This window comes from Triturus cristatus, chromosome 4_2 (assembly GCF_964204655.1).
Source record: "Triturus cristatus chromosome 4_2, aTriCri1.1, whole genome shotgun sequence".
NCBI lineage: Eukaryota > Metazoa > Chordata > Amphibia > Caudata > Salamandridae > Triturus > Triturus cristatus.
The window spans coordinates 52,566,561-52,854,918 of NC_140586.1; the positions used below are offsets into that span (position 1 = coordinate 52,566,561).

At 47.0% G+C, this 288,358-nt stretch overlaps 1 protein-coding gene across 11 annotated transcripts; it reads right to left on the bottom strand.

Annotated features, from left to right (window-relative positions):
- Positions 1–1,641: 1,641 nt before the first annotated feature.
- IL27RA (interleukin 27 receptor subunit alpha) lies at positions 1,642–205,570 on the bottom strand. 11 transcript variants are annotated; one of them, XM_085600466.1, is made up of 21 exons: positions 205,450–205,570; positions 112,102–112,278; positions 108,051–108,168; positions 94,045–94,147; positions 92,250–92,382; positions 91,377–91,549; positions 89,937–90,094; positions 89,615–89,768; positions 85,658–85,781; positions 84,797–84,969; positions 83,355–83,512; positions 83,033–83,186; positions 77,829–77,893; positions 75,892–76,090; positions 64,994–65,194; positions 59,237–59,341; positions 58,016–58,177; positions 48,644–48,766; positions 47,749–47,839; positions 31,613–31,703; positions 1,642–6,901 (listed from the first exon to the last, which is right to left on the bottom strand). In XM_085600466.1, the coding sequence occupies exons 4-21, from the start codon at positions 94,118–94,120 to the stop codon at positions 6,608–6,610; spliced, it is 2,634 nt and encodes an 877-aa protein (XP_085456592.1). In that variant the 5' UTR covers positions 94,121–94,147; positions 108,051–108,168; positions 112,102–112,278; positions 205,450–205,570; the 3' UTR covers positions 1,642–6,607. The 11 variants fall into 11 exon arrangements, 10 of the variants coding, with proteins under 10 accessions (XP_085456592.1, XP_085456590.1, XP_085456591.1 ...); XM_085600464.1 differs by lacking the exons at positions 108,051–108,168; positions 112,102–112,278 and adding an exon at positions 100,871–100,933; XM_085600465.1 differs by lacking the exon at positions 108,051–108,168.
- Positions 205,571–288,358: the final 82,788 nt, after the last annotated feature.

Here is a 288,358-nt window from a genome sequence, read left to right on the forward strand (position 1 = left end):
ACACTCCCATTTCAGATAAGAGTTGGCACTGCATACCTTCTGCATTCAAAGTGAGAGAGAGACCTTTCCACAGAAAGAAGTAAGTTCAACAGGTGGATTTGAAGAAAAAATGAGCAGAGCTCAGAAGTTTCCCTGTTGCCTAATACATATGCGGTAGACAATCTTAAAGTTGGTGCCTCTCAGGAGTGTTGGAACAGTGGGCCCTCTGAGCGGTTAGACTTTGGGTCATAAAATGAAGTGGATGGTCTACTGGAACTCTACTGCTGTTTTCAAGATGGTTTTAATGGCACTTGTTGTATTGATATACTTCTTAGTCAACTGAGAAGAATTCAACCATGTGAATCTATGGAAGATCCAATGCTGGAGAAAATACAGATACCTGTTTCAGCCTGGATGCATCCTCACTGTAAAGACCCACATCTGCAGGTGAAAGACTAAGAGAGCCATTTTTTCGCTTCATAAAAAAATAATTCAGTGAGGGAGATCTAAAAAAGTTTGTGAATAGATACAATTGGTGCCATAGTAGAGTAGACGTAAAAGGCATCGAAGTCGGCTTAGGAGCCTGAATCTTGGGCAATGCCTTAGTTGAAGCCAGAACCACTAGAATTGCTATTTGATTGGCTGAGCAGGAATTTGGCCCAATTACTAAAGCTACTAACGAAGGCATAGGTTGGACATCCAGTGAAAAGAGAGTCTGAAGCTTGACCAACAGAAGTAACCATACCCTTAAACACTTGAAGGATCACTCTCTGAAAAGTCACCATCTGATCAAGGTCAGAGGATGGGCATGCTGTTTAATGTTTTTCAAGTAAAGAAATAGTTTTTTTCAGATAATAGTAGTAAAAAAAAGCATATGTGGCTGTCTATGCCAGCGCCACTCTGAGGCAGTCTGTGTTTTTTGAGCAGAGCAACCATTCCCGTCGTGTTCTCTTGTGCTTCCTACGTTCTTTTTTCGTGGAGTTGCAGGAGACATCATCTGTGGAGCAAAGAACAGTCCTTGGCAACAAGGCTGCTAACTGGAATGTGCAAATTCCATCCTTATCCTTTTAGTGGTTTGCCAAGAAGACTATGACCACCCTCTGAGCTTTCCATGATGGCATTATATTTGTTAGCACTGTGTGTGACTGGGCCCTGGACACCACGCACATCAGGCATGAGAGGAGTCCCACCCTGAAATCTGCCTCCTGCACTTTGTGCCAAGCTTAAAACTAAAAGGGTTTGTTAGAAGCACTGCAACAAAGCTTAAAAAAATGATTCATGAGATTAGAGAGACGTCCCACTGGAGCTCCAGAATTCTAACTTCTGTGGCGTGTTAAAAACACAAACTGACTCACTTCAGAGTCGCGAGTAACACTTCTATGGATCAGTCACCCGGCTTCCAGGAGAGACGTCTACCTGGTTCCACAAACCACATCTTCGTACCACTTAGTGCCAAACTCAGTGATCAGGAAAAATGAATAGCCTGCCCAATTCTGATCCCTCTTGAATACATTTAGAGGAGGGATCTGAAATAACTGCAGCTCAAATGCATGAAGATTCATCGTTCTGGTATTGAGAACAGCAAGGTGCACAATATTCCTTCACCTGAGAAAAGTGCTCCACAATAACCCTCAGTCCCTGACTGAAAAAAGACACACAAACTACTGTGCAAAAAATGTGTCCATTTTATTTCAGATTATATAACACTTCATTATTGGTGTAAAAGTGTAAACATGATGAATGTTACAGGGTTGGAAGCCCTGATGTACACCCACAAGTAAAGTTAATAGGTGATATTTGATTACTGTGTGTTCGGGTAACAGCAGGGGATTAGAGAAACCTGTCCTTGCTGCACACAACTCAGCCATTCTAAGCTTACGCACAGGTTTGATACTTAAGGTAAAAAGGCAAGGATTCATGAAACTGTGCAAAACTAAGGGGTTCTTATGTCCAGGGCCCTCTGGACACTCGGCGAAGGCTGATGCATAGAGGCCCCTGGTTGCCTGCAACCCAGAGCCACAACTGCTTATTTCCCAAGAAAACCAAAAGCCTCACTGATCGACTGAAACCTTACAAGGCTTTGTTATAGGTCAGTGGGAGGTGACGTATGCCTCCTTGACTGGTGATTACAAGGCAGACAGGTTTAAGGTTTTTTTTGTTCTCAAAGTGTTCAATTGTTTTGACAGATTACAGTGGTGTTTTTAAAGTGCTTTAAGAGTTTTTGCAAAACACAATTTATCTGTGACTATAAAACATTCTCCCCCCAAAATAAACACAAAAATGTGTTTTTCCAGTGTTTACGACATGTTACAACATACATATATCATTTAAAGCATGAACAGTGCAGGTTATGGAAGGTCACTTACATGTTGTACAGTATCGCGGTTTGGAATATCACAAGTTGTTTACTTCGTGAATTGAATTTTCAGTTTCGAGAAGAACTCGCACACACGTAGCTAAAACCCAGAATGCATCAGCATGCAAACTTCACTTTAGATTATTGCAGTTTTCTCCTATAAGAATATATGCTTGCTTGTGTGTGCTAAGTAAAACCTCTGACAGTCCTTCCCACTTTACATCCACAGGGAAGGTGGGCAGTGAATTGAATTTACAATTTGAAACCCTGAAATAGCATGGTTACAAGCATTATTATCTTTGCGCAGCACACGCTGTGCACAGACCTAAAAGCAGAGCTGCCCTTCCCCTAAGGCTGAGGTTGACATGACAGAGGTAGTTGTAGTAAACTCATATTTAAAGCTGTTTGCCCCACTTGGGCTTAATCTTTGGCAAGAATGTCCACACAGTAACGTTTTGTGAATGTTTGATCAGATGGCCAGGATGCTCCCACACATATACCCATAAGTGGAGTGCTGCAAAGAAAAGCCACGGTGGCCCCTTTTCACGTGTTAAATGCACGTGGGGAATTTATGTGAACTATCTCCGCATGCACAACCATCCTGAATGCATTGTGGCTGTGCACCATTTACAAATAAGCTTCCCAAGGTATGTGTGTCCCAAGGAAACGGATACCTGCTTTGTCTTGCAGAAAGTCCTGGTGCTGTCTAGGTAATACAGCAATAGTTCTTTGACACTAGGTGAATGGAGTTCTTTTCTGCCATGTTTGAGGATTTAGAAAGAATGTAGAAAGTTCAATGGTTTGACTGTTGTGAAAAATTGATACAACCTTTGGAAGGAATCGTAGATGTGTTTGAAAGACTACTTTGTATTGTGGCCCACAGTTAAAAGTTTCTTCACTGATATCTTTTGGAGTTCAGTAACTCTGTGCAAAGAAAAGGGAGCTGCCACCAGATGCTCAACTTTAATGTCAACTTCTCAAATGAGTATGAGTGTGATGGCTCTCTGGGTGGACCCATAAGTCTTAAAAGCATTGCATAGGCTGGGGGTGGCAGGGAGCATCTGATATGTAATAATTCACATGGCTCTAGTAAAGGAGCACAAGTCACAGATTAGCAACAGGTAGTGCTACAGTCACCTCCAGGCACATGTGAGCAGGCGGCAATTCTACAGCTATGTCAATGGCACAGATGAGTAAGCAAATAGTGGGGCGCACTCAACGCGAAGGTTAAAGGCACAGGTAAGCAGCAGGTAGTGCTTGAATCTGGTCTAAGGTACAGGTGAGCTGCAGTCAGTGTTACAGTCTGTGTACACATAAAGGTGAGCAGCAGACTTTGCTTAATTCGGTCCAGGCACTTGTTAGGTCTGGAGGGGAGTAACCCTCAGAGCTACAGGCAGAGTGAGCTACAGATACAGGTCAGGTGCTCTCAGTGCTGTAGTCAGTTCTAATACACAACAAAGGTCTGAGAGAACAGCCGCTTGTGCTACAGGTCTGAGGGAACAGCCGCTTGCGCTACATTCCATCCAATGATACAGGTGAGCAGCAAACAGTGCTTCAGTCGATTTAATACAAGGGTCAGCAGTAGGCACCGGTAAAGTCATCCAGAGTTAAAGATGAGCAGCAGACAAAGGTGTAGTAGAGTGAAAAGCCCTGGAGAGCAGCACCCAGGGCTTGCATCAGCTCCAGGAACAAGTGAGCAGCAGGCTACTCGTACTAAAGTAAAATAAAAAGTGCTTTCAGAGCCCAACATTTCAAAGGCCCTGTTTAAGACAATTAAATAGTTAAGAGGTTCTCCCTTACCCCCACTAAATCCTTCACATAGATAAAGTGTAACGAGCTCGCTTATTATTTTGCGTCCACAGTAATCAATATTGCCAAATCTTTTGAGTTGACCCAACCAGTCGAGAGCGTTTAGTTCTAGCCACGTTGTGCAACCTAGGGTCAGAATCCTTGATATTCTGGGCCCCACTGAGTAAGGAATCTGCCCTTAAGCTAACTGACTCTAGAAGATCATTTGGCTCCCTAATGGATCCAAAAATTGCTATGTTAATTAAGGAGTTGTTCCTAAACCCAGCTGAGTCCCTGCTTACCGACCTGAATTCTTCTCTTTCACAGGTATCATCCCACAGGCAGTTGTCAGGCCGATCCCTAAGAAGTTATGAATGCCCAACGGTTTCCTTCCACCGTGATTTTACTGGATCTGTCTGCAGCATTCAACAAAGTTAGTCGCAAGATTCTACTAATTAAGCTGCAAGAAATCGGTATCGCAGGCACCACCTTGACATGGTTTCTAGTTTTTGGAGAGGCTGGTCCTCCTAGCGCCGAGTAACTATTATTCCTCAACAAGAAGATTGGATTATGGAGTTCCCCAGGGCTCCATTCTCTCTCCATTTTTAAAATATTTATATGCACCTGCTGGCCCACCTTAGTCAGTCATGTGGTGGCAAAAACATATTTTACTCAGAGGACAGCCAAGTGTTAATCAAATTTGAAGGGGATGTGAATCAAGTAGCAGAGTGTATCCATTCCATCCTTTCAAGACAGACAGATGGATGGAACAAAACAAACTAAAACTAAATGGAGAGAGCACAGAAATCCTTCATGCTTTCTATCCCTCTCTTTACTGGGAACTCCCTTATTGAGCTCTTTCATTAGGACCCAAGTCTAAGTTTTCTTACTGCATAAAAAAAATTAGGAGTCAAAGTTGATACTGATCTTTCCACAACAGAACAGGTACATGCAATGATAAAAAGTTATTTTTTCCAATTTCATTCAATAAGAAGGATTTCAATTTTCTCAACGAATGCGAATCCTCATTTATTTTGTTTCCTCACATCTATCTAGAGATACTGGTGAATCTTATCGATAAGCTGCAAAAGTTTCAAAACACAGCAGGTAGGATACGCAAGTTAAACCGTGGAATCCTATCTCCCAAACTCTGAGATTCCTACACTGATATTCAGTTAGGCTCCGCATAACTTTTAAAGTTGTGTGCCTAGTCCTCAATGCAACTTACTCCCCTCTCACTTCCAGATTGGCAATTCATATTGTGGCACGATCCATGCGATCAGCCAATAAACAGCTTCTGACAGTCCGAAGAAGGCACCTGGCTGCATTGAGCGGCCACACTTTTGTAAGAGCGGCTGCCAAAAGATGGGAACCCTACCTTTCCATCTGAGACTTAAACCTTACTTTGGCAGCTTTAGGACACAGTTACATGCTTGGCTCTTCTTTTCCAATTAATGGAAATAAATGTCTTTCAATGCTCCAGTCTCTGAAACATTTCTTAGCACCAAGACACTTTACCAAACAAATAAAATACAAATACAGGAAGCATCTGACCCATATTCATTCATGGACCCTGGGATGCATTCCCAGCCAGCTCGAGGGACACATGAACATCAGGTAAGTATTACAGTCACCTCCAGGCACGGTTGATCAGCAGGCAGCGCCACATTCAGCTCATGGCACAGAAGACCAGTAGGAAAAAATGTAACTATGGACAAAGTGGTGCAAATTCAAGCCAGAACCCAAACATAGTGAGCTTCCCTGGATTTCCTGAGCTGTCAGCCTCGCATGTATGTATGCATGTATGGTATTTCTATAGAGCAAACCTAGCCAAAAGGCAGCGAAGTGCTGTAACAAGTCAAAGGCAGCGATCAGAGGCACAGGTCTGTGGTTTCTCCTGACTGGGTCAGTACACTGTTCAATTTACAACCAGGAGACACCAGGCTCCCTAGGTGTTGCCTCTGATTGCTGAAAAGATGGCAGTGAACATTCCCTAGAGAAACAGGATTGCATTCTGGTCTGATTGGTGAAATGGAGAACTCTAAGAATCTCCTGAAGGCACATGATTCTGTTTTCTTTTCAGGAGTGGTTGAAAAGCTGGCTCACTGCTCAGCCCAGAGTCACCAGATGCCCTGTAGGTTTCTCCCAGATGGTTGAATAAATATCTGGTTGCAATCACAAAAGACAGAGGATTCTTTCAAAATTCTTCGAGTGCGTAAACAGATGGCACGGTGCACCACTCAATTTTCCTGATTAGCTCATACGCTATGTTGCTAGCGCACTTTAAGCATTTGTAGGAATTATTGCCCCTTTCAGATTCTGGACACCCTCTCCATATGTAACTTGATTTCTCATGGCTCCGTGAGCCACTGGGAGAGATAGTTTTTCTTCCCCTGAATTGATGGCTTTTTGAGTGCCCCAAAGTCACAGGATTCTGTTTTCACCACAGTTCAGCTCAGTAGTTTTTTTTCACTCTCGGATTTGTCATGTGAACTGTGCCATGTCCTCTGGAGTCGGCATGAAATGCCTCTCGTACCCCGACATGATGGGAGGGCGCCACTCCACCTGTGCCGTCCCAGCGGTATCAGTCCTCATGCTGTCCAGCTGCCTAGGACTATCGTTAGATGGACCCAACAAGTGACCTTCATTCTGTTCTCCTGCATGCGCGCGTTCCGGGGGTGGCTCCTCCAGCTCTTCCACCTCTATGATGTGTGGGTCCTCTGGTCCCCTATGCAGGTCTGGGCTGTTGCTTTGATGATTCAACAACTCGGCCATGTACTGTGGAGAAATAAACAAGAACAGGAATCATTTCTAAGCATGTCTTTTCTCTTAACTCATCCAGAACCCTTACACTGGGGTACCACTAAACTTTAGAGCCCAGATCTTCCCCAAAGATGCTAACCACATCGAACTCGGCCATAAATTAACAAGTTACTTACCTCCAGTAACACTCTTTATAGTGCATACTGTATTATATTATACTGCAAATTTTTAACTTTTTTGATTATCCCCAGGCACTAGACTAGACCCGAAAGATCTGAATGGCATTGCTCCCACGCGTCAGTAGGTGGCGCTGTCCAGATTCGCGTTAAGATTGTTCTGCCCAGGAAGAGACAATGGACCTACATATAAGCGCCACCCTTGCTTATTGACGTCTGTTTCTTTGTTGTCTGTATGCGCCCTGGACACAGAGCCAACAATAATCAGAGGTACAAGTGAACATAGCTCTAGTTTCAAACCGTTTTTAAGTGGAAAACAGAACTTTCCACCAAACGGGGAAGTAGGAGGACAGTGAGGAATCTGATGTTAGATAGAGTATCCATCAGAAAGAGTGTTACCAAAGATAAATAACTTGTTCTTCTGATGAATGCTTCTAACCGCGGATTCCTAACATTCAGAATAGATACCAAAGCAATACCTCACCAGTTGGTGGGTATGTGGAATGGCTCAGACCAAAACATCTTGCAAGACTGAACAGCCAAAAGGCCCTTCACATCGGAGCTGGCTGTCAAGGCAGTAGTGCTTCATGAATATGTCCATGTTGCGGCTTGACAGAACAGGCACTCCGCGTACCAGTGCAGTGATAGCAAACTTGGACCTGGTGGAATGGGCCCTAGGTCTCTCCAGCAGCTGTTTCTTGTCCACTGCATAGCCTTACTGCAGAGAACTATCCATTGTGACAGAATCCTTTTATGAAATGCCTTGCCTTTCTGTGCCCCCCGAGAACCACACAAAAAGCTAATCATCCACCTGATGGTCTTGGTGCAACTGATGTGGCTGCTCAAGGCACTTCTGGAGTCCAATCAATGCAGTCTCGCCTCCTTCTTTGAGGGGTGAGGCGGAGAAAAAAACATAGGGAGAGTGATGAATTGCCCAACGTGAAAAATGGCGCCCTGTTCCTCAACATCACTTTATCTAGAAAAAGGTTTGTGTAAGACAGCTGTATTGAGAGCACTTGGAATTCACTCATGACGAGTCGATGTTAGCACAACCAGGAACACAGTCTTCAGAGTAAGGAGACATAGTGGACAGCTGTGCATTGGCTCAAAGGGTGATGAAGAAAATGAGGACCAAATTATAGTCACACGATGTCGTCACAAAGCGTTTGGGGAAACGTGTCAAACCTTTGAGAAACCTCAACACAACAGGTGACTTGAACAAGGACAGTTGTTCAGACAAACACAAAAGAGGTGAAAGGGCTCACTGCAAGTCCTTGTTGGTCCACAGACACCCAACAGTTTTGCTCATAAATGGTCCATATTGCAGGCACCACACCAGGCCACAAACTTGTATAGGGATGATTAGCGGCAAGGATGAGATCCACAAATTTGGGAGGAAGTTTGAATGCAGTCAACTACTGCCAATCAATCTCCACGGATGGGGGTGCAGTGCCCTGCTGTGCTGCTGCAACAGGACATCCTTCAGAAGCGGTGGCTGATTGGAGGACAGATGCTCAAGCCCAGAAGATACGGGCACCACATTCTCCTTGCCCACTCTAGAGCTACTAGGTTGACTTGGGTCAGGTCGTTTCTGATCTTCAGAACTCTAGGCAAAAAGTCAGAGGTGAAAGGAATACAGGAGTCCCATTCTCCATTCTATCTAGAATGTGTCTCAGAGAGACAGCCTTTTTGGAAACTCCAGCATGCATGCATTTTAACATTGCAAGTTCACAACAGTGGCGAAATGATCTAGAAAGGGTTCTTTCCATTGCTGGACGATTCCTTGTGCCAACTCAGGAAGTAATCGCCGCTCGAGATCCACCAGGCTCTAGCGGCTGAGCTCATTCACCCTGGCTTTTAAGGATCCAACTAGGTGGTTCACAGCCAAGGAAATGCCTTGTTGCTCCAGCCAACCCCAGAGGTTAAGAGCCTCCTGGTACAGGACCCCCCCACCCTCCTTGTTGCAGTACTACATAATGCTGTTTTTTTCTGTCAGAACCTGAACCAGCCTTACCTTGCTGGATGGTAGGAAGGCTTTCAGTGCCCAGGCGAATGACCTTTAACTTCAAAAGCTTGATATGGAGTCGGGTCTGTGCCAGACCACTGGTGAGGCCAAAGAGGAGAACAGCAAAATGAAAATGCTTTTTGCCCACCTTCAACCGCAAGTAACATCTGTGAAATTGCAGGGCGGGCATGAAAGTAGGTGCCCTGCAGGTCCAAAGCTTCCATACAATCATCTGGTTCCATGGCGGACAGAAACTGGGTCAGCATGAGCAGCTTAAATGTGTCCTTCCATAAAAAGACAGTCAGGGGCCAGAGATCTAAAATAGCACGAAGGCCTCCGTCCTTGTTCAGCACAAGGAAATCACTGAAGTAACAACCAGTTGCTATTTCCAGGACCTGACCCTCTCTATAGCTCTTTGGGCCAAAAGAGCCTGCACTTCTTGAAGCAAGATGGACAGGTGCTCCTCTAAAATGCGCTATGATGTCCAGCAGGTCAAAAAAGAATGGCAGGGCATAGCCTCTTTGAACGATTTGAAGGACCCACCTGGCAGGGCATAGCCTTGTTGAATGATTTGAAGGATCAACCTGCTGAAAATTATATTTTGCCAACCTTGGAGTAAGCGTCTAATTCAGCCTCCCACCTGCCGGTCATGTGCCTACGGGCAAACTAAAGCAGCTTGGGAGCTGATGCCGAAGGGTCTGGGGGCTGACAGTTTGCGGACCCTCGGGCTTGAACGTTGTTGGCTTGATCCTGGACCCTGAAAATACTGGAGTGCCTGTGGCAGCGGAGATGGCCCTTCACATTGCCAGTACCCCAAACATTTGGAGTAGCCTTGAAAAGGGCAAAATTATTAGCAGTACTGTCTCGAAGGGGTTGAAAGGCTCAATGAAGTCGCCACGGATCAGCCTTCCTTGAAGCATTCCAAACGCACAATTTGTTTTCTCACCAAACGGGCGAGATCCGTCAAATGGCACGTCCACATAGAAGTCCGGGGATCTTATCCAAGCATGACAACGAAGTACCATGCTGCTGCAGATTGTCCTGCCCAAGTAATCAGTGCTGTCCAGTCCTGAACAGGGGATGCATTTTGCCGCATCTTGACCATACTGATTGGTTTGGGATAGGTTGGCCTGAAACGCTCGCCCGCAAGATCTCTCCAATCATGTATAATAGAGCATGGGAATATATTCTCAGTAAGTAGCTGGCACTGACTGACCAAGGGGCTAGACTGGTTGAGAAAAACATCCATTTCCCAAACATTTCAATCCATTTTGACGCTCTCTCTTGAGGAGTAATAGGAAATGAATTATGGTAGAAGCCTGAACCACCAAACTTTCTGGTGTAGGGTGCTATGTTAAGATGTCAGGGTTGCCTGGCGCCGGTCTGTGGCACCTAGCAACCTGCCTTTCATTGGTGGGCAGGAACAATACTTAGACCGAGCACCCAATAAGGTGTCCCTTAGGACTTAAATGAATGAAAACAGAGGCTTCGAGAAAATCTGCCCAGGATGCAAAACCTCCATCAAGACATTAGTTTTGACTTCCGTACTTGGCAGGTGTAGGTTTAATAACTCGGCTGCCCGTCTCATCACCACAGTAAAGGAGGCACTCGCTTCCATTGATTGGCCAGGGGAAGAACACAGTCCAGTGTCTGGAGAATTGTGCAATCTGCTTGCCCCCTGCAACTCCATATATAGGTTGTCATCATCACAGTGATGGGTGAACAAATTACCATCATTTCCAGTGTAATCTCCTAAGGCTGGTTGACTCTGAATAAAGTCAGAATCAAAAAGTTTATGGAGCGCTGCTGTGCAGCTCCATGGCAGAGGCATAGATCTGTCATAGTTAGATTGAAACGGGGCAGGTGTGTTGGCTTGAGATATGGCTTTAGGACCTAACCTCAATCAGGCTGAGACTGATTTGACTCGGGGTCAGATAGGATAATGGGAGCGGAGTGATCCTTCGGCACCAGAGGGGTTGATATCGCTTGGAGAGATGTGGATTTTGATGCTGGATGGGAAGAGGGTTCTGGCATCGGAGAAGAACCCTAGGTGAGTTCATGAGGCACAGATGGTGCCGAAGGTGGACCAACTGCTAGTAACCCAATAGGAGGCCTTTCCCACTCCTTGGTGCCCAAAAGCATACCAGAGGAGCCAAAAGGATGTCAAAGATTTGCACCTGGCCTCTCTTGAGGCCTCAATATGTTGTGACATTGTTGATGGTCCTGGAAACTTGGGGTGCATCAGGAGCAGTTGCAAAATAGTCTCCTCAATGAGGGAGTAGGTGAGAAACCGCAAGGCACCTCAAAGTCCTCACCACTTCTGAGGCTGAGAATGGTGGAGCTGGGGCAGATCTCACTTGGCCTTCTTGTGCTGCTGCTGCTTCAACTTTGAATGATCTGGATCGCGTCAAGGACCTGTTAAATAAATTGCCCAAGAGCGGGAACGGGTCATCGCCCTTGACTTTGAGCAGGACTTCCAAGACTTCTTTTGCTTTTCAGCGATGTACAGCTTCACTTCCCATTTCCGGATCACCTTGCATTCATAAGGGCATACTTCTTGCAAGACTTGAAATCATGCCCCAACCCAGCCACCAGAGGCACACCTTGTGGGGGTCTGTCTCAGACATTTGTTTGTAACAGTACCTACAAGGCTAAAAACTATGTTTTAGAAGGAACTTAGTCCCCTAGCACAATGAAAAATCTATATTTTGTAAGAAAAAACCCAGCAGCTGACAAGAATGAAGCTGGGAGTGTGCTACGAATTCACGCATGAAGGTGTAGAAAGAATGGAACTAACATTGAAGCAGAGGGGTGGTGCTTACAACTCCATTGTCACTTTCAGGGCGTAACAAAGTCAACATGGAGTCGCACAACACCACCTACCAGCACATAAGAGCAATGCTGTTTAAATCTTCAAGATCCAGTCTGGCGCTTGGAGATATTTTAAAAGAATCTGTGGTTAGAAGTATCCATCAGAAATGTCACACTGTAAATAAGGGTGTAGAGCCCTGCAGTATCATGAGCGACCAGTTGTAAACCACTGTAAAACCTAGACATCAGCACTCCAAAAGAAGTCTTTATCAAGGTCACATAATTTTCGGTACAAAAACAGAGATCAAGCATTTCTAGGGAATTTATACATATATATTTAATTACAAACCCACAAATTAATACCAGTCAACAATTCGTGTGATTTCTAGAAATTAGTTAATCATTTACATTCAATAATGTACACTGTAAAGGCTGAAGGCCAAAGCGTGTTACCTGAAAGCTCAAAGACATGCCCCGGCCAAACAATGAAAAACAAAGTTTGAAACCTGCTAACGCAAGTGTCTAAGCTCAGTTGTCCTGCAACTCCTTCTTCCTATGTTTGAAATCTTCTTTTTATTTTGTGTTCATACAATTCATTGTCAAGGTATATACAGGAGAGGAGCAGATAAGCAACAAGTAGATACTTGCACACTACAAGGTAAGATATATAGCAGTATAAAATGTCATTGTAGGACGACAATACATTACAGTACCTTACATTAATTGGTTCCACCGTATGTTACATTAGTATATTGTAGAATGACATTGCATTACATAAGATGTGGATATACAGGTCACTTTAATATTAGTAGAGATGGTGTTACGGGCCTCTATAGGTATAACATGGGGTAGCAACAAGAATGAGTGGCTCGTATGCAAGAGCTCAGTGGAAACTGGCATACACTAATTGGTTGTAGGATGAATTCTCAAAGTGTGCAAGAGAAGAAGAGCTAGGGGAAAGAGAAGAGAGGGGTCGAGAGTGGGGAGGGAGAATGTTTTGTCACCTGATCTGTAGTCGAAACTAGAGGGGTTTTGGGGACCGTAGGTCTGCCTAGGATGTGTGTTTGTGGTAGTTGCCCTGATTTGTGAGGACTATGGGGGTCCATTTTTTTGGAGGTAATGGTCAAGTGAGTCCCATAAGCCCCGTGAGCCAGAGATGATGTGTGCTTTTGTGTACATGATATTGTCGGCACCTCTGGTAGCACATAAAATGTTCCATCACCTCTTGTATGGGGTTTCTGTAGTCGATTTTGAGTCCAGCAGGATTGTTTTAGTGCCAACGGCTAGCATGAGGTCGAGTCAGAGCGAGTCTTGATGGGACAGGATAATGGTGGGCTGATGTGCGGTACGACACAGCGTTGCTGTTAGAAGGGTTGGGGAAAAGTGGATGTTGAAGATGGTCTGGATGATTTGTCGGATCTTGAACCATAGTGGTTGATCCATTTTGCAAGTTAGGAACATATGATCAATCGATCCGGTAGCTTCCGAACAGAGCCAGCATTTGTGAGATTGATGTATCCTCAGTTTGTGGAGCCTAGAGGGAGTCCAGTAGGATTTGTGAATCAACCAGAATCTAGATTGAGCAATCGCTGGTGTAATTTTTGCTTGGAAGTGGGATTGCCATATTCTATGCCAAGTAGGAGTCCGATAAATCTGAGATCAGAGTTTCAGGAATTTGAGATGACCATTTTCTTTTTAGTTTTTTTATGAGGTGTGGTCTTTGAGGTTCTAAACGTTTATAGATGTGAGATGTGGCATGCCCTATTCTTTTGAGGTTCCCCAGAAGGTCAGGTAGGTCTGGCTTGTGAGGTTTCACGAGAATCCTGGTTGATATTTTAAGTTTTAAAAAGTTGCAAACTTCGATTGGGGGGAGGTTGTAACACGAGCTCAAGTCGGCAAAGGTGATGGGGTTTAGCGTAGAGACCAGGTGGCTAATGCGGTTAATGCCTTTTTCTGCACATACTTTCCAAAATAGAGATCTGCAGTCTAGCTTGAATTTATGGTTATACCAAAGGGAAGCTATGGTAGAGTCAGCAAGAAGTGTGGGGAGTTTTTTGTCAGTGTGTAAGAGTGCTGCTATTGTGTCTGTAAGAATAGGAGATAGGCAATTTCTTGATACCATGAATCATTAATTTAGTGGGATAGGGAGGAGTAGGTGTGATTCAATTTGCAGTCAGGGGGGAGAGGAGCCCGTGGTTTCACTAAACCACTTGTTGCCTTGTGCAACTAGGAAGGCTCATTGATATCTATGGAAATCAGCCATTTTCATGCCACCTCTATTTTTGCTCAGTTTTAGGATGGGGCCGGCGATCCTAGCCCTCTTCCCCTACCCTATAAAGTTTTTGATAGCTTTGTCCAGAGACTTGAAGAAGTGATTAGTTAGATTTATGGGTAGCATGCTTGCAAGGAAGTTGTCAAGTGGCACTATCGTCATTTTTGAAGTGTATGCCTTGCCCCACCAGGTTAAGAGTTTGGGAGACCAAGATGATAGAAGGTCATTATTTTGGAGAGTGTTTTCCTCCTATTGATCGATATAGATTCCCGTAGATCTTTGCCAAACAAGATCCCTAAGTAATAAGCGCCTCAGACTGCCATTTCAGACCCGAATCGCCCAAAACTGCAGGGGTGCAGTGGATCTTAATCGGGAAGATTTCTGTTTTAGAGCGGCTGAGAGTGTAGCCGGATACTTTTTGAGTAGTTGTTAATTTACATCATGATGTGAGCTATGACTTTGTCTGCATCTTCATTGAAGATCAGAACATCGTCAGCGTAGGCTGCAACTAATCGTTTGCTTGACTGGAATTGAACGCCTCGAATGTTGTTGAAAGGGGTTGGATAGATAATAAACATTGGAGGGGAAGAGGGGACAGCCTTGCCTTGTGCCTTGGGCTAGAGGAATGAGTTGGATAATCGTCCGTCTATCCTGACTTTCGCTATTGGGGCTGCTTATAGGGCCATCGTCATGCGGATGAAGTTCTCGCCTAATTGAAATTTGCGTAGAGTCTCATGTAAGAAGATCCAAGGACCCTAACTAAGGCTTTTTCCGCGCGAAGTGCCATCGCATGGTGGGTCAGGGCGATGAACGTGCTATTTTAAGGGCATGGCAGAAGAGGCAAATGTTGTCAGCGGTTAGCCTGCCTTTCAAAAATCCCTTTCGAGTTGAGGCAATGGGTTTTTGTAGTTCTTTCTCGAATCTTTGTGCCAGAATTTTGACATGTATTTTACAGTTGGTGTTAATTAGCGATATCGGCCTATAGGTTTTGACCTCTAGTGTATCTTTCCCTTCTTTTGGGATGACCTCTATTGTGGTCTCAAAAGCTGAGCCAGAGGCACAGCTAGTAGAGACAAACTATTGGAACACGGCAAGAAGGGGTTCAGTAAGGATTGTAATTGTAATTGCAATTATGTAGCGCTTACTAAAGGATGGCGGGGAATGTTTTGTAGAAGGACACAGTGTACCCGTCGGGGCCAGGGGCCTTGCCTGGGTTAAGAGATCTGATCGCTGATTCTCCCCACACCCAAGGCCTTTTATCCATGTCCTGCGAGCAAGTTCACACCTCATTCACTGAAATGCTGATTTCAGGCCGACAGAAGTGAGAGAGCAGAATGCTGATTTGGAATCAGGCAGGGCAAAGGTAACTTTCTACAGATCCCCTTATCACAAATCCGACATTACCAGTGAATTGGGAGTGTTATAAATATTTTAGAAAGTCTAGCCATTTCCTAAGTGGAGATAGCATTCATTAAACGTAATATTGTACCCCAATGCTTCCCTATGGAACAGCCAACCCTGCTACAGTGAAAATAGCTTTTAGGGCATTTTCACTGTAAGGACATGTTTCACATTAAACTTTTACATGTCTACTTTTAAATTCCATGCACTCTGCTTTTATGGGCAATAAGGACTATGTAGGGATAACTTATAAATACTAAAAATAAGGGTGTAGGCCTGTCAAAAGGGATTATTTTAACAGGTCAAATTTGCAGTTAAAATCTGCACAGCCAGGCAACTGGTGGCAGGACGATAGTCATGGGTACATTGTCACTGAAGTGGATGGCACAATGGGTGCTGCAGTTCACTTTTGACATTTATCTTACAGGCCCTGGGTACACCTTGGTAACATATACTAGGGACTTACAGGAAAAAAGGCAAACCAATCAGGTGAATACTAATTTTACCATGCTGAAAGAAGGAGCAAAATTACTTTACCACTGGTTAGCGGGGTAAAGTGCACAGTTCTATAGCCAGAATAAACAGAGGTCAGCAAATAGGCAAAGAAAAATCTGGGGTGACCCAGCAGAAAGGGTAACATTTCAACAGAGGTGCTCTTGTGGGATGTTCCCCTATGGAACCAACTGAGGAATGGCCCTGCTGCTGTAAAATGCCCGTGGACTTAAAAAATTGACTTCTAAAAGACTAAAACATCAGCATGCAGATGTGAATCCTCAAACCGCTGAGATCTCTCTTTTTATATTTAGCTGCTCACCACCTATTTGTTGAGACATCTACAATCTGAAAAAAATTATAACTACAAATCAACGGTCTGGAGTATAGTCAAATTCACAGATATCCAACAAATGCAATCACCTTTATTTTGCTTAAACTGATTCAAGAAAGGGAACTTCATTTTGGCACGCTCATTGTGCCAGGAGGTGGAAGGGATAAGGATAGCAACTCGTGAACATGCTACCTCATCAGAACTCGAGCTCTTTGCTGAACATAAATTCCCACAAAGAGGGCTTTGGGTTCCTCTCTAAACAAAACTTGTTACTTCACCTAAACAAATTGCAAAATAGTTTTTCTATATAAACACTGATGTCCTGCACTCAAGCACACAGTTCACCCTGCACTCTAATGGACACTCCCACTCATTCTGCACCCACAAACACTGTGCTGATCCTGCACCCATACAGACAATTCTCTCAGCCTGCATTCATACTGACAATCCACTCACTCTGCACGGACTCTCCTCACCCTGCACTCACACAGACAATCCCCTTACCCTGCACTCACACAGATGCTCCCCTTATCCTGAAATCACACAAACACCCCACTCAACTCAACTGGCACTAATAGGCATCTCCCACAATCTGCACCCCTAAAGGCACGCCTCCCACTCTGCACCCATGCAGACACTACCTTCGCCCTGCACTCTATCAGGCACTACACTCACAATTCAATTACAGACACTCCACTCTGCTTCCACTCACATATACAGGAAAATGTTAGAAAAAGTTCAAAATCAATGTAATGATAAAGGTTTATCTCCAATGTAAAGTGAAAACAGCCACAAGGCCCCATTAAAATCCATCAATAATCAATCGTGTTCCAGAAAAAGTCACGGTGCCTTCTTATTATGCCAGAACAAAGAGGCACTCCTGCTCACTCTGATATGCCTCACCTGCACTCGCCTTCGTTCCGATGGAATGTCGGCACTGCAAATCACAGGACGAAGTCCCTTCCTGTCACCACGTCCTCTGATGCACTCTCCTCACCTCCATGGGAAAGGCTGGACCACAAGAGAGCATCACAGATCGACCGGACAGAAGTAACCCGATGGCATCACTAACAATGGTGCAGCAGGTGCAGTGGCAACAAGGCCAGAGGCCTGAGTGACCAACTGCACCATGATTATTGATGTATTTGAATACCCAACCTGTGTGCACCGGGGCAGCTTGCTTACTTGCTACTTGGCATGGCTGCCTTGTGCGCATGTGACAAAGGCATCTGGACAGTCCCCCAAGTCACCTACAAATGCCCACCGTCAGTGATCCACCCCCACTCCATCCTCGCCGCTTTCAAATTTCTTTGCAAGCCATTTCTCAAAGCACTTCCTTTTATGCCAGTACCATTAGGATTCTTCCCTGTGCACACCTGATGGCTGAATGTCATGGAGCCTGCACCCCCCCACACTGGGTCATGCAGCCCAAAATCTTGCAAGTCAAAGGCCATGTCCTTATTTGCGGAGGCACTCGCAAGGCTGATGTGATATTGCTGGCCTCTGTGAGTAGTTGCGTGAGGCAGCACAGGCTTGTGCCATCTTTGGAGAGTGGTGAAAGGCTCAGACAGCATGTCAGGTACAGTGTTCTGATGGAGGAACACAGGACCGTGGGAGGAAAAAAGGTAGAGGGTGCAGCACACCAAGAACCTGTGAGGAGCTCAGGGGTTGAAAAGGATTGCCTGGGATGGAGCACGGGAGAGCAGGCAACACGTGGTGAGCATGAGGTAGAGTCCGCTGGATGTGGAGATGGGTTGTCCGGCAGCGACAACAGAGCTGCATTCGATGATTAAGATAACTGGGGTTCCCAGAGGGAAGGAGCAAATGGCAAGCCTTGCTCCTGTCAGCCTACAGAAACACCTTCTACCATGCTATCCTGGAGCATGAACAAAAAAGAATGGCAATGTAAATGACAACAGGCATGGCAGAAACATAAATGACAGAAGACTTCCAGCCCTTCCGATGTACTGCCAGATTACCGAGGGTCTCCCCTTGTGCGCACTGCCACTTTATTACGTTTGAAACTGGCGGCCATGTCAGGTGAGAAGAAACCTCTCAAGAGCCTATAACAGAAAGCACTCCTTTTCCGCTGCAGCACACAACTATTGCCCAATCAAATGTGTACTCAAGGTAATTAATATTGCTCAGTAGTGCTTTTCTACTGATCACATAAGGTCTGGCAACAGCTGCACTAACAAACCAGATATGAAACGTTTTTATATAATTTTTTGTTTGAGTACCATCAGTATACACTGTGATCTTTTTGTTGCAAAGAACACAACAGTAACCTGCTCAACCGGTCACATTCACTTGAAAATGATCCCCCAAACTGCAGAACTTTTCTGTGTGTAGCCCAACCACCTTGTGTGGCACCACAATTCCCGTGGCACCACCACATCTCCCGATCTCATACCGCCACTGTGCTGCTCATAAGTGATGGAGATGGGTGGTAGAAGTAAACAGTCGCATACAGTGCTCCACCGTCAACTCAAAGAAGCCTTGGAAACTGCCAGCTGGTGTTTCCACTTCCCATACCTGTGCCCAATTCCTACCCTGCCCCATTCATAGACAATGTCATCCATCTCCAAATAGGTAAGGTAACAGTGCTCCACAATACTTGCAGGGCTGTCCCGGCATCGTCTCCTGCGTTGACAACGGTGCAATGTCTGACATTTAAAAAAGCAACAGTATCTTGAAAAGAAGCTCTGACCAAGAAAATGCCCTTCGTAAATCGGTCCAAAACAATCTGTCTGATTATTAAAAAATAAATGTGGATAACAATTATGTTTTTAATTAGGTATTCCTACTAAAAGAATAAAACATCAAAATTAGCGCACATTTAGGCACAAAGGTTGATTAATATTTGTAAATATAACAATTGACACATGCAAAACGACCCATACAGTCCAGAATGCCTGCACAAAGGGGACTCCTCCCAAAGAAGTTCCATTTGCTGCCAGTGCTTTCAAGAGTTTCTTGTATTGTTGTAATGTTTTTGATTTAATTATTCATTTAGGATTGTACTTTTATTTTCCTATGATGAACTTGGTTTGATTTGGAGGTAATTTGTGTGAAGCAAAAACATTTTGTTTCACATCTTTTGCTGCAGCATGTCTATCCTTAATTAGAATAGGAAGCACTACCATTCCTAGATCACCTTTACTTTTTACCTTTTTTGGTTATTGTTATTGGAAACTGAATTGTGAAACTATCGAGGAGGATAGAGGTGCTACAGTCTTAATCCAACCTGTGGTTTAGCTCCCATACATACAACAGGATCTAGAGTTTAGAACAAAATGCACGTTTTTGTGAGGAATTCTAAGCTTATCCCAGTAGCTTCACACAAGGAAAAGGGCTGTCTTCTGGAAAAATGCACTGGATATATACATAGCAGTGCCAAAAGATTATTCATTAAGAACTTATTACTATAAAACTGTCAGGTAATTTAAGTTAAAAAAAACCAATTAGCATGTTAAGTGACACAAAAATGTAACAAATATAAAGTATGGATTTAGAGACATAAAAAAAAATCAGATTTTTGTGCATTTAAAGCAGTTTTTTGAAAGGAAATAATTATTTACATCAAGGCTTTGGCTTTTGTTCTTAAAAATGCTACTAGGTGACAGTAGCGCATTTATTTTTGGCTAAGTCATTTTATTGACTGAGAGCTTTCCTAAATTACCAGTGTTGGATGTACCAATACATGCACCCAGAGGGCACCCTAAAGGTGCCCCCTGAAAACCAGCCAGCCTCTGGTGTGCTTGCTAACTGGTTTCTGCCAGCCTGCCACCCAAGACACTGTTCTGACCTTCTAGAGTGCAAGCCTCTGCTCTCAGGAGACCCAGAACAAAAGCCTGTCAGGGAAGAGGATGTAACACCACCTCACACAGGATGGCCTGCTGATTATCCTTCCTTGGGCGGCAAGCCTCAAAGGGCTGCTGCCTTTGAAATGCAAATCTGGCTCCCCCTCACAGGAGAAGCCAACCCCTTTGTCCAGGGCCGCCTTGGCACCCGAACAGGTGGAAAAATTAGCCAGTTAGGTAGGCTTGCCATCTTCAGGCTGGTACCACCCCCAAGGTGAGCTACTGAGAGGTGGACACTATTTTTCAGAAGTAGCCATCTTTGTGATGGCATACTTAGCGATTCTGACACATGGTTATACCCAGTTCCCACAGGAAGTGGTCACATAGGGGTCGTCATGACCCCAAGGGTCAGTAGCCCATTGGCTACTATCCTAAACTACTCTAACACAGCTAAATTCAGCATTTAGGGGAGCCCCTGACACTACAGAAGCAGATCCTTAAAACCTAAGAAGAAAGAGGACACCGAAGAGCCACGAAAGCAGAGAGGGGAGAAGAAGCAGCTGACCTGGTACCAACCCTGCCCGCCTGTCTGCATCCCTCGTCGAAAACTGCGCCAAAGTCAACTTGTCCTGCAGCTGTTGACTCCAAAGGACTACTTGCCTTAAAAAAAACTCAAGACCTCCCATTACCAGCAGACTTGTTCTGAAGAAACTCAAAAAGAGAAGATTCTGAGGCCTCAGGAACTGACAAAACCTGACACCGGAAGCCACCACTGCACCCGCCGCCTCTGGACCAAGTTGAAGTGGGCCACCGGTGTCAGCAAGGTCCCCCAGCCCTTCAAAGCTAAAGTCCATCGTGATTTCACCTCTCCTGGACTCCCCAACGTCGTTTGCAGCGTCTGCATGCAGGTCCCCTCAACTGAAACTGCTCAGGTAAGGACGCCTAAGAACACCCCTGGGCCGTGAGGAAGCGAATCAAAGGTGTTCACAAGCATCGCAAGGCCTGAGCCCACTTGGAGCCTGAAGCCTCTTTCGACAGTGACTGATCTCCATTGAAATGCATTGGGCTCACAACACTGACTTGCACACTGCACAAAGCTGCACCGCACCGCTGGTGGTGTACTGCTAGTGCTGCCTTGGACCTTGGCCACCACTCACCTTAACTCCTGGAGATTGGTCTTGTAAGTCGCTGTACTATACATGTTTATTCAACTTGTTCTTCCTCCCATAGGAAAACAATGCAGAACTCAGAAATTGAAAGTCCACTTGTGAAAAGAATTTATATTTAAAAACTTACTTAGGGGGGCGTGGCCAAGATGGCGGCAAGATAGGACGTGTGTCTCTATCCCTCTGGCGCCGCCGTTCCTCAGCCTTGCGGTATCTCCCCTACTGGCGCCCATCCAAGCTTATCGGTATGTCCCTTGCTGGCCGGTAGTTGTTCCGGACCTGGTGGCGGCGTTTGTCTTGAGCCGCGGTGCTGGGGACTGCGCTCGCGTGGCATATCCCTCCCGGCCCTGGCATTGCTGCGGCCCGGCGGGAGGTTGGCGGCGAGCATAGCGTCCGAGGAGTACGGGGGAGGAGCACCTCCCTGGCTGTTTGGAGCTCGTTCAGTGTGGCAGCGGTACCGGTGTGACGGCGCTTGAGAGTGCCTTGTGGCAGATGCAGTTCTGGGAGCCCTTCTGTGTGTGGCGGAGACGGCTGGACCGGGGCCACGAAATGGTGGCTGCAGTTCTGACGGCCTGACGGGACCTGGAGTGTGCAGCGGAGGTCCATCCTGAGGCCTGAGCCCTGAGCCTTGCAAGTAGCCTGCGGGTGACGGCGGGACGTGCAAGGTGAGGAGGCTCGGGTGCTGGCGCTGGAGGGCATCGGTCCGCGCATCGGTGGACGGAGCTACGCTTTGCGGGAGGGCCCGCGGCCTAGCAGTGGGGCCTGACATGCTACGCTTTGCGGGAGGGCCCGCGGTGGTGAGGAGCAGCACGCAGCCTAGCAGTGGGGCCTGACATGTGGCTGTGGGAGAGTAGCTGAGCCAGCGCTGGGCCTCTTGACGGAGGAGGAGAGCGCAGAGGCCCGGGCTGTGGACAGTAAGCTGGGCCTCTCTGGTAGGGACTAAACGATCTGCTCTGCTGTGTCCTGGTCCCGCTGTCCTGTGTGCTGCAGCTGGTGTGGCTGAAGGCTTCTATGTGGCTGGTGCTGCCCTGAAGGACAGAGTGTTGACGCCTGTTGGGTCTGAAGGTGACGTCTCTACATCAATCAAGTGCCTATGAGATAGCCTCTGGAGAGGGGTGGCTGGGTCTGTTGTGTCCTTTGCCCCCCCCCACCGGGTCTGGCTCCATCTCTGCGTTAGGGGGGGTGATCGGGCTTGGCCGTCCTGGCGCTATCGCTCTGCGTGTGCCTTGGCCTTGACTGCCCTGCGAGTGGTGTTTGGTCTCGGAGGTGAGCCTTGCTTGACCCATAGGCGCATGCCCAGCTGTAGAGTTGCGACAGCAGGAGAGGTGCGGTGTCCTCGTCGCCCAGGAGGAGTCTTGGCCTGTGCGCGCTGTTCTAGATGGCCGGTGTAGGTGCAGTTGGGAACTCAGGAGCTTGGCATCGGCTGGGTGGCAGCTGTGGAAGCGGAGAAGCACGTGTGCGCCGCAATGGCAACGTCTCGTGGCCGGAGGGAGAAGTCGGTGAAAGACTTTATGCAGAAGCCGGCAGGCTCGTCGGCTCTACAGCCTGCAGTCGGGGTTCCAGCGATGGATGAGGAGGACGCGCCAGCGACCAAGGCCTTTATGATTGAACTCTTCTCTGCTATCAAGGAGGACATTCAGGACCTTCGGTCGTCGCTCTCTGCTGATTTGTGCGAGGTGCGGCGGGACGTTGATGACATTGGGGAGAGGGTTGCGACACTGGAGGAACACGATCTCAGCAGGGAGGACGATCTGCATCAGCTTCAGCAGGAAATGTTGCGTCTGAGGGACCAGAACGGGGAGCTCCAGGCGCACGTGGAGGATTTGGAGAACCGCTCCAGACGTAACAACATTCGGATTCGTGCAGTTCCTTGGAAGGGTGAGGGCGACGACTTGCGGGCCTACGTTAGTGCTTTGTTTCTGCAGATTCTTGGGGATGAGGAGTCAACAGAGATTCAGTTGGACCGGGTTCATCGGGTGGGCCTGCCGCGGGGGGTCAACGCTCCCCCTCCTGATATCCTTGTCTGCGTTCATAACTTTCAGCTGAAGGAACGTATCCTGCGTAGGGCGCGGGATCTGCACCCGGTGCAGTTTCGTGGTCATCACCGCATGCTTTTCTAGGATCTGGCCACCTCCACTCTTAATAAGCGCAGAGCTTTTAGGCCCATTACCAGCCACCTTCGCGAGCACCAAATCGCTTACTCCTGGGGCCACCCGTTTAGACTCATTTTCAAGTACAAAGGCACATTGCACCAGATTCGTTCTCTAGAGGAAGCGTGTGACCTGCTGCACATTGAGAAGCCTGCTGATGAAGCGGGAGCCGGGGGACCACCTCCCCGCAGACGCCGTCGCTCCTCCGGGTGGCGGCGTGTAGGAGCACCGCGGGTGAGCCCTGCTCCTGACATGGCAGCTAATAGACTGGAACGCGAGACTGTCCTCTCCTCCGTATCGCAGGCCACGGACAAGCCAGGGACACCTTGAGTTACTTAGTATGGCGACCACTTGGGTGCTTTGCCGGTGCCGGAGGGAGGAGATGTTTGCCAGTAAGTGATTTTCTCCGTGACTGAGTTGTCGAGTTAGCAACTGCGGTCGACCAGTGGCGGTTTGGGCTTGCGCCACATTTCCCCACACTCTGAACTTTGAGACGAACTTTTGTCATGTTTTTGGTTTGCTCAATGTTTTGTATTTTGCAGGAGTTTTTTGTTTACTTGTTGTACTGGGGTTGCTTGGGTTTTCTTTTGGGGCTCCGCATCAGTTCACGGGTTGCCACGGCAGTTCGCTGATTGGAGTCCGCTGGCCTGTGTGGCCTCGATCTAGAGCGGATAGCTGGCCCGGCGTTTCCCGATTACTGTGTTGGGTAAGGACTTGAAAGTTGTTCGTTTAAATGTACGGGGGCTGAATAATCCTGTCAAGCGGGCCGCTATCCTCTCCCTCTTAGAGAGTGCTGAGGGTGATGTAGGTTTACTCCAGGAAACCCACCTGCTGGCCTCGGATACTAAGCGCATGCGGGATTGACGGTTCCCACAGCAGTTCTGGTCCTCGGGCCGTCTAAGAAAAGTGGGGTGGCGATTCTTCTTAGTGCGAAATCGCAGTGTAAAGTTGTTTCCACGGTGGCAGACATAAAGGGGCGGCTGTTGGCTGTCAGGATACAATGGGGGGATGCTTGTTTGACAGTTGGGTCGCTATATGCCCCGAATGAGCGTCAGGAGCCATTTTTGCGCCGGGCCCTGTCTGAGGTGCTTGCCTCCCCTGATTCGGCGCTCTTGATTGGAGGAGATCTCAATGTGGTGATGGACCCTAACTTAGATAGGTCAGAGCAGCGATCGACTCAGGCTGGGGCGTTGTCGCAGGCTGGGAAGCAGTGGTTGACTGACTGTAGGCTGTGTGATGTGTGGCGAGTTCAGCATCCGAATGCGCGTGACTATACTTATTTCTCAGCGGCACACAAAACGTATGCGCACCTTTAGCCTCTGCGTCCCTTCCCCGTTTGTTACACGCGGCGGATATCACTCCCCGCTCCCTTTCGGACCATGCTCTTATTTCGGTGCTCCTTCCTGCACAATGCGTGCGATCAACACCCCCGGGCTGGCGTCTTCGTGACTCCCTTCTTCATTCCGAAACGGTCATCAAGCGCGTTCGAGATACTATAGTGCACTACATCTCGGAGAACGAGGTGGGGGGTACGGCCCTGGCGTCGGTGTGGGAAGCATTGAAATTAGTAGCGCGGGGTGAGTTCATAGCGATTGCTGCGTCTTACGCGAAGCTCCGCAGAGAGAAGTGTGAGGAGCTGGAGCGGGAAGTGGGAGAACTGGAGGCTGTCCATAAGCGGACCGGTGCGCCGAGGGTATGGAGGGAGTTAGAGAAGCGTCGGCGTATGCTAAAGCATCTAGATCTAGATAGGGCAGAGCACACTCTTCTGCGTTTGCGGCACAAATTCTACCTCAGTCGAGATCGGTGTGGGAGGATGCTTGCTCATAGGCTAAGGGCGCAAACGCAGGCATCTGCAATCCACTCTATTCGGGATTAGGATGCGGTTGAGCATACCTCGGATGCCCTCATTGTTGAGACCTTCCGCCGGTATTATCAGCGAGTTTATGCAAAAGATGATGCTCCCATGCAGGACGCAAAGGACTACTTATGGGCTTGCAATATCACTCCTTTAATTGCATCGTCGGCCGCCACGCTTGACGCCGCCATCCGTGTTGAAGAAGTGGTCTCGGCGATCTCGCGCCTCAAAGTTGCTAAGTCCCCGGGCCCGGATGGCTTCACAGCCTTGTTTTATAAAACGTTCTGCAGGGAGCTGGCTCCCTTTTTAACAAGGCTGTTTAACTCCTTTCTCATATCTGGAGCGGTGACGCCCTCCTTGTCTGAGGCGGCTGTATCTGTGATTCTTAAACCTGGAAAGGATCCTGCGGAGTGTGGGTCGTACAGACCAATCTCCCTCCTTAATATTGACGCGAAACTCTTCGCGGGTGTTTTGGCTGCTCGACTCAATCTGGTTTCATTCCGACACGTCAGGGTGGGGATAACTCGAAGCGTATTCTTCACCTCCTGGATCTTGTTCACCGATCGCGCACGCAGGCTTTCCTGCTCTCGATTGACGCGGAGAAGGCATTTGACCGCGTGGATTGAGAGTACCTTTTTGCTGTGCTGCGCGGCTTCGGGTTCAGGGATAACTTTATTCGGTGGGTCAGCTGCCTGTATGCCTCCCCCACGGCAGCGGTGAGAGTGAATGGGTGTACGTCGGCGCTTTACCCCATCACCCGGGGCACGAGGCAAGACTCTCCCTTAAACCCCACTCTTGTTTGCACTCTACATGGAGCCTTTTGCCCAGCGTATTCGATCAAACCCTGATGTTGTGGGCCTTAAATTTGGGGCTGATACACACAAAATCACCATGTATGCAGATGATGTCATTCTTTCACTTACACAGCCCCGGTCCACGCTTCGTTACCTGACCCAGGAGTTATCTGCCTTTGGGGCGGTGGCGGGGTTCAAAGTCAACTTTACAAAGTCACAGATTCTGAATCTTTCCATTACGGTGGCTGAGGTGTCGGACCTGCAGCAAGATTTTCCCTTCCAATGGTCGCACTCGGATGTTATGTACCTGGGCATTCGGCTGGCGGCGTCCACAGCCAGAACTGCCGCTCTTAACTATGCCTCGTTAATGGAGCAGACGGCCAAGGCATTGATGGCTTGGACGCGGCTCACATTGTCGTGGTACGGACAGATGGCGGCATTCAAGATGACAGTACTTCCTCTTATTTTGTATATCTTTCAAATGCTCCCCATGAGTCCTCCGCCGGGCACGCTACGAAAACTACAAGGCCTTCTGAATAGGTTTTTGTGGGATAATAAGAAGCCCCGACTTGCGCTGGCGCTTGTATCTTCACCTAAGGCACAGGGAGGGTTGGGCTTCCCTTTAGTGAGCGCTTATTACCAGGCAGCGTGCCTCCGCTACATTGTAGAATGGAACCGACCTCTTTTCAGCAAGCACTGGAATTTTATGGATCAAGCAGTGGCCGGGCGAAATATTTGGCGGGCGCCGACATACAGCGTGGGGGTTGTATTCCTCGCCGATTACCTCCCCGACCCTCAGAGTGTGGGATCGGCTTGCGGGGCCGAGGGGTTGGACCACGTTTCCTTCCCCGATGTCCCTCATTGTCGATAACCCTGATTTTCGGCCAGGATGTGCGTCCCCGATTTTTCAGCGCTGGAGGGAGGAGGGTTGTAAACACGTAGGCTCTCTTTTTGACCTTGATGGCATGATTCCCTTTCCCCAACTACGCGAATATTTTGATCTTCCAGCTTCCGATGCCTTCCATTACTCGCAGGTTGTTCATTGGGTTACGCGCGCGGAGAACTTGGCGCTTATGTCTCGACCCCTCACGGCCTTTGAGAAGTGGCTGGAGTGTAAAAAAGTGGACCGCAAGCTCATATCTGAACTTTATTCCATGATCACCTCGCGCTCACCGACACGACGCACGAGGGCGCAAGATAGGTGGGAGGCGGAACAGGGGAGGCCCTTAACGCACAAGGAGTGGGAACACATCTTTTATCGGGCGCATCACACTGCTTCTAACGTTGCAGGGGCGGAATCTGCGTACAAAGTGGTTGCTTATTGGTATCATACCCCGGTGCACGTTGAGACCTGGGATGGATCCAGATCGGACCGCTGCTGGCGGGGGTGTGGTCTGCCTGGAACCCTGGTGCATTTGCTATGGCACTGCCCGAAGCTGGTGCGTTATTGGACGGCCATCCTAGATGATATAGATGCGGCCTTTCGGATCACCTTGCCACGTGCTCCTGAATACACACCGTCGGGTCTTCCCCATCCTAAGTTTTTCCCATTGAAATCACTGCGGGGTAAACAGATTGCCATGGCCTTGTTGGCGGCCCGTCAGGTACTTTTAGCGCATTCGGGGTCACTGGTAGCCCCGGATCCTCGAGATTGGATCCTTCGACTTTGGCAGCAGCTGGCTATGGAGCGTTTGTCGCTCGGTACCGATGGGAAAGGCAGGGAATTTGCTGAACTGTGGGCGCCGTTTTTGCAAATTCTCACTAGAGACATGAGGGAGGTTACTTGCCCGAAATATTTGCAGATCCTACAGCTCATACCTTTAGAGCCACCTGGAATAGCCAGTGCTGGAATAGCTAGATGATGGTCCAGTTCTTCGGGGCTGTCGTGTGTCATTGGTGGTAGTGCTCGAACTGATGCGGAGGGGGGGTGGGCTGTGGTTAGGGGGGCTTTTTATTTTTGTTTATGTGTTTTAAAAGTGGTTTCTTTGCTGGAGGCCTCTGTCTCTTACATTAGCTTGAATTAAACGCGGGGTCGTCCTCCGGGATGTAGACCTTCACGCTGTGTCATTCTCCTGGCTTTGCGCTCTGCTGGCAGTCTGATGTAGGCAGTTAAGCTGTGTACACTTGTTGTCGCAACCACGCAATAAAACCTTGAATTCTAAAAACCTACTTACCTGAACAATTTTTCTCTAACGCCTAAACATATATAAAGATACTTGCTATTTTTATAAATTGGTGTGGATCTCCTTTGAGTCATGTGTGTCATTTATTGATCATTGTGTGTATTTAGAAATCTCTTGCACTCCTGTGTGTTAAGACTTAGGCTGCTCAACCACTCTACCCCTTACCACAGAACTTTAGGATTCCATAGCAAGACCTCTGTCCACTCATAAGGGAACCAATGGACTCTTAACATAGTATATCAACTTTTTGATATATCACATAAAGAAACAGCTTCCTATATGCTCACAACACAATGAAAACTCAAAAATACTGATGAAATACTCTACACAAGTTAGGCTGCATGCTAAGTTCTGGACTTCTGACCACTAATGGAGAGGCTGCTTCGCCTTGGGTATTGTAACTTGCTTGAGGGGGGCATGCTCAAAGATTCAAAGATACTGGGCAATGATATGACAAATTATAAAACACGTAACTGGAATTTCGCTAGATCTTGATTCCATAGTGGCAATGTTTGGACATACAGGGGGAGATACTTCTTATCCACTAATGACCGCAATGAGCAATTCCAGACGCATGGTAGCTTGTCCTTCAGTGCGTCTTTGGTGGGCTAAAATGTGGACAATATAACCCATGGAAAGACCTGCAGCTATAACTCATGCTAGAATGCATTAAGTATGGACTCCCATGCAACAATCAAATGTGTGCAATATCTTGGCAATAAAATGTGAATAAATAGATTTTATATTTTTGAAGTAATGTGAGTAACATGTACACTGTATTTTTATGCTTGGGATAATGCTAATGAACGATCATTTACAGATTTTAATATCCTAAACGTTCATTTCTGACAATTTTATTTGAATGCCTACACCATTTGTACTGCATTTTGTGTCTTGAGATTTGAAATCTTGAGCCAAGCTAATATCAATAAAGTTGTTAAAAACGTCCATTGGAGGACCCTGCAAGCTTTAAGATTGATCTGACATAAGACCCATAAGATCTATAATATCCATCAGTTGTAGAGATATACCTTTATTTAAGGTAATCCTGACCTCCCAGGTTTCTCAGTCAGGCACGGATTAAGTTATCTCGCCGTTAACAATAGTGGGTGCTTTTTTGGCCCCTGACTCCTCTATGCTGCATCCCTTATATTGTGGACACTTTGCAAGTGCTGACCTCCTTTTACACAAATTGGCAGCTTACCTCTGTTGATCGGTTAATATGGCAGATACATTACAAGGACCCGCTCACTTTCTTTAATTCAGTAATGTTTCTAAGGAGCTTAACACCTACAAATGCAAAGAATAGGGGCTATACAGATATGTTTATGCAAAAACCTACAGTATATGGCTGGTCTGTTGAGGGAATCCTAGAGGAACGCATTTTGGAGCAATGAATGGAAATAATAAAAGGGGGGGGATTTTAAGGCAAAGTTCAGACACCAACATTTTATGCAGATACATTTGGCTTACTATACTCTGAATGTATGAAAAAAATCACTGGACACAGCATACAGTCCTGTCCTTGGTGCAGGGGTCAGGATGCTAATCCCTATCACATATTTTAGTACGGTCTAGTTTTTTTCCTGTTCTTAAAAAGGATATTTTATATATAATGCATGGCCTATGGTTCAGAAATTTAGGGAGAACTGATTTTGATCCTTGCATTTGTAAATGTTTTTAGAATCACTCTGACAGGACGTCGTAATACTTATGCATGTGGGACTAAATCTTGCACGAATGAATGTCACATAGTGACTGCGGGATCTGCTTGATTTAAACAAGGGTGTGACATGTGGCTTGAGGTGAATGTGGATGTATATCCCATTATCTTTTCTCAACTGACTTTCCATAGGTGGGGACTCGTTTTCCCTAATTTTCTGTAAGCATAGACTGGTTAGGGCGAGAGAGCTGAGACAAACTACCCAAGATAAATACGTAGGGCTATATGTTTCTGGTGCTGGCTTTAAAAGAGACACAGTAAGGCACCTAAAAAAAGAGAAACAATCGATAATGCCTCTGTTTGTGTCTTGTCTTTCTAGATTAACTCAGGCCAGCAGGGTTACTGGATGAAGGAGGTGGAATTATTTTTCTTTGGACACTCCTGACCATGCTGTAATCTAACTGTTGCCGTGACTAGTTATAACAATTAACAAAAAATATATATAAAACGTAAACATTTGCACCTTTTCTGGTAATTGGCTATTTGTCCCCTTATTACCATTTTCACACGTATACGGGTTCAGCCAACATATTTTAAATTTGATCAATATTCAGCTGGTCCCTACTTTCACAAGTCACTTTGACAACTGGCTCACCAAATGTTGCATTTAACATTAAAAAGCCAAAAAAGTATCATCTGACATTTAAAAACCTGTGGGTTGCGAAAGCCACCTTGCGGTGAATAAGGGGTATTTGCATTTTATACTGCACAGTTTGTGCACAATTTCAGTGGACATAGACAAAACAAAATACTGAAAATTTTGAGGAAAGTTAAAAGGAAGAAAAAAATTGCATCAATTTAAGTCTATAAACTTGTATACTACCTCATCTTTTTATGTTTTATACTGTATACTGTAAAGCGCTCTGATACCCTGGTGGGTCACGTTCGCGCAATACAAAACCTTATAAATAAACATAAATAAACAGGAACGCCTGAAACAGAGAATTTTGAAGAGTGTCTGTACGTACTGTAGTACTAAGTTTTAATAACAGTGCTTTGACAAGGAGCGAAGAAGCGTCTCTTCATATATGCCTTGTCCCCGGTTTGCCATCAATGCTCAAAGTCCACTTTTATTGCTTTGCACACGGTCATCTCTATTTTAAAATATGCACAAAAATTACTTTTGTGGTTCAAGCAGCTTAAACATCCACAAGAAGCAAGTGGGCAAGATTATGAGCTTTGTAATAAAACTGGCAAATGTTTAATTATTACATTTGGCAACAATGCCTTACCTGGGCCACTACTTTGAATACAGCAGCCTGATGCAGAAGCAAATAGGCCACATCGAATCTAAAGAGACAAATTTGCAGATGTGCTCTCTGAGTTTATTTTACCCAAAACAAACATATCACTGATCACCACCCACAAATATATAAAAGCAGATAATCCCTCACCTTAAAGGCCTTCACTTGGTGTTGAATAGGAGCACAAAAGTCCTTCTTGTCGAAGGTTATGGTATACGGCTGGATAGGAATATAAGCCGCCCTCATCTAGCAGAAGACCACACCACACAGGGGTGAATTTGTGATTAATTTTCCCAACCCTGCAAACCCCACCTCACCTTGCCATTTGCCACCAGTTTGCTGTGCACCGGATCCGGAATCTTCTGCCAGCAGAACTTGGGCAGCATCACATGGGCCACGCTACGAATCCTGCAACGCAGAAAGAGACACAAAATCAAAACACTACATTCTGATGGAAAAGAGCTATGTGAATGGCTCTCAATGTTCTGCAGAGCATGCAACATATATGGAGAGCCTACATTGGTCAGAAGAGAGAGAGCTATGTAAACAATGTTCTTTACATCACCACTAGGCGTTATTTAAAAAGACGTGGGTAGAAATGGAAGACTGGACTTAATGTGGCAGAGGCTGAGACATTAGCATTAGTACAATGCTACTTCTCATGTAGGTATCTGTTCATAGGGTGTGATTCTGTAGATTCACATGCTTAGCATACGACTTTGCACTTTCACAGACTTGGGCTCGGACATCTGCAAGTTGTTTTTCCTCGAATAAGTCTGTTCAGTCGGGTGTACTTTGCCCACAGAAACAGATTACTTGTTAGACTATTTTCGCACAGAGTGTGAGAATGTGTATAGAGCGTGAATGCAAGTATGGGGCGTCCAATGCAATGTGCACAGAAATACATTAAGCAAGAGATCTGCAAAAGACACAAGGTTCTGGGGAGGAGGGTGAGAACATGTAAATCTACTGCACTCCTCGTTACAAACAGATGCTCACAGGTTAGTAGCATTTTCCGTCCGTAGCATGTGTGGCCGAAGAGATACTCATGCTTAGCAGTGCCCTTCGGAAGCTGTAGCTAATATGTGGATGATGCAGATGGTTGAAACAAGCTCCTTAAAACCGCCTTGCCCTCTCTGGCTTGCTGACAAGCTAAGATGTTCACATAGCAGTGGCGCCCCGTACTTTTACCAGGGAGGGGGCGGGGCCACACACACAAATATACAAACTCATTCACACATGCACATACACACACACATCCATAAACAATACTTACTCCCAAATATTCATGCACGCACGCACGCACCAAATATTAAAAATAAAATCCTACTTACCTGCGCAGCTGTGCCTCAGAAATATCAGGAGGGTTCCTCATAGGGAAGGCAGCAGTCTTAAGCCTTGGAGGTCCCAGGAAGGTTGGGACTGCTGCCTTCCCTAAGGGAAGCCAATGAGAGAAGGCAGCAGTCCCTCACTCGTCAAATAGTAGGATGGGGTCAGTGAGAATCCTGATCCCCACCTCACTCTGTGACGAGGTGTCAGTGATAGACACTCTGCCATGGAAACTTCAGGGCTTAGAACTGAAGTGCCCATGTCCGAGGCAATCAGGGGCGAAAGCCCTCATCACGAGGGGGAGGGCCTCGAGGAGCTTTGCCAGGCTGAACATATCATGCCACAGGAGCTGTGTCGTCTTCAGCCCAGCGAAGTTCAGCCAGGAGCCTGCACATTTAGCACATGTCTAACTCCTGGCTGCCTGACCTGAAAATAAAGAGTGTCTGTCAGGCTGACTTTCTCAGCCTGACAGGCATTCTTTATAATGGCTAAAAGGTGAGGGGGCACGACCCCTCAGCCCATTAGGATGGAACGCGGCTGCCACATACTAGTAACAAATTTTATTATATTAATCCAAAAATTAAAATAAAAAACAGTATGTACTACTGTCACATTTTAGTGCTTGGTAAAAGTGTGTGGTGTTGACCAAGAGGCTGCCTTACAAATATCCAGTTTCCTAGAAAGTGCAAGGTCTTCTCCTTCTTACGGGTGGAGTGCACCATTGGTAGAGTAGGTAGAACCCGCTTTGCTCTACGACAGACATTTTGAAAACTTCAAACTATCCATCTAGCTATAAATATCTTGGAGATGGGATGCTCTCTTAGGGGTTTTGCAAAGGAGACAAAGAGCTGATCCAGTTTACGGAATGACATGGTCCTGTAAATGTGAAAAAATAATAACTTTTTTGACATAAAATGTGTGCAGTGCCCTTTCCGCAATGGAATATGGTTGCAGGAAAAGAACCTGGGAGCTCTATGTTTTGTTAAGGTGGAAGGGTGACACCAACGTAGGGCAGTCCTGCAGAGTGAGTTCCTGCAGTTCACTAATGTGTCTAAGAGAGGTAATAACCACCAGGAAGGCAGAATTCCAGGAGAGCAACAGTGTAGAGGTTCAAATGGTGGTCCCATGAATCTGGTGTTGGGATTCCAGGCGGGAGCAGATGTTTTCTCAGAGATATCACTCTCTTGAGACCTTCCATGAAGGCTTTACTGGAATTCTAAAGATGCATGATTGCTCCCTATTCTGCGGGTAGGTTGCAACTACGGCTAAGTGTAAATGGATGATGGTGTAGGAGAGGCCGGCTATTTGAAAATGCAAAAGGTAGGCAATAACATCATGCTGCATAAAAGACCCTTGTTTTAGGTCATCAGACTTCATTTAAGATGGACATACGTTCCTGAGGAAGGTTGAAGTACCAAAATTCTCAGACCTTGGGTGTCAAATCACATACTTGGGCTTTCTCGTATCCAGATGCCTCACAGTGCTGTCCACTGAGAAGGTAGCGTTGATACACTGGGTGTATTGGAATGTGAAAGTAGTTGTGTTAGAAATGGCGATTTCTGGTTGGCTGAGGCTTGCGCCAAAGCCAGGCAGAAACCACCACTCTAGTCAGGGCTGGGGAGTTACACGCCAAAGATAACCCCTGCTCACCCCCTTGGTAGCTTGGCACGAGCAGTCAGGCTTATCTCTGAGGCGATGTGTAAAGCGTTTGCGCGCGCACCCAGCAACAACACCCAAGGCCCACCACAAAGGAAACTCCACACAAGGTATTCTATAAAAATAGCCTTTGTATTATACACAACACATTAGATAAAAACACACACTCTACAATGTGCCAACAGGCACGGGCAGAATTTACAAGGGATTATATATACAGGGGACAGGGCCACATGGACCACTGTCAGGAATTAGCACTCTTAGAACATAGCACTTAGAACATAGGAAATAAAATTACTGTTGCACAAAATTACACCTAGCACACAACCAGTCACTACTGGTATCAGGTAAGTACCACCTACGCAACCCTAACCACCTTAGGAAAATATTGCGCAGGGAATCAGGACCTCACTGGCACTACCTGTACTAGGGAGAAAACAACCACCTAAGTATCACAATACCTGTAGGGGTAAAACGCACATTACACATGATGCATCACATTCAGAGGTGTAAAACAAGGGAAACACATGATGCATAAAATACATTCAGCGGTGTAAAGCAAAGCACATGACGCATAAACACATTCAGAGGTGCAGGGAAGGAAACAATAACGTGAAAACTCACATTAGCCACTATCTGTGGCAGTCCCTAGGCCACCTGGCCTTGTTGGGGCTATGGACGCCCTGTCCAGCAGAGTCAGGGCGCGCCTGCGCAGGCTGCGCAAACCAGCGCGCACAAAGCACAACCTACACGTAGCAGTTGCCCACTAAGTGCTGGGCAACTGGAGAAATGCTGGGGCCAACGTTGGAGCCTCCCAGGGCTCTGAAACAACTGAAATGCCCCCTGAGCCTCGTGGGCTCTGCACAGCAGGAACTGCCCCCTAGAGCCCTCTAGGCTCGAGAAATAATGGGGACAAGGTGGGAGTGGCCCGCTGCCATCTGGGGCCACTCAATCGCACAAGAAATGCCCCCGTTCGTTGGAGCGTCTAGCGCTCTAATTACTCATGCCCCCTGAGCCTTGCAGGCTCTAAACCAATGTTGGGGCCAATGGTGGAGCGGCCCGCTGCCTTCCGGGGCCGCTCTTCTCCACGACACAACTGCCCTCGACCGTTGCAGTCTCTCTGACCCCTAAGACAAAGTGCCCCCGTTCGTTGGAGCCTTCATGGCTCTCTAGACAAATATGTGTCCCGCTCACGGGGGTGGATACAATGCGGCCGTTGGAGCGCACCAGCGCTCTGTGACTGTCCCGGCTGCTCCGGCCCCCTCCCGGCAAGAGCCCCACTGGAGCGGACTCGCTCCGAGCACTACACGGTCGTCCCCACTTACCGGGACTCCGGCGGCGCTCCTGGACCTGTCGCGGGGCTCTCCTCTTCTTCGGTAGGCGGGGTGAGCTCCCGCCGAACCCACGGCTCCGCTTCTCTTCCTGCTTCGTGGGCCGGAGCGCGGGGTAGGCTCCCGACGGCTTCCGGCTTGAGGCGAGGCCCCTCCCACGTCTCGATGGAGGTCGCCTGACTTCCTGTGTGCCCAAGGGCCGCGGCGGTGACTTTCTTCGTCTCCAAAAACGGCACAGATGCAGGGTGGGCACCTGCTAACGAGTGGCAATGTCCCTGGCAGGGTGGGCACCTGCCAGGAGGCTTTAAGATCCACGAAGCTGGGGCAAATGCCGGGTGGGCACCGGCTTTCAAGAATAAAGCGCTCCTAGCGCTATGACGCCAGTGAAAGCGCTCCCAGGCGCTTCGGGGCCCACATAAAGCGCTCCTAGCGCTATAAGGCAACTGAAAGCGCTCCCAGGCGCTTCGGGGAGCAGGAAAGCGCTTGCAGGCGCTTAGGGGAACACATCCAGCGCTCCCAGCGCTATGAGGGAAAGAAAAGCACATCCTGGTGTTTTTAGGGGGGCAATAAAGCGCTCCCAGCGCTTTAAGCAGGATCCAAGCAAAGTTCTTCCCTGCATGCAGCAGGGCAGGGGTGGGGGGCAAGGCTGGACCCAGAGCCAGCTCACTGGGCCTCCAGGCAGGGAGGTAGTCCAAGTGGCGGTCCTCTGGTCCAGCAGCAGCAGCCCCCCTCAGGTAAGATCCTGGCAGAGAACAGTTTCTGTGGGGACACAGCCCCATTTTTATACAGTCAAACCCTTTGTTCTGGGTTCAGGGTGAGGGGGAAAACCAGTCGCAGCTGGTTGGGGAGCACCCTTGATGTGCTCAGCCCCTCACTCTATTCATTGGCAGGGCTAGGGTCGTCAGTCGCACCGCAGGGGGCGGGGCCAGCATTGTGTGTGGAAAACCCTGTCCTATTCAGGACCCAGGTGTACTCCTCCCACCCATCTAGCTGCTGATCTCCCCATTCACCACTGGGTGACTCATCCTGACTCTGGGGAATCCCTAGCCCGTCACATGACATGACCAGCCAATCACGCGACAGACACACTGCACACAGAAGTGCCCACTTCTAGAAGTGGCACTTCCACACTAGGTACATGCACGCCGCACACATCATCGCGCAGCATTCACTCCCACGAGTCCGCACATACCAAACTCGGGCCTGCACACCCCACGCATCAGGAACTACTAGGGACACATACATTCCCCATGCATTCCTATGGGAGGGCAGGCCTATCTCACCACATGCACTCAGAGCACGCACGCACTTTACCCTGGGACACAGGGAAAGTGCGCAGAGACCAAACAATTACCACACCAAGTCACCAATAAAAAGCAAAAAAGTTCAGGGGTGAACCTGCCAGAAGGGCCAAGTCCAACACAACCCCCTTCCAGCCAAAACGCAGGGCAGACCAATCACCACCGTGATGGACGTCCCTGCTTGGGGCGATAGAACACGGACGCGGGCCCGCAACTGCATGGACACCCTCCGGTTCTACGCCACGGTGAACCCATGGAATTCTTTTTAACACCACTGTCTGGACCAACTGGGCTACTCCACTGGTACTCCCAAGCTGTCCGCGGCCAAGACCAGGCCCTAGGCCACCCAGATGCCACCGGTCTTTGCCTAACCATAGAGTGGGGGGTAGTAACCCCTGGCACATAGCGGCCATTCTCCACTCTACCCCTCATCAGGGCAGTTCTAAACTGCCACTGATCCTCCAGCCTAGGGTCTGTACCCTCAAGCTGACCAAAAGTCACGGGTGAGGCTCTCCTCCCCCTACCTCTTCTTCTGGGGTTCCGCCCTCTCTTCCTCTGAGAGGCGACCCCGTAACGCAATTCACCTACCAGCTCAGGACCCCTCCCTGAGAACTGGTCTCCCAACCTAGGGTTTAACCCCTCAGGTTGCACTGGGGTCAGAGGTGGGCTCTCCCACCCTCTGCACCCCCTTCCAGAGTCCTGCTCCCTACCAACTGGGGCGGTACCTCTGGAAGAAGAACCGGTCAGGACACTGGTTACAGTCGTCCTACCCTTCAGGTCAGGCTGATCCTGAACCTGGCCTCCCAACCTCGGGTCTAGAACCTTTGGTGGAATACTTGCCTGGCACTCCAGGACTTCGGGGGACTTACACACCATCCCCCCAAGAGGAACATATGCCTCATATGTTGCATGACAGTCTGCCTGGCGCAGATCTCCCGTCCCCTGTCCACCTGACAGTGCGCGAAGATCCCCCAGGACAGACGTGTGGTCACCATGGTCACCTCGAGGAGACTCAGCCCTCCCGGCTGGTCCCTGACCCACTGGCTCCTCCACCGGGGAACACCGCCCCATGCCACTCCTCTCGCTGGACTTCTGTACCCTCCCTACTGGAGCGGTACTGCCAGACATCAGAACCACTGGAGCTTTATTTACAGACGCTCCAGGTCCTCCATACACTAGGTGATCCTCCTCAAATGGACTAACAGGACAGCCTAGGTCCCAGACTTGGTGTTCCCTCATGAAACCATCCAAGTCATGAGGCAGGGTTTCGTGCGTCTGGGGACCCTCGGTCACCCACTTACTCCCGCTCCACTGAGCCAGGCCGTAAGCCCCTACACCCTCCTCGCTATCCGGGGACCTAGCTGGGCTACACTGAGCCTCCTCCACCACGCTGGGCTGGAGGATCTCTGAACCACTACTGTTGGAATCACTCTCCCATTCCTCATCAGAACTTGGGACCCCTTCCCATCGGTCTGCTCTTTTTGCAAGGTCCCAAGCATCCAAATCGTAATATCCCAACAGGTGTTGGCGCAACCTGGGGTAAAAACTACTGAGTAGCTGCTCTTTGATAACCAGAGCATACAGTCCCTCAAAATCCCGTTTCGTGTTTACTCTTACCCAATCATCCAGTGCATCCTCGCATTCACCCACAAACGTGTCCCAAGACTGGTGAGACAGCTTCCTACTGCCCCTGAATTTCAACCTATACTCCTCTTCTTGGGAAACAGGTACCAGACTGGGTAAACTGGGAATGGGACTTCCTGCACTGGACTTTATCTCGCTGTCACCACTGGACTCAACCCTCCCTGGGGAGCCCAGACAACTACAACTGCGCTCAGGGGACAACTTACCCTCCAGAGCTAATTTCTCTGTGGCAAAGGCCCGCTCAGCCTCCGCCATCTGTTTCTGAGCTAAGACCCTCTCGGTCTCCAGCTTGGCATGCTCTATCCTGAGCTTCTCCATGGCCAGCTGATGCTCCCTTTCTTCCCTCCTATCTACCCACTCCTCTGGGGACAGGGAAAGGGATGGGGTGCTGCTCCTGACACTGGACCCAGCAAGGGACTCCCTATCTATGGGGTCTCCACTATCTACTGGCGTCCCTGTCAGGTTACTTTCTTCCTCCTCTTCTAAATCTTCAGGGCTCCCTACAGACCCACCACCCTCCTGGTGTGAGGCCCGGGCCCTTATCCTACTGCGCTCAAGACCCCATTGACCCTTTTGCCATAGGATCAGGCTGCTTCTAAGTTCGGACTGAGAGTCTGACTCATCCACCCCTATGTCTCTCTCTTCACAGAACCTTACCAACTCCAACATACTGTACCCAAAAAGATCACAGAAATCAAAAGCTGGCTCCATTTTGGCAGACGTTCTTGAGAAAAGATCACACAGGGAACCTAGGGGTCTGAGCTTAACACGAACACACAATTCACAAAGGATTCAGCAAGCTCTCTATCCCGGAGAACTCACACTCACTTGCCTAGTGCCACACACCACTCATCCACACCCAACCCTCCCCTCGGACTGGTAAGGCAGTTTCTACCACCCCTGATTCCTCAACCTGACCACCACGTGACACAGGTACCAACTCTGGGCGCAGGGCGGGGGACAACTGTACTGGACACTATTACGCTGCCACCACTGGATCCCACCCTCTGGTGAATCCAGAAACACAATGCACTAAGGGGGATGATCTACCCTCCCGAGCTAGGGACACCTAACTCACAGTGCACAAAACCACATTTCCAAAGAAATGACAATTAAAAACAAACTTAGAACAATAATCCCTATACCATGTGATTTATCTAAATGCAGAGTTTTGTAGTGCGGCCAGTTGCCGCTGCGGTACAGCGCAAACGCAAGTCCAAATCCCACCGCTGATCACCAATGTTAGAAATGGCGATTTCTGGTTGGCTGAGGCTTGCGCCAAAGCCAGGCAGAAACCACCACTCTAGTCAGGGCTGGGGAGTTACACGCCAAAGATAACCCCTGCTCACCCCCTTGGTAGCTTGGCACGAGCAATCAGGCTTATCTCTGAGGCGATGTGTAAAGCGTTTGCGCGCGCACCCAGCAACAACACCCAAGGCCCACCACAAAGGAAACTCCACACAAGGTATTCTATAAAAATAGCCTTTGTATTATACACAACACATTAGATAAAAACACACACTCTACAATGTGCCAACAGGCACGGGCAGAATTTACAAGGGATTATATATACAGGGGACAGGGCCACATGGACCACTGTCAGGAATTAGCACTCTTAGAACATAGCACTTAGAACATAGGAAATAAAATTACTGTTGCACAAAATTACACCTAGCACACAACCAGTCACTACTGGTATCAGGTAAGTACCACCTACGCAACCCTAACCACCTTAGGAAAATATTGCGCAGGGAATCAGGACCTCACTGGCACTACCTGTACTAGGGAGAAAACAACCACCTAAGTATCACAATACCTGTAGGGGTAAAACGCACATTACACATGATGCATCACATTCAGAGGTGTAAAACAAGGGAAACACATGATGCATAAAATACATTCAGCGGTGTAAAGCAAAGCACATGACACATAAACACATTCAGAGGTGCAGGGAAGGAAACAATAACGTGAAAACTCACATTAGCCACTATCTGTGGCAGTCCCTAGGCCACCTGGCCTTGTTGGGGCTCTGGACGCCCTGTCCAGCAGAGTCAGGGCGCGCCTGCGCAGGCTGCGCAAACCAGCGCGCACAAAGCACAACCTACACGTAGCAGTTGCCCACTAAGTGCTGGGCAACTGGAGAAATGCTGGGGCCAACGTTGGAGCCTCCCAGGGCTCTGAAACAACTGAAATGCGCCCTGAGCCTCGTGGGCTCTGCACAGCAGGAACTGCCCCCTAGAGCCCTCTAGGCTCGTGAAATAATGGGGGCAAGGTGGGAGTGGCCCGCTGCCATCTGGGGCCACTCAATCGCACAAGAAATGCCCCCGTTCGTTGGAGCGTCTAGCGCTCTAATTACTCATGCCCCCTGAGCCTTTCAGGCTCTAAACCAATGTTGGGGCCAATGGTGGAGCGGCCCGCTGCCTTCCGGGGCCGCTCTTCTCCACGACACAACTGCCCTCGACCGTTGCAGTCTCTCTGACCCCTAAGACAAAGTGCCCCCGTTCGTTGGAGCCTTCATGGCTCTCTAGACAAATATGTGTCCCGCTCACGGGGGTGGATACAATGCGGCCGTTGGAGCGCACCAGCGCTCTGTGACTGTCCCGGCTGCTCCGGCCCCCTCTCGGCAAGAGCCCCACTGGAGCGCACTCGCTCCGAGCACTACACGGTCGTCCCCACTTACCGGGACTCCGGCGGCGCTCCTGGACCTGTCGCGGGGCTCTCCTCTTCTTCGGTAGGCGGGGTGAGCTCCCGCCGAACCCACGGCTCCGCTTCTCTTCCTGCTTCGTGGGCCGGAGCGCGGGGTAGGCTCCCGACGGCTTCCGGCTTGAGGCGAGGCCCCGCCCACGTCTCGATGGAGGTCGCCTGACTTCCTGTGTGCCCAAGGGCCGCGGCGGTGACTTTCTTCGTCTCCAAAAACGGCACAGATGCAGGGTGGGCACCTGCTAACGAGTGGCAATGTCCCTGGCAGGGTGGGCACCTGCCAGGAGGCTTTAAGATCCACGAAGCTGGGGCAAATGCCGGGTGGGCACCGGCTTTCAAGAATAAAGCGCTCCTAGCGCTATGACGCCAGTGAAAGCGCTCCCAGGCGCTTCGGGGCCCACATAAAGCGCTCCTAGCGCTATAAGGCAACTGAAAGCGCTCCCAGGCGCTTCGGGGAGCAGGAAAGCGCTTGCAGGCGCTTAGGGGAACACATCCAGCGCTCCCAGCGCTATGAGGGAAAGAAAAGCACTTCCTGGTGTTTTTAGGGGGGCAATAAAGCGCTCCCAGCGCTTTAAGCAGGATCCAAGCAAAGTTCTTCCCTGCATGCAGCAGGGCAGGGGTGGGGGGCAAGGCTGGACCCAGAGCCAGCTCACTGGGCCTCCAGGCAGGGAGGTAGTCCAAGTGGCGGTCCTCTGGTCCAGCAGCAGCAGCCCCCCTCAGGTAAGATCCTGGCAGAGAACAGTTTCTGTGGGGACACAGCCCCATTTTTATACAGTCAAACCCTTTGTTCTGGGTTCAGGGTGAGGGGGAAAACCAGTCGCAGCTGGTTGGGGAGCACCCTTGATGTGCTCAGCCCCTCACTCTATTCATTGGCAGGGCTAGGGTCGTCAGTCGCACCGCAGGGGGCGGGGCCAGCATTGTGTGTGGAAAACCCTGTCCTATTCAGGACCCAGGTGTACTCCTCCCACCCATCTAGCTGCTGATCTCCCCATTCACCACTGGGTGACTCATCCTGACTCTGGGGAATCCCTAGCCCGTCACATGACATGACCAGCCAATCACGCGACAGACACACTGCACACAGAAGTGCCCACTTCTAGAAGTGGCACTTCCACACTAGGTACATGCACGCCGCACACATCATCGCGCAGCATTCACTCCCACGAGTCCGCACATACCAAACTCGGGCCTGCACACCCCACGCATCAGGAACTACTAGGGACACATACATTCCCCATGCATTCCTATGGGAGGGCAGGCCTATCTCACCACATGCACTCAGAGCACGCACGCACTTTACCCTGGGACACAGGGAAAGTGTGCAGAGACCAAACAATTACCACACCAAGTCACCAATAAAAAGCAAAAAAAGTTCAGGGGTGAACCTGCCAGAAGGGCCAAGTCCAACAAGTTGTCTTTGAGGTCTATGGCCATCATGAAATCTCCTTGCTGCAGTAATGATATTACCTTCTGTAGTGTGACCATGTGAAAGTTTTCTGAGAAGATGTACCTGTTGAGTGGCCTGAGATTAAGAATTGGACTTAAAGTCCATCCTTTTTGGAAAGGAGGAAGTAAAGGCAATATACCACGTGTCGCTGGTCTTGTTTTGGGAGGAGTTCTACAGCCCCTTTTTGAAGCAGAGCTTGGACCTCCTCTTGGAGGAGTGCAAGGTGTTGTGGTGACATATTTTGTGTTAGTGGTGGTATTTTGGGTAGGGTATTTGTAAGTTCTAGTCAGTACTCATCCTTTATGATAGAAAGGACCCACTGATCAGTGGCAATTTGTGCCCAGAGTTGTTGGTACTGCTGTAGCCATCCCTCTACTGTTGTTATATTTTGGGGGAGCTCAGCCAATCAATCAATAAGGGATTTATGAAGCATGGCTGATCACCCCTGAGGGTCTGAAGGCGCTGGACTGCTAGCTGCTTTGTGGTGATCTGCTCATTCAAACAGCCAGGTCTTGAGTTATTTCCTGCATTGCTGGAGCGATGAGGCTGTCAAGAGGTGTAGAGGGAAGGTCGATCCAGGCTTTGGCCGCAAGGTGTGAGAAGAAGTGTCCTCCACTGTTGCTTCGACGGATTCAGGGGATGTCTGCGAGGAAAAGAGCGGCGGATCGTAGGTATATGTTTGACTGGTGAAAGATCAGGCCTTTATTGATGTATGCTGGTTCTTCGTTGAGCAGGTCTTTTGTACGTGGGCCAATATCTGTAACTGGCATCTCTTCGGGATCGGGAGCCATTGTTGAGGTGGGGTATGATGTGGATCCATCTGGGGAGGTCGTGGATAAGTTGTGAGGATGAGTTTTGTATTGTCTGTAGTCTCTTTAGTAGGCATGCAGTGATTTCTATGTAGTGTGTGTTCCCGTAGTCCAGCCTGCAGTTGACTATTGCCTGCGGGTTGCTCCTTCTGGTGTTGACTGGGAGCCACCTGAAGATCTTGCGGCGCATGCGTAGGAGCAGGCAGATGAGACTGTGTTGACCTGCTTTTTCATAGATTACTTGATGTCCAGGATGATGCAGAGGTTGTGGGTGTGGTCTGTCGGGGTGATGGATGGTCCGAGCTCAGAAAGCCACCATGCGCCATTGAAAGGCGAGGTGCTGTTCCCAAAGATAAGGACTTCCGTCTTGTCCGAGCTGAGCTTTAGAGAGTTGTCCTTCATCCAGTCGGCTATGTTCAGCATGCAGCTGTGGAAGCTGGCTCTGGTAGTGGAGGGGTCTTCTGATAACGAGAGGATGAGCTCGGTATCGTCGGCATAGGAGATGATGTTGAGTCCTTGTGATCTGACGGTGTTGGTCAAGGGGTTCATGTAAGCATTGAAGAGAGTGGAGCTGACGGACAATCCTTGAGGGACGCAGCTGATTACCTTTTTTGGCTTCCAAGATTATGGTGGAGGTTCTTCCAGTGAGGTATGAGGCAAACCATTTGAGGGCGTCTCCCTGGATTACTAAGTGGTGGAGTTCGTTGATCAGGATGTGATGTGAGAAGGTACCCAAGGTGGCTGACCGGTCCAGAATGATGACAGCTGTTGTTTCACGTCGGTCTAGGAGGGCCCCTGATGTTGTCCGAGGCTGCAATCAGGGCTGTCTCAGTACTGTGGTTGGCTCAAAATCCGGATTCAGAGGGGTCCAGGAGGTTGTTGTTTTCCAGGTGTTCAGTGAGTTGCTGGTTGATTGCCTTCTCCAGAACCTTCACTGGAAAGGAGAGCAGGGAGATGGGCCGGTAGTTCTTAGGTTCTTTGGTTCTGCTGGGTCGGAAGAAGGTTTCGTCAGGAGTGGCTTCAGCTCAGCATGTTGCCAGTCCTCTGGGAAGGAGGCGGAGGTGATAGAGGTGTTCAGAACTTTCTTGAGCTTGTCACCAATCGTTTTGCTCCAGAGGTTGACGACGTGGTGGGGGACAGGGGTCCATGGGTGCCCCCGACTGCACGGACTTCATGGTGGAGATTGTGGCTTTAGTGAGAGGATCCTAATGGGTAAGCATGAGTTTGTGGTTCGTGTTCGTGGGTGTGAGCAGGATGATTCTGTTGGCGGAGTGGGGGGGGCAGGGGGGTGAAGTTTTCATAGGTGACTGAGATCTTGTCGTGGAAGAAGTCTGCCAGGGTGTCACATAGTTCTTGGGAGGGGATGATGTCTTTCTCGGCGACTGCGGTGTTGGAGAACTCCTTCACAATGGTGAAGAGCTCCTTGTGGCAGTTTGTGCTGACTTCTATGCGGTCTGCTAGGTGTTCTTCTTTGCTTCTTACAGGAGGCGGTGGTACTGGTTGATTGCTGTCTTGAAGGTGGTGAGGTCTTTGGTCCCTTTGCTGGTGCACCACTACCCTTAAAGTTGCTGGCAGAGACATTAGGTGGATTTCAGCTTCATAGTGAACCAGCTGGTTTTTCTGGCCGGTCTTTTGGATTTGGCTGGTTTGGCAGGGGCCATAGTGTCTGCGCATTTTGTGATCCACTGAGAGGAGTTCTTGGCAGCCTGATCTGGGTTGGATGTTATGTCTGGGAGGTGGGAGTTGAGAGCGTTGTTCCACTGGTCTTCTGATGTCTATTTCCAGTTTCTGCGCGAGTAGCTGGGGCATGGTGCCGTTGTTGGTTGGTCCTGAGATGGTGAAGTGGACGCTGTAGTGGTCGGTCCAGGGGAGCTGTGAGACTTGGTTGTACTTGACTCTATTGCGATGTGGGTAGGGTTAGTAACAACTTACTTGAGGCTGATGTTGCTGATGCTTTCCAGGAGGTCCGTTGTGTTGGTGTTGATGGGGTCGTCGAGGTGGAAGTTGAGACCCTTTAGGAATGCAGTGTTCGGAGTCAATGGCGACTGGGGTGATGAGGCCGGAGGTGTCATTGCAGAAGCCGCAGCGTAGTCCTGTATCCCGGATCTGTAGGCAAGGGTGCCTCAGATGCCTCTGATGGTGTTCTTACCGTCAATGTGGAGTTGGAAGTTGAGATGCTCAATTAGTGGGTCACTGTTTAGTGGGAGTGGTGCTTTTGGAGGTGGGAACCTGCGCTGTGGCTCGATTATTTTTATATTGTGATCTAAAGCACGTCCCCCTGGTATATTGGGACTGGTATGAGCCTTGCTGCTTTTGAGCATTGTCTGTGTATGTAGATGTGCCAGGTCTTGATGCACCTCTATATTGTCTTCTCCGAAAGGAGGCCCTGTGCTGAAAAGTTTGTACTGCACCCATGGCTTTGGCAGTGTACGCTTCTTTTTAACTTTTTCTAACATCTCATCCACCTATGGTCCAAATAAATATTCACCATGAAAAGATAGATTAAGTAAATTATGTTGAACATCAGGCTTAAAAGCAGAGACTCTAAGCCATGCAGGGTCCTAATAATGATACTTGTATTGACCCCCTTTATACTTGTATCGGCTGAATTTAGTGAACATTGTATGATGGTATTTGAGATGATTTTGGGGGATAATGTTCAGGAAGATACTGAAGTAGCTCTTGCATTTCATTCCCATTGGGCTCTATTATAGCGGGAAAGTAAGCCTACTGAATGAGCTATACGGAGGCGATCGGCTGCTTGAGCGGCAACACGTTTTTTTGGCGCATCATATTTCTTGCTCTCTTTGTCTGTTGAAGGAGCATTTCCAGTGCCCTGGGAATTAGCCCTTTTTGGCAGGGGGGAACTTAACCCTTGATGTATGTGGGATCCGAGGGAGATGGCTTGAATTATTTGTCCACCCTTGGTGTTATTACTCTGGACTTGAATGACTACTTTAATATTTCTCCTGTGGACTTAAGCATCCATTTCAACATAGGCAAGAATTGCACTGTCCAATGAGAGTATTTCCACCAGGAAGTCATCCTTGTCCTGCAATGTTTGGAGATCCACTTTATGATAAAGTGCAGTCCTACTAATTACCTCATGCTAGGTTGCTGTATCATCTGGTGGTGAGGGTATAGAAGGATATAGGTCGGGATCAGTGTCATCCACAAGGTCTACATCATATTTATCCCATGAATCATGGCAGCTTTTAAAATCTTCAACTTTTCTACGCTTGTCAAATGTTTTGTAGGCGGAGGGACGTGTGTCTGCTCCTTTGCCTGCTTTCGGCTATCATCATGGCCCGAGGGCAATGGGGTTCCATGAGCCACCTTAGATGGGTGCGTGGGGGTCTGTACAGCTTTTTCGATGTGCTCATTTGCCCTTCTGAAGTGGATGGATCAGGGTCGGAGTCAGAGTCTTCACCACTGCTGGCCAGCAGGATGGGGATGTCCATGGGCACATCCTGTGCCTCAGCGTCCTGAAGTTCTTCCTCCGGCTCTATCAACTGCTCCCTAAAGATATCAGGCACATCCACGGCGTGGTGCTCCAGCATGGTGGACCCAAAGACTTTTCCAAAGGGTCTTCTTGGATTGAAAGACCAGGCATGCCTTAAAAGACACCTTGTCATGATCCAGGGATAGGCAAATATTGCAGACAGAGTGCTGATCCTTCCTGGAGTATTTAGCATGTCACTTGGGGCAGTAACTGAAAGGTGCCTTTTTCGTCCCTCTGAATCATGGCTGAAAATGGAATCGAAGTCGAACTGGGACTGAGCTCGGGCGGACGAATTGAAAAAAGTAAGGAAAACCAGTTGGTAATAGTCGCTGTTGAGTTTTCCGTCAAAGGGTGATGAACCAGAGCGCTGGAATGGCCTTGTGGCAGGAATCGAAGCGTCAGTCTAAGAGCGCGATGGACGTCCGAACCTGATGGTGGAATAAAACAATTTAACAAAGGAGGTGATGACCATGCGCAGACTATAGGAGGAGTCACCATAACGTGTGACTCAAAGGACTTCTTCGTAAAAAAACTGATTGTAAACGTCCGACCTCAACACTTGATTTCAGGAGTATGCTACCCATATGTATCTAAGGCTAACACATGCTACAAATAAATTGGGCCCTGATGACAAGGAGGTACCTTAATTGTGCTTTCAGAATGGACTGTGTTTGTTAGTGGGGATACCAGCGGTAAAAGTATGTGAAAGGTTATACATGTGTGCATGTACTTACCTCCTACGGAACACAATTCCCAGGACACAACCAGCAAGCAGGAACACAGTCACCGATATGGCTGCATACACAGTTTCTACAGAGGCTCCTACTGTAACAAAGAGTGACAGGTGAGAGAGGAGTGAGAAGAAAACAACCCTCAGGGAGAAAGAACCAGACAAAAACCCACATGAATCTAACTAGGAGAAAGCTAAATTCCAATCAGAACCCAGACTAAAAACATAGAGTCAGGAGCACAGAACCTTTAACCACTGTGAAGAACTCGTCCAGACCTAGCAAAGATCCCAACAACTTACTCCAAATTGGGAAACATCATCAAGATATAGAGTGAAATGTAGACACATGAAGTGGACACATAAAAGAGAACTCTTCCTTAGAAGAAAGCACAAGAGAAGACCTCTGAACTGATTTTGACACAACATGAGGACTCAAAACTCCCCTGGAGGAAAACACAAAACAGACCCAGCTAAAATCAAACAAAACTCATAGTGATGGGAGTGCAGAGAGCCTAGTCCTGGAGCTAAATTCCATCAGCAACCTGAGGGGCCAGAGCTCCCGGTGGATAAGACCGTCGGGAGAGATTCTTGAAGGGGGTGGAGGTAAAGAGATCACTCAGGTACCCTGAGAGAGCGTCTACGCAAGCCCTTATGAACATCGACTGCATTGTGCCCAGAGACAGGCACTGTGGACCTGGCTGCCCCGTGGTGGGTACAAGAATGCACAGGGTGTCTGCAGTGCTTTTAGACTCAGCAATAGAAAACAAACATGAAAAGGTAAAATCCCAGGTTACCTTGCCCCCCCCCACCACCACCACCACCACCATCTGAAAATGTGACGGGACCACAGCTGCCTGCCCCCTTCCGTATACTCTCTGCCCCACAAATATAAACAGTACCTGAAGTCACAAAAGGATAGACAAAGTTCCTGCTTTTCCCGGCAGAGGTGGAGGCAGAGACGTTCAGAAGGTACTCCGTCGATGGCTCAAGCTGCGAGATGGTGATGTTCTGAGCTCTAGAGACTGGAAGAAAGGGACACTTAAAAAGAGAAGTAAAGATTTGTGCACGGAGGGCCATAATCATCTCCCTAAAACACTTAGGATAACAATACCCAAAACAATAGCACATGAGCTACCCTCTACATCCCAAAACTTCTCAACCTCCTCACACCTTCATTCACCCGATGCCACCACTGTCGCCTCCACCATCTATAACACCTCAACACAGTCAGCACTTCCGACGAACCCTATGCCACCAATACTTCTGCATCGCCTATTTCCTGAGCAGTACTTGTAGCTTTACCAACTACATCCTCAACCCCTTCTTCAAGCCCTCCTATAACAAATAGAAACTCCTCCTAAACCCTACCACATTGGGCACACTCACCTCTTCTTCACCGCTGTGTAACCTCCTGCAATAACAAAGACTTCATGTCCTGTTATGACTCATCCTGACTTTTTCCATGTTTGGATTTGTTGTGGTGGCCGTACTCATCCTTCATATATATATATTTGTTCTACGGCAGGCATCAATATTTCACTTCTGCATATGCTCACAACACCCATGGTAACAAGCAAAGCAAAAGTAATCTTTATGGGGGCACTCTGGTAACTTGCTCGTCTAACGGCATTGCAACATGGGCTTTAGAATTATAGGCAGCTGAGGTCCTTGCATTAGTGGGGAACGCAATGTAGTTAATTGAGATGGTGAATGCTTTCTGGGTGTAATTATTTTCCCCAGAGGTCACTGCATTTTTGCTATGATATTGGGTGTGCGGGGTGGGCATTCTCAAGATGGGCTCAGATCCTGTCCAATAGGCCTTTGTCTCACCCTTCACAAGTTCTAATAAAGAACTGGAGAGGTAACATAACTCGAGAATGTGCTGCCAGTCGGTGCCAGCTTGCTGGAAAATAGCTTTAGAATTCTTCACCTTCCTACGTAGCAGCAGAAATGTACTAGTGAAATTAGTTCTTGTCTGTGCTGTTACCAGTTGTATAAGAATGGCAGGCCAAGTCCTACCATGTGCAGCAGTCCTTAGGTTAGTCCTGAATATTTCAAGTATTTTTCAGTTTGTACAATGTTTTAACTGTGGAATGCATTGAGTTGTCATTGCATTTTTATTATAAAACTTTGCTATCTTGATAAGGTATTCACACCGAAAAGTCGCTGTTTAAAAAATAAAGAGGCTGTCTTATGTGAACATTTGATTATGTTACCAAATCAAAGCTAACATAGCACATAATGGCTCTCTACAGTGAGGTACTGGCTTTGTCAGCCTATATGGAATGAGGCAATACCTTAAACACAAAAGGAAAATGCTACTTACCAGTATGCATCTGTTCTTGGCATGTAGAGCTGCAGAGTTGTACACTATGCATAGATCGCCACCTGGTGTTGGGCTCGGATGTTTGCATGTTGTTTTTGTCTTCGAAGAAGTCTTTGTAGTCACGAGGTTGGTGACTCCTCCTTCGGTTGACAGTGCGCACGGGCAACGGCTCCATCCTTAGATTGTTTTTGCCACGTAGGGTTAGATGGAGTAGTGAGAAATAGAAAGATGTCCATGTGTAATGTATCTAAGTAAGATAACACTGGAACAGATAGAGGTATCCGGGGAGGCGGGTGAGCGTGTACAACTCTGCAGCTCTACATGCCAAGAACAGATGCATACTGGTAAGTAGCATTTTCCGTTCGAGGCATATGAGCTGCAGATTGTACACTATGCATAGACTATACAACAGTTACCTCCTTAGCGGTGGCTACCTGTATCTGTTGCAGTAGTTTGAAATAGTGTTCTTAATACAGCCTGGCCCACACTGGCTTGTTCTTTTGCCTGCACATCTACACAATAGTGTTTTGTGAAGGTGTGTGGTGTAACCCAAGTTGCTTCTTTGCATACGTTATCTAGGGGAATGTTCCCTAAGAATGCCATAGAAGCCCCTAGTTTGCGTGTAGAATGAGCTCTAGGGGGAATGGTTAAAGTGCGTTTGGCTTTCATGTAGCATATCTGTATACATTTTACAATCCACCTTGCAATTCCTGTTTTAGATACAGGATTGCCTTTATGCGGTGGGGAGAAAGCCACAACAAGTTGTTTGGTTTTCCTAAAAGATTTTGTTGTTTCAATGTAGTAGAGTATTGCTATTAACGTCTAACGTGTGAAGAGCTTGTTCTGCCACCGAGTCTGGTTGAGGAAAAAATACCGGTAGTTCAACTGACTGGTTTAGGTAAAAAGCAGATACTACTTTAGGTAGGAACTTTGGGTTAGTTCTAAGAACCACTTTGTTATGATGGATTTGTAAAAATGGTTCTTGTATGGTTAATGCCTGGAGTTCACTTACTCTTCTGAGAGATGTGATAGCAATTAGAAAGGCTACTTTCCAAGTGAGAAACTGCAGCTCACATTTGTGGAGGGGTTCAAAGGGAGGACCCATCAGTCTGGTAAGGATTATATTAAGGTTCCACACTAGAGAGGGTGGGGCTCTTGGTGGAATTATTTTTTTAAGTCCTTCCATGAAAGCTTTGATAGCAGGTACTCTGTTGTCTGTTTTGAAGGTATGCTGCAATAGCGGCTAAAGGTAACCTAATAGATGTGTACACTAGGTTACATTGTTGTAGATGCAATAGATAGCAGATGATGTTCTGAATAGAAGCATCTAGTGGATTGATTTTGTTGTGCGTGGAGTAAATGATGAATCGCTTCCATTGTGCCGCATAGCATGCACTTATTGTAGGGCGTCTGGCTTCCTTTATGATATTCATACAGTCTGGCGGGAGGTTGAAGTAGCCAAACTCTTAAGACCTCAAGAGCCAGATCGCAAGGTTCAGTTGATTGGGATCTGGGTGTCTTATCTCTCCATGGATCTGAGTGAGAAGCTTGGGTGAGAGGCGTAGCTTTTGATGCAGTACTACTGATAGTTCTAACAGAGTTGTAAACCATGGTTGCCTTGCCCATGTTGGAGCAACTAGGATCATTGTGAGAGAATGTTGTTTGAGTTTCCGCACCACTAACGGAATGAGTGGGAGAGGCGGAAAAGCGTAAGCAAATTTGTTTGACCAATTCATCCATAGTGCATTGCCTTTGGACAATGGGTGTGGATACCTGGATGCAAAATTTGGGCATTTTGCGTTTTGGTGTGTGGCAAACAGATTTATCTCTGGGTGTCCCCACTGTTGAAGGAATGGGAGAAGAACTTGAGGATGAAGTTCCCATTCGTGGATCTGTTGTGCTTGACGGCTGAGCCGATCCGCAATCTGATTGTGTATCCCTGGTGAGTGTTCTGCCAGGAGGTACATGTTTTGCGGAATGGCCCATCTCCATATGCTTTGCGTTAAACACGATAGCTGTAGGGAGTGTGTCCCCCCTTGCTTCTGTATGTATTACATTGCTGTCATGTTGTCTGTGCGGATCAGGACAGCTTTGCCTAGAAGGTGCAGCTGAAAAGATTTTAGTGCTAGGAATATTTCTAACAATTCCAGGTAGTTGATGTGGAATTGTTTTTGTTGTGGGGTCCAGATACCTTGAATGGTATGGTTTTGAAGATGCGCTCCCCAGCTGGTGAGCGATGCGTCTGTTGTTAGCACTATCTGTGGAACTGGCTCGAGGAACGGCCGCCCTTAGGTTCTGTGTGTTCCACCATTGCAGAGAGCGGTGAGTGCGGTCGTCCACCAACACCAGATCGGTTAGCTGACCTTGAGCCTGGTTCCACTGAGATGCTAGGCATTCCTGTAATGGACGCATTTGTAGTCTTGCATGAGGAATGAGGAAAATGCAAGAGGCCATCATCCCTATTAGTTGCATGAACACTCTTGCTGGAAGTGAGTGTTGTGGCTGAAAATCTTTGAATTAACGTTTGCATAGCAGTTATCCTGACTGGGTTGGGATATGCTAGTGCTGTGGAGGTATTTATTGTAGCCCCGAGATATTGTTGTGTTTTGGACGGTTGGAGATGGTATTTGCCCTGATTTAGTGTGAATTCCAGACTGTGAAGCAGTTGTATGGTACGGAGTGTGTGTTGAACACAGCCGCTGTGATACTTTGCTTTTATGATCAGTCGTCCAGATAAGGGAGGACATGAATGTGTTGTCTTCTTAAATGGGCTGCAACCACTGCGAGGCACTAGGTGAAGACTCTGTGTGCCATAGTGACTCCGAATGGTAGGACTTTGAACTGGTAGTGTTGGCCATCTAACACAAATCTGAGCTATTTCCTGTGAGCGGGATGAATGGGAATGTGGAAGTAGGCGTCCTTTAGATCCAGGGTGGAGAGAAAGTCGCCTTGTTGGAGTAGAGGAAGCACTTGTTGCAAGGTGACCATGTGGAAGTGGTCTGATTGGATGTAAAAGTTTAGCGGTCTGAGGTCCAATTTTGGCCTCAGAGAGCAGTTCTTTTTCGGAATTAGAAATAGGAATAGACCCCTGTGCCTTGATGAGGCAAGGGAACTGGTTCTATGGCATGTTTTTGTAATAGTGCAAGAACCTCCTGTTTGAGAAGCGTTAGATGTTCTGATGACATTGGACGCTGTTTGGGAGGAATGTTGGGAGGGGTAGAAGTGAGTTCCAGGCAATAACCATACTGGATAATTTGTCTTACCCACCTGTCTATTGTGATGGAATCCCAGACAGGTAGAAACTGTGAGAGGCCTCCCCGGACAGGAGTGGAATGGTTGGGAGGAAGCGCCGGGAAGTCACTGTTTGGTGCTAGGGGAGCTGCGGGTGTTATTACCCCTGCCTCTGCCCTTGTTGTTGTTTCCCCTGTAACCTCCCCTGGAGTATTCTCTAGAAAAGGAACCCTGGTGGGGGCTTTTGTAGGATGAGGAAGGGTGCTCTGGTGTATTTGTTTTGGAGCCTTCTCTATAGAAGGAACGCCGAAAGGAGCCTCTGTTAGAGGGTGATTGCAATGCTCCCATAGACTTGGCAGTCTCTCTGTCCTTTATTGTTTCTAAAGATGTGTCCACTGCAGGGCCAAAAAGGTGTTGCTGGTCAAAAGGCTGGTTCAGGATGGTATTTTGTACCTCCTGTTTAAAGCCAGACACCCTGGGGTTAAGAACCCTAGCTCTAACTGGGTCTTTGAACACCTCAGGAGCATGTCTAAGAAGACCTTTAAGCATTGGTAGTACCTGTGTAGACTTTTGTGGTTGATCAAAGGTCTCTAACAGAAAATCCTCCTCTACAGGGTCTGAATGTAGTTTGACTCCATGGTATGTTGCGGCCCTATTAACTAGCTGGGCAAAACCCACATTGTCATCTGGTGGAGATGGTTTTGAGGGGTAGTAGTCTGGATCATTGTTAAGATCCGGATCAGTATCGTAATCATGCCATGGGTCTGGTTCCTATGGGGGATCATTAGGATCGTCAGGGTCTAGTGGCACTACATCTTCGTCTTCTTGCCCATCCCCTTGGTCCTCATCACTATCCTCTGGCTGTGGAGAATGTGGTGGAGAAATAAGTAAATTAGGGTTGACTGGTGGGGGGGTTAAGGTGATGGTGAAGTGTTAGTAGCTATGTGAATCTTTTTGAGAGGAACTGGTGCATGTGGTAACTGCTCTGGTTTCCTCTTTGTAGGTAGCTTGGCAACTATATGACCAGTCTTTGGGTGAATCAAAATGGTGGTTTGCTCTGGATCCGGGAGAAAAAGTTCTTTGGTATCGAAGGTTTTCTTCGGCGTGGAAAATTTTTCCTTAGACACTTGTCTTGACTGTTTAGGGGCAATGTCCGGTTCCGAGACCTTCGGATCGGGTTGTTTCAGCTCTGGAGGTGCTTGTTTGGGAGGCTTCTCATCTGATGTTTTCGGTTCCAACGTCTTCGGTTTTGAAGGCTTATCTGTATGCTTCGGCGCCGAGATCTTATCAGGTTGTTTCGGTGCCAAGGTCTTATCCGGCTGCTTCGGTGCCGAGCCTTTATCCAGCTGCTTCGGTGTCGAGCGCTTGTCCGGCTGTTTCGTTGCAGAGTGTTCTTTTGCTGGTTCTGCTGGTTTCGGCGTCGATTGTTTCTCCGGTGCCGACGGCGGAGGGTGCGGCATCTCGGGTGACTTAGCCTTCGGTGCCGAAGGTGGTTTTTCGGGACCGGGTGGTTGTCTCGAGCCGGAAGGCTTTTCTCTGTCCTTTGGCACCGGGCCCGGAGGCGGGGAGCTCCAAGATTTTGGTCAGTGTGGACCTGAGCCCAGGGGGGAAGGTGTCTCCGGAGCCTTTGGTATGGGCTTGGGTGGGGCAGGGGTCTCGGAACTCACATCCCGCTGCGCCGGTGTGATGTCATCTTCGGCGTCGGAGAAGACTGCTTCGGAGACCGAGACCTGCTCTTCTGGATCCGGAAGGCTGTCGGGACCTGGATGGAAGATGTCTGGGATGGAACCTGTGCCTCGGGACATCTCGTGGCGTCGAGATAGTCGATCCCAGATAGTCTTCTTGGATTTGAAGGAAAGGCAAGCCTCACAGTCGTCCTCTTGATGTTCTGGAGAGAGGCACAGATTGCAGACGGGATGGAGGTCAGAGTGTGGGAATTTAGCACCACACTGGTGAAATTTTTTCAAAGGAGTCCGTTCCATCGACGTACGTCGCTACTGGCGCGGGTAGGCCCAACGGCTCGCGTCGAAGTTCACCGATGTCAAACATTTTCGAGGTTTTCGTTGAGGATGCGTCAAAGTAAAACGATCGAGACAATACAGTCGGTTAGCTTGTGATTGCGCGTTGAAAGGTGGTTCGATAACGACACGGACCCGCAGCGCAGCAAGTCACATCCGAACCCGATGGCGGAAGAAAACAATCTAAGGATGGAGCCGATGCCCATGCGCACTGTCGACCGAAGGAGGAGTCAACAACCTCGTGACTACAAAGACTACTTCGAAGACAAAAACAACATGCAAACATCCGAGCCCAACACCAGATGGCGATCTATGCATAGTGTACAATCTGCAGCTCATATGCCTCGAACAACACATTTGGGACCCCGTATTGATCACTCATAACTAATAGGAATTTGGAGCCAAGGTGATTCATGAATGGAGGCACAAAAGAAAGGAACCTAAAGAGAGAATGATTAATGAAAAGAAAAAAATCCTCCATTCACTCTATGATACTTACAGCTGAACATGTTTAGTCCACTTTAGCACACAATCACAAACAACTACCAGATATGGAAAAGAGTTCAACCTCTCAGGACGTCGGCTTTTAACTAATTCAGATTTTTTTATATACTAGAAAGTGCACCAATGACCACTGCCTTGGTCTTGTTGACTAAGGAAATCCATGAACTAAGCACAGCTTGCACCAAGTTGCTGCAATCCATTCGGTGCCTGGGAGGTCAATACACATGATCTGTGTAAAGCAGCAGGGGAAGCTGTCTGAACCAAATTCTAGGAACATCCACTTCTGCACTCAACAATTCATCTTCATCTGCATCTTCTGGGTAAAATGTTAGGGCGCTAATATGCAGGCCTTTCGTACATGGTTTTCTGAGCTGGAGGGAGTGGTACACCCTGTTCCTCTCATACCTGATTAAGGCCGGGAAACCCCTGAGTAGCAATTCCAAAACAGCTAACAAGTTCTTTGCGACACTGAGTGACTCTAAGCTGACCCAAAGTTTTGATCAGTCTACCATATCAAAAGCGCATGACAGTTCTATAAATACCAAATATATAGGTTCCTTCCTGCAGAGAGCATATTTAGAAGTTACCATGTAAAGATTCAGACACGAATCTTGTGTATCTAGGCCCTTTCTGACTCTCTAATTTTACATAACACAATAAGCAGCCTATTACTGCCCATGCATGAAGTTCATCTCTTATGACCACGCCCAAAAGCTGGACCGAATAATCAATGAATGATATTGAGCAATAGCAATAAGTATCCTCCTCTCACCCTTTTTTAATAAGGGGATAATTATTGAGGAACTCCAGGTTTCGCCAAAAGCTAGCGTGCTACAAGCAACTTTAAAAACCCTGCCTTGAAGAGAAGCCCACGATTCCATATTAATTTAGGACTACAGATAAGGACCCCACCTTGTCCAGAGCTTTTGTTAGTAGGACTGGCCCAGCTATAACTACCTCTGCCGGAATGAGTGCAGTGTTTGAGATATCCATATGTGATGCACTGCATTCTTAGTTAGACCCATCAAACTTGCACAAGTCACCTTGCTTTACTGTATCTAAATTTCTCAGGACAGTCGTGATCAGAGATGACCTGGACTAAACTTGCACTGCAAACTAGTGACAGATATGATTTTTAATTGTTAGCATATATGTGTTCTTGACTGGAACTCTTGAAAATTGGTGTGGTCAAGGTGGTGATCTCCACAGTATTTATTGAGTGTTTGCATGATGTTTTAAATGTTATTTTTTATGCCGTATTGTACTTTATGACCAATGGGCAAAATAAAGTAATTGAATAGGAGACTGTATATGCATTTTAAACTATTTGGTGCCACAAGTGATTAAAATACTGCTGCTATTTAAAGTCACTGTTTTATCATAGATTGAATCTAAATGCTTAGATGTTCATTAAAAATCGAAAAGCTATGTGGAAGTAAAGTAAGTCTAAAAATACACTTTAAAAAAAATAGAACGCGCAAAATATGTTTTATCTAACTCATGAAGTCTGCTCTGCAGAAATGCCACCGCTCCTATTTGAGCAACCCATGGTTGCCTCCTTTTTTTTTTATCATCATCAAAACAGAAGGTTGGCGCTCTAGTTCTTTATGAGAAATCTGGCGCCTTCCCTGTGTGGTCTGGTGCCTCTGGGCTAAATAAGCTGTCTTGGTGTTGTAACTAACTCAATCGCAACTCCTGCCGCTTGCTACTCCAAATTGTTGGGTTCTTCATTTGTGGCGGTACTGCTTTCCAGGGCAAGGTTAGCATATAACAAATAGCAAAGGTAAAATAAGCAGGAGCTTATAAGCCCAATAGAGACCTCGGGAAATTCTTCTTGCTAGCAATACAGATTACCAAGTATTCATGGAGCCAGCAATCCAGGACCCTCAAAATGTATTGTACCTAGCCATGAAGAACACTTATAGCTTGAAGCTAGCAATCCAGTGTTCAAAACGTTTCCATATAAGTAGCTTGCTAGCTACAGCAATCCATACATCAGGTGCACTTCAATATTTCATGGTCTACCTCAGAAACCTACTCTTACTTAAAATGTGAACTCCCCACATGCTTCCTATAATTTGCCCTCTTCTACAAAAATACCCAGTAGAATATTACCACACACTGTGGCATCACCAACAACCACTCACACCTCTGTCCTCTAACTGACTGTGCCACTGATGTTTGGCAGTTACCGTTTATTCCCTGCAGCACTTTGCCAGACGCCACCCGGATGACAATGATGGAGTAATGAGTGATGATGCCTCTGCGCTCGGGCAAAGGGAGCTCTCCCACTGTGACAAGTGCGCTGGATGATGAAAGTGCATGGACAGTCACTGGTGGTCCTCTGGAGGGAACTGAGTGGACAAATGGAGACAAGCATTCAACCTATAAGCAACTGTTCACGCAGAACCCAACCACCGCTGGCCCAGCAGGGTGAGTCAATCTCTGAACACTGAGCCACCCACAATATTTCCCACTACCCTCACAACAGGCAGTGTATTCATTTGCGTGCACATCACCACTGAGACGCCAGCAACTAGTTACCCACCATAGGTAGAGCAAGCCACTACCTTTCCAAATGCACTTCCAATACATTAACACAACAATCCATGCCCACAAAAAATTCATCCAGTGGCTGAATGTAGAGAGTTGATGTATAATTACCCAAGGAGGGCAACCACTCCTCACACAGTGCACAACCACAGCCCATACAATGCACTACCACTGCTCACACAGACAAAAGACACTAATACCCAGGGGTCCTAACCACTGGCCAGAAACAACCAATTGCTCCACAATTACCCACAATCCTTCCAGACTGTGCAAGCCATTGCTCTTGTGACTCAGACACTGAAAACCACTACCCTTCCGATGACAGTGCCCACACTGAGGACAGTTTTCTTTTCACACAAAACACTAAAAAACCCTGCCTGCACACTGCAAAACTGAAGCACCCAGAGATCAGCCACCTCCATACACTAGGCTGTGTCACCCAATGTGTGGGTGCAGCCCAAACAAAACTATTTAGGAAAACTTCATACTGCCCACTGCAGACGGCATATGAAACTACTTGCAAAAAGCCAATATAATGCTTACAGAATCTAACCACTCACTTCCTAGAGTTCAAGAGAAAACCACTACCAGAGTCCACCCAACCATGGTACAAACAGATACTGCCCAACCATTTTCCACACATTACAGACAACGTCCAACTTTCTACGCACACATTAGACAGTGTCCATCTTCTAAACACACAACAGCAACTGTCCACACAGTGGACAATCACTGCTAAGGCAGCATAAGAAACTGTCTGCACACCAGACACCATTCAATCACTTTACACATAGTGCAAGTGACTCCACAAGCCCAACCACCAGCAGATACTTTATTCAGCCATCATACACACGTCTCACCTCCTTCCCGGATGTAGCAAATGCTGGAGCTGGGTTCACCATAGCCATCCCGGTAAAGACCATAAAGTGAAACTTGATATGGCCTCTCTGGCTGGAAGAAGTCATCTGCAGAGAGGAGAGTAAAACAAAGGAGTACATAGGCTTTGCCAGCAGGGGAAGAGTAAGAGCCAAATTCAGTCGGGTCAGCACCACCCATGAAAAGCACACTTACACAAGAGATACCATGTGTGTGGTACAAGTATCAGCTGGAAGTACCCTGATGCAGACGGGAAAGGACAAGCAGGATCTGAGCGTAAGGTTACTGTCAGAGCTGTGCCAAAAGCAGAGTACTGAAAAAGCAGAGGGTGCAGAGGGTGCAGAATGAGGTGCACTGAATGAACTATGTGTCCGGAATCTATGTTGGAATCTCAAGCTCAACATCAAGTGTCACTTATCACTAGCGAGCAATAACGCGTACATGTACCTTGATTTTTTTTGTTTAAGTAGGAGGCCAGTTTTCTTGAGCCCTTAACATGTAATGGTTTCTCTTTTCAGTACGAGCGTCCTTGCCCTTTTGTCATGCTTTTCTGTTGCCTCTAAATTGGGATAATCTGCCTCGTTAACCCACTTTTTTTTTTACCGGTTTCCTTATCCACCCCACCCATATATCCTCCCAGTCTTTTCCCCATGTTTTCCTCTCATGGTTTGCCCTCCTGTCTTCATTCGCCATTACTCACTCCTAGCTCCCTTTGTAAAGCATGGTTCTTCACCCCACCTCTATTTCCCCCGCTTCCTGTATCTATCTTCTTTCTTACCATTCCGCCGGCACCTGACCCCTTTAATACTAGTGGGTTGTTTCTCACTTCACCCCTCCAAACACAGACATAGTGGATGGTTTCAATAATCATCATTTGGTACATCCTTTTTTTTAACTCTTCTGTGTCTTATTTCTGATTTTGGTCCATAAACAGTCTTTCTTCTAAGTCTTCTATTTAGTGTTATGTCTGTTTTCCTCCACTGCTGTAGCAATACATTGCTATGTAATTTAAAGTATGTAGTCTGGCAGTCTTTCTGTTACCTATCAGGGATTTAAATTTTCTTCCTATTCAAATGAGCGAGATCAAAAAACTCCCTTCTGACACATATAAATGTGAGATTTAACTTGTGGAAAAAGCACTCAAGACTGTAATTTCCTCAAGCTTATAAAATTGTTTGTGGAAATCAAAATAAATGTACTCATTTTTGAAATCTATTACTATGTATGGGTCACAAGATGGAGAAGCAGAGGGTTCTATAGCATATACGGCAACTAAAGAACAACTCCCCTTCCATATAAATAACATACTTGCACATTACCAGATTTTGGCAGGAAACTTCTGGGTTTCCTTAGTTAGTCCAATATTAGTTTTAACTTTAGTCCACTTAAAACGCCATCTAATCCAATGCCAGGTAATTGGAAAGAAAAATACTACTTAACCAGTATGGCATGTAGAGCTGTAAATTCATATGCGTTAGCATAGATTGCCATCTGATGTTGGGCTCGGACGCATGCACTTTGTTTTTCTTCGAAGAAGTGTTTGTAGTCACTAGGTAAGTGACTCCTCCTTACGGTGATAGTGCGCATGGGCATCGACTCCACCCCCAGACTGTTTCCGCCATAAAGGGTGATGATGGAGTTACTAAGAATAGAAAGAGATGTCCATGTGTGTTATAGCTAAGTAAGATAACACTGCAGCAGATAAAGGCACCCGGGGAGGCGGGTCGGTGCATATGAATCTACAGCTCTACATGCCAAGAACAGATGCATACTGGGTAAGTAGCAATTTCCATTCGAGGCATATGAGCTGTAGATCATATGGGTTAGCATATACTATACAGCAGTTATCTTCCCAGCGGTGGCTAACCTGTATCTGTTGCAGTGGTTTGAAAGAGTGTTCTTACGACAGCCTGACCCACACTAGCTTGTTATTTGCATGCACATCTACACAGTAGTGTTTTGTGAATGTGTGAGGTGTAGACCAAGTTGCAGCCTTACAGATGTCATCTAAGGGTATATCTAGTAAGAATGCCATAGAAGCCCCTAGTTTGCATGTGGAATGCGCTCTAGGGGGAATAGTTAATGTGCGTTTGGCTTTAATATAACATATTTGGATGCATTTAACTATCCATCGTGCAATACCAGTTTTTTAAATGGGATTGCCTTTCAATGTAATAAAGTATTGCTCTTTTAACATCTAGTGTGTGAAGAGCACGTTCTGCCACTGAGTCTGGTTGAGGGAAAAACACTGGTAGTTCAACAGACTGATTGAGGTGAAAGGCAGAACCACTTTGTTGTGATGAATTTATAAAAATGGTCCTAGTATGGTTAGTGCCTGGAGCTCACCAACTCTTCTAAGAGATGTGATGGCTATAAGGAAGGCTACCTTCCAAGTGAGCAACTGTAGTTCACATTTGTGCAGAGGCTCAAACGGTGGGCCATAAGTCTTGTAAGGACAATATTAAGGTTCCAACCTGGAGAGGGTGGAACTCTAGGGGGAATAATTCTCTTGAGTCCTTCCATAAATGCTTTGATAGCGGGCACTCTAAACAAAGACAAGTGTTGTATGTTCTGTAGATAAGCGACTATTGCAGCAAAATGCAATCGTATAGATGTGTATGCTAAGTCACAGCATTGTAGGTGTAAGAGATAGCAAATGATGTTTTGAATGGAAGCATCTAATGGATTGATTTGATTGTTTGTACAGTAAATTACAAATCGTTTCCACTTTGCTGCGTAGCATGCTCTTGTGATAGGACATCTAGCTTCTTTAAAGGCGTTCATGCAGTCTGGCGGGAGATTAAGGTAACCAAACTCTATGAGTTCAGGGGCCAGGTCGCAAGGATGAGTTGAGTGGGATCTGGATGTCTTATCTCTCCATGGTTCTGAGTGAGAAGCTTGGGTGAGAGGTGTAGTTTTTGATGAGGAACTACAGATAGTTCCAACAGGGTTGTGAACCAAGGTTGTCAAGCCTATGTGGGAGCAACCAGGATCATTGTGAGGGAATGCTGTTGGAGCTTCCGAAGCACTAATGGAATGAGCGGGAGAAGCGGAAATGCATAAGCAAATGTTCCTGACCAGTTCATCCATAGCGCATTGCCTTAGGACAATGGGTGTGGATACCTGGACGCGAAGTCTGGGCATTTTGCGTTCTGGTGTGTGACAAACAGATTCATTTCTGGGTTGCCCCACATTTGAAAGAATGGAATTAGAACTTGAGAATGTAATTCCCATTCATGGATCTGTTTTCATTGACGACTGAGGAGATCTGCGATGTGATTGTCTACTCCTGGAAGGTATTCGGCAAGGAGATATATCTTTTGAGGTATGGCCCATATCATATGGTTTGAGCTAGTCACGAGAGCTGTAGGGAATGTGTCCCACCCTGTTTTTGTATGTAGTACATTGCAGTCAGGAGGTTCGTACGGATTAGGACAGCTTTGCGGACTATTTGGACGTGAAAAGCTTTTAATGCTAGAAAAATTGCTAGCAGTTCCAGGTGGTTTACATGGAGCTGTTTTTGTTGTAGAGTCCACATGCCCTGAATGGTATGATTTTGAAGATGAGCTCCCAAGCCGTTTGAGTGATGCGTCTGCTGTTAGCACTATTTATGGAACCAGGTCGAGGAACGGCCGCCCTTTGGAAAGGTTTTGTGTGTTCCACCACTGCAGAGAGCAATGTGTGCAGCTGTCTAACAACACCAGATTGGTTAAAAGACCTTGAGCCTGGTTCCACTGAGGTGCTAAGCATTCCTGTAGAGGACGCATTTGGAGTCTTGCATAAGGGACGATTAGAATGCAATAGGAGTACCTGTTGAAGAGTGAGCATGTGGAAATGGTCTGACTGAATGTAGAGGTTGAAGCGTTACTAGAATGTCCAGTTTCAGGGTCGATATGTAATTGTTTCTGTTTTGGCTCCAAAGGGTCCTGTGGAGGAGGTTCTCTGGATAGGGTGTCTTTGTCCTTTTGTTTTGTTTCAGAGGTTTTTTTTACAGGGTTAGTCTCTGAAGCTTTTTTTTAGAGGGGTGGTCTTTGACTCTGTGTGCTTCTCCGACTTCGAGCCTTTCGGTGCGGACTGTTTCGGCTCCGAAGGTTTGAGTTTTACCGGTTTCAGCTCCAACGGTTTATCTTTATTGGGTTTCGGCTCAGAAGCTTTGGGTTTAGCTGGTTTCGGATCCGAGTTTTTCGGTGCCGAAGATGTCTTCGGTGCTGAAGATGTCTTCGGTGCTGGCAGCGAAGCGGTAGGCACATGCTTGGTCTTGGGTTTCAGTGCCGAAGATGTGTGTTCGGCACCGGTATGGGGCCGGCTTGATCCCGAGCCGGAAGGCTTATCATTATGTTTCACAGCCGGCCCGAGGGCGGGGCATCTGAAATGTGTTCACGGTGTCGACCTGGGCCTGAGGGCGAAGGCGATACCGGAAGCGGAACCTTTGTTGTTTTTGTGGGTACTTGGGACTCGTTACTCACTCTTCGTTGAGCCGGAGTGACGTCCAAGTCTTCTCCATGTCTTCAGACGCAGAGATTTCTTCTTCTTGTTCGGCACCGGGCTGTTAGAATTCAGACTCTTCTCCGAAGATGTCTGGCACCGGGATAGTGCCGCATCGCATTTCGTGACATCGAGCCCGATGGTCACGAATGGTTTTCTCAGATCGGAATGATCGACAGGCCGCGCAGTTGATTTCTTCGTGCTCTGGGGATAGGCAGAGGTTACAGACCTCGTGCAGGTCTGTGTATGGGAACTTAGCACCACACCCGGAGCATTTCTTAAATGGAGTCCTCATCGAAGCTACCGATCTAAGTTCTTGGATTTTACGATGCGCGTCGAAAGGGAAGCCGCGTTCGAAAACAATACTGTCGAGTGGTAAGGATTGCGCCTTGAAAGGGTTCGAAGACGATACCGAACCGGAGTGCAGCAATACACATCCGAACCCGATGGCGGAAAAAAAAACAATCTGGGGATGGATTCGATGCCCATGCGCACTATCACCGTAACGAGGAGTCACCTACCTCGTGAGTACAAACACTTCTTCGAAGAAAAACAAAGTGCAAAAATCCGAGCCCAACACCAGATGGCGATCTATGCTAACGCACATGATCTACAGTAGATCTGGGCGGTAAATTCCGTTCCGCTCGTGGAATTTGCGTAATTTCGCATTCCGTGGAGAACACGGAATTGCCCAAAATTTCTGCATTCTGCAGCTTCGCGGAATTTTTTTGCTTGTTTGCGTTCTCAAAATGCGTGTTCGCGAGATATTTCCCCCCGAGCACGCAAACACCGTTCGCGAACAGGAAAAAAGCATTGCGAGCAAGCAATTCTGCGTGTTCGCGGAATTTTTGTGTGCTCGCTGAGATTTTTTACCGTTTCGCGGAGCTTTGCGTAGCGTAAATACGCAAATTCCGCCCACCCCTAATCTACAGCTCATATGCCTCGAACATACATTTTCTTTATTTCTGTCTCTAATTCCTCCACACAAGTATTTAAAATGTTAGCATGTATGCTTTAGGTGAGGACTGTCTAAGACCCACAGCAGAGTCATGTATGGGTACAGTCAGTACAGAACAGGAGGGAATCTGCAGGCCATCACTAAGGGGTAATGGCAGAAATGAGCCTGGGTGCTGAACACCAGGATTGAGGGACTTTGCAGAGCGGTGTGTCGAATCATGCTTCACACAGCAGGGCCAGCCTAGATCGCATATCCCTGAATTCCTACTTTCACCTGTCCCCCCCTTGATAGGCCTCACCTGACAGAAGAACACTGTGGAGCCCAGATGATGCTGCAAACCTTCTCCACTGAATCCCACTGGTGTCATCCTGCACTGCCAACCTCCATTCCAAGAGATATTCCTGCAGCTTTTTCTGGTGTTTATCGTTTGGCATCCATGAGATATTGAAAGCTGGGCCACTGGTCTTCTGAATCCACAACTGAGTCGTAGTTGCGAGACCTACAAGGAACCCAGAAGACATTGAGAAGAAAATGAAGTGTAGACCAAGAGTCAACAACTGTCTGGGTTATTTAAGTGAGTTAATTTCAAGGGTTCTTTAGGGGAGGAGGCATCAGTGGCATACACTAGAAGGATATGTGGTAAGAAATTAAATGTACTTAAAGCACAGATAACTTGCTCTTCAGGCTCTGTAGAGCCTATATAAAAATACAATGTTTGAGTGAAGCCTGAAAGATCTTTTTCTAGAAGGCTTTAGGTGGAGGAATGAGGGTATATGGTGAAAGTATTATTGAGACGTCCCTGACGATCCAGATTTGAAGAAGCATGTAAACATTGCCAGAACATTGACATCTCGAGGAAGACACAATTTTGGAAAAGATGTAGCAGACATCCAGTGCCTTAAATCTTGCTTTTCCTATAAACATGGAAGTCAGAAGACCATCCATAATGCAACTCTACCAAGGTAAAACCCAAATTTACCTCCATGACATATCTTAGAAGACAAACAATCATCTCGGCACTGGTAATATGACCCTAGACAGAATCACACATATGCGTAATGTTACTCTGCTTCCACATCCCGGCTGACAGTGAGGCAACATGTGCTGGGGCTATACAAAAATTCTAAATACTTTAAAAAAAAATTATATGTTTTGTGCTAGGTAGGCCACCTGGGATTCATTTCCAAATTATTTGATAATGATTTGGTGGGGATGGTCGTTAGGGTGGCGGCGGCTGCAGAGGAGGTATGGTGCCAACTGAGGCTCCTTTTAAATTCAAATACAGCTTACCAGAAACTAGATTCCAGGTATTGGTAGAAGAACCTGCAAACTACTATACTGGAGGGGGCAATGTCCCACTTGTCATTCAACGAAAGTCCATGCTCCACCACTAAAATTGGTCAGTTACGGTGCAGCTCGTGTTGCACATCTACCTCCAATGTTCCAGGTCAAAGTGAACATCACCTAGAACGCTGGCTGCATCACCTACTACATCTGAAGTCATAACATGGTACCTATCTGAGAAACTTATCACTGGGGGAAGTCATGCAACTCAAAGACAAATTCATGAAAGAAAAAAAACACACAAAACAAACTGTCTCCTCCTCAGCTCCAAGTCTTTGCAATTCACTTCTGGCATCCCACTTCCACGTCGCCTTTCACCTTGCCCTTGCCTCTACCCTACAAGCTCTCAGTACAGAACTGAATGTTTCAAATTAAAAAACAGCATCTCCTTGTGTGAGCCAAATAAGTGGTGGCACCATGCCCTCCATTCAGTGTGATCGGAAGCCAGCGTCCTATTCCGACTGATATCATCAACTGTAACGACAGTGGGCAAATTAAAGAGGACACGTTTTTCAAAAATAAAATAGGGTGCTCCATGCTTTTAATACTTACATTTCTGCTGCTTTTCTCTACTCAAAATTGTTTGAGGGAATGATCTCTAGTTTGATCGAACAGAGAACTACTACTCAAAAACTCTTCCCATCTGCCTTACTTGTATTGTTCTCTAAGCATTTGACCTACTTGGTCAGTCGCATGCTTTGTGACCAGACTCTTAAACAGGAAGTACCCCATAGAAAGGCAGGAAGCATAGTCATAGATTGATAACAGCAGATAGGGTGCATAGGAAAATACAACATTTTCTTGTTTAAATAAAGTAAAACAGAGGGCTGGGAGGGGAAAGTCCCTTTCAGTGGTGTAAGGGTGTGTACCCTTGCCCCGAGTGCACGACTGCTTGTGAAACTGGTATACTTTTATTATGGTGCCAACATCACACTAATCTAGCATGAGCACAGAGGCCCAGGCTTGTCCCCGACTATGTGCAGTCCAAGACCTGTTCTTTAGCGTTGAGGGGTGCGCCAAGCATGCCCTCACAGTCAGCAGTGGACTTCTGTTCCTATCTTGGGTGTAAACAAAGCGGTGGTGGCAGCATACTGTGTTTTGTGAATTTTGTATGCAGCCTGACCTTTTATCTGCATCAGAAAGAGCATGTGGCCCTATTATGTAGAGTTCAGCTGCTGTGTGAAACTGAGTACCCTTGCGCTGACATCTTGTGTGCAAATTGAGTCAGTGTGTGTGTACACTGAGCATGTGACAAGGGTGGTAGAAGAACTCTGTATGTGTGCCAGAGTCTGAGTACTGAAGGCTGTGGGATTCATTGAGGATGCCCATGTGTAGTATCCTGTCTTTATTGTTATTTATCATATGCTCTACCAGTGGAATGTTCCTGTGATGATGCGTTATGGAATCCTGGGAGCTTATCACAGAAAGACAGTTGACTGGGGCCGAGCAGCAGGCTGGCTGCTCCTGGTGGGGCTAGTCCTGAGCTGAACTACAGAACTTGTAACCAACTACAATAAAGTCTCCTGAACCACTACAACCAGCCTGGACTCAGTTACTACATCATGGTTGTATCATGACACAAGATGGAGGCTAATCCAGAAAGCGCATCTGTATTGCTGATATTCAGTGAAAGAGTATTGCCAGCAATCCTGGGGCTGGAGGGTGGAGAGCCACACACTGAAGTGAGGAGGATGAAGAGAGAGGTACCTTTGGAAATTCCATGAAGACTTTGTTAGCCAGTGGTTGCTGATTAGTTCTTCCTGAGCCCTACCACTTGGTAGATGGTAGAGGTGAAGGGACTGCACTTTCAGTTGTTTTAGCTGAGGATGTTTCTAGGATGGGTATGCTCTGTTGTCGGTCTCCGATAACAGCTTCAGGGAGGCTGATAACAACCACGTGCAGGAAACTCTTACCCCATTGTGTCCATGTTGTGGGTGCTCCTTTCTGGAACCATCTTTCTGGAACCACTCCCAGTGCTCAACATATCACAGGCCAAGGTATAAAAGCTAAAAACCTGACTGGATCTATTTCAGTGGCCATGCATATCTCAAATTCCCCTGACATTACCCTCAATTATCAGACATATTTAAACTCTATAACATGCATCAGAAGGTGCAGAATTTGGGGACAGCAATAAGACAACAAAGAAGAATAAGCCGAGAACATAACAACAGTAGTATCACGTAAATCCTGTCCTTCAAAAAAGGATGATGACAAATGTACTGAAATATAGAGGGCAAAGTCCCAAGTTTCCAAATGATTTTAGTCCAGTACTGCTATTGTTCCAGTCACATTTGCTGATAATTCCTTCTTGGTTAACCAAAGTTCATTAAAAGAAATTCCACAGGAAAGTACAGTGAACTCATTCCAAAGTGTCCTTTACAAAACAGTCCTGGATCTAAAACCTTCAGATTAAGTAGTAAATTTCTCTTGTTTTCGCGGGTCCAGTCAGCCAAAATGCGTGTTCACTGGACTGGAACACAGTACCGCTTTCACAAGGCTGAAATTGGTCAAATACGTCATACAGTTCCATCATTATAAATATATAGTCTCAATAATTAGAGTACTCCCAATTAATGCAGAGAAACTAAGGATCGACTGCCACAGTTCCAGCAAGCAACATTTGACCAAATTATTCATTATCATGATAAGTGACTTCCAAGTACGATCCTTGGTGCACAATGTGACTGTCTGCAGAAGCCTCAGTGATCCCTGCTGTGAGGAGCATCGCATTGCACATAGGTTGTGTCTGGAGAGCAGATTGAGAAGGATACTTGAAAGACAACCAACCCAAGCAGTTAATGAAGCATAAGAGAGTGGATCCACATCCCCTGTCTAGAAACTGTATAAATTGGAATCCAAACCACCCCACCCGAAGAGCTGCTGTTTAACCATGGCTGGGGTCTGCCCAACAGCCAGTCTTCCAGAGGTGAGGGAACATCACCTGAAGCCACTACTTTCTGTTGGAGGAACGGACGGTCTGCCTGAAAGGTATAAATGCATGCCTCCCCCCAATGCTGAGAGGGAAGGACTGTGCCTGACCCCGCAGGAGAACAGACTGTCCAGGAGGAGAGGCCTGCGTGTGTTCCGGGTGAGGGGAACCCCAGAGACAGCAGACTACCTAAGAGACTGTGCCAGGGGAGATCCCGTGCTATGAAAAAATGACACAACCTGTGTGTGTCGTTCCTGGAGTAAGCTGTGCCAAGTTTATGCCAGAAGCGTATCACCTGGCAGCAGGGTCGCTCATCTGATGATGCCACTGCAGATGAAGAATGAAGATCTGTGTTACCGCTGAGAGGAGAGCATGCTCTGCTTCAGAGCTGTCCATGTCCAAGAGCGTTTCGACATGGATAGCCTCAACTTTATTAACAGAGTGCCTACCTATAGCTGACTTTAATTGCTGGTGCTGCCAGAAAGATTTGCCTCCCCAAGCCTGCTTGCTGACACTGTTCAGAACAGCCGCCACCACGGTCCTGCATCTAAGAATACAAGCTACAAAAGATGGCTGATGCTGTTGCACCTGCCACACACCCAGACAGTTGAGAGCATTCTAACAGGTGAACAGCATGGCTCAGCCCGCCAGGTGACAAGAGACACAAAGGCGCGAGGGCCGATCCACCTCACCAACTAGAGACTTATTTTGGTGATAAAGAAATTATATTGTTTTAAATTGATCTGTCTACTGAAATCAGTGAGAGCATTTAAGCTAATTGCGTGGGAGTCTAACCCCGCTGTAATATGTAGTTATGTATTATAATAAATGTGTGTATTTCTTTAAGTGATGTGGTCATATTTAGAATGTAGATTGTTGTAGTGTTCTTGTCTATTAGAACTTTAGCCCATTAGATACTCTGCTGCTTTGGCTGGAGGTCGTGGGTCCTGTGTGTGGAATAAACTGAAACTTGAGTTTTCCTGCATTGTGCCTGGATTCCATTATTTCATCCATACCACACCCGCCTAGCCTGATAGAATATTTTGGAAGTTAATAGCTGAAATTTTGGCCCTAGCAGAAAAAGAACAACTACAGGGAAAGGGTTGAAACACCACAGAACAGAATGCAGCAATTTTCACTCCTGTGTGTTGTATTAATTGGAATGTAGAGTACTGAGTTATGCTATCAGATTAAAAGTCATTTATTTTCCTAAGGACAAGCACTAGGCTAGAAATACCTTATTATGCCTGTTGATAGTGGAATTCTGAACTCTTGCCCCCCACATTACCTCCCCAAGAAGCAGTTGATTGCTCACCCTCGCTACCCTGAGAGTCAACTGAGGAAAGGGTTGTACTTGGACAGTCTGCAAAGTCATAAAAGGACGGGTCCCAGGACCCCAGTGGCAAAAAACATAACCACCATGGTTGGTGCCCTGCAGTCCCTCTCAGCCTTCTGGCCCCCTCGAACAGGGCCTTACGCAGTGCACCTCTGCTGCTCTATAGGATTACAGATTGCACTTCTGATGTTACTCACTGATGTTGCTTCCAGTTTCACAGTTTTAAAGCAGTTCATAAAATATAAGACAGTTACAGTAAACAGGATTTCATACCAAACGATCAAAGCAAGATGATTTTCATCTGTTAAATCTGGTTGAATTCAAAATTTTAAATCATAATTCTAAAGAGTATTTATTTATTTTTAAAAATATGGCTATCCCGTAACAATTCAAATCCTTTTCATATAACATTCTGCAATGCTACACACCAAGCAAAGTCCATACTCGACAAATACAAAACAATTAAATGAATACTGTTAAAAATGGGGTTTCTGGTTTGCAAAGTATGCACCCTGTCCAAGCAGGAACCACAATCCTAGTCAGGGTAAGTCACTTCAAACGTAAATTATCCTGTGCACACCCTCTGGTAGTTTGGCACAGAGCTGTCATACTTAACCTGAGAGGCAATGTGTAAAGTATTTATGCAACACTTAAACAGTAAACCAGTGAAAACACTACAGAAAGACTCCACAGCAGTTCAGAAAAATAAATTATTACTGTATAAATAAAACAAGACTAAAACAACAAAAATCCAATATGTAGAAGTTGAGATATGATTTTGTAAAGAAATGAGTTCTAGTGCTTAGAAGCAAATAGCGCTTTAGGGTTACTTGAGGTCACGCTGGGCCAGGGAAAAGTCAAACGTTTGGGCTGACCGCGATAGAGCGCAGGCTAGCTACTGGACCCACACAGGCCCCGATGAACAAAGTAGCTTATCCTAGTTGCAACAGTGAGATGGGGGAAGGACGCAGTTGAGCGATGTGTCGATCTCGATCCTACAATGGGGGTGATGCGTCTGTTCCGTAGACAAGACGTTGGGCCACGATGCACTGATTCCGAAGTGCGATGCGCCAGTACCTCCGCTCAGTTGAGGGAATGCGTAGATCTCTCCAAGCTGAGGCGATGCAACTTTCCGATGCGTCGGAGCTCTCACGGCAATGTGCTGTTTCAGAAAAAGCGATGCACTGATTTTACTTCTACAACCAGGTCGATGTGCCGGTTCTGCTACACACCGACAGGAAATGCATCGATTTCCATGTTACAAGTAACTGTGTCCACTTTCAGTGAACCAGGTAGAGGCTTTGATATCCCTGATTCTCAAGCAACAGGAGGAAAGCCAACAAGCCCTTAGGGCACCCTTGGATGGAAAAACAGAGTCCAGCTCTCCTCCAGCAGGGTCAGAGAGCAGCAGGGCAGCACAAGAGAAAAGCAGGCCTTCTAGGTCAGCAGTCCAGCAAGGAGTCCTCTGACAGAGGTTCAGCTGTAGGTCCGGAAAGGTCTGATTTTAGTGGGTCAGAGACCCGGTACTTGTACACAAATGTGCCTTTGGAGTGCACACGGGTCCTTACATCTCAGCCCTGGCTTCAGACTATCAGTAGGGGGTAATCAGTCCTTTGTGTGAGAACAGGACCCTACCTATTGAAGTGTCAGCTCTTCCCTCCCTTATTGCCTAGGAAGAGTCATCAGAATGCAGATTATGTAGCTAGGTACGCAGACACACCTAGCCTTCCTGTGTGTTTGGCTGTCTAGAAGGAATACATAAAGTGTAGCTGTCACTCACCCCAGACGTGTATTGGAGACAGGCTGTAAGCTACACAGAGCAGTAAATGCCCACTTTCTAAAAGTGGCATTTGTAAAATAGTAATGATAAGTCCAACTATACCAGTAAAGAGGATTTATCATTTCCATTCCAAAGATATGAAACTGTAGTGAGGACATGGGATTAACTGCGGACATTGCTAATTTAGCATAAGTTAGTATATGCTTGGCAGTCATTCTGCCACTTTTGCACACAACACTACATGGCTCTGTTCTCATAAATACTCTGCTTGCGCATCTTCACATGAGAACTGTCTGCCTTTCACATATCTAGCTATACACCGTGCTCTTCGTCTGCACAGCGTGTTCAAGGTCGAAAAACAATGTATGCTGTTGATTCACTTTGGTCAGTCCCACGCCCATAGACATAACATGAAACACAGCTGCACTACTGAAACTCAGGTGCTTTTAATATGGCATTACATGCATGAGAAGGCACTTGGAGAAAACCTTTCCAACGAAGAGGAGCGGTCTTTGTCCTGAGATGTAAATCATTGCATCTAACCTTGGAGGTATGGGGTTCCCCTGACAAAGCCTAGAGGTCTTCTATAATTCTAATAAACTAGCTCTTAGCATGGGGAGGGTGGTAAGGCGCTGTAGTCCTGTTTCCACTGTCATTATAATACGATTTCCCCTTTTGTGCTTTATGGAATAGTAACAATGCTGATTATACTGTTCTTATGCATTTTGCTGCTAGTATTGGCTCGTGTACTGCATTATAGAGCATGTTAGTTAAAATAAACATTTTAAACTATACCGTGTCTCTGTTTACTCACGTTGTGGACAAGTATGAGTGTTTGAGCAAAAGAGTGTTCTTGTTTCCCACTACTCCTGAGAGGAACGAAGTCGCATGTTCTAGGTTGTCTAATCATTGGTAGCTTCACTGAAGTACGGAGAACGAATGAGACACTATTGCTAGTCGGATTGGGGTTCTAGGTACTGAGGTGGGTTTTTTGGTACACCACAATACACCAAGGTCCTGGTTTCCGGCGCATAGTTCTGTGTATGTGCAGAATCCCTGCAATAAAACAGAATGCAGCTAATCCTTTCTGATCAGGAATTACAACTTAAAAGTGTATTAAGGAATTCCCAAGGTTACTCAATGAGAGAAGTAGGCCTCACAGTGGTTAAAAACGAATTTAGCTGTTTGTCACTACGAAGACATGTTAAAATTAAAACGTAAATGTCCAACATTTATTTAAACAGCACCTTGCCCATATGGTTACTTTGGGCCTACCTTAGGGGTGACCTATGTGTAATAAAATGGGAGTTTAAGGCTAGGCACAAAGTTATAAAAGTTAAGTCGAAGTGGCAGTAAAACTGCACAGACAGCCCTGCAATGGCAGACCTTAGACATGGTTAAGGGGCGACGTATGTGGATGGCACAATCAGTGATGCAGGCCCACTAGTAGCATTTAATTTACAGGTCCAGGGCACATGTGGTTCACTTTACAAGGGACTTATAAGTAAATTAAATAGGCCAATTGGCGATGAGCCCATATTGCCATATTCAGGGGAGAGAGCAAACGTACTTTAGCACTGTTTAGCAGTGGCAAAGTGCGCAGAGTCCTAAAGCCAGCAAAAACGAGGTCAGAAAAATGGAGGATGACGGCAAAAAGTTTGGGGTGACCCTTCAGAGAGAGCCATTTTCCAACAAATACCAAATAACATTTAGAAGGTTTTGCCTTAGTCCCAGCTACACAGGTTAAGTTGAGTGTTTTTAAAAAGAATGCTTTCGGTGATGGGGTGCCAGCGGAGGGATACCGTGTGGCTAAAGGCATCTACAGAAAATGGATACCAGAGCCCCCCAAAAAATATTAGTTTTCATTCAGAATAAGTGCCCTCAAGGTGTCCAACTATGGGGACAGACACCAATGTCATCGACCTTCCTTTCCTCGACTGCTGCATTATAAGATACAATATTTCAAGGGTGTAGAAGCCAGATATGTAAATGAAACATGTTGGCTTAGACAGGCACAATGTTTCAATAACATTAACTATTGTTTACCATTAATGTTTTAACTTCTCCCTGTCAAAAAGGATGTCCTTCTATGTTAATTTCAAGCACTTAAAAAAAGAAATACTGTTTCATTCAGCTGTTATTAACACATATTGCCTGCAAACAATGAGTAAGTTGTCCTACTGCAAGCACTTTAGTGCAACAGTAAAGGATGTCATATCTGTGTAGCATTCAAACGGCATGAGCAATAGTTAAGCATTTACACTGAGGTCAGATGCATTTTTGTACATCCTTGTTTTCCTTGAGGTCTGGAAGGGTGAACATTCTGTATTAATGAAGGTTTATTTGTATGCAAGCTGCATTTATTCAAATTTATAAACACATTAGATATATTGATTTTTTTTTTATTTCTATGAAAAGTACTTATACACGTTTTATTTCATATTCTTAATGTATATTCTGAACATTCTCATGAATACTCATCTATTTCCATCAAACATTCATATACCATCCATGCAATGCAACTGTATTTTGAGCAAAATCGAGCAAATGCACATCAGTGTTTGGTTATTTTCTGTCTTAAACTTGCATTCACCTTTCACATACTGTAAATTGCTGTCAAGCAAGGATCTCCCGTGGTGGCCGAGAAAAGGCTACTCTAGTCAGGAAACTAGCAACCAAAGATATATCTCAGCCTAATAAGGGCATCATCGCTGCAACATCACAGAATGTTGATGCCATGTCTTAAAAGCGTTGGTCTTTTATAGGTTCTTCTCCATTTTGTGAACTGCTTTTAACCCCTGAAACAGGAAGTCAGATTATAAGACAGGAAGTGCTGTTTACAGATCGAACACTGTAGCCCAATGTCAGCAAACGGTAGCATATATATTTCACTCTTGTTCCCCACAAGGATATGCAAGGTTTTACTTGCCGCCTTTTCGCCTTTAATAGGTCAACAGACTTCACTTCCTGCCCCCCTTTGATGTTGCGTCCTATGTTCAGGGGCTGACCACAGTTCACAAAATGGAGGACATTCAAGTAATATCAAAGCTTGCACAAAAGTCAAAAGCAGGGAATATCATTGTAGTAGTACTATATGGTTTGCGCCTATTGGTTTAGATAAGGGAATAATGCTCTCTGCTGTCCCCTGGTACAATATTACTTGCCCTGATCCGCTGAACCTTTAAACTCACTCTTCATAAGCCTTGACCAGCAAGTGGTGTTTTATTCACCTTAAAATATGCAACAGGCAACCCTAAAATCTGCTTTAAAAGATGTTCAAGGTGAATAGAAATGGGGTGTGGATTGAACAGAATATATCGCTTGAGGTTTGACCTAGAAAAATTCAGATTAAATGAAAGTCTCTTCTCACTGCAGACAATGCCTTCGCCCAAGGAATGTTTTTCCAGACCACATCATATGCTGTTGTATAAAATGGACTCAAACCTCCCTCTCATCCTCACCTTTCCCAGCATTTCAACAGATGTACTTTTTGTCAGCGCCACAATACCCTCCCGGGTGATAGTGCGCGCTACAAATCTGCAGAACATCACGTATATAGGCATTTGTAAGGCACTGCGAAGCCCATGTGACGAGGTTAGCATTAGAGAAATACCACCAATACATAAGTAAATAATCCCCGCCGCCCACCTTCACCTGGGGGGGGGGGGGGGGGGCTGGTTGTCCTCTGTGACGTGGTCCTGAATCCTCCACTTACAGGGAAGTGGGTTTCTTCTCAGAGGAGTCCCTCCCCCCAATCCTCCCTGACCCGCCCGGGTATCTATCATAGCATGGAATATCCTTTACCTGCAGGTTCCAGGTAGAGATCGGTCGGCTCAGTCTGGCCATGAGAATTGTTTGCAGCAATACTGGCGTTATCCACGGTGCCAGGTAAGGTGATGTTACAGCATGGCACTGATCTTACTACGTGCCTGCCTTGCCCGCGTTCCCAATAGGACAGAATGTAGGAGAGGCTGAGGCTCCTTGCAGCACTGGGGTCCAGGGCCTGCAGAAAAGATGCGGAATTCAACCACAGTACCCAGAGGTCCGGGGACCAGTGTCTCCAGGTGTACAGCTTAATCACGAAGGGCACCAAAAATCACTACAGAATGGGGCAGCTGGTCAAAGCTTTTCTCGCCACTCAACAGGGACTGTCAATGAAAGTTCACAACACACACAAAAGGAACAGCACACAAACAGCAGTGCTATCATACCTATCACATGCAACAGGCATTTTGCTTTAAAATTACTTTTTATCTCACCGTAAGTCATTAGAGTTATTCAAATAGCTTATTGTTTTATTCACAACTGAATTCTTTTATCCTCCTTTCATCTTATTATTGTATTACTTGTATTTAAATAAGATACAGTCTTCATCCTTCTGAATTCATATATATTTAACTGTATGCATTACTTCCAATGTAATTTAAGTTATCACATTGCTCATTTCTGTATTGTATTGCTTTTTTTGTCTTATATTCAATAAATGCTAATAAACAAATTCAACACATGCAACAGGCACAGTAAGTCACACAGAACAAGTGGAAAACAATCGGTACAAGCTTTTCACAAAAACACAAATAGGTGTTGTACGGCAACAGCAGGGCAAACCTCACTAGCAAACAGCACAGGCAGGGAAAGTGCAAACTTTAGCCAGGTACAGAACAATTAAAGTACATTCAGTGGCTTTATACAGTCATCACAAAGACATCCTTTCAGTTATTTTCTTAGTATTTTATATAAAGAGCCCCTAGATACAAGCAGCAATTTACAAACATTTTCATTGAAGCAACAGAAGCTACTGTAAAGACCTGTAGAATGGGTCGCGTGTTATTGAGACCAGATTACAGAGACCAGGATATGGGGAGGCTGGAGTAGGAACATATAAATCCGTTAGAACACCTTGCGGTTGGGATTTACTTATTGTCGTTAAACGTTTATAAACAGTTTATTTTGCTTCACATTTTCATATAGCGCAACTCTATATAATTCAGGTGTCAATACGCTTTAAAGACAGATTAACAAGTAGAGCTGTGGATCACATTACACAAAAAGCAGAGTTTTTGAGTTTTCGAGTTTTCGTACAATAATGTGAATTATGAACTACACCCGGGGAAAAGAAGAGTTTGCAGAATCCAGGAGCATAACCAGGACAGTATAGGTAGAGCAAAAAGAAGGGGGATAAGGCAATCTAGTAATAAATCCCATTTCTTTTGCAAAGAAAATAATTGTCTCATCTGCATCAGATTTATGGACTGTTCAGTCTTTCCAGACACTGTAGAGGTACAGCATGATTCTTTATGTCTTTCTGATTCCTCTTTTATTTCTTTTCATCCCACTAGGACACTTGGCCTTCGTTTCTTAACTTAGGGGCACTCTGTAAAACTGCACTGCCTCATTTTCAGCACCTGCTAACAAAAAAGTTGTGTGCGGCGAGGATTAAGAACATACACGCGAGCTTGCTACTGAAAGGCTGAACAAAGATCCTGGAGTCCAGAACAATATAGTCACTGTTTCTGCCTCCAAGTCCTGAGGCGAGAAGCATTCATGTTAATCTCTGTCCCCTTCAGCTGAATCCCTCCAGGTCACTTCTGTTTCCTTCACTAAAATCTGAAGAGCAGTGAAATTAAGGCACTTGAATCAATTTCTTCAAGTGCTAAGAACTCCAATCTCCAGCTTCAAGGGTCAGAAACTTAGCCCCTAAAGCACACATCCTTACCACTGATTTGGACCTCACCACTCACCTTCCATGTCACCAGCAGGCCTCCATCCTCCAAAGACCTCCACGCATCCACCTTCCCCACAGGTGCTGCAGGGAACAATTAAAACACTTAAAATGATGGGGTTACTTTGGCCCAATACATATCATTTACATATTACACCAACATTATACACCGCGTGCTGAAGAGAACGAGAGAGAGAAAAACAAGCGCATAAAACCTTTATCAGCATGCTGGATTCAATGCACTGCGCCACACTCCACTGAATAGAACCGGGATGTCTAACACTGACCCATGAAGGCAGGAACCGTGCCTGACTTCCAGGATATCCAGATGGGATAAGTACTGTACATGGAGCTAATCTGAATATGAATCCTTTACATAGTCAATGGTCATCCTGAAAAAGGCAAGTATGGCTCTGGGGCTTGCAGATGGACATAGGACATTTGCGAGTTCATCCCCAGTGATATGAACCCCATCATCAGTGTGACACTTTCCACTAACTCCTTAGGACCCCGCTGCTCTGAGTACCACCAAAGCAAACTATGAAGGTGCCGTAAAGCAACTATTTTCGAAATAAGGCATCTCATCATTCTAAGGTAAAATTAATAAAGTATATCAAGCTTTTCTAAAAAGACAATAACACAGGGAGTCAGTTTCACGTGGTTTTACTGTGGCAAAGGGGTTGAAAGTGAATTATTTTATCAAGTGGTCCGCTTGCACCAAGTGTTCGAGTGGAGTTTTAAATTACACTTAAAGCGAGTCGTGTTATTAATGAGCACATTTTAAAAGTTTGAAATAAGCTTAATTTCAAAAGGACAAAAAATAAACATGGGTGATCATTCTTCTTCCCACTGGGAACCAGGGTAGGCAATAGTAAGAGGACTACAATAGTGCATTCCATATTTACATCCATTGTGTACATGGTAATCAACAGCAATTCATTTGTGCCCAAAAAGTATATGAGGATTTGAAATTGCCATAAAATAGAGACACAATCTCAAATCAAAATCAAAGGTTAGTATTATTAGATAGAATTTTCCTTTAATGGATCACAATAGGTCTATTATCTTATGCACATTCAATGAACATGGGAATCCATGTTTAACAGTGGGTTTAGTGTTTGCAACGCCGTGCACACAAACGTGATAAAATGAATACCTCTAACCCAATAGTTCAAGATGCTGAGGTCAGGCTGAATCAGGTTGTAAAACAATAGTCAACTATAGTTGCTAGAAATGCCATTCTTGGATTCAATCCTGGTTTACAAATGTCAACGTTTCGGCTATCTTGGTGTACCTGGATGATATGGATCATGTAGCATGGAATGCAACAGGTGGTAAAGCTTGGGACACATATGAAAAGCTCAGACAACTGGTCTCAGATACCAGACAAGTGCCGGGACCGGTCAATAAACAAACAAGCAGCAGGTAAGCACGGGCTGCCAGTGGTCTGGGGAGATGAGTAAATCATGGATGTAATTATGGAATGATTCTTTGGAAACCGCTGTTGTCCTATTTTTATTTCAAAAGGCGGCATACAACATATGATGGGAAAGAAGGGCATAGCGTCAGCGACAATACAGAAGCGGAGTCCGAGAACTTAAGGTAGCTGTATTTGGAACACAGGCCACAATCTGTACGTTTTAAAGTGAAGTTAATTGTTTATTTCTTATACTTCAGCACTCCTGTTCTGTAACTCACATTTTCACAATAAGTAAAAAAAAAAATTGCAAACAGGATGGAGCCTTTATAAGAGACAGTGAGTGGACTACCTCAGGAGACCTTGGACTGCCTTTGTACCAGACATGCAGTTAAAAATAAAAATAAAACAGTCACATAGTCAGGGAAACGTGTGGAAATTATACGAGTGCAAAGTAGCAACCCTCACTGTGGTGGGGAGCACACCCTTTCAACACAGCTGGCCTAAGCTGTCAAACATTTTTCGTTGAAAGCCTGAGCACCTTCAATAAGGTGCAGAGTACCTCTCCGCCAAAGCCCATCTGCGGAACACCCAACCAAAAGAGAACACATTGCTATTGGTAACAACGGTCACATCCAATCATGGCTCTCAGATATGAACTGGGAAATGTCCCAGCCCGGTCATATCCTCGTCTTCTACAATGATGGCAAACTTTCTTTGGAAAACCCGAATACAAAGAGAACCCACGGGTGTCGGCTGTCTCTGCACCGAAACGGCAATACAAAATAAAAAAAACAAATTGAATCAAATTCTCTTAAAGGAATGGAAGCTTACTCAGGAACAGCCACTGTGCCCAACTGCTATACTTCAAATTTCAAAGTCAGCTACATAGAGCTGCATGTGCACTCACAATTACAAGATGATAGCCAATTCCTTTTTTAAAGACAACAGAAATAGAACAAAAGTCTTATTTAATGGTGCGAACTGAAATTAAACATAACACATTGCAGTTATTTGAGAGTTACACGAGTAATATTAGCCTTAGAAAAAATGCACTTTGCTGTGAAGGATGGTTGGTTCATTGTATAGATTAAACAAGCAAACTATAATGTAATTAAGACGTCTGAATTTTGGACACATTTTTACTTCACAAAAGTGGCATAGAGTGGAGAAGAGTAGCATGGAGGGGTGTAGAGCAGAGTGGCGTAGGGAGAGACAGAGTAGAGTGGCATAGACTAGAGTGCATAGAGTAGAGTGGCATGGATTGGTGTCGTGCAGAGTGGCATAGAGTAGAGTGGCATAAAATACGGTGGGGTGGAGTAGAGTGGAGTGGCATTTTGAGAAAAGAGTGATGTAGAGTAGAGTGGAGAGGTGTAGAGTGGAGTGTAGTAGAGTGGTGTGGTGTGGAGTGGCGGAGAGTGGAGTGGCGGAGAGTGGAATGGCAGAGACAGGCATGGAGTGGCGGAGAGTGGAGTGGTGTAGAGTGGCGTGGAGTGCAGGAAAGTGGAGTAGCGTAAAATAGAGTAGTACAGTTGCGGGTGTAAGTACCTGAAGCATTAATGGAGACAGTAGATAGGTAGAAAGCAACATAAATAAGAAGCTGTATGCCTGTGTTAAGATTAGGAAAGCTTATAGCACATATAGGAATAATACTGAAATGCTTTTAAAATAAAAAAAATAATGTGTTGCAATAAGAAGAGTGAGAACAAAGATGAGGAAGAACACATGCACTTGGTCCATGTAACAGGGAGAAGCTAACATAAGAAAGGAAGGGCAGCTTATGGGAGCTAAACAATCAAAAGATAGCAAATGAGAGTGGCAACAAAAAAAAAACGAATGGTATGCGGTGGGCAGGTTTGAATCCCACTGAATTGTAAATAATACGTCTTGCGACATACGTTGTGTAGGCGAGAGCTAAACAAGAACTGGTGGATGGTTATCACATACCATTTCGGGCAACTCGTCGGCTACGAGTGTCGTGGCCATTGGTGGACCCTAGAGTCAGCAAGGCTGACCGAAGATAACTCAGTTTGCTCATACTCTTTCTAAAGACAATGGTCCCCAGGTCTGTACTCCTGTATGAGCAAACTGATTATGAAAAGACAAGGATACCCAAATATAATTGGTCAGGGACCTTTGGGTTATTGAACTCTTTCTGAAGACAATAGTCCCCAGACAGAAAATAAGTTATAGTCAATAAATATAGGCCCAAAGTACTATATTGTAGACATATGTCCAGCTGGACAGATATTTAAATGCAATCAATTCAATATTTAGAGAAAGTAAACACGGAGCAGTTTAAGTGGGACACAAGCCTGCATCCAACTTAAGCAAGAAAGACGTACAACATAAAGTAAGGGGTTCAGGCAAGGGGAATTGTTTGTTTTCAACACATTTCTTATAGAACAAATAGAATATACAAGAAACACCATTACACAAAAATTTGAACATTTTCAAAAAGCGTATATGGTGTACAAGGTGTCGACGGCGTTTCGATCCCTTGAGAAAATGCTGGGATCATCTTCAGGAAATTATGATAAGCATGGCTATTTACATATGACTTAAATTGCGGTTAAGGGAGTTCCAGTGTGAACATATTCCAATACGAAGTGGCCCAGTTTTGTAGTCGTGGGCTGAGTTCTTGAGCCAATGTGGTTAGAGGAGTTCCAATGTGAACGTATTGCAATGTCAAACGAGCCGCTTTTGCGGTCTCGAGTCAAGTTCCCAGTCAATGCGTATCTGGTCTTCAGTCTGTCACAACATATGTGTTGTCGGTCACAGCAGTGCACATGTTGTGACAGACTGACGACCAGATACGCATTGGCCCTTAACCGCAGTTTAAGTCATATGTAAACAGGCATGCTTATCATAATGTCCTGAAGATAATCTCAGCATTTTCTCAAGGGATCGAAACGCCGTCGACACCTTGTACACCATATATGCTTTTTGAAAATTTTCTAATTTTTGTGTAATGGGGTTTCTTGTATATTCTGCAACTAGAGATAATGCTTCCGATTCGAGCTCTAGAATTACACACAGGGCTTCTATTTCTATAGCTAGACACAATACTCCAGATTCAGCCCACAGAACCAGACACATTACTCCATATACAGACCACAGACCTGGAAAATACCCCTAACCTTGCTTACAGAATTAGACACAGTACTTCTGAAATGCATTCGCAACTGGATCTGATACTGTAGATTCTCACCCACAAAACCGGACACAACATATCATTCACAGCCACCTAAAGGAGAACATACTCCCAATACTGCATGTAGACAAATAATCCTGAAATGGCCTTCAGAATGGGATGCAATAATGCAGATGATGCCGCCAGAACTGGACAACAACCCAGGTGAAATCTCTTCAATTATTTACAAAGTTGTTCCAAAACTTCAATTTTGTGCAGGGTGTGCCTCCTTGGATGCCATAACACTCACCTTGATCTCCAAACAGCCACCCCACACAGCTTAGACTCTTTGAAATTATGGGATAGGACAACCTACAGTTCCCTTCCCTCTGTAACCCCATCCCCCCATTCCCCCCCCAGGTAACTGGTTTCCATAGTTTCTCTGCCCCAGTGGTGAGATGTCATACTTGGATGCGACTGTATATCGCGTCACCTCTCTCTCCACTCCCTCATTTTCCCTTCTCCCTTTAGGGATACTGTCTCAATTTCCACTCTTGGTACATCTTAAAGAGGCTAGTCTCTATGTATTCTTTCTGGAATTTTACCAAGAAAGGCAGTGACAAGGGGTAGCTGATTTTCCGACAGGTCTTTCACAAAAATACAGCGCACATACCCGCTTCCGGACTCCTGAAGGTAATTGGTTCACTCCAGTCACTCCGGAGGATGTCCGCTGAGGAACGGATGTATCGCGCCCGCACCTCGTACAGCGTGAAAGGCGACAGGTTCAGGAATTCCTGATGAGAGGGGTAGTCACATTCTGAGATCACCTGTCAAGAGACCAGATTTGGAGCATAACTGATCTTTCTTTCAAGGAGAGAAAGCAGTAAGACTGAGGTGCATTGACCTGGATCCCATTAATGATGTTTTGTGCAAAATTAAGGTGCATCAGTTGAACTATGTGGTGGTGCCAGGGCTAGAATGTGCATGTTTCTCACCTTACTCCAATTGTGGTTCCCCTGTTCTCGGTACTGGAGCTGACACTCCAGGCTGCCGCTGTAATAATCAGAAGAAGAGAGCTCCAAGTTCACCACCATATTCTCCGACTCATTGCGGGACGCTTCCTCAACTGAGAGCAGCGGTGGGCTCAGGACCACTGGAACAGAGAAGAACATGCAGTGTAACATTTGTAATTTGTAATGACATTTACCTGCACTGCAAAGAGATGGCCTGGCAAGGCTTAAAAAGCTATACTGTCCTGCCTCACATTTTTCCCAAGTAGAGTTCACATTCTCGAGTTCTCTAGAAATGATACATGATTCTGATAATGCTCCTCGGAGGATCCCAGGGTGTTTGGGGAAGACGAGGTACCCACAGAATGCACCAGAAGAAGGTTAAGTCTAGTTACTGCTCCTTCTTACCAGGCTATGGGGAGAATGGCAATTTCCAACAGCTGAACGATAGTTTTGAGGGACAGATGTTTCACCTGTACCCCTGGTACAGAGAAATCTTGCGGTCTCTTCCGTAGTGACATGCAACCAATCTGCTCAATGAACAAGGGCCTCATTTTCCCCGGTATGTGCATGTGTGGTGTATTGTATGCTGTCCCATGTGTCTGACATATTTTGGACCAGAAGACAACATGCAGGTCAAACAGGGTCAAAAGAGGACATTGTGTTCAAGCCTGCACAAGATTCCCTGCAGACTGTCCTCATCCTCTGTGGATGTGACAGAATACATGGAATTTGGTCCCACTAATGCCTGCTTTAAAACTTAACTTGCCTGATGCTTTTTTTGTGGGGGGGGGTCATCTATTCCTCGGTCAAAGAGGTTTTACTCCGCTGTACCTGAAATACACTTTCCCTTTCCTGTGCTGGGCAAATCATATCAACCAGAGAAGCCTGGGAGAGGTTGTCTTAAGATAATCCACTACTCTTCTTGTCAAATTGGAGCTAGCCCTACTTCTGCATGAAACCCAGAAAGTCTAGAAAAGAGTAGGGAAAGTCTGGGGAAGACAAACCTTCTCACATCCACTGCAATTCAGCTTAGCACAAGGTCAGCCACAGCAACACAAGCTTACCAAGGGAAGCACTGCTGAGCACACCTATGGAAGCACACCTGTGTGTACAATTTAACACCAATGGCAGCACAGGTGTGTAGAAGCACACCTATGTACATGCATCTCTTTCGAGACATATAACTAGAGCAGTACACACTGGAGGACAAACATCCACAGCAGCACAGCTGTGCTCCCACACACTCTTGCTAGCTTTTCAGTATGCACATACCATGTAGCCCACATCTACATAATCACCTTTGCAGAGGTACACACTGCAGCACCCTTCCAAGCACTAAACATACATGCACAGAAAACAACAATCACTTTTATGTGAGCAGTGACCAGGTGGACCTAGAACAGAGGTTAGGAAAATACACTCACAGACTGCTTGCAGGTCGAACTTCACGTGTTGTGACGCTACTCTCCCGCTGACGCCAAAACCTTCAACCCACACCTCACACTTGTCATGGGACGTCATGTTTTCTCGTGGAATCATAACCCAGCTCTGCCCTTGCGGAACTGAGAAGACGGCTGGAGTCAGCTGATCTGTGTGACTTGAACACAAAGATGGAAGATGGTATTACACTGCCCCGCAAACCACCACAGTGGCCAAGACGAGTCACACGGCAGGTCTCGCGACATGCCTATACAGTGCGCTATCAACAGGGATTCCTTCCTTCGAGCTGATGTTTATAAGCTCGCTATGTTTCTATTATTTCATTGTAAATGTTGCTTTTTTGCAATGAAAGTCATCAGACTTGATGCTACTCATCTGACCAATTTACTCTGTAATTATCCTGTAGAAATGTGGTAACTATGCCTGCTGACCTAATAAAATATGTTTTGAAAAAAGAAAATAAAAACAGGGATTCCTTCCTAAAGACATCAGACAGTGAGAAGCAGAGACAAGCATAGCAAGGAAATGGGGAGGAAGGAGAGTGAGTGGGGGAAAATACCATTAGAGGTGGAGGGATTTCAGGGGAGAAAACCAGGCAGGCTAGGTACAGGGCAACCAGAAAGGTGGCGGGATCACTACAGAGGTGAGATGGGAAACTTGGTGGCACAGAGATGGTAAAGGAGAGGAAGGGATAACACAGTGACTGGGTGTACAGGAAGTGGAAGGGTGACAACAGAAGTGGTAAGCAGACACACGGATTCAACAAAGGGTCAGGTGAGCAGGATATGTGAGGGAAGAAGGGCAATCCAAAGAAAAATGGCAGAGTGTACAAGCCTTATACATACAACTTTAGACTGCGATAGTACAGTGTGAGGACTGTGTCTTCACCGTGCTCTCCCTCATAGGCCCAGGTGCAGTTCATGTCGTTGTTCGGACCCCGTCGGAAGCAGTGGAGATCATAGCAGCACCCTGCACCATGAGATTAGGGAACATTACACACTGACATACAGATTAGCATGTGACATTGACATGTGCATTCACACTTGATACTTGGACAGTGACACTCTTAGCATTGACCAGCACCATGATACATGTGACAACCCATACAGTAACCACAACAAACTTACCAAACATAATGTTAAGACAGGCCCTAGACCTACCTTGAGTTAAGGAACAATAAAAGAAAAAAGAGGTGCGGCGGGAGTGACCAAAACTTTAAGATCTCCCATTGCACATCTATGGAGAGTAAACGCCGACTACGGCTTGTAGTTGTGTCTAAGATCCCCAAGCTCATTTAATGAAAACTGTAAGTCCCCCATATATTTGCAGTGTGTGCAGGGTCAGCTTTAGAACAGTGCGACTGGTGCAGCCGCACTGGTTGCTGACCAGTGGAGCGGGCGCTGACCTTAGGTCGGGGGCGCTGTGTTTAACAATAACTTATGATTGGAGAGATGAGGGGCGCTTTTGCCCGGTGGCAGTGAGAGAATCCAGAGAGGCGGTCATGGGGTGAGAGGCGCCAGAAATTATTGTCGCACCGGGCACCACCAGCTCTAAAGCCGGCCCGAGTGTGTGGTTTCTGCACTGTATCCGTACTGAGACATTTAGGCCCTTTTAGGCCAAGCAGTTAAACCCCACCCCTAAACTGTTGTTGTCGACAGAATGATAACTCATGCCACACAGGCGCCTCACATACAGACACCAACAACACACATTAAGAGACACACTAACATACGTCCATTTACACAAAGATTTGTGGACCACACATTCAGCTACAACACATTCCTATTTTCTGTTTAAAAAACATTCGTACAATTATAAAATCGTATGCAATATATAGAACATACCAAAAAATACTTGAATCCCCAGAAGAATTTTACATCATGCTCACAGTTTTGCACCTGCATACACACCAATGACTGCATGTGTGAATGAGTTAGTGTGACGTCGGGTCTGTGACGCAGGGAGGATACCGGTACGGGTTATTACCCCGTTGCTAGGGTTTTGCGCTGGATCATCGGCTACGAGTGCAGTGGCCATTGGTGGACCCTAGAGTCAGCAAGGCTGACCGAAGATAACTCAGTTTGCTCATACTCTTTCTAAAGACAATGGTCCCCAGGCTGAAAATAAGTTATAGTCAATAAATATAGGCCCAATCAGTACTATATTGTAGACATCTGCCCAGCCGGACAGATATTTAATATGCAATCAATTCAATATTTACAGAAAGTAAACACGGAGCAGTTTAAGTGGGACACAAGCCTGCATCCAACTTAAGCAAGAAAGACGTACAACATAAAGTAAGGGGTTCAGGCAAGGGGAATTGTTTGTTTTCAACACATTTCTTATAGAACAAATAGAATATACAAGAAACACCATTACACAAAAATTTTAACATTTTCAAAAAGCGTATATGGTGTACAAGGTGTTGACGGCGTTTCGATCCCTTGAGAAAATGCTGGGATCATCTTCAGGACATTATGATAAGCATGCCTATTTACATATGACTTAAATTGCGTTAAGGGAGTTCCAGTGTGAACATATTCCAATACGAAGTGGCCCAGTTTTATAGTCGTGGGCTGAGTTCTTGAGCCAATGCGGTTAGAGGAGTTCCAATGTGAACGTATTGCAATGTCAAATGAACCACTTTTGCGGTCTCGAGTCAAGGTTCCGGTCAATCCGTATCTGATCTTCAGTCTGTCACAACATGTGTGTTGTCAGTCACAGCAGTGCACATGTTGTGACAGACTGACGACCAGATACGCATTGACTCTTAACCGCATTTTAAGTCATATGTAAACAGGCATGCTTATCATAATGTCCTGAAGATGATCCCAGCATTTTCTCAAGGGATCGAAACGCCGTCGACAACTTGTACAACATATACGCTTTTTGAAAATGTTATAATTTTTGTGTAATGGTGTTTCTTGTATATTCTGTTTGTTCTATAAGAAATGTGTTGAAAACAAACAATTCCCCTTGCCTGAAGCCCTTACTTTATGTTGTATGTCTTTCTTGCTTAAGTTGGATGCAGGTTCGTGTCCCACTTAAACTGCTCCGTGTTTACTTTCTCTAAATATTGAATTGATTGCATTTAAATATCTGTCCAGCTGGACATATGTCTACAATATAGTACTTTGGGCCTATATTTATTGACTATAACTTATTTTCTGTCTGGGGACTATTGTCTTCAGAAAGAGTTCAATAACCCAAAGGTCCCTGACCAATTATATTTGGGTATCCTTGTCTTTTCATAATCAGTTTGCTCATACAGGAGAACAGACCTGGCACCCATCTTCTCAACCATCCGCTCTCTGATTTCGATAAACATCTCGATTTCTCTTCGGTCCACGACTTCAGTTCACACAGCACCAGCATAGAAAAAGAGAGCAGGACTGCCTGCTACAGACCCTGTGTAGGCTTAAGCTGTGGCTTTGCTCTTTCCGTACAACTACACGCCCTTACTGGCTAGTGCATTTTGGAAGTTCACTTCTAATTTTGGTTGGGCAGCAATATGGATTACCAGAGCCCTTCTTTCAAAGCTACACCTTGAGACAAAAATATGCATATCCTCTTTTCTGTATATCTACCATTGAGCTGCTTACCTGTCACTCTCATATCACTGTTCTCCAGACTGTATACATTGAAGTACTTACATCTTCCCTCAGAAAACATCCGAGGTGCCTTTAGCACCAGCTTGGTACTCTCCTATGGGATGTGATATTTAGAACTAGAAAAACATCCAAAGTGTGGCATCTAGAGGTCTATTGAACTGAACACTGATGTCATGGCCTCTTTACATTAACACAATCCTTCAGATGTGACCTCTAGAATACGGCACAATACTCCAGATGCACCAAAAAGACACAGAATTCCAGACATGCCCCCTGAAATTAAAACAAAACTAACATTGCCCACAGAACTGGACACAATACAGGAGCTGCGGCCTTCAGAATAAGACACAATACTCCTAAAACGCCCTCTGCAACTAGAGATAATGCTTCCGATTCGAGCTCTAGAATTACACACAGGGCTTCTATTTCTAGAGCTAGACACAATACTCCAGATTCAGCCCACAGAACCACACACATTACTCCATATACAGACCACAGACATGGAAAATGCCCCCAACCTTGCTTACAAAATTAGACACAGTACTTCTGAAATGCATTCACAACTGGATCCGATACTGTAGATTCTCACCCACAAAACCGGACACAATATACAATTCACAGCCACCTAAAGGAGAACATACTCCCAATACTGCATGTAGACAAATAATCCTGAAATGGCCTTCAGAATGGAATGCAATAATGCAGATGATGCCTCCAGAACTGGACAACATCCCAGGTGAAATCTCTTCAATTATTTACAAAGTCGTTCCAAAACTTCAATTTTGTACAGGGTGTACCTCCCTGGATGCCATAACACTCACCTTGATCTCCAAACAGCCTCCCCACACAGCTTGGACTCATTGAAATTATGGGATAGGACAACCTACAGTTCCCTTCCCTCTGTAACCCCATCCCCCCCATTTCCACACCCCCCCCAGGTTACTGGTTTCCACAGTTTCTCTGCCCCAGTGGTGAGATATCATACTTGGATGCGACTGTATATCGCGTCACCTCTCTTTCCACTCCCTCATTTTCCCTTCTCCCTTTAGGGATACTGACTCAATTTCCACTCTTGGTACATCTTAAAGAGGCTAGTCTCTATGTATTCTTTCTGGAATTTTACCAAGAAAGGCAGTGACAAGGGGTAGCTGATTTTCCGACAGGTCTTTCACAAAAATACAGCGCACATACCCGCTTCCGGACTCCTGAAGGTAATTGGTTCACTCCAGTCACTCCGGAGGATGTCCCCTGAGGAACGGATGTATCGCGCCCGCACCTCGTACAGCGTGAAAGGCGACAGGTTCAGGAATTCCTGATGAGAGGGGTAGTCACATTCTGAGATCACCTGTCAAGAGACCAGATTTGGAGCATAACTGATCTTTCTTTCAAGGAGAGAAAGCAGAAAGACTGAGGTGCATTGACCTGGATCCCATTAATGGTGTTTTGTGCAAAATTAGGGTGCATCAGTTGAACTATGTGGTGGTGCCAGGGCTAGAATGTGCATGTTTCTCACCTTACTCCAATTGTGGTTCCCCTGTTCTCGGTACTGGAGCTGACACTCCAGGCTGCCGCTGTAATAATCAGAAGAAGAGAGCTCCAAGTTCACCAGGATATTCTCCGACTCCATGCCGGACACTTCCTCAACTGAGAGCAGAGGTGGGCTCAGGACCACTGGAACAGAGAGGAACATGCAGTGTAACATTTGTAATTTGTAATGACATTTACATGCACTGCAAAGAGATGGCCTGGTAAGGCTTAAAAAGCTATACTGCCCTGCCTCACATTTTTCCCAAGTAGAGTTCACATTCTCGAGTTCTCTAGAAATGATACATGATTCTGATAATGTTCCTCTGAGGATCCCAGGGTGTTTGGGGAAGAGGGGGTACCCAAAGAATGCACCAGAAGAAGGTTAAGTCTAGTTACTGCTCCTTCTTACCTGGCTATGGGGAGAATGGCAATTTCCAACAGCTGAACAATAGTTTTGAGGGGCAGATGTTTCACCTGTACCCCTGGTACAGAGAAATCTTGCGGTCTATTCCGTAGTGACATGCAACCAATCTGCTCAATGAACAAGGGCCTCATTTTCCCCGGTATGTTCATGTGTGGTGTATTGTATGCTGTCCCATGTGTCTGACATATTTTGGACCAGAAGACAACATGCAGGTCAAACAGGGTCAAAAGAGGACACTGTGTTCAAGACTGCACAAGATTCCCTGCAGACTGCCCTCATCCTCTGTGGATGTGACAGAATACATGGAATTTGTTCCCACTAATGCCTGCGTTAAAACTTAACTTGCCTGATGTTTTTTTTGGGGGGGGGGTCATCTATTCCTCGGTCAAAGAGGTTTTACTCCGCTGTACCTGAAATACACTTTCCCTTTCCTGTGCTGGGCAAATCATTTCAACCAGAGAAGCCTGGGAGAGGTGTCTGAAGATAATCCACTACTCTTCTTGTCAAATTGGAGCTAGCCCTACTTTTGCATGAAACCCAGAAAGTCTAGAAAAGAGTAGGGAAAGTCTGGGGAAGACAAACCTTCTCACATCCACTGCAATTCAGCTTAGCACAAGGTCAGCCACAGCAACGCAAGCTTACCAAGGGAAGCACTGCTGAGCACACCTATGGAAGCACACCTGTGTGTACAATTTAACACCAATGGCAGCACAGGTGTGTAGAAGCACACCTATGTACATACATCTCTTTCGAGACATATAACTAGAGCAGTACACACTGGAGGACAAACATCCAAAGCAGCACAGCTGTGCTCCCAGACACTCTTGCTAGCTTTTCAGTATGCACATACCATGTAGCCCACATCTACATAATCACCTTTGCAGAGGTACACACTGCAGCACCCATCCAAGCACTAAACATACATGCACAGAAAACAACAATCACTTTTATGTGAGCAGTGACCAGGTGGACCTAGAACAGAGGCTAGGAAAATACACTCACCGACTGCTTGCAGGTCGAACTTCACGTGCTGTGACGCTGCTCTCCCGCCGACGCCAACACCTTCAACCCACACCTCACACTTGTCATGGGACGTCATGTTTTCTCGTGGAATCATAACCCAGTTCTGCCCTTGTGGAACTGAGAAGACGGCTGGAGTCAGCTGATCTGTGTGACTTGAACACAAAGATGGAAGATGGTATTACACTGCCCCGCAAACTACCACAGTGGCCAAGACGAGTCACACGGCAGGTCTCGCGACATGGCTATACAGTGCGCTATCAACAGGGATTCCTTCCTTCGATCTGATGTTTATAAGCTCGCTATGTTTCTATTATTTCATTGTAAATGTTGCTTTTTTGCAATGAAAGTCATCAAACGTGATGCTACTCAACTGACCGATTTACTCTGTAATTATCCTGTAAGAAATGTGGTAACTATGCCTGCTGACCTAATAAAATATGTTTTCAAAAAAGGAAATAAAAACAGGGATTCCTTCCTAAAGACATCAGACAGTGAGAAGCAGAGACAAGTATAGCAAGGAAATGGGGAGGAAGGAGAGTGAGTGGGGGAAAAGACCATTAGAGGTGGAGGGATTTCAGGGGAGAAAACCAGGCAGGCTAGGCACAGGGCAACCAGAAAGGTGGTGGGATCACTACAGAGGTGAGATGGGAAACTTGGTGGCACAGAGATGGTAAAGGAGAGGAAGGGATAACACAGTGACTGGGTGTTTAGGAAGTGGAAGGGCGACAACAGGAGTGGTAAGCAAACACACGGATTCACCATAGGGTCAGGTGAGCAGGATATGTGAAGAAAGAAGGGCAATCCAAAGAAAAATGGCAGAGAAATGGCAGAGTCTACAAGCCTTATACATACAACTTTAGACTGCGATAGTGCAGTGTGAGGACTGTGTCTTCACCGTGCTCTCCCTCAGAGGCCCAGGTGCAGTTCATGTCGTTGTTCGGACCCAGTCGGAAACACTGCAGACCACGGAGATCATAGCAGCACCCTGCACCATGAGATTAGGGAACATTACACACTGACATACAGATTAGCATGTGACATTGACATGTGCATTCACACTTGATACTTGGACAGTGCCACTCTTAGCATTGACCAGCACCATGATACATGTGACAACCCATACAGTAACCACAACAAACATACCAAACATAATGCTAAGACAGGCCCTAGACCTACCTTGAGTTAAGGAACAATGAAAGAAAAAAGAGGTGTGGCGGGAGTGACCAACACTTTAAATCTCCCATTGCACATCTATGGAGAGTAAACGCAGACTACGGCTTGTAGTTGTGTCTAAGACCCCCAAGCTCACTTAATGAAAACTGTAAGTCCCCCATATATTTGCAGTGTGTGCAGGGCCAGCTTTAGAACAGTGCGACTGGTGCAGCCGCACTGGGTGCTGACCAGTGGAGGGGGCGCTGACCTTAGGTCGGGGGCGCTGTGTTTAACAATAACTTATGATTGGAGAGATGAGGGGCGCTTTTGCCCGGTGGCAGTGAGAGAATCCAGAGAGGCGGTCATGGGGTGAGAGGCGCCAGAAATTATTGTCGCACCGGGCACCACCAGCTCTAAAGCCGGCCCGAGTGTGTGGTTTCTGCACTGTATCCGTACTGAGACATTTAGGCCCTTTTAGGCCAAGCAGTTAAACCCCACCCCTAAACTGTTGTTGTCGACAGAATGATAACTCATGCCACACAGGCGCCTCACATACAGACACCAACAACACACATTAAGAGACACACTAACATACGTCCATTTACACAAAGATTTGTGGACCACACATTCAGCTACAACACATTCCTATTTTCTGTTTAAAAAACATTCGTACAATTATAAAATCGTATGCAATATATAGAACATACCAAAAAAAACTTGAATCCCCAGAAGAATTTTACATCATGCTCACAGTTTTGCACCTGCAAACACACAGGCTGGAACGTGAACCGCATAAACGAATGCTGGGGCTCAGACCAGGCAGTTCACCTTTCACACGAGGGACTTACCTGTCACTCAGAGGGGAACTTGAGAGAGTAATAGAGGGCCGGGGAGAAACAGAAAGAGGAGAAAGAAAGATAGATAGATAGATAGATAGATAGATAGATAGATAGATAGATAGATAGATAGATAGATAGATAGATAGATAGATAGATAGATAGATAGATAGATAGATAGATAGATAGATAGATAGATAGATAGATAGATAGATAGATAGATAGATAGATAGATAGATAGATAGATAGAGGCAGGGAGAGAGAGGTGGAGGTGGCACAAAGAAATATGGGGAAGGAATGGGGGCAATAAGCAGAGAGGGTAGGGGGAGAGGAGGAGTAAGTGTGAGGAAAAAAAAGGAGAAGAAAAAACGGGAGCGAAGGGTAGAGGCAAAGGGAGGAAAGAGTAGAAAGACAGAGGGGGGGAAAGAGGAGGAAGAGGAGGGGCACAGGGAAGGTTAGAGACAAAACCAGAGCAAGGCAATTTAAAAGAGGGGAAAAAGAGGCTGCCTGTGAGTGAGACAGAAAGAGGGCAATGTTCTTTAAACAGTTCACAAACAGCTTCAAATACCGGAGAACAATCTCACGGATACAGAGGATGCTGCATGTGAGAAAGTCAGAGATCACCTACAGCTTATTGCGCTTCTGCCTCAGTAACTTACCTCTCGGGGAAAATTGTGCTAGGAAGAGCAATAGGAAGTAGTGAAGACTAGCCAGCCCCACAACAGTGACCTTCATCTCACAACGAAGCCGCTCCACTACAGCCTGGAAGAGAAAAAGACTGAGCATGAGTAAGGTCCACAATTGCAGGACCAGAGGACTAAAACCGATAGGAGAAAAAAGGCAACGCCGCGCCTGTCACTGTACTCCATTCCCAGCTGAGTTCAGCAAACCAACCCTTTCAGAATTGAGCACTACAGCAAAAACTCTCTGCACCAACCCCAAAAGCAACAATCAAGCCTTCAAAATCTAAATAGGGAACAGCTACTTCCCTCTCAGAACTGAACAAGATACCACAAACTCTAAAGAATATACCCAACTGCACCAACTCTCTAAAGCCTGTAAGCAACAGCTTTAACACTCAGAACAAAACCTAAAAGCTCACTTCCTCAAAGAATCTAAGGCAACTGTCCCAAAACTCTCATAACCTAACCTAAAAGCTCACTTACTCAAAGAATCTAAGGCAACTGTCCCACAACTCTCATAGCTAAACCTAAAAGCTCAAAGTTCCAGCCCTTCAAGACCCAAGCTGCTAAAACACACTTCGATTTAAATAAAAAAAAGGCAAAGTACCCTGAGAACAACGTCTAAGTTCCAACCCTCTCAAAACCAAGCTCAAAACCAACAACTATCTAACAGCCAAACCCAACTATCAACCCTCTGAGAGGAGGCCTAACCTTCTCAAAACCAAATTCAACAACTTTAACTGTCTCTGAACCCAATATAAAATTCCAGCCATAAAGAACATGAACAGAACAATTTTAACCACATCTAAAAGGGTACCTCTTCTCTGTACCAAACAAAATTACTCAAACTCAGCAAAGCCAACAACTCAGAACCAAAACAGGTATCCCCAACGCTTCCACAACTAATCCCAAACAGCTCTAACCCTCCCCTGAACCAACCCGAACAAATCCCAACTATCTCTGAGTCCAACTTAAAACCTGGCAGAACAAAAGTCAACAGCACCAACACTGCGAAGAACTAACTGAGCAAATCCAGTCTGCTCAGGATCAAATCCAGCAGCAGCAGTCCTATCAGAACAGAGCCCTGCACAGCTCCAAACCTATTAGAAGTGGACGAGGAAGAGCAAACCAGAGCCTCAACCCTTCATTGTACTTCACGCATCACCTCGAAAACGCATTGCCATTTAGATTAAGAAAAAGTACAACAATATCTCAAACAACAGACTCTCTGACTCACTATTTCCTGCTTCTAGGGCACTGGAACATTGGTTCCAGAGGTGCTGCTACGGTGCACAGGGTCCCAGTACACTGCAAGCCCCAGTGCTAGAGCTATTTCTAGTTGTGGGTTGGGCTCATAAACTCTTCCGTATGGCGGAAGGAAACTGTGACCCGACCACACACAGCACTCTTAATCTGCCACCACACGAAGCCCACAGCATGCAGCCACAAGTGTAAGCAAAAAATCACACCACACACGTGAGCAAGACACGGCGGACGTGAGCTAGACGATGTACCCATTGCTCCTTAACACCCACATTCTTTTAATTAATTTTATGTTCAAGACCAAATATGTTAAAACATATCACCCTATTTAATCAAAGGAATCTGACACATTGACATTGCACAAGAATAACAAAGTAAATTTCTAAATCATTTTACTGCAACAAATACAAACCAATTTGACCAAAAGTAGCCCTGCATTAAATAAAGAATGGGGACAGAAAAGCTGTGTCTGGGATTTACACATCTCACAGCACTCCTATCTATTGAAAAAGTCATGATTGAGTGTCCCAGTTGGGAAATTTATTAAAGAGGCTGGAGTGGGTGTTTCTGTCCTAGTGTATGTTTTTCTGTCCAACTGTCTGCGTACCTAAAACGTACGGGCTTGGCAGATGGTGGTGTGTTCTTGCTATTCCTGTGTATTTACAGTGACTGCCCAACAATGTTATGTACCATTTTGTGGAATATCCCAGAGGATGTCTCCTTAGAAGTCCAGTCACTGGTCTCATACAATATCTGTGTTGTTGTTCTTTACATCCTGTAGCCGGCTAGTCTTTAAATTTCTTCTGGTTTACACCTTATTTCATAGACCAATAGAGCAGAATCAAGTGGAGAGGATTGAAAAATGTACAATCTTTTGGCAAAGATTCTGTAACATTCTGCCGTTTGGAGACAGGGAGGATGTGTAGAACATGCAAAGACAAACATGCCCCCAGCCTGCTGATTTCAATACTCAGAGGTGTAGTATCAGGGGTGATCGTTTGGAGCGGTTGTGCCTTAACTGCCTGGCTGTCAGATCCTTTTCGTCTGGTTGCTGCGGCCAGGTTACTTTGTTGAAGTAAAATGTGAAAAACGATGGCAGGCGTTGCAAGGAGCTCAGGGTCGTCCAACTAAAGATCCTGGTGGAAGACTTGTCTAAAATAAGGGTCAAATTTGGCTCCTTCATGAACTTGAGAAACTTTGATTGTGACCCAAATAATTGGGCCATGTTTCAGCAAAGTTGCAGCCCTTTTGTCTTCTGCCTTTAGTCCCCCCTAATCCCCCCCTTCTTACAACGTATGTCCAGAGTGTGGATTCAAGAGATACACTTTGATCTCAGGTTGCCAGCAGTGTGACAACATTTGAAGATATCCAGGGCCTTCTTTCGGAGACCACTTTATGGATGGTAGGGAGGACTGTAAATTGAATTATTTCTAACCTTTCTCCGGTTAGCTAGATTGATCAGGCTTTCTAAGCACGCTTGTACCCTTGGTGTTTCCTGTGATTCCTATCACCACACCTATTATTATGGTGTGCGGTTGATGGAGATTAAAGAACTTTCGAGGGAAATGTCCACGAGTCTTTCAGTGACTTTTCTTCTTTTTCTCACTCTTTACCCAGTATAGTGAGGAAGAGGGGGTGATGTGTGTTAGGGGCCTGCATTACTTCTTCATCGACCCACAGCCACATTAGGAAGCCAGTAAGGCAAGAGGATGGTGGGATGGTGTGCCGTGCATGATTGGGTTTGGAAACATTGGCTGCATGCACTGACACCAGCTCAGAGGGCACTGATGGTATGGGGGAGTTGCTGAACCACAATGTATGTAGCTCAGTAGCCATAAATAGGCTCAAGCAATGGATGGGGACATGATGGAGGCAGGATGATGCCGCTGGTGATACCATCAGATAGACTATTGCCCTCTCAGTTTTCAACTGTCTACGAGGGAGCTGGCGACTCTTGCTGCTAGTATAACATCTATATGTCTGGTGTTCAAGGGTAACTAGGTGCCCTTCTCTGGTGTCCAGTTGAGGAGATACAATTACAGTCTCTGAAGAACTAACATCCAGTAGCCACTGGGATATAGAGGGCAAAAGCGGCTGCTGAGGATACAAGGTCACCCTGTGTCCTTAAAAGGTCAGTGGGGGTGAAGGACCTGTCTCAAAACCCACCAGTCGCAGTAGAGATTTTCAGGTGGAGGTGGATTTCAAAGGTCAGGGGATATCTGCAAATTCCCCAGAAAGTGCAGTCGCCAGTGGCCTACAAGACTGAATAAGGGGCCTTCATCCAGGCTTTGAAGAGTGGTTTCAGTCAGGCAAAGTCCAACACTTGCAGAATCAAAGTGAACTCCTGCAGCCAAGAGCATCTGACCCCAGGCCAGGGATCGAAATCAAGATTCCACAAGACCCCTAAGGGACGCATTATAGTTCAATTAAACAGTTAATACTCAATGAATGTACAGCTGTGTGCAATTCACAGTCGTGAAGATCCATCTGCGTGCGGCAGTCAGAAAGTTAAATTGTTTTCATTCTATTCCCTTCCGTTAGTTCTGTTGCTGTGCAATCTCTGTAACGGCATACGTAAAGCAGTTCTCAGTAGTGGTGCGAACACATGCAGTAAAGGTCTGACACTACAAGAAGGTGGTTGGATCCCTTCGCCCTATTGCCAAGTGCCCGCAGATACAGCACAATTCCAAGAGGAGCATGGCAGCAACCACAGCAGACGGAAAGGGTGCCCACATGAGGGCCCATCACTGTCGCTGACACACCTAACTGTACACACACTTTTCAGCTCAAGCATGTTAACACCAGAAGGTGAAAGAACAAGTTCTCCAGAAGAAATCACTTTCCTCATGCACCAAACTATTTATGCCCAAAAGTCAACATCTCATCCACGAAAAGTAACACAGCTCCTCCTGTGACAAAACCAAAACACTAGATTTGCAAAGAAACACCTACATCACTAAAGGCATGTACCACTGCAGGAAAAGCTGAGACGGGGAAATATTACAGCACTTTTGATAGTCACCAAGGGGACCTTGTATTAACTGTGGGGGAACATTGTGTCGCTCCCACAGTAATTTTTCCACTCTGTCCTCACACAAATTAACAAACCAGCTGCTTTCACCCAAGAAAGTAACAATGGAGGTGTGCGTCATGGCATCCTCCGTTAGCAGGTTCACACAAATGCCCTGGAAAGATCAGGTGGAATACTGTGGGTGGCAAAGAGATCAGCTGGATCTGGCAGCGGGAGAGGATGCTGAAAGGTTCTTCCTGGGAGTTATGGTAACAAACTCAGTGCTGTTAACTTCCATTCCGTGTATCTCACATCATTTCAAGATTCACCTAAGAAGGACGGTTACCAAGGAGGTCTTTTATGCCTCACTCACAAACACTGGACTTTGCCCTCACCAAAAATGGACACCAAACTGTCCTAGAAGACCAGTACAGAGAGTCGCTTAAATCAAAATAGTTCTTTAAGTTCCAGCTAGATCTGGGAGGGCGCAGGGGAATAAAGTACTCCCTTACAATAACAGCCACTGTTCTACCGTCGCTGCAGTTTCAACTAGCCACGCGCCTCCAACCATCAGTGCTTGAGTGACTTTAAAACGCCACATCAGAGACCTGATGAAGTAGAAGGGGCGGTGAAAGATTGCAGCATGAGGACTGGGTAACCCGTGCCACGGAGCTCAAGAAGCCGTAGCACAACACATCAATGGCTTCATGATAATGGCAATAACTGAAACAAGCATGCACGCGAGTACCGGAATTAGAGTCTGGTTTCTTTCGGAAAGGAGCGTAACTCTGTGGCAGTGGCATAATGAAACTTGAGGGGGCCCCCCTGCAAAGTATATGGAGGTTGGGCCCCATTCTCCACGCCAGTCAAGAGCTCTCAGGCCAGCGACCCGCCATACTGCAGGGGCTCACAACAGCCATAAACATACGATTCTGGTTCCTCCATTGGTCATGTCCGCCCTCTAATCGGGCGATTTACATACATCAGCAAATACTGCTCCTTCGCCCTCCAGCAAAGTAACATAACACTGCCTCCAGCCGGCCCACCAAACACATCCTTCTACACGATGATCCACCTCCAAGCGAAGCCCGCTCAGTGACCCACCTCCAAACACAGACCACTGCCGTCGTGCCTGCTACCAATGCACCCATTACACTCTACTCTCACCCCTACGAAACCCACAGTTATGCTTATCCACCCGCCTTTAAAACCACCCCTCTGATGTCACTGCAATCCCGCCGCCCACTGCTCCCCTATCCACCACCGACCGAAAGACTGATGGCTGATCCCCATCTAACCACTGCCTACCAGTACAGACAGAACCTTTCAGCTGCCACCCTCCCCAATGCCACTGTGGTAGTTTAAAACATAAACAGGTTATCCTGAGCACCGCTCAGTGTGTAATATGAAATCAAAGTCAAGTCCGTCTTCGTTCAAACTCCGTTGTTTTATTCCTCCAAAATTCCCATCATAGATCACTATTCTTCCTTCATTTACACGTCTTATCTTCTCCAGGTAGCACAATAGCCAACACGTGTTTCGTCAGATAGGATGCATCCGCATCTCTGACTTCCTCAGGGCTATAAATAAATCAACAACATATGTCTAAGTCACACTAGAATTATTAACTAGAATCCCCTTCACTATCACACCCATGTGCTCGGCGATCATAAGGTGATTCATAGATAGATATCATAAACACCAATTGGTTAAAGGGTCTGAGGGAAGTTTATAGACCAGCACGGACAAATCCCCTATTCACTAAATTTATATCAACAAAAGGTCCGCGGGTCTCATGAAACAAAACTGAGAGCTAATAACGACAAGACAACATATTTGTGAAAAAGAGTCCTCTTAAAGAGGACGGAGTCCCATCACCCCCGAAGTGGCATGCTTCATCATTTGGGGCCTCCTCTTAACTGCACCTAGTGCAGTTAAGGAGCTACAACTCCTTGCTAGTGTCAAAAGGAGGAGCTCACGGATGTTTTAAGTAAACAAACAGAGAGCTAGATCTCCTAAAAATCGATGAAGCTACCCGATGTGTAGTGAAGAAAATGTGATGAAAGTGCAGTGTGGATAAACTGTGTATTAAAATTGACTACCCAAAGAAAAATATGTTTATTCAGTATCTTGGGGTGTCAAGGAATAAAAAGCAAGAAAGCGTGTACTCTGTAAGTCTCCGAGTTCGCTAATAACAATTGCGGTCTACATGTTTCAGCCAACTGTGATCGGACAATATGATCATGGCTTTCTTCAGGACCATATGATGATACTACTGCAACAGAAAATAAATAAAGTGCAAATTTGTCACAAAGCAAAACAATTAAAAGGAACGATACAACTAACTAGTGTACCTGCGTATTCAAATATAGACGGTACTGCAGGAATACACAGTATTCACCTGTCAGAATAAGGAGCAAACAGGAAAAAACAGATATCACAAGTTGTGTTGGGTCATAGCAATCAGTAGCTAAAACAACTTTATTTATAAGCAATTGTCATGCAAAGGTCTGAAATAAATCTTCTTACCCGCACCAAGTCGGGGATAACGCCCTCCACTCCTGGTAACAACTCAGGGCGTGAGGCTACGCTCTAGACAAAACCGAAAAAAGAAAAGGAAAACTAGTACCACAGTGGAACCAAGAGCTAAGTTTGTTTTGATAGCACCGTTTTGAAAAACATTAAAATGGTGAACACATGAAATCACCTAGCTAGACTTAATTATAGCCTAAACATTGGACCTAGGACATGTGGGTTGTACAAACCCTCCATAAAGAGAATCAGAGGTGGAACAATCAATACTGATGAAATGAATTCACAAGTAAGTCAGAGCATCATTATAAGCAAAAAGCAAAGAGCCCAGTCTCAAAACTAGAAAAAAAGTGTGGCTCCTCATCCCATAGGTACATGTGTTCCTCAAAAACCTATACGAGAAGGGCCTCAATGGGAAATATGTGGCCCTTCCTCGAATGAGCACATGCTTAACTCTAAAACCGAACGTTCTAAAACCCAGAGTTTAACACCATGGCTCTGATGGTTGCCCCAGCAGCGTATAATCACTAGGACAAATTCAAAGTCTCTACACCACAGGGACAGCGCGCTTGCTTCCTTACCTGTCCGTCGTTACCCCGGGCATTCCTCCTGGTTATCCCGAGTGGTAACCGGACGGAAGCAAGCGCATTGTTTATAAAGACCCCAGTAATCAGGACAACTGGGAGCCGGCCGCAGGAGCGTACGAGTGCACCTCATCACGTGGAAGTTTCACGCTAGTGCGTAACAGATCAACAAGCATGATGGGAAATGTAGTATCAACTCTGTTCGATGCATTGCAAAATACGGGTTGTGCACAAAAACAGTGTGCGAACAATTCCAACAGGTGAAACATACCGACAGCTGCAAAAAAACCCCGTGACCACACACGTTGCCCCACAAAGCTGCCACCTACGAAAGACGCCAGACGGCCAATATTGGGCACAAACAGATCATATTATCTGAGAACATTAATAAATAGACACTGCAGTGCACCAAATGTAAAGGAACAACCAATGTGTTTCCCAAATCATGAATGCGCAAAACAATGCCAATGGACCCAACAACACAATCGTATAGAAGGATAGCGATCGTGTAATAGCCTGTATAAATACTAGACATATGGAACTGGACGGTCCAAGCACTCATTAATGTGGCAAAAAAGGGGGGGGGGGGGGAGGAAATGCCAGGAGTATATCTAATATTACTAGCGTGTAGGACAAAGTTAATGTATCCAAAAGTACGGTCATATGATAATGGCGATGATGTGATAGCCTATACAAAGACGGAAATATTGAAATCTTGTCCCACTGGCAGCCAAAACACAGGTGCATCACAAATAGACATAGAAGATTACTCCAGTCGAAGTGACCTGTTCTATATCATACCTAAGCCAGCTAACCAATCATGTGATTGTCAGAGAGTCTAATGTAGAATACTCTAGTCAAGCAACATGTGGAGTGAAAACATATTGTCTCAATGCACTGAGATCCAAGGAATGGCATCATTAAGCCCAACCACATTACTATGCAACTTAAACACCCAACGCTGTTCTTTTTTAAATAAAAAATTGGATATGTCAGTGACATGCGAGGGGATCAGGGGTTGCTCAAGATTAGTCCATGAAACTTCTTCAGGTTTGTGATTGAGTTCCAAAAAATGGTTAGTCAAGCGAGTTGATTGTTTTTTACATCTAATTGTGCTCTTATGTTCCATAATTCTCAGCTTGACTTTCCTGGTTGTCATCCCAACGTATCTCTTGTTACAAGGACATGTGATTAAATAAATCACCTTGTCACTGTTGCAATTAGTGTGTCTTGTTGTCTCCATGGTTTAACAGTACCAATGTCAATTTCGGTGGTATGTTTTGTTTGTGGACACACTACACAGCTGCCACAAGCAAAATGTCCCTGTATAGGCGGCACATTCCAAAGGGTATTCACAGGGGTCGCAGCTAAATTCCTGGGTCGTGTGTGAACTAGTGTATCATGCAAATTGGCGCTTCTCTTAAAAGAGAACAGAGGAGGGAGGAGTTTAACGTGCCCAATGTTCAAAATACGCCAATGTTTGCGCACAATCTTTTGAATTTGATTTGATTGGGTGCTGAAGGTGTTAACACAGGTTAATCTGTCCACAGGTGTTTTAGGTACAGAGGGTTCTAACAAAGCTTCACGATTGTTGTTAGCAGCCCTTTTGTAAGATTGTCGTATGAGTCTGGAAGGATATTGCCTAGCTCGAAGGTTCTGAGACAGTAAATCAGCATGTTTCCTGAAGTTCTTGGTCTTGGAAAAGTTCCGTCTCAACCTCAGGAACAGGCCAAACGGTAAATCTGCCCGCAAAGCCTTAGGGTGGAAACTGTCGTACGAAAGGAGTAAGTTTCTGGCCATGGGTTTCGTGTAAAGTTCACTTTCGAGACCACTCGCTACTGGAAAAATACGAAGGTCCAGAAATGGTAAACTTGATTTGCTGGCTCCCATAGTAAAGTTGAGAAAACTATTCTGAATGTTCAGCCAGCCATGGAAGGCATTAAGTGTGGTAAGGTCACCTCTCCAGATGACGAAAATATCGTCAATATAGCGCTTCCACTCAACAATACAGTTACGATAGGGATTACCTGTATTGAGTACGCAGTTTTGTTCAAAAAGGTGTACATACAGATTGGCCAGGCTGGGGGCGAAAACACTGCCCATAGAAGTACCGGAGATCTGGAGATAGATTCGTACCTCGTACTTAAAAACAATTTCAGTCATAGCCAGCCTGGCACAATCCATGATAAAAGAGACTGGTGAACTCAACTCTTCTGAGTTGTCATCCAACAACTCTCTGATGGCTTCAAGTGTCTCTAACTGCGGTATACAAGTATAGAGGGATTCCACGTCAAAACTGACGAGAAAATCCGTCTCGATGTCAAAACTGATACCTGGGAGCAGTTGTAGGACATCTTTAGTATCTTGAAGGCAAGTGGGCATGGTCTTAACTAAAGGCCTTAAAAAGAAGTCCACGAATGTCGAGAGAGGTTCAAGAAGTGAACCTAACCCAGAAATGATTGGTCTACCCGGTGGGGGGACGTTGTACCTTGTGTACCTTAGGTAACACATAAAAATAGGGTATGACCGGATGTTCGGTTACCAAAAACTCGTGTACAGAGATCCACCCCTCAAGTTTGGCCTCATTGACCAACTCAGTAATTTCCTTCTTGATTCTGGACGTGGGATCACTAGTAAGTAGTCTGTAAGATCGCTCATCATTGAGCTGTCTAAGACACTCTGCCCTGTAATCCAATGTATTTAAGATGATGTATTGAAGATATCGGTGGGCTTGATGGTAATATCAGTGTTTCTAGACAGGGAAGCCAACGCCTGTTTTTCCGAGTTGGGTAAATTCTGATAATGCCCATAGAATGCAGTCCCTAAATCAGAAACTTCTTTAGTAACAGCTGTCTCAAATGCGAGAACATGGGCGGAAATGGAATGTACTGGTGGATTAAAAGTGGATCTCACTTTTAACCCGCTATCTCGGTTATTGTCTCCAGAACCAATATTCTCTTGGTTTTTATCTTTGAAGAAGAAATGGAGTATAACTTTGCAAAAGAAAGAAGCCAATTCGCATTGGATGGTAAAAGCATCCCCCTTGCTGGTAGGCACAAAGCCCAAATCTCTATTGAGGACCTTATCTTCCATTTCAGTTACAGTGTGTGCACTCAAATTCACTACTAGTTGCCGCTAGGTCATGCTACTGCTGGACCCTTCGCTGCACTGCGTAGATTCTGTGGGGAGGTTGGAGGGCTCCAATGGACTTGTGTTTGAGATTGTTGTCCTCTTCTCCGTCCTCTTGAGTGTCCCCTGCCTTGCCCTAAAAAAGGCTGATTAGGAAAAAATTGCGGTGGAGGATTGAAGGGCAGCATCTGTGGGTGGAAAGGTGGATTGGGGTATTGCCAGGGTGCAGGGTGCCACCATTGTGCCTGTTGGTTACCTCTCCATTTCCGCCTAGATCCCAGTCCTCTACCTCTATTGCGTATGGATACTTGTTCTGTAGAATCTGAATCACTAGACCAGTCATCTGATCCTGAAGAGTAGATCCATATCTCCTCCCTCTCTTGTTAAACTCCGGTGGTACATAATTATCTTGTGTATATGGATAAACTTTCTCCAGAGGGAATTTGGCCAGATCTTTTTTAAATTTATCAATTTTGGTGATAAGAATACTGTCTTTGAATTTTTATTCGATTTATTTGTCTCATACAGATTTTTCTTGTACACTGTATTAGACAATGTGGTCTTAATCTGCCCTATTACACGATCGCTATCCTTCTATACGATTGTGTTGTTGGGTCCATTGGCATTGGTTTGCGCATTCATGATTTGGGAAACACATTGGTTGTTCCTTTACATTTGGTGCACTGCAGTGTCTATTTATTATTGTTCTCAGATAATATGCTCCGCTTGTGCCCAATATTGGCCGTCTGGTGTGCTTTCATAGGTGGCAGCTTTGTGGGGCAACGTGTGTGGTCACGTTTTTTTTTTTGCAGCTGTCGGTATGTTTCACCTGTTGGAATTGTTCGCACACTGTTTGTGCACAACCCGTATTTTGCTATGCATCGAACAGTCGATACTACATTTCCCATCATGCTTGTTGATCTGTCACGCACTAGCGTGAAACTCCCAAGTGATGAGGTGCACTCGTACACTCCGGCGGCCGGCTCCCAGTTGTCCTGATTACTGGGGTCTTTATAAACAACGCGCTCGCTTCCATCCGGTTACCACTCGGGATAACCAGGAGGAACGCCCTGGGTAACGACGGACAGGTAAGGAAGCGAGCGCGCTGTCCCTGTGGTGTAGAGACTTTGAATTTGTCCTAGTGATTATACGCTGCTGGGGCAACCATCAGCGCCATGGTGTTAAACTCTGGGTTTTAGAAAGTTCGGTTTTAGAGTTAAGCATGTGCTCATTCGAAGAAGGGCCACATATTTTCCATTGAGGCCCTTCTCGTATTGCTTTTTGAAGAACACGTGTACCTATGGGATGAGGAGCCACACTTTTTTCTAGTTTTGAGACTGGGCTCTTTGCATTTTTGCTTATAATGATGCTCTGACTTACTTGTGAATTAATTTCATCAGTATTGATTGTTCCATCTCTGATTCTCTTTATGGGGGGTTGGTACAACCCACATGTCCTAAATCCAATGTTTGGGCTATAATTAAGTCTAGCTAGGTGATTCCCTGTGTTCACCATTTTAATGTTTTTCAAAACGGTGCTATCAAAACAAACTTAGCTTGTGGTTCCACTGTGGTACTAGTTTTCCTTTTCTTTTTTCGGTTTTGTCTAGAGCGTAGCCTCACGCCCTGAGTTGTTACCAGGAGTGGAGGGCGTTATCCCCGACTTGGTGCGGGTAAGAAGGTTTATTTCAGACCTTTGCATGACAATTGTTTATAAATACAGTTGTTTTAGCTACTGATTGCTATGACCCAACACAACTTGTGATATCTGTTTATTCCTGCAGTACCGTCTATCTTTGAATACGCAGGTACACTAGTTGGTTGTATCGTTCCTTTTAATTGTTTTGCTTTGTGACAAATTTGCACTTTATTTATTTTCTGTTGCAGTAGTATCATCATATGGTCCTGAAGAAAGCCATGATCATATTGTCAGATCACAGTTGGCTGAAACATGTAGACCGCATTTGTTATTAGCGAACTCGGAGACTTACCGAGTACACGCTTTCTTGCTTTTTATTCCTTGACACCCGAGATACTGAATAAACATATTTTTCTTTGGGTAGTCAAATTTAATATATCAAAAAAGGAGGGGGGGGGGGGGGGGAGTGTTCACAGGGCTTGATAGGTCCAACGTACGTGCCCCAAATGGTCTGTAACAAAAGAAGGTACGTTGTTCCTAAACAGGGTCATAGGACATATGGGGAATAGAGTGCTATGTACAAGGCCCACTATAAATACAGGTAATTCATCATTGGGCCTGCTCCTCGTCGGGTCGGCGCTGCAATACCCGACGGGCACCCAATGAGGGGCTCTTTGGCGGAGATCTTTTGTTCCATGCCGTATGGTGTCGTGGGGGTGAGGGACCTATAACGTGTAGATGTGATGTGTTAGTGAGTGCAAAGGTTAAAACAGGTCAGGAAGTCCAGTGCGAACCAGTTTTTTGTATTGGGCTCCCTGCCTGATTAAAAATAGAGAGTGTGTGGCAGCTATGTGACCATAGTGGATCAAAAAATATATTAGCGCCCTACTCTTACTATCAAGGTCCCTCACCCCCACGACACCATACGGCATGGAACAAAAGATCTCCGCCAAAGAGCCCCTCATTGGGTGCCCGTCGGGTATTGCAGCGCCGACCCGATGAGGAGCAGGCCCAATGATGAAGCATGACACCTGCTGGCTGGGTGTGTGAGGGCCTTAGTTCCAAAGGAAACAATTTTCCTGCATTATTAAATCAGCAGGATTACCTGTATTTATAGTGGGCCTTGTACATAGCACTCTATTCCCCATATGTCCTATGACCCTGTTTAGGAACAACGTACCTTCTTTTGTTACAGTCAAATTTAATACACAGTTTATCCACACTGCACTTTCATCACATTTTCTTCACCACACATCGGGTAGCTTCATCGATTTTTAGGAGATCTAGCTCTCTGTTTGTATACTTAAAACATCCGTGAGATCCTTTTGACACTAGCAAGGAGTTGTAGCTCCTTAACTGCACTAAGAGGAGGCCCCAAATGATGAAGCATGCCACTTCGGTGGGTGATGGGACTCTGTCCTCTTGAAGAGGACTCTTTTTCACAAATATGTTGTCTTGTCGTTATTAGCTCTCAGTTTTGTTTCATGAGACCCGCGGACCTTTTGTTGATATAGATTCATAGATAGAGACAACTCCAACAAGAATGATCACATTAATTACCATTGAAGTATATGCGTCTTAGACAGAGGGAATTAAATATAAAATATTCATTGTTATTTATATATTTAAAAAGACAAGCATTGTAGCTTCAAGGGCATACAGTATATCCATACTATAGTCACATAACAATAATTATAAAAAGTGCATAAAAATACACTGTGTAATAACGTACAGTGCATAATCCACCATCTAACTCGTGCCCAGCATCATTTTACTTTAATGTATTGAGTTTTTAGGTTTTGAATTGTTCCGGATAATGAGCTCACCTTAAAAATATCTCGCTATTCAAATAATACAATGCTTAGGATAAATTTCAGTATAATCGCTAATCTTCCAACGTCCTCCATCCAGGATATACTGAACCTCCAATAAACTTCCTCTGGCCTGTAAGTAAAACAAATACATCAAAAGCATTGTCTACCTCACAACTAAGAACTTCCTGAATTTATCCACAGTGCTAGTTAAAATCTCGAACCTCCGCTTATTGTGGTGCTTTATCTGTCATAACATCATATGCACTATTATGTCTACCTATTACGAATATAAAACACCACTACTGACCATTGTTGGTGGTATTACATAAAACTAATCCCCAGCCTGTCAAATACCTATCACCATTTTTGGCAACATACCGGAAGCACCACTGTCAGTTACACTCATTTAAACAACAATCTTTATGGTCCAAAGTATATCAGTATTCAACATTTAAACCATTATTGCTGCGGAAACACGGTTACGTGTAATCACTGCGTTCCGCATTAGATACGAGACATTACGTCTGAACCAAACACATAACCAGATAAGTATTTTCTGGTACATACTTTTTACATTTTGGATATTTAAAGAAACCAATTTTATAATCATTGTCCAGACACGATCCAAATATCATATATACCCCCATATGCGAAAGAACACTATCAGTATTTACTTTGAGTGGCAGAGAGTACTCATCACTCGTCCGACCGGCGTTTATCACTCGTCCGACCGAAATTTAGCTCGGGCGCCATCTTAGATCTCTCATATTTATACTAGACCCGAAAGCGGTTATTACTACATCATTACTGGTCATCTTGCATGCTGTACTCTACATTTATAGTCCAACTATAAGACTTAAAATCCCTATTTCCGCATGTAAGTATTAAGTACTATTCCTGTTGTCATCAATCCACTCCAAATAAAAACCAACAATACCTAACACAAGATGGCCGCCATCAACTTCAATAACATAACGGAGTTCAACGGTAACCACGAGCTTGCACTCGTCACACACACCCCATTGCTGCATGTCTCAATAAAACTTTATTCCTAACATTAGCATACACAGCTAAGAATAAACATGACCTTACCCAGACATTAAATGTAATAAGAATTATTTTTTGATGTATCGCACTTTTTTCAAATGGATTCCAATTCTGTACAGTTCTCAAATTATAATGAGTATATTTACCAATAAAGAAAGCTCGATACAATTATTGTTAATTACTGATAAAATCCAAAGAGCATCTATTAGAAAACAGCGATTACGAGTTCCACATGTGTAAGAAGTGAGCCCACTCTCACAGAACAACCAAAACATAATTGTAGAGTCCGTTATGTAATCACAACATACAAACTTAATAAAACCAGTATTTAAAGTACTCAGCGTCCAACAGAACTAGTATATATAATTGTGATTAATGGACGAACCCCATGTCAGAGCATTTCTATTATACAACATTTCACAGATTCATCTCTTGTATAATTCAGAATTCCAGATTCAAATGGTCAGTATCATAGTCTACACATTAGCATCAATCAACCCAATACTAATATCAACCCAATACCAATGTGTATGTTGGTGAATGTTGAATAGACTCCTCAACAAAACATTCCTATTGTAAATTTAGCAGATTCATCTCCTGTACATTTCAATATTTTGAGTTTGAGTGATCAGCAGCATGATCTACATATTAATATCACCCCAATATTGCACCATTCATACACCCAAAAAATATTGCATCTCATGATCTATATTGAGACCCTGTTCCACTGATTTCAGAGTCATTATCCATCGTGCCTCAGTTTGCCTTAGCCTTACCTCCCTGTTGCCGCCCCTCGAGTTACTTGGTATCATCTGTAACCCATGGAATCTGAATTGCAAATGCCTACCCTGAGCAATACAATCGCAAATATGCTGTGCTATCGGGTATCTCATATCCCGTTGTTTGACAGCCCTGAAATGTTCCAAAATTCTCTCTTGCATGGGTCGAAGAGTACTGCCAACATAAATCATCTTGCAATTACAGATCAGTACGTATACTACATACTTCGTCATGCAATCTATAGGAGTCTTGACTTTAAACACAGAAGAACCATTGTAACTAAAATCTTGAATACCATCTACGGCCAGCTTGCACACACTGCAGTGACCGCATTTGTATGAGTCAATGGTCATGGTATGTGGCCATTTCTTCGGTTGCAATATAGGTGGATAACTTGGGATAATAATCCCCCGTATCGAGTTGCCTTTTTTATATGTAATGCTGGGGTAATCCCTCACATGCCTCTGCAAATCTCTATCCATTTTCAACAGGGGCCAATGTCTTTTCAGTATATTATACAGCTTATTGGAGTAGGGATGATAGTTGGTAATGAGTCTTACAATACTCTCCTTATTCCCCACACTTGTGTTTACTCTATTTCTTAAAGTATCACGCCGTTTAAATTTTCGTGTCCTAATCTCAGCCTGATTCACCACATCCTTGCTATAACCTCGTTTGAAGAAGCGTCCCCTGATGTCTTTCAAGTTCCAGTCAAATTAATGTTCCTGGCTACAGTTTCTACGAGCCCGTAACATCTCGCCATACGGAATGGAATTAATTTGACTTTTAAGATGGGCACTATCAGCATGCAACACAGAATTGCATGACGTGGGCTTGGATGCATACGGCTATGGATTTGATCACCTGAAATGTAAAGTTCAACATATAGGAACACTAATTCAGTTTTGCTCTGAGTCATCGTAAATTTCATATTATGGTCATTGCTGTTAAGGAATTCAAAAAATAGATCAAGTTTACAAGAGGTGCCTGTCCAGAACTTTATGCAATCGTCGATAAATCGACCACAATAATGTATATCGTCAGTCAGTTCACGGCCGCGAGGTCCCCAGATATGCACCGTCTCAAACCATCCCAAAAACAGGTTGGCGAAAGACGGTGCAAATCTGGATCCCATCGCAGTACCGCATAGTTGCTCATACCGCTCTCCATTAAAGAGAAACATGTTATTGTTAAGTATTAAACGTGACATCTCAATCAACATTTCAGAGTGAGCCAAGTACTCTACTTGCCGCTTGTCCAAAAAATGTCCAAATGCATGCAAACCTTTTTCATTTTCTATATTGGAACCACATCAAAAGAAACTAAGGTCATACCAGATTCCCACCTTACGTCACAAAACATATTCAGTAGATGCTTGGTATCACGTATATACGATTGTAGATTGGATACATGTGGTTGTAGGTAGACATCAACATATTGAGAAAGCTTCTCTATAGGTCCCCCATTCCCCGAGATAATGGGCCTACCCGGGGGAAACTGAAGCCTTTCATGCAACTTAGGCAAGGTGTACAATCAGGGAAACCTCGGAGGATCAACCATTAGGAATCTATATTCATCCTCATTTATAAGGTCATGTTCACGCCAGTCTTTTAGGTGACCATTGATAGTACGAGTAATGTCATATATTGGATTACTATTAAGTTTGATGTAACACTTATCGTCCTTGAGTTGCTCAAAGATTTCATTGTCATAATCTACTTTACTCATGACAACCATACATCCACCTTTATCGGCTTCCCGAACAATTACACTCTTGTCTTGTGCCGGCTCATATAAGGCTGCTCTCTCCTGAGGGGTCAAATTATCTTTAAAATGATATTTCTTATAATTATTTTTGGCTTCTTGCCATTTGTCAATATCTGTAAGTACAGCTTTATAAAATAAATCAATATTGTTGCCACTTGGTAGCTGAGGAGTCCACCGTGACTTGACCTTAAGGCCACTGTCCTCACTAAGTCATAATTAAGCTCTAGTTCTTGTAATATTTTGTAAATCGTTACAGGATCTTCTTTATTCTCTGTAATTGACAGCAGCATGGAGGTATTCTTAATATCAGCAATTGTACAAATTGAGGATGGTCTATTACATACATCACTTATATTGGATAGTTCTTTGTTTGCAAAATATTTTTTTAATTTCAATTGTCTAATAAATCTATACAGGTCAATTTTAGTATCAACAACATCGTATATTTTAACAGGACAGAAACTCATACCTTTGCTGAGTACCGAAATCATTTCACTGGTAAGCATCGTATCTGATAGGTTGACCACCTTCATTTCAAATTCTGACCTCTCATCTATTTCTGTTCGTTCCACGATCTAGTCTGCATGCCTCGTCTTTCTCCTGGTGTATTGTCCCCCTCTGCACCCCCTCCTGGTTTCAGTATATCCTGGATGGAGGACGTTGGAAGATTAGCGATTATACTGAAATTTATCCTAAGCATTGTATTATTTGAATAGCAAGATATTTTTAATGTGAGCTCATTATCCGGAACAATTCAAAACCTAAAAACTCAATACATTAAAGTAAAATGATGCTGGGCATGTGTTAGATGGTGGATTATGCACTGTACGTTATTACACAGTGTATTTTTATGCACTTTTTATAATTATTGTTATGTGACTATAGCATGGATATGCTGTATGCACTTGAAGCTACAATGCTTGTCTTTTTGAACATATAAATAACAATGAATATTTTGTATTTAATTCCCTCTTTCTAAGACACGTATACTTCAATGGTAATTAATGTGATCACTCTTGTTGGAGTTGTCTCTATCTATGAATCACCTTATGATCGCCGAGCACATGGGTGTGATGGTGAAGGGGATTGTAGTTAATAATTCTAGTGTGACTCAGACATTTGTTGTTGATTTATTTATAGCCCTGAGGAAGTCAGAGATGCGGATGCATCCTATCTGACGAAACACGTGTTGGCTATTGTGCTACCTGGAGAAGATAAGACGTGTAAATGAAGGATGAATAGTGATCTATGATGGGAATATTGGAGGAATAAAACAACGGAGTTTGAACGAAGACGGACTGGACTTTGATTTCATATTACACACTGAGTGGTGCTCAGGATAACCTGTTTATGTACTGGAGGACTGGTTTTTCTGGTCCAATTTTTGGGGGTATAGGTGGCTGCCCTCTTCCTTGGAGCACACAATTGGAGAGCTAGTGCATTTGACTGTAGGGATTACTGTGTTCTAATTTGCGCATAAAGCCTTGCCACATGTAGCTTTGGTTATGTATTTTTAAACATGTTCAAAAATCTCTTTAACTGACCACCCCAAAGCAGTTCTTCCTGATAGCCTCTATGGCACCTAAGCCATTCCTGCTACTTTTCATCCTTTGCATGATGCCCACAATAATATTAAATGTACAAAGAGTTTGATTTTTGTTTCCTCACGCCAACATTAATTTACACTATGTAGCCCACTAAACCGTACCTCCTGTCAAAGGCAAACCTGATCCCTTATGTAGCACTAGTCAGCAAATACCCCAAGGACAAACACCAAAGAGAATGCAACCACACAGTAGCCATCAATACCGGCAACGTCTTATACGCATTTCCACTTCCTTTCATTGGCAACGCCTGATACATATACTTGTGCCTTCTGGGCAGCATCTAACACAGACCACAGCATTCTTCGTCTCCCTAAGGCTAACTGAATGCTGTCGGTGAACGCTTCTCTTCCCCCTTCCTTACTAATAACTAATGGAGGATAACAAGAAAAAAGATATAGTATTTTCCTATGCAAATAGCGTATCAAGCACTTTCTGTCCGCAGTCGTCACCAGATCTACACGTATCAATATTCTGCTATCGCACCATCCTGTCAACACTATTATTATCTGGAGATGTTTTCTTATCCCTTCCGTGAACTGTGAAAAGCAATACCTTGCACGAAAACAAGTCCCTTTAAAACCTTTGCTACTTATACAGGCTGGCAAAGCACTTACTTGTTTTACTAACTGTCGTTATATAGCAAACTGGTAACTCATTCTAGGATTGGAATTACTGCTTAGAAGTGTGGAAGTTAATACTGAGACGTAGGATGATTTTTTTGCATGTCTGCCAGACACTTGTTCTTACCTCCATCCGCACACAGTGCAACAATACAATTTAGCTTAACAAATTATTCAGAAATGTACCAGAAGGTAAAGAAACAGCCCATATTATTATGATTATTATTATTATTATTTTTTAATTAGCTTTATTCATACATTGTATACAAAGTCAAAATTGCATACATTATGATAACATAGTAGAACAAACAACCCGTGGCTATGTATTAACGTCAATCAATTGCCTACAGCTACAATCTTCTTTGTTTTGATAGACTGCTGTACCATCTTTACACAAATACAGTACTACTTTTCTGTATTTTCAGATGACGTTCCTTGTTCAGTGGACCTTAAATATTGCAACAAGGGCTCCCAAATGTCATTGGGATCGAGGGGGCCGGCAGAGCCTCTGCATATAGTACTAGATTTTCCCTACAGTACACAAGGTCCTTTATGCAACGGTCTGGAAACGGGGCAGCTGAGCTCTCCCAGTTCATCGCAACCCGCCTTTTGGCCACCAATAAAGCAATTCTGATGCAGGGGCATAACAGACACCCCCACAGCCCCCGCAATGCTGGGGGGCCCCCAGTCTTCAGTACGTGAAGGGGGCCCCATCAGCTCATCTATAGAGAGCTGTGCGGGTCTTGCTCTAAAGCAGCTGCAGTGTGCAGCCTGCTCTGAGCTCCTCGCAGTGACCCAGAACTGAAAAGAAAGAAAGTAACAACTTACATTGTTTCTCTTCATTCAGAGCCAGGCACGGAAAGGATGGGGTGGGGCCCTCAGAGAGAGCATTCCCCATAAGGCACTGCTCCTCTGAGAAGGGAGGAGGCAGCACAGAGCTGACTGGGGCAGGAGAAAGTTTGCATCTCCAGGAACAGGTTCTGCTGGGACGCATTGGAAGGTAAACAAGCATTTGCAATGCAAATGGTCTCGCATTTGTGAGAGAGTTAGAGCTATTGACGTTGTAAAGGACAATGTATTTTTCCTATACGTTTTCTGTTTGGAGTGGAGTGAATGTGTGTGGTGTCAAGTGGATATATGTGGTTTGGTTTGAAATTGTTAGTTGTGGAGTTGTGTTGTGGGTATTGGATCTGTTGCAAAATGGGGGACCCCCTCTATAGGTTGTACTTTTCAGGCTAGGGAGAAGAGGGGAAGGTGGGCATTGGATCTGTACAGTGAAATAATGTTGCATGGTGTGCAGAGTAATTATGTGGTATTGAGTGTACTGGAATTATGTGGAGTGGGATTGTGTGTCTTGGAGTGGGATTATCTGGAATGGTCCTATGTGTTGAGGAATGGTATGTAGTGGAGTTTACTTATGTGGTGTGCTGTTAAATATTGTAGCATGATGTGGAGTTTTGTGGTGTCGTTTGGATGTATGTGGTGTGTTGTGTAATTGTGTTGTTGGTTTGAATTATGTAGTTTGTTGTTGAATTGTGTGGAATGGAAATGTGTAGAGTTTAATTGTATGACGTGGAAGTGTGCAATGTTGAGTGAAAATGATGTTGAGTGGTATTATGAGGCATGGTGTGAAGTGTAGTTATGTGGAATGTTGCTACTTGGCATAGACTGGATTTATGTGGAGTATATTTATACAGTATGGAGTAGAGCTTAATTACGTGAAGATTAATTATGTGGTGGTGAGTGGTCTTATGTAAAGTGTAATTATGTTGAGTGACGAATTGTGTGGGGATGAATTGTGGAATTGAGTGACATGTGGAATTATGTGGCATGTTGTGGTGTATCATTGTGCGGAGTGGAATTATGCAGCATGTTGCAGAGTTGTATTCTGTGGAGGGTAATTATGTGTTTTGGAGTTGAGTGTAAATATGTTGTGTGAAGTGTAAATATATAGGTTGAACTGGAATTATGTGTAGTTGAATTGTGTTGTGTGCAGTGTAATTATGTGGTTTGGAGTGGTATTAAGTTGTGTGGAATGTTATTATGTGATGTGGAATTATATGGTGTGGAAGTGGAAATATGTGTTTTGTAATTTTTAGGATTGTAATTATGTGGTATGAAATGTTGTAGAGTTAAATTATTTATATTTGAATTGTGTGGCATGGAATTATGGGATGTTCAAATGTGCTGTGTGTGGTAGAATTAGGTGGCGCGGATTTGGACAAGCTGTGCACGCTAAGGCTTTTATGTCATGGGGTAAAGAGTTGATGATTGTCTAATTTTCTTTGTAAAAATAATATGGGCTGTTGGGGGGCGCAAGAGGGCGCACGGCAAGATGGCTGCGCTGTAGTGCAGCTCCACCGGCCGAACTCTCAATACGTTACCAATCCTGCATTCCCACTAACATCCAGCACCTGAAACTTGTGAACAGTGCAGTGGAAATAAACCGGATGGACGGGGAACGCCTGGGAAACTGAATACTGCCCTCATCACGGTGAAATTAACTGTGGCGGTTTAGCGACTCATGGAGACAACATTGCGGCCCTGCAGTGAATTGGTGAACCTGACCGGCACCGACCATAGCCGCACGACATAACTCGCGTTACTCACTGCGTGCGATTCCTGGCTGAGATCTGAACTGCTGCTGCCAGACTCGACATCACTTCGGAACTGCGGTAAGTGCGTGGGAGGTGGCCTAGCTGAGTGAAGAGTGCCGGAGTGTCGGAGAGCCCTCCCCCCTCGCCGGCCAACGTGTGACGGCTGTGGGGACGTCCAGAGTGATACAGGCCCCTCCGAGAGCTGGAATGGCGGAGTGAGCTAAACCGCAGTTGCTGGCATGTATCTCAGTGCGGAGTTTATCTACCGGATGAGTGCTGTGGCGCGCGCTGTGGACGGCGCAGGAGGCTTATGATGGCGGCGCCCATGTGCGCATCCCACTCCTGCCGACCCTGAGAGACTGGAACTGTGACTGAACATAATTGTAGGCGCTAAGCACAATGAACTCAGTAGCACCCAAATACAGTCGCGTGGCTAGAGTGTGGAATGATTTCTGGCCCTAATTAGCACTTAGTGCTCGTTGCGCAACCTCGCCGCATGGTTTGCCATGAGATAAGTGGAGTGTAAATCTGCCCCCATGGATGTGATTGCTGCAGTGCCAGGAACGCCAAACCGATAGTAAGGCAGCAGCACAGCAGACACTTAAGGCCACTAGTAAGGTGAACACTGGCTGTGGGTGATGCTGGCCCATCCAAACTGAATACTGGGGACTAAAACCATGTCACACAGAAGCACTACTCTGTTAGGCATCAACTGCGCAGTGTGAAAAATTAATCCCACAGGTGTGCTTCCCGCTACGTCAGGGGCACTGATCTGACACTAAGGCATCAACACAACAGACACTTGCAGCCAGCACTTACTATTGACTAATTGATTTTAGAGTCACGGACTGCTGAAGCATTGTTCTGATGATGTGAATTGTGTCTACACACTATATCACCTAACCTGTGGCGACGTATTCACTGGCTGGATGAAAGGAGCCGCAGGCACATCACATACTACTGTGGCACACAAGCAGGCAGACATGGGAAAACCGAAAGAAGTCAGACATGCCTCACATTCGAGCAGCGGAGATCTGGCAAGTCACAGCAGAGAGCCACCTCTGACTTGGATCTTGAGGATCCTACTGAGAACCCATCATCCATTGAAAAAACACTCCTGGCCATGCAAGTGAGCCTACAGTCCATTGACGGAAAAATAGACGCTCTTAATCTTAGGATGGATCATATGTCTACGAAATTCGACAACCATGCCGTCAGAATAGGTGAGGCTGAAAAACGCATATCGGACGCGGAGGATGGCTTACAACAAACGGCCTCTAAGCCTCTCGGCATGGAAAAAGTGCATGCCATTATACAGGCTAAGAATGAAGACTTGGAGGCCAGATGCAGACGCAATAACCTAAGGATTACTGGTCTACCAGAATCCACAAACACTGGGCAATTGGAATCTTACATAGAGACGTTGGTCCGTGAGATTTTTAGGGTGGAGCATTTATCCCAGGTAGTGCTCGTGGAGGGAGAGCACCGCTCTCTGGCTGCTTGTCCTCCCCCAGGTGCCCCTCTATTACCGATTATTGCACGCCTGTTGAATTACAGGGATCCCGATGCAATCTTGAGCATGTCAGGGGAAAAGGGTAATATAAACTATCAGGGAAACAACCTGGCTTTCTATCCAGACTTCACTGCCGCGGTCCAAGCCGCAAGAAAAGAGTATCAAAAAGTTAAGAAGGTTCTAATGGCAGAAAGAGTTCCATATACCATGCGTTATCCAGCACGACTGTGCATTGGTGCAGAGGGCAAATCAAAAAAATGGACCAATCCCAAGGCAGCAATGGAATATGCCTAGACTCTCAAACGCAGGGATCGGGAGACCCCTGGCATGGCAGGTGAAGAAGAGTGAGAACCTTGGAACCCTGCATACAGATGTATTGGCTGTGCACTATGGCTGTGCCGGGGGATTCTCAGGTGCCCTGATGCATGTTATATTAGGAGGATAGGTGAATGGGAGATTTGAAATGTGGTACTCCTGTATATTATTCAGATCGGCTATTCAGCTTATTGCTTCACAAATATGATATAGAGTTGTTGACAAATGTCGACTTCGTAATACTGAGGGGTTTGAAGGCACACACACGTCTACCGTACATGGTAGCTGGTCGCGGCTAGATTATTGGTTGCTGGGTGAGGGTGTGAACACCTGGGTTTCCACAATCAACATGCTGCCCAGAAAGCTATCAGATCACAACCCCGTTAGGCTCACATTGCACATTCCACAGATCGTCCCTCGTCAGTTTACATGGCGTTTTAGACCTGAAGCACTGCTCGATCCACTATACGTTACTACGATCAGGGAAGCTATAGTGCAATATTTCGATCTAAACAAGGGGTCTGTAGATAGCGCTGCCACTCTCTGGGAGGCCTTTGAGGTCACTATCAGGAGCAAATGCATTGGCACATCAGCGGGAATCCTAAAGGATATCCGTGGACAGCTCTCTAGAGTGGCAAAAACACTGGCAGAGCTGGAACGTGACAATGAGACCGCTCAATGCACACGGACACTAGCTCACATGAAAGATTCCATACTAGAGTATAATGAACTGGCGACTGGGCAGGACAAAAAAAATCCACTCGACCGCTCGCATATGCGTGCAAAATTTAACAAGGGCAAGTTGTTTTTAGGTCCTACTCGACCTTTCTGGCGAGTAGGAAGATAAACTAACTTTTGTCCTCTGTCTCTGAAAACGGAGCAAATGTGACAAGATAACAAGATTTAAAGGCATTTTTATTGCTCACAACGGTAATGAGCAATAAAGACTCCTATGAATCTTGTTATCTTGTCACATTTGCTCTGCTTTCAGAGAGGGAGGTCAAGTAGGTTGTAGTTAGGTCGAGGAGATTTTTCACGGTACTAGACCTGCAGGACCAGTACCATTTTGGGGATTTTTCGAGGCCTGTGGAGAGATACGCTATCTTTCCAAGGGACACGTGGCTCACGCGTATGGAGAAGGAGGCAGACCTGGGCATAATTTGGTAACTAAAATAAAAATTTGGACAGAGCGACATGCTATAACTCAAATTACAGAAAACACCACACAAGACATTGACGCACAGTTCTGAAATGGTTATGCGGAATTGTACACCTCAAAAGGAGGGATTACGTCCAGGGAACTTAATTATTACCTAGCGGACATTGCGCTTGCATGGCTGTCCAATGGGCAAAGGGAATATCTATGTCAACCAATTGCGGCGACTGATATCCATGAGGCGATTCAACTACCAAATAAGAAAGCACCTGGGCCAGATGGGCTAACATGTGAATTCTATAAGGAATTTGCAGATGAACTGATACCTTATATGTTGGAAATGTATGAGGAAGCCTACGAATCGGGAAAGCTATCGCCATCGCTCCGAGAAGCCCTGATAATCACCTTGATAAAAAAAGACAAACTGCCCTCCCGCTGTGAATCATATTGCCCCTTGTCGCTTATTAACATAGATGCAAAAATACTGGCAAAAATTCTGGCTACCAGACTTCAGCCATTGATGCCGAATTTGGTCCTCCCTGAGCAGTCTGGGTTCATTCCGGACAGGTCCACATCATACAATCTGCGAACGATCTTTACGATGTTTCATGTACTCGATCCCGAGCTACAAGCTGCGGTGGTGATGTTAGACGCAGCCAAGGCCTTTGACTCTATAGAGTGGGGTTATTATTTTCAAATACTAAAGCGTATGGGGTTCCCTGACATATACAGCAAGTGGGTGTTATTACTTTACACTGACCCCAAAGCACGGGTTTGGGTGGACGGAGATGCATCGGACCCCATCCAGATCGGCCGGGGTACCAGACAGGGGTGCCCTCTCTCACCGCTTTTTTTTTGCCCTAGTGTTGGAACCCCTGGCTTGCATTATCAGACAGCAGCATTTAGTGGCAGCACTGCGTTTCACACACCGCCCTGTGGGCATATCGCTTTATGCGGATGATATGCTGCTTTTTGTTAGAGAACCACAAACATTCATGGCATCCATTCTACGCGAATACATCCAGTTTGGGCTTTTCTCAGGAATCAGTATAAACTGGGACAAATCTGTGGTGGTGCCCCTGACTAGGAACACCACCCCTCATAATTTGGAGTTCCCTCTTGTATGGACATCAGAACCTGTAAAATATCTGGGGGTATTGGTTCATCCGGATCCCAACATAGTCATAAGGGAGAATTATGGTGCTGCATGTACTGTGCAGCAGGTGGCTAGATGGTCAATGCTGCCATTGTCACTGGCTGACCACATAGCCCTCATTAAGATGGTTGTCTTGTCAAGATTCTTGTAAATGTTCAGCAACATACCCATAAAACTGACGAAGTTTTTTATAAAAACTCTACACTCGCTGCTTTAAAGGTGGTCTGGGGAGGAAAGCAGGCCCGCGTGTGTTGGGAGACAATGCCATTGGACTACACTAAGGGCGGCTTCGGTGTGCCCTATCTGTATCTATAATATCTCTGCACGCAGGCGCAATATGCCTACTATTGGTATAATTATCATGGCTTCATCCCTCATGTTGCGGTCGAAGACGGCGACACGCATCCTATTCCTTTGAAAGCTAGATTGTCACACTTACGTAAGGGGACACCCAAACAAGAAATTAACACACTAGATACCACGATAAAAGCATGGCAAGCACTGGGCCAAATGGCAGCGAAGCTCCCACTATATGCTCCTCTGCTCCCACTTGTTAACCACGCAGAGTTGTCGGTGACACAAGAGTCGGAAGCCATGCACACCCTGAGACTAGCCGGAATAGAAAAAATACCGGATTTATACCCCAACAGTGTTTTTATCACAGAGGGGCTACAATATGTACAAAACAAAACTCAGCAATTTCTTTTTATCTATCACAGATTAAAGACCACAATGAAGGCACACTATAACACATTTCCTGCTGAGCCATCGAAGTTACAATCCATCCAGGCGATGCTGGCTAGTCCAACGAGGCACAAACTGGTCACCAAGCTGTACTGCATAGCCGGAGATGAGAAAAATATTGTAAATAATAGAAGCTTAGAGAAGTGGACAGCCATACAAGTGCAATGTCCGCTAGGTAATCATCAAGTTCCCTGAACTTAATTCCTCCCTTTGAGGTGTACAGATCCGCATAACAATTTTGTAACTGTGCATCAATGTCTTGTGTGGTGTAATGTTCCCTCACGGTGTCGTCTGTAATTTGGGTTATAGCGTGTCGCTCTGTCCGAATTTTGATTTTAGTAGCCAAATTACGCCCAGGTCGGCTTCCTTCACCATACGCGTGAGCCACGTGTCTTTTGGAAAGATAGCGTATCTCTCCAGTCGCCAGTTCATTATACTCTAGTATGGAATCTTTCATTTGAGCTAATGTCCGTGCACATGGAGTGGACTCATAGTCACGGTCCAGCTGTGCCAGCGTTTTTTCCACTCTAGAGAGCTGTCCACGGATGTCCTTTAGGATTCCCACTGATGTGCAAATGAATTTGCCCCGGATAATGACCTTGAACGCCTCCCAGAGAGTGGCAGCGCTATCTAAAGACCCCTTGTTTAGATCGAAAAATTGCACTATAGTTTCCCTGATCGTGGTAACGTATAGTGGATCGAGCAGTGCTTGAGGTCTAAAAAGCCATGTAAACTGACGAGGGACGATCTGTGAAATGTGCAATGTGAGCCTAACAGGATTGTGATCCGATAGCATTCTGGGCAGCGTGTCGATTGCGGAAACACAAGCGTTCACACCCTCACCCAGCAACCAATAATCTAGCTGCGACCAGCTACCATGTACTGTAGATGTGTGTGTGTGCCTTCAAACCTCTCAGCATTACGAAGTCGCCATGTGTCAATGAGTCCTAGCTCAGCCATCCCATCATTAATGACCCTTGCGCTTTAGGTGACTGCCCTCCTTGCCTGCTCAATTAGTCTTTGCTGGGGTCTTGGTGCGTATTCAGATCCCCTACCCATATTATTTCAGCTTCGGGCCATTCTCGCACTACAGTAATTATATCTTCAAAGAAACCTGGTTCATCTCTGTTGGGTCCGTAAACATTCACTATAGTCAATAATGAATCGTTCCGCATGATCTGTACGGTGCTTGATCATGGTGAATGGAAGATTATTTTTTTATCAATGTAATCACACCCTTGCATATGAGGAGTATGAGGATGCCAGTGTGTATCCGGCCCACTGCATTCCCACCCTGGTCTCGGATTGTATCCTCAGATGTGTCTCCTGAAGTAGGGCGATCTTTATAATGTATCCATCTTAATAGGCTAGCATTTATCTTATTTTTTGGGGGGAATTCAGCCCACAAACAGTCCACGTCAAACATGTGATCTTTTCAGTATCTTGTGTTGTCATGTAGTCTTATTAAGCATCATATGTCTTGAATCCCAGTACCAACCCTGTCCACTGCAGCACCCCAACTTGCTAAAGCCATCCCAAAAGCTCGAAAACAAATCCCAAATGCAAAACATAGCTGCAGGTAACTGTGGGGGACAACCATGGGGAACGCTGGAGCACATCTAACCTCCCAGATGAGAAAGGAGGGGGCCAAACAATCACAATGGGTTTCCCAACTTATTAACTTACGAGCTTGAACAGGGCAGTGACTAGCATTCTTTATGAGCAAGAACTCTATATAATATATGTGAAGCAATAAGCTGAATAGCCGATCTGAATAATATACAGGAGTACCACATTTCAAATCTCTCATTCACCTATCCTCCTAATATAACCTGTATCAGGGCACCAGAGACATCCCCCGGCACAGCCAAAGTGCACAGCCAATACATCAGTATGCAGGGTTACAAGGTTTTCACTCTTCCTCACCTGCCTTGCCAGGGGTCTCCCGATCCCTGTGTTTGAGAGTCTTGGCATATTCCATAGCTGCCTTGGAACTCTCTCTGCCATTAGAACTTTCTTAACTGTTTGATACTTTTTTCTTGCCGCTTGGACCGCGGCAGTTAAGGCTGGATAGAAAGCCAGGTTGTTTCCCTGATGGTTTATAGTACCCTTTTCCCTTGAAATGCGCAAGATTGCATCGCGATCCCTGTAATTCAACAGGCATGCAATAATCGGTCGTGGAGGGGCACCTGGGGGAGGACGAGCAGCCAGAGAGTGGTGCGCTCTCTCCACGATCAGTACCTGGGATAAATGCTCCGCCCAAAAAATCTCACGGACCAACGGCTCTAAGTAAGATTCCAGTCGCCCAGTGTTTGTGGATTCCGGTAGACCAGTATTCCTTAGGTTTTTGAGTCTGGATCTGGCCTCCAAGTCTTCATTCTTACCCTGTATAATGGAGATAACTTTTTCCATGTTGAGAGTCTTGGAGGGTGTTTGTTGTAAGCCATCCTCCGCGTCCGATATGCGTTTTTCGGCCTCACCTATTCTGACGGCATGGTTGTCGTATTTTGTAGACATATGATCCATCCTAAGAGTAAGAGCGTCTATTTTTCCGTCAATGGACTGTAGGCTGGCTTGCATGGCAAGGAGTTTATTTTCAATGGATGATGGGTTCTCAGTAGGAGCCTCAAGCTCAGAGTCAGAGGTGGCTCTTTGCTGTGACTTGCCAGATCTCCGCGGTTCGAATGTGAGGCGTGACTGACGTCTTTCGTTTTGTTCAGCGTCTGCCTGCTTTTGTGCCACAGTAGTATGTGACGTGCCTGCACTTGATGGCGACCAGTCGTCCCAGTCGCCCTGCGGCTCCTTTTATCCAGCCAGTGAACTCGTCACCACAAGTTAGGTGATATATAGTGTGTAGACACAATGCACATCATCAGAACAATGCTTCAACATTCCGTGACTCTAAATTCAATTATTCAATAGTAAGGGTCAGACGCTGCCCTCTCGCAGCAATCACAATAGTGCAGGCTGCAAGTGTCTGTTGTGTTGATGCCTTAATGTCAGATCAGTGCCCCTGACGTAGCGGTAGCGCACCTGTGGGATTAATTTTTCACACTGCGCAGTTGATGCCCAACAGAGTAGTGCTTTTGTGTGACATGCTTTTAGTCCCCAGTATTCAGTTTGAATGGGCCAGCGCCACCCACAGTCAGTGTTCACCCTACTAGTGGCCTTTAAGTGTCTGCTGTGCTGCTGCCTTACTATCTGATCAGCGTTCCTGGCACTGCAGCAATCACATCCACGGGGGCAGATTTACACTCCGCTTATCTCATGGCAAACCGTGCAGCGAGGTCACGCTATGAGCGCTCAGTGCTAATTAGGGCCAGAAATCATTCCACATTCGAGCCACAAGACTGTATTTGGGTGCTACTGGGTTCATTGTGCTTAGCGCCCACAATTATGTTCAGTCACAGTCTCTCAGGGTCGGCAGGAGTGGGATGCGCACACGGGCACGGCCATCATAAGCCTCCTGCGCCGTCCACAGCGCACGCCACATCACTCACCCGGTAGATAAACTCCGCACGGAGATACATGCCAGCAACCGCAGTTTAGCTCACTCCGCCTTTCTAGCTCTTGGAGGGGCCTGAATCACTCTGGACATCCCCACAGCCGTCGCACGGCAGCAGGGGAGGGAGGAGGGCTCTCTGACCCTCCGGCACTCTTCACTGAGTCAGGCCACCTCCCGTGCACTCACCGCAGTTCCCAAGCGATGTTGAGTCCGGCAGCAGCAGTTCAGATCTCCGCCGGGAATCGCACGCAGTGGATAACGCGAGTTATGTTGTGCGGCTCCGGTCGGTGCCGGTCAGGTTCGCCAGTTCACTGCAGGGCCGCCATGTTGTCTCCACGAGTCACTAAGCCGCCACAGTTAATTTAACGGTGATGAGGGCAGTATTCCGTTTCCCGGGCGTTCCCAGTCCGTGCAGTTTATTTCCACTGCACTGCTCACAAGTTTCCGGTGCTGGATGTTAGTGGGAATGCAGGATTGTTAATGGATTGAGAGTTCAGCCGGCGCAGCCATCCAATTCTACCACACAGAGCACAATTGAACATCCCATAATTCCATGCCACACAATTCAAATATAAATAATTTATCTCTACAACATTCCATACCACATAATTACAATCCTAAAAATTGCAAAAAACATATTTCCACTTCCACACCACATACTTCTACATCACATAATAACATTCCACACCATTTGTCTTAAAAAATCACGAGCGGAGAGCTCCTGGACATACCTCTTTGCCGCTACTCCTCGCCGGACCCGCTTCGCGGGTCCCGCTTCGCTGCCTTTGCCTTCTGGACTCCTGCTGGGCTTCTCTGATTGCTGCTGGGCTTGCCTGCCTCCTGTGCCTCTCACGAAAAAACAGCGGTGCAGCTGGCGCGATTGTGTGCGCGTAAACGGGACCACAGGGCTGCGAGCTGACCCGCAGGGACTCAGTGTACCAGGAGTCCCTGAGTGAGGTCCAGACCCGCAACACCTGGGTCGCTCTCCCTGCCTGCCCCGCCCACGCTACAGTTTATTGCGGGATATTGTCCCCGCTGCGCGGGAGCGCGCGGGAGCGCCCGGGGCTAAGCCCGGGCAAAGGGCGGGCCGTCTAAGGCCGTCCAAGGCCGTACAGGGACGGGCCGGGCCCTTTCTCTTACATTCGGGATTCGAGGACTCATAGTATGTTTGAGTTATGAATGTGATGAGATATTTACTGTAGTTCTAGTGTGTAATTGAAGTTTTAAATTTTTATCTAATTTATATTTTAAATTGTACACATTATTTCTTATTTTTTAGTCTTATGATGTCCTCATCACTAAGAAAGGGTAGGCGGGTCACAGTAAAGTCAAGTAGTGTTAAAGCCACTGGAACCCTAGATGATTTTATTACCCGTGCCACGGGGATATTAGATAAAGAAATTGCTCTTACTGAAAAGCGTTTGTCTCTGGATTTAGTTACGGGGAAACGTTCATCTCTGGGACGGTTTGCATCTGTGGTCACTCCCGAAAAGAGCATAGTAAACGACTTGGAAGTCAGCCCAAATCTAGCCGTTACTCCAGATAATCAAGAAATATCTATGGGCGATGTAGTGAACGGTCCAATAGAAGATTGTTCTGTATTGAGTAATATTGGGGATGGGATCCAACACCCTAATTTGACCCTGTTGGGCCCCATTTCCTTACAACCCAAAGTTTTGGCTCCTGTTCAAGAAGCCACAAAAATTAGTAAACGTAAAAGAGGGGGAGGTCACTTGAAGGGAAGGGTAACACGAATGGGAGACCCCGGTCATCTGACTCATTGCTGCCAAAACAACAATAACAAAGATTTGTTAATACATATTGAGAAGCTGGTAAAAAGTCTTTTGACGCCCCTTATAGAGAGAACACAAATTGTTAACCTAACATTGGACCAATTAGAGCATTTAATATGAGTTAACACACATTCGCTGGAAATTTTGGCTAATAATAGCAAACTCCCTCAGGCCCTGGGGAATTGTATCGAAATAAAGAAGGGGGCTCACAAAACCTTTACTCAAAATCCAAGTAATCCACCCCAGCCTATTGCATCTGCTGATTCCCAGCGAACCCCTGTACAATCAGTCCCAACTAGACCTGCGTTGGTGGCTGATGGGGACTCTCAGTCAATGTCGATTAGGCTATAGCAGCAGCACCAAGCTCAATTACATCTAAGCCAGTAGCCTCATCTGAAGTTAAACTAACTCCACTGAGCGGCCCATTAGTTCTGGATGAAATGGCACCTCCAAGCAAACTAATATGTGTGAATATACCCCCCGAATCTGCACCTTTTATGGCCATCCTGACAGGTGTCCCGGTGGTCGCACCAAATAAACATGAATCAAATCAGGACCTATCAAATAAAGTTATATTTTGGCTTAACAACAATAGACCACTCCCCCCAGCCTCTGTTACAAAAATATTAAATGTACGAAGGGTCCCTTGGGTTGGTCCAAGCAAGAAGGATTTAGAGGGGGACTGTATCCTAATTAATTTTAGGGACAGGTGGGTCAAGGACTTAATCTGTAACAAAGCAAGGTTTGCTAGAATGGGGGATATTCAATGTATAGGTCTTGAATATTTTTATCCCAACCTGCATCATGTTCCCCTTAACCCTCGCCTCCCTGGGTCGAGATTGCAGGGTAATAGTTACTCTGGATGGACACAGATTAATACTATATCTCGACCCTCTCAAAATCATCCTGGTTTGTGGCACCAGGGTGATGGATCTCTCATGGGGCCAACAAGTTTCAAAAATTTGGGGCAAATCCCCTATGACCAATCAAGAAGGAGATTTCAGGGGGAGGAATACCTAGGGTGGATGCCAAATAACAATATTCCATTAAGAAACCGATTTGACCCACTGGTGGGAATGGAGGGTTTAGATTGACCATTAGACAAGAAAAAGGAAAGCATTCTATTTACCGCAGATTTGGCCATGGGGGAAAACGGGGGGACAAGGCAGAAGGATAACCAGGTGGTGGATGCTTTCGACCACAATGCACAACCTAATATGCTTTCGGACACTCAGACTGTCAGTAACTTAGCCTGTGAGCTAAACCCACCAATTACTGGGCCTGACCTGGCAACTCCAAAAAAGTCTGTGGACGATAGCCTAGGGGAACCTAGGCTGTGTCTAATCTCATGGAATATTGCAGGTCTGGCGGGTAGAATGGAGGACGAAGCTTGGCTGGAGCATGTGGGTGGTCAGGATATCCTGTGCCTTCAGGAGACATGGAGCAGAGCGGGTGGGGAAATTGATGGTTTTCAATCTTTTAATGTTTTGGCGGTCCCATCACTAGCTGGGAGGGCAAGGGGTGGGATAATGACAGCTCTCTCCATCAAACTAAAGAACTTGATAACCTCAAAAATAGTGGATACTCCCTGGTACCAGTTGCTCTTGTTGGAAAATCTGTTCCCAGAGCCTTTGTTATTAATTAATTGGTACCATAATGTTTTTGATAGAAATGATGTATCTACAATTCAGAGTTTGGAGGAATCAATATGTAAGGCTCGTAGTGATCGACCTTTATTAGTAGTTATTTGGGTTGGCGATTTTAATTGTACACTGTGCAAATTTGGTGGCTCCAATGTTTGTGGCATCGATGACCTAAACGAACAGCCCTTGATGCATTTTAAACACACGCCCCAGGGGGACGCCTTAAATAATATCATTGTTCTAAATGATTTATGCATGGTAGAGCCCTGGGCTGCCCCAAACATATCGCCAATACCAACCTTTCAGGGAACAAGAGGTGCAATGAGTACTATCGATTTTGTATTTGTGTCCAGTAACTTTCTTCATTATGTTAATAGGCTTGAGGTAATAGCAAGTGCCGTAAGCGATCATAACCCTTTAATGTTATCTTTGTGTGCTCCTGCTAGTAGAAAACATTTGGTTTGGGAGCAACCCATAACATATAATAAAAATCAGGGAGTCACTATGAAGTGGGGGAAAATAAATGCTGTAGGCCTTGAGGCAGAGATTCTGAATGTTTGTAAAACTGAGATCGAATCATGCCTGTCGCTGACGTCTGACTCAGACAAGGTCATTGGGAGTTTTGAAAAATGATGTGGGCACGTGGCTGAGCACCTTAAAAAACCGGTGGGGAAAAAGAATTTAAGGTGTTTTAAATGGTTTGACTCCGCATGCTCCGCCTCACATAAATCCTTAAAAGCGGCCCTTATACAAAAACCAAGAAATAAAGAACTGATAAGATCGACCAGAAGGGCTTATAAAGAGGCCATCACAAAGAGGAAGCAGGAGTTGAAAAATCGTGCCTGGGACGATCTAGAGAAGGCCTCTGAGTTAAAAGATAGTAGGCTCTTCTGGGAAGTAGTAAATCGTCCCCTGTTTAAAAGTGACACCAAGGAAAGTATAGTGACGCAGATTACTGGTGAATCTTGGGAAGCTCACTTTGGTAAAATTTTTAATCCCAAAGCATTATTACTTTCAGATTTGTTGGATGATGTAGGGGATTTGGTGGTACCATCTTCAGCTTCGCTTCTTAGCTCTTCACTTACACTGGAAGAGGTTGAAGAAGCTTTGAGGAAAGGCATATCATTAAAAGCCCCGGGCCCTGATGCTGTCCCTTTGGACTTTTTTAAACATAATATTGAAGCTTGGGCACCATTATTACTGAATGTTTTTAGGGCTGTTGTTCTTGGTCGTATCCCTGTATCGTGGAAGGAGGCAGTGGTGGTGCCGATTTTTAAGAAGGGCGATAGATGTGACCCCCGATGCTATCGCCCTATATCCTTGATTGATGCATCATGTAAATTATTGGGGAGGGTTATTTTGGCCAGATTAGAAACATGGGCTGACTCTGTTGGTCTAATTGTGAATTCCCAGTATGGATTCAGAAGTGGGAAGGGGACAGTTGAGCAGTGTCTGAATTTGGCGCTAATTATTGGCAAGTACATGAAGGCAAGGAGTTCTGCAATTTACCTTGCCTTCATGGACTTGTCAAGCGCCTTTGACACTGTTTGTAGAAGTAGGCTGTGGCAGATGATGGACGATATGGGTTTCGAAGAACCCCTGGTGACACTTCTCCGCAGACTACACGCAGCAACGTCCGTGGCTATAAGATTCGGACCTGGGGGTGAAACAACAAAACCTATTCCCTCAACTGAGGGGGTGCGTCAAGGCTGCATTTTGGCGCCTTTCTTGTTCCTAGTATACACAAATGGACTAGAGAAGTACTTGTTGGACCACTGTTGTGATTTTCCAAAGGTAAACGGTAGGAGTATTCCTATACTCTCATATGCAGACGACACTGTTTTAATGACCCTCACTGGAAACAGTTTGCAGGTGTGCCTAGATGCCTTTAACACCTTCATGCTGGATCTTGACCTGAAGGTAAATTTTGGAAAATCTTTTGCAATGGTCTGTGGTCCAAAAGGGACAAAACCAAGAAAATTTGTGGTGAATCACTCTACTATTGAAAAGGTGGAAAATTTTAATTACCTTGGAAATCTTTTCAATAGCAAATTAAGTTGGGCCCCATTAATGAAGGCTCGAGTCCAGAGTGTTACCCGCTCCATAGAAGGTCTTTTTCGTGGTAAGCTGGGTCAAAAACCTGTTGCGCACCTTAAAACCCTTTACATATCTAAATGTTTATCTGTGGCCACCTACGGGGCAGGAGTATGGGGGACCGAAAACCCCTCAGTGATACAAGTGATGGAAAATAAATTCCTAAAACGGGTATTACTGATCCCATCGGGTTCATCAAATAGCTTCTGTCATAATGAAATGGGAATGACCAAAGTGACTGACATTATTCGTCTGTCGCCCCTATTATTAAGGGGCAAAATATGGTTATCTGACGATCTGCAGCTCTCGAGAGAAATTCTCTCAGACTGCATGAGCCTGGATAATGCAAAAAAGATCCCCTGGTTGTCATACGTCAGTGACATGTTGAACAAGATAGGCTTGGGTTATGTTTATGAAAATCCTGCAAATATCCAGGGAAACATAAAAACCCAAATTAAGTCAAATTACTGAAAATTTTTAGGTTCACCTTGTCTGGGAGGCCCAACTAGCTATGTACCTAAGTTACAGCACCAATTTTATCTAACTTTTACAACTAATGTCCAATGGCGGTTTTACCTCACGAGGTTTAGGCTAAATATCCTTCATTTTCTTTTTGCCTTTCCTAAACAAGGGGGTTGGTGTGAGCGGCTACCCCCTTGTCCCTGTAATGACAGAGTTAGCCAAAGTACTATACATGTTGTCCTGTTTTGCTCCTTATATCAAGAACCAAGGATTAGATTTATTAAGCCTATCCTGAAGGGGCGGCAACCATGCACCTATAAAGAAGGCTACGATTATTTGCTGTCATTATCTTCTGTTGATACTTGCTGTGCCATGTTAAATTTTATACGAGTTTCACTTCAGATTAGGAAACGCTATGGATAATTTAGCTGTAGAACTGTGTTTTGCCATCGGATTTGTATTTATGCTGTATGATGGATTTTTCGAATTGTAATCTTTGTTTTACAGATGGATCACCTTAATTGTGTATTATGTTTTTTAACTTTGTGCTTTTATGATTCATTGTATGAATCGAATAAAGATTTTGAACCGAACCGAACATTCCACACAACTTAATACTACTCCAAACCACATAATTACACTCCACACAACACAATTCAACTACATATAATTCCAGTTTAACCTATATAATTACACTTCACACAACATATTTATTCTCAACTCCAAAACACATAAATATGCTCCACAAAATACAACTCTGCATAATTCCACTCTGCACAATTATACACCACATCATTCCACATAGTTCCACACGCCACACAATTACGCCCCACACAATTCGTCACACAACATAATTACTTTCCACAGAAGACCACTCAGCACCACATAATTAATATCCACGTAATTAAGCTCTACTCCATACTGCATAAATATACTCCACATAAATCCAGTCTATGCCACGTAGCAACACTGCACATAACTATACTTCACACCATGCCTCATAATACCACTCAACATACTTTTGACTCCAACACCGCACACTTCCACGTCACACAATTCAACTTTACACATTTCCATTCCACACCACCTAATTCAACAACAAACGACATAACTCAAACCAACAACACAATTACACAACACACCACATACATCCAAGCTACACCACAAAACTTCACATCATGCTACAATTTTTAACAGGACACCACATAAGTAAACTCCACTACATACCACTCCACAACACAAAGTACCCAGGGGTGTGGAATTTAATAAAATATCTACTTGTCCATGGGGCAGGTTGCTTCATAAATCTACTTGTCTTGTAACAAAATCCACTTGTCCCTTTTTTGGCCATGTAATGCGGCAACAGATTATGGCAGCAATTTCAATATATATAAGAGCTCTAAAATAGCCTCTCCGATTATGCCAGGGCTCCTTCCATAGTAGGGTTAGAATACTGGCAATTCCCTTATGTTGCCCCGTTTCGGCAGATCTACTTACTGGGGCTGAAGGTAATAGTAGGCAACAGTTCCAGGGTTGGAATGCCCAGTCTGTGCAAACCTACTAACTTGCATGTTTTAAGGGTTTTCACCAACTTCCAGGGTTGGGGAATCAAAGAGGTTGGAGGGAAAGTGAACTTGCAAACACCCAGATTTTCGCTTGAACAAATCTACACCTGGATATTTGCTCATGCTTAAATGCAGTTCACAAATCTTTTTTAGGAGTACTATTTCTTGGCCTACTTGCGCAAAGTCATGTGAATTCACACAAGTCGTATATCTGCACTTAATGGACATGGGTGCACTTTTGAAACTTTATTTAATAATTGGGCCCCTAATTAGGTATGGCGTTAACCATGACCTTTGCCACTATTTCATTCGGCCCGCCGGGGAAGCCCCTCTGCCGGGGGGAACAAAGGATTCTCCCCTATCGGATAACCGCTGTGTGGTGTAATCCTGAGGCAACAATGGCAACATCCAGAAAAGGCTCTGCCCTTCAAGACATGCTCACCAAAGTCTCCTCTCAAAAACCAAATCCAAGTGGTGAAGCCCCAGCAGTGACCGCCCGCCACCGACACACAGCTGCAGGGGTTGAATCACACAGTCAAGAAAGTACCCATCACCTGTGCATTCATGGAGACACTGTTTGGCATACTCTGGGACGACATTGATCTCTGTGGCAATGTCATCTTGGATGGCTCCAAACATCTTAAAAAAGGCATAGCAAAGATTTGTTAATGGGTGGCCGCCTTGGAAAATTCCAATGACGCCAAGGAGGAAGAGCTTGTCCCCCACAGGCACAAATTATTAGAGCTCCAAGACCACAAGATAAAACTGCAAATCCGTCTAGGAGCTCTTGAAAAACGATCGCACCACTATAATATTAGACTCAGAGGCAGACCTCAGGCGACATTACCTGCGTATTGCACAACATACTCCCGGACCTGGAGGGAAAAGATATTGCCCTCAACAGCACACACAGTGCAGGGTGGCTGTCCAATGACCCGTGCACCATGCCGGATGTTCTCACCTGTGTCCATCACTACTGGCAGAAGGAAGCCATTATGGCAGCGGTATGTGATCAAGGCCTCATTCTATTCAATGGAGTAAAATATAGCGCTCCCAAGATCTGTCCCCATCACACTTCAACAAAGTGCTTACTTAAACCCACTACTACATGAGCGAGGTGTCAAATACAAATGGGGACATCCATTCCACCTCATCTTAGTGTGGAACAGCAAAATCCATAAGATTTGTACTTTGGACGAAGCCAGAGACATCCTAGGCTTAGACGACCCCAAACGCCGAGACCTCTCAAAGGAACCAACATAGAGAGTTGGGACCACGACAACCAGGTGGTAAACGGGAGTGGAACACCTTTAAGAGGACTGCACACAAGCCAACAGCAGATGAACGCCAACAGGAATTCTCACCAGTAATGCAGCCACTCCAGCACCATGACGCAACCAACAATCAGGACCCCGACTGATTGCTCAGCTGCCTCGCCTCGGAATCCTCTCCGCTTGGTGCACTCTTCGAAACTGGGCGCCTCACCTATTCCACACACCAGCAGCTGAATACAAACAGCCAGAGGCATGGGTAAACTGCCCTTGTCATAATAACGGGATGGCAGAACCACCCACATGAATACCATTCTCAGGCACCTACCATGAACTTTAACTGGGATACCACACTAATAGAGTGGCTCCCATTAGCGATTGAGATCTATGTTCCTATCTCAGTTGGTTCCTACTCTCCAACCACAACCAGACTCCTTGATGCATATCACGCTGCCCAAACCAACAGGGTGAAGGCACGCGGTGGACCACTGACCTTCTCCTCTGCGATTCCTGGAGCACCCTCCCCTTGGTTCCACACACACTGTTAAAAAGTCTGAGCCTCAATGTCCGAGGCCTGAATGCTCCAGTAAAAATCTGGCACTCCTAGCACTACTCAGGGATTTTGATTGCGATATCTGTTACAGGAGACTCACTTGTGAAGAAGGACAGCGGCAGAGAGAATCCCACTGGTTTGATAAACAATATTTCTCCTCTGGGCCAAACAAGAGCACGGCGGTAGCGATTTTGCGGACTACTAAATTCCAGAGCCGAGTTACACAAACACAAGCAGAGCTACCTGGGAGACACTTATTGCTACATATATCCCTACATGCCTATACGTTCATGCTCGCCACACTATACGCAACCAATGACCAGCAAGAACAATTGATATTGAAAGCACTCTGACTCGTCACATCATCAACTGATGCTAATCTGATAGTGGGTGGGGATTTCAATCTGGTATCCCATACAGACCTGAACAGATCAATCCACAGAACAGGGCAAACTGGGGCCTTCACAGTGGAGGGGCAGCACTGGCTGACAGAGGTGGGACTGGCTGACGCCTAGAGATTCCAACACCCCACTGACAGACTTCACATTTTCCTCTGCCGCCACCAAACATATGCTCAGTTCATCTACTTCCTGACCTAACACAGCATTTTAGCAGCCCAGACTGAGGAGGGTGGGGTGTAGTGGCACTTTGAGATCACTCCCTCATCATTGTCCCCTTCCAGATCCCAGAATCATCCACTCCACGTTGGGCATGATGCCTTAACAATAACCTTCTATCTTATGGCTCTACTTTAAAGGAAGTTAAACTCTATATTGTGGGACTACCTGAAAGCAGACATTAGTGGTTCTCTAAGAGACGTCTCAGCGGCCGTCTCAGCTCACCTCAATAAATTAAGGAGGGTTAAAGTACTGCCCTAGAGGAACAAGCAAAGGACATCAAGGAGGCCAAAAGCAGTCCAGAGCCTTCAGGGTGCACAGACAATTGACCTTAACTAGGAAGCAGCTTAGGGCGCTAGACTTAGATGGGTCCGAATACACCCTCCTGCGTACAAAACAAAACTACTATGCAGGAGAGAAGAAGACGGGTCTACACTTGGCACACAAATTGTGGGCCCAGAACCACAAAAGCAGGATTACAGAGATCCAAACGCAGGAAGGGCGCAGCATTCGCTCCCATAAGGAAATTGCACACCCCTTTGAGCATTTCTTTACTGGCAGTTATAGGGCGGAGGACACAGCACTCCAAGAACACGCGATTACAGTAATACCCAAACACAGAAAATATCCCACAAAGTGCTACTCCTATTGCCCCATCTCATTGCTTAATGTCAATGCTAAACTCCCTAGCGGCATATTAGCTTCTCGCCTCAACCCTTATATGCAAAGCCTCACAGTCCCGGATCAAGCCAGTTTTATACCACAGAGAAGCTGATGTGATAACACTAAACAATTATCACACCTTATAGGATAAGGCAGCCGATCCGACACCCCTGCACTTCTCACATCTATGGACGTTGAAAAGGCATTTGTTTGAGTGCATTGGCCTTTTCTCTGAAATGTAGTTGAAGGGGGCGGACCAAGGAGTGATTTTCCAAAATGGGTGAGCTGCAGCTACATCAGCCTTAAAGCAAGGATGAGAGTCAATGGCTTGACCTCCCAAGCCTTCACTATAGCCAGGGGTACGCAATAAGGAAGCCCCCTCTCCTGTTTGCCCTCTATATGGAGCAGATTGCTGAATGAATCCGAGCAAATTAACATATTAAAGGTATAACTATCAGCCGCCACAAGCACAGAATATCCCTATAGGCAGATGATGTTATGGTGGCGCTTATACAACCCCTCTCCTCCCTGCCGGCCCTACTGAATGAGCTCAAGGTATTCGGCACCATGTCAGGCTTCAAAGTAAACATTCAGAAATTACGGGCCCTTAACCTCACAGTACCAAAACTTGAAAGACTTTCCCTGGAACACCAGTTACGCTGACCTTCTTGATGCAGCCTTAGACTTACAAATCTGGAGTGGTAGGGGGGAGACTTTCATGGTTAGGCAGGATCGCTGCAGGGAAGATGACCCTCATGTCTAAGATTCTGAACATCATGCAAACCGTTACCCTACAGCCACTTCCACACTCTCTTAGAAATTGGGCTATTAGTAGAGAGGAGTAAGTACCCAGCTAAAGTAATAATCATAACCCTTGTTAGGGTGAACCACTAAAGTCACCAAATAATCCTGATCTCAACACCATGGGGTAGCTATGGCACAGAGCAGGCAGGTTTAACTTGGAGGTAATGTGTAAATTATTTATGTAGTACTTAAACAGTAATAAAGTACCAAAAACAACACAATAAAACATTCTGTACTATTTCTGTGAGAAAAAGATCTAAAAATAAATAATAAACAAAAGAAACCAACACATCAACCAGGACCTGCAACTTTTTATTCCCTTGATTTGGAACCCACTATATTCATGAATTGGTTGTGTTTGCCTCTCTATTTGTAGAAACCAATAGTTGCATGTGAGCAAGCAAACCTTTATCTGCATTAGCACACAAACCAGACATTTCCTTTAAACTTCTAAAATCACAAAGGTCTAACGTAACTTCAACCCCCAGACCAGCCTAGAAGACATCATCTACCAACTACCCATCACCACAAGCGATAACAATCACTTAACTGACTGGAAACCACTTATCAGTGAAGACACTTCTGGAATCAAGAAATCCATCCACTCAGGGGCCCCCACAGAACCATGCCCCCACCACATCTACAACTTAAAAGGATCCGAGCTCAGCTCCACGATCACAAACATCATCAACACATCCATCAAATGCGCAACCTTCCCGGTGAACTAGAAGCACGCAGATATCAATGCGCTCCTGAAGAAATCATCGGCCGACCCAAGCGAATTCAGCTACTACCGACCCATCTCACTATTACCTTTTCCCACCAAAATAATAGAGAAGGCGATTAACAAACAACTCTTCAGACACCTAGAACATCACCAACTACTGGGCAGCACACAATCAGCTTTCTGCAACAACCACAGCATCGAAACTGCCCTCATTGTGGCTACTGACGACATCAGGACCATCCTCAACCGCAGAAACACCACAGCTCTCATCCTGCAACATCTCTCCACAGCTCTCAATACCGTCTCTCACAACATCCCAGTCTCAAGGCTTCACCACACCAGAATACAAGAAAGCTCTAAGGTGGATAGCCTCCTGCCATACAGGAAGAAGACAGAGTCATGCTCCCACCATACACATCAGAACCTAAGAAACTCAACTGTGGAATCCCAGTAAGACCATCTCCCAGTCTAACACTCTTCAACATCTACATGGCACTCCTCGCACGTATGATCAGAGCCCACGGATATACCACCATATCCTGCGTGGATAACACACAGCTCATCCTATCCTTGACAAACAACTCCAACACCATCAGAAACAACTTCATAAAATGCATGACCAGTGTGGCAGACTGGAAGAAGTGCCTACAACTCAACACAGCGAAAATGGAAGTACTGTTCTTCGGAAACAAGAGCTCACCCTGGAACTCCTCCTGGTGGCCAGCGGAACTAGGACCCAGCCCAGAGGAACTAAGACCCACGCCAATCCAATCAGAACCAGCCAGAAACCTAGTACTCATCCCGGACAATAAACTCAAAATGGCACCCCACGTAAATGCTATCACCACCGCTTGCTTCTTCATCCTACGAATGCTACAACAGATCTTCAAGTGGCTACCCCAGACGCATCATCACTTAAGCCCTCATCATGAGCAGGCTGGACTACAGCAACACACTCTATGCCGAAATCCCAACCTACCTCTAATACAGACTCCAGACCATTCAGAACCCCTCTGCAAGACTCATCCTCACTCACCGCACCCACAGCTCACACACCTTAGGGAGCTCCAATTGCTCCTCATCCAGAAATGCTGACAATTCAAGCTGCTCCCGCATGCTTTCAACGCCCTCCACCACACTGGACCTGCCTACTTCAACCACCACTTACACTTTTGCAACCCACTAGACAACTGCAATCTACAGCTCTCTCTCTCTCGCACATATCCCAAGCATCCACAGAAGCACAGCTAGAGGTTGCCCTTTTTCCTATATCATTGCCAAGACTTGTAACGACTTCCCCAACACATGTTATGTTATGTTATGTTATAAATTTTGTATAGCGCATCTGTTACCCGTGGGTGTCCTGGCACATCAAGACCTCATCTTCACAACTCAACATCCGCAAAAAGCTGAAGACCTGGGTCTTCTACTAACTCTGTGAATCTCTTTTGGATGACCCACACCTACTCTTTCTTGCTCGACCTACACACCTGCTCAAGTACCTGGATACCCTTACGGGTGACAAGTGCACTCAACAAATCTACCTGGCAACGATTGCCTCCCCTTATAGGTTGCCGTAGCTCTCTGTAAAGCGCTCCGATACCCTCTTGGGTCATGTTCGCGCTATACAAAACGTTTTAAATAAATAAATAGCATAACAACATTCTACAGAAGCATCTAATCCAGACCCCACCAATACCTTTTTAGGTCTCGGCTAGCGAAGGCTGCGCTTGCGCAGTCTAGCTCGCGAGATTTAATGATTTGGAGAAGAGGGGCTTGAACCCGCCTCTCTTCTCTCCTCCATTGGCTGGCCTCTTAAATGCTGGTCAGCCATTGGAGAAGAGATTTGTCTCTCCAAACAAGCGACGTCCTTTTCGGATTCGGGGGCGTGTTTTTTCGATTCTTTCTCTCCTCTGGAATGTAAACATTTCAGCCAATGGCAAGAGGAGAGAAAGAAAAAACACGCCCCCGAATCCGAAAACACCGCTGCCTTTCTCCGAGGCATTTCTGCTTGACCTCGGAGAAAGGCGGCGGTGTCTGCGCAGAGCAGGTGCTAGCCAGAAGCTTCTGCCATCGTACTGACGCCCTGAAAAATAGTCTGAAAGCTTTGGGACTTGAGTCCCTCTTTTGTTTCGGATATGGTAACTAAAACTGCAGCGGGGCGTTGAGAAGGCTAAGACTGAGCCACTTTTTGCACAAAAGTAGGAACGCAGTTATAATGGAAAACAAGCACTCTGAATTAACCAGGTCCCATTTTCGAATGGTCCCATTGAAATACTTTTAAAAAGCAGATCGGAAACGCAGACTAAGGCTTTACTCGCTCTTTGCAGTATATGTTATTATCACATTAACTTAAGAAAACTAATATGTAACTAATAAGTATAACATGTATAAGCACACTGGAATTAGAATTGTAAATACAATCATACAGTATGTAAGTATCTATTGCTTGGATCGAATCCACAAAATTAATGTTACTCTATGTATTATTTTTCAACGCATTGGGTGACGACATTTCAATATGGACGTCGCGCTTGTTGCCATTTAGCTCCGCTAGAAGCTAGTACTTCTTCTATGTTCGTTTCGAGCTGTCCCTGTGTGTTGATTCTGTAGGTGGTGCAGCTGCTCGAGCATCAATCCGGATTCCGGTCTACCACAACCCGAGCGAAGATGGCGCAGACACATGGAGGAATTCGCCTCAGCGCGGTAAGTGATGAGATAGCGGATGTCTTTGGTCACAGAGGCTGCCTCAGCTTACAGGAGAGGCTGCCGTTTGTTTACGGTAAAGAGTGGGGTGCTGTAGCGGGCACGAGTACACCATCAGCTTTCGATTCACCATACCTGTATCCCGAGAGGCTGGCAATACGGGAGTCACCAAGGTCTCACATCTCTGGGACAATATGTGCCCACTAGCAGAGGAAGACTGTTCCCGTGCCCAGTTCACACACTTCAAAGGCAGCCTGGGGCAACACTCTGTGTATAAAATACCACGTTTTCTGTCACCAAAGGCGTTTGGATTGTACACAGCAAAGGCAATCTATAGGAAATGGCTGTGAGCGCACGCAGCTGCCTAGGTCCGGAGGATGCTGAGGGATGCACGGGGGCTCTGTGTGTGTGGCTTTTTTTTGTAGGTGGCTCTATGCGTGGTGGCCCTGTGTGTGGGTAACTGTGTGTGTAAGTGGCTCTGTGGGTGGCTCTATTTGTGTGTGGGTTGCTCTGTGTGGGTGGCTCTGTGTGTGTGGGTGGCTCTGTGGGTGGCTCTATTTGTGTGTGGGTTGCTCTGTGTGGGTGGCTCTGTGTGTGGGTGGCTTTGTGTGTGTGGCTCTGTGTGTGGGTGCAAATGCAAAAGGTCTCGCATTTGAGAGTGATTAAGCTATTGGCATTATAAATAACAATGCTGTTTCTTTAAATGTTTTAAAAACAAAAACATAAACAAAAATAATGTCATGAGCAATGCCAATAGCTCTAACTTTAACAATGCCGAGACCATTGCATTGTAAATGCTTGTTCTAAGTCTTTTCTTTGTGCCCACAATACCTTGGTGCCCACTGTGTGCAATAGAAATCAATAAATGCCAAAGATACCTAGGAGCAACTCCAAACCCTCCTTTAATTACAAATTCCCCATCAAGACTGAACTCATCTAGCACTTTTGCGTGCGATTGTAACTCACCCAGGAGGCAACGAACTTTTGGGCCATCCTCTTACAAGTTTCTTCACTTCTTCAGCTCGCTATTGGCACATGTAGCAGACAAACATTTAACTTGGGTGACAGCATCGGCAGAGTAACGGTTGTCACACAATAACCTATTACATCAATTTTTGTAACATCATCAATACATTCCACAGGATATCCAGACATGAAATCCACCCAAGCAGTGTTTGTTCCCGGAACAAAACAGAGCTCAGAGGTAAATTTATACATACGAGACAATAGCACAATCAGACTTGGGGATGCTTTTCCCATACCATTTTCACTCAGCAGATAAACTAGAGGTTTGAGGCCAGTACATAAAATTAATTTTTGTCCCCAGACATAAGTGCAGAAATGTTCAGAAATATTCAGAGGCTCAAATGCATGCTGGGGCCACCTTCTCAAACATGCTGTGATGTTATTCCGAATTCTCTAGTGTCCGAGTGGCAAACGCAAAGATGTACTCTTTACCATATACCATCAACATGAGCACAGCACCAATACCTTTAGAGCTAGCATCAACAGCACACAGTCCCTATAGCAAACAGATGTACTTTAAGAGCATTAGCAGTCAGTTTTTTGATCTCCTTAAATGCTTTTCAACATCTGTCCAAACAAATCATTCCCCCTTGCAGAGTAACTTCGTCAATGGCTCTGTGATGACTATGAACCCCTTTACAAACCGTAAACAATATTCGCAGAGACCTAAGAAAGACTTTACTCGGTCAACACCTTCAGACTGAGCAGCATCCATGATCGCCTTGACCAAATATTTCTGAGGCCTGATAACCTGAACAGAAAAAAAGTGACTCAGATATTCTACACTGTAAGTTAAATATATCCACTTTGCCACCTTTCCTGTCATGCCCTTAGTTTCTACAATGCATAAAACATGATCAAGAGTATGTCTGTGCTCTTCAACAGTGCTAGCAAAAATCGGCTTTCATCCTGAAATGCATGAACTCCACTCACACTTTTAAACAAGTTGTACATTAACTTCTGAAAACCAGAAGCCACAGGAGCTAACTCAAAAGGCATCCGCAAATAAAGGAATGCCCAAAAGGAGAAATGAATGTGACAACTGGCTTTGACTCCTCTGATAACGAAACTTGGTGGTATGCAGACTGTAAGTCGTTGGTCGTAAAATACTGTGCACCACCAATTTGCACCAAAATCTCAAGAATCCATCACAGGCCGTAGGGGTGTGGGATTCGTATAGCCTGACAACCAAGCCATATTGTTTGGGGTCAAAGACAACAGGTTTTCATGTGTATTTTGTCCCTGGGACAAGTTGGCCCAACTCTTTACAGCACAAACCCTTTGGCTGCCAGTTTACAGTACCTCATTATGGGTCAGGGAAGGGCATTGTCTGCAGTTAAGGTAATTTTTGTGTTCATATGTTAATGCTGTTCTAACTTGTATTTATGGTTCATTAATGCAAAGCCTTTATTATTAGGGTGAGCATTCTAATGAAATGTTGTAAGCTCGGACTTCTACGGACAGTGGTTCCAGTATAAACATGTGTACACACATTTTCAAAGTTTAGCAGCATGAGGCCATGTATAATGCTCCCAGAATGCTCTCTAATTAGATGCAAATATTTTCAGAAGCTTGAAAGCAAAACGTATGATTCTTTGCTTTCAAAATAAACATGTTCACAAAAAAATGCAACTAGGAAAAAAAGATTTTTGCTAAACTTCTGTCAAATGTTAGGTACCATTTCTTTGTAGCATCATTTATAAAATGTGTTGCTGCATGCTAGTATTTCCCTAAAATATTCCTAATGGAAAATCGGTGGAACCAGTTTCAACAAGATTATGGGAAACAAGCATTGGCAAAGTCAGTAGGTCTGAAACTGGTGGTCAGCCTTTTGGTTTTGTCAATGCTTGTCTTGTTTTGCCATGGTTTTTGTAAAACCTTATTGGTGTGGGAGCTTCAGGGCCCTCACCATTATAGCAAGCATTGGCAAAAAAGCATTAAAACAATGTTGTCTCAAAAAGCACACATTGCCACATTAGTTCCCGGCACTGAACAAAACTACTTAGTGTGCCAATATGCCCTTCGTTAAAGAGCAGAATGTAGCCACTCATAGTGAAGCCAGCCGATAAATAGACAGAGAGAGAGAGATGGAATTTTAATAAACACAAAAGGTCTTGGTTAATGTCAGACCTAATTAGGGGCCCAATTATCAAAGAAATCTCACAAGTGCACCTGTGGTATATGTCCTTGCATTAGTGCAGATTTACGGCTTTCGTGAATTCACAAGATTTTCAGAAGTAAGTCAAGAAATCGTAGTCCTAGAAAATATTTGTGAACTGCATTTTAGCACGAGCAAACATGCATGTGCAGATTTGCTCATGCAAAAATCTGTTGAGCGTTTGAAAGTTAACTTTCTCTGCAACCACATTTTTCTCTCCCCTGAAATAAGATTTACATCTGCCCTTGTCAGGAGTAAATGTCCAACCTTTCGCAGTATGGGAAAAGATTAGAGGAGAGCTGGTGAAAACACTTAAAACATGTAGTTAGTAAGTTTGCACAGACTCAAAGGGGCATTCCAATCCTGGAACTATTGCTTACGACTACCTTCAACCCCAGCATATACGTCTGCGGAAAGGTGGAGAAATAAGGGAATTGCTAGTATTCAAACCCTATTATGGTATGAGCCGTGCCATAATCGGAGAGACTGTATCACATCTCTATGTAATGAGACTGCTGCCATAATTTGTCACTACACTACATGGCATGGAAGGGACAACTGGATTTTGTTACAGGGCAAGTAGATTTATGAAGCAACCCGCCCCATGGACAAGTAGATATTTTATTCAAGTCCACACCCCTTCAGGCCACTAAAATATTTTTGTAACGTGGCCTGAGGTCCGCACATATCCTCATCTCTTCATTTTTCTTTTAGCTACAACCACTGGAATAACCCATTCTAATGAATTAATAGATTCTATTACTTTATCACACATCAGTAGGTCTAAATGTTGACACAATTGTTCTTTAATACTTACAGGTACATATCTTAACACAGCCTAAAGCATCTTTGAAAACCTCCCTGTGTCTGTCCAAACTCTCCTTGAGATTATTTTCTTTTTTTTTTATATATATTTTTATTGCAACCTTTAGTATTACAATCAGAATTCATTGCAGTTTTAAACTTAGAGATTGAACTTAGATATTGGTCACATATAAGAAAATTTATACACATAATATCTAGAAATTTAAAGCAATAATCCATGAAACACAGATAAACACATTTAAACATAATTCAATTAAACAGATCTATTAATATAGGTCTCAATCGGTTTCCAGATCTTATTGCCTAGGGCTCTCGCCGTTTTACCTTTACATGCAAAAATCGCCTTCACCTGATTATACATGCCTAACAACCTGGAAAACCACACCTGGAAATTGGGGGGGGGGGGTCTATACCCTTCCAGCGAGCTGTTAAAATTATTCTATAAACCGCCGCCCCCAAAAAGAGACATATTTCCTTTTCCTTAGTGTGTCCCAGTGAATTATCAAAGCCCAGCATATACAAGGTGGGTGATTCAGCTACTGAGTGCCCAAAGACATCCCTCCAAAATCCATCTATCATATCTTTCAGATCTTTAAGTTTATCGCACTCATAAAGCATGTGGAGTAAATGTGCCCCAGTTTTCCCACATCTTGGGCATTCTGAAGTTGCCCTTTTCCCCCAGGAATAAAGCTTAGATGGTGTAAAATAGAGATCATATATGGTCTTGTATAGCTGAGCTTTCAAATTAGATGCAACAAACACCTTCATTGAGAGGGTTAGGGACATATCAATATCCACGTTGGGATTATTTAATTTACTTGACCATCTCGTTTCCGTTTTTTCCAAGTCATCCTGCTGGCTTTCAATTAGAATTCCATATATAGTACCAATCCTAGTTGTGGGTTTGGTCAAGCAATCAAATAAGGGGATATTGTCAAGAGAAAAATCGGCACTTTTTATATTTAGGATCGTGTTTATCTGTGTAAATTTGAATACACTGTTAGCGGGGATGAAGAATCTTCTCTGCAGTGCTTGAAATCTATTGGTGTTGCATTGCAATAAAAAATCCCCTATTGTTAAAACTCCCAAATATTCCCAACTTCTGGATATGCTATCATATACCTGTGCTGGTAAAATTGTAGAATGCCACAGTGAAGTATACCTATTGTATTTAGATATATTTAAGTGCCTCGTAGTTTTCCTCCAGATTCCCCAAGCACTTGTTATAATCTTAAACTTGACTTTCTTATAATACGAGGGTTCCAGCTGCTTTACCAAGAGACCGTCGGCCTTCTCTCCAATAGCCAGCTCGAAGATTGATGGTATGTACTTATCCCCGACTTCTTTTTGAGGTGTTTTAACAAAGAGTAATATGGTCATCTGCTGCTGAAGAAGAGTAGCCCACAAGTAAAATCCCAGGTTAGGCATTGACAAGCCCCCTCTCATAACTGGTAACGAAAGATACTGAATAGATCTTCTTATTTTCCCATACCCCCAGACGAATTTAGCCATCTGGGATTCCAAGGCCTTAATAATTTTATCATCCACTAATAGCGGGATCGCACGGAATAAATATAGAACTCTAGGTAGAATATTCATTTTGAGGAAGTTACCTCTTCCAATAATTGAAAGATGTAAACCATCAACCCTTTTCAAATCATTCTTGATTCTTTGGAGAAGAGGATCGTAATTTATTTTAATAATTTCCTCTATTTTAGAAGATATCCGAACTCCTAGATATACTGCGCTATCGACCCTTCTTGGGTCCACAAATTGGGTATTCTGAGTGGAGATGACCATTGTTTTATCTCTATTTAGAGAATATCCAGAAAAACGACCAAAGACGTGAGTAATCCGTTCAATTTCTACTATGGCCTCGGTGGGGTGCGATGTTATTACTGCCACGTCATCGGCATAGGCTAAAATTTTTGTATCAAAAGGGCCTACTGTAACAGGTTTAATTACCTCTGTATTTAGTAATTTTAAGATTAGGGGATTTATATAGAGGGCAAAAAGGATCGGAGAGCATGGGCAGCCCTGGCGAGTCCCTCGAAATATATCGAAGTACCCAGACTCAAGACCCATTACCAAGACCCTTGCCTTAGGTGTATAATACATCGCTTTGATAGATTTCATGAGACGGGGACCAACTCCGTTTTGCTCTAGTACTGCCCATAAAAACTCCCATGAAACCCTATCAAATGCCTTCTCAGCATCTAGGAGGATCATCGACATCCGGCCCCCCGCGACACCCACGGCATCAAACAGAGCAATAGCACGACGGGTGTGGTCCGTGGTGCCCCTGCCCAGAACGAAGCCGTGCTGCCACGGGGAGACCAGGTGCTCGACGACCCCCCTGAGGCGGTTGGCTAGAATCTTGGAATAGAGCTTTGAATCAGTATTTATTAGAGATTGGGCGGTATGAAGCAGCCAGATCGGGAGGCTTATCTTTTTTTGGAAAGATAACTATATTTGTTTCCATCCATGATCTGGGGGGGGGATACCGCGGACCTGAATACCTATAAATAGATCGAGGAGTAACGGTATTACAATATTACCTAGAATTTTATATAGCTCCAGTGGTATTTTATCTGGGCCCGCGGCCTTACCTGAAGAGAGTTCTGTGAGGGCCGTTTGTACCTCCAACTGAGTTATATCCCTTTCTAGATCTTGTCTAGTAACAGTCTCTATTCCTGGAATAGCCTCCTGCTCAGTTGCCCATCTAGCGAGTTCATCTTTAATTGTTATAGGATCCAACATATCCTCATTTTGGTATAGTTTCTGGTAATATTCTTTGAAGACCTCTGAGATGGCCTCAGGTGTTGTATGTTCTTGGCCACCTGTCTTAATACTTTCAATTGAGCTCAAAGATTGTTTTGGACGAGTGCGGAGGGCCAATTGCTTTCCGACCTTCTCGCCCGCCTCGTAGATCTTCTTACGATGAGATTGATATGTCTCGGCCGCTCTTTGTGATAACCTGCTGTTTATCTCCATCTTAAGAATCGTCATCTCTCTAAGACTCGGCCCACCATCTCCACCTTGCATTATTATAGCAGTGTGCTTCTGCTCTATTCCGGCTAGTTCTTGGAGTTGCAGTTCATTAACTCTAGCGAGTTCCTTCCTCTTTCTAGCCACATAGCTTATTGTTTCCCCACGGATTGAGGCCTTAAAACAATCCCAGACCATTTCTCGCGAGGCACTATACCGATTACAATCGATAAACCCTTGTGCCCATACCTTGATGTAGTCTAAATAGTCATTATTAACTAATAATTTCGAAGGACCAGTTTGACCGAGGTCTAAGAATATTATTAGCACTCAGTGTGAGCACTAAGGGATTGTGATCCGAGATAGTCTTCGGGAGTTTGTTTATTTGTGTCTCGTTAGCACAACTACTTGTCATCCAGATATAGTCGATGCGAACATATTTATTGTGCGGGTGTGAAAAATATGTGTATCCCGGATCTAGGTGGTGCTTCAGATCCCATACATCCACCAGGCCTAGACTATCCTTTGGTTGTAAAACAGCTCTATATACCTTTGGTTTATATCCGACATATTTAGGTTGAACATAGCTACATATTGACCCTTTTTGAGTCAAAGAGATGTTAAAATCCCCACAAAATATTAGCGGATGGGGCCAGGATGCTAGTTCCAGTTCTAAATCGGTAAAGAAAGAAGGATCATCCTGATTGGGTGCATAAATAGAACATATAGTAATACCTATTCTTAGCTCAAGAATCACCCACCTTCCCATAGGATCAACTGCCTTACGTATAGGCTGTCCTAAAAAAGATTTTGCCAGAATAGCTACTCCTCTTGTTTTAGTGGTATGGGTTGTACATGCCAATAAATCAAAAACCCGGGACCCTCAGTACATTTCTTTCTAACCATGGGATATGTGTCTCCTGTAGACAGAGTATATCAAATGTATTTTGGGTAATCAACCCACACATTTGCTCCCTTTTCCCTCTGTCATTGAGCCCCGCTATGTTCCATGAGCATAATTTTAACCTAGCCATATTCTCTTATTTTTATTATCCAATCAAATTTTACCGTGTGACCAAGCTTAAGCACAAACTCATGAATACCATTTCTATTTCTACTTCCATTTTTGATTTCTACATCTAAGGTTGCTGTTTTTATATACTTTCTGCCCCCTCCCCCTCCCTCCATCCCATCCCTTATCGTGTGCCCTTACCCACCCTACCCAAGCCCCCCCCCCCCCCCAACTTCCCACATTTGGGGCGAATAGACTCCATAAGAGTCTATAGTGATGAACGTGCAGTGGATGAACCAGTGCTCACAATTAAATAGATCAATACACCTCCTTCTCCTAGTGTCTTTAACGCCTCTCTTTTCCCTCTCTCCCTCTTTTTCCCCTCTTTTTTCCCCCCTTCCTTTTCCCTTCCTTTTTAAATTTTTTAAATCCTTTTCTTTCCCTTTTTTTTCCCCTTCTCCCCTCTTCTTTTTCTTTTTTTTCCCCTTCCTTCCTTCCCCCCCTTTATAGATTTTAAGGAGTACTCCACAGCATGTCATAACACAAAACTAACCAGAGACAGCATAAAAAGACAACATAAAAGAGAAATTACAAGGAATATTGAATCTTCAAGGAATATTGAAAATTTTGAATTTCACCTATTTTCAATCTATATATGCAAACAGGAATTTTATCCCTAGAGGGTATCGAGATATTCCTTAGCCTTAATTTCTGAAGTAAAGAATTTTATCTGATCACCATTGATCACTTTCAGACAAGCCGGGTTATTCAAAAAGGCCTGAGACTTTTTGTCCTGAAAGGGTCTGATGAGCTGGCGGAGCCGCCACCTCCGCTCAACCGTTGCATGACAAAAGTCAGGTCGTACGAAATAGGTTATTTGACCACTAGTTTTTTTAGCTTCAGGTCTCGCTTTTTCCCAAACTGCCTGTCTTAAAAGAAAATTTCCGAAATATACCAATATTGCCCTAGGATATGCTCTGGGTTTAGGTGTATTTCTCACAGTGAGGGGTACACGATGTGCACGCTGCACCTCAATATCCCATTTCCAGGCTGACAACTCAGGGAGGGAGTCCTGAAATAATTTAACCATGAAGGAGCGAGCATCCCCCCCCTCCGCTCCTTCCGGAACTCCCAAGACTCGTAGGTTGCTTCGCCTTAGACGATTCTCCAGATCCTCGAGCTTCCACATCATATCCGAGAGATCTTTGTCATGCGCATCAGTCTTTACCCGATTCAGAGCTGTTTCTGTTTCATTGACCAGTAATCTTGACTCCATCTCAGTCATTTGATCATTAAAGGTGCTGATTTTCCTTGTAAGTTTACGGACCACACACTGCACCTTACGAAGCTCTGCCTGAGCCTTACGACCATCATGGGAAGTCTCTTCCCTATGAGCGGCTATAGCTAGCAAAACAGTTTCTAGCGTTGGCGCTGGTGTGTCTTGGGGAGTTCCTGGCTCCTGTAACTGTCTAGGAGTATCCACTGGGAGAAGATTACTGGTAGGTGTATAGTCCCATGTCAAATCTGTTGATTCATGATGGCTTTTCCTATATTTGAGTGCCATTTTCTGAGCAGTTCTGACTCTAGTATCGTTAGTCTCCTCATTGCTAGAATCACTCAGATGAGATGCAGTATCGGTTGACCACCCCAACTCATCTGAAAAAGAATAAAAATCACTGGGATCTTTATCCTTATCCTTGTCCTTATCGGTATCTTCCTCACTCGGGTTTTCAGAGCCTTGCTGCCTAGTTTCAAGTCCATCCGATATGAATGCTGAGGCATGGTCTGATTGCGGACCTCCCAGGCTATTTATTTGGGCAGAGAAAGTTACTTGTGAATCTTTAGCCGAAAAAAGATTGCTCCCGGGGTCGGAGATGAGAGTCTAAGGGAGATTACTAGCATTTTTTCCCCTCCCCTCTGTTTCGATCTGTGTATGCAGCTGCATCTCGTGTCTAGTACCCTTTGATAAATCTTTGGGATAATCCCCTATTGGAGGGGAGATCCGTCTCACCGTATGGTCCTGAAGCTGCATAGCCCCTGCTGAGGAGTTACCTCCGACCTCGGTCCCGGCATCAGGCTCCGACTCTGACTCTGCGGTAACTGCAGCAGCGCCCGACAGAGCATCTGGCGCGTTCCGCGTACTGAGCTGACTCCGCCCGCCCCGACCCGGAAGAGATCTTGCCGGGGTTCCGCGGAGGAGCTCAACCACAGAGAGGGCAGGCTGGCCGGTCTTCCGGGCGGCGTCGCTTGCATTCAGCGCCTTGGACGGCATCCTCTCCAATGCCCCTGCCGCGGGTGCTTCTGTTATCTCCCGGGTAGCCAGTCTCATCGCTCTCGCCTCTCTTGCCCTCGCCGCCGCGGCAGTCACAGCTGCCGTACCTTTCGCAGCATTTTTCGAAGGCATCCTGCCGCTCTGCTCTGCCGAACTGCTCCGCTGAGCCCCTGCAGCACTCCGGTAAGTTTGATGACAGTTCTTATGGGACTGCGTAATGTTGCATATATACTGGATTACAGATAGGCCGATCAGTGAGGCCAGTGCTGTAATTCTACTTGTGTCCAGTGTTCCGTTTTTCTTAATAAATACCTCCTGCAGCATTGTAGTTTCATAGCCTGCTTGGCTCAGTTTCTCTCCTGAACATAGCGATAGCCTTAAGATTACAGCTCTCAGCATATCGGCCTTTAGTTTTTCGCCCTGTGAGCACTGGTCAGTTCACACTGCACTGCGGTCTCAGGCGGCCGCCATCTTCCCCCTTGAGATTATTTTCTTCTAAAGCTACTAGCATAACAGGCAGTACCTTGTTGCAAAACACTGTAACCCTTCTTAGTTACATATATTTGTGTATGTTTGCCTGCCCTTATATTTAACATTTTCTCAGAAATAGCCCAACATATCGATCTTGTTACCTCCAAATGCCATTGGATTAATATTGGAAGTTAGTGATGTTACCTCTTTCTATTCTTGAAGGAAGGGGTGATCAGAGATAATTGTGATAGTTGAAACCAAATCAACTGTGACCTTTAAGTTGACCATACCAATGTCAACCTAACAAAGAACACCCTTGCTAGCATTATCCTCTCATGTAACATGTGTAACAGATAATACTAGATTGCAATGCTGTGTAACTTCATCTAGACTGTTCTTGTACTCTTTTGATAAGAATATTTTCGGACTTTTGCACACTTTAGCAAATTGCCATACCCACCCATATTCAAGGCAGAACAGTTGCTAACAGTCACAGCACTAAATCTGGATCCGCAGAGATAACATCTTTTCTGCTTGAAACTTCCTCATCAGTCTTTCAGTATTCTCTCAAAATACTACATACTCCGGATGTATGTTGATACCTCGCACGCGATTACAACGCGTGCTTTTACGACGCGTTTAAAGCATCGCAACCACCATTACATCGTCAATTATCACAACGCACAGCGTTGCAACGCAGAAACAGTGATTCCTATTGCCAAGTACATGACATCGCAGACTCTAAAAGCGCAAGTCAATACAACGCATAATGTCCATCTAAAGCCGTTCTTTGTGCGTCCTACCACAGTTTATGTTTCATTTTTGCCAAAAGCGTGATCCTGCCTCTAACCACCGGCCCCCACTGCCCCCACGCCCTTTCCACGACGCTGCTTCTTTTCTATTTATACTTCCCAATTTTTTTTTTCGTTTTTGTAAATAAATTGTACAATGGCAAATCCTACATTAATAAAATTTAAAAGTAAAGAGCTTCTACATGACAGTAACGGGAGCGCGCCAGACTGTTGCAGCGTTTCTTCACACCGTGAATACTCGTTGGAGGAGGCTGCTTTACCCGGCTGCTCTCTTTACTGTAGACGGGGCGGTCTCCTGCCAGGGAGTTGGTTGCCCTTCAGACTGGACTGCTGTGTCGGAATTCTTTCATGTGTCTCTTGCAGGCAGTAAACGTAGAAGGTGGTTGGTCTGAGACCCAGTGACTGCCACTCCACATTCCTTGGACAGCACCGGAGAATTGGCACAGTTCAGCTGTGACGACTATTAGTATGGGTGCTCCCCCCCCCCCCTCCACCCCACACACATGAGAATGTTTTACCTCTGACAGCTGTGACAATTAGTATGTGTGCCCTGATATCTGGACAGCTGGTGTCCCAGTACTCCAACGTTAACAGCACAAAATGTATCTAATAGACACCACAACATGTGCAATTGCGTTTTTAATAAATTACTAAATGTTCACTGTTTGTAATAGCATGATGTATCCAATAAAAGTGCGATGTGGATCCATCCACTTACGTCACCAATCAATAAATGTTCACTGTGTAAAATCGCAATGTTAATCAATTAATCAATTAATAAATGTTCACCCACTGTTGAAATGCGATGTGGATCCATCCACTGACGTCACCAATTAAGAAATGTTCAGTGTGTACAACCGTGATGTTCAAATGCTAACACTGTTCAAATGCCACTTACGTCAGCATACGTCATATCCAATTGCATTTTTAATCATGCGCGTTATTAATCAATTAATAAATGTTCACAGAAAGTTCACTGAAATGAGATAAATGTGCACAGTGTAATATTGCTTATTGGTTATGTTTTTTATCTCATTGACCCCCAACTATGCATTCCTTTGCTTTTGCTCATGGGCTAATATCCTCTTGCATTTCCCCTTTATTTCTCACTTACTTGAATCCATGTAAAGGGCTGTAAAGATCTTCCATTCCAATCTTTTTGAAGCCTGTGTCATGCTTTCTGTATTCTTCTCTCCCTCTCTGATTAGTTCCTTCGCCAAGGACTCTCTTTAGCGCTTCCTCTCAAGCTGTCGCTCTGGACGCTTTCTATTCACTCTTCATTTCTTTTACTGCTGTCTATCTGTGCCTGACTTGTCCCTTTCTTTCACATTTTCTTATCTCAGACTGAAGCACGAGTCCATCATATCTCTCTACGGCCTGCTATAAAAGGCTTATTGTACCTGCGCGTGAACTTCTCCTGCTTTATTTGCCAGATGGCTCAAAGCTTGTGTCTCACTGTACTCTGAATTATGCTGCAGTCAGGCACGTTTGCTTCGTTCTGTATTCTCGTCTCTTTTTTTAACAAAAATGATTGAGAGGTTCACTCGAGGACCTGGAAGCTCTTTTCACCACGCAGAGTAACCAAAATAACCATGAAATAACATCGTCAGAAAAACAAATATATTCAGACAGATCTATCTCCACGAAGTAGTCACAGCGCGGCGTTTCAATTAAACGAAAAAAATTGTTGCTTCGTCATGTATCTCCAATATTAACATGTCCTTTCTGTGCCTGCAGTCCAACGCTACCTTTGACTACTCTCTAGGGATTACTACTCAATTAAAATGGAAAGGCACGAGTTTCTGCGTTGCAATTGCTTGCGTTTTAAACGGTAGCGATGTAAATGTGCATGCGCATTGCATGCGATCTAAAAGCATGCGGTGTCAAGCCTCCTGCGATGTAAAAGCCGCGTTGCGATGGCAGCGCGTGAAAACGGAGTCGTTGTAATGGGTGTTTCCCCATACTCCAGATGATGATGAAACTCCATTAACAGCATTCATAGAAGCAAGTTTTTGTTAACTTTATTCAACACTTTTGTTGCCACTACTTAACACTCAATACCTTTAGCTATCTGCACTGTAGTGAGGTTTTAACAATATAGCAACTGCTCTTGAATTTTCTTAGCAATGCACTTATTACTAGTTGGTCTTTCAAACAGTTCTCGAAAGTGCCATCAAAATCAAAATTTTGATGCCAGTATTCTTAATTCAACTAAATAGTGGTCAATGGACTCTTTCGCCATGTGCTTTCTTCTTTAGAATCTGTATATTTTAATAATTATGATTGAATCATCAATAATAAGGCAGATTAAGCTTTTCAGCAGCTTCAGTATGATCAACCCGCTCTCTGAATTGCGAGTGTTCCAGTTTAAAGTCAGGCAAATGATCAAAAATCCGTTCATCCTCGGAGCCAAGCCAAATATATAATATTATCACCTTTCTGTCAACATCTAATTTCTTAGCATTGACTTCAACTAAATGGCGTTCAAACACTTTATGCTATTGTTTCCATTCGACTGGCAGGGATCCTGGCAACAGCAGAAATGTAGCTGACATAATGGCACTTTGCATGACTGAAAGTAAGCTAAAATGAACTAACTGTATTGTTATTGCTTTATTCCTGACTTTTATTTCTAAACTTCAGCCTAAAAGTCAGCAAAAGTACATACTGTCATCATTTATCAAAATATATTTAAATGTGAATGGAGAAAATACCTGCATGTCGTCCTCCATTATCTCAAACACCCTGCTCCTGGTCAGTTACTGAGGCAACCAAAATAAATCAAACTGGTTACCACATGATCACAAAATAGATTGTGTTATTTTTTGTGAGAAGTGGAGTTGTTTTTCCCCCAGAATACCCTGCATTGACTGGTTATGCATTCCTGGAGTGAGCACGGGCGTTCGCTGGATCTTGTGTTGAATTTCCAACAGATATTTTTGTTAAACCCCACAACTTTATACCAACAAAAGTAGATTATTGAAATTAGACATTGACATCCAACGATGATTGCTGTGAGACAATGCAAGTAGTGTGTAAAGATAATCCAGTTGGTTGAGTTCAAAATATAACGTCACCATTTGATAAATTCAGAAAGGATCAGAACTTAATGGTAATTTGAAGATTGATCAAATAAGTCATTTGCATAATGACACCATCCTTGCCAGTGAATGTTTGTTTTGGAACCCTCTGTATGTCACTGATGTGTCCAACAACAGGCACCTACAACATATAGGTGCCAATTACGATCCGGTAAAAAATTTCCCCGTACAACTCGTATCCGGTCTTTTTACCGTACGAATCGTACAAGTGCCGTACAAACTGCCAATTACGATTCGCATGGGAAAAAGACCATACGAATCGCATTGGGAATTATTCCCCACACGTCCTCGGGTCGGAAAATGTGTCCGACACGTCCTCGGACGATTTACCGTACAAATGTGAAAAGTGAAGTCCGACCGCGGAATCACGATCCATCCCGTGCGTCCGATGTTACAACCGTATGGAAAAAACACCGTCCGCGCCGAACTCCCATAGCAACCATGGAGAATTGTGCCCGCATACGCGCCCAACACTCCCCCCAGCCCCCATACGTTCGAGTTGTACCCCCCGTGTATGTACACCCGTGTACGTGTCGTACCCCCCGTGTATGTACACCCGTGTACGTGTCGTACCCCCCCCGTGTACGTTCGTGTCGTACCCCCCCGGTATTTACACCCGTGTACGTTCGTGTCGTACCCCCCGTGTATGTACACCCGTGTACGTGTCGTACCCCCCCGTGTATGTACACCCGTGTACGTGTCGTACCCCCCGTGTATGTACACCCGTGTACGTGTCGTACCCCCTGTGTACGTTCGTGTCGTACCCCACCGGTATTTACACCCGTGTACGTTCGTGTCGTACCCCCGTGTATGTACACCCGTGTACGTGTCGTACCCCCCCCCCGTGTACGTTCGTGTCGTACCCCCCCGGTATTTACACCCGTGTATGTTCGTGTCGTACCCCCCGTGTATGTACACCCGTGTACGTGTCGCACCCCCGTGTATGTACACCCGTGTACGTGTCGTACCCCCCCCGTGTACGTTCGTGTCGTACCCCCCGTGTATGTACACCCGTGTACGTGTCATACCCCCGTGTATGTACACCCGTGTACGTGTCATTCCCCCCGTGTATGTACACCCGTGTACGTGTCGTTCCCCCGTGTATGTACACCCGTGTACGTGTCGTACCCCCCGTGTACGTTTGTGTCGTACCCCCCTGGTATTTACACCCGTGTACGTTCGTGTCGTACCCCCGTGTATGTACACCCGTGTACGTGTCATACCCCCGTGTATGTACACCCGTGTACATGTCGTACCCCCTGTGTATGTACACCCGTGTACGTGTCGTACCCCCCCGTGTATGTACACCCGTGTACGTGTCGTACCCCCGTGTATGTACACCCGTGTACGTGTCGTACCCCCCGTGTACGTTCGTGTCGTACCCCCCGGTATTTACACCCGTGTACGTTCGTGTCGTACCCCCGTGTATGTACACCCGTGTACGTGTCGTACCCCCGTGTATGTACACCCGTGTACGTGTCGTACCCCCCCGTGTATGTACACCCGTGTACGTGTCGTACCCCCCGTGCATGTACACCCGTGTACGTTAGAGTCGTACCCCCCCCGGGTATGTACACCCGTGTACGTGTCGTACCCCCCCTGTATGTACACCCGTGTATGTGTCGTACCCCCAGTGTACGTTCGTGTCGTACCCCCGTGTATGTACACCCGTGTACGTGTCGTACCCCCCGTGTATGTACACCCGTGTACGTGTCGTACCCCCCGTGCATGTACACCCGTGTACGTTAGAGTCGTACCCCCCCGGGTATGTACACCCGTGTACGTGTCGTACCCCCCCCCTGTATGTACACCCGTGTATGTGTCGTACCCCCGTGTACGTTCGTGTCGTACCCCCGTGTATGTACACCCGTGTACGTGTCGTACCCCCCGTGCATGTACACCCGTTTACGTTAGAGTCGTACCCCCACCCGCGTATGCATGGAGCGTACCCCCACCCCAACATTCTAAGTACGGAGCACACCCCAGGCCCCAACATCACCACCTTCACACAACATCGCGCATGTACGAGTCGTACCAAGCCCCACACAAGGACAGCACTGTACAACAAAATGGCCCATGTACACACCGTACACACGCTAAAAACGCACGTACACAACCAGGACAAACCAAAACGACACAAGAATACACCATTCGAATGGCACAAAGCCACAAAACATGTCCAACAACCACTAAAACAACACATTCACTGACCTGCAACTGCCAAAAACAAAAACAGAGGCCCAAAACACAACCACTCCTTATAACACACCCACCCAAAGTTCAAACACAGCCACACCCACCAATGGACCAATAAAAAGGGCCCACACAAACAAACCATGAGCCTTTGCAACAGACTCACTGCTGCCAGACCCCACAGACAACCTACAGCACCATACTAGCTTTACCACACCTTACACTTGCACACCTTCACACACACACCTTCACAAACACCCCCTCATCACATTCACACACACACCTGCACAACCACACCCACACACCCACAACCATCCACACACCCCCCCACCATCCACACCCACACCCCTCACCATGCCCACTAACAAGAATCCAAAGTTCACTAGCCGAGAGTTGGAGGTCCTTGTCGATGAAATCCTCAGAGTCGAGCCACACCTCTTTGGAACATTGGTCAGACAGACCAGCACTTCAGCAAAAAAAGCCATGTGGCAGACGATCGTCGATGCTGTGAATGCTGTTGCGGACACCAGAAGAACAAGCAGGAATGCCATGCCAGGTGGTACGATCTGCGGAGGAGGGTCCGAGCCAAGATGACCGATGAACACAACCAGGCCAACGTCACTGGAGGAGGGCCGGCCCGCAGACCCGTACACTACCATCCCTGGGAGGAGAGGGTGATGGCCATACTGCCGGTGGTGGCAGTGGACGGAGTAGATGGACTCCGAGAGCCGGGTGAGTACACAAACAACTCACCTCACATGGGGGGGAACGTCATCCACAACCAAACTCACAAACAGGCACGCAACCACCCCAAGCTATCGCATGACTCAACCACACTCCATGAACACGCACATGCCACTGGCGCCACCATGCCCCATGCACCCAGCTGGACAATGTCAAGTCACAGGCCACAGAAGACACCAACACATGACACGGTAAGCTGGATGGCGGGAGGGTGGGCCCAAAAAAATCACATAGTGCAACTCAGAAGCAGACAACAATGCCCCCTGCCCATATGGCCTAGGTCACAGCCAGACAAACAGTGTGTCCCAACACAGGAATGACTTGCCAGAAAATGGCAGACGCCTTGCATCAACACATGGGGGTGACGGCACGTTCTTGCCCATGACAGCAGCTAATGAACAGCCAACACTGTGAAAGAGTGGCAGCACACACCACCACAGCAGCAGTGCAGACACACACACTACACCCAATGGGTGCCTGGAGATCAGAAACAAACTCACATCAACAATCCAAGGGCCATTCAAAGATCTGCTAACAGTGTGTGCACAGTAAGCTGGGCTGAGGTGACAGAGGGTGACACACAGAGGGAGGGAGAGGGGGACAGAGAGGGAGGGAGACACAGGGACACGGACAGAGGGAGGAGGCTGACACACAGAGGGAGGGAGAGGGGGACAGAGAGGGAGGGAGACACAGGGAGACGGACAGAGGGAGGAGGCTGACACACAGAGGGAGGGAGAGGGGGACAGAGAGGGAGGGAGACACAGGGAGACGGACAGAGGGAGGAGGCTGACACACAGAGGGAGGGAGAGGGGGACAGAGAGGGAGGGAGACACAGGGAGAGCAAATCAGCCTTGTGGTGTGTGGTAATGTCTGCTCATCAGCAGGTGGACTACGTGCATGTAGACAAGGGTGGCCAGTGCCATAACCCCCCCTCTCCTCCATGGCAAAATACAGGGCCATGTCACAACCTGTGCACGAGCACAACGACAGCTACCTGCATCATATAAGTGTGTGGAACAACTCCATGTGCCCACGTACAGTGCTACACGGAAGGCGCCAATGCACGGCTCGCCACACCTGCCCACTCCACTGCTGACTGCAGTCACACTTGACGCAGCAAGGAAGACTGTGCCACACATAGGTAAAGTCGCCAAAGCTGTGCCCAAGGGACATACCCATGCACAAGTGCACTGTGAGTGGAATGCAAGACATAACCAAATTCCCAGAGGAAATGTTCCAACTTTGAAACGAATGAAACATGGATGTTGCATGGAACAAAATTAACATTGTCTCTCAAACACACAGGTCAACGTCGTGGATCACCCCCCAACACTGGGGGGGGGGAAGACTCACAGGACCCGGCTCGGCGGGATGAAGGAGCCACCGGCAGCGACGACTCTCACCACTCTGTGGACGAACCCGACCCCGACCAACCTGGCCCCTCTGGTGTCCAACGACCTGCAGCACCTGCGTCAGGTACAACCGGGCCAACCACCACCCCCACTCCTGCCACATCCCAGGAGACACCCAGGAGCCCTGCCCCACCACCACAAAGCAGCCAGGCTGGCCAGGAGGGACACGGTGTCCCGGGCACCCAGGAGGAGGCAGGCGACAACGCCAATGCCACCCCTCAGGAGTCCCGGAGACCCGATGTGCCCACAAGGGCATGCCAGGTGCAAGTGGGCAGGGGTGGTGGGAGTGGAGGACGGCGGAGGCGCCAGCCTGACCAGTTGGCTGGGGAACCGGTATATTCCCATGTCCGAAACATCCTGGACACATACCGGCAGGACACCACGGGCATGGCCCAGGTTGTGTCCATCCTCGAGGAGATCAAGACCCAGCAGGCCCAGCAACATGCGGAGCAACATGCCTGTCTACAGCAACACCAACGGCGGATGGAGGACAGACAGGCTGAGCTCGTGACGGTGTTCACGGGAATTCACAGTACACTCCGTCGGATGGCCGACAACATGGGCAACCCTCCCTGTGCCATCAGGCGTAGAACATCACCACCCACAGGGAGGGATCAGGAGGAGGAGGAGGAAACATCCAATGGAGCATCCCAAACATCGTCACGGCCTGCTTCTGAGGGTCCCTGCAGGAGGGCGGGTCGTCCACGTAAAAGACCGTGAGGGTCGGCGCTACAGCACCATCTCCCAGGACACCTGGCCTGGCACCTGGCACCTGGCCCACTGGAGCAACAGCAGCACAGCATCAAAAGACATTCTCTGCCACATGGCCTTGCTGGTCACTGTCTGACCAATGTTGACAAAGACTGTGGCATGGACTCCGAGGATTTCAAATGGCAAGGACACCAACTCCCCTAGTGAACTTTGGATTCCACACACCCGGAAAGCCCCTCATGTCAACCCCCCCCCCCCCCCCCTAAAATAAGAAGTCACACCATGAAGAGAAGATGCCTACTGGTTGCATTATTACCTTACATGTGTCTTGTAAAGTCTAACCATGCCTGAGTTCTCATTTGACTTCAACCATCCACACCCTGGGGCCTGAGTCTGGCACAGGACACACGGGTCACAGTGTATTAGGCAAGACAGACATGGAGCACCATACACACCCGTGATGGGCCCAACCAGCTGAGGGGGGGGCCGCACAACCGTGCCAACAGACATATTGAGTACAGCGACAGCCATGCGCAGAGGTCAGGGATCATGTGGAGTGTCCTGGGGGGCACCCAGGTATGTGTGGACAGGTGGCAGAACCATGTCCTGCAAGCTTGAGTCAGGTGGATGCAGAGAATGGTGGCCTGGCCAACGTTGGATGCATGGGGATGGCACATGTCACAATACCCACACAGTCATGGACATCATGCACAATACACAGTCTAATCCCACACAAACAGCTTGCATCTTGCTACTCTACACATAGACACATAGCCACTATCACGGTAAACCATGCCAGACATGCCGTATGCCCCATGGCAACACACCAGCATTGACTGAGAAGAGGCACCTTGGAGGCATAGGGACACCTTTATTAGTCATGTATTTGGGATTGCAGAGGCAACTCGGAGTACACATGAACAGGTCATGTGGAGTAACATGTGGGTCCAACACTGGCACCCCCCTTCTGCACCACAAATGCGTGATATCCATGGAACTGGCACACAAGTGTCGGCTAACAGCTAAACACCCCCTGCTGCTCACGGAGAGCCTGCCATACACCATTGAACCGCTGATGTGGAAGTCCCACACCATGTGGAAGTCCCACACCATGTCAAGCCAATGCAAACCGTATGTGTCCGAGGGCAGTGTAACACACATTGATGCCATCATCACATTCCACAATCCCATCATTGATGACTGACAACAAGTCTGACCATCTATTCAGGTGTACCCATCTGCATGTCATGTGTACCATGGTGATGCGACATGTCTGCAGAGGAACCAAACATCGACAGGGGCAGTGTGCATACATCGTGAACAACTGCCACACCCAATACACCCCTGATGCATCCCTTACCCTAAGGAGACTTCCAAACTTGTCCGTGCGTGTAACGCTGAGTCAGCACACGATGACGTGTCCATGAGGAATAGCAGTGCCACAACAATGCAAGCAGCAGACGGCATGCGCAAGTACCTGGGGAAGAGAGACACACAAGAAGTCAGCCGCACACGATGACGTGTCCATGAGGAATAGCAGTGCCACAACAATGCAAGCAGCAGACGGCATGCGCAAGTACCTGGGGAAGAGAGACACACAAGAAGTCAGCCACAAAAAGCACAGCCATGTGCATGTACTCGACACATGTATGGATGACAACATGCTAGGTCACAAATATGACTGGGGAAATACACTCATCACTGGCACCATCACTCCAGTGACACATCCACACACACCTCTGACTCACGTGGCATACATACAGATGGACACACATCGCAACACATGCCACACGGGGACCAATGCGTGCACACTCAGACACTGGTACTCACCACTAAGCAAAGAAGTCGCGTATGAGCCGACTCCGGATGTCCTCTTGCGGCTCCACATCCTCCACATCACTAGCCCCATTGCCAAGCCCTTCGTCCTCCACGGGTGGATGGTCCTGATCATCTTGATCCAGGATGAGTGGCACAGCTTTCTCAACTGCCATGTTGTGCAGCATGCAGCAGACCATGAAGATTTTGCAGACCTTCGCCGGGGCATATGGGAGGGCGCCGCCAGTCTTGTGGAGGCATCGGAATTGGCTCTTCAGGAGGCCAAATGTCCTCTCTATCACTCGCCTTGTCCGGCCATGGGCGGTGTTGTAGCGGAGCTGGGCTGGCGTGATGGGGTAGCGGAGAGGTGTGATCAGCCATGGCATGTTTGGATAGCCAGCGTCCCCTACATGGAAAGCACATGGACATAAGTAGGACAGGAGAAGCGGTCGTGCTGGAAGTCTACGCAAAATACAGGACAGACAGAGTGTACCCACCAACAACACATGCTCGTTCGTTGCGCAGCTGCGTCATCATTTCAGGCACCCTGCTACGCCTCATGATGTAGGCATCGTGTGCTGATCCTGGAAAACGAGCACAGACATGTGAAATCACCATGTTGGATAGACACACCACAAGGGCATTGATGGAGTGGTAGTGCTTGCGATTCCTGTATGCTACCTCCTGTGCCTGTGGTGGTACCAAAGCCACATGTGTCCCATCTATGGACCCAATGACATGGGGCATCCCTCCCAGGGCATAGAATCCACGCTTGACCCCAGTCAACATTTCAGGGGTTGGGAAATGGATGAAGTCATCCAGGTGAAGCAACATGGCCTCTAAGAAATCATGCAGCACACGGCAGAACATGCTCTGGGACATGCCACCAACATGAGCTATGGTATTTTGGAAGGTACCCGTGGCCAGAAAATGTAGGGCTGCCATTACCTTCAGCTTGGGTGTCAGTGCCGTAGGATACCTGTGCAGCGGTTGCAGGTGTGGTGCCAGTCTCGCCGTCAACTCCAGAATCAACCGTTGGGGGAAGCGGTAGCACCGGATACAGTCATTCTCCCGCATGGCAGCCAAGTCCGGAATTGGTCGGGGAAGAGGCGGCGCTCTGCAGTAATTTGGAAGTGACAAGGAAGAGTGAGTGCACTACAACAACAATTTATATGTACTGAGCACATGTTAATCTGTCAATACACATATGCTACATACGGAGTCAGGTATGTGCTACATGCCCTGGACACGTATGGCTGCCAGGTGACACTCCTACCAAGACCCAGCTACACACGGAGATTGTGAACCTCCACATGCCATGGCATGGGACTAGCTGTGTCCCAGTGTAAGTGAACAGCCAGACGCAAGACAGGAGTGACATACATCCACACATCAGCAGAAGTAGGATGTCGATTGCAGAGACTGGTAGCGGAACACTAGAGCCACAGGTCACATGACATTACACTAGGACAGGCCACACACCTTGCCATGAAGGTGTACATGTGATGACTCACCACACATTCATACAGAGGATGGAGACATGTCCTTGTTACGCTACTCCGTGTCCCATGCATACATACGCACCACACATCGGGTACCACATGTGGCCTGGTGTGCGGTACAGTGTGCCATGTCAATCTACACACAGACACATGTTGGTTGCTGCAACAGCTGATGCTTTTGAGGGAGCACCAACATCAACCCAATGTGAACCCCCCACACATACATGACATAGTCACAAGGTGCACCATGGGTAGTGACCTGTCTGGTGTGGTAACCCCTGTAGCGGGCATCAGGGGACACTTGCGTGTGTTGTTGACCGTGCCATGCCAGTGACGCTCATCCCAAGTGTGCAGTACGACATGCACACATGTCAAAGGAGTCAAGGGCATGCCCGGCACACATTGCACCGTCACACATAACATCTGTACACATCTCATCATACATCTGGTGCCTTCTCGACTCAGGAGTGAGTTGCCACATCACAGCCTTTCACACCTGTGCCCCACACATGTAGTACTGCCCAGACAATGGCTTGATGTCCATCCATGGACAAGTATGTCAGCCCTATTCCTTCCTGTGTGCTGCCTGTCACCACTGTGATGTGTGAAAGGCACCGTACTTTCGCAAAGAGGGCCTGTGTACTTTCCCTATCACTATGGGAGTGCTGCTGTATGCGTACTCATAGTGATAGTGAGCGTACAGGCGTGTGTCCGGTCCGTACCACTATGAGTACGCATACGCGAGAACACCCATAGTGATAGTGAGCGTACAGGCGTGTGTACGGGCCGTACCACTATGGGTGTTCACGCGTATGCGTACTCTTAGTGGTACGGCCCGTACACACCCCTGTACGCTCACTATCACTATGGGTGTTCTCGCGTATGCATACTCATAGTGATAGTGAGCGTACAGGCGTGTGTACGGGCCGTACCACTATGGGTGTTCTCGCGTATGCGTACTCTTAGTGGTACGGACCGTACACACGCCTGTACGCTCACTATCACTATGAGTACGCATACGCGACAACACCCATAGTGATAGTGAGCGTACAGGCGTGTGTACGGGCCGTACCACTATGGGTGTTCTCGCGTATGCGTACTCGTAGTGGTACGGACCGTACACACGCCTGTACGCTCATTATCACTATGAGTACGCATACGCGAGAACACCCATAGCGATACGGAGCGTACACACGCCTGTACGGGCCGTTGCTATGCATTTGGGGTGCCCTAGGGCCCCGGAACTCACCGTACCTGTGTGTGAAGCTCAAAATTACATAGGGGACACAAGAGGGACAAGTATAAAGGCCTACATGCATGCTGGTTGTCATGGAGACCAAGTTTAAAGTTGGAATATTTGGAAGCAGGTGCACAGCAGTAGTCAGTTTGAATGAATCTACTTTGTTGCAATGTGCTTCAGGAGTTGACATCATGCTGAAGAAAAAAACCACAATGAGAACCCACTGACTGTGCTAGGTTTGAAGGGATTGGAGGAAACATAGGATGCCAATGTGAGTGACCAATCACTCTGTACTCCTGTGCATGAAACAGGCCAGCAAGGCAGATATAAGGCAGCCAGGTCCCATGAGGGAGCACTAGCCTGCACATCTTTGTATTCCACGACCCAGCTGCTGCTACTGATTCCCTGGAACCATGTCAAAGTCTGTGGAGAGGTCACAGCCCTTCACCCTGGAGGAGAACCTGGCTTTGCTGGATGTGATCCTCCCACAGTACCCCATGCTGTATGGGCAACCAGGGTATCAGGTGAGTGCAGAGTCCACTGGCACAGACTGTGTCCCTTTTTTGTGACTGTGACTTCTGGCATTGTGTCCAGGTGTGGCACACATGCTATGTACTGTAGGGGGGGTCCCGGGGGGGAATGCCTGATGTCTCCCAGCCAGAGCATGCTGTGGTGCATGTATGCCGTCCTCACTTGCATTGTGTTTACTGTGACAATCACTGCATGGTGCATGCCACATTCTGCCTGTCTTACCCTCCTGGGAATGTAGCCTCTACAGTCCTCATGTGATTATGTGGTCAGCCCAGTGTGACAGGTGACTGTACCCACAGATGTGTGTTAGTTCTGTGTACCTATGCTGAGAGGGTCCACATGATGTGTTCGTACCCTGGACATAGGTGTGTGTGTGTAAGTCCCCTGTCATGTGGGTGGGTGCATATGTGGGGTGTGGCACCCGGGCTGCATGAGGGATGGATATACCCTGCCCATGTGATGTGAGCAGGGAGCAGTGCTGTGTGTCTGATGTGCAGGGCCAGCCCCACACCTGTGAGCCCCCCCGTCTAGTGGCACATGTGCAGAGTGAGGTTTGTCGCTGCATTTGGCAATGGCAGGTTAATGTCCTGTGCCTGTGTGTGTCTGTGTACTCTGCTGCGGTAGCGTCAGTGGCCTGTGGCATGTGACTGCTTAGAGGTGCTGCACATTATCCTGGTGTACCTTGTGATGCACAGTGTGAGCCTGGATCATTGATTGTGTAGTTGCCCTCATTCCACCTGTGTACTTTCAATGGCACGTACTGCTTTTGCCCTTCCCCAGAGGATGATGTCCCTATGACAAAGGTGCAATGTGTTGGATGCATACTATGCCTTGTTGTACACAGCACATTTGTTCTAATATGTCTCTCTGTGACATGTGCCTGGTGTATTGATGTAGTGTCACTTGTTCATCTTCACAGGTGGGCGCCTCTGCCAAGGAGCAGATATGGCTGACCGCCGTCAGTGCCGTGAGGAGTGCGGATGGTCGGAAGAGGCGCCTGTCCCAGGTGAGGAAACGCTGGCAGGATATCCGGTGCTGGACGCGGAGGATCGCACGGGTCCTGCTGGGGGACTCACCTGAGACCCATAAGAACCGGGGGCGCCGCCGTCTGACCCACATCCACAAGCGTGTGCTGGCGGTGGTATTTCCAGACTTGGAGAGGCGCTTACAGGAGAAGCAGCAGCAGGAAGGGGGTAGGTACATGTGTGTTTGTTGTGTGTCACCAGCATTTGTAAGTGCACAGTTGCATGGATTCACTGCCAGGTTTTAAAGGTGCTGTGCAGATCCAGTTACCCACAGTATAGCTGTGCTCTCCTGCCTCCCTTCCCCTCCTTGCAATGTGTTCCCTGGTCTGTGTGTAGTCACTCCTTCACAAGGTAATGTAGGCTGGCACTTTCTCCACGTGAACTATGCCTGTAGCATCATGTGTGGGGGTGGTGTGTAACAGGTTTTGGGACCTTGCCTGTGCCCTGTCCAGTTCAGTACATGTGGGTTCCATGTCAGTTGGCACTGATGCTGAGTCCAGACATGGGAGTTAGTCTCTCAAGTGTCATGCCTTACAGCGCGCATGTCCTATGTTGTGGCCTGTGACATGATGTGCATGAGTGTGCGATACACATAGTGCAGGGATGGTGGCGTGTGTTGCAGTCATTCCCATTCAGGACCATGGAGTTGTGTGGCCACTACTGTCCCCTGGGGCATATTTTCCTAGGTGTCATGTGTGTCATCACAAAACGTTGACACTCTCAGTGTCTACAGCATAGGTTGTGCTCTGTGCCATTGTCCCCTGGCACCATGTATATTGACGTGAAATGTAGTACAAGTGTCCACTGGACAGCCTGACCTGATTTCCCTTGTTCATAGTCACAGTGGCCAGTGCCTGTGTGTCTTGTTACAATCATCTGATGATGGCCATTAGTACATGATTCTTTGGACAGGCGCACCTTGGGAATTTGGCGTCCAATCTTGCATTTATGCAGACCCTGTGTATTTCACCCAGACTAAGAGATGTAAGTGCTTCCTGTGTCTCAACAAATTGTCTCATGTAGGGGGTGGTTGGTGCGGGCAAGGCCTACATGTCAAAACCTGAAATCTCCTTGCTAGGTCTGGCCAGTGTGTGATGTTTGTCTGGACATACACTCAAGGTGCAGTGAGACAGTCATGTTGGCCATGTTTTCAGTATTACCTATGCAGCATGCGCCTCAAGTTCATGGATATGGTCCCTGCTCATCCCTATTTTCGGCAACGCTGTGTGGTGCAGATGCAGTGCTGGATTGTCCCCAGGGCCTGGCTCCTATGTCAGACTCCATTTCATGTCATTTGCAATTGTGTCATGCTCTCCATGGATTTTCAGTGGCATGGTGGGTCTACCAACTGTGTGTTGCATGCCCTACATCTGTACCTTGTTTTGTAGATGTTACTGATCTTTCTTTTCAGGCTATGCACTGTAACCTATGTAGAATGGACTCATGTGACATATGTATACAGGTGTGTGATTAATTGCTGTCTCTTCACCTTGCCCACAGCATCGTCGGGGGACACGGAGGGAGACATGAGCACAGACGGAGCGGAGGGACCGAGCACCAGTGCCAGCGTTGACATCGTGGCTGGCACATTGAGTGGTACTGAGGCGGAGGAGAGTGAGGCCGAGGACCTGTCCACTGGCACGACTGAATATGAAGCTGACGGGTCCGAGGATGATCTCTCCGAGTGGGCGGAGGCTGCACCAGCAGCTGACAGCGGCACAACATCGCACCCCGCCCCCTCCATTGCCATCAGCCGCCTCCCACTTGCTCGTGTCCCTTCCCAGCGTGCCCGGTCACCACATGTCTCCTTCCTGCCAGGCATCGCACCCCCTGCCCCTGTCTCCACTGCTGCCGCCAATGCTGTCTGTGGACATCCAGCGGCAGTTGCAGGTTGGTCAGGCTGCGATCCTTAATGTCCTCCATGGCCACAGCCAAGTGCTGCACAACATGGAGGCATACTTGGAGGCCATTTTTTCATCGCAGGCTGACCAACGCCAGTTGCTGAGATCCATAGACTCAACACTGACTGCAGCAGTGGGTCTCCTGCAGCGCTACGTCCCTCCCCCTACCCCTGCCCCATCCACACTTCCCACTCCCATGCCTGTCCCACGTACACCCAGACGTACGCATGCACACACCACAACAGACACAGGCACCACACCAGCAGGGAAGGTCATACGCACACCTCCTGGCACGCACACACAGGGTGACGTAGGCACACCCACTGGGTCGGGGGGCAAACGCAAGTCATGCAGCCAGAGTGGGAGTCCGCATTCCACCCAATCCACTCCCTCCAAATCCCCTCCCCTCAGCTCTCCTGGCCACATATCCGGCAATGACTCCTTCATGGCCGCTCTGTCCCTGAGCCCCACTGTGACACCACCCCACAAGCGGTCAAGTGAGTCCCCGGTCAGGGTGGTTGTGCCCCCCCCCCCTGTCCACACCCTCCCCCAGTGGCGCTGCGACCCATCCCTCCGCCCCCCCCCCTCCTTGGGGCCTGTGGTTCCTTCGGGTGCAGGGGAGACGCTGGAGGACCTTGCTAAGGTGTGCAGCAAGATCCTGGCCTCCGCCTTTGACCCTGCCCCACCCCCTGTGGTGGAGTCCTCCATCCCTGCACCCACGACGCCTACCCTTCGCCCTCATGTCCCTGCGGTGCCTGGTACTTCCCCCCCACATGATGCCCTCCCCGCTGTGGAAGATGAAGGAGTCTGACTGTGCAGGCAAGCTAGGGGACACGCGTCCCACTGTGTCCCCCATCCAGCTGTGACTCATGGACTGCCCTATGGGCTTTGTAAATATTGAACTTTATCCACTCACAAATTTTTTCGGAATGCTGAATAAAGCCAATTTTTTTTTCCTTAGATCACTACAGCTTTTGTGGTATTGCTGTTGGTGGGGCTGCTACATGATTTTGGGTGGTGAACATGTGTTGGGTGTGTGGGAAATTTAGTAGTGTGCTGGTCATAGTGGGGACCCTGGTATCTGTGTGCCATCACAAGGTGTTAGCTAAGTGTCTTTGCTCATGTAAGCAGTTACTGCATGGTGAAATTGTCCCAAGGTGTGTTCCTTCCTCTGTGTACCCTGACATCATCCCTGCAGGGTGTTTCCACTATGTGGTGCAGAGCTGTGTCTACATCAGCTGGGGGTGTGACGGACTCCTTCAACTTTGCACAGGCATGCAGAGCGATGTCTCCACCTGCATCATTCGTGGCATCCTTGGTGGTCACTGTACTTGTGTATGTAGACTGTTGACATGACTTCATGTGGACATGTTCCCTTTTAGGCTGTATGCATGTGTATACTCCCAGCCTCGCACACATGTGGTACATGTACTGCAGGATCTTTGTGCACCTGACTGACATTTGTGGGCATTGGATCTGTGGGTGCTCCACCCTTTTCTTTGCAGGGGCACTGCTGTGAGTGTTAGGCACCCACCACTCTTGTGACTGGGCACTGCTGGGAGGACTCTGCACCCACCCCTCCTATGTCTGGGCACTGCTGGGTGGACTCTGCACCCACCCCTCCTATGTCTGGGCACTGCTGGGAGGACTCTGCACCCACCCCTCCTGTGTCTGGGCACTGCTGGGAGGACTCTGCACCCACCCCTCCTGTGTCTGGGCACTGCTGGGAGTGATAGGCACCCACCCCTCCTGTGTCTGGGCACTGCTGGGAGTGATGGGCACCCACCCCTCCTGTGTCTGGGCACTGCTGGGAGGACTCTGCACCCACCCCTCCTGTGTCTGGGCACTGCTGGGAGTGATGGGCACCCACCCCTCCTGTGTCTGGGCACTGCTGGGAGGACTCTGCACCCACCCCTCCTGTGTCTGGGCACTGCTGGGAGTGATAGGCACCCACCCCTCCTGTGTCTGGGCACTGCTGGGAGTGATAGGCACCCACCCCTCCTGTGTCTGGGCACTGCTGGGAGGACTCTGCACCCACCCCTCCTGTGTCTGGGCACTGCTGGGAGTGATGGGCACCCACCCCTCCTGTGTCTGGGCACTGCTGGGAGTGATAGGCACCCACCCCTCCTGTGTCTGGGCACTGCTGGGAGGACTCTGCACCCACCCCTCCTGTGTCTGGGCACTGCTGGGAGTGATGGGCACCCACCCCTCCTGTGTCTGGGCACTGCTGGGAGTGATGGGCACCCACCCCTCCTGTGTCTGGGCACTGCTGGGAGTGATGGGCACCCACCCCTCCTATGTCTGGGCACTGCTGGGAGTGATGGGCACCCACCCCTCCTATGTCTGGGCACTGCTGGGTGGACTCTGCACCCACCCCTCCTATTTCACGATATGTACGCTTAGGACATACACGGGTGTGGGTTAGCTCCATGCATACGAGGTGGGGGTACGTGTCATACTTACACTGTTGGGGTGGGGGTACGGTCCGTACATACACGGTTGGGGTGGGGGTACGCTCCATACGTACGCGGGTGAGGGTACGGGTCATACTTACACTGTTGGGGTGGGGGGTACGCTCCATACGTACGCGGGTGAGGGTACGGGTCGTACTTACACTGTTGGGGTGGGGGTACGCTCCATACGTACGGGGGTGAGGGTATGGGTCGTACATACACTGTTGCGGTGGGGGTACGCACCATACGTACGCGGATGAGGGTACGGGTCGTACTTACACTGTTGGGGTGGGGGTACGGTCCGTACATACACGGTTGGGGTGGGGGTACGCTCCATACGTACGCGGGTGAGGGTACGGGTCGTACTTACACTGTTGGGGTGGGGGGTACGCTCCATACGTACGGGGGTGAGGGTACGGGTCGTACATACACTGTTGCGGTGGGGGTACGCACCATACGTACGCGGGTGAGGGTACGGGTCATACTTACACTGTTGGGGTGGGGGTACGCTCCATACGTACGCGGGTGAGGGTACGGGTCGTACATACACTGTTGCGGTGGGGGTACGCACCATACATACGCGGGTGAGGGTACGGGTCGTACTTACACTGTTGGGGTGGGGGTACGGTCCGTACATACACGGTTGGGGTGGGGGTACGCTCCATACGTACGCGGGTGAGGGTACGGGTCGTACTTACACTGTTGGGGTGGGGGGTACGCTCCATACGTACGGGGGTGAGGGTACGGGTCGTACATACACTGTTGCGGTGGGGGTACGCACCATACGTACGCGGGTGAGGGTACGGGTCATACTTACACTGTTGGGGTGGGGGTACGCTCCATACGTACGCGGGTGAGGGTACGGGTCGTACATACACTGTTGCGGTGGGGGTACGCACCATACATACGCGGGTGAGGGTACGGGTCGTACTTACACTGTTGGGGTGGGGGTACGGTCCGTACATACACGGTTGGGGTGGGGGTACGCTCCATACGTACGCGGGTGAGGGTACGGGTCGTACTTACACTGTTGGGGTGGGGGGTACGCTCCATACGTACGGGGGTGAGGGTACGGGTCATACATACACTGTTGCGGTGGGGGTACGCACCATACGTACGCGGGTGAGGGTACGGGTCGTACTTACACTGTTGGGGTGGGGGTACGGTCCGTACATACACGGTTGGGGTGGGGGTATGCTCCATACGTACGGGGGAGAGGGTACGGGTCGTACATACACTGTTGGGGTGGGGAGTACGCTCCATACATACGCGGGTGGGGGTACGGGTCGTACTTACACTGTTGGGGTTGGGGGTACGCTCCATGCATACGGGGGTGGGGGTACGGTCCGTACATATCCGTCCCCACGCTATGTGATGCTTGTGCGGGCCGTACCCAGGCCTTTGCCACGTGGGTACAGCCTTCCCGCCATTGTTGGGATGACGTAGGTGTGGGCGGGGTACGACTCGGGACGTACCTGTATTGTTGTTTTGCTGGTTCGTGTCGTCAAGCACTTCCGTTGTGGCGGACGCTGGCTTTGCTGGACCGCCCCCACCCCCTCGTAGTGACCAGGGCCTGGGGGTCAGGTATGTCCAGGGCATGTGTGCTGTGTGACTTTGGTGGGGGTTTTGTGGCCTGCCCCTGGTCCTGCCCCCCCCCCCCTCTCCCCCCTCCCTTTGTTGTTCTGACCTTCTGCGGCGTCTGCGTCCGAACCTGTAGAGGAGGTCGACTGCTATGAGGGCCGGGATGACACGTAGGATCGGGTCCATGTCTGTCCGTCGCGTTCAGGTACTCCTTATTCGCGTCGTCCTGATTTCCCGGCAGTTTTTGGCAGCCGGAAAATATTCACCGTGCGGGATGACGTCGGTGCGAATCGTAATTCCTGGTTCGTGAATGGCAGGCTGCGTGCGTCCCGACGTCACGTCGGTGCTTTCCCGGATCGCATTTGTATGTTTATTTTCGTCGGTCGGGGTTTTGTACGAATCGTACGGAAATGGAGTTTCCGTGCGATTCGTAATTCCATGTTTGTAAGTTTTGACGACCGGGTACGCGTCGGACGGAGAATATGCTCCGTCCGACGGTTCGTACCCGGTTTTTACAGGATCGTGATCGGCACCTTATTATGTACAATAACACTTCTTCATTACAAATATATCTGACTTAGACCTCACTATAGTGTAGTGCTACCCAGATGTAACAAGTCTCTGTTGCAAGTTCAAGGCAGAGGGTGACGGAGTTGGTTGTTTTGAAGGAACGGACAGCATATGTTTTCAGGCAGTTTTGAGAGCTTTGGTGTAAGAGTGACACCATGGGCCATTCTGTGATTAGTGCACTCATACCTAAAACAAACATGTGAATGTTTGTGCGCAGAATGATCTGTATATTGTGCCAAAAAAGTAAACATTTCCAGTAGAGTCAAGGAGCATGGAGAGAAGTAGAGAATAACTCACAGCCCTCTTCCTTGATTCTCCATTCCATTTTCTCACTCACCAGATACAATCCACTTACTTCCTCTGTGTACCTTACTTCTGATATCTTCCATCTAGGCTCCCCCATACTCCAGGCAAAGGCTTCCCTCCTTTTAAAAGATCTTTACAGTCTGTGGAGCTGGCCCCTAGCGAGCTCTAAAGATGCCTAGTCTACCAATATGAATAGCATATTTGCCAGCAATTGCTGGATGGTGTGATCATCAATTCTATTTGCGGCAATCTTATGGCATTGAGATATTAAGTGCATGTCACTGCTGTTGGCATTTTTGTTGTTAGGATTTCATCCAGATATTTTGGGCTTTAAATTTTGACTGAATGTTCATGCTGGATACAAAGTTGTAATTTGAACCACTTCTGATACTAGCCATTTTTCTATTCAACATGCTGACATACAAATCACTGACAGCTGCTGCTATCAGTTAGTAATCCCACCCTAAGAGGCATATTTATGTATTGTCAGTTCGGATATAAAACATTCATCGACAAATACAAATCCAAGACACATTATACAGTCTAAAAACTATTAAAATTACACATTAAAAATCAAGACATAAAACATGAAAATCATTAACAAATTATCAAATTGATGGATCAGACAAACTAGTTTGTAACCCTAGTTTCAGCTTTCATCCTGCAAAACCTTGCTAATTCCATAAATTCCGAAAATTACAAACATATTCACAATCACATTCTGAACGCAGATACTTGTATCAGATTTAAATATTCTATTTGCAAACTACACTGCCTAATTCCCAATAGAAGGCAGACTTAACAAATTTTGTCCTCAGGCGCTTATAGAATGAACAAATAAGAAGATGAAATGTTCCTGAGTTTCATCAGCCTGCTTGCAAACAGGACATAGCTTACATTCAGTCTGATGTCTCAACCATGAACTCATCAAAGTCGCAATTGTCAGAGAATCCACTGTGAACTTAATATACAGGGATTTGCCTTGGGGTGGTTCTATATACAAAAAACCAAAGGAAATGATGGACGGAGTGTTGAACATTGCAAGCACTCACCCCCAGTCAACTGATCTGGGTTTAATCCATCACCGTTCTTTAGCCCACTCTGCCACCCCAGTTCAGACATGGCCATATGCAAATCAGTCTGACCCTTGTGCCTCATGGGAACAGTCCAGCCCGAACTGCCAAGCCATGTCTTCCCTGGACCGGAAACAAGCTTCCTAGGACCGGTTTCTGGCATATTAATGTCTCTTTTATATATCGAAACCAGGGGGATCTTAGACTCCTGGGTACTTCCAAAACAACATTCTCTTTGCATATATATATATAAAACAGAAACACCAATAAGTTATCAGAGTCAGTGACTCCAATGTACACTGTACAGTGTATTACATACATACAGGAAAGAGCCCACAGTAATTATTGGGTGAGATTTTAACACCGCTTTCAAAGCCTCCAGAATTGACCATTCATTATCTTTTGGGTTATGTGAATGCAATGTTCGCTCTCCCTCATACACTAGGGTTGCCCCAATTTTTAAGAGGGGCATATACAAATAACGCTGATTATAAATTTCTCATTGTGAAATTATGGGGCGAATTGATGGATGTTATGGTGACACCTAGATATGAGACTAACTATGATCCTCCGGTCTTTTATCTAAAAAGAACTTTAATCCCAGATTTAACAGATATATGTAATGCTAAGGGTTCCGATTTACTTATTTCTAACAACAGAAAGAAAGTGAAAAGTGAGATTATTGTTAACCCTAAGATTTTATTTATTTTTATTTATTTGCAACGTTTTATATAGCGCTGGCTAGACCTTGAGGTATCAGAGCGCTTTACATGAGGATCAGCAAGTTACAGATTACCTGATTACTTCAGTTACAGATTCCAAGTATAGACATAGTAGAAAGATAGAAGGAAGGAAACATAACGGGGAGGCGAGGAAAACAATGTCAGAAGTCCGGCTGGGTAGGTGACGGCCGAGGGGGTGAACTAGGGCCAAACTCCTCTATAGCTGCATAGGACAGCTCCACGATCAGTAAATCTATCTATGAAACTGTTATTCCAACACTGAGCTTTTTTAGCAAATACATATATTGTCCTGTCCAATTACTGGATGCTTGTAATTGGTTATTTAATGCTCTCAAAGCTTTTTTCGGGAAAATATTTGAAATGAGATCAGGACTACCTAAAATCAATGAATGATTTAATCTAGATTGTAGAACAAGGAAATCAGAACTCATAGTGGCTATCAAATAGGGTGATAAGGACCAGATAAAATTGTCAAGGGCTATCTATAAAAAGACAAAAAAAAGAAGCCAGGATTGAGTGGAAAAGGCGCACATGGGAAGAACTACGCTCTGCTCAAAAGAATTACACAAACACGTTTAGGTATGTGTTTAAAACAGAGGTCGAAGCCAGACATGGAAACTGAAGTTCATATTCAGGCTAATGAACGGTCATGCATTTGCAGGCTCTTTATGGGGTTCACTGACAACATCGATGTCATAAATATCGATGTAAAAAATAGCGATGACAAAATATAGACTACAAAAATATTGACTCCTATACTTAAACAGGTAAGTACTAAATTATCGACTAAAAAATATTGATGTAAAAAATATAGATGGATAATTATAAAATAAAATAATATACATGAGAACATTTGAATGTGGAGCACTCCATTGCAGACAATGGAGTGCTCCGTGCTTCTACGGGCCGGTAAAGGCCTGCAGAGCAACATTCCAATGTTGCTTTTGTTCTCAGCTTTTGCTGTGAACAAAGGCCTCTCGGAGTCCGAGGGGATTTAAACTCCCTCGGGCTCCGAGACGCCTTTGTTTTATTTGTTAGAACATTCTGCCCTCTAGTGGCAAAGTGTTCTAATAGCCTAATAGCCCTTCGTAGCTGGGCTATACCTGCTCTTAAAGTCCCGCTCCCTTGTTAAAGGCCCTCACCTTCAGCACGGGCCTTTAATGCTGGAGCAGGCCTTTAATAGCCGGTATAGCCCACTACGGCGGGCTATAAGGCTATATTAAATATCACAGTTCATTTTAACATGATAAAATTAATTTAATATACATTTTAACAAAATATAACACATAAAATTAATAAAAAAAGATAAACACTATTTATAAATATTTACTTTAAAACAATTAAACTATTTTTATTTTATGTTAAATCTTAAATTATACAAAATAAAAATATATATCAATAATTTAAAACATAAAAAAACACAATTCTATAATAAATGAAACACTGAACTATTAAAAAATATTTAAACTTAAATTTTACAATACAGTCAGTGCAAAAGTAGGGAAAGTGTTGGATAGCGGAGGGGTAAAAATTACTATTCCCACTCCAGTGAGTGCGGTAGTAGGAAAACTGTTGGACAGCGGAGGTATTAAATTTACATTCCAACTCCAGTGAGTGCAACAGTAGGGAAAGTGCTGGATAGCGGAAGGGTAAAAATTACTATTCCCACTCCAGTTAAGTGCAACAGCAGGGAAAGTGTTGGATAGCGGAGGGGTAACATTTACTATTCCAACTCCATTGACTGCAACAGTAGGGAAAGGGTTGGATAGCAGAATGGTAAAGATCACTTTTCCCACTCCAGTGAGTGCAACAGTAGGGGAAGTGTTGAATAGCGGAGGGGTAAAATGTACTATTCCCACTCCAGGGAGTGCAACAGTAGGAAAAGTGTTGGATAGTGGAGGGGTAAAAATGACTATTCCCACTCCAATGACAGCAACAGTAGGAAAAGTGTTAGATAGCTCCAAAAGTAAAAATATATATATATGTATTAAAAATAAAAATAAATTATAAAAACAAAGAAATAAATATTTTAAAAATTACAAATCAAATATATTAAATATATAAATAGAAACCATATTATAATATTCATTACATATAACAAATACCTACAAATATGATATAAAATAAAATAAATAAAAATAATTATTTTAAACGAAAACATTTACAAACAAAAACATGAATACATAAATATATTTTTTATTTCCTACCCTATAACACCACACCTCTACATTTTTTTTTTAATTACTTCCATAATCAACATAAATAAGCAATAAAAAAATTAATAAAAAAAGAAAAAAAGATTATCTACACACATTTCAACACTATATTATCCACAACACACACCTAAATCAAACTATAAAATAATAAAACACAATTAAACCTTTTTTTTCAATTAAAAACTATTATTAACACCCAATTATAAAGTAATTAAAATGTATTTAATATCCACCCTTTACCCCTTTAAAAGTAGAAACACACAAACAAATAAACAATTACCCAAATTAAATATCAAATAATTAACATTAACAACTTCATATTAAACACAAATTACTTCCCACCCTTTACCGCTATAAACACCATAAATTTAATTACACAATTGCCATAATACAATTAAATTAATTATTATCAATTAACAAATAATTAATAAAAAAATAAACTACTTAACACCCTTCACCCGCATACCCCTAAACACACACCTAAATTTAATTACACAAATACCATAATTAATTAAAATTACCTAATAACCAATTATTAATTCATCAATTAAAAATACATTCCTTCCCACCCTTTACCCCTATAAACTCCATAACACACGCCTAAAATTACACAACTGTCATAATTACCAATTAATTAAAATTAATTAACGACTTAATAATTCAATTAAAATAAATTACTTCCAACCCTTTACCCCTATTAATCCCAAAACACACACCTACAATTAATTACACAATTACCATGATTAATTACCAATTAATTATTAACGAAATATTAATTAATAATAAATTAGTTTACACATTTAAAACTATAACATCTCAATTAAATAAATATTAACACATAAAAAATAACCAATTAATTTAATATAATTAAATTAGTTCCCACCCTACAGGGCGAAGCATGGGCTGATTTTAGAAAGGCCGCAGAAAGGAGAGATATCACTGAGTTCTGGAGAATAATTAATAAACCTGGTTTCCAGGACAAGAATGCCCCAGTGATTGGCACAAATATTCTCCCGGACCAGTGGCTTACACATTTTAAGGGACTGTATAATTATAGTACAGTACCCAATTCAGAGGAAGGGGGGGGGGACTATCAAGCAGGGGCAGGACGTACATTTCACTCTAAAAGAAATCACTGTGGGAATCGAGGGTCTGACAAAAAACAAGGCCCCTGGTCCCGATGGGACACCACCAGATTAGTTTCTGAGCAATATTGAGCTATGGGCCCCAATACTCACGAGAGTGATAAATACCGCTATTAGGCTGGGCCTCCCCCGAACCTGGTCAACGGCGATAATTGTCCCGATTTTTAAAAAGGGGAACAGGGACAGCCCACAATGCTACCGCCCAATTTCACTGATTGACGTGTCAGCCAAAATATTGGGCCGGGTAATTTTGAACCGCCTGACTGAGTGGACCGAGGAGAATAATATTATCTCGAACACTCACTACGGCTTTAGAACAGGGAGATCCACAAGCGATCAATGTTTGAACCTGTATATGCTGGTAGCGAAATATACCAAAGCCAGCAATGAAGCCATTTACCTGGGGTTCATAGACCTGGCAGCTGCCTTTGACCATGTAAATCGGGACAAACTGTGGGCCATGATGACACATTTGGGGATAGACCTAGGACTGATTAACATCTTGAGGGAACTAAATAGAGACACTTCTGCAAGAGTACGCTATAACATGGAGGGAGGGTTGACTGAATCTTTCCCATGTACTAGCGGGGTGAGACAAGGTTGTATTCTGGCCCCCTTTTTATTCTCACTCTACATTAATAACTTAGAGAAGTTTCTGACCAATTTAAAAACTGATTGCCCATGCGTAGGATCGCGTCCTATCCCGGTTCTCCTTTACGCTGATGACGCGGTCCTACTTGCACGTACCCCTAAGAGCTTACAGCTGCTAATAGATGGTTTTGTAAAGTTTATGGCAAACCTAGACCTATCGGTGAACCTGGGCAAGTCATACGTGATGCTGGCTGGCAACAAACCCTGTAATAATTTTTCTTACGAAATAGGTAGCCACACACTAGAAAAGGTTCAGGCCTTTTCGTATTTGGGCCTATTGTTCGATGGCTCCTTGCAATTTAAACCCCTGGTGGAGGAACGTTGTCGCAAGCTGATATCCTCTAATGGTGCCATCGCAGGCTATGGGCGTAGAGTGGGTCGATGGTCTCCCGAGCAAACAATGAATCTTTATGGAGCTATTTGCTGTTCCAAGGCCACTTATGGTGCAGAAGTGTGGGGATTTGTAAATACTCAGCATTTACAGCGGGAGGAAAACAACATTTTACGCTCAATTCTGAAGATACCACAGAGCACCCCTGCTGTAATAGCCCCTCGAGAATTAGGGAGACCATATCCAGAAGATCTGGTCAAGCTCAGACCCATTTTGGCTTGGATGAGATCTTGGCTAAACCCGGAGGTGACCCTAAGTAGACAAATTATAAGTGACTGCATGGGAAGGGACAGAAGCTTGAGTATACCATGGCTGAAATATGTATTGACCAGTCTGGAAAACCTTGGCCGCCAGGATCTTTTCTTAAACCCATCGAGAATTGTGTCACAGGACAAGTTGGTTATAAAGGGATTAATCCTGGCCCAGAGAACTAAAAGCAGAGCAGAGGCTGAAGGGATTAAACGTACCGTGAACGCCCATAGCCTGGTAAAAAATAGGGAGGGGATGGAGCCGTATTTGTACCTTATGCATAATGCCCAGGATAGGTTTTTAATGGCGCGTTTTAGGCTCAATCTTTTACCTTACTTACTGGCTGATCCACCAGGTTTTATATCATTGATTGAGCAGAAGGGTGCCTACGGCTGCGACAATAGGTCTCCGCAGGACACCCTTCATTTTGTACTTTTGTGTCCTTTTTATTCAATGCCTAGGCGCAGATTCCTAGTAGGAATTTTAAAGCAAGCTAAAGTAGCACACGCTAAAGATGCACTAATTTTTCTGCAAAAAGCGACCGACCCCCTGACACTTTGTAGTATTATGAATTTTATTAGAGTTGCGGTACGATTAAGGGCAACTAGAGAACCAACCTGATTGTCCTTTTAAATGAAATGTGTGGTTTAGTTTCTTTTTTACTTATGTGTAGTAGCAGTCAGGATTCTGGATAATGATTTAATAGTTTTTTTAACTGTCTGTATATGTGTGCTTTTATGATGTTTTTTAATCATCGAATAAAGAAATACTGACTGACTGACTGACTAGTTCCCACGCTATTCCCCTACAAACCCACAACCCACTACGGAACTAAAAACGCAAAACTCAAATAAAAAAATAAAAAATCAGAACTACTAAATATTTAACACATATATTACAAATATAAACAATTCTCATACAACAAAAACATACATCACATACATTTAAAATATATACTAAAATACATAACATTAATTAAATAATCAATATTTTTAACTATATTTTTACAAACGATATTAAACACTTTGATATTTCTAAAATCGATATTACTTACCTCAAGTCGATATTCTTGACCACCATATTCTTGCTGTCGATATTTCTGAATCACAATATTTATAACTCGATATTAAAAACTTGATATTTTGTCTGCACACCCTCTTTTTGCCGCTCAGCCTACAATCCTTGCTCCACAACCATGAAGAGGTACATTTGGATTCTGTTGATGGAAATGTGCACAGTCACTTAAGAAGGTTTTTATGAAGATGGTAATGTGACTGCCTCAACAAACAGCCTCCAATCTTAAAGCACTAAAGACGTACATCTCCTCCGTGGAACCAGGCTTTTGTAAAGGACTGGGTATACTTGATACAGAGAGGCAGCTTTCATTTGTTTTCGTTACTTATAAAACCATCAACAGAATCATTATAGTAAATATGGCATGTATTGTGTGCGATCTTTATGCCCGGCTGTTAGTCTGCACAGATAACATAAACATAACCGGTGTATTTGTAAAACGCATGCTCACCCACCAGGGTATCTTGGCGCTGAATAACAGATGTTTATGGTTACCCAACTCAATGGTACTCATTGTATCTGCCTCAGAAGGATGAAAGGCTGAGTGGACCCGCCGGGATTTGAATCTGTGAACATGAGGGCAAATACAGGCCCCTACAGTGGGCGCATTAGTCCACTAAGCCACCAGATCCCATGTGTGTTGTAACCATATGGCTCCATGACATCAGGGCACATCTTTTCCAGCAATGCACAATCCTTTTGCAAATCTTTATTTTCATGTTACTTAGCACAGTTGGCTCAACTGAACCAAACCAAAACTACGCTCTTAGAATGCACTGCTTTATTAAACAAATGCCCAGAGCCAGAAACAATGTGTTCCAGTGACACAACATCTGAAGAATCTGTATTTTTTAGGTTTCTGAAGCAAACGATAAGAGGAATAAGCTGATCTCTGAGTAAAATGTACATTGGAGCCAGGCAGTATGAGAGTTTAATGGCCGATGTGCATAAATTGCAACTACTGTAAGTTAGAAAAATTCTTGATAACCTATATGATGAATATTTCACTTACAAAATAATTTACTGAAAAGTTTTTGAAAAATTCAGAGCTAAAAAGACTTAAATCCCCTTTCACTCTCTTTCAAACAAATAAGCTTTCCTGCATTCATTTTTAGGTCTTCCTAAAATATTATACCTAAAATATATTTACTTATAACCACCTCTGGCCAGCACTTTTCATCCACTGGTCTGTTGTTGTGTCATTTACATTTTTTAGGTCTCGCCTAGGCAGCGCTTACGCGGTTTCTTCGACACATGCTGTATTCAGGATATAATAAGAAAAAGAGGAGGTTGGGTCCTTAACAGCAACCTAGACTAGGCCCCTTTAATTGTGCAAACTGATACAGTGTCTAGGTGCTGAATTCTGTAACGCAATTCAAACGTAAAGGACCAAACATTTAATCTTTGATGGCCTTTGTGATCGATTTCACTTTTCTTCTATAGAAATCGCAAAATTTGTGAAACATTTCTCACATGTTCTTTTGATTATATGTTTGGTCCTTCACGTTTGAATTAGGATGCAGAATTCGGCACCTAGACACTGTATCAGTTTGCAGTATTCAGGATATAGGCATTAAGCAACACCCATCGTTCGGATTGGCTCCTTTTACTGTGCATTGTAAATGGCTGCTTTTCATTAGTAATATGGTCCTCCTTTTTAGGTCTTGCCTGGGCATCGCATGTGTGGCATCCGCTGTCTCAAAAAGACATGTGGTATCTAGGATATGGGCTTAAATAAACGGCCAACTTTTTAATTAGATCCTCTTACTGTCCTTTAGAAATGCTGGCTTTTCATTGGTGAATACACTTAGTAGTCCCTCCTTTTGTTCTGCCCTGGAGACTGCCCCCGCTACATGAAACCTTTCACTAAGGGCCATATGTTTTCCTTCAGTGCACTACTTTGTCTTTCCGCTCTCTCCTCGCTGATGCTCCCAGTTAACTTATTCTCCGTGCCGTTCCCACAACACCTCCCACCCCTCGTCCTTTCTATAAAGAGCACGAGCGCTCAATATTTTCAGTTGCTCAGAGCTCTGATGTCCGGCAGAAAGTTATTTCCGTTTGTTTCAAATTCATGGAGGAGAAAGGGTCAATTTTGAACTTCTCTACATGAAAAGGTTTTGCGGTGGATGGGTTTACAACATTTTTGCATTTACACAAGCATTGTGTACTAAATAACATACAATTGAGCACGGGCTGCCTCGCTGTATAGGCGAGGGAACTAGAAGGCAAAGAAAAGGGAAAAGGGCTTACAAGCAAGTCCATAGCGCTGAAAACGTGGCAGCCATTTTAGAAAGAAACTAAAACCACGTTTCATGAAGTCTTTATTGAATTGTTTCCCCTCTAGTTTAGGTCATGTTTACATGCTAGATATCACTGTGTTCGACTGTACCATGCTACCAGCTGACCCCTCCCTCCACTGTGCATATGCCTTCCTCTTGAGCCATAAGAGCCGGAACAAAGTTTTATTCTGTTGTAATTTCAGTCAGAATCAGTTGGGACGCATCGTTCCATTGGCTGAGGAACAGGCCCGCCCCATCACTCTCACCTATCCATTGGTCACTCTAGTTCTCTCCTGGATAGCTTTTCCGGAACTCGCCTCACTTGCTTTCCCTCCTGGGACGGTGTTTAACAGCCATGTCCAGGCTAAGCGAAACTGAATGGGCGGGCTGCTGGTAGATGCTATAGTGTCTGAACCCTACTGAACTGCGTGCACTGAGCAGCACAGTCACAAGCCACCTCATCTAGCTGGTTACTCGTGAAGGTAAGATGCAGGTGGGGAGAACTGTACCTGTGTTTCTTTTCCATCCGTTGCCTTATTTCAGTTTTGGGTCTCTAGAGACAGAGTTGTTTGCGCCTGTTTTCGGCATAATGTTAATATCAGTAACAGTAGAACATTTGTGACTGCGCTCTTAAAAGGTGGAAATCTTTCTTCTACCAAGAGCTTTTTAAAATAACAAAAGGGTACTTCATGCTGCATAAAATACTACAGAAAACACACAACGGAATTCTTTTTTTTTTTATTAAGGTGGGAGGGTATATCTATTGCATAGGTAAAAAAACATTGCTATTTACAATGCTAATAGCTCCAACTAATGCAAGACCTATTACATTTCCAATGCTGGTTTACTTTTGTAACCTTCCATAAGGACTGCCCCTCTTACATGAGGTGTTACTCATCATGTTATTTATTATTGTCTGAGCGCTGTTTTTTCATTTAACGGTCTCTCTCCTGCCTTGGCTACAGCTGTTTTGGAGGTCGCGCTTTATTTGACGCCTAATATTTACAAACAGCGCACGCCGCGATGTTGCGTTTTAACTTAAATTATGGTGGCAGTACCTCATGTGGCCACTTTATATTTACAAAATGCACACGCCGCGCTTGAACTTAAATTATGTTTATAATGCGCCACACCACGCTTCACATTTAACATGTGGCCGCGCGCCTTTCTTCTGTGCTGTGCCGCTCGCCTAAATCAACTTTAATTTTTTTGTTTTAATTTTGGCAACAGCACGCTATTCCAGACTTTAACAATGGCGCCCATGCGCCTATTCAGCAGATACATTTTTTTGTCAACAGCGTGCCATGCCACACTTTAACTTTAACAAAGGCGCCTGTGCGCCAATTCAGCAGATCTCCTTCCCTTTAATATGCATGCTGACCTCCCAGCCTACTCCTCCAATTGGGCACTGCCTGCACCTTCAAATACGTCAGACTTATGTCTTGCTGCAAGGACCCCCCGCAGCACATACAGCGTCAGCTTTTCATCAATTTCAACACCAAGGACTCTAAATTTCACAAATGCGAGGCCTATTGCATTGCAAATGCTTGTCTAACACTACTACAGTATACATTATGGATCAGTGAGTCAGCTAACTTCAGCCATTAGCTAACTTCACTGTGAGTGATGGCATTCTGCTATTTCACGAGAAGCACGACTGCACAGGACTACTATGGCAATGTGTGATTTTTGGAACCAAAAAAACATTTTTGCTTATAGCCTATGCTTTTATTGTATATTGGCGAGGGCCGCAGCATGCTACCAATGTTTTACAAAAATTATGACAAAACAAGGTCTGATAAAGCTAAAAGGCTAACACCCTATGGCAGACCTTTTGGTTTGTGTCCAAGGCTTGTTACATTTTTGCATAATCTGCACTTTAGTGTCACTAAGGTAAAGCGTATTGATAACATTATAAGGGAGAACGACATATCTTAAAGTAAACCTCCTACAGCTATAAACTAAAACAATTGCTGTCAGTTAAAAAAAAAAATGGGCGAGTCCTGACCTTGCGGTAAGTAATTATTCTTGACCGCACATTTTCATGAAAAACCATAAGACGCAGTGCATTACATACTGATGAAATATAAATGGCAAAAGGTCTAAGTACTTACAGAGGAGTTGTTGATTCAACAAAGTGACCACACTCCTTCACTCTATTGAATAATCAACTCATATAAATATGCTGTTGAAAGTCATTGACGAATGGGAAAGCATGGGTTAATCTTTCTTCTCTTTAAAGGGGAATTTCTTCTATGGACTCCTATAAAAAGAACAGGGGTCTGTTTTGTAAGCTCGATTGTAGGGCAGGGGAATCCAAAGTATACTAAAGAAGGTCCAAGTAGTGAAATTATAAAGGTCAAATATGGGCTTTGGGTGTCACCTCCTCTGTCACTCACCCACCCACTCATTCATTCTCATCCATCTATCCATTTATAAATTACCCACTTCCCATCAACACGCACAAATGTCACAACAATAAACACGTTAACACAACACTTTAACTATCCAATACAATCCCTGGCCTAGCCAACACATGATCTACTTACCCACCCACTAACTGACTCATCCATCCATCAATTAACCCATGGATAGTCCTTCATTCGCTCACCAGCTACACACTGATGTCCCCACCCGCATGCCCACACACAGAAACCAATGAACAAACATGTTTCCACAACACTTCTACTGTCATCTGCCAAACTGGACAAATAAGCCAAAAGTGGCCTCCAGAATCGGATACCATCCTAGTGAGGTGGCCCCAGCGCCGATTATCTAGTTATGGCCTGTAAAAGCAGGATCTGGGTGCGACATCTACACCTGTACACAGTACTGCAAATCTGATTTGCAGAATATGGCACAATACTGTCAAAGACCCCTCTTGGGCCTTTGGGAACTGGACACAATGCTTCCAGTGAGGCCCCCAGCACAAGTCAATATGATAAACATGGCCTCCAGATTGTGACACAATTTGCCAGCGGTGGTCTCCAACCAATACTCAGTCTGAGAGATATTTATAAGCAGAGCCCCAGCTGAAGACTTACCAGTGATAGTTTTAACTTAACCTCCCTTTTCTATTGGCTTTATCTCTGTACCCCAACAATCCTCATCCTCTGCTTGCAGCCCTTTCATATGGCCTACACACTTTGAGGTCATACAATATGGGAATTAAAACATGCTCAAGGATAAGGGAAGCTTGCACTGCTGCGGTCTTTAGAAAGACACAGAGAGAAAGAAAAAGAGCAGGAGAGAGAGAGACACACTTTCCTTGTTGCGGTCCTTGCTTGCTCTAGGTTAGAGAAGCTTTGTAAAATTTACAAATGCCAAAACGTTTAGGTTTGCCAATGCTTTTTTTCAACTATGAAAAAAATCCTCTACCACAAGGCATTTTAGGTCTCACCTAGGCAGCCCCTGTGCTGTCTCTTGGAGACATGCTGTATTCAGGATATGGGCATGAAGCTCCACCCACTTTCCACCCATCTTTTTAACTGGATCCTGTCACTGTCCTTTGTAAATGGTGGCTTTTCATTGGTCAATAGGCTTAGTCCCCTCCTTAGTACCGCCTATTCTCTTCTTGTGACCTCCCATGAGGACACTCCCCGTTACATGTATTGTTACTCGGTGGGTGTTAATTATAGCTTCCCAGTACTATTTTCTTAAATGGTTTTCTCCTGCCTGCTGCACTTTTTTTTAATAAAGGCAGCGCAACACGCCTCCGCAGAAATAATGGTGGCCGTGCCTTTCTTTTATTATTTATGGGGCTGCATGCCTTTCTTTTTATGTGTATTTGAGTTTGTTGCCTGTTTTTTCTATTTCTTTACTTTTGAAACACTTGCGGCACTCACGCTTTAGCTAACGATGTTTAAAGTTAATGCATGGGTGCCGCCATTGTAACAAAAGTAAATGAACAAAGAATCAAAAAAGCGTGTAGCTGCTATTTTTTGTATTTGTTTACTTTAGTTTCAATCGCGGCACCCGCGCTTTAGCTTTAAACACCGGAAGCTTAAGCGCAGGTGCCACAATTGCTTCAAAAGTAAAGAAATTTTAAAAATGGCATTCAGCCACATTTATTTTTCAATTTCTTCACTTTTGAAGCAATTGTTGGCCATCTTGGATACCGCGGGGAGGAAAACAACTTGTGAGTGCTTCTGTATTGCTTCGTAACATTAAACTTTCAGTGGGAAGGGCTTGCGTTCATTCACTACGACTGGCACTTAAAAACGAAATACCCTGTTTAAGCACTTATTACGGACTGCATTACACGGGCACCGCGCATGTACCAAACGGCAGTATCCTCGCCTTCCCCAATTTGCTGTGCTCGTCGGCACTTATCGTGGACTCAGCACCGTAGCATCATGGGCCGTCGCCCCACTGCTTACTAGGTAATAACAACCGCCGACCGGTCGGTGTGCATATGGTTCCCCTGTGTACCCAGTAAGCGGTGCACCAGCGACTGACCTACCAAAAGGTGCCAGCGCATCTCAGCGTCCCCGGGAGAGACGGCGCACTGCTTGTGTCTCCCCGTCACACTCTACGAGAAAGGAATAAAGGCTGTGTAACCCGCGCCATTCCCCAAAGACCAGGACATTCCTGGGGACCGCTATTGTAAATACAGGCAAAGCACTAACGGCTGCTCTACTGGACCTGGAACTGTTCCTCCTCTCTCCTGCCGCAGCACCGCACTCCCCAAGCTTTTTTTTTTTTTTTATAGAGAAGTATATCAATTTTATTCGATTTATAAATAGTAGAACAATTAAGACAAACGCTCAGAACAATACACTGGTAGATAAAAAAATTGTGTTCTACAATACAAAACCAAACAAGTGGCAGACAGAAGGGATTACATAACAAAAGAGGTTCAGGGCAAAACTGAAACAACATCGAGTAAGACGATGTGTCCTTCATTAGTTACGGCCACATATGTGTCCCTGGCAGGTGTTCCACAGGAGATCTACTTCTTTGATTTTTTTTTATTGATAAAATGTTTTATTATTCGCAACCGCCTTCATACCGCCATCCTTTCCACAACAGGTGCATACAATACATAGTAATATATTGCTCTCTTGAGTTCACATACAATATTATCTGGCAACATATCCATAAGAGTGTACGGTATTATCCAAGTTCCTATTTCCCGTCTCTCATTGGCTGTTAACAGCCTCCCCACTCTGGTAACTATTACCCTCAACTTTCCCCCCCAACAAAATTACAACCACCTCTCCCCCCTATCCCTCCCCCAGTGTACTCCCCCATCAGTTCCAGTTTCAATGTGTCGTAACTTCTAGGTACATGCCCACTTTGCGCCGTCACTATTACCCGGCCTATATCCCCAGGGCCCCCCGCGCTCTCCCCTTTCACCACGCACTCCCCAAGCTCTTAAAGAGGCACAGGTCAAGCACAACTGCAGCAGCCGCAGTGTACACAGAGGGCTTCGGGTGCGGGACTCAGAGACAAGCGTTACAGTGTACCCAGAGGTCTATCCATGTCACTGGTATTTTTTTCTTAATGGTAGTTCATTGTATCTTACAATCAAACCTGTGATCCTCACTAAGTGAATGATGCTGCCATTCGTTTTAAAGTGAAAGCTGGGATTGGATATGGTACAATTTGTGTAAAAACCGTAGATGAAATGGTGTAGCAGCTGACTGGTTCTGTAGGTCCATTACCAGAGGATATGATCTGTTTTAATGTAGCAAACATGTTGGCATCTCTGCAGGCCATAGAGCGTTGAGTTCAAGTAAGACCCAGGACTGACTAGGAAACAGAGTATGTTTTTCCTGGAATGGTTTAGCGGTGGAAATTTAGATAACTGCATTCATTGAATACTTTAGAACCAATGGAAATTCCTTGGTCACTTTTTGTGGGGGAAACTGACTCCTGGACATTCTGGCACAACTGCAGCACAGGGACGTGACAGATACATTTTGGGCTGGACTTTTCTTTTTCATCTTTATATCCAATGATATCTTCTTTCGTGTGGAAATTGTAACATTAAACAAACTGAGTATTTGTTAAGACACAAAAACTGTTTTAAAAAAGTTGAAGATGACTGTAGTCAAGGACATAGCTTATACTTTCGGAAGCGCTGCCACATGACGAGGGTGACGTCATAAGAGGAAATCTCCCTCACAAACTGAAGAACAAATGATTTCACTGATCTTTGACGTCATAAAAAACTTACAAATAGGGAGCTTTGTGAATGGATAACATATCAGAATGTCTTTGCCCTGTACCTGCTTCTGAAGAGAAGCCACAGGACTTGTCACTTGCATAGACGATTTTGCGCTTTATTGCATTTGAGATTGTGCGCTTTATCCTGCAACGGTTGTGTATACTAAGAGTGTATCTTTCCAGCTTAAAAAGGAATTTACATTTCGCAGACTATTTTTAAAGCAGTGGAAGAGGTTTGGTTTTGTGGGCACATAAAATGCAGTGAAATGTACAAACCAGATGTTGCCTTGCTTTTCCAGAGCTAGTGTCCTTGTGTATTTTATAGCACAAGTTTAGTCAAGCTTCCTGTTATTGCACGTAAAGCTAGGCATTGCAGATGTTAGCGGCTCTGACCGCAATAAATATTCTCCAAAGACATATTTCACCTGGCTCACTCTCACTCAACGTGTGTGCCCCTTTTTTCACAGGCACAGCTTGTATTGGTTTATCTTTGTGCATTCTTGCTTCTGTGGAATTGTTGACATACACCAAAAGAGATGGTCTTTTAGGGATCGCGATAGTTTTATTTTTAATAGCGATGCATTTTATTTGTGGTTTCTGTTTATTATTATTATAAGATACACATTCCCCAAAATCTTCAAAGATATTGTCTATAAAGTTGAAGTACAGTTGTGTGACAAAACCTGAATATGTTCAGGTTAGAATTTTGATATGGTAGTCTTTTATTAAAAATAATTATCAAACTTTCCCATATCACAAGCTTCACCATCACAGTTTTAGGTGTCTCCTGCAGACTTTTACTGTCAGTTGTCGATTACCTTTTGTGGATAAATGCCAATACAAAATGGGATTTGGGCCAAGTCATTGCTTTCTATTGGTTGGCTTTTTGTCACTCTCATTTGCTTGCTTATTTTATGGCTTTTCTTCCCCTTCTTCTTTTTGTATCACAACTGGGTCATATATTTTTTAACATCCTTTGGACTTCGGATTGAATGACTTGTATCCTTCCAGTGCTCTCATTAAGAGAACTACTTTTTTCACTTTTCTTGCTGCTCTCCATAGGAGGGCATTTGTTGTCATGCTCCCTCGCTCGGGCTACTCCAACCCTCCTCTCTTGCTTTTTCCATGTTGCTCCCCCTCCCACCCATCAATAATTCCTTGTTCTAAGTCCTCTGCAGTGCAGCTAGCTGCTACTTTGGTCCTGTCAGTAATTCCTCATTCTAAGTCTTCTAGGCAGTGCTGCTAGCTGCATCTCTGGCCCCGTTGGTAACTCCTCTATTTTAAGTCCTCTAGGCAGTGCTGCAGCAGTGTCTCTCTACCCAGTGGTAATTCCCCAATCTTAGTCCTCTAAGCAGTGCTGTAGCTGTGTCTCTCTACCCAGTGGTAATAACCCATTCTTAGTCCTCTAGACAGTGCTGTCGCTGATTCTCTGGTCCAGTCTGTAACTCCTACATTCTTAGTCCTCTAAACAGTGCTGTGTCTTTGTTCATACATCCACTACACTCCAAACTAAAACACATAGGTAAAATACATTGTCATTTACAACGCCAATGGCTCTACCTAACCAAAGTGCGAGACCTATTGCACTGTAAATGTTTTTTCTAGCTTGGTTTCATGATCTGTATGATAAATGTCATCCAGTATAAAACAGTGCCCATCATCAACTCTGTACCTGTTGTGGGTTGGTGTGGTAGGAACAGTGCCATCCACAGAAAAACCACTGCGTCTCCCTTGGAGTTAGTCTAACATGTATTCTGATGGTCCCGCAGTCAGACCAGAGGTTAAAAGTCAAAGATACTAAAAAACCAAAACAAGCAGCACTGATTGCAGGAAGGTTAGTCCTAATTTCCTTGTGCAGGACAACATCTTAGCTTATGAATGAGGACCATGCCCATCAATGCATGCTACAACAAAACCGAAATTGGAGAGATTAACACGAGGCTCCATAGCTGCAAGAGAGCAAAGTACAGCTTCCTTAAGCAAACACGTTCAGCTTGCCCCTGTGACTATTTATTTCCATAGCCCTAGTCACTCTTCTACCTTTGCGTTCTACCCGGTTTTTATTAAATCTCAATTTTTCTTTTCACCAAAGTTTACATCCATTCAAAAGTAGCTTATTTTTCTCTTAGTGCTGCTCTATTTTCAGGAGTAACATTTTATATCCTATAACTTCCTGTTTAAAAGAAAAGCCCACTGCTACATTTATTTCGGAAAATCCACTAGCAGTCTCGTGGGCCCTGACTCTTCTATAAATTCTGCTCTAATTTATGCTTCACTTCTTATATGAACATTTAAGAGCTGCCAATCCTGCATGACTATTGCAAAAAATATTATTTCAAATTGCACTTTTTAAACTGTAATCACACAAAAAAAAAAATTCAAGCAAAAGCTTTCGACCAATTGATCCAACACATGTTGGAGAGCGCTATCCCTCTGCTGAGTCCCCATTTTCTAAATTTCTGCCAAAGTTTTCACTGCCTACCTTGCTTCTGCTGCTCCATGCCCCACAAGTCTCCCTCCATGTAAAGGATTCCGGCATCTCCAGATGTCCCCGCTTCTTCATGTCTCTCTCTGCCTGAATGCCAAGATCATCTTGGTCTTGGTCCCTCTACATTTCTCCAAAACTCACCTTTGTGTACTCAGCCATAATGCTGCATGTTCTTTCCTGTGACTTCTCGGTTTGTTTTAGATCCACCAATCCAGCAAATTAGAAGAATTCAGCCAAATCACGGATCCATCAGCTATTATTTAGCAGGATCCGACCCCAGTAAAATATGCTGACTTTGTCCTGGTGCAAATTCCCAAAACTTGGACTCATTCAGCGGCACCCACACCTGCTCTGCTTTGTGTTCACAGCAGCAGCATGTAGCGGGTGGGATTTCATATTTTTACTTTCAGCTTAGTCCAACACAAATACCTCACCTAAAAGGACATCAGCACCCTCTTTGTGTCTCATCCTGGTTGGGGGCTATCTGGAGCCTATTAACTTCATGTCTCCGCCATGGAGAGACACAGATCTGTAGTTTGTTGTTACTTCACAAGGGCTTTAGACACAAATTTTGATTTCAAGGCTGTTTTTTAACTTAAGACTGTCAGATATATCTCTCTATATGAGCATTTACATTAATAACTATTTACATAGTCCTTACTAATTGTATTATTCTTTATTTAATTGCTTTTGTAGAGCTATTTATCCAGCACAGGTGTTCGAGCCCTTTATTTACACCATACACATATTTTACAAAGGTGATTAATCATACAAGTGTATAAGCCTATACATATTTGACAGAGGTAATGAATTATGAATTATACAAGCGTGTAAGTAAATATGCAGGAAATGGTACATAGGCTAATAACCAGGGAGAGGTACAGAGACCTAAGAGAATTGTGGCAGCTTTCTCAGCGCCCCAGATGAATTTTATTTTTATCTCTACTGATGAAGGATTATATCCAGAAACACATGTGTCTAGAGATTAACAGAACTAACCTGCACCAACGTTGGTGAAACAGTTAAAAAAAAATAATTCAAGTGAGCATTTAAACTGAACTGCATTTACCAGGATGCTAAGGGGCGAACTGTGCTGGGAGGTGAAGCAGTGTGCTCCCATCCCCCTTCTGAATAAAAAAAAGTGCTATGACCCACCCAGGACTACGTAATGGCGTTTTTTTTATCTTTTTAACTTTCAGCCATGCTGCACAGCAACTGCACTGCTCTACAACATGGCTACAAAAAATGGCAAATCCAAAACTAGCCCCACTCTCTATATTGCTTGGCCTCTGTGTTCATTCGCCTCCCGCACATCCTCCTTGTTGCTTTGCCCCTACCTCCCTCTGTTCATGTCTGTGTTGTTGCTTGCCCCCAGCACCTCCCACCAACCCTCTTTTGACAGTGTGCTTTCTCCCAGCCCCTACCTCCCACCCTCCCTTATCCGTGTTTCCTCCCTCCATGTTGCCTCTCGCCTCCCACGCCACAATAAACAAAAAAAACGCTACGACGCAGCCAGCGTTTGCCGTGTCATAGCATTTCTTTCACACACCCTCGGTTGTCCCGTGTTGCACCCCCATACGCCATCCCAGGTTTTCCTCGCCCTTCAGCAAAAAAAAAAGCACTATGATGTGGCAAGCGCTGGCCATGTCATAGTGTTCTTTTTTGTTTGCTTTTAGCCATGTTGCACTGCAATAAAGTTCCTGTACAACACAGATAAAAAAACACTGATAAAACCAACAGCTCTCATAAACAAGCATTTGCAATGCAATAGATCTCGCCTTTGAGCTACTGACACTGTAAATCACAAACCTTTTATCTATGTGTTGGTTTTGAATACATAATAATAAAAGGCATCATCATCCAAACAAATAAAAGGCATCGTCATTTACAATGCTAATAGCTTAAAAATTCACAAATGCGAGACCTATTGCATTGCAAATGCTTGTTTCAGGACTGCAGGCACATCGATGTGGGGGTGCTCACACCGCTCACTTCTCACTACTGGAGAAGTCACGGCATGAGTCGTACCAGGGGAGCGTTGTAGGGGAAGGGAAATCCTTTAAAGAGGATCATTTTCTCTCTGGATTTCCCTTCTCGTTTTGAAACTCAGGAGCAACAACAAGTCGTAGGGTCACCAGGGCTTTAAGTGGAAGCTTTTCAATATTATATACAAGCCAAAGTCGCTGCTTATTTATCTTATGCAACTAACAACCATTGACAAAGCCAATAGTCCTGATTTCTTGTAGGTATGATGTTACTTGTTGTCTCATATATCTGAATGCAATGACAAAAACAGCAAAATTCAAGTTGGGCGACACACTATGCTATGCACAGATTTTTTGCGAACATGTTTTTAAGCCACGCCCTTAATTACACTGGCCACGCCCCTATAACAAAGTTCTCCCCCAGTTTGTTCATCCCACTTAAAGCCCTGAACACATATGATATTGTATATGGTAAAACTGAATAACAAATATTTTAAAATAGCACGTGCGAAAGTCACTGTCGGTGCTTAAAATAAAGATATGTTAATGAATGCGCAGATACTCAGAGTACCTTTTTTCTACTCAGACGTGTTGATACTCCCATATTAAGAACCGAATCCCACTTCGAAGTGCTGGCACTCTCTCTTTCAATTTATATACGTGCGGGTATTCAGTATCTGCCCATGTAAAACATTAGTTCCAGCATTTCAAGAACCGTTTAATGAAGTCAGAATGACATCACAGGCGGGGACATAGCAGCAGTGGGGATTATCAGATGTCCTTTTATGTACAATACACTGATGTAGCTAGGACAGGTATTTTCTTTACATTCTGGCATTTGTAGTCCTAGTTTTATAATTGTATAAGCTGTACTACGAATCCCAGAATGCAACAAAAACAATGTAGAATGGCTAAGCTACGCAAATACGGAAATGTGAAGCTTGGAGGGTCTGCAGACTTGCACATATTTTTTGTCACCATACCAATAGTATACCCCACTCCTGACTAAAAAAAATAAAACCACACAACTACAAAAAATAAAAGAAAAAAGCTTTTCGGTTTATTTAGTGTTATTGTGTACTTATGCCTTCAACGACTTCAAAAGCTCAAGGACTTTCGGGGAAATGTGTCTTGTATTACTTTTCAAGCAGCTGTGGTAGTCTCCTCAACGTGGCCTCCTGTTTACTTACTATCACCAAGCACCGACTTGCTACCGAGAAGTGCTGGCACTCTGCCTGTCGAATAAACAAAGTGTGGGTAATCAGTACCCGACAGAATCTACCCATGTAAAGCACTGACGGTAACTGCTCACAGAGCAAGAGATCTTTCATTCCCCCCCCCCTCCAAGCTTGTTCATCCCACTTAAAGCCCTGAACACATGATATTGTATATGGTAAAACTGAATAACAAATATTTTAAAATAGCACGTGCGGAAGTCACAGTCGGTGCTTAAAATAAAGAAGTGTTAATGAAGGCGCAGATGCTCAGAGTATCTTTTTTCTACTCAGACATGTTGATACTCCCATATTAAAAGTACCGAATCCCACTTCGAAGTGCTGGCACTCTCCCTGTCGAATGAACAAAGTGTGGGTAGTCAGTATCCGACAGAACCTGCCCATGTAAAGCACTGACGGTAACTGCTCACAGAGCAAGAGATCTTTCACCTGTGCAGCATGGTCTAAAATAACTAGAAAACGATAACCAGAATACGGGGGTTTCTGTTAGAGCATTTTATCCCAGTAGCCATGCAACGTTACTGTAGCAAACTACTTACCAAGCAGTCAATGAGGAGCACCCTACTAAAGTGTAAACCACACCTCTGCGATTCGATAGCACCTTTTCAGACCACACCTGTGTCTGGCGCGAACGCCCCTTGGGATCACGCCTGGTGTATGCAGAGCTCTCCGCCAAACCATCCCAGGCACCGGCGAGAGCGCCTCTAGAGACCACACACACGCCTTTACGCCTCATTACGTCCTGCGCACTGCAGGTTTAAGGGAACTGCGCACCCAACTGAAGAACAACGCACACCGTAAAATGCAAAACTAGTACAGCGTTTGTGTATAGCCACGCTACGCTCTGATCAGCACCGGCACACAATGGAGAAAGGAGGGACGGGGAGGGAGCGAGCGAGGGGCGAACATGAATCCATGTCTACAAGAAAGTGAAAGAACGCCATGCGCGCGTTCCGTGATCAAAAGAGACACCCGCGAGACTTGGGATGCAATACAATGCAAAAGAAAGTGGAAGCGCGCCATGCACGCACACCGTACGCGTGCACATCTCCTGTCCAGGCAGGCACGGCGAGCAGGAGACAGGGAGGTAACAAAACATGCCTCCCTTCCAATGAAAAGCACGTATTTTAGAGCCGCGTCAATCAGAAGCATGGCTGGAGCTTCCACCCCGCTTCCGAAGCTAAATCAATGACAATAGTCTCGCAAGCGAGCAGCGCATGCGCTGCGCCGCTAGGTGAGACCTAAAAAGAGCTATTGGCTTTGACAATGCATCCTTGATTCTTAGCCCCCACATCCAGCTTCTCCGTTGCTCCCACCCCCTACAACCAAGGGATTCCACAAAGATGTTCTGTTTATATCTTCTCGTCATGGTACTTTACTGTGGCATTTGTTGTTTAGCTATTGATTGGATGGAGCCAGTTTACACTGCTCGTGCGAATGTGCAACATTTGCAGGTAATGTTTATCCTTTTCCCAAGTACATGTATTGCTTCCACAGCAACTTTTCACCCGAAATATAAATAACTGCAGAGCTGTTAGTGTTATGTTAGCTTGTGTGTTTTAATATATATAACTTTTGGGAACTGACGCGTCACCTTTTAACAAAGTGAATAAATGTTTTTATTGCACACCTAAATATTTCCAAAGGCTTTCATGAACATGTTTGTCCGCTATGTAAAGAACCCGACTTTTAAGCAATGCTGTTAATATGTCCCAAACACTTTCATGGGTTTTAGGTAATCTTTATACCATCCGCCTGATAACGCTTGATCACGGGCGGCTTTGGGTTGATATTTCCACCAGTCGCATTATTAACTCCAAATGTTTTTTTTATATATTTACTTTGTGCATGCTATCACTGTCCGCTTTGAAATTAACCATGTAGTAGACAGTAAAAGTCTACCATGAAGCTGTGTTCACATTAAATCATGAACATCAAATCATTATAGTTACATCAGAAAATGCTTTTTTGGCACACACACCTCTGCTCAGCTTTGACAAAATGTTTATATCGGGTACCTAAACATGCACTCATGTCTTAATACAATGCTGTGCACAGGGCACGAGTCGGCGGTACATGCGGGTGGATGGCGTCCACCCACTTTTTTCACAGGGTGGACGCCGTCCATCCTGCCAAGAAGTTGGGCCCCACTGAAAAGGATGGTGAATTAGTCCCGGTGTATTTCCAAACACCAGGACACATTCTGCAGCGCCTGCACGTTGTTATCTGCTTTCGATCACAACAACGTGCAAGCGGGGACTGGACGGGGCTTTCTGATTTTAGACTCCTGCTGGGCCCATAGCAAAGGCCGAATTTAAGGGGGTCATCAGGCCTCCTTTTGTTCGAGTCTCCTGGCTGGCAGCAACCAGGAGCCTCACACCTCACACAGGCTCACACCTTGTTAGCACTTCACACTAACTTAAGAGAGGCAGCTTTTCACTTTGTTCAGGCTCTGTTTAGGAGATATGCATGCACTGTAAGAATGTCAGATGTGTTGATCTATCCTAGTATTTGCACAAAATAAATAGCATTTACATAGCGCTTACTAGCCCTTAGGAGGCGTTCTAATAATTTAAATATCACTATTTTTTTCTTTTAAAAGCACTAGGGGTAGAGGAAGCTTTACGCTGACAAAAGGCAATATTGGTTTATGTGAAGCTTACAAAAGTGTGAATCTTCTGCCTAAATCAGGAGGGTATGCAAGTACACTCGAAATGTGCTAAAATGTACTCATGATAGACCTGCTAAACATGTATATGAGGGCTTAAGATCTGATGTCACTTCTTGTGATGCCACTTCCTGTGATGTCACACACTGTGATATCAAACGCCTCAAACGTCGTGATGTCGCGCGCCGTGATGCCACTTGCATACTGATCAATTAGGTTAGTCCCCCACTTCTTTTTTTAGGACTTGTGCCCTGGCACTAGAAACACAAAGAACACTTGCGCTGAGTAATAGCAACATAATAACTACATATTACAGCACCCGCTGTAAACATTATGTCAAAGCTGAGCATATGTGAGTGCGTCACAAAATCATTTCAGAACCAACTCTAAACAATTTGTTACAATACTCAAATGTTACAAAGTTAAATGTAAAGCCCTTTGCATTCCACTGAGGGTCATTCCAGGGTTGACAATCACATGCTTCAAGTAAAAATTATGTGTAAATCTTTGCAAATATTTCAACATCAGGTGAAAATATTACCTCAAAGCCGTCCATGATCATGCGAATGGTGTAGCAAAAACCTAAATTCGCTGCAAGTGTTAGGCACATGGTAACAACATTAGTGAAGAGCTGAACCTGATCATACAAGAGTTTGGAAAGCTTTCCTTGCTCAATACACATATTGCTTATGCTCCCACTAAATAGCACAAGAAAGTGCGAACAAGGTACACAACTTTACAAACCGTATAGGGCATGATTGTAAGACAGTAGCCCAGTGATATAGTTTTAGGTTGGGCAAAGCCCATCCCCCTCTTTCCCGGAATAAAGACAAAAATTTTAATGCCCCTCTAGGTTGGGAGAATGCCCATACAAATTGGGAGAATAACTTCTCAAACCTTGAGAGTGTCGGCTTATTAAACTCGAAGGGTATGGCCCTTCGAGTTTAATAGTATAGTATTCTTGGAAAAAAATTCATTTCTAGCAGATTGCATCGTCCAACGATAGAAAGGTGTAAATTATTGAGACGAGTCAAGGCTTTCCTTGTCTCTAAGATAAGAGGGTCCGTGTTCTGACTGACTATAAGGTCGGTATCAGTCAAGATATCGATACCCAGGTATTTGGCTTTGGCCACTACTCTTACATCATTCCAGGCGATTTTGCTGTGGATTATAATTTGGGTTTTTCATTTATTTAATTTATATCCAGATAAGGAGCCGAATAGATGAGCCTCAGCCTCGATTTCTGGAATGGCTTTATTTGGATCCGGCGTGACCAAGGCCAGATCATCGGCATAGGCCATCATTTTGGATTCCAGGACGAATCTACTCACTGCCGGTATAGCCTGGTTTCTTTCTAATTGTTTGATGAGCGGGTCAATATAGATGGCAAAAAGTAATGGGGAACAGGAACAACCTTGACGGGTCCCCAGAGTGATTTTAATTTGTTCGTTCAATCCCCCGTTGATAGATACCCTGGCCATGGGAGTGATATATAATGCCTTAATGGCCTGAATGGCTTTGGACCCAAAGTTCATTCTCTGCATGACGCCCCAGAGAAAATTCCAGGAGACCCGATCAAATGCTTTTTCGGCTTCTAAGAATATTGCAGCAATCAGATCTCTCAAAATCTGTGCGACGTCAAGAAGAGTAATGAGCCTGCGGATGTGTTCTGTGGTACCCTTAGCAGGGATAAATCCATGCTGCCACCTAGATACTAGACCTTCAATTCTAGCCGAAAGCCGTGAGGCAAAGATTTTAGAATATGCTTTCGAATCACAATTAATAAGGGTAATTGGACGATAGGAGCCCATTTCCGTTGGGGGTTTTAGGAAAAACTATAATTTTGGCAGTAGACCATGATTGAGGAGGAGAAATACCCTGGAAGATTTGAGTCACTAGAGCATTAAGGATATCTTTGATTTGTGGGAGAAAAACCTTATAAAAAATTCAACTGGGATGCAGTCGGGCCCGGAAGCTTTCCCGTCTGGTAGACTGTGCAGAGCTGTAACAATTTCTTCCCATGATGAAGCGGTTTCGAGTAGCTCTTGCTCTTCTCTGCTAAGTGTTGCCAGCGTAATTGAATCTAGATAGGTATCTAGATGGTTACTAAAGTCAGATTGCTTGCCCACACCCTCAGAATATAAATCCCGGAAGAATCCGCAAAAGGCTGTGCGAATTTCTTCGGGGTCGCTGGTTATAACTCCTGCAGATGATTTGATTTTTTGAATTTCGTTAGCCGAAACCTGTAGCCTGGTTCTCATAGCCAACTGATGGCCATTCATATGTTTTTTCTCGTGCTGCAACCCATTCGGAGGCGGCTTTATCAGCCAGAACCGAATAAATCTCTGCCCTGGCGGTAGCCACAGCCAGTTGTGCCATATCTATCTCACCCTTGGACTGAATTACTGAGATAAGGTTTTCCTCCGTTTTTGTTAATTTAGCCTGCAATTCCATCAGCTGAGCTTTCTCTTGTTTATTTTTCTTAAGTGAAAATTGAAAGGTTTCCCCGCAAACACAGGCTTTTAACGTGTCCCAGACTACCATAACGGGGGCTGTGTCTAGGTTGTTGTCAAGGAAGGTCTTTATCCATTGTTTCATGTGAGTCTGGTAGCCTTCATCCTGTAGAAGTGCTCTTTCAAAGCTCAAGGATGAGATTTCCTTGCGTGTTATCAACCCCTGAATATTGAGATTTAAGGGATTATGGTCAGAGAGAATACGGGAAAGCAATTCAATTTCGCTGTAAGGAATTAAAGCAGAAGAAACGATAAAAAAATCTAAGCGTGCAAGAGATTTGTGAGGTGCAGAATGTTTTTATATCCAGGTAAGTTTGGGTATAATTAGGTCCAAACATCCACCAACCCATGAATATATAAGAGATTCTTAAGTGCTCAAACCACTTTGGGTTTGCAGGTGGTCAGATGGCACTGAGAATTAGACCCCCCCAATTACATGGTAAATTAATATTAAGATCGCCGCATAGGATGACAGGCAGGGGCCAATGAGCCAATTCAGCTGAAACCTGGTCAATCACACTAGGGTCATCCAAGACACTCCCATATATAGAGAACAAGGTAAATGAGAATGCAGGGGTTATGTGACATTCGATAAGCATCCATCTTCCTTGGGGGTCAGATTTAATTTGAGTAGATTGAGGGAGATAATTATAACGTGCTAAGATGGCAACACCCTGGTGCAAGTCCCTTGTGTAGTAGCCCCAATAACTTTATATCCTAAGCTATTTAAAAGATACAATTGAGAGCCTTCTATGTATGTCTTTTGGAGACAAACTATATAAGCCCCTGTTAGCCATAGACTCTGGGCTACCTTTTGCCTTTTTCGAATGTCATATAGCCCACAAATGTTCAAAGATAGGATCTTAAGATTTGTTGTATTCATCAGTGTTTTGGAAAAGGATTCTCCTCGTAAAGAACATTATAAATGGATGCACATAAAATATATAAGTTGTGTGTGGAAAGACCCTATTAAACTTGTTAGACTTGTTAGACCCATGAATCAAAAAGCCTGTGCGAAAAAAACACATCAAGAAACAAAAACGCCCGCTCAAAATGAGTCATTGGGATGCGTATGTCAAACTGTAAGACATTCTATATGTACATTTAGTGTAAGGTTGCAAAGAACAGTTAGGAATTAGGCACATTGAAAGCGTAAGAACAACTATCTTAAATTCAGCCTTCCCCTCCTGAGCAGCCCCCCCCCACCCAACCCAACCCTTGCCCCCACCACTCCACACCCATCCTACCCCCCGAAAATGAGCAATCAGGAAGTTCCTGAATGATAGACCCTGTCATAACAACCTGCCACCTTTGCCTTACCAAGAAACATACTTTCAGATTTAGGTATGCGGCTTATTTGTATCATCACAGAAGGAAAAGAAGAAAGAAACCTACAGAAGGGAGGAGAAAAAAAGAAGAAAGAGAAAAAAAAAGGAGAAAAAAAAAAGATATATGGAGGGAAGTCTTCTTGGTTGCGTAATTCTGTACTTTAAAATAGACTAAGTGCTTTTTAAAGGTTTAGCTGTAACCATCCTGATGCCTGTTTTATTTACTTTGGCGTTTTCTTAGTTTTAAGTTCAGTAAGAAACCCTTGTGCCTTGATTTCCGACGTGAAAATTCGTGATGCGTCATTCAAGATAACCTTCAGTTTGGCAGGGTTCATGAGGAAGACCTGGGCTCCCAGCTGCTGGAATGGGGTTATTAGTTGTCGAAGTTGCCATCTTCGCTCCACGGTGGTGTGGCAGAATTCTGATTTGGCAAAAAAGGATACCCCTTCAAAAGATTTTTGGGAGTACTGTCTGGCTTGATCAAAAATTAGCTGCCTTAATAGGAAATTCCCCCAAAAAACAGGAACGCTCGTGGCCTTGTAGCATCATTGGTACTGCCTGACTGTCTTTTAAGCATAAGGGGGAAGCGATGAGCTCGTTGGATTTCGTGCTCCCAACACCACTCAGATTGATCAGGAAAGGCCCCCCTTAGAAGCTGTATGATGTAGCGCTGGAGATCTTCCCCATCAACTCCTTCCTGAATCCCAAGAAGGCGGAGATTGTTTCGGCGTTGCCTATTTTCTTGTTCTTCTAGTTTCCATACAACATCAGACATTCGATCGCTTTGGGTAGCACCTTGGTTTTTGAGCAGCACAACGTCCGATTCAAGATTTCGGTGCGACCTTCTACCATCGTCACTCTTTCACAAATGTCAGGGCAGGTTTTGTTAAGTTTTCGTATATTCCCTTGAAGTCTTTTGGCAGCACATTTGGCCTGTTGATTATCTGCCAGAGCTGCCTCCTGAAATTGTTTAATAGAGGCCAAAATAGCAGCTAGTGATGGCTCATCGGGTTGGACTTGTAAGACGCAGTTTGTTTTGATGGATTCATCATTATGAGAAAAAGAGAGTTGAGTCCCAGAATAGTCCCATTTAAGGTGATCCTTTTTATCATGTTTCTTTCCTTTCCTTTTTGCCCACTGACATCTCTGCTTGCGAACCTTGTTTTTCCCTTTGGAGGCGATGCTATGATTAGATTCCGAAAGGACGCTGGAAGACAAAGAGGATTGCTTCAACCTGAGAGTTTGACCCCTCTGACACTGAAAAAAAATGCTCCCCAATGGGGTCTGGGGAGCCTGGGTTTGATAACCATTGTGTGCTGGTATTTTTAATGTCATTGGTATCGATGGAAATAGGACCCCAGATATTTTGGTCCTGGATGGCACTTGCGATTGGGATCAAGTTGGTGTCAGTCAGGGCTCGAGTTGGGGTACCACGCGGGTGGACGGCGTCCCCCCTGCCCAAAAGATGGAGCTGGTACCAGAGTCTGCACCTGCGCGCCAATGATAGCCTTTCAAATGCACTTGAGGCTCAGACTAATCTCCCCTTCCACCTCATGCCCTCCCCTTCCCAGCCTTTCTCAGAGCACAGACGAGGCGCCATGGCTTCAAGGAGCTGCGCTGTCAACACGCCGAGCATGTCACTTCCAGGGAACCCAACAGATGCCCGTAGTGCCTACGGCCTGAGTCTGTAATACCCGTGTAATCCGAGGAATGGGTCCTGTGTATAGTGTGTTCTTGTGTTTTGAGTGACTGCCTTGCCACTTATTGAAGTATTATACCTCTACTTGTAACTTGTATGTATTCACCGCAATTCAGACGGAGACCGGCCCATTTTGTGACGGCACTTCCTGTTGTTACGTCACTTCCGGTGACCACCTATCTTGGAGCGTCCCCCCACTTTTTTTTTTAGGACTTGTGCCCTGGTGTCAGTCTGTATAAAAGGGACTAAAACTTCCATATTCAAATTAGGAGTAGTTTTATCAACTATCATGGTCCCTTGAATTTGAACTGGTTGGTTGGCTTCAAGCTCACGAATATCAGTTGGTGGTAATGGAGGGAATTCTGGGAGCTCATTTTGACTAGCCATGCCTAAATTTGTCGAGTCACTTTCTTTGTGGGGATTATTTGTTGATTTTATCCCGTTACCGGGGCCCATCCCTGCAGTAGAAAACAGTTTAGCGACAGAGGGTTGTTGTGAGGAGCTTCCTTCTTTTGAAGGACCCCCGTGGGTAGATTTATTTAACGCCTTTTTAGTGCCCACAGTCTCTCTTTTATTTTTGGGAGTGGGTTCTACTTCAGGAGGAATGGGCGCATCATTATAACCGGAACTGGGATTAACTGATGGCTTGCACCGGCACAAAAGTCAGGGTCAGGGTCGCCAAGGTCAGCAGTATGTATCTTCAGGTCCGGTGTGTTTCGCAGAGGACCACGTCATGCCACCAAAGAAAACAGCCATGCAAAGGGGAAACCACAGAGAACGCCGGGACCAAACCAGTCGCACCAGCTGTTCCGGCGCTCCAGGAACACTACCAGCACAATCCGGGCTTCAGGATTTTCACGTCTCAAGGTTGTCTGCCTCGGAGGTATCTGCGGTTGCGGTGCTCGCGGTAATTCCGAGTGTTGCGAGGGAAATCCGCAGGAGCGCCGGGAGCGGCAACCAGATGCCAACGGTGCGGGGTCCGCACCGTACATACACGGGTGGGGGTATGCTCTGTACATACACGGGTGGGGGTACGCTCCGTACATACACGGGTGGAGGTACGCTTGGTACATACACGGGTGGGGGTACGCTCCGTACATACACGGGTGGGGGTACGCTCCGTACATACACGGGTGGGGGTACGCACCGTACATACGTGGGCTGGGGGTACGCTCCGTACATACACAGGTGGGGGTACGCTCCGTACATACACGGGTGGGGGTACGCACCGTACATACGGGGGCTGGGGGTGGGGGTACGGCACGTTCATCCGCGGAGGGGCTGGGGGTTCAGCACGTACTTACAGGGGCCGGGGGGGTACGGCGCGTACTTACGGGGGCTGGGGGGGGGGGGGGTACGGCGCGTACCGGGCCCCCAATTCCACTCGCATCGCGACGTACCTTGCTTTTCCGGCACTTTTTGGGTGCCGTAAAAAATATTGCCGTCCGGACTGCTGTTGGTACGATTCGTACTTTCTGGTTCATGAAACGCAGACTGAATGCGTCCCGACGTCACGTCGGCGCTGTCCCGGATCACATTCGTATGCATTTTGCTGTCGGTCGGTGTTTTTTCCGATTCGTACGGAAATGGTGTTTCCGTACGAATCGTACTTGCAAGTTTGTATGGTGTTTTTACCGGGTACGAGTCGGACGGAGAAAACGCTCCGACCGACGGTTCGTACCCAGTTTTTCCAGGATCGGAATAGGCCCCTTAATGTCCGATGATCTGTCTATAATATCCTCCAAGTGGCGACAGAAACTGAACATCACTAATAATGTTTTCTGTTTTGGACTCTAGTCCGCCCAAAGCAATTTGTTATCTTCCAACCTTCAGGCACAATTTTATAAAACTTTTTTTTTTTTTTTATATTTTACTCCCTGTAAGACTGTGAAATGGGGTTCCGATAAAGGAACATACTGTCCTCGTTGCGCTGAATATATGGCCGACTCATGTTTGCTACATGCGCCAAATTAGGACCATTAATAAATAAAATCCAACACTTCTTGGGGCAGGTGCTATCTCACAACTTATTTTTAACACCCTCCACTATAATGTTGGGCACATTAGACTTGATAGAGAGAAAGAATGGAGGAGCCCTAATATTCATTGCTATGGCTGTCCTTAGGCTGTGCATCGCGTCTGCCTGGTTGGATCCTAATCCCCCACGGTTTACGCATTGGTTAGCCCGTTTCTATTCAATTCATTCGCTAGATAAGGCAATATACGCTAAAAAGGGACAAAGATCAAAAAAAAAAATAATAAAGGATTAATCATCTGGGGTCATCTCTCTCACTGGCTTAATTTACCAACTCTGGAAACAGGCGAGATTAGCGATTAAATTACCCTTCTCTACAAAGAATGTAAAGAAGAAAGATGCAGCAGACACTACAATGTCACTTTTCTCTCTTATGCTCTAGCCATGTTTGTACATATCTTTTTAACAATATTCTATAATATCTAACCCGCAGGGATGCTTTATCATTTTAGTGATGTACTGTTGCACTGGTCACTTTATCTACTGTTTTTTAGTAAAATTGATCAAATTAATCATTTTCTCTTTAACGATTTGCAGCAATCTGATACATTGTTTATTCCTATTACTGACTTTGATATTGATATTTTTATATAAGATATTATTAGTTATTATTAAGAATCGGCACTCGTCATACACTCTCAGCCTCGGGGGGGGGGGGGGGGGTTGGGACTGCTACACTCTGTAGAAATGTCTCCATTGTATTGTATTTTTTCTGTCACTGCAATTGAAAAAAAAATTTAAAAAAAAAAAAAAATTACAAAGCAATGTGAAAAATAATTATGGAACACAAAAGGTTCTACATGCACCTTTACAATTTTGCATTACTGCTAACAAACCTTTTAAAGCTTTACTTATATTTACAAATACGTTTCCGATCTTCACTTTTTACAACCCATGTATCATTAATTACCATTAGTTTTACTCTATTACTTAAATATGTTGTACACAAATACAATGTTCTATTTACCAATGCTACAAAGCACTGGCAAAGAGTTCCAAAAGGAGAGACCTATTGGCTTTGCCAATGCTTGCTTCATATTGCCAAGATTGGGTTCCGCGTTACAAAATTAGATCTCCCGACAGTCTTTCCATGCATTAACTGTCCTCTACTTACACTGGACGTCCGTGACTTCAGCCTTTATCAGAGCTGACCGCTGCACTTGAATCACACGGGTCACAATGTAACCGCATTTTCAGCTCTTCCGGGTCGCATACCAGCCGATCCCTCTGATGAACGTATTCAGGGGTTCGTCTGCGTGCAGGGTTTGATACTGTTCTAAGGTGACTTAGGATTGGCGCATTGGTGGCACATCAGCCAATCCTAGTGGGCCGCAAACAATCCCTTAGTGCTGATTGGCTATGGAGTTTGCACATACCTATGTCCAAGCCGTCCCCTCCCAATTGTCAACGGGCTGCCGCCCACGCCCAGTTTTGCAGCAGTAAAAGTTTGACGGGTCATTGAAAGACTGCTGGTCAGCCTATCTTGGTCCCTGTTGACCGTGGTTCTGGCTGAGAAGAGGGAGGAAGCTGGGTGGGAGTAGTGCTGATCACGGGCGGGCAGGGTGTGCCATGCTTGGACCGAATGATTAGAATACCTCGCACCCGCTCGGGTTGTCTGATCATTTCATGACTGACGGATGGAAAAATCAGTTTCTGTGTAGTGGTTCTCACCTAACTGGGTTCTCACGTAACTTGGGCTGAGGCAGGGTCGAAGGCAATGGCTGCAGTGTACTTTGACACTTTATTTATTTTCAGTTTTTTTATCGTGTAAACTCGACCCAAAGGTATTGAAGGAAATTTGCATAAACATGTTACGTTACACAAGGTTGGATTTTTTTAAGGCACGGGTATTGATTCATTCAAAAATCTTTATTCGGTTTATAGACATAAAACCATAAATGTATACAATAATACATCGTAATCTCAAAATAGATTTAAAACAATCCATAAGCATATTCACAACTAAAATACATTCCCAATGGTGGTCCCCCCTAACAATTATAATTTAGCGTCATTGTTAGACGGACCGGGAGGGTCGGCCGAGGACAAGGGGAGAGGTCTCCGGGGAGAGCCGTCTCCAGCGATCGTACAGACAAGTAACTTCCCCCCCACAGATGTACACCACACAAGGATAGGTTTTAACGCTCTTTATAAGCAGTTTCTTAAGGTATGATGAAATGGTACAAGGAGGTCTGGACTCCGGGGTCCCCTCGATTTTAGTCTCTGGGTTTAAGGAAGGGGGTAGCGGGACAGTCTGATTACCAATCTGGTAGATGTAATGATGGATAGCTCACAATCCTCGAGCTTGGTGTTCTAGCTTGGACGGTCCGCGGCAGCGCCAGCAGGTCCCGGTGAAGATGGTCGTTACACGGTCCGCGGCAGCGCCAGCAGGTCCCGATGCAGATGGTCGTTACACGGTCCGCAGCAGCGCCAGCAGGTCCCGGTGAAGATGGTCGTTACACGGTCCGCGGCAGCGCCAGCAGGTCCCGATGCAGATGGTCGTTACACGGTCCGCGGCAGCGCCAGCAGGTCCCGATGAAGATGGTCGTTACACGGTCCGCGGCAGCGCCAGCAGGTCCCGATGAGGATGGAGGATGAAGAAGGCCGCGGCAGCGCCAGCAGGCAGGACGGTAGTTCACAAGGCAGGGCTACGGCAGCGCCGGTAGTCCGTCAAGGATGAGTTCTTCGCGGTGTCTCTCGACTCCAGGATACAACTGCCCCCCTGCTCTGGAGCTGCCCTAGTTATAGGTCTGGCGCCCTTTGATGTCCGGACCCTCGCACTTGGAGGTCGGGAGGTCCGGGATGAGGGAGTCCAGACACCCAGCAGGGGGTGGAGCCAGCGCCCGGGGGAGCTGGAGGGCGATCGGCACCTGGCGGGGGAGAGCCATCGACACTCCTTTCTCCCATCGACCTGCCAAGTGGTCCGTTCACCTCCTGGATGGATGGTGGTGCCGGGATGGCGGGGCCTGGCCAGGCCCAGGGTTAGGGTCGAGCTGAGGCCACGCGGCCTCGTGGTGCAGTGTCCAAGATGGCGGCTGGTCCGGACGGGGGAGCCGGGAGTGGGTCGGCCCCATGAAACACAGATGTCCGGGGGCAGGAGTTCCGTCTGGAGACGGGTTGCGGGCTGGTCCTGTGGGTCACACCTGGAGGGCCGGGGCTTGGGCCGTGTCATGCGGGGAGGGAGCAAGCCCTTCATGTGGCCTGTCCAACATGCGTCCCCCCCAGCTGAAGGCGGGGAGAGTCACCCATCCTCTTGGGGACTTTCCTCGTCGAGGCGGAAAAAGCGTGACAGGCCATCTGCGTTGGCGTGGACCAGGGAGATGGACCAGCGCAATAGTTTGGGGTTCTCCCCCCGCATCTGCATTAGCCACTGCAGGGGTCGATGATCTGTCTGCACCAGGAAGTGGGTGCCGAAGAGATAGGGCCGGAGCTTTTTGAGGGCCCACACCACTGCGAAGGCCTCCCTCTCGATTGTGCTCCAGCGCTGTTCTCGGGCCAGGAGGCGTCTGCTAATGAAGGCCACCGGGTGGTCCAGCCCCTCGGGGTTCAGCTGGGAGAGGACCGCCCCGATGCCATGGTCGGAGGCATCCGTTTGCACAATGAATTCCCGACTGTAATCGGGGGCCAGGAGCACAGGGGCAGTGCACATGGCGGCTTTCAGCTTCTCGAAAGCCGCTTGACAGTCGGGGGTCCAGTTAACCTTCTTCGGTTGGTTTTTGGAGGTGAGTCCCGTGAGGGGCCCCACAATGCTGCCATAGTCCTTCACGAACCGCCGGTAGTAGCCGGTGAGCCCCAAGAAGGCTCGGACCTCGGTCTGCGTGACTGGGGGCTGCCAGGACTGAATGGCAGCGATTTTGAGTTGCAGAGGGGCCACCAGACCGCTCCCCACCTGGTGTCCGAGGTAGGTCACGGATCCCTGACCAATTTGGCACTTGCCGGCCTTGATTGTGAGGCCGGCCCGCTGGAGGGCCTGCAGGACCTCTCGGAGGTGGTGGAGGTGGTCGGACCAGTGGCGGCTGTACACAGCGATATCGTCCAGGTAGGCGGCGCTGAACTCTTCGAGCCCCGCCAATACCTGGTTCACTAGTCGCTGAAAAGTAGCTGGGGCATTCTTCATGCCGAAGGGCATGACCTTGAAGTGGTAGTGGCCATCGGGGGTAGAGAAGGCGGAACGTTCTTGGGCCCGGGGTGTGAGGCCGATCTGCCAGTAGCCCGCTGTCAGGTCGAAGATGCTGAGGTAGCGGGCAGCCCCCATGCGGTCGATCAATTCATCCGCTCGGGGGATGGGATGGGCGTCGGTCCTGGTGACAGCATTCAAGCCCCGATAGTCAACGCAGAATCGGAGTTCAGGGGTGGTGCCGAGGGCAGCAGCCTTGGGGACCAGCACGACCGGGCTGGCCCAGGGGCTATCCGAGGGCTCGATGACCCCGAGCGTGAGCATCTTGGATACCTCTTCCTGGATGCAGGCCCGTACCCGATCCGGTACGCGGTAGGCCCGGTGTCTGACAGGGGGACTGTCCCCAGTGTCCACGTCGTGCAAGCACCAGGGGGTGACCCCTGGGGTAAGGGAAAACAAGGTAGAAAACTGCAGCAGGAGGTCCCGGCAGCCTTGGCGCTGTTCTGGGGTGAGGGCGTCGGAGAGCCGAACCCCGTCCACGGAACCATCCTTCTCCTGAGTCGTCAGGAGATCCGGGAGAGGCTCGGAGTCTTCTTCTGCTCCACTGTCTGTAGCCATCAGGAGGCTGAGCTCTGAGCGCACAAAGTGGGGCTTGAGTCTGTTGGCGTGGAGGACCCGGAGGGGGTTCCGGGGAGACTCCATATCAATGAGATAGGTGACGGGACTTTTGCGTTCGACCACTTTGAAGGGCCCTGTCCACTTGTCCTGCAAGGCACATGGTTCGGTGGGGGACATCACCCACACTTGCTGGCCTGGTTCAAATTCGATGGAGGAGGCATTGCGGTCGTACCATTTTTTCATGTCCTCCTGACTGGCCTCAAGGTTTGCTTTGGCCATCTCCCTGAACCGCCGAGTCTGGTTGCGTAGTGTCAGGAGGTACTTGAAGACGTCTGGAGGGGTTTGTAGGGGGGCCATCTCCCAACCTTCTTTGACTAGGCTGAGGGGCCCTCGCACAGGGTGCCCGTACAAGAGTTCGAACGGGCTAAAGCCGAGGGACTTCTGGGGAACTTCCCGATAGGCGAAGAGGAGGCACGGAAGTAGTACATCCCACTGGCGACGGAGGGGCTCTTCCAATCCCCCAATCATTCCCTTGAGCGTGCGGTTGAATCGTTCAACTAGTCCGTTTCCTTGAGGGTGATAGGGGGTCGTGAATCGGTAGGTGACCCCGCACTGTTGCCAGAGGGACTTCATATATTTCGAGATAAAGTTCGTGCCTCTGTCGCTGACGACTTCGCGGGGGAAGCCCACCCGGGAGAAGATCCCCATTAAGGCCCGGCCGACCACCGGGGCTGTTACCGTTCGCAAGGGCACAGCCTCGGGGTAGCGGGTAGCGTGGTCCACCAGTACCAGGATGAACCGATGTCCTTGTGCTGTACGGGGGTCCACGGGCCCCACAATGTCTATTCCCACCCTCTCGAACGGGGTGGTGACAACTGGGAAGGGTTGCAGAGGTGCTTTGAGTTTGCGGCCGCTCTTCCCGCTGGCCTGGCATGTGGGGCAGGACCGGCAGTGGTTGAGGACGTCGTTTCCCATCTTCGGCCCAAAAAAGTGTGTCACCAGGCGACTGTAGGTTTTGTTCTGGCCCAGGTGTCCCACCAGAGGGACATCGTGGGCCAAGTTTAGCAGGAAGTCTCTGAAACGGAGGGGCACGACCAACACTCGGCTGGCCCCTAACTCCGCGATTCTCTGTTCACTGTATAGTAGGTCGTTGTCCCAATAGATCCAATGGGCTCCGGTGATGTCCCCTGCGCTTTGGGCGAGGGCTTGCTGGCGTAGTCCCTCGAGGGAGGGACAGGTCTGTTGCTCTTGATGGAACTGTTCTTGGGTGGGCCCCCCTTCTTGACGCCACTGAGCTAGGTCGGGAAGGTCCTGGGGCTGGGCGACCCCTTCGGGGGTTTGCTCTGGGGGGTCGGTATAGTCGGTGTCCACTACTGGAGCGATCGGGGGAGGAGGTGCTGGCCACTCTGGTTCTTCTGGTCGGGGGATGGTACGGGCGGCCATGGAACGGGTGGTTACGCACGCCCAGTCCGGGAGGCCCAACATCCCCAAGTGCTCTCTCCTTTCGACGGCGGCCCACGGGGAACTCTCAAGATCATTCCCCAGGAGACAGTCCACGGGGGCATCATCTCGGACCGTCACCTTCAACATGCCGGACACTCCTCCCCATTCGAAGGGGACGCAGGCCATCCGACATAGACTTTCGGAATTGTCGGCCGAACGGACGGGGCAGAGAATGTTCGGCAGGATCTGCTCTGGTTTTACCAGGTGACAGCGGACGGCCGTCACACTGGCCCCTGTGTCACGTAGTGCTTCGGCCCGGCGCCCATTAATGTTCACCCATTGGCTGTATTTTCTGGTGTTGGCGGGTAGGGGGGCCCGCGGGACCATGTCTCTTCCCCCTAGGCACGCTAGGACCATGGCGGCCGGTTCCCATTCTCGTTGTGCCTGCTCATATTCTTCTTGTTCCTCGGAGATTTGTTCTCCCCCCAGGGCGGCGGCAGCTACCTGGCGGGGTTTTGGCGTTTGGTTCTGCGGGCAGTTCGGGTCATTGGCGTAGTGGCCGACTCGCTGGCATCGGTGACACGTGACGTTGGCTCGGAACCCCGGGCGCATCGGGGGGTTGCCCCGGCCGGCCGGGGGCGGGGTGCTGGCAGCGGGAGTGGCCGGGACGGTGTCTCTCCCTCGCCCCTGGCCTCCTCCTCCCCCTCGAGGACGGTGCTGACCTTGGTGGTTCCGGTTCTGCTCGTGTGGCCCTCTCCGGCCCACTCGGGTGCTTTCCCACCGGTCAGCTTCGGCAGCGAGTTGCCGGGGGTCAGTCAATTTACTGTCGAGGAGGTGCTGCCTGAGCTCGACGAAGCAGTTGTTAGAGAGGTGTTCCCATACCATAAGATTAAAAAGTTGCTCGTAGGTCGTTACGTGGCTTCCCTTGATCCAACCCTCGAAGGCTCGGCTGAAATAGTTGACATATTCCACCCAAGTTGTACCCGGGATCCGGGTGCAGTCTCGAAACCTCTGGCGGTACATTTCGGGCGTGAGCCCATATCGGGTGAGGAGGGCAGCCTTCATGTGGTCATAGGATGACATCTGATGGTCTGGGAGCTGTAGCAGGGCATCGCGGCCTTCGTTGACGAACCTCCCCCATAGGCCGGCTCCCCAGTCACTTCGATCGATCCGGTGGGAGGTCATGGCGATCTCGTAGGCCTTGAACCACTGCTGTATGTCGTCCTCCCGGACATACTCTCGAACGACATCCTTGGGGATGTGGACTTTCCTTTCTGTTGCTCCCGGGGTGCGCGGTCGCTCGGGCACCTCCGGTTCTTTGTTCTGCTTCCGTAGGTCTATTTCTGCCAGTTTGCGCTCGTGTTCGTACGCTAGTCTTTTTTCTTCGAGCTCTCTCTGCCTCTGTTTTTCTTCCCGTTCTTCTCGGAGCCGCAGATGTTCCAGGTTCAGTTTTTGCTCGGCTAATTTTAGTTCACCGTCCATTTTGAGCCGTGCCATTTCTAACTCATGTAGCCTGTTTTTCTCTCTTTCTTGGATCTCTTCCTGTGAGAGGCTCGTTCCTCGCTCCTCGGGAGCCGTGGCGTTCCTCTCTGATGTGGCCATGTTTCGGTCTGGGGATCTGGTGACCCCGGTTTCTGCCCACGACTCAATGGCGTGCTTGAAATCGTCTTTGGTACTTAGGCCGGTGGTAGCAATGCCTAGTTCCATGCAGAATTGTTTTAATTCACGATGGCTGTACTCTTCCAATTTATCCATCTGGAATTTCTCGGTAGATCCGCTCTCTTTGGTTGACATTGTGGTTTTGTCGTGGGGTGAGCTACTCTCTGTACGATTACGCGTTGATTCGGATCGCGCCGCTGGCCACCAATGTTAGACGGACCGGGAGGGTCGGCCGAGGACAAGGGGAGAGGTCTCCGGGGAGAGCCGTCTCCAGCGATCGTACAGACAAGTAACTTCCCCCCCACAGATGTACACCACACAAGGATAGGTTTTAACGCTCTTTATAAGCAGTTTCTTAAGGTATGATGAAATGGTACAAGGAGGTCTGGACTCCGGGGTCCCCTCGATTTTAGTCTCTGTGTTTGGGGAAGGGGGTAGCGGGACAGTCTGATTACCAATCTGGTAGATGTAATGATGGATAGCTCACAATCCTCGAGCTTGGTGTTCTAGCTTGGACGGTCCGCGGCAGCGCCAGCAGGTCCCGGTGAAGATGGTCGTTACACGGTCCGCGGCAGCGCCAGCAGGTCCCGATGCAGATGGTCGTTACACGGTCCGCGGCAGCGCCAGCAGGTCCCGGTGAAGATGGTCGTTACACGGTCCGCGGCAGCGCCAGCAGGTCCCGATGCAGATGGTCGTTACACGGTCCGCGGCAGCGCCAGCAGGTCCCGATGAAGATGGTCGTTACACGGTCCACGGCAGCGCCAGCAGGTCCCGATGAGGATGGAGGATGAAGAAGGCCGCGGCAGCGCCAGCAGGCAGGACGGTAGTTCACAAGGCAGGGCTACGGCAGCGCCGGTAGTCCGTCAAGGATGAGTTCTTCGCGGTGTCTCTCGACTCCAGGATACAACTGCCCCCCTGCTCTGGAGCTGCCCTAGTTATAGGTCTGGCGCCCTTTGATGTCCGGACCCTCGCACTTGGAGGTCGGGAGGTCCGGGATGAGGGAGTCCAGACACCCAGCAGGGGGTGGAGCCAGCGCCCGGGAGAGCTGGAGGGCGATCGGCACCTGGCGGGGGAGAGCCATCGACACTCCTTTCTCCCATCGACCTGCCAAGTGGTCCGTTCACCTCCTGGGTGGATGGTGGTGCCGGGATGGCGGGGCCTGGCCAGGCCCAGGGTTAGGGTCGAGCTGAGGCCACGCGGCCTCGTGGTGCAGTGTCCAAGATGGCGGCTGGTCCGGACGGGGGAGCCGGGAGTGGATCGGCCCCATGATACACAGATGTCCGGGGGCAGGAGTTCCGTCTGGAGACGGGTTGCGGGCTGGTCCTGTGGGTCACACCTGGAGGGCCGGGGCTTGGGCCGTGTCATGCGGGGAGGGAGCAAGCCCTTCATGTGGCCTGTCCAACAGTCATAAATTCGACTCTTATTGAGCAGCAGAAGGCTTCATTAGTGGTCTAAAGAACATTACAAATCGCGTGGCCTCAGACCTGTTCTGGCTTCCGGTTGGTAGGACAGTGAAGTCATATTATTAAGTCAGAAATTAGGAAGTAGCGGGTTGCTCTAGTTACTCATATGTTAGGGCCTCGAGGAATGCTAATTTATCTCCTTCTTCCAATGGCCATCGTAATAAAAGTTATAACAGGCAAGCAAATATCACTTTTTTCCAGGGCACATAAATAATTAAAAGCATACTGATAAAAGACATATTTGCCGCTTTTAACAAGCATTTGCAATGCAATAGGTCTCGCATTTATAAGAGTTTGAGCTATTAGCATTGTAAAATTACAATGCCTTTTATTTATGTTTTGGTTTTAAAACAAATAAAAGGCATTGTCATTTACAATGTCAGTAGCATAAACTCGCATAAAAGCAGTGTGTGGAGTGCAGCAGTGTGCAGCAGTGTGTGGCGTGCAGCAGTGTGAGGCGTGCAGCAGTGTGCGTCGTGCAGCAGTGTGTGGCGTGCAGCAGTGTGTGGCGTGCAGCAGTGTGCGGCGTGCAGCAGTGTGTGGCGTGCAGCAGTGTTTCGTGTAGCAGTGTGAGGCATGCAGCACTGTGGCGTGCAGCAGTGTGCGGCGTGCAGCAGTGTGCGGCGCGCAGCAGTGTGCGGCGTGCAGCAGTGTCGTGCAGCATGCAGCAGTGAGTAATGCAGCAGTGTGCAGCCGTGTGTGGTGTGCAGCAGTGTGCGGCGTGCAGCAGTGTGTGCTGTGCAGCAGTGTGTGGCGTGCAGCAGTGTTTCGTGTAGCATTGTGTGGCGTGCAGCAGTGTGTGGCGTGCAGCAGTGTGTGGCGTGCAGCAGTGTTTCATGCAGCAGTGTGCGGCGTGCAGCAGTGTGTGGCGTGCAGCAGTATGTGGCATGCAGCAGTGTGTGGCGTGCAGCAGTGTGTGGTGTGTAGCAGTGTGCGGCGTGCAGCAGTGTGCGGCGTGCAGCAGTGCGACATGCAGCAGTGTGAGGCGTGCAGCAGTGTGTGGCATGCAGCAGTGTGTGGCGTACAGCAGTGTGTGGCGTGCAGCAGTGTGAGGCATGCAGCAGTGTGAGGTGTGCAGCAGTGTTTCGTGTAGCAGTGTGAGGCGTGCAGCAGTGTGAGGCATGCAGCAGTGTGTAATGCAGCAGTGTGCGCAGCAGTGTGTGGCTTGCGGTAGTGTGTGGCGTGCAGCAGTGTGCGGCGTGCAGCAGTGTGTGGCGTGCAGCAGTGTGTGGCGTGCACAGTGTGTGGCGTGGTTTGTAAACAACAAGAAAAGCGGACATCAAAGGCATATGGGGTGTGAGTTATAACGAAAGTTAATTGTTGTAAGAGGGGATGCAGGAAGTGAGGCCGAGCGCGCGCTGGCGAAAGCAGTCTGCTGTTTTCAAGTCCGATGCCAGATGCCAGCTTCGCGCTTGAATGCCTCACATGCACTGGCCATAAACCTAGCTCTCAAGAAGATCAATGAGGAACTGTCCGAAACAGAAACAGGGATAATGATGAGAGGAACGAGAATCGTGATACCAAGCTCACTCTGAAGGTAACTGGTCAATCTGGCTCATGAGTCACACCGAGGCGTGGTAGCCACCAAGAAACTACTAAGAGAGAAAGTATGATTCCCCGGCCTGGATCACATGGTAAAAGAAACTATAGCGACATGCCACCTCTGTCAAGTGATAGGACCACCGGCTAAGCATGAGCCACTACAAATGCCTTTTATTTATGTTTTGGTTTTAAAACAAATAAAAGGCATTGTCATTTACAATGTCAGTAGCATAAACTCGCATAAAAGCAGTGTGTGGAGTGCAGTAGTGTGCAGCAGTGTGTGGTGTGCAGCTGTGTGAGGCGTGCAGCAGTGTGAGGCGTGCAGCAGTGTGTGGCGTGCAGCAGTGTGTGGCGTGCAGCAGTGTGCGGCGTGCAGCAGTGTGTGGCGTGCAGCAGTGTTTCGTGTAGCAGTGTGAGGCATGCAGCACTGTGTGGCGTGCAGCAGTGTGCGGTGTGCAGCAGCGTGCAGCAGTGTGCTGCGCGCAGCAGTGTGCTGCGTGCAGCAGTGTCGTGCAGCATGCAGCAGTGAGTAATGCAGCATTGTGCAGCAGTGTGTGGCGTGCAGCAGTGTGCGGCGTGCAGCAGTGTGTGCCGTGCAGCAGTGTGTGGCGTGCAGCAGTGTTTCGTGTAGCATTGTGCGGCGTGCAGCAGTGTGCGGCGTGCAGCAGTGTGCGGCGTGCAGCAGTGTGTGGCGTGCAGCAGTGTGTGGCGTGCAGCAGTGTGTGGCGTGCAGCAGTGTGTGGTGTGTAGCAGTGTTCGGCGTGCAGCAGTGTGCGGCGTGCAGCAGTGCGACGTGCAGCAGTGTGAGGCGTGCAGCAGTGTGCGGCGTGCAGCTGTGTGAGGCGTGCAGCAGTGTGAGGCGTGCAGCAGTGTGTGGCGTGCAGCAGTGTGTGGCATGCAGCAGTGTGAGGCATGCAGCAGTGTGAGGAGTGCAGCAGTGTTTCGTGTAGCAGTGTGAGGCGTGCAGCAGTGTGCGGCGTGCAGCAGTGTGTAATGCAGCAGTGTGCGCAGCAGTGTGTGGCTTGCGGTAGTGTGCGGCGTGCAGCAGTGTGCGACGTGCAGCAGTGTGTGGCGTGCAGCAGTGTGTGGCGTGCACAGTGTGTGGCGTGGTTTGTAAATAACAAGAAAAGCGGACATCAAAGGAAGGGTGGAAGGGAACGAGCATATGGGGTGTGAGTTATAACGAAAGTTAATTGTTGTAAGAGGGGATGCAGGAAGTGAGGCCGAGCGCGCGCTGGCGAAAGCAGTCTGCTGTTTTCAAGTCCGATGCCAGATGCCAGCTTCGCGCTTGAATGCCTCACATGCACTGGCCATAAACCTAGCTCTCAAGAAGATCAATGAGGAACTGTCCGAAACAGAAACAGGGATAATGATGAGAGGAACGAGAATCGTGATACCAAGCTCACTCTGAAGGTAACTGGTCAATCTGGCTCATGAGTCACACCGAGGCGTGGTAGCCACCAAGAAACTACTAAGAGAGAAAGTATGGTTCCCCGGCCTGGATCGCATGGTAAAAGAAACTATAGCGACATGCCACCTCTGTCAAGTGATAGGACCACCGGCTAAGCATGAGCCACTACAAATGCCTTTTATTTATGTTTTGGTTTTAAAACAAATAAAAGGCATTGTCATTTACAATGTCAGTAGCATAAACTCGCATAAAAGCAGTGTGTGGAGTGCAGTAGTGTGCAGCAGTGTGTGGTGTGCAGCTGTGTGAGGCGTGCAGCAGTGTGAGGCGTGCAGCAGTGTGTGGCGTGCAGCAGTGTGTGGCGTGCAGCAGTGTGTGGCGTGCAGCAGTGTTTCGTGTAGCAGTGTGAGGCATGCAGCACTGTGTGGCGTGCAGCAGCGTGCAGCAGTGTGCTGCGCGCAGCAGTGTGCTGCGTGCAACAGTGTCGTGCAGCATGCAGCAGTGAGTAATGCAGCATTGTGCAGCAGTGTGTGGCGTGCAGCAGTGTGCGGCGTGCAGCAGTGTGTGCCGTGCAGCAGTGTGTGGCGTGCAGCAGTGTTTCGTGTAGCATTGTGCGGCGTGCAGCAGTGTGTGGCGTGCAGCAGTGTGTGGCGTGCAGCAGTGTGTGGCGTGCAGCAGAGTTTCGTGTAGCAGTGTGCAGCGTGCAGCAGTGTGCGGCGTGCAGCAGTGTGTGGCGTGCAGCAGTGTGTGGCGTGCAGCAGTGTGTGGCGTGCAGCAGTGTGTGGTGTGTAGCAGTGTTCGGCGTGCAGCAGTGTGCGGCGTGCAGCAGTGCGACGTGCAGCAGTGTGAGGCGTGCAGCAGTGTGCGGCGTGCAGCAGTGTGAGGCGTGCAGCAATGTGAGGCGTGCAGCAGTGTGTGGCGTGCAGCAGTGTGTGGCGTGCAGCAGTGTGAGGCATGCAGCAGTGTGAGGCGTGCAGCAGTGTTTCGTGTAGCAGTGTGAGGCGTGCAGCAGTGTGCGGCGTGCAGCAGTGTGTAATGCAGCAGTGTGCGCAGCAGTGTGTGGCTTGCGGTAGTGTGCGGCGTGCAGCAGTGTGCGACGTGCAGCAGTGTGTGGCGTGCAGCAGTGTGTGGCGTGCACAGTGTGTGGCGTGGTTTGTAAACAACAAGAAAAGCGGACATCAAAGGAAAGGTGGGAGGGAACGAGCATATGGAGTGTGAGTTATAACGAAAGTTAATTGTTGTAAGAGGGGATGCAGGAAGTGAGGCCGAGCGCACGCTGGCGAAAGCAGTCTGCTGTTTTCAAGTCCGATGCCAGATGCCAGCTTCGCGCTTGAATGCCTCACATGCACTGGCCATAAACCTAGCTCTCAAGAAGATCAATGAGGAACTGTCCGAAACAGACACAGGGATAATGATGAGAGGAACGAGAATCGTGATACCAAGCTCACTCTGAAGGTAACTGGTCAATCTGGCTCATGAGTCACACCGAGGCGTGGTAGCCACCAAGAAACTACTAAGAGAGAAAGTATGGTTCCCCGGCCTGGATCGCATGGTAAAAGAAACTATAGCGACATGCCACCTCTGTCAAGTGATAGGACCACCGGCAAAGCATGAGCCACTACAAATGTCGGATCTTCCAAGAGCGGTGTGGACAACATTAGCAGCTGATTTCTATGGGCCCCTAGACACAGGAACTACCTGCTTGTTGTCATCGACGAATACTCACGGTTCCCGATAGTACGACAGGTCTCATCAACATCAGCCACAGCAACACTACCGATATTGGATGACATCTTTGCAGCATGGGGCTCACCAGAAACACTAAAAACAGACAATGGTCCTCCATTCTCAGGAGAAGAGTTCCGCAGATTCATGGTCTATCTAGGGATAAACCACAGGAAAATAACACCGCTGTGGCCTCAAGCGAATGGAATGGTGGAGAGGTTCATGGGGAACATCAAAAAGGCAGTTCAAAGGGCAAAGCTAGCACAGATATCACTTAGTCAAGCGCTGTCCCAAGTACTACGTGATTTCAGAAACACGCCCCACAACTCCACAGGAAGGTGCCCAGCAGAGCTAGTACTGGGACGAACGAGTCGGACGAGGCTACCGCAAATAGAAGCAACAGTGCCACCAGATCACAGCAGCATTGCAGATAGGGACAGAGAGGCAAAAGAAACAAGCATTTGTGTTGGACAGGCCACATGAAGGGCTTGCTCCCTCCCCGCATGACACGGCCCAAGCCCCGGCCCTCCAGGTGTGACCCACAGGACCAGCCCGCAACCCGTCTCCAGACGGAACTCCTGCCCCCGGACATCTGTGTATCATGGGGCCGACCCACTCCCGGCTCCCCCGTCCGGACCAGCCGCCATCTTGGACACTGCACCACGAGGCCGCGTGGCCTCAGCTCGACCCTAACCCTGGGCCTGGCCAGGCCCCGCCATCCCGGCACCACCATCCACCCAGGAGGTGAACGGACCACTTGGCAGGTCGATGGGAGAAAGGAGTGTCGATGGCTCTCCCCCGCCAGGTGCCGATCGCCCTCCAGCTCCCCCGGGCGCTGGCTCCACCCCCTGCTGGGTGAGTGGACTCCCTCATCCCGGACCTCCCGACCTCCAAGTGCGAGGGTCCGGACATCAAAGGGCGCCATACCTATAACTAGGGCAGCTCCAGAGCAGGGGGGTAGTTGTATCCTGGAGTCGAGAGACACCGCGAAGAACTCATCCTTGACGGACTACCGGCGCTGCCGTAGCCCTGCCTTGTGAACTACCGTCCTGCCTGCTGGCGCTGCCGCGGCCTTCTTCATCCTCCATCCTCATCGGGACCTGCTGGCGCTGCCGCGGACCGTGTAATGACCATCTGCATCGGGACCTGCTGGCGCTGCCGCGGACCGTGTAACGACCATCTGCATCGGGACCTGCTGGCGCTGCCGCGGACCGTGTAACGACCATCTTCATCGGGACCTGCTGGCGCTGCCGCGGACCGTGTAACAACCATCTGCATCGGGACCTGCTGGCGCTGCCGCGGACCGTGTAACGACCATCTTCACCGGGACCTGCTGGCGCTGCCGCGGACCGTCCAAGCTAGAACACCAAGCTCGAGGATTGTGAGCTATCCATCATTACATCTACCAGATTGGTAATCAGACTGTCCCGCTACCCCCTTCCCCAAACCCAGAGACTAAAATCGAGGGGACCCCGGAGTCCAGACCTCCTTGTACCATTTCATCATACCTTAAGAAACTGCTTATAAAGAGCGTTAAAACCTATCCTTGTGTGGTGTACATCTGTGGGGGGGAAGTTACTTGTCTGTACGATCGCTGGAGACGGCTCTCCCCGGAGACCTCTCCCCTTGTCCTCGGCCGACCCTCCCGGTCCGTCTAACATTGGTGGCCAGCGGCGCGATCCGAATCAACGCGTAATCGTACAGAGAGTAGCTCACCCCACGACAAAACCACAATGTCAACCAAAGAGAGCGGATCTACCGAGAAATTCCAGATGGATAAATTGGAAGAGTACAGCCATCGTGAATTAAAACAATTCTGCATGGAACTAGGCATTGCTACCACCGGCCTAAGTACCAAAGACGATTTCAAGCACGCCATTGAGTCGTGGGCAGAAACCGGGGTCACCAGATCCCCAGACCGAAACATGGCCACATCAGAGAGGAACGCCACGGCTCCCGAGGAGCGAGGAACGAGCCTCTCACAGGAAGAGATCCAAGAAAGAGAGAAAAACAGGCTACATGAGTTAGAAATGGCACGGCTCAAAATGGACGGTGAACTAAAATTAGCCGAGCAAAAACTGAACCTGGAACATCTGCGGCTCCGAGAAGAACGGGAAGAAAAACAGAGGCAGAGAGAGCTCGAAGAAAAAAGACTAGCGTACGAACACGAGCGCAAACTGGCAGAAATAGACCTACGGAAGCAGAACAAAGAACCGGAGGTGCCCGAGCGACCGCGCACCCCGGGAGCAACAGAAAGGAAAGTCCACATCCCCAAGGATGTCGTTCGAGAGTATGTCCGGGAGGACGACATACAGCAGTGGTTCAAGGCCTACGAGATCGCCATGACCTCCCACCGGATCGATCGAAGTGACTGGGGAGCCGGCCTATGGGGGAGGTTCGTCAACGAAGGCCGCGATGCCCTGCTACAGCTCCCAGACCATCAGATGTCATCCTATGACCACATGAAGGCTGCCCTCCTCACCCGATATTGGCTCACGCCCGAAATGTACCGCCAGAGGTTTCGAGACTGCACCCGGATCCCGGGTACAACTTGGGTGGAATATGTCAACTATTTCAGCCGAGCCTTCGAGGGTTGGATCAAGGGAAGCCACGTAACGACCTACGAGCAACTTTTTATTCTTATGGTATGGGAACACCTCGCTAACAACTGCTTCGTCGAGCTCAGGCAGCACCTCCTCGACAGTAAATTGACTGACCCCCGGCAACTCGCTGCCGAAGCTGACCGGTGGGAAAGCACCCGAGTAGGCCGGAGAGGGCCACACGAGCAGAACCGGAACCACCAAGGTCAGCACCGTCCTCGAGGGGGAGGAGGAGGCCAGGGGCGAGGGAGAGACACCGTCCCGGCCACTCCCGCTGCCAGCACCCCGCCCCCGGCCGGCCGGGGCAACCCCCCGATGCGCCCGGGGTTCCGAGCCAACATCACGTGTTACCGATGCCAGCGAGTCGGCCACTACGCCAATGACCCGAACTGCCCGCAGAACCAAACGCCAAAACCCCGCCAGGTAGCTGCCGCCGCCCTGGGGGAGAACAAATCTCCGAGGAACAAGAAGAATATGAGCAGGCACAACGAGAATGGGAACCGGCCGCCATGGTCCTAGCGTGCCTAGGGGGAAGAGACATGGTCCCGCGGGCCCCCCTACCCGCCAACACCAGAAAATACAGCCAATGGGTGAACATTAATGGGCGCCGGGCCGAAGCACTACGTGACACAGGGGCCAGTGTGACGGCCGTCCGCTGTCACCTGGTAAAACCAGAGCAGATCCTGCCGAACATTCTCTGCCCCGTCCGTTCGGCCGACAATTCCGAAAGTCTATGTCGGATGGCCTGCGTCCCCTTCGAATGGGGAGGAGTGTCCGGCATGTTGAAGGTGACGGTCCGAGATGATGCCCCCGTGGACTGTCTCCTGGGGAATGATCTTGAGAGTTCCCCGTGGGCCGCCGTCGAAAGGAGAGAGCACTTGGGGATGTTGGGCCTCCCGGACTGGGCGTGCGTAACCACCCGTTCCATGGCCGCCCGTACCATCCCCCGACCAGAAGAACCAGAGTGGCCAGCACCTCCTCCCCCGATCGCTCCAGTAGAGGACACCGACTATACCGACCCCCCAGAGCAAACCCCCGAAGGGGTCGCCCAGCCCCAGGACCTTCCCGACCTAGCTCAGTGGCGTCAAGAAGGGGGGCCCACCCAAGAACAGTTCCGTCAAGAGCAAAAGACCTGTCCCTCCCTCGAGGGACTACGCCAGCAAGCCCTCGCCCAAAGCGCAGGGGACACCACCGGAGCCCATTGGATCTATTGGGACAACGACCTACTATACAGTGAACAGAGAATCACGGAGTTAGGGGCCAGCCGAGTGTTGGTCGTGCCCCTCCGTTTCAGAGACTTCCTGCTAAACTTGGCCCACGATGTCCCTCTGGCGGGACACCTGGGCCGGGACAAAACCTACAGTCGCCTGGTGACACACTTTTTTTGGCCGAAGATGAGAAACGACGTCCTCAACCACTGCCGGTCCTGCCCCACGTGCCAGGCCAGCGGGAAGAGCGGCCACAAACTCAAAGCACCTCTGCAACCCTTCCCAGTTGTCACCACCCCTTTCGAGAGGGTGGGAATAGACATTGTGGGGCCCGTGGACCCCCGTACAGCACAAGGACATCGGTTCATCCTGGTACTGGTGGACCACGCCACCCGCTACCCCGAGGCTGTGCCCTTGCGAACGGTAACAGCCCCGGTGGTCGGCCGGGCCTTGATGGGGATCTTCTCCCGGGTGGGCTTCCCCCGCGAAGTCGTCAGTGACAGAGGCACGAACTTTATCTCGAAATATATGAAGTCCCTCTGGCAACAGTGCGGTGGTCACCTACCGATTCACGACCCCCTATCACCCTCAAGGAAACGGACTAGTTGAACGATTCAACCGCACGCTCAAGGGAATGATTGGGGGATTGGAAGAGCCCCTCCGTCGCCAGTGGGATGTACTACTTCCGTGCCTCCTCTTCGCCTATCGGGAAGTTCCCCAGAAGTCCCTCGGCTTTAGCCCGTTCGAACTCTTGTACGGGCACCCTGTGCGAGGGCCCCTCAGCCTAGTCAAAGAAGGTTGGGAGATGGCCCCCCTACAGACCCCTCCAGACGTCTTCAAGTACCTCCTGACACTACGCAACCAGACTCAGCGGTTCAGGGAGATGGCCAAAGCAAACCTTGAGGCCAGTCAGGAGGACATGAAAAAATGGTACGACCGCAATGCCTCCTCCATCGAATTTGAACCAGGCCAGCAAGTGTGGGTGATGTCCCCCACCGAACCATGTGCCTTGCAGGACAAGTGGACAGGGCCCTTCAAAGTGGTCGAACGCAAAAGTCCCGTCACCTATCTCATCGATATGGAGTCTCCCCGGAACCCCCTCCGGATCCTCCACGCCAACAGACTCAAGCCCCACTTTGTGCGCTCAGAGCTCAGCCTCCTGATGGCTACAGACAGTGGAGCAGAAGAAGACTCCGAGCCTCTCCCGGATCTCCTGACGACTCAGGAGAAGGATGGTTCCGTGGACGGGGTTCGGCTCTCCGACGCCCTCACCCCAGAACAGCGCCAAGGCTGCCGGGACCTCCTGCTGCAGTTTTCTACCTTGTTTTCCCTTACCCCAGGGGTCACCCCCTGGTGCTTGCACGACGTGGACACTGGGGACAGTCCCCCTGTCAGACACCGGGCCTACCGCGTACCAGATCGGGTACGGGCCTGCATCCAGGAAGAGGTATCCAAGATGCTCACGCTCGGGGTCATCGAGCCCTCGGATAGCCCCTGGGCCAGCCCGGTCGTGCTGGTCCCCAAGGCTGATGCCCCCGGCACCACCCCTGAACTCCGATTCTGCGTTGACTATCGGGGCTTGAATGCTGTCACCAGGACCGACGCCCATCCCATCCCCCGAGCGGATGAATTGATCGACCGCATGGGGGCTGCCCGCTACCTCAGCATCTTCGACCTGACAGCGGGCTACTGGCAGATCGGCCTCACACCCCGGGCCCAAGAATGTTCCGCCTTCTCTACCCCCGATGGCCACTACCACTTCAAGGTCATGCCCTTCGGCATGAAGAATGCCCCAGCTACTTTTCAGCGACTAGTGAACCAGGTATTGGCGGGGCTCGAAGAGTTCAGCGCCGCCTACCTGGACGATATCGCTGTGTACAGCCGCCACTGGTCCGACCACCTCCACCACCTCCGAGAGGTCCTGCAGGCCCTCCAGCGGGCCGGCCTCACAATCAAGGCCGGCAAGTGCCAAATTGGTCAGGGATCCGTGACCTACCTCGGACACCAGGTGGGGAGCGGCCAGGTGGCCCCTCTGCAACTCAAAATCGCTGCCATTCAGTCCTGGCAGCCCCCAGTCACGCAGACCGAGGTCCGAGCCTTCTTGGGGCTCACCGGCTACTACCGGCGGTTCGTGAAGGACTATGGCAGCATTGTGGGGCCCCTCACGGGACTCACCTCCAAAAACCAACCGAAGAAGGTTAACTGGACCCCCGACTGTCAAACGGCCTTCGAGAAGCGAAGCTGAAAGCCGCCATGTGCACTGCCCCTGTGCTCCTGGCCCCCGATTACAGTCGGGAATTCATTGTGCAAACGGATGCCTCCGACCATGGCATCGGGGCGGTCCTCTCCCAGCTGAACCCCGAGGGGCTGGACCACCCGGTGGCCTTCATTAGCAGACGCCTCCTGGCCCGAGAACAGCGCTGGAGCACAATCGAGAGGGAGGCCTTCGCAGTGGTGTGGGCCCTCAAAAAGCTCCGGCCCTATCTCTTCGGCACCCACTTCCGGGTGCAGACAGATCATCGACCCCTGCAGTGGCTAATGCAGATGCGGGGGGAGAACCCCAAACTATTGCGCTGGTCCATCTCCCTGCAGGGGATGGACTTCACTGTAGAACATCGGCCGGGCCAAGACCACGCCAACGCAGATGGCCTGTCACGCTTTTTCCGCCTCGACGAGGAAAGTCCCCAAGAGGATGGGTGACTCTCCCCGCCTTCAGCTGGGGGGGACGTATGTTGGACAGGCCACATGAAGGGCTTGCTCCCTCCCCGCATGACACGGCCCAACCCCCGACCCACAGGACCAGCCCGCAACCCGTCTCCAGACGGAACTCCTGCCTCCGGACATCTGTGTATCATGGGGCCGACCCACTCCCGGCTCCCCCGTCCGGACCAGCCGCCATCTTGGACACTGCACCACGAGGCCGCGTGGCCTCAGCTCGACCCTAACCCTGGGCCTGGCCAGGCCCCGCCATCCCGGCACCACCATCCACCCAGGAGGTGAACGGACCACTTGGCAGGTCGATGGGAGAAAGGAGTGTCGATGGCTCTCCCCCGCCAGGTGCCGATCGCCCTCCAGCTCCCCCGGGCGCTGGCTCCACCCCCTGCTGGGTGTCTGGACTCCCTCATCCCGGACCTCCCGACCTCCAAGTGCGAGGGTCCGGACATCAAAGGGCGCCAGACCAATAACTAGGGCAGCTCCAGAGCAGGGGGGTAGTTGTATCCTGGAGTCGAGAGACACCGCGAAGAACTCATCCTGGACGGACTACCGGCGCTGCCGTAGCCCTGCCTTGTGAACTACCGTCCTGCCTGCTGGCGCTGCCGCGGCCTTCTTCATCCTCCATCCTCATCGGGACCTGCTGGCGCTGCCGCGGACCGTGTAACGACCATCTGCATCGGGACCTGCTGGCGCTGCCGCGGACCGTGTAACGACCATCTTCATCGGGACCTGCTGGCGCTGCCGCGGACCGTGTAACGACCATCTGCATCGGGACCTGCTGGCGCTGCCGCGGACCGTGTAACGACCATCTGCATCGGGACCTGCTGGCGCTGCCGCGGACCGTGTAACGACCATCTTCATCGGGACCTGCTGGCGCTGCCGCGGACCGTGTAACGACCATCTTCATCGGGACCTGCTGGCGCTGCCGCGGACCGTGTAACGACCATCTGCATCGGGACCTGCTGTTGCTGCCGCGGACCGTGTAACGACCATCTTCACCGGGACCTGCTGGCGCTGCCGCGGACCGTCCAAGCTAGAACACCAAGCTCGAGGATTGTGAGCTATCCATCATTACATCTATCAGATTGGTAATCAGACTGTCCCGCTACCCCCTTCCCCAAACCCAGAGACTAAAACCGAGGGGACCCCGGAGTCCAGACCTCCTTGTACCATTTCATCATACCTTAAGAAACTGCTTATAAAGAGCGTTAAAACCTATCCTTGTGTGGTGTACATCTGTGGGGGGGAAGTTACTTGTCTGTACGATCGCTGGAGACGGCTCTCCCCGGAGACCTCTCCCCTTGTCCTCGGCCGACCCTCCCGGTCCGTCTAACAATTTGCAATGCAATAGGTCTTGCATTTATAAGAGTTTGAGCTATTGGCATTGTAAAATTACAATGCCTTTTATTTATGTTTTGGTTTTAAAACAAATAAAAGGCATTGTCATTTACAATGTCAGTAGCATAAACTCGCATAAAAGCAGTGTGTGGAGTGCAGCAGTGTGCGGCGTGCAGCAGTGTGTGGCGTGCAGCACTGTGTGGTGTGCAGCAGTGTGAGGCGTGCAGCAGTGTGCGGCGTGCAGCAGTGTGCGGCGTGCAGCAGTGTGTGGCGTGTAGCAGTGTGCGGCGTGCAGCAGTGTGTGGCGTGCAGCAGTTTTTCGTGTAGCAGTGTGAGGCATGCAGCACTGTGCGGCATGCAGCAGTGTGCGGCGTGCAGCAGTGTGCGGCGTGCAGCAGTGTGCGGCGTGCAGCAGTGTGCGGCGTACAGCAGTGTCGTGCAGCATGCAGCAGTGAGTAATGCAGCAGTGTGCAGCAGTGTGTGGCGTACAGCAGTGTGCGGCGTGCAGCAGTGTGTGCCGTGCAGCAGTGTGTGCCGTGCAGCAGTGTTTCGTGTAGCATTGTGCGGCGTGCAGCAGTGTGTGGCGTGCAGCAGTGTGTGGGGTGCAGCAGTGTGTGGCGTGCAGCAGTGGTTCGTGTAGCAGTGTGCGGCGTGCAGCAGTGTGCGGCGTGCAGCAGTGTGCGGCGTGCAGCAGTGTGCTGCTTGCAGCAGTGTGTGGCGTGCAGCAGTGTGTGGCGTGCAGCAGTGTGTGGCGTGCAGCAGTGTGTGGCGTGTGGCATGCAGCAGTGTGTGGCGTGCAGCAGTGTGTGGCATGCAGCAGTGTGAGGCGTGCAGCAGTGTTTCGTGTAGCAGTGTGCGGCGTGCAGCAGTGTGCGGCGTGCAGCAGTGTGTAATGCAGCAGTGTGCGCAGCAGTGTGTGGCGTGCGGTAGTGTGTGGCATGCAGCAGTGTGCGGTGTGCAGCAGTGTGTGGCGTGCAGCAGTGTGTGGCATGCAGCAGTGTGTGGCGTGGTTTGTAAACAACAAGAAAAGCGGACATCAAAGGAAGGGTGGGAGGGAACGAGCATATGGGGTGTGAGTTATAACGAAAGTTAATTGTTGTAAGAGGGGATGCAGGAAGTAAGGCTGAGCGCGCGCTGGCGAAAGCAGTCTGCTGCTTTCAAGTCCGATGCCAGATGCCAGCTTCGTGCTTGAATGCCTCACATGCACTGGCCATAAACCGCATTCCTAAGGTCTTGTGCCCCTTACTAAATCTCTCTGAATGCGTGAGGTGGCGCACGTGCAGGAAGTAGCTGGTGGCAAATGGAATGCACGTGGTTGTGCGCGTAACCGCCTCCCGATCCACCTGGGAAGCCTTTGGGAGCATTTTCTGAAGCCCCTAAATAAGTCTCGCTGACCGATCGCTTACGCGATAGCCAGGCGAGACCTAAAAAGGGGGGGATAAAAAGCGTTTCCTGAGTTCTTTACAAAAGCTGCAAAATACAATAAAGTGTGTTGTGCTTTGTCCTGATTTGCCGTTGCATGGGCAATTTAGGAGGTTTTTAGTCCATGCCCCACTTTTTGGGAAGGCAAACTGTACATGCGTTGTGCTTTGTCATGATTTGCCGTCGCATGGGCAATTTGGGACGTTTTTAGTCTATGCCCCACTTTTTGGGAAGGTAAACTGTACATGAAGTATGTCTAAGCACAATTGGGTAAGATAAAGTCTTTGTTGGCCTCTTTAACGATTGTCAGGTAGTTTGACTGGCCCTCATGCACATAATATTGCAGGTAACTAGCTACCGTAGATTTTTTTACTCTCATTTAATTCTCTCTCCTTTTCTCTTTGTCCCATAAGTATAGCCCTGACCTCTTTTTTGGAGTAGGTAAGAATTTTGGCGGTATCTATTTCGCCTATGTCAGGATCCAATTGTCTTAGACAAACATCCTGATAGGACAGCCATTTAATTTTCTTCCAGGCATCTAGCTTGAGACAGTCTAGCATTAACTCCTTTGTAAACTGTGTCCCTGTTTTACTCCATATATTGTGCCACAGGATGGTAGGCCTGATATGTTAATGTTAATGAGATTTATAAAAAGCGCACAACTACCCAGAGGTGTCTCGGCTCTGGGAAAAACAAGCCGCAGACTCGCACCTAGCACTGAAAGAGCCAGGTTTTTAATTGCTTTCTAAAAATCGTCAGAGAGCTAAAATTCCTAAGTTGAAAAGGAAGGGAATTCCACAGTTTCAATGCACTATAGTAGAAGCGGCGGCCTCCCCAATGAGCCGTATGAATTCTTGGTGCCAAGAGTAATCGTGCCCCCATTGACCGAAGGTGTCTGGTCGGTTGATATCATGTGAAAAGATTCTGCAGAAATGATGGGCCTAGATGGTGTAAAGCTTTAAAAACAATACATAAGGTCTTGAATTCAATACGCTGAGGCACCGGGAGCCAGTGCAGATTGCGAATTTCATTAGAAACTGAACTGTGTCTGAGAATGTCAAGCAAAAGGCGGGCTGCTGAATTCTGAATCATCTGAAGTTTCTTCAGACACTGCTTCTGGGCGTTAAGATATATGTAGGAAGGTGGAATCTGACTAATGGTTGCCCCCAACTTTTTGCCTGGTATTTGAGTGGTTTTTGACTAGTCTGGCTGGGATCCTGCTATCCAGTGTTAAATGGTAGCGGCAGTTTCAGTCGATAACCCTTCAAGTATTGCCCGGCGGTAATCGCCTCTCATACCATTCGATAATTTACCAATGAAAGAGGCAGGCGCCGGAGACTGGAAGGCAGGAAACAAAGTTTTATTCCGTCGGAGCAGAACACATCACATCAGACAGCAAGGTATCGTCACGAGGTGCTCTAACTGCATCTCTGAGGCCTGGCCTCTTATACACAGGTTTATGACTTTATTGTACATGGCACATTCTTGAGATTACTTTGATGTATAAAAGAACGTCTTCGGAATCCCCACTTCGAACCTGTTCCCACACATATCTACAGTGGAAGTCCCCACCCCATCTACAGTAGGAGATGGCTATCACGCAGCTGGACATTCCGCCAATTCCCGGGGGTGTGTGCAACCGGCCGGGTCTCAGGGGGTAGGGGCTTTGATCCACTGTAATCCCTTTGATGTGGGGTGTTTCCCTTACAGTAGGGGCAATAAACTGCATCCGCAGGGCTAGGTGATGGCCTGGGACCGGTTCGGATAATGGGGCGCAGAGGAAGGGGGTTATCAAAGAGATGCATGACCATGTATGGGATGTCGGTAGGGCGTGGGATGTGGTTCCATGGCAGGGTCGCGCAGAAGGAGAGGGTTTATGGCCCGTGTATGAGAGAGCGGGGGTGGCCGGCGCGCGGGGGATGCTCGCAGCACCAGGGGAAAGCGCTGGCGATCGAGAATGAGCGGGGAGAGAGTGGGGTGCCTAAAATGGCGGCCGTGCATTCGCTGTGCGTGGCGCTGGGGAGAGGCAAGATGGCGCAGATAATGTTCAGTTACAAGCTAAATTTCCACAGTCCTCCCTTTTAACATATCTCGCCAGCTTGTCTAGTTCGGATCTATCCCCATAATACTACGAATATCCACCTCATACAGAGCTTTCGTTCGCTCTGTTTCAAAGTCCAAAGTCTTAGGGCAGATGCAGTTCATAAAAAGCGAACATAAAGGTGGCAGACACTGAATCCCCAAGCAACATCCACATAGTATCATAATCGGTATTAGGATAAATGAAAACAGCCTCCATCCCCAACTTTTAATAGTGTCCCAAAACCAATTCCCCAGTGACCATTCTTCTTGCTCTTGATGGACCTCTGCGGATAGTCTGTGGAGGTGTTCAATTGCTTTGTAGACTGAGGGTGAGTTATCCGGTACGTAGGTACAACAGCTGGACCCAATGATGCGGCATGCTCCTCCACGATCAGCCAGAACCACATCTAGAACGAGGCGGTTCTGAAGGGCCACTAAGCGGACGGCCTGGAGCTCGGCGGTGTTGTTGGCGAGGGCGCCAGCCGTAATGTTCATCGCCGTTTCGACTGCCTGGGTTAAGTGGCGGATGGCACGGCTGTTTGCCATTGGACCCCAGAGTGGAACAAGGCCTTTTACTGCGTCCATGAACTGTGCTCCGGCGGAGTCGGCTTGCACAATGTCTTTGGCCCGTTTCTGTCGGTGATGGTTTGCTGGAGCCACATATGCCGGAGGAAGGACAAAGGCGATGTAGCAGGTGCCTCCCCAACCTTTCGGAAGCCAGGTGTAGGCCTTAGTACCACAGACGAAGTACATATTCGGGGAGGCAACAAAGGAGGGTGGGTCAACTGAGTCCAATGTTCGGGTGATGAGGCAGGAGCTGTGGCCCACCAGCTGCGCCCCCAGGCCTTCGAGGCACACAAATCCAGTGATGTTGATGACGGACAGGGCCACCGTTAGGGTGGCGGCCGGCCGTTTCCGGAGGTAAGAGAAGGTGGGTCTGGCTGGGTTGTTGAACACTTGCATTTCAACTCGTTCTTTGGCAGGGATGTCCATGTGAAAGGAAGTGTTCGATCTCAGAGGGCAGAAGAGGGCAGAAGTTCTTCCAGTTTTGTTCAGCCAGAACCCATGGTAGAAGTGTGACATGGTTCTGCCGGAAGTGGCATTGTCCTTGTAGCTTTCTTGCAGGAGGATTAGCCAGGCGAGGCAGGAACCATGGACAGAAAAAAGGTGAAGGGATGAAAGGGATAGAGTGTCCAGTAGCATGTGGTAGCAACCCACAGATCCAGCAATTAGTGGCGTTGGCGGCAAGATTGTGCTGGTGGAGCAACTGCACAAAAGAGTTATTCCAGAACTCCTTACGCCTTTCTCGGAGTTGGGGTGAAAGTGAGATCAGATGGTGTTCTTTCGTGGTGGTAGGTTGAACGGTGGTCAGCAATGTCTTATGAGCGGGTGTGCTCTCCTCCATGATCCAGAAGGTGACCACGAGGAGAAGGCAAAAGAGAAGGGTAATGAAAAGTGCAATATTCTTTAAGCTGTGCATTCGGTCAGTCTTTGGGTTTTTGTAGTGGATCTTCGGACGTCTGGTTGCTTCCATCATCTTCATGTCGGGCGCTTCCATCACCTTCAAGAGACTCGGTAGCGGGCAGAACCACAGACTTCGTTTAGTTTCTCTCCTGGTGGCCTTTGAGGTGACTAGGCTACCGCTCTGAGATTTCCACTTAGCCTGTGGTCTGCTTAGCCGAAGTTCTCTCCTTTCGTCGCAAGTTATACCCTTCCTTGGATGGCACGGTGGGATCAGGATATCTTACTAACTCAAGTGTCTCTGTATCTGGGCAGCGGCTCAGGGATGGTCGGTCTTTGTCCAGAAGTTCTTCTTGGGCGGTGATGTTGTCCGTGGTTGTCAGGGTCGGTGATACCTTCTTGCAGTGGTGTGCATGCAGCCAATTGCGTTTCCCCTCCACTCGAAGAGCTGTTCGGGTGGTGATCAGGACTTGCAGGGGGCCCGTCCACCGGGCTCCAGACTCTTGGTGCGCTGGAAGTTACGCACTAAGACGAAGTCACCGGGTTGGATGTCGTGTCCGGGGCCCATGGAAACATCGGGAATGGCGTGCAGCACCTGCTGATGGATAACAGACAACGTTTTAGTTAGGTTATACAAATAGTCAGACATGAGGACGTCCGGGACGTCGTGGATGGATGTTGGCTTTGGAGCAGCCCAAAGGTTCATGGGCCGCCCGAAAACGACCTCGTAGGGGGTTAAGTGGTGTTTAGTGGGGGTGGAACGCATTGATAGCAATGCTAGCGGGAGAGCGTCTGGCCATCTCAGTCCTGTGGTGGCGACTATTTTTGCTATCTTAAGCTTCAATGTGGCGTTGTGTCGCTCAACCAAGCCTGCAGATTGGGGATGGAAGACCGCATGGAATTTCTGTTTTACACCCAACCCTTTTAAGATGAGTTGGATAACTTCGGCTACGAAGTGGGGGCCGTTGTCGCTCCACAAAATTCGACAAAGGCCGTATCGGGGGAAGAATTCCTTCAGTAGTACTTTTGCGGTAGTCATAGCGGTGTTGTCATGGGTTGGGTAGGCTTCCACCCACTTGCTGAAGGCACACACAACGACAAGTACGTACTTCAAACCTTGGCACCTTTCTAACTGGACATAGTCCATTTGTAGGACTTCAAAGGGGTGATTGGGGACCCCAAACCCTCCCCGGGGTACAGCAGTTCCTTTCCCAGGGTTGTGTTGGAGGCATACTAGGCATTGTTGGACCAGACGTTTGGCTGAGTCTGGGATTTTGTCGTTGTGCCAGACTTTGGAGATGAGCTCGATCATGGGGGCAGACCCTATGTGTGCGGGGGAGTGTGCCATGGTCAGCATGGGGATCAAGTATGAATCTGGTAGCAACCATTTGTTCAAGTCTTTAGTTCGCCAGCAAGCGTCATCGTCCTTCAATCCCACCCGGGCCCATTCAGTTAATTTGTGTGGTGTGCTGGCTAGTTGGATATCCCTAATTGTTTCCCTAGCATCCTTCCATTTCTCAGTTTGTGACCTGGTCACGTACATACGGGTCGTGGACCTATTCTCGGTTGTGGTTCGGGCAGTAATGTCAGCCAGTGCATTTCCCTGTCCTATAATGTCTGTCACCTTCTTGTGTGCCTGGCATTTGATCACAGCTAACCGTGTGGGGAGGAGGACTGCTTCGGTCAGGGCAGAGACTAGATCTCCATGCAGGATGGGTGTGCCGTGAGAAGTCAAGAATCCCCTCTCTTTCCATAAGAGCCCAAAGTGGTGAACTACCCCGAAGGCGTACTGACTGTCTGTGTAAATGTTTGCGGTTGTCCCTGCTGCCAGGATGCAGGCTCGTGTGAGAGCAATTAGTTCCGCCGCCTGTGCGGATCGCTGTGTGATGCGGGCTGTCTCAACAACTGTTCGGGCTGTGGTGACTGCATAGGCAGCTGAGGTGGTGCCATCGGGGAGCTTGATGCATGAGCCATCCACCCACAGTTCTCCGTCAGGGTCCGGGAAGGCAGTATCCCGGAGGTCAACCCTACTCTTGGTTTGTTCGTCGGTGAGGGTCACGCAATCATGTATAGGGGACGCATTGGGGTCAGCGTCAGGGAGAGGCAGTAGAGTAGCTGGATTCAGAGTGGTGCATCGTTTCAATGTGATGTGGGGTGCAAGCAGAGTCAGTTCATAACCAGTCAGTCGTGCGCTAGTCAGGTGTTGAGTCTTCGTTTGGTTCAGGAGGGTGTCAACCGCATGGGGTACCAATACTGTGAGGGGGTTTGAGAGCACGATCCCCTCGCTTTGCCGGATAGAGATAGCCGCGGCAGCTACTGCTCGAAGGCAGGCGGGCAAAGCTCTGGCTACAGGGTCAAGAGTGGCAGAGAAGTAGGCACAAGGGCGTTGCTTAGGGCCTATGGACTGGGTTAGGACAGACAACGCACATCCCTCCCTTTCGTGGGTGTAGAGGGAGAAAGGTTTAGTGTAGTCTGGGGTTCCTAGGACTGGGGCCGAGCAGAGGGCGTCTCGTAATTCTTTGAAGGAGGATTGACATTCGGGTGTCCAGGGGAGGGGGAAGGGGACATCTTTAGCCAGCAGGGAAAGCAGAGGTTTTATGATAAGACTGAAATTTGGCAACCATTGTCGACAAAAGGAGGTGAGGCCTACTAGGGACCGTACTTGCTTCTGAGTCTTGGGAACAGGGGTTTCTAGGATGGTCTGAATTCGGTCAGGGGTAAGTTTTCTCCCGTCTTTGGATAGTAGGTGGCCTAGGTATGTTACTTGTGGTTGGCAGAATTGCAATTTCTTCCTGGAGACCTTGTGACCGTTCTCCACGAGGAAGCGGAGGAGGTGAATGGTGGCTGTGACGGCAAGTGGAGTGGTGTCGGCCGCCAAAAGAATGTCATCGACGTACTGTATCAACACCACTCCATCGGGTAGTTGGACTGCATCTAGTTGCCTCTTGAGGGCTCGGCTATAAATACTGGGACTCTCAGTGTAGCCTTGGGGTGCCCTGCAGAATCTGTACGAACGGGCTTTTAAAGTGAAGCCGAACAGGTAGCGGCTGTCTGGGTGGATGGGGATGGAAAAGAATGCGTTCTTGAGATCAATAACAGTAAAGGTGGTGGCAGTGGATGGAATCAGGGTGAGGATGGTGGTGATGTCTGAGACCACGGGGTACTGGGGTATGACTACTTTGTTAACCTCTCGCAAATCAACAATGAAACGGTAGGCTTTCTCATCTCCCTCGCCTTGCTTCTTTACAATGGGTAGGATAGGGCTGTTGCAAACATTACTGACTACCTCTTCTACCACTCCTGCCTCGACTAGGGACTCGATGATTTCCACCAATGCCTTCTCGCCTTCGGGTGATATCCGATACTGTGGAAGCTTTGGGAGCACTGCGTCCGGTCGGACAGTTATGTGTACCGGGTCGATCACCATGCGCCCTACATCTGAGTCGGTTTTAGCCCATAGATGTGAAGGTAATGTGTCGAGTAGGGACATGTCAGCATCGGTTATAGAGAGCATACGCCGTGTGTGACAGGGTCTGGACAGATCTGGGTTATCGTGTAGGATGACTCGAACTCCGTCTGGGGAGCATCTGATGATAGCTCGAAAATGTTTTAGCAAATCAAGTCCCATAATAGCATCGGGGGTGTTGGAGGAGAGCAGAAAGGTCGTGTCAGTGGTGTTATCTTCTAAGTCAAAGGAGATTGGTGCTGATAAGGGGTTAGTGGAGGGCGTTCCATCGAAGCCTATTGAGGTTACATGTGAGCCAGACAAGGGTGCCCTAGGAATCAGTCGTTTGGATAACGCACTACGTGTCGCCCCAGTGTCTACCAGGAATGGAGATTTTGTGCCCAAGACCTTAGCAGTGACGTAAGGACCTTGCTGGTCAACACGGAGTTCGACTGGATCCCTCCCTTGCCCCTGGCGGTCCTATGCGAAGTCATGGGTGCTTTCATAGTCGGACTGTTGACACTGGTTTTGTCGGGGGCGATCAAAGGTGTTTGGTCTGCCTGGCCTGTCGTTGATGGCGTCGTTCGTGTACCCTCGTCCCTGTCCTCTATTTCTGGGGTCATATGCTGTGTCTCTGGGGTCCCTATTTTTGTTCATTTCCAGAAGGACCGGGCACTGGGATTTCCAGTGTCCGAACCCTCTACAGAACGCACATTGATTCCCATCTAAGTCTCTCCGTCCGTTGTAGGGTGCAGGGGTATGGTCTCTAGGGGGTAGCTTTCTAGGGGCGGTTGGTTGGTAATTCCCTTTCGGGGGTTCTCTTCCTATGGTCACCCCTTGCAACTGTGCTATCATTACCCTCTCCTTTAGTTCCTTTTTCTTCCTTTCTGACGCCCTATCGTTCTCATTCTTTTGGTTTTCGTAGTATTGGGCCATCTGGAGGATAGCTGCGGGTTTGGAGGCTGCCCAACTACTCTCGCTGGTCTGCAGCTTCTGAGAAACTTCTTGTGATAGACCCTTCACATAATTCTGGACAAAGAGGTGATGTCCGGTTGCAGTGGTCATGTCCTGGCCACTATAATCGGAAAACACAGTCTCGAACCGAGAGAAGTATTCAGACACATCCTCCTGGGGTTTCTGGCGACAAGCCGTCACTATTGACCAATCTACCTTTCTTTCTGGGATTAGAGTCTTCAACTTAAGTACAATCTTGTCTGGGAGCTCTAATATGGCTTTCGGGGGTTTCTGTCCCGGTTCTCGCTGTTTATCTATGGTATCGAGTTGTACCCAGGTATATCCGAACGGCTCAGCGTGGTCAACTTTCCGGATTTGTTTCCACACATCAGCCGGCAGACATAATCCGAAGAACAAGTCGATATCTGCTAAAGTCATTATTGTTGAGCCTAAGGCTGTACCTAGTTCGGTGTAGAAGGCAGTCGGGTTCTTTCTTAAGTCGGGTAGAGTTTTTCTAAAGGTCAAAATATCTTGTCGGTCCCATGGCTGGTAGACCCAATTATATACAACCCTCCCCTTCGCATCTTGGTGGTTGATGTCGTCATGTGTTCCCTGACCTCGTGGGGGGACCCAGTAGGGGGCGGCCTCTTTGATGGGCATCATGGTATCAGTCCTTCCTTCCTGGGGCTTAGCCGCTATGGGGGTTTCTGTTTTGGTTGTCTGCCTGTGTTCTTTAAGGTGTCGATAGACCTCGAGTGTACGAGTGAAGAGGTTCGTCACATCGCCCTCTCCTTCTTCCCCAATGTCTACCTTCCTATATAGGGCTGCTAAGCCTTCGGGACCTTTATCGCGGTACCTATCCTTATATGCATTTAGGGCGTGGTAACAAAGTCGTATGACAAAGTGTCGTCTACGGCTGTCGGCATACGAGTTATACACATCTGTTATATACTCCGCACTTTCCTTTCGCTCCACCAGTGTCCCCACTATCTTGTCGATTCCTGCTCGTTCATCCTTTGTTAGTCGATTCAATCTGGTGGAATCTTTCTTTCTTATCTCAGGGTCATCCAACGTCGTTGCCGACGTTGTGTTCAGTACAAGAGGCTCGGCCGGCGCGGAGGCCGTGAGGACCGAGGCCCCTGTACTGCTTTCGCTCGTGTTTGGGGGTTGTGGGTGTTGCACTACCGATTGGGAGGGTGCGTATGGAGGGGGCATGTAAATGATTGGGGGACCTAATAGTAATTCGTCATTCGTTCGTTGCTTAGAGGACAACTCAGGGTAGAGCATAGAGGGGGTCCTAACAGCGTACTGGCCTGAGGTTTCGGGCTCCTGTCTTAGTTTAGTTTCCCTTCTCTCCTTTATTTCTTCTTCTAACTTTCTAGCGGCAAGGTGAGCTGCCTTTCGTAATTCCTTTTCTGCCTTTACTTCTTCCCTCTTTTTCTGTTGCGTTGCTTCTTTGCGCCACATGCCGATACTGTCAAGCATAGTAGGCGTCGTCTTATTGCTACGCAGAGCCATTTCTAGCACTTCTATCTTATGGTCGTCGAAGGATCCCATCAGTGGCCACTGACTCTCGGGGTCCTTCCTGGTATATTTATGCCATAGCTTGCTATAAGCTACGGCGACTAGTCCATATTTAGTGAACATGTCCTTATTAGGGGTGCCTTCCAGTGGAGCCGGATGGTCCACCTCTAATAAGCGGTCCGGGCAGAACCAACTACCAATCAGTGGGGAGAAGATAGGCATGACGGGTTTCAATGGGGACAAAACTCAGCACTACCTATCTTTTCACTGCTTGCAAAGACTAGACAGAATATCTCTATTCCTCGTTATTTGTAAGCAGAGAATACCTCCAAAGAACCAATATCGAACAACTAGTGTTCGGACAATCAATCAATCAATCAATGGGGAGATAAAGATAGGCACGACGGGTTACAATGGGGACAAAAGTCTGCGTTACCTACCCTTCACTATTTGCAAAGACTAGACAGAATATTTCTATTCTACGTTCTTTGCAAACAGAGAATATCTCAAAGAGCACTATTCTTCAAAACAATCAATGTTCGGACAATCAATCAGTGGGGAGATAAAGATAGGCACGACGGGTTTCAACGGGGACAAAAGTCTGCGTTACCTACCCTTCACTATCTGCAAAGGGAGAGAGAGAGAGTATTTCTACTCCTCCCCGTTTGTAGACAGCGAATATCTCAAAGAGAACAATCAATGAGCAATACTAGTATTTTCAAAACTTCAAACAATCAATCAATTATTTCGCAATTTGTCGTGTATCACGACCTTACCCGGACCGCGTGGACAGTTTCTCGTCTTCCGCCTCCAGCGCCTGATCGTCCTCTACTCTCCGTTATTGCTGCGGCACTCCTGATGGTTCCCAGTCAGGACCGTAGATCACTCGAGAGAGGTCTGCTCGGAACCAGTGAAGTTCGGATGATCGGCTGCCAGACGAGGGTCTATTGGGCAGGAGCTCTCCCGATCGTTGCAGTCGTTCACTCTGTCGTCAGGACCTCTCCCACTGGATCCACGTGTCTCTGATGGGCCCCACGCTTGGGACGCCAATTGTTAAATGGTAGCGGCAGTTTCAGTCGATAACCCTTCAAGTATTGCCCGGCGGTAATCGCCTCTCATACCATTCGATAATTTACCAATGAAAGAGGCAGGCGCCGGAGACTGGAAGGCAGGAAACAAAGTTTTATTCCGTCGGAGCAGAACACATCAGATCAGACAGCAAGGTATCGTCACGAGGTGCTCTAACTGCATCTCTGAGGCCTGGCCTCTTATACACAGGTTTATGACTTTATTATACATGGCACATTCTTGAGATTACTTTGATGTATAAAAGAACGTCTTCGGAATCCCCACTTCGAACCCGTTCCCACACATATCTACAGTGGAAGTCCCCACCCCATCTACAGTAGGAGATGGCTATCACGCAGCTGGACATTCCGCCAATTCCCGGGGGTGTGTGCAACCGGCCGGGTCTCAGGGGGTAGGGGCTTTGATCCACTGTAATCCCTTTGATGTGGGGTGTTTCCCTTACAGTAGGGGCAATAAACTGCATCCGCAGGGCTAGGTGATGGCCTGGGACCGGTTCGGATAATGGGGCGCAGAGGAAGGGGGTTATCAAAGAGATGCATGACCATGTATGGGATGTCGGTCGGGCGTGGGATGTGGTTCCATGGCAGGGTCACGCAGAAGGAGAGGGTTTATGGCCCGTGTATGAGAGAGCGGGGGTGGCCGGCGCGCGGGGGATGCTCGCAGCGCCAGGGGAAAGCGCTGGCGATCGAGAATGAGCGGGGAGAGAGTGGGGTGCCTAAAATGGCGGCCGTGCATTCGCTGTGCGTGGCGCTGGGGAGAGGCAAGATGGCGCAGATAATGTTCAGTTACAAGCTAAACTTCCACACCAGGACCCCAGCCTATCTGCTTTCTCCCTAAAACTAATGTGAAGTACCCTAGGTACAAACCAATTGGATGCTGAGGATGCCCTGACAGTCCCTTGTAGATGGTACCCTAGGTACCCAGGGCATGGGTCCCTCAGTAGGCCTACCAGGGCTGCAGCACTTATTGTGCCACCCTGGGACAGCCATACAAACTGACACCACCAGACCACTACTGTAGTCTGGGTAAGGTGGTGCTAGCACCCCTTACAGGCATATAGGTACCCTATATCCCACCCCATTACAACACATGTACTCTCATAGGTCACCCCTATAGCAGGCCTTGCTAATCCTACAGGGCAGGGTGCTGAGATATGTGTGAGGGGGGACCCCTACCTGAGTAGGGCCTCTCTGCAACCCTCGTAAAATCATTGCTGGGTTGTTTGTAGGGTAGCCATACCATATACTCTTAACCGCATTATAAGTCTATCGCGATAGCGTGATAACTTGAGAATGGCTACACAGAACCATATCGTGTTTGGTGTCAAACATGTAGGAATCATACCCCCAGTCCAGCCATGGGCATGAGGGTACGATTCCCCCCTGCTAGAGGGGCGATATGGGAAAAGCGGCAGAATTGAGACACCAATTTAAAAGTGCACATGTAGTACAAAATGGCTACTACCCGCCACCCACACGACTCTGGCTGGCTGTTGCTGGGGAAAACCCCAGCCTCGCCAGCTGGACAATAGGGCTCCTGTGGCAGGGAGGTGCTAGCATCTCCCCAGACAGGATAATGTGGATTGGAACAGGGTGGGTGCACCAAATGTCCTTTCAGAGTTGCACATAGGCAGCTGCAGAGCCCTCATTCTGCATACACCGCTTGGAACCGGTTCAGGGGCATCCTGCCCCTCGCCCAGGCGGGAAACACACAAAGGGGAGAGGGTGTAGCCACCCTTTCCCGCCTCACCACTCATTGGTGGACACTACTCTGGACACTCCCCTAATCTTGGGGATAAAGGTGAATAACGTGGCCCCAGAGCCTCAGATTAATCTTGAACTTTACAGTCTTGACCTTCGACTTGCTGCTGCTGCCCAGCTGACGGAATAAATCTCCCTTGGGATAAAGGAGTTATCCCCCTGCTTGGCAGGCACCTGAAACACTGCAAGTGACCCAGTTGGAACTTCGCTGCTCTCACGAACTTCGACGACTTCCAGAAACCTTGAGGTGGGTTTCCAGCGCATCCCAGAGGCCAGTGAGTGTGCTCAATGAGTTTGGGCACCGTGGACCGCGTGGGTGCCGAGATCCCCAATACCCCAGGACACCGGCCACCTCTTGCGTAGCACACGACCCTGACCAGTGGGGAAGTTGTGCTTTGGCCCGTTTTTGAGCCAACCACTCTACAGCAATTGTGCCAAAGACCAGCGCCCTAGCCCCCTCCGGTGGCCCGTGAGTGCCCTTTTACGCACGCCAAATTGCCGGCTCCCGCGGTCCCTTGTCTCTCGACTTGTGGGCCCTAGCAGAGGTCTATCTTTACAAACAAGAGTGCCCCTCGTTGCTCCAGGCCTGCTCTACAGTATCCTTGAAGGAGACCTCTCCCAGACCTCGTGGGTCTGCACTGTAGCAGATTTGTTTATTCTTTGTGGGTTGCTGTTGCCAAGGCTTAGTGGAGCCTGTCTGGACACTAACACCGCAGCGACCCTCATCCAATGTGGGACAGTCGCCCTCCTGAAGCTGGCCTTCCTTGAAGCCTCCCGGAGCCCGTGGCTGCAGATCCAAGCTACACCACTTTCCACCTGAAGCACCCGACATCGAAGGGCTCTTTGCTTTGAGCCTCCTGGTCACCTTGCCGTGACCTAGACTCTGTCCCCTCTGCTTTCAGGTTCTTCTCTACAATCTTCACATCTTTGATCTTCACGGCGTCATCAACGCTTTTGGCTAGCAGAACTTTTGACTATTTTCCCATTGAAAATCAGCCCGCGACCCGACAGCAGAAACGACCTATGCACCCGGCTTCCCTGGGGCAGGTAACAGTGGTACCTCGGTACTCTCGTGGTAGTGGGCTCTTCAAAAGCTTAAGTCTGAAGTTTTAACTTTGTACTCCTGCTAGAAGTATTTTTAAACTGTTTATTTCCAACCGCGACATTCTCCATAGGCTGTAATAGAGATCCCGATAGCAGCTACTTGCACTGCACGCGCCTCCCGTGGGTCCCCTTCCTCATAACCTGGGGTGGATTCTTAAGGGGCCAGCGATCCTGAATGCCCTAGGCATTGCCTGTAGAATTGTCGTGGTTCTTATACCACTTTTTTAGTATATGGTTTGGTCCCCCCCTGGGGCCCAATGTTAATAGTGCTATTTATTGTGTTTATGAATGCTTGTTTGAATTGCAACTTTGCCACTAGCCTCATAAAGAGACTGTGGGATTCTGTCTAGAATAAATACATATATTTTATATATATACCTGTGTGGGCTACTCTTTCATTTGGTTATTCAAGAGGTTATTATGGTAAAACAATAAGCTTAACACTCCTTCAAGACTTAGCCTGAAGGCTGCTCTCCACAGCTACCACTAGGATAGCTTTCTTTAAAGGTTGTCTTAAACTTATCATCAATAAGAGTCGAATTGGACTGGTGCAAGGTGTCCCTATGACTAGGAGACAGCATATGCCAGGCCAACTTCTCACATTGGTGTGCAGCGGTTGGATTCAAGCTTGCCATTGTTTTACCAGATAACAAATTGAATTTCTAAAGTGAAAGCCACTAGGTACCAAAGGTACATATAAATTCAAGCTTAGAATACAATAAGTTCTACTGAACTTAGGAGTTGTGTGTAGAGGGTTTAGCACACCTTGACTACAACTCAAGAAAGGGTTCAGTAGGCCACACTTAGTGTAGGTAGAATCACCACTATCACTACACTAGAAATGTCTGTAGGTTCAGGTGCCCATAAGGCTCTGGAAGGACCCCAAAGGGTCCCAGTCGACAAAGATGATCATCTCTCCTTTGCTGATCTCAGGGAGATGTGCACCTTTAGGAAACTTAAGACAAACAAAGGTGCCAATACCCAACGTCTCAGGAAAATCCTGCTCATAGCAGACTTTAAGCAGACTTTAGGGTCTGATGGGGTAGACAGGTTGGGTGGGCACCCTTCAGAAGAGGACCCTCCAAGAGAGGACTCTGATGAGGACCAGGAAGAGGATGAAGATCCTGACCTGGAAGAACCAGACCACTCACAACATGGAGGTGATGGCCCAAAAGGCACTCTCTCCATCCCTAAAGGGAGAGTGGTGGATCCAAGTAGAAGGAACATATCCCCCTCAGTGGGGTCCAACCATTCTAGGAGATCCAAAAGGACCTCTGCCTCTCCTCAGAGGAGAGAATCCTCCCAAGAGAGGAAATGCAGACTGATCCAGTTTGAGCAGGCAAAGCTACAGCTCAGGAGAGAACAGTTAGCATTAGACAGGGAGTCCCTGGAGCTTCAGAAAGCTTCAAGAAGATGGGGTCTAGAGACCCCTGGTGGCAGTGATGAAACCCCTAGAGTTAGAGAGAAAGTCCCTGACAATAGGAACCTCCACAAGATTGTGCCCCCCTATAAGACAGGGGATGATATCCACAAATGGATCTCTGCTCTTGAGAGGGCCTGTAAAGTACAAAGGGTCCCAGTAGAGCAGTGGGCAGCAATCCTGTGGCTCTCCTTTGCAGACAAAGGTGGAGACAAGCTCCTCTCTGTAAGAGAAGAGGATGCAGATGATTACTATATCTTGAGAGATGCTTTAATAGATGGGTTTGGCTTAACCACTGATCAATACAGACTTAAGTTCAGAGACACCCAAAAAGCACAGGATCAAGATTGGGTAGACTTTGTTGATTGTGCTACCAAGGCATTGGAAGGTTGGTTAAGTGGCAGTAAAGTTAATGATTACAAAGGATTGTACAATCTCATAATGAGGGAGCAGATTCTTAATAATTGTCATAACCAACTCTTACACCAGCACCTGGTGGACTCTGATCTGACCTCTCCCCAAGAATTGGGAAAGAAGGCAGACAAATGGGTCAGAACCAGGATCAGGCCCAAGAACCAAGGTGGTGACCAGAAGAAAGATTCTACCAAGCCCAAAGAGAAAGGTGGGGATAATAAAACAGAAAAGTCCCCTGAAGGGCCCCAAAAACCCAGTGCTGGGGGTGGGTCCCAAAATACTTCCTCTTCTAACAAGAAACCATATTGCCATGTGTGTCAGAAACCTGGCCACTGGAAAACTGACTCCAGCTGTCCAAAGAATGGCAATAAAGAAAATGTTCCTCCCATTGCAGCTCCAACACCTCCTGTTACTACTAGTAGTAATCCCCCAGGTGGTGGGAGTGCACCCAAAAATTTAGTTGGGCTTTCTTGGGGAACACAGGTGGACTCTGGCCTAACCAGGTCCCCTGCACAAGCAACTCTAGTCTGTGATGGTGGCATGGGGTTTGCCAACTTTACCATGGATCCCAATATCTTGGGCAGGTACAGACAAGAGCCCATGATCAATGGTCAGAAGGCTGTGGCCTACAAGGACACAGGGGCCAGTGTCACCATGGTGACCAAGAGGCTAGTGCCCCTAGAACAGCTTTCACCTGGGTTTAGCTACCAGGTGACCAATATAGATGGAATTAGGACAGACCATCCCATGGCAGTGGTAAATCTCAGCTGGGGATGGGTCACTGGCCCAAAGAGAGTGGGAGTGTCCCCAACCTTGCCTGTAGATTGTCTACTGGGGAATGATCTAGAAATCTCAGCCTCGGCTGAGGTAGATCACAAGGCCCACTTGAAAATGGTAGGCATCCCTGAGAGAGTGGATGAGCCCTTAAAGGCCTCACCTCCACCCCAGGAGAAAGTAAAAAGAGTGAAGCCTGAAACTATGGATCACTCCACCCAAACAGAGAGCATAGGGGAAGAGGAACAGTCCTCCCCCCACCAGACTAAAGGTAAGGGTCAAGATTCTCAGGGAACTGATCCTGCCCCTTGTGAAGTAACTGCCCCAGAAGTGGACAGGCCTGGCCTGGCCACCCCTCTGATGGCAGGGGACCCTTCCAAGGTGGTACCCAGTCTGGAGCAGGTATCCTGCCCCTCTCTACCCTGCCTCAGTCAGCCCAGGGCTGCAGAGGTCAGTGGACCCTTAATGGGCCCCTGCCTAGAGGAACCCCCTCATCAGCAGATTAGGGACACCCAGCAGAATAGTTTTAGGCAGTTGAATATTCCTCTACAAACTGAGGGATCCCCCTTACCCCTAGGTATAGGTACCCCTCACATGGATGTTGTTGGGCACAGGGAAACCTGGGGCATAGTTGCCCCAAACCTTCCAGTGCCCTCCACTATTCCAACCAAAGGGATCCAACCCCCAGCTGTAGGCAGCCAGAGGTTGACCCTTACGGCCAGATGTGACACAGTCATGGGCAGAAAGGCTTCCATGGTGACCAGTGACCTGAGGAGGTTGAGACCACCCCAAATAGGGCCTCACTTCCAGACTCAGACACCCCACCAGCCCACCTCTGTACCAAAAACCAATACAGGTAATTCCCCTAGACTTTGGAGAAACTCTAGAACCCCTTGGGGTAGGATTTCCCAAGTGGACCATGAAACAGGGAGCAACCATGCTAGTGCAGGTTCTTCCTTATATGGCCACTCAGGAAATAAAGGCTTATCTGGACAAGGTTAGCCTTATCTCCTTTCGTTTGGGGGAGGGGGGGTTATGTAGGAAGGTGGAATCTGACTAATGGTTGCCCCCAACTTTTTGCCTGGTATTTGAGTGGTTTTTGACTAGTCTGGCTGGGATCCTGCTATCCAGGACCCCAGCCTATCTGCTTTCTCCCTAAAACTAATGTGAAGTACCCTAGGTACAAACCAATTGGATGCTGAGGATGCCCTGACAGTCCCTTGTAGATGGTACCCTAGGTACCCAGGGCATGGGTCCCTCAGTAGGCCTACCAGGGCTGCAGCACTTATTGTGCCACCCTTGGACAGCCATACAAACTGACACCACCAGACCACTACTGTAGTCTGGGTAAGGTGGTGCTAGCACCCCTTACAGGGATATAGGTACCCTATATCCCACCCCATTACAACACATGTACTCTCATAGGTCACCCCTATAGCAGGCCTTGCTAATCCTACAGGGCAGGGTGCTGAGATATGTGTGAGGGGGGACCCCTACCTGAGTAGGGCCTCTCTGCAACCCTCGTAAAATCATTGCTGGGTTGTTTGTAGGGTAGCCATACCATATACTCTTAACCGCATTATAAGTCTATCGCGATAGCGTGATAACTTGAGAATGGCTACACAGAACCATATCGTGTTTGGTGTCAAACATGTAGGAATCATACCCCCAGTCCAGCCATGGGCATGAGGGTACGATTCCCCCCTGCTAGAGGGGCGATATGGGAAAAGCGGCAGAATTGAGACACCAATTTAAAAGTGCACATGTAGTACAAAATGGCTACTACCCGCCACCCACACGACTCTGGCTGGCTGTTGCTGGGGAAAACCCCAGCCTCGCCAGCTGGACAATAGGGCTCCTGTGGCAGGGAGGTGCTAGCATCTCCCCAGACAGGATAATGTGGATTGGAACAGGGTGGGTGCACCAAATGTCCTTTCAGAGTTGCACGTAGGCAGCTGCAGAGCCCTCATTCTGCATACACCGCTTGGAACCGGTTCAGGGGCATCCTGCCCCTCGCCCAGGCGGGAAACACACAAAGGGGAGAGGGTGTAGCCACCCTTTCCCGCCTCACCACTCATTGGTGGACACTACTCTGGACACTCCCCTAATCTTGGGGATAAAGGTGAATAACGTGGCCCCAGAGCCTCAGATTAATCTTGAACTTTACAGTCTTGACCTTCGACTTGCTGCTGCCCAGCTGACGGAATAAATCTCCCTTGGGATAAAGGAGTTATCCCCCTGCTTGGCAGGCACCTGAAACACTGCAAGTGACCCAGTTGGAACTTCGCTGCTCTCACGAACTTCGACGACTTCCAGAAACCTTGAGGTGGGTTTCCAGCGCATCCCAGAGGCCAGTGAGTGTGCTCAATGAGTTTGGGCACCGTGGACCGCGTGGGTGCCGAGATCCCCAATACCCCAGGACACCGGCCACCTCTTGCGTAGCACACGACCCTGACCAGTGGGGAAGTTGTGCTTTGGCTCGTTTTCGAGCCAACCACTCTACAGCAATTGTGCCAAAGACCAGCGCCCTAGCCCCCTCCGGTGGACCGTGGGTGCCCTTTTACGCACGCCAAATTGCCGCCTCCCGCGGTCCCTTGTCTCTCGACTTGTGGGCCCTAGCGGAGGTCTATCTTTACAAACAAGAGTTCCCCTGATTGCTCCAGGCCTGCTCTACTGTCTCCTTGAAGGAGACCTCTCCCAGACCTCGTGGGTCTGCACTGTAGCAGATTTGTTTATTCTTCGTGGGTTGCTGTTGCCAAGGCTTAGTGGAGCCAGTCTGGACACTAACACCGCAGCGACCCTCATCCAACGTGGGACAGTCGCCCTCCTGAAGCTGGCCTTCCTTGAAGCCTCCCGGAGCCCGTGGCTGCAGATCCAAGCTACACCACTTTCCACCTGAAGCACCCGACATCGAAGGGCTCTTTGCTTTGAGCCTCCTGGTCACTTTGCCGTGACCCAGACTCTGTCCCCTCGGCTTTCAGGTTCTTCTCTACAATCTTCACATCTTTGATCTTCACGGCATCATCGACGCTTTTGGCTAGCAGAACTTTTGACTATTTTCCCATTGAAAATCAGCCCGCGACCCGACAGCAGAAACGACCTATGTACCCGGCTTCCCTGGGGCAGGTAACAGTGGTACCTCGGTACTCTCGTGGTAGTGGGCTCTTCAAAAGCTTAAGTCTGAAGTTTTAACTTTGTACTCCTGCTAGAAGTATTTTTAAACTGTTTATTTCCAACCGCGACATTCTCCATAGGCTGTAATAGAGATCCCGATAGCAGCTACTTGCACTGCACGCGCCTCCCGTGGGTCCCCTTCCTCATAACCTGGGGTGGATTCTTAAGGGGCCAGCGATCCTGAATGCCCTAGGCATTGCCTGTAGAATTGTCGTGGTTCTTATACCACTTTTTTAGTATATGGTTTGGTCCCCCCCTGGGGCCTAATGTTAATAGTGCTATTTATTGTGTTTATAAATGCTTGTTTGAATTGTAACTTTGCCACTAGCCTCATAAAGAGACTGTGGGATTCTGTCTAGAATAAATACATATATTTTATATATATACCTGTGTGGGCTACTCTTTCATTTGGTTATTCAAGAGGTTATTATGGTAAAACAATAAGCTTAACACTCCTTCAAGACATAGCCTGAAGGCTGCTCTCCACAGTTACCACTAGGATAGCTTTCTTTAAAGGTTGTCTTAAACCTATCATCAATAAGAGTCGAATTGGACTGGTGCAAGGTGTCTCTATAACTAGGAGACAGCATATGCCAGGCCAACTTCTCACAATATAGCCCATTACAGTAGTCTAATTTGGATTGAATAAGGGAAGAGACTACTGTTTTCCTGGTATTGTCCGGGATGTACGGAAATATTTTCCTTATTTTCTTTATGAGAAAATGTGAAGCAGACACCACGGCATTCGTTTGTTGACAGAATGTCAATCTATTATCCATCAGCACACCCAATTTTTTACTTTAGACAGTGGCTTTGGTGGTAGATCCATCTCCGCTGGCCACCACAAATGGTTCCAGGAGGGCTGCAGACTGCCAAAAATCAAAACTTCAGTTTTATTGGAATTGAGTTTAAGGCAGTGTGCTGTCATCCATCTGTTGATGGCACTCAAGCAGCATCTAAACTGCGGGGCAGGAGAGATTTGAAGTTTATGTGCCGCTACCACAATCTGGGTGTCGTCGGCATATGTGGTCAGGTTGAACCCAAATTCCCGGATAAGAGGGGCCAGTTCGGAGACGTAGATATTAAACAGTGAAGGGCTCAGCGACCTACCCTGAGGGACACCACAAGGTAGGATATAGGGGTCTGAGTTGAAGCCGTCAATAGATACGGTGGATTTTCGATCAGTTAGAAAGGAGGCCAGAAGTGCCCGCGCCACTTCCCCTACTCCCAACTTCTCCAAACAGCTTTGCAAGAGGGAATGATCAACCGTATCAAAAGCGGCAGACAGATCGAGAAGCACGAGTGCCGCCACGCCTCCTCCGTCCATCACTGCTCTGATCTCCTCTGTTGCTTTGATAAGTGCGGTCTCCGTACTGTGATCTTTGCGGAAACCGAACTGGGAATGATCCAGCAAACTGTTCGCGTTGATGAATTGCGACAATTGGGTGTTCATAATTTTGTCCACTATTTTCGCAGGCAAAGGCAGTCTAGCGATAGGTCGGTAATTAGTATGATTAGTGGCTTCTAGTGTACATTTTTTTAATAAAGGCAAAATAGATGTCTCCTTCCAGCTGGTCGGAAAGACACCGGAGGTAAACATCAGATTAAAAATATCTGTGAGACCTGGACTCACAAAGTCCACCAGACCTTTGAGAAATGTCGGTGGACATGGGTCCAAAGGTGACCCTAACTTAGATTGATTTAAATGTTTTCTTACTTCTTCTATGGAGACCGGGGAAAACGCAAATAAAGTGTAATTAATAATGTCTGAGCTACGTGAGTGTGGCAAAGGGTAAGAATCAGGAGCCTCCTTGAAGGCTTGAAAAATTTCTAAAATCTTAGATTTAAAAGTGTCTGCAATATCATTACAGAATTTCTGATTGATCTTCCTGCCTGTGTTGTTGGGTGTAGCCAGTTTGTTAATCACCGCAAACAGTTCCTTGGGTGAATTAACAGCCGAATCAATCTGCTGTGTAAAATATTTTTTCTTTTCTGAAATAAGGAGTTTTTTGTAATTCAGTAAAGCTATTTTGTAAGCTAGTTTACCCAGCTCGTCATAGTTTAAACGCCAACGCCGTTCTAAGCGGCGGCAAATCTGTTTTTCTTTCCGAAGAAGTTCATAAAACCAAGGGGCAGAAGGCGTAATTCTATTGCCTGAGAGTATTTTTGAGGGAACCGAGGCGTTAACTGCGCCCAAAATCCAATTAGTGTAATTGTTGACGGCTTAGTCCACCTGATCCTGACAAGGAGGACAAAAGGTTTCCAGGTAGGTATAAAGGGTTGGTTTGTCCACTTTATTCCAGGCTTTGCAGGTGGAAGCTGGCCGTTTGGTGATGCAGCTTTCTCCTACCCTAAAGAAGGGAAGGCTGAACTTGATGAGTGAATGATCGGACCACGGTAACAGGAGAATTTCCTTTACCGTGAGGCCGTAAGCTGAGGAGAAAATACCACCCAACGTGCGTCCAGCTATGTATGTATGTATGGCATACTTGTATAGCGCAGACTGTCACCCGAAGGGTATCCTGGCGCTTCAGACAATTATACCAACACCACACAGAGTAGTTGACGAGATTTAATCAGACCTAGGAAAGAGAAAAGTTTTGAGTTCCCTCTTAAAAGAAAGAAAGTCTCCGGAGCTCCTTAGCGACAAGGGAAGAGTGTTCCATTGTTTGGCGGCCACAAATCCAAAAGCTCGCCCACCCATCCGAGCTCTCATTACCTTAGGGATTACCACAAAATGTGCTGAGAGCGATCGAAGGGAGCGAGTGGGTACATACCACTGGAACAATTCTTGCAACGGAACCGGTCCTTGTCCATGTAGTCCTCTGAACACTAAGCAAAGTGCTTTAAAAATAACTCGTTGCGGGACAGGTAGCCAATGGAGATCGGCTAGTGCCCTGGAGGAAGAGTCGGAACGGCGCCGGGACAAGGCCAACTTGGCCGCCATATTCTGCACACGTTGCAATTTAGCCACCAAATTGGCTGGGGCTCCCAGAAGCAGTGCGTTGCAGTAGTCCAACCTACTCAGTATGGTGCAACGCACTACTTCTGGCCGAACACGGGTCGGCAGCAACGGCAAGATCTTCCACAGCATACGGAGCAGCATCATACAAGTGGCTACAGTTTTATTTACAAAAAGGTCCAGTTGAAGATTGGGCCCAAGCACTACACCCAGATTCCTGGCAGAGGCTGCTGCCAAAGGAGCATCCAAAAAAGAGGCGGGCCAAAAGTCAGGAGGCAGCGGCCGGGGGACCCGATCCAACGAGCAGTGTAATACCTCTGTTTTTGAGCCGTTAAACTGCAGAGAGTTCTGCCTCAACCATTCCGCAGTTGACGCCATACACTGATGGAAGGTCTCCAAAGGCACCGCATCTTTGCCCTCGATGGAAAAGATGAGCTGTGTATCATCGGCATAGTTAATAACCGAGATGCCGAATGATTTAATCAGACTCACTAGAGGGCGGAGGTAAAGGTTGAACAAAATAGGGCTGATGGCAGACCCTTGCGGAACACCCTGCTTAACTGCTTTGATCTCCGACTGGAAAGGTGGCAGGGCCACTACCTGCTGCCTATCACCCAGATAGGAAACCAGCCAGTCACGGGCCAAGCCCTTCACCCCTACATCCTCAAGTCTTCTGACCAAGATGTCGTGGTTGACCGTATCGAATGCGGCCGACATGTCGAGCAGCACTAAAAAGGCTGCTCGACCAGTGTCGGCCCGCGAACGAAGATCGTCTAAGGCGGTCACCAGGGCAGACTCCGTGCCGTGTGCAGGTCTGAAGCCAAATTGAGACATGTCCAGGCAGAGATTGGTCTCCAAAAAACTGGATAAGTGCCTAGTAACCAGTTTCTCCAGAATCTTAATGGGAAAAGGGAGCAGCGATATAGGTCTATAATTCGCTGGGCAGGTGGGGTCCAAGGTCTCCTTCTTCAGTAAAGGTGAGACAACTGCCAATTTCCAACACTCCGGGACACGTGCCAAGGAAAGGGACTGACAGCAAATAGCATGCAACGGAGGAAAGAGCTCCGCCTGGAATACTTTCCAGTATTTATGTGGCAGTGGGTCAAACGGAGAGCCGGAGGATACACTATTAGCCACCGAGCAGAATTCCTCGAAAGATGGGAGGGGAAAACTATCCATCAATACCTGTTTGCCAGCTACCCTTTCCCTCACTGTGGCAGTCACTGATAAGGGGCCCTGTGCAGGTTGAGTAACAGGTGTAGTCGTTAAAGCAAGCTTATTTAGGATCAGGGCGATCTTATCCTCAAAAGCCTGCGCCAAAGAAGTACACAGAGCTTGGGAGGCAGGGATATCATTGGCAGCAGAGGCAGGTCGGGCAAGGTCCCCAACAATCTTAAACAAGGCCTGCGTTTTATTCGGTGCATTTACGAGTGAATCCTCCAGGAATCGTGCTTTTGCGGCTTTGATGTGTATTTTATAGGTCGATAAGGCCTGTTTGAAGAGAACTTTCTCAGGGTCTAAATAATTTTTTCTCCATGCTCGCTCCGCACGTCTACAACCGAGCTTCAGTTGTAATAGCTCAGCGGTAAACCAGGGCATGGCAATCCTAGATCTATCTCTAATTTTGCGTAGAGGGGCCAGCCCATCTAGGGAATTAATGATTTTTCGGCTGAGGCACTCATAGCTTGCATCCACACTGTCTCCTAAGGAAATATCACCACTCAACAAGGATGGTAGGCAAGGTTGTTTAAGCAGCTTTGACCACTGTCTACCCATCCTAGTCCTAGTGCCGCTACCTCCGCTCCCAGTTGGTACCATAGGGAGTACAACGGAGAAGAGGACCAAAGCATGATCCGTCCAGCATTGAGGGAGGATGTCACGAACTGCCACCTGGCCAGAATCTGCGAAGATCAGGTCGAGAGTATTGCCCTTGGAGTGAGTCTGTGAGTGAACCAGCTGCTGCAGGTGAATATCACTGCAGGCCTGAACCAGCTCCGAGAGAGCAGACCTTGTAGGGCCATCAGGACAAAGATTGAAGTCTCCCAAAATCAGAGTCCTGGCATGGGTGTTAGAGAGCTCGAAGATAGTATCAATTAGCTCAGGTACTGCTGACAGGGTACTGGCAGGGGGCCGATAGCACAGCAGCCCAGAATAAAGGGTACCTCCGTGCCCTTTAATGGAGAAGGCCAGAGTCTCACAGCCCACGATGTACTTGGTATCGAGCAATGAGACATCGAGCGATTCCCTAAATATAAGACCCACACCCCCTCCTCTAGCTCCCTCCCGCGGGTTGCGTCTGATCTTGTAGCCCGGAGGGCATGCTAACCCTAACTCCACCATGCAGTCTGCTCTGGTCCATGTTTCTGTCATAAACAGAATGTCGACCTTACAGGACTCTATGAGAAATACTATTTCCATATGATGTTTGTTCAATGATCTAACGTTCAGCAGACCGCACAACAGAGGCTGTACATATTGCTCAGTAGCAGGTGGCTGATGGTGCAATTCAAGGTTGCATTGTAACAGCATATCTCTGGTGTATATTTTCCGGGCATTTGACGGTGAAACAGGGACCCCGGCTCCCGGCACGACCTGTGCGCGAACGGGCGCAAACGGGCTTACCTCTGGCGCACCTCCGGCGCGCCGCCGTCGCGCTCGCTGCGCGCCAACGCTGCGCGCTGGTACACACATCGCTTATATACAATGGCTAGCGGTCCGCGCGGGAGTCCTGCGAGGACACACCTCTATCCCCACCAAAGATGGCACCCGAAGGCAGTCTGATCCAGTAGACCTCACCTAAGATGGCGGCCGGAACGCCGCGACCGCGTCCCAGATAGTCCCCCGATTCTGGCTAAATCCCGCAAAGTGCAGGTGAGTTGTCCAATTTAAGATGCAAGTATGACCTAACTATTCCCTGTAATGAAAGGCCCCAGAAAGTAAAAAGCGCAAGAATGACAGCGCGAGTTGCAAAATTTAAAACGGCGAGTTGCAATATTTAAAACAGCATAAGAAATGAGCCTGCAGCATCAGCTACGCGTTAGCGCTGTGATATATGTCTACCTGAAGGCACAGGAAGGCACCTTAAATATCCTGAACAATGCGCGGGAGTCCTGCGAGGACACACCTCTATCCCCACCAAAGATGACACCCGAAGGCAGTCTGATCCAGTAGACCTCACCTAAGATGGCGGCCGGAACGCCGCGACCGCATCCCAGATAGTCCCCCGATTCTGGCTAAATCCCGCAAAGTGCAGGTGAGTTGTCCAATTTAAGATGCAAGTATGACCTAACTATTCCCTGTAATGAAAGGCCCCAGAAAGTAAAAAGCGCAAGAATGACAGCGCGAGTTGCAAAATTTAAAACGGCGAGTTGCAATATTTAAAACAGCATAAGAAATGAGCCTGCAGCATCAGCTACGCGTTAGCGCTGTGATATATGTGTGTTGGTGACTGCACCAATTGAGTGAGTCCCAGTGATCTTAAGGTATCTAATAACCCCATTGTGTCTTTATTTTCTAACTCTTCCAAATGGAGGTTAAAGTCTCCAAGAATAGTGAAATCTGAATTTAGAAAAACTGGTTCAAGCAGAGTGTCCAGATTGGTTAAAAAGGTGTTACGAGTGCCTGGAGGACGATAGAGAAGGATTCCCTTAAATGTCACTTTGGAATTGAGTGTGAACGAGAAATGGAGAGCTTCATAGGACGAGGTGGACACGGAATGGTGGGTGGCCAGAAAATGGTCCCTAAAAATAATAGCCACTCCGCCACCTCGTTTGGATGACCTGTCCGCTCTAATCGCTCTAAATCCAGCGGGTGTTGCAGTGATAAAGTCGGGGTCTGATGCGGCGTCTGCCCATCTTTCTGTTATGAATAGTATATCTAGATCCAGACTTTCTATGCTGTGAGCAATTTCATATCTATGCTTACCCAGTGATCTGGCATTAATAAGGCCGCCAAAAAGCATAGATTGTTCATGAGCGATGTCGTTCGCTGGGGACTGGAGTAATTGCAAAGCCGAGATTAGTTGTGGGTGGGGGAGAGCAAATCCACAAACACAGCTTGCCATGCCAGCCCCGAGACTCATTACACAACAGTTTTCCCTATATAGCCCGTCCAAGGCATGCAAGACACCACTGGTATATCTAATAATTGGTGGGGGCCACGGTTCAGAGTTGTGGGCCCTAGGGACGGACTGGGCGCGGACGGGCGCAGACGGGCTTGCCTTAGGCGTGCGTCCGCTGCGCGTCCGCACCATGAGTGCTTTAAATCCCTTCCGACGGACGTCTAGAGCGCGTCCTCATCGGAATTGAGTTGGCCAAAATACTGTGAGCTAAGGGTGCGCCCTCCGCTCAATCGGCACGTCAGCCGTGGCGGAACGGGGCGGCCCTAAATCAACCAGCAAGGAAAGTGCAAATCAGCGCGAAGAGGAGTGAGGCAGATCTTGGTTAAAAGTAAGTCAAAGTAAATATATAAAAAAATTAAGAACAGCCCTTAGCAGCAAACAACCCTCCCCAGCATATTGTGACAAACAGTAATATTAAGACAAATGAGCAGCTAAAAATAGGACGATTGTGCGAGGCGCGAGCAGAGCTAGTTATGTCCGCTGCGCGTCCGCACCATGAGTGCTTTAAATCCCTTCCGACGGACGTCTAGAGCGCGTTCTCACCGGAAGTGAGTTGTCCAAAATACTGTGAGCTAAGGGTCCGCCCTCCGCTCAATTGGCACGTCAGCCATGGCGGAACGGGCCGGCCCTAAATCAACCAGCAAGGAAAGTGCAAATCAGCGCGAAGAGGAGTGAGGCAGAGCTTGGTTAGAAGTAAGTCAAAGCAAATATATTAAAAATTAAGAACACCCCTTAGCAGCAAACAACCCTCCCCAGCATATTGTGACAAACAGTAATATTAAGACAAATGAGCAGCTAAAAATAGGACGATTGTGCGAGGCGTGAGCAGAGCTTGTTAGGTCCGCTGCGCGTCCGCGCCTTGAGTGCTTTAAATCCCTTCCGACGGAGGTCTAGAGCGCGTCCTCACCGGAAGTGACTTGGCCAAAATACTGTGAGCTAAGGGTCCGCCCTCCGCTCAATCGGCACGTCAGCCGTGGCGGAACGGGCCGGCCCTAAATCAACCAGCAAGGAAAGTGCAAATCCGCGTGAAGAGGAGTGAGGCAGAGCTTCTCTATGTAGCTTATCTTCTAAAAAGGAGACAGCCAGTTCCTTATGTGATATGTACGATGTGCTAGATTTTGGTATCGTCAGTAGACATGCCAAGAACAGATTTCTAGTGTCTGCAGTTTTGCGCAATTTGTATAACCCCATAAGGGAGTACCATAACCAGCACTTGGTAAATGTAGGAGAGTAAGATCTGCTTCTTATAGTTACCCCCACTTTTTGCTGATGTTTCACTGTTTTTCGACTTTAGTCTGGCTGGGACCCTGCTATCTAGGTTCCCAGCCTTGCTGCTTCCTCTCTAAATTGATTGCATGTACTTTAGGTACACTCCAGATTGGATTCTAGGGTACCCTGTTGAGTCCCTAGTATATGGTATACTATATACCCAGGGCATAGGTACCCCAGAGGCCTTCCAGGGGCTGCAGTAGGTATTGTGCCACCCCTAGGATGCCATGTAAAATGACACAACAGGTCTGCTACAGCAGGCTGTGTTAGGTGGTGTATGCACCCCTTACTGAGATATAGGTTCACTATATCTCTCCATATCACTGCACATATAAACCTATCAGTCACCCCTATGGCAGGCTTCATCAATCCTGAAGACAGGGTGCTGCGACAGAATCCCAGAACTTCTACTATCTACACGACGTTGGATGACCGAAGAATCTCCCTTGGAGTAAAGGATTTACTCCCCTGCAAGGCAGGCACCAAATACGCATCTGTCTGGTTTGCAACTACGCAGCTCCTGAAGGACTATGAAGATTTTGCAACACAGAAGGTGGGTTTCCAAGCTTCCCCAAGGCCGGTCCATGCTCTCAGCAATCCTAAGATCCAAAGCCCTCGTGGGGACCGTGCAACCTGAACCCCTGGACACCATGACCATTTGCAGCAGCATATGCTTTTTGGCGATCCCTGAGGCTGTGCTTTGGGCTACTTGTAGTCCAGACCCCGAGCAGTGATTCCACCGAAGATTACTGCCCTACACTCCTCGAGTGACCCGTGGGCTGGTATTGAGCGATTCCTCTCGAGGTCCCTTTGCGATCCCTTGTCCGTCGACTTGTGGGTCCCTGAGAAGGGTACTTTAACTTTCAACTGGCTTACCTGGTTGCTCCAGACGTGCCCTGATTCTCCATTGCTTGGGGAGTTCACAGGACCTTGCTGGTCCACACCGAAGCCTTTTTACTCTCACTGCATGGGTTGCCGTTGCCAAGGCTTGTTGGTCTCCAACCCGGAAACCGACCTCCCAGCACTCGACATCCTTCGTGGGACAGCTTGCCTGCGGACTGTGGTTGTCTTCGATGCCTCCTGGTCCCCGTGGCAGTGGAGTCAAGCTTCACCTCTTTGCACCTGAAACACCCGACATCGGTGGGCATTCGTCTATCGTGCCCCTGGTCACTGGCAAGTGACCCAGACTCCGTTCCCTCTGCTTTCAGGTTCTTCACATCTTCGATCCAGGCTTAGATCACACCGGACACTTCTCCTTTCCACGGCAGCAGCACTTTGCAGCACATCGCCATTGAAAACAACGATGATTCCCGACACCATTTGACACCTATGCACCGGCTTCCCTGGGTGAGGTGACACGAGTACTCCGGTGCTCCCGTGGGTGCTGGCCCTAGAACCCTCTAAGTCTGAAAGGGTTTGCTCAAAGTCCTCTCCTAAGTGTCCTTAAACTTTAAAATTCCAACCGTGACTTTCCCATAGAATTGTACGGAGCTCGCGGCTGAGTTTTCACACTGCACACGTCCCCCGTGGGTCTCTTGTGTCACTACCTTGGGTGGTTCCTTCGGGTCCCAGCGATTCTACGTGCTCTAGGCACTGTGTCTAGTCAAGTCATGGTTCTTATACCACTTTCTTAATATATGGTTTGGTCTCCCCCTGGGGCCTATTGTATATTGTGCTATTTAGAACTGTAATATTGTGTGCCTTGTTCTCTAATCTCATAAAGAGGTTAGTAGAGAGTGTTTAGTAATAAATACATATATATACCTTGTGTGGTTCTCCTTTCATTTGGTCATTCAGGAGGTTATAATCTGGTAAACCAAGCTGCTTTACATTCCTTCGAGACTTAGCCTGGAGGCTGCTCTCCATAGCTACCACTAGGATAGCTTTCAATAAAGGTTGTCTTAAACCTAATCATCAATAAGGGTTGTTTGGACTGGTGCAAGGTGCCCACTAGAACTAGTGGACAGCATATACCAGGGCAATTTCTCACATTGGTGTGCAGCGGTTGGGATTCAAGCTTGCTATTGCTTTACCAGATAATCTCATTGAGTGACTAACTGAAAACCACTAAAGGTACAGAGGTACATATAAATCAAGTTGAATACAGTAAGTTCTACTGAGCTTAGAGTTGTGTGTCAAGGGCTTAGCACACCCTTTCTACAACTCAAGAGAGTGTAGTAGTTCCCACTAGGTTAGGTAGGTGCAACATCTCACAATACTAGTATGTCTTTAAGAGCAGAAGCCAGTGGCTCCTTGCTGAATAGGTATGCCCATCTCTCATTTCAGGAATTGAGAAATATGAGTGCATCCAGAAAATTGAAGACAGGGAAAACCCCTAGGACTCAACGGCTCATAGAGGCTTTGCTTTTAGATGACCTCAGAAAGACCCCAGGGTCTGATGAGGCAGGCAAGTTGAGTGGGGCAACAGAAGATGACAGGCCTGGGAGTGAAAACATCCAGGACCTGGACTCTGAAGCTGGCCAGGAGGATCAAGAGGATTCTAACCTGGACAATCCAATTGTTCCTGAAGGTGAAGGTGAGGGAGAAGGCATTAATGGCCCTCTCTTTACCCTACCTGGAAGGGTTAACAGTGGACCAAGAAGATCAAGATCTCCTTCTCAGGAATCTAATCATTCTGATACCTCTGTAGGGACCTATGTTTCTCATAGGACCTCTACTTCTCAGAAAAGGGAATCCTCTTATGTGAGGAAGTGCAGACTGCTTGAGTTTGAGAAAGCTAAGCTTAGGATCAAGAGAGAGCAGTTGGCCTTAGATGGGGAATCCCTGAAGCTTCACAAAGATGGGGGCTAGAGCCCCATGGTGGCAGCAACAGTGTCCCTAGAGGTAGAGACCATACTCATGACCATAGAAACCTGAACAATGTTGTCCCTCCCTACCAGAGTAGGGATGACATCCACAAATGGATAACTGCACTTGAGAGGGCCTGTAAAGTTCAGAGGGTCCCTCCGGAGCAGTGGACTGCAATCTTGTGGATCTCCTTTGCATACAAAGGTAGAAACAAGCTCCTCACTGTTAGAGAAGAGGATGCTGATAATTACAAAGTCCTGAATAGTGCACTGATTGATGGGTTTGGCCTAACCACTGAACAATACAGGTTAAAGTTCAGATACCCAAAAGGCAAAGACTCAAGACTGGGTTGACTTTGTAGATTGGGCTACTTAAGCTCTGGAGGGCTGGTTACTTGGCAGTAAGGTGTCTGATTTTAAAGGATTGTACAACTTAATTATGAGGGAGTAGATCCTTAATAATTGTCAAAATCAGCTGTTGCGTCAGTACCTGGTGGACTCTGATCTGACCTCTCCCCAAAAATTGGGTCAGAAGGCAGACTAATGGGTCAGAACCAGAGTGAGGCAGAAGGTGCAGAACCAAGGTGGTGACTCCAAGAAGCAGGATTCCAAAAACTCTGATAAGGGTGGGGACAAGGGTAAATACCAGAAGTCTTCTCAAGGGCCCCAAAAATCTGGTGGGGAGTCCCAATCAAACACAGGAAAAGGCCATAAGAAACCATGGTGTAAAATCTGTAAACAGGAAACTCATTGGACAAGTGATTGTACCAAGTGCAAGGACTCAACTCCAACCACCATTGCCCCTAAGGCAACTGTTCCCCCTAGTTCAGCTCCAAGTGGCGGTACTCATAATAAGGGTGTAGTAGGGTTAACCCTAGGTTCTGAAGTGGACTCTGGCCTAGTCAGAGTTCCAACTCAGGCTGTACTGATCTGTGATGGAGGCATGGACATGTCCTCCTTTGTCAGTCCCAGTAATCTGGGCAAACACAGACAGTAGCCTTTGATAAATGGAAAAGAGGCCTTGGCATTCAGGGACACGGGAGCAAGTGTCACAATGGTGACAAAAGATCTCGTGGCTCCTGTGCAAATCATACTTGGTGAGATGTACCAAGTGACCAATGCTAGCAATGTCAGGACAGACCATTCCTTGGCAGTTGTTAATTTCACCTGGGGAGGGGTAACTGGCCCTAAGAAGGTTGTGGTAAGTGCAGACCTCCCTGTTGAATGCTTGCTTGGCAATGATTTATAAACTTCAGCTTGGGTTGAAGTGGAGCTTAGGACCCACGCAGAAATGTTGGGAATCCCTGCACATGTGTTTGCTATGACCAGGTCACAGGCAGAAATGTCTAAAGCTGAACAGGCCCTGGATCATGGAAGAATGGACCAGGCACCTTCCAAGAAAAGGAGCAGTAGGGGTAAGGCAGTGTCTCCCCCCCCCGACTCAGAATGCAGATCAGTCTCTTGAGGGAGCTGATCTTAGTCCTGAAGAAGGAACTGTCCCAGATGAGCTTGAACCTGATCAGGTTGAGTTCTTGGGGACAGGGGGCCCTTCCAGGGCAGATCTGAGCCAGGAGCAGCTGAGCTGCCCTTCTCTTGAAACCATCAGACAGCAGGCTGCTGCTGGGAATGCTAGTGGAACCCATAGGATCTATTGGGATGATGGCCTCCTATACTCAGAGTGTAGAGACCCCAAGCCTGGAGCCGCCAGGAGGTTGGTTATACCTCTGAAGTTTAGGGGCTTCCTATTAACACTAGCCCATGATATTCCCTTAGCAGGTCACCTAGGCCAAAACAAGACTTGTGACAGAATTGTCCCTCACTTTCATTGGCCTCACATGTCTGAAGACACCAAGGAGTTTTGTCGCTCCTGTGTCACCTGTCAAGCCAGTGGGAAGGTAGGTGGAACCACAAGGGCCCCTCTGTTACCACTACCTGTGGTGGGGGTTCCCTTTCAGAGGGTTGGGATTGATATAGTTGGTCCCATGGATCCTCAGACAGCTACTGGGCACAGATTTATCCTGGTGGTGGTGGACTATGCCACTAGATACCCAGAAGCAATGCCCCTTAGGACTACCACAGCACCTGTGGTGGCAAGGGCCCTCCTGGGAATATTTTCCAGGGTGGGTTTCCCTAAGGAGGTGGTATCAGACAGGGGTGTAAACTTCATGTCTAGTTACCTGACTGCTATGTGGAAGGAGTGTGGAGTGAATTACAAATTCACCACCCTTATCACCCACAATGCAATGGGTTAGTTGAAAGGTCCAACAAAACCCTCAAGGGCATGATTAAAGGTCTCCCAGAAAAGCTTAGGCGCAGATGGGACATACTTTTGCCCTGCCTTCTCTTTGCCTACAGAGAGGTTCCACAAAACGGGGTTGGTTACAGCCCATTTGAACTTCTGTTTGGGCATCCAGTTAGGGGTCCATTATGTCTAGTGAAGGAGGGATGGGAGTTACCTCTCAAACTTCCTAAACAGGATATTGTGGACTATGTACTTGGTCTCCGCTCCAGGATGGCTGAATACATGAAGAAGGCAACTAAAAACCTTGAGGCTAGCCAGGAATTACAGAAGGCCTGGCATGACCAAAAGGCTGTGCTGACTGTTTACCAGCCAGGGCAGAAAATATGGGTGTTGGAGCCTGTGGCCCCAGCAGCCCTCCAAGACAAGTGGAGTGGCCCCATACCATAATTGAGCAGAAGGGAGGGGTCACCTACCTGATGGACCTTGGAACTCCCAGGAGCCCCCACAGGGTGCTCCATGTCAACAGGCTCAAACCATATGTTGACAGGGCAGACATGGGCTTGCTCATGGCTACTGATGAGGGACAGGAGGAAGAGAGTGATCCACTCCCTGACCTGCTGTCACAGAACCCTGATGATGGATCAGTAGATGGTGTAGCCTTGGCAGGCAGCCTCACTGTCCAGCAGCAAACTGATTGCAGAAAAGTTCTCAATCACTTTAGACATATGTTTGCACTGACTCCAAGTCAGACTACCTGGTGCACTCATTTCAAAGGTTGGTGAACAAAGTCTCCTTATAGGCCTGGAAGCCTATAGTGCATCATATCTAGATGATATTGCTGTCTTTAGCTCCACCTGGGAGAATCTTACCTGGTCCACCTGAGAAATGTTTATGAGGCCCTGCAGAAAGCAGGCCTAACTACCAAGGCCACCAAGTGCCAGATAGGGCAGAGTCAGGTTGTGTACCTGGGCCACCTTGTGGGTGGAAGCCAGGATCAACCACTGCAGAGAAAATTCCAGACCATCATGGGCTGGGTTCCTCCAACCACACAGACTCAGGTCGGAGCTTTCTTGGGCCTGACTGGGTACAATAGAAGAGTTGTCAAAGGTTATTGATCCATAGCGACCCCTTTGAATGACTTAACTTCTAAGAAAACAGTTGCATTTGGGGTAGGGACTGTGTTATCACGATATAATGATGAGGGTCAGGATCAGCCAGTAGCTTTTATTAGCAGAAGGCTGACCCCTGATAGAAACGTTGGTCAGCTATGGAGAGGGAGGCCTTTGCTGTGGTTTGGGCTCTGAAGAAGCTGAGGCCCTACTTGTTTGGCACTCATTTCATTGTTCAGACAGACCATAAGCCCCTCTTATGGCTAAAACGGATGAAGGTTGAAAACCCCAAATGTCTGAGGTGGTCCATTTCCCTACAGGGGATGGACTATAGAGTGGAACATAGACCTGGGAGTAACCATGCAAATACAGATGGACTCTCCAGATATTTCCACTTAGAACATGAAGACTCAACTGGTCAAGGTTAGTTTAATGTCCCTGTGTTTGGGGGAGGGGTGGTTGTGTAGGAGAGTGGGATCTGCTTCTTATAGTTACCCCCACTTTTTGCTGATGTTTCCATTGTTTTTCGACTTTAGTCTGGCTGGGACCCTGCTATCCAAGGCCCCGGCCTAGCTGCTTCCTCTCTAAATTGATTGCATGTACTTTAGGTACACTCCAGATTGGATTCAGGGGTACCCTTATGAGTCCCTAGTATATGGTATACCCAGGGCATAGGTACCCCAGAGGTCTACCAGGTGCTGCAGCATGTATTGTGCCACCCCTGGGAAGCCATTTAAAATGACACAACAGGTCTGCTACAGCAGCCTGTGTAAGGTGGCGTATGCACCCCTTACTGAGATATAGGTTCCCTATATCTCTCCATATCACTGCACATATAAACCTATCAGTCACCCCTATGGCAGGCCTTATCAATCCTGAAGGCAGGGTGCTGGGTTTTATGTAAGAGGGTGCCCATGCATGACCAGAGCCCCTCTGCAGCCTTCGGAACCTTTATTCTGGGGTTGTTGTGATGCAGTCAAACCATATACTCTTAAGTGCATTATAACCTCGCGGTAAATGCTAACTTTGGAATGGCTGCATGGAAACATGTCGTGTTTGGTGTCAAACACCTTGGAATCATACCTCCACAACAGTAACTGGGGGAAACACCCATTACAACAATGGTAATTTCACGCGGTGCCATCGCAACGCAACTTTGACATTGCAGGAGTCTTTGCATCGCATGCATTTACAACGCATGCTAGAACTGCGCATTGAAATTTACATCGCTAGCAATTAGATTGGAACGCATGGAAGATGACAGATGTGGAAGATGACATCAATGCAATAAGAATGCATGATTTAGTCATATTTAGAGTGCATGACTTATTCATATTGAATAGCCACGGAAGGTGACATGAAGCCACTGTGAAGGTAATTTAATTATATCAATTATGACTTAATAGCTACGGAAGATGACAGATACGGAAGATGCCATTGATGCAATTAGAACAAATGATTTATTCATATTCACCCATGATTACAACGCAAGATTAGAACGCATGATTTATTCATATTTATTTACATAATAGCCATAGCCACAATAGCCACGGAAGGTGACATGAAGCCACTATGAAGGTAATTTAATTATATCAATTATGACATAATAGCCACGGAAGATGACAGATGCAGCAAATGACATTGATGCAATTAGAACAGATGATCGATTTATTCATATTCACCCATGATTACAACGCAAGATTAGAACGCGTGATTTATTCATATTTAATTACATAATAGCCGTAGCCACAATAGCCACGGAAGGTGGCATGAAGCCACTATGAAGGTAATTTAATTATATCAATTATGACATAATAGCCATGGAAGATGACAGATGCGGCAGATGACATCGATGCAATTAGAACAAATGATTTATTGATATTCACCCATTATTACAATGCAAGATTAGAACGCATGATTTATTTATATTTATTGACATAATAGCCATAGCCACAGTAGCCACGGAAGGTGACATGAAGCCACTATGAAGGTAATTTCATTATATCAATTATGACATAATAGCCATGGAAGATGATAGATGTAGCAGATGACATCGATGCAATTAGAACAAATTATTTATTCATATTCATCCATGATTACAACGCAAGATTAGAACGCATGATTTATTCATATTAAATTACATAATAGCCATAGCCACAATAGCCACGGAAGGTGACATGAAGCCACTATGAAGGTAATTTAATTATATCAATTATGACATAATAGCCACGGAAGATGGCAGATGACATCGATGCAATTAGCACAAATGATTTATTCATATTCACCCATGATTAGAACGCATGATTTATTCATATTTATTTACATACTAGCCATAGCCACAATAGCCACGGAAGGTGACATGAAGCCACTATGAAGGTAATTTAATTATATCAATTATGACATAATAGCCATGGAAGATGATAGATGTGGCAGATGACATCGATGCAATTAGAACAAATTATTTATTCATATTCACCCATGATTACAATGCAAGATTAGAACGCATGATTTATTCATATTTATTTACATAATAGCCATAGCCACAATAGCCACGTAAGGTGACATGAAGCCACTATGAAGGTAATTTAATTATATCAATTATGACATAATAGCCACGGAAGATGACAGATGCGGCAGATGACATCGATGCAATTAGAACAAATGATTTATTCATATTCACCCATGATTACAACGCAAGATTAGAACGCATGATTTATTCATATTGATTTACATAATAGCCATAGCCACAATAGCCACGGAAGGTGACATGAAGCCACTATGAAGGTAATTTAATTATATCAATTATGACATAATAGCCATGGAAGATGATAGATGCGGCAGACGACATCGATGCAATTAGAACAAATGATTTATTCATATTCACCCATGATTACAATGCAAGATTAGAACGCATGATTTATTCATATTTATTTACATAATAGCCATAGCCACAATAGCCACGGAAGGTGACGTGAAGCCACTATGAAGGTAATTTAATTATATCAATTATGACATAATAGCCACGGAAGATGACAGATGCGGAAGATAACATCGATGCAATTAGAAAGCATGATTTAGTCATATTTAGAACGCATGATTTATTCATCTTTACATCATAACCATAGCCACAATAGCGATGCGGAAGATGACAGCGATGCAATTAGAACGCATGATTTAGTCAGATTTAGAACGCATGATTTATTCATATTTACATAATAGCCATAGCCACAATAGCCATGGAAGGTATAGGAATATGACATAATAACCACGGAAGGAAGATGACATAATAGCCACGGAAGATGACAGATGCGTGCTTTGCCACAGAAGCATTTGTATGAATATGACATAATAGTCACGGAAGGTGACATGTAGACACTATGAAGGTAATTTTATTATATCAATTTTGCCTCACTGCTCCACGGAAGGTGACATAATAGACGCGGAAGATTACAGATGCGTGCTTTGCCACGGAAGATGACAGATGCGTGCTGCTCCACGGAATATATGTCACCCATGATTTATTCATATTTAGAACGCATGATTTCTTCATATTTACATAATAGCCATAGCCACAATAGCAAACATCGATGAAATTACAACGCATGATTTATTCATATTTAGAACGCATGATGTATTCATATTTACATAATAGCCATAGCCACAATAGCCACGGAAGGTATACGAATATGACATAATAGCCACGGAAGGTGACAGATGCGTGCTTTGCGTCATTCACGGAAGATGGCATGGACAAAGAGCAGGTGGAAGGCAGAGCTCCGTGCTCCGTCAAGGTAAGTGACTTCAACTTTACTACATATTGGTAGTCCATGTTGCCACTAACGTGTAATGTAAATGATAAAAGGGGAAATCTTGGCATTTTTGGTTGGAGTAATTTTTTGAAGTACTCAATTGGTGATCGTATATTGGCATTTTTTCTTACACTACCCCACCCTGAAACCCCAGGATTACAGACATCACGGCCCAGGGAGTTAATAGACTCAGAAAAAAAACGATGTAACAGGAGGCGATTTGGTGTACTGCGTTGTAATGACACAAAACAGCAGAGACACTACAATCGCATAGCAACAGCATGCGCAGTAAATGCGTGCGATGTAATGGCTTTTACGATGTCACAACAGCGTTGTACTTGCTTGCGTTGTTCCGGTTTGTGATGTGTCATCATACATCCGTAACTGGTGTGGGAGGTATGATTCCACCCTACTAGACGGAGAAATATAAAGCACCGGCACACCCGGTACCAGCTTTGCAAGCCCTGGCATCACAAAATGTATGCTGCCAGCCACAGACACGAGTCTGCCCTCCTGCTGCAGACCGAAACTCCGGCAGGGGAAGGTTTGACAATTGGTTTCCTGTCACAGGGAGATGTGACCACCTCCCAGACAGGCTTTAGTGTATTGGGGCTGGGTGGGTGCACTCCAAGAGTGCTTTGAAGGCTGCACTGGGGGCACATTTGATGTCCCTGTGCATAGTCCAGCTCAAACCGGTTGCAGGGGCTGCCAGCCCCTGATCTGGCGTGAAACTGGACAAAGGATATGGGTATAGCCACCCCTCTGTCCTGACCCTCCCATAGGTGGGTCCCCAGAGTTCGTTCCACCCCTTCCTTGGGTATAAAGTAAGAACCCCTGACTACAGGACTTTAGATTTACCTGGACGAAACTCTGCAACAGAATCCCAGAACTTCTAATATCTACACGACGTTGGATGACCAAAGAATCTCCCTTGGAGTAAAAGAGTTACTCCCCTGCAAGGCAGGCACCAAAGATGCATCTGTCTGGTTTGCAACTACGCAGCTCCTGAAGGACTCCGAAGATTTTGCAACACAGGAGGTAGGTTTCCAAGCTTCCCAGAGGCCGATCCGTGCTCTCAGCAAACCTGAGATCCAAAGCCCTTGTGGGGACCGTGCAACCCGAACCTCTGGACACCATGACCATTTGCAGCAGCATATGCTTTTTGGTGATCCCTGAGGCTGTGCTTTGGGCTACTTGTAGTTCAGACCCCGAGCAGTGATTCCACTGAAGATTACTGGCCGACACTCCTCGAGTGACCCGTGGGCAGGTATTGAGTGATTCCTCTTGAAGTCTCTTTGCAATCCTTGTCTGTCGACTTGTGGGACCCTGAGAAGGGTACTTTAACTTTCAACAGGCTTACCTGGTTGCTCCAGACGTGCCATGACTCTCCATCGCTTGGGGAGTCCACAGGACCTTGCTGGTCCACACCGAAGCCTTTTTACTCTGACCGCGTGGGTTGCTGTTGCCAAGGCTTGTTGGTCTCCAATCCAGAAACCGACCCCCCAGCACTCGACATCCTTCGTGGGACAGCTTGCCTACAGACTGTGGTCATCGATGATGCCTCCTGCTCCCCGTGGCAGTGGAGTCAAGCTTCACCTCTTCGCACCTGAAACACCCGACATCGGTGGGCATTCGTCTATTGTGCCCCTGGTTGCTGGCAAGTGACCCAGACTCTGTCCCCACTGCTTTCAGGTTCTTCACATCTTCGATCCAGGCTTGGATCACACCAGACACTTCTCCTTTCCACGGCAGCAGCACTTTGCAGCACATCGCCATTGAAAACAACGACGATTCCCGACACCATTTGACACCTATGCACCGGCTTCCCTGGGTAAGGTGACACGAGTTCTTCGGTGCTCCCGTGGGTGCTGGCCCTAGAGCCCTCTAAGTCTGAAAGGGTTTTCTCAAAGTCCTCTCCTAAGTGTCCTTAAACTTTAAAATTCCAACCGCGACTTTCCATTTGAATTGTACGGAGCTCCCGGTTGAGTTCTTACACTGTACACGTCCCCCGTGGGTCCCCTGTGTCACTACCTTGGGTGGTTCCTTGGGGTCCCAGCGATTCTACGTGCTCTAGGCACTATGTCTAGTCAAGCCGTGGTTCTTATACCACTTTCTTAATATATGGTTTGGTCTCCCCATGGGGCCTATTGTATATTGTGCTATTTACTGTCAATTTAGAACTGTAATATTGTGTGCCTTGCTCTCTAATCTCATAAAGAGGTTAGTAGAGAGTGTTTAGTAATAAATACATATATTATATATATATACCTTGTGTGGTTCTCCTTTCATTTGGTCATTCAGGAGGTTATAATCTGGTAAACCAAGCTGCTTTACATTCCTTCGAGACTTAGCCTGAAGGCTGCTCTCCATAGCTACCACTAGGATAGCTTTCAATAAAGGTTGTCTTAAACCTAATAATCAATAAGGGTTGTTTGGACTGGTGCAAGGTGCCCACTAGAACTAGTGGACTGCATATACGAGGCCAACTTCTCACAGTAAATATTTACTTTTGTACAGCAGCAACATTTCTCTAATCGGTTTTTGGCCTATTTTACTAGGGAACCTAAAAATCGATTCTACCACCCTTAAAAATTTCATTTTTGATATGTCTAATTGACTTTCCCGAGAGCCCAATGCAGTGAACTAAATACCCAAGTATGTAAAAGTGTGTGTCTCCGCTAGCCTCTCCCCCTTGATGTAATGTATCCTCTTTCTGTTGTAAATTTTCCAGCTACCATGGTGGCAGTTGTCTTTAAATTAACTTTCATATCTTTATCGTCCATACATTTTACAAATTTATCTATCAGCAGCTGCAGCCCATCAGCTGTTCTTGAAAGAAGGACTGCATCATCTGCATATAGTCTGATGGGCACAGGGCGAGTGCCAACCATGGGCAGATCAGCTTTAGTTTCTTGTAGGCATGCATCCACCCCATTTATATAAAGTCAGAAGAGCAGGGGGGTGAGTACACAACCCTGTCTAATACCACAAATGACCTTAAAGCTGTCTGTACGCTCCCCGTTTGGGCCATATCGTACCTGTGCTGTAAGGTGGGAATACCATTGATCTTGGTAATTAATGAGACCCCGTAGCGCTTTTAGATCCGCAAGTGTTTCCCAGAGTTTGTTATGGTTTACCAGATCGAATGCACTGCTCAGATCGGCAAAACATAGGTGAATCTGTCCTGTCCTAGCTACCGTATATTTATTAATTAGCAAGTGTAAATTGACACATTGTGCTATTGTTCCGATATCGGGTCTGAATCCATATTGTGTATCAGATAGTAGATGTTTTTCCTCCGCCCATTGTTCTAACCGGCCCAAAAGGATTCTACCCATTAGTTTAGCACTGGAGTCCAGGAGAAATATTGGGCGATAGAATTTCGTGTCGCCTCGATTTCCTTTTTTTAAAATAGAGACTATTGTGCTTTCTGTCCACGAGGTTGGGAGGAAACCCTTAACTGTAGAATTACATACTTGGGTCAGCATCGGTGCCCATAAAGTGACATGTGCTTTAAAAATATCTATTGGGATCCCAGTGGGGCCATAGGCGTTCCCACTAGCTGCTTTGTTTAGGGCGTTAATGACCACTTCTAAAGATATATCGGGAATGTTCGCTGGTTCAATTTGATAAAAATGTGTAAAAGACAAAGTAAAAGTGCTACCTGAGCAACTGTGTTAAAATGTTCTATACAGTCTGCCTGTACAAATGTCTCGATCTTCGGATCTTCTTTCTCTTTTAGCAATGGCTGATTTATTATTTTCCAAAAGATGGTGTTATCATTTAAATCAGCCGTCTGGATCAGATCTTCTCATATGTTTTCTTTCAACTCGTTTTTCCTTTTGTCGAGGACTTTTTTGTACATAGTTCTCAATCTGCTATTTTTCTCTCTATCTCTTGGGGAAATCCGTAAGGCTTTCCTTAATTTCCTGTCTATTACTGAGCATTCTGTATCAAACCAACCCCTGTTTCTAATATTTTTCCTTCTGGATGGGCATTTAAGTTTCTCTGCAATTCAAGCCATAATTTTACAGAAAGCTTCCATAATAAGCATCGGGGTAGACAAAAAATATGTGTTGGTGTAAAAATAATTAAGAGAGTCTGCCATAATCTCCTGGGTTTTTGCTTTACCATCTATATTTGCTCATCCTAAGGTCAGGACATTTTTTACCCTGTATTCCAATTTGCTTTTGTAAACTATTTGGCCTTGTAATGTTAATTACTAAGAGCTAATGTCAGGGCTGCATGTTCGCTAGAGGCATTCGGGGTAGCAATAAGGGAATCTATAAGGCGTTCACCATTTTCTGTCACCTGTACATGATCAATAACAGAGCTTATCCCATTTCTATAATATGTACGTACTTCCATTTCACCTTCACCAATGCATTGTGCTATAAGAATCATACTATACTTATCAATCATTTCATTTAAAACTTCTCCATAGGGGTTATGCAGACAATGTGACATACCATCACCATTCGTTTTAACTTATCTACAACTTTCAGGTCCTTGTCTATACCATTTACTGATATTAAAATCTCCTACCCATAATAAAACATAACCATTCTTAATTTTGTCTAAAAATAAATCAACTTCTTTGCTTAAATCCATTATAACTTTCACTTTAGTTGTATCAAAAATGTTATTATAGAAGTTAATTATAACCAAGTTAACCCTTTCTTCTGTGATTAAATGGGTCCCCTGGAAATAGGGAGAGGACAAATAGGACCTTAAAACTTTAATTGAGGAGGTTATTGATATTAAAACAGCCAGGCCTCCCTTAGACCGTTCCCCCTCTGAAGGAGTTACTGGGGTTAAAAATGACATGAAGCCCTCCACAAAGAATAATTTAGTGACCATGTCTCTTGAAGACAAGCTAGTTGAGCCTGGTTGATAATTTCTAGCCACTCTGGATTCGATTGTTTATTTCTTATTCCGGCAATGTTCCAGGTCTTCAATATGGTTTTAATGATTTTCGTGTTTTGGCAATTTAAAGAACTCGGGTCCTTACTCTGTAGGTTTCTTACTTTATCCTGTACAACAACAGGCAAGTTTGGAGGTTCGGTCGTTGGGCAGCGCGATAGACCTAGTTCTGAGTTCCTTAGGGCATATTCTTGCTGATGTACCTCTGCGGTTATTCGTTGAGAGTCCAAATCTGGGATAATTATTCCCGAGTTTGCAATGTGTGCATCGATATGATTGTGGCCCTTTTCACCAGCCCTCTCTTGTTGTCAAGCCTGGTCATAATAGGGGAGGGGAACCGGTTAGCTGTTGGGATTACAGTCTGGGGTTTGTATGTAAATATTGGGTCATATCGACAATCATTCTGTCCATCTTGAAATAGTTTTTTAGGTGCTTTTTGGATACAATTTGTGTGAAATTGTTGGTTTTATCCATAAACATTTCAGGCATATAAAAATATCCCAGAGGTTCAGCTCTAATGTTCCTAGTAGTATTGCTATTATCAGGATTGGTTGCAAGATCAGAGAGAAGCGTTCTTACCACAAAGGGGGTGCGGAAGTTCACCACAATGCAATCGCCTTTACCAGTTTTCCTTGAGAGTCCTACCCATCCAACTCTTCTTACCATTATGATTTCTTTAGCCAGGCAGTTTGTGCTCCAAGAGTTTTTTTGTCAGGCAGAACATCACCTTATTCTTTAGCTCATGCCAGCTTTCCGTTACCTTGTGCCTTTGATATTTGTTATTTGTGGACAAGGCAGACGGATTTTGCATAGAGGTCCTTTCTGGAGCTGCAGGTGTCGATATGGGAACCACAGTGTTTCCTTGTGCGGCTTCTCATATAGTGGACTTTCCAATGTGTGATTGTAGGTGCTCCAATATTTCCTTGAGAGTTACCTCAAGCAAACAGATCCCAGATTTTATGGCTTGCAGCTCCTTCTTGAAGCATTCCTCTAGGATTGTAAGCCTATTATGCACAATTTTTAGAGAGCTGTCTGTTGTTTTGGCGTTCTTCATCAATTTCTCTTTAGTGTTAGGTCTGGATAGCTTAATTTTAGGGTTATTTCCTTTACCTTCTGAAGTTGCCTTCCTCTTTTTTAGATCTGTCGGGTATGTGTCTGCCGGCTGACAACATTTCTTTGCCGGGTGGGAGAGCAAATCCCCGGGCACGGGGTCCTCGCTAATCATCAAGGAGCTATTAAATAGGCATGGTGTCACAGATTTGACTATGGCTAGCGGATTCTCTATCTCCATCAAGCTATCTTTCTCTGTCACCGTATCCATGGCATTATGCAGGGCAGACTCTGTAGCAGCCAGTATTACTTCCACATTAGTAATTTCCCTGTTCAGTATACCATTGGCATTCGTCAGATATTTTGCTATTGAGTTAGTGGAGGAGGACACTTTTGAGACCCCTTTTCCCAGTGGCTGTGATAGTTTACGTTTGCCCATTTATAATTTATAGTGTCTTTATTATTGGCTAGTGGTTACTGGATGAAAAGGCTGCACGGTAGGTTTCAGGCAGTAGAAAAATGGAGATTTAAGAAAAGTTTATGGACAGACCTGATTTTATCTTCTCCCTCTTTTTGCTGACTTTGGTGTCCCACTTCAGGCTGGGGAGTGTAATTCTGACCCCCCCCCCCCCCCCCATGGCAACAGCCAACAAGGCAGACAAACGTCCCCGTACGCTGTGTCAAGAAGACAGAGGGGTGGCCCAGCCTCCTCCCGGCTCTGACAGGCACAGACGGGCCCGCCCTTGGCCTGGGCTTCGGGTAGATTAAGTGATTTGCCCAGAACTGCAGGGTTTTAAACCAACCCCAAGGTTTGAACCCGGTTCCCCAGTTCCAAGGTCGATAGCTCTCGCGTGATGCTAAATCTCCCTTTGCCCTATGAGATGGAAAGCGGAGGGGACGTGACCGAAGAAGCGTAACTAGTAATCGTTTATAAGAGATATAATTAAGGACTGACATTGCATGGTTTACCACTTGCTGATGCTACATGTGAGAAATATGACATGCATTGATTATGCCTGTGCAATGTATAGCACTAATCTGCACATTGATTTCACACGATTGTACTATGCGAATCTGCATGTTGCTTTTGACTATTCTATATTGTCATGCAAAATGTAACGAGAAGGAGAACAATTACAGTAAGAATTTTTTAAAAAACAGAAAATCAATAAAGATATTAAAAACAAGCATAAAAAAATGCAATAGGTCTTGCCTTTCATTAAGTTAAAGCCATTTGCTTTGCTACACAATACCATTAGCAAAGCAAATAGCTTTAACTTAAATCAAAGGCGAGACCTATTGCATTTTCAATGCTTGTTTTATTCAAGCTGGCCACCACTGATCAGGTATGTGGAGGGAGGGAAAGCACGACAGCAGGAAGAGGGTAGGAGTGACAAAGCACACACAGCAGGAGGGCAGTTTGTTTGGAAAGGAAGAACGGACAACGGGAAGAGGGCAGGGGTGAAGGAGAGGGACTACAGAGACATGCACTCTATATGAGTGCATGTCCAAAAGAAGAAATAGAGTGGCGCGAGTTTTTTTTTTTTTTTTTTTTAGAGTTTTATATAGCGCGAACTTGACCCGAATCGGGAATCAGAGCGCTTTACATAGCACCAGTTACGTTACATGAGGACACACATTCATTAGGTCTCGCCTAGCTATTGCGGACAAGGCAGACGGATTTTGCATAGAGGTCCTTTCTGGAGCTGCAGGTGTCGATATGGGAACCACAGTGTTTCCTTGTGCGGCTTCTCATATAGTGGACTTTCCAATGTGTGATTGTAGGTGCTCCAATATTTCCTTGAGAGTTACCTCAAGCAAACAGATCCCAGATTTTATGGCTTGCAGCTCCTTCTTGAAGCATTCCTCTAGGATTGTAAGCCTATTATGCACAATTTTTAGAGAGCTGTCTGTTGTTTTGGCGTTCTTCATCAATTTCTCTTTAGTGTTAGGTCTGGATAGCTTAATTTTAGGGTTATTTCCTTTACCTTCTGAAGTTGCCTTCCTCTTTTTTAGATCTGTCGGGTATGTGTCTGCCGGCTGACAACATTTCTTTGCCGGGTGGGAGAGCAAATCCCCGGGCACGGGGTCCTCGCTAATCATCAAGGAGCTATTAAATAGGCATGGTGTCACAGATTTGACTATGGCTAGCGGATTCTCTATCTCCATCAAGCTATCTTTCTCTGTCACCGTATCCATGGCATTATGCAGGGCAGACTCTGTAGCAGCCAGTATTACTTCCACATTAGTAATTTCCCTGTTCAGTATACCATTGGCATTCGTCAGATATTTTGCTATTGAGTTAGTGGAGGAGGACACTTTTGAGACCCCTTTTCCCAGTGGCTGTGATAGTTTACGTTTGCCCATTTATAATTTATAGTGTCTTTATTATTGGCTAGTGGTTACTGGATGAAAAGGCTGCACGGTAGGTTTCAGGCAGTAGAAAAATGGAGATTTAAGAAAAGTTTATGGACAGACCTGATTTTATCTTCTCCCTCTTTTTGCTGACTTTGGTGTCCCACTTCAGGCTGGGGAGTGTAATTCTGACCCCCCCCCCCATGGCAACAGCCAACAAGGCAGACAAACGTCCCCGTACGCTGTGTCAAGAAGACAGAGGGGTGGCCCAGCCTCCTCCCGGCTCTGACAGGCACAGACGGGCCCGCCCTTGGCCTGGGCTTCGGGTAGATTAAGTGATTTGCCCAGAACTGCAGGGTTTTAAACCAACCCCAAGGTTTGAACCCGGTTCCCCAGTTCCAAGGTCGATAGCTCTCGCGTGATGCTAAATCTCCCTTTGCCCTATGAGATGGAAAGCGGAGGGGACGTGACCGAAGAAGCGTAACTAGTAATCGTTTATAAGAGATATAATTAAGGACTGACATTGCATGGTTTACCACTTGCTGATGCTACATGTGAGAAATATGACATGCATTGATTATGCCTGTGCAATGTATAGCACTAATCTGCACATTGATTTCACACGATTGTACTATGCGAATCTGCATGTTGCTTTTGACTATTCTATATTGTCATGCAAAATGTAACGAGAAGGAGAACAATTACAGTAAGAATTTTTTAAAAAACAGAAAATCAATAAAGATATTAAAAACAAGCATAAAAAAATGCAATAGGTCTTGCCTTTCATTAAGTTAAAGCCATTTGCTTTGCTACACAATACCATTAGCAAAGCAAATAGCTTTAACTTAAATCAAAGGGGAGACCTATTGCATTTTCAATGCTTGTTTTATTCAAGCTGGCCACCACTGATCAGGTATGTGGAGGGAGGGAAAGCACGACAGCAGGAAGAGGGTAGGAGTGACAAAGCACACACAGCAGGAGGGCAGTTTGTTTGGAAAGGAAGAACGGACAACGGGAAGAGGGCAGGGGTGAAGGAGAGGGACTACAGAGACATGCACTCTATATGAGTGCATGTCCAAAAGAAGAAATAGAGTGGCGCGAGTTTTTTTTTTTTTTTTTAGAGTTTTATATAGCGCGAACTTGACCCGAATCGGGAATCAGAGCGCTTTACATAGCACCAGTTACGTTACATGAGGACACACATTCATTAGGTCTCGCCTAGCTATTGCGTAGCAATCGCTATGCGAGGCTCTAGTAAGGGGCTCTCAAAAGTGCTCCCAAAAGTGGATTGCATGGCGAGCACGCGCACAATCGCGTGCATCGTGCCGCCATGCAATCCACTTTTGGGAAGCGCTTCAGCCCACTGGCGCGTGCACCTACTTCAAAGGGTCCGCTCCCCCGCCTGGAATGCGCTTCCCCGCCCCTTGCCGCTTCAAAGCCCGCGTTTAGCGAGATTAAAGTGACACTTCAATCTGGGCGCGAGACTGACGTACAGCAGCGCACGGGGGAGCTCGCACCCACAGGAAGACACACGCTACTTTTGTCTTCCTTGTTAATTGCAGCGCTCCATGCGCGCTCTTACTTTAAAAATGGCGACTCGTCCTATTCAACTTGTTTAACGGATATTATCTACCCACAATGCTAACACTTTCACGACGCACAACAACCACAGCCACACATGTTCAAGGGAGTCATCTGAATGAGGGCGGTACTGCCTATTGTATAAAGCGATCTAGGATTGAAGCATCGGGTCAGCTCAGCCAATCTTAATTAACTGCACAGAATTGTGAAATGCTGATTGGCTTTGAAGTGAACACGTTCCTCTGTCCAAGTTCCTGGAGTTCAAGCCAGGACAGTGTCTGCCTTGCAGGGTCCGGCAAGATGTGGTGTGGCAGTTCAGTAAGGCGCGTGGAATTGCTAGCGTTTATTGACATTAGATATTCTTTTTTTTATATAAAACTAGTTCAAGTAGCACCCTGCTGCCACACTGACTTCCTGCCTATCATGCCACACATTTACAAACCAAGGGGTTTGCAAGAGATTAACAGACTTACGTGCTGTGTAGAATATAATTTTGAAACGTTTCTTCTGGTTTGTGCAAATAGTACCAACCAGAAGTAGTCAGATTACATTACCGTCCTATTTAGTGTGTCCTTGGTCATGTATCATCCTTTGCGTCGCAGGATTATAGAGGGCTCCGCTGCTGGATCCAAAAAATATATTACTTGTATTTACTTACAATAAGTACTTTTGCAGGGGACTCATCGGTCAGGAAGCCATTTAATAAAGGCTGTTTGTTACAGCAAATACATCTGCAAAGGCGCAGCTAATCTTACATTCCATAAATGCTTTGCAGTGCTTACTATTATCAATGATTTGGAGCTGCGTATCCATGTCAGTACATTTTGCAAACCAGGATGTCAATACATCACTGCGTGAAAAGGACTCTATTGCAGGCGTAACAATGCTTTTATTGAATAGGTCACTGTGACTTCCAACATTTCTTGATCCTGGTCTTCTGTTCCAGAGGTCAAACTAACAGTCTTGGTAAGGCTCACTAAGAGCATCACTAGTTGCCTTCTGGTTAAAGTATGTCTCTTAAGCCGAAGATTCCCCCTCCTGTTAAAGCACTGTCTTTTACATCAGGTGAAAAAAGTATTTACCTCTTCCACATTTCACTGAGCGAGTGAACCAGTCCTTCTCCAAGACACTCCACACCATGCCACATAATTCCAGTCAACATAATTTCGCTCAATACCACACACTTCCACACCACACAATTCAACTCTACATGTTTCCGTTCCACACCACATAATTAGACAGCAGAACACATAATTCAACTCAACAACAATTACACAACACACCACATCCATCCAATCCACACCACACAATTCCATATCATGCGACAAAATTCAACAGCCCACCACATAATCAAACTACACAACATACCACTCCACAGGACAAAATTCCATTCTGTATAATTATCAGACAACCCCCTCCACACATTTCCAGTCCACTCAATAGCACATATTTACTATCCACATATTTTCACTGCACACCATGCCACATAATTCCACACTGCACATCCCCTCAAAACCACCACACAATTCCACCACACACAGCTAACGATTCCAATGTAACCCACATAATTCTACTCCACACCACATACATCCACTCCATACCAAAACACCTGGGTAAAAAACATTGTCATTTACGTCAGTAGCTCTATCTCTCACAAATGCGAAACCTATTTCATTGCAAATGCTTGTTTTTGTTAGGCACAGGGAGATTAAGTGATTTGCCCAGAATCACAGGATGTTCAGCGTCATTGCGGAGACTCGAACCCAGTTCCCCAGTTTCGGGGTCGACCGCCCTAGCCGTTAGGCCAACTCCACTCCCCAATACATAATGAAAGTGAGTTTAAACACTGATAACACTGGCTATTGTTATAGCGCTCACCGCCCCCTTGGCGCTAGAATAATGCACGTGATTCGCGTCCGCTGGTATGGCTCTTGCAGTGATTCTAGAAGGGTGAAAGCAGAGTTCAGTTCTGAGGGGAGTCGACGCAACAGCACCTCTGCAGCAGTCACTCCGGACTACCGAGCTATCTTCCAGCTCCTCGGGTTGCCAGTATGAATCCCGTAAGACCATGGTCTGTGCTTCTAAAAACCAGGGCTCAGGACTGCAAGTCACGGCTTCGAGGCGCGTTGCCTTGTATGAAAGCAATCCGCAGCTTTGACAATAATTTTGTTTTCAGCTTAATCGGTCCCGCTATTGCCTTTGGTATACATAGAGTGTGATGCACATTTTACTGTTTTTCGGACAACCTTAAATGCACGCGTTCAGAATATGATTATTTAAAATATGTGGAGCTACAGGACGGGACAGATAGAGCTGGTGTGCTTCTGAAAACGAAAAATATTAAAGGAAGGAATGTATCGAATGCAATAAAAGGTACTGAAATGTATGAATTAGATAATCATTCATTTCATTTCATTTCATAAGGCTTTAATCGGAGCTTAAACACAAAGGGCCATATGTAGGTAGGCTGTGTTTTGCGATTCTCTAATTGCAATTATTAGGGAATCGCAATTAGAGAATAGCAAAACGCTATGTAGGTAGGATTAGCAATTTTGTTTGCGAATCCCACCTATTCCTTATTTGCGATTCTCTAATTGAGAATCGCAAATAAGGAATACCTTGCCATTCATTCCTATGGGCTAAAAGGCCCATAGGAATGAATAGGAAGACATTCTCAATTTGCAATTCTCAATTAGAGAATCGCAAATTGAGAATGCAATTTCAAGGGTGCAAGGGTGTCAACATGACACCCTTTTGCACCCCTGTAATGAGCATGGGTGCACATGTGGCGCACATACATGCCCTAAGGGCATGTATGTGTGCCACATGGCACTTTGAATAATGCAAAAAACTGCATTATTGAAAGAAATCGCAAATTACCATCAACCTGAAGTTGGTGGTAATTTGCGATTCCTTAAGCCAAAATAGCACAACTTGGGTGCTTTCTACATTGCATTTAAGGAATCGCTATTTGGGATTCCTTAAATGCATTTGCAAAATAAGGAATCGCAAATTTTGCGATTCCTTATTTTGCATGCAGATTTTCCTTCCTACATCCCACTTAGCAAAATTGCGATCGCAAATGCCGAAATTCAGCGAATTTCGGCATTTGCGATCGCAATTTTGCTTTCTACATATGGCCCAAAGTCCATAAAAGCACATACATTACATTACAAATACAACAATCATGCAAATACAAAAAACAAAATAACAAACCCTAAAAGCAAACCTTTACACTACAAACATCAATCAGAGAAGTAAAATACAATTTACAAAACTTTTTTTAAGAACAGTTAAAAAATCATACTAGGCCTTGCTTTGATAGCTTGAAGAAGAAAGGTAGCAGTAAAAAAACATACATCAGATGGCGGGTTAAAAAACAGTTTCATAGAGTCATGTACATTTCTAACTCCGTACTTCTTAAAAATAGGTTTTAAAAAAGCTGAGCGGAAATTACCATAAAGTTTACACAACAGTAAAAAGTGCATGGTGCTTTGTGCAGTGATATTGTCGCATGGGCATGGACCAATCGGATGTTTATTGGTGCATGGGAAGGCCACCAAATGGTGCACTATCCCAAACCGTAGTCTCGTTGATACGAACCGATGGGATGGTCTGGTTACAAAGCTCAAATACGGTTGATAACCTGTCGTCTCACAAAATCTTCCGTAGAGCAAACAAGTAGTTAAATTACCACTGGCCCTCCCACGCCTCTCGGACTTATGGCTCATAAAAACAGACTTCATCTCATTTTTCGACAGGCTAGAGGCAACATAACAATCCCCTCTTAGATTGAGACCATAAATCTCTGAAAAACAACAGGTAACGAATTTGATCCATGGAATCTTTAGGTGGTTATCAATAGAAAGGCAATCTTTAATGATGGCTCTATTTAAGGAGGTCTCTTCCTTTATCCAGATTGCGCGCCACAGCATTAGTGGTCTGAGGGCTATTAAATCTGAGAGGTGTTGAATTCCAAACTCCCTGTCCACCAAATCGGTAGAGGCCGATATAGGTGAACATAGGAGTCTTTTAAGGAAGAGATTTTCCTCCGCTTGTAGACTCCCAGCCATAACATGCCCCCACACACCAGCACCATAAAGGGCAATTGAGAGACATCTCATTTGATAGATTTTTAACATATCTTTAATCCGTTTGTCCCCTATTTTGGTTGCAAACTTGAATACCCCGTGGGCACATTTCGCCATTCTAGCCCTAACATGGGTGATCTCGCTGGTCCAACTACCTGCCTTAGAAAAAGTAATACCAAGGTAGTTGAAAGAGTCCACCGTTTGCACCTTATGCCCATCAATGAAATAAGGGTGGGGTTTTTTACGACCCAAACCACATTCCATAACAAAATTTTTCGTTTTATTAATCAACAGCTTTCTTTCCTTAATGAACAGGGAAAACCTATCCATTAGGCGTTGTAGGCCAATAGGGGTCCTGGACAAAATCACGGCATCGTCCGCATAGAGTAAAACTGGGACGTTAAAATCGTGAATTTTTGGTGCATCTGCCGCAACAGTCTTTAAAACGGAGTCTACCTCATTGATGAAGAGAGTAAAAAGTAAAGGGGCGAGCACACACCCTTGTCTAATGCCACGCCTAATATTAAACTTTGGGGTGCGCTCCCCTCCTGGGCCGTAGCGGACACTTGAGCTTAAATTGGCATATAACCGTGCCAAGAAATAGACAATGCCCTCAGGTGCCCCCATTTCGAAGGCACTGCTCAAATCTGCGAAGCAGAGAAAAAGGGAGCCTTTCTTGGCCTTCGTATACTTCCTAATTAATAATTCTAGGTTAAGACACTGTTCAACGGTCCCGCGTCCCTTCCTAAAACCAAATTGAGAATTAGCCAATATGTTATTCGATTCGGCCCATTCTTCTAGTCTAACCAGAAGCACCCTACTCATGATTTTCACAGAGGAATCAAGAAGGGAGATCGGACGGTAGTTCTTTGCGTCCCTCCTCTCTCCCTTCTTGTAGATAGGAATAATAATGGATTCCTCCCAGGTTGGTGGGGCACCATTACAAACAGCGACATTAAACACGTTAGTTAATAGCAGGGCCCCATAGCTCCGGTTCTTTTTTGTACACATCTACGGGCACCCCGTCGGGCCCCTGGGCCTTCCCACCCCTACTAGCAGTAATACTGTCCTGGACTTCGGGAATGGATATGTCTAAAGGAACGACTGGCCAGCCGTCCCCACACACATCCCTTGGTTTATCCGAGTCAAAAATCATGGAGAAGTGGGAAACCCAGCTTTCCGCACTAACGTTGGCTGTCAATTCGGGCATTTCATCATCCTTTAAAAAAGGACAATTAACTGTAGCCCAGAATAAGGAGGAATCCAAGGTTTCGGCTGCCTGATCTAACTTATCCCATGCCTCTTGTCTTAATTCGGTCTTCCTATGTTTGACTGCAGCCTGATAGGTGGCTCTAAGCTCCCTAATCGCAATTCTATCTCTTTGATTAGCTGCCAGTGCTGCTTTGAGCCCCTTAAGCGCAATAGTGCTAGCATGATCAAACCACCCCCTTTGTCGACATGTCTTGTCCTTAAAAAATTTAGTAAATTTATTATCAATAATGAGATTGATATTAATAAACTTAGGCACATTTCATCTGTTAATTCCTCGCTCTCTAAAATAGCAACAATATCAGTAAAACAGTCTTTAATAATGGAGTTAGACAAAATATCTGCTTTATCCACTTTCCACCTGATTCTGGTTCCATTTGGACGGTGCGGTTCAATGTTGGCTATTAAACATGTTTTGGGGCCCTGCTTCACCTTCCAGAGTACAGCCTCAATAGTTATACAATTATGATCGCTGAGTAAATTATCAACTACCAAAGGGGCTGTACACCATGGGTTAAGGCTTGAGGAAATGAAAATAAAGTCAATCACAGTATTTGCATTCCTGCCCGTAAATGTGGGAATAGTTACTCCAGAGGCACTTTTCGTATTTACCAGCATCTCCATATCGTAAGTCATCAGGATTTTATTCAATGAATCGCCGTAGGAGTTATGGGGAAAGTGAGAAACACCCTCCCCAAAGCAATTTACAAAACCGCAAACTCTGTGGGCGGAGGAGGAGCACGCAACAGTATTAAAATCCCCTAACCAAATGAAATCAAAATCGATATCATTCTTCGTAACAATGTCTGCCAATGCGGACTCCAAAGCAAGCACTACCTGGTGCCTAGTACTATCAAAAATATTATTGTAAAAATGTATTAAAAGGATATTTCTACCTTGCTCCTGATAAAGACATAGAATCTGGGAATGGACCCCGACCAATACATGTTTCTTTACAATGATAGGTACTTCCACTGAAATCAAAACCAAGAGCCCACCCTTTGCTCTGCCCAAAGTGGAAGCCACAGCCGGCAATTGGTAGGAAACGAAACCATTGTAATTAATAGGGTCCAAACACCAGGTTTCCTGCAAACAAATTATATTAAAAGTGTTAATAAATTCGAGCCAACCCAGACAGGCATCCTTTTGTAAAAGTCCTGCAACATTCCAACAGGCAATTGAGCACAAGCCCTTGTGGGGAGCATTGGTCGGAGGTATAAATCCACTATTGGCCGGTAGAGTGGTCTTAGTGAGATGGTCCCCTTCCCTGCCATCAAGGGCCAATCTCCCTACTTCACAGCAACCAGAGTCATTATTAGAATTAGCCATAAAACCGCTTTTACCAATAGACCCCACAATATCTAGTACCCCAGGGATCGCACTGCTCCCCCCCTCTCCTAAGGAAGCATCCGCAGTCCCTGGATCTGCCAAAAAGGATTCCAGTCAGTCATTGCAGTCAAGTCCGCTCAGAGACTGGAATCTATTGGACGTGGTAACAGTAAAACCAGCACGCATATTCAAATCTCTGTTCCCCCCCCGGTTGTACTCAACATTAGATTGGATATCATAGTCCCTATAAAAGTACCCAAGGGGGCGTAGAGAGATACCTTGGTCTCGGGTAGGGAGTGATGCGGCTTTAAGCAATACAGTGGAGGTAAGTTGTGGATTTCGGAAGTTAATAACTATACAATCTCCTCCACAATTCTTACGAGAATTACCTATCCAATTAATTCTTCTAGTACTTAAGATATCCACTGATAGGGCTACAGGGAAGCCACACTCTCGGTGGAGCCAATCCACGGTCTTATTCTTTAGTGAGGAATGAGATTCTCTATGGTCGTTGTTACTTCCAGACTCTCTAACTGGGGGAACATTGGTTAGAACTGCCACAAAAGGAGCACAAGCCGGTGGTAAATCAGGCTGTGGACTATTTGGACTTTTTGTATTAAATCCCGCCTGATTCCTTAGTGCTGGGCTGGGAAAAGGTTTGGTTCGACCCAACATCTGCGGGGGGTGGGGGGGTGGGGGGGGGGGGGGGTTAGATGCAACAGTTACCTCCCCGGGACAAGGATTAGAATTAGTGCTCATAGCCGTTAATATTCCCTTATTAGAAGTTTTAGAGGGGGCCTTAACAAATCCCTGTTCATTATCCTTAGTTTTGGGTCCTGTACAGGCATTAACATGTGATTCCAGTAAACCTCCCAATCTGACTACTTCATCTGCAATTGCGTCAAGTTTGATCAATAGAGGTTTAACAAGTAAATCAAACTTAACATCTATGGCGTTAATCAAGAAGTCAAATTGCTCATTGTCTAAAGTAACCGTGGTACCATCCAGTGCTGTTTCTTGATCACGAACAGCACTGGACAATAAAGGGTCAACTCTCTTAGTGGGACGGTTCCCCCCACGCTTTGGCTGGTTAATCTTACTATTGTTCCTACATGAACGTAATAATCTTTGTGGCCTCGAGGCCGTCACGCTAGGAATCAAAGGATCTGAAGTAGTGGCTTGACTAGATTCCAAGTCATTAGAAACCCCTGGAGTTATACTAACCAGGCTCACTTTATCCATTGGTGCAACCGGGGTAGAACTATCTATATAGTCTGGATGAATACTAACGTCTTGGTTGGAGATAGACAGAGGAATAGATCGATTAGGTGAGGGGGGAGTCGTGGCTTGTGACCCCGACCGCCCCAAAGACTTCCTCCGTTCATGATTTTGTCAACCATCTTGACCAGATAATTATCCATAGTAGTAGTCGCTAGAGCAATTTTTGGCTTTGGACATTATGAGCCGGGCCTAGCCTGTTGCCTAACTTTACAAAAAAAAAACAACGATGTGCAACGCGCCTGTTACCTTTCCCTATAATTGGCTTTCAGCCCGGAAAATCACGTTATTCCACAGCACTAGTTACTAACCTGGTTGCAGTGATACTAAACGATACAACCTACAGGGTAAACGTCAAGCGGCATATGTGTTCTTAGTCCCCCGCCTGCCCCCTCCTGTCCCGGACTGTCACAGACTGTCCGCTCTTTGTCCGGGATTCGTCCTGGGCGTCCCGCGCAGCGTTGGGTGGAAGTGTTAATAGGGGGCAGGAACGAATAGGCGGGAGAGCGGACCTCGGTGCAGCTGTGAGCACGCACGGACTCCTGGGTGATTGAGTCCCGTGCGAAGACCTTTCTTGAACACAGCGATGGTAACAGCAACAGTCTTAGCCCCTCCAAGGTAACAACAGCAATGAACACTCCTGTCCCCAGTAGCGAAGCGGGACCCGCGCTAGCGGGTTCCGCGAGGTCTTTTGAGTGTTTGTGGCGGGAGGGCGGACCTCGGTGCAGCTGTGAGCACGCACGGACTCCTGGGTGATTGAGTCCCGTGCGAAGACCTTCCTTGAACACAGCGATGGCAACAGCAACAGTCTTAGCCCCTCCAAGGTAACAACAGCAATGAACACTCCTGTCCCCAGTAGCGAAGCGGGACCCGCGCCAGCGGGTTCCGCGAGGTCTTGTGAGTGTTTGTGGCGGGAGGGCAGACCTCGGTGCAGCTGTGAGCACGCACGGACTCCTGGGTGATTGAGTCCCGTGCGAAGACCTTCCTTGAACACAGCGATGGCAACAGCAACAGTCTTAGCCCCTCCAAGGTAACAACAGCAATGAACACTCCTGTCCCCAGTAGCGAAGCGGGACCCGCGCCAGCGGGTTCCGCGAGGTCTTTTGAGTGTTTGTGGTGGGAGGGCGGACCTCGGTGCAGCTGTGAGCACGCACCGACTCCTGGGTGATTGAGTCCCGTGCGAAGACCTTCCTTAAAACACAGCGATGGCAACAGCAACAGTCTTAGCCCCTCCAAGGTAACAACTGCAATGAACAATCCTGTCCCCAGTAGCGAAGCGGGACCCGCGCCAGCGGGTTCCGCGAGGTCTTTTGAGTGTTTGTGGCGAGAGGGCGGACCTCGGTGCAGCTGTGAGCATGCACGGACTCCTGGGTGATTGAGTCCCGTGCGAAGACCTTCCTTGAACACAGCGATGGCAACAGCAACAGTCTTAGCCCCTCCAAGGTAACAACAGCAACGAACACTCCTGTCCCCAGTAGCGAAGCGGGACCCGCGCCAGCAGGTTCCGCGAGGTCTTTTGAGTGTTTGTGGCGGGAGGGCGGACCTCGGTGCAGCTGTGAGCATGCACGGACTCCTGGGTGATTGAGTCCCGTGCAAAGACCTTCCTTGAACACAGCGATGGCAACAGCAACAGTCTTAGCCCCTCCAAGGTAACAACAGCAATGAACACTCCTGTCCCCAGTAGCGAAGCGGGACCCGCGCCAGCGGGTTCCGCGAGGTCTTTTGAGTGTTTGTGGCGGGAGGGCGGACCTCGGTGCAGCTGTGAGCACGCACGGACTCCTGGGTGATTGAGTCCCGTGCGAAGACCTTCCTTGAACACAGCGATGGCAACAGCAACAGTCTTAGCCCCTCCAAGGTAACAACAGCAATGAACACTCCTGTCCCCAGTAGCGAAGCGGGACCCGCGCCAGCGGGTTCCGCGAGGTCTTTTGAGTGTTTGTGGCGGGAGGGCAGACCTCGGTGCAGCTGTGAGCACGCACGGACTCCTGGGTGATTGAGTCCCGTGCGAAGACCTTCCTTGAACACAGCGATGGCAACAGCAACAGTCTTAGCCCCTCCAAGGTAACAACAGCAATGAACACTCCTGTCCCCAGTAGCGAAACGGGACCCGCGCCAGCGGGTTCCGCGAGGTCTTTTGAGTGTTTGTGGCGGGAGGGCGGACCTCGGTGCAGCTGTGAGCACGCACGGACTCCTGGGTGATTGAGTCCCGTGCGAAGACCTTCCTTGAACACAGCGATGGCAACAGCAACAGTCTTAGCCCCTCCAAGGTAACAACAGCAATGAACACTCCTGTCCCCAGTAGCGAAGCGGGACCCGCGCCAGTGGGTTCCGCGAGGTCTTTTGAGTGTTTGTGGCGGGAGGGCAGACCTCGGTGCAGCTGTGAGCACGCACGGACTCCTGGGTGATTGAGTCCCGTGCGAAGACCTTCCTTGAACACAGCGATGGCAACAGCAACAGTCTTAGCCCCTCCAAGGTAACAACAGCAATGAACACTCCTGTCCCCAGTAGCGAAGCGGGACCCGCGCCAGCGGGTTCCGCGAGGTCTTTTGAGTGTTTGTGGTGGGAGGGCGGACCTCGGTGCAGCTGTGAGCACGCACGGACTCCTGGGTGATTGAGTCCCGTGCGAAGACCTTCCTTAAAACACAGCGATGGCAACAGCAACAGTCTTAGCCCCTCCAAGGTAACAACTGCAATGAACACTCCTGTCCCCAGTAGCGAAGCGGGACCCGCGCCAGCGGGTTCCGCAAGGTCTTTTGAGTGCTTGTGGAGGGAGGGCGGACCTCGGTGCAGCTGTGAGCACGCACGGACTCCTGGGTGATTGAGTCCCGTGCGAAGACCTTCCTTGAACACAGCGATGGCAACAGCAACAGTCTTAGCCCCTCCAAGGTAACAACAGCAACGAACACTCCTGTCCCCAGTAGCGAAGCGGGACCCGCGCCAGCAGGTTCCGCGAGGTCTTTTGAGTGTTTGTGGCGGGAGGGCGGACCTCGGTGCAGCTGTGAGCATGCACGGACTCCTGGGTGATTGAGTCCCGTGCAAAGACCTTCCTTGAACACAGCGATGGCAACAGCAACAGTCTTAGCCCCTCCAAGGTAACAACAGCAATGAACACTCCTGTCCCCAGTAGCGAAGCGGGACCCGCGCCAGCGGGTTCCGCGAGGTCTTTTGAGTGTTTGTGGCGGGAGGGCGGACCTCGGTGCAGCTGTGAGCACGCACGGACTCCTGTGTGATTGAGTCCCGTGCGAAGACCTTCCTTGAACACAGCGATGGCAACAGCAACAGTCTTAGCCCCTCCAAGGTAACAACAGCAATGAACACTCCTGTCCCCAGTAGGGAAGCGGGACCCGCGCCAGCGGGTTCCGCGAGGTCTTTTGAGTGTTTGTGGCGGGAGGGCAGACCTCGGTGCAGCTGTGAGCACGCACGGACTCCTGGGTGATTGAGTCCCGTGCGAAGACCTTCCTTGAACACAGCGATGGCAACAGCAACAGTCTTAGCCCCTCCAAGGTAACAACAGCAATGAACACTCCTGTCCCGAGTAGCGAAACGGGACCCGCGCCAGCGGGTTCCGCGAGGTCTTTTGAGTGTTTGTGGCGGGAGGGCGGACCTCGGTGCAGCTGTGAGCACGCACGGACTCCTGGGCGATTGAGTCCCGTGCGAAGACCTTCCTTGAACACAGCGATGGCAACAGCAACAGTCTTAGCCCCTCCAGGGTAACAACAGCAATGAACACTCCTGTCCCCAGTAGCAAATACCACCTTATGCGACTGAACTGCAATGTCTTGTAAAACACAATATGTCCCCTCTCCGCAGTATCCACGAGTAAGCTCCAACCTCAACCCCTGAATTTAGAAACATTCTGTGAGACCACAAGCCAGGACAGGTGAGAGACAGAGAAATTCAATTCTCCAGCACTATGGGAATCACGCAATCACGCATGCAGTACGAGAAGTGCACATATTGGTGTAAAGGCCAACCGATATTATTGTAAGCACAATATAAGGAGCAAACATGCAAGAAAACAGGAAGGTCCGCATAAACACCAGAAATGCTGCTGCGGAGAATATTTCCTGTGACCACGTGCCCTCCTCTCTTCCGCCCCCTGTCACCATGCCAGAGTTCTACCCGTCAGCATACTCCTCACTCAGCTGTCTGTTTAACCATCCCAAACGCCTGACACACAGTGATGCCCACGCCGACATTTGCTAGACCACAAACGTGTTGAAATCCCAGCTTCACACCCCACGCACCCATTGCTCCTTGCTCAAAAATAGCGTAGATTTCATTTTTACAACACCGAAATCGATCAGCCACAGCAACAGATGCAGGATGGGGACAGGCAAAATATGTGCACGCTTCCCCTTATTGTTTTAAAACAATTTTATCTTCGGTTGAAAAACATTAATTTCTTGTTCAACTGGGTCAGTGAAAAACCAAAGATGTCATACAATAAACAGAACAATAATCAGACCGGCACATTACTTTATCCACGTGTCTTGGAAACTGCTTGTTTAATAAAGCTGTTCAAAATATCAGGTTTGTTTCCGAGACTGGAAAACTGCTTATACTAATAATAATGTTTTTATGTGGATCTTCGTACAGTACTTTTACTGGTTGGTTCTAAGTGCTATAAAAAATGGTGTATTTCTAAAACTTAAATTAATGGCACTCAGTTTGGCGCCCTCGAAAGGATGAAAGCGCGAGTTGGCTTTACTCGTGACCTGCAGATCACGGTAGTTGTGAGCACTGAGCGTTTAACGCCTGTAGACCTCTTGCATGTGATAGGGTCTGGAGTTAAGATCTGTCCCCAACTCTCCTGTCGACAGTTTCACTGGCTATTTACATCGGGGCTGGATACTGGGTGTAGGAGGTGGGAATGGCGAAGTTCCGATGCGTGACTTGTGTAAACTAGTGTAAAGCAGACAACTTCATGTAGGATGTATGCGCAAGGGTAAACCAGAGTATGGAATGGTGCAATGATTTTCAGCGTTCCAAGCAAAACAGGATTTTGTTTTAGGGTGCTCCCCCTGCTGAAAAAATAAGGCTATTTTCAGACCTTTATTGTTTTTGGTGCAACGCAGTGGCTGTACTTAAAGGATGCTGTCTTACCTAGGTTTATCCTTGAAAGGATGAAAGCGTGAGTTGGCTTCCTTGTGGCCTGCAGATCACGGTAGTTGCGAGCACTGAGCTTTTGTCCACATTAAAGCCTCAGCTGGGAGAGAGGTGGGACAAACTGTTGGACCCTTCTGCGTCAAGAGGACATCTGCTCACTGCAGCAGGCTGCCCCCCCACCCCCCAACAGTTTCTAGGAAAGCAGCATGGAGTCTCATAGTCCGCTGTTGTCTACCGGAAGTGTCTAGTCTAAATCTCCCA

Excerpts from the sequence above, each read along its gene's own strand:
- IL27RA (XM_085600463.1), bottom strand. The coding sequence starts at position 94,120 with ATGAAGGTCACTGTTGTGGGGCTGGCTAGTCTTCACTACTTCCTATTG. Across the intron at positions 85,782-89,614 it reads CTTCAGGAGTCCGGAAGCGG|GGTGCTGCTATGATCTCCAC; the intron begins GTATGTGCGCTG and ends CTCATGGTGCAG. Across the intron at positions 83,513-84,796 it reads GTTCGACCTGCAAGCAGTCT|TGGTCCTGAGCCCACCGCTG; the intron begins GTGAGTGTATTT and ends TCTCTGTTCCAG.